The sequence below is a fragment of the Myotis nattereri genome (assembly GCF_964212035.1).
Source record: "Myotis nattereri genome assembly, chromosome: 6".
NCBI lineage: Eukaryota > Metazoa > Chordata > Mammalia > Chiroptera > Vespertilionidae > Myotis > Myotis nattereri.
Window position 1 is genome coordinate 8,481,683 of NC_138081.1, and position 285,394 is coordinate 8,767,076.

At 46.6% G+C, this 285,394-nt stretch overlaps 6 protein-coding genes and 1 pseudogene across 13 annotated transcripts in view; 4 read left to right on the top strand and 3 right to left on the bottom strand.

Moving 5' to 3' along the window:
• Nucleotides 1-290, bottom strand: part of TULP1 (TUB like protein 1) — a gene marked incomplete at both ends in the record, with an annotated part of 12,376 nt that extends 12,086 nt beyond the window's left edge. The window contains 2 exons of the mRNA XM_081094631.1: nucleotides 112-160; nucleotides 244-290. Coding sequence (XP_080950757.1) covers nucleotides 112-160; nucleotides 244-290 — 96 coding nt within the window. The remainder of the gene's footprint in view (nucleotides 1-111; nucleotides 161-243) is intronic.
• A 50,004-nt stretch (nucleotides 291-50,294) lies between these two features.
• Nucleotides 50,295-167,511, bottom strand: FKBP5 (FKBP prolyl isomerase 5). Of its 4 annotated transcripts, none has more exons than XM_081095037.1 (12): nucleotides 167,370-167,480; nucleotides 116,115-116,240; nucleotides 105,862-106,006; nucleotides 97,720-97,893; nucleotides 89,055-89,197; nucleotides 87,712-87,826; nucleotides 76,604-76,760; nucleotides 64,666-64,756; nucleotides 62,356-62,439; nucleotides 56,214-56,399; nucleotides 53,264-53,503; nucleotides 50,295-52,640 (listed from the first exon to the last, which is right to left on the bottom strand). In XM_081095037.1, exons 4-12 carry the CDS (start codon nucleotides 97,778-97,780, stop codon nucleotides 52,533-52,535), a joined length of 1,185 nt encoding a protein of 394 aa, XP_080951163.1. In that variant the 5' UTR covers nucleotides 97,781-97,893; nucleotides 105,862-106,006; nucleotides 116,115-116,240; nucleotides 167,370-167,480; the 3' UTR covers nucleotides 50,295-52,532. The 4 variants fall into 4 exon arrangements, with proteins under 4 accessions (XP_080951163.1, XP_080951162.1, XP_080951160.1 ...); XM_081095036.1 differs by lacking the exon at nucleotides 97,720-97,893 and adding an exon at nucleotides 117,730-117,858; XM_081095034.1 differs by lacking the exon at nucleotides 97,720-97,893 and having other exon boundaries at nucleotides 167,370-167,511.
• On the top strand, nucleotides 108,697-130,250 carry LOC308521889 (large ribosomal subunit protein eL36-like; annotated as a pseudogene). The gene is made up of 2 exons: nucleotides 108,697-108,738; nucleotides 129,883-130,250. The product of its transcript is annotated as a large ribosomal subunit protein eL36-like (transcript).
• Nucleotides 167,512-207,124: 39,613 nt separating the features above from the next.
• Nucleotides 207,125-221,609, top strand: ARMC12 (armadillo repeat containing 12; the record flags this gene model as incomplete). Of its 2 annotated transcripts, none has more annotated exons than XM_081095040.1 (6): nucleotides 207,125-207,299; nucleotides 207,981-208,126; nucleotides 208,336-208,470; nucleotides 214,936-215,109; nucleotides 215,554-215,625; nucleotides 220,521-221,609. In XM_081095040.1, the coding sequence occupies 6 exons, from the start codon at nucleotides 207,140-207,142 to the stop codon at nucleotides 220,851-220,853; spliced, it is 1,020 nt and encodes a 339-aa protein (XP_080951166.1). In that variant the 3' UTR covers nucleotides 220,854-221,609. The 2 variants fall into 2 exon arrangements, with proteins under 2 accessions (XP_080951166.1, XP_080951165.1); XM_081095039.1 differs by having other exon boundaries at nucleotides 207,140-207,380.
• An 11,655-nt stretch (nucleotides 221,610-233,264) lies between these two features.
• On the top strand, nucleotides 233,265-236,188 carry CLPSL2 (colipase like 2). 2 transcript variants are annotated; one of them, XM_081094934.1, is made up of 4 exons: nucleotides 233,265-233,634; nucleotides 233,674-233,898; nucleotides 234,783-234,905; nucleotides 235,981-236,188. In XM_081094934.1, exons 2-4 carry the CDS (start codon nucleotides 233,812-233,814, stop codon nucleotides 236,074-236,076), a joined length of 306 nt encoding a protein of 101 aa, XP_080951060.1. In that variant the 5' UTR covers nucleotides 233,265-233,634; nucleotides 233,674-233,811; the 3' UTR covers nucleotides 236,077-236,188. The 2 variants fall into 2 exon arrangements, with proteins under 2 accessions (XP_080951060.1, XP_080951061.1); XM_081094935.1 differs by lacking the exon at nucleotides 233,265-233,634 and having other exon boundaries at nucleotides 233,669-233,898.
• An 18,537-nt stretch (nucleotides 236,189-254,725) lies between these two features.
• Nucleotides 254,726-256,282, bottom strand: CLPS (colipase; the record flags this gene model as incomplete). Of its 2 annotated transcripts, XM_081093607.1 has the most annotated exons (3): nucleotides 254,726-254,857; nucleotides 255,255-255,377; nucleotides 256,196-256,282. In XM_081093607.1, the coding sequence occupies 3 exons, from the start codon at nucleotides 256,280-256,282 to the stop codon at nucleotides 254,726-254,728; spliced, it is 342 nt and encodes a 113-aa protein (XP_080949733.1). The 2 variants fall into 2 exon arrangements, with proteins under 2 accessions (XP_080949733.1, XP_080949734.1); XM_081093608.1 differs by lacking the exon at nucleotides 255,255-255,377.
• A 10,970-nt stretch (nucleotides 256,283-267,252) lies between these two features.
• On the top strand, nucleotides 267,253-279,085 carry LHFPL5 (LHFPL tetraspan subfamily member 5). Its single transcript, XM_081094370.1, has 4 exons — nucleotides 267,253-267,789; nucleotides 272,044-272,280; nucleotides 277,194-277,219; nucleotides 278,501-279,085. The coding sequence occupies exons 1-3, from the start codon at nucleotides 267,378-267,380 to the stop codon at nucleotides 277,202-277,204; spliced, it is 660 nt and encodes a 219-aa protein (XP_080950496.1). The 5' UTR covers nucleotides 267,253-267,377; the 3' UTR covers nucleotides 277,205-277,219; nucleotides 278,501-279,085.
• Nucleotides 279,086-285,394: the final 6,309 nt, after the last annotated feature.

The window sequence follows — 285,394 nt, forward strand, 5'->3', positions numbered from 1 at the left end:
TCCCCAGCACCCCCTTCCTCCAAGCGCACTCCAGCGGACCCTCCCCGTCTGTGACCCCGACCCCGCGGGGCTGACAGCGGGCACCTGCCTCCTTGCCAGCGGCTGACATACCTGCCTGGGGCGCCGCTGGGGCTCGGGGCTCCCGCTCTCCTCGTGTCCGCTGCGGGCAGCGAAGGAATCGGTGCGTCTCCCTCCTGTCCCGCCCCCCAGCCCCTCCGCCGGGGCCCCCAGGCTCGGACGCACCTGTCGGAGGCCCACACCTCCCGGAGGGCATCGTCCTGCAGCGGCATCGCCTCGCCTCCCGCGCCCTCTGGCCCGCGGCTCCGCGCCCGCCCGGGCTGCCCCTGATCCGCTGCCCCCTGATCGGCTGCCCCCTGATCCGCTGCCCCGCCCGCCCCGCGGCCGCTGACGGTGGGGGCCGGCGCCGCCAGGGGCTCCCGCAGCGCCCGCCCTACCCCGGGGCCAGGCTGGTGGGAAGGAGGCTGAACCCCTGGTGCTTCACAGAACCCCAACCCCCGGAGGATGGCATCACTGCAGTTACAGTTTTGTAATTTGCCAGTGGTCAAAGGGGTGTGGGAAGAAAATATTAGAGTAACGGTTCTCAACCTGTGGGTCGCGGCCCCTTTGGGGGTTGAACGACCCTTTCACAGGGGTCGCCTAAGACCATCGGAAAACACATATCTAATTACATATTTTTTTGTGATTCATCACTATGCTTTAATCATGTTCAATTTGTAACAATGAAAATATATCCGGCATATCAGATATTTACATTACGATTCATAACAGTAGCAAAATTACAGTTATGGAGTAGCAACGAAAATAATTTTATGGTTGGGGGTCACCACAACATGAGGAACTGTATTAAAGGGTCGCGGCATTAGGAAGGTTGAGAACCACTGTATTAGATCAAATCCTGTCTCTTTATTTTTCATAAAGAACTAGAATTTACTGGTATTTAATACATATGGATTGACAGAAGTAGGTGTATATACTTTATAAAGAAATATGCCTGACCTCACAGAAATACAAAGTATCCGGAAAAAAACTACTATGAACTGGACAGCCTGGATGAAATGGACATATTCCTAGAAAAATACAATCTTCCAAAACTCAATCAGGAAGAATCAGAACACCTGAATAGGCTGATAACTACTGAGGAAATGGAAGCAGTAATAAAAAGGCTCCCAGGAACAAAAGCCCTGGTCCGGACGGCTTCACAGGGGAGTTTTACCAAATATTCAAAGAAGAGCTAACACTGATCCTCCTCAGACTATTCCAAAAAATCCAAGAGGAAGGAACACTTCCAAGCTCTGTCTATGAGGCCAGCATTACCCTAATTCCAAAACCAGGTAAGACACTGCAAAGAAAGAGAACTACAGGCCAACATCCCTGATGAACATAGATGCTAAAATCCTCAACAAAATTTTAGCAAATTCGATCCAGCGATACATTAATAAGATCATACACCATGACCAAGTGGGATTTATTCCAGGGATGCAAGGCTGGTACAATATTCACAAATCAATTTACATCGTATAAACAGATTGCAGGACAAAAATAACATGATCATATTAATTGATGCAGGAAAAGCATTCAACAAAATCCAACACTTTTTAAAAAGTATATCTTTATTGATTTCAGAGAAGAAAGGAGAGGGAGAGAGAGAGAAAAAAAATGTCAATAATGAGAGAGAATCATTGTACGGCTGCCTTTGTCTGATCAAGCCCGCAAATGGAATCTAAGGTGACCTCCTGGATCATAGCCACTGCTCAACCACTGAGCCACCAAGGACAGGCCAACACCCTTTTTTGATAAAACCTCTCAGCAAAGTGGGAATAGAGGGATCACACCTCAACATAATAAAAGCTTATATGACAAGCCTGCAGCCTACATCATACTCAATGGGCAAAAACTAAAACCATTTCCCCTAAGAACGGGAACAAGACAGGGATGCCCTCTTTCACCACTCTCCTTCAACATAGGACATGAAGTCCTAGCATAGCGATCAGATAAGAAGAAGAAATAAAAGGCATCCAAATTGGAAAGGAGGAAGCAAAACTCTCACTATTTGCAGATTACGTGACATTGTACATAAAAAACCCTAAAGACTCCATAAAAAACTACTAGATTTAATAAATGAATTCAGCAATGTAGCTGGATACTGAATTAACACCCAGAAATCCATGGCATTTTTATACACAATAATGAACTCTCAAAAAGAAAAACTCAATCCCATTTACCATTGCAACAGAAAAATTAGGATACTTAGGAATAAACTTAACCAAGGAGGTAAAAGACCTGTACTAGGAAAACTACAGGGTGTTGAAAAAAGAGAAAGAGAAAGACATAAACAAGTGGAAGAATATACCGTGTTCATGGATTGGTAGAATCAATATCATTAAAATGTCCATACTACCCAAAGCAATCTATAGATTCAATGCAATCCCTATTAAAATACCAACGGCATATTTCACAGACCTAGAACAAACACTCCAAAAAATTTATATGGAACCAAGAAAAGATCCCGAATAGCTACAGCAATCTTGAGAAAGAAGAACAAAGTTGGAGGAATCACAATACCAGGTATCAACTACTACAAAGCCATTGTACTCAGAACAGCCTGGTACTGGTACAAGAAGAGGCATATAGACCAATGGGACAGAACAGAGAACCCAGAAATCGACCCAAGCCATTATGCTCAATTAGTATTTGACAAAGGAGGCAAGAGCATACAACGGAGTCCTGACAGCCTCTTCAGTAAATGCTGCTGGGAAAATTGGACAGACACATGCAAAAAGAATGGAACTGGACCACCAACTCACAACATACACAAACATAAACTCAAACGGATAAAAAACTTGAAAGTAAGATGTGAAACCATAAAAATCTTAGAAGAAATCATAGGCAGCAAAATCTCAGACATCTCTTGTGGCAATATGTTTACGGATACATCTCCTGGGGCAAAGGAAACGAAGGAGAAAATAAACAAATGGGACATCAAAATAAAAAGCTGCTGCAGCAAAAGAAACCATCAACAAAACGAAAGGGAGCCCACTGTATGGGAGAACGTATTTGGCAATGATACATCTGATAAAGGGTTAATATCCAAAATATATATATATAAGGAACTCATACAACTTATCAGAAGGAAGACAAACCATCCAATTAAAAAATGGGCCCAGCCGGTGTGGCACAGTGGTTGAGCGTCGACCTATGAACCAGGAGGTCAGGGTTTGATTCCCAGTCAGGGCATATGCTTGGGTTGCAGGCTCCCTCCCCTGTGTGGGGTGTGTAGAGGCAGATGATCAGGAACTCTCTCATCATTGATGTTTCTATCTCTCTCTCCCTCTCCCTTCCTCTCTGAAATCAATAAAAATATATTTTTAGAAATGGGCAAAGGACCTAAATAGACACTTCTCCAAAGGGGACATACAGATGGCCAAGAGACATGAAAAAATGCTCAAAGTCACTGTTCATCAGAGAAATGCAAATTAAAACGACAATTCTCACACCTGTCAGAATGGCTACCATCAACAAATCAACAAATGACAAGTGCTAGCGAGGATGTGGAGAAAAGGGAACCCTAGTACACTGCTGGTGGGAATGCAGACTGGTGCAGCCATTAGGGAAAACAGTATGGAGTTTCCTCAAAAAAAGAAATATGGAACTCCCATTTGACCCAGTGATCCCACTTCTAGGAATATATCCTAAGAAACCTGAAACACCAATCAGCAAGGATATATGCACCCCTATGTTCATAGCAGCACAATTCACCATAGCTAAGATCTGGAAACAGCCTAAGTGCCCATCAGTAGATGAGTGGATAAAAAATCCGTGGTACTTTTACACGATAGAATACCATGCAGCTATAAAAAAGAAGGAACTCTTACCATTTGCAACAGCATGGATGGAACTGGAGAGTATTATGCTAAGTGAAATAAGCCAGTCGGAGAAAGATAAACATCACATAATCTCATAGAATCTAATGAACAAAATAAACTGATGAACAAAAATAGATCCAAAGACATAGAAGCATGAATAGGCTTTCGAACCTCAGAGGGAAGACAGGGGAGGGAAGTGGGAAGAGATCAACCAATGAACTTGTATGCATATATGCATAACCCGTGGACACAGACCATACGGTGATGAAGGCCTGGGGGGGAGGGGGCCAATGGGGGAAAAAGGGAGACATCTGTAATATTTTCAACAATAAAAATTAGGAAAAAAAGAAATATGCCTGTATGGAGTGTACACTTAAATGTATTTTACTGAGAGGGGACATGTTTTCTTAAAAGTTAGAGACGAGAGAGCCAGTGTTGGTGTGATTGCCGAGGTGAGAGAGGGTTGGGTGAGCGCCAGGGAAGCCCAGAGGTCTGCCCGAGGCTTCCTGAAGCCCGGCTAAAACTCCACAGGTGAGTAGCAGTTCCACAGGCCAGAAAGCAGGGGGGCTGCTACCCAGGGAAAGAACAGGGAGATAAAGGCTCGGGGGTTGGAAATAGCCAGAGGTATGCACAGGTCTGTCATCTCCGGCACGGTCACCCCTGGACTGCCACTTGGTGGCTGACCATCCCCGAGTGACAGCCTCACTGGGCCTTGGTTTGTCATTTATAAATGGGTTTGATGATGGCACCAACGTGGCAGGAGTCCTGTGCAGACTGAAGGCGACCGCAGGTGGGACCTGCACATAGTGGGCACTCAGACTTGGTCTTCTGCTCCTCTTCAGAGCTGCACTCCGTCTGCCTCCCGCATTCCCAGCACAACTTGGCACGTGGTTGCGGTCACTTTTTGAGGGAATTAACGAGTGCGTCTTTATTTCAATTGTTTCTCACAAGAGTCCAGTGAGATAGGGTAGAGGTTGTCTCCATTTTACAGGTGGAGAAACTGAGGCTCGGGAGGTGAACTGACGAGCTCAGTGTCACCAGATCATAATGTTGCTTGAATCCAGATCTGTCTGCTGCCCCAACCCCTGTGGGTCTTATACTCGCAGGATTAGAGCTGGGGATTGAACAGAAGGCTCCGGCTTTTTGTCCCTCATCACTTCCTTGGTCCACCTGACCCAGATTTGCCATAACTAATCTTTCTGAAATGCTACTTCTTCAGTTGACACCTTTGCTCAGACGCATTCACTGTCTCCACACTGCCGAAGGTTCAAGTTTAAATGTGCTGGGCTGCCGTTCAAGGCTCTCCCTGCTCTGGCCTCCGGCTGCCATTCCAACTACAGGGATGTGTCAGACCCTGCTGTGCGTGTGTGTGGTCAAGGGGTAGATGCTGCGGACGGTCAGCGAGGGCATCCAGGAAGTCGGGCTTTCGGAAGGCTGCGAAGTCCACGTGAGGCTTCCTGAGCGATTCGGCAGCTTGGTTATGGTTAGAGTTGGGTTGGGGTGAGGTTTGAGGCTGAAGTTTATGCCAGAATTAGATTTCCAGTCAAAAGTAGGAAGAGTGCAATGGCAGGCGTCGGTGTCCCTGAGGCGTCTGACTTGGGAAGGGACATTGAGGGTCTAGTGATGCCTGGTGCTGGGATTGGGGTTTGACGCAGGGGCCGACAGGCAGCGCCTTTGGAGGTGTGGGAGGTGTTTTGAATTGTCACACGACTGGGGTTGCTGGCGGCATTCAGAGAGAGGAGCTCAGGCTCCAGGTGTCTGTAATGCAGCAAGCAGGCGCCGTGGCCCTGCCCCACATGCTGCTGGTCCCTCCTGGGGACACTGAGGCAGAGCCTGTGTGAGGGGAACTGGACAGCATTAGGCTTGAATTCCAGTCTGTGGCTCTCTTCTCGGCAGCTGGGAGAGGCGGGTACCCTCGGTCCTCTGGGACAAGCCGAGGCAAATCTGGGGACCGTCTGGCCAGTTTGGGGCCGTGGTGTCCAACCATGCTGGGCATTAGAGTCGCTCGGCGGGGGTGGGGGTGGGGCTTTACAAAATGCTGATGCTAGTCTGACCTCCCAGCAATTCTCAGTTAATTCGTAGGAAGTGGGGTTGGGGCAGTAGGAGTTTTAAAGGCTCCTTGGGGGACTGGAGCCTTCTCTGGGGCTTGGAACTCTCTCTTTAAACTACTCCTCTCAGTAAAGCAGTGGTTCTCAAAGTGGGGTTCCGGGACCAGCAGCATCAGCATCACTTGGGAACATGTTAGAAGGGCAAATTCTCAGACCTCACCATTGACCATTGGATGGGGCCCAGCAAGCAGCATTCCAGCACCTTCGGGGCCTTTGAGCCCCTGCAGCCCAACACTGAACTGAGGCCCGCATGCAGAAACTGACCGTATTGCCCCGGAAGTGGGGGTGGTTCTCCACACTTCTCGAGTGATGGAGCAGCCAAGTAGCTGTGGATGCTGTGGATGGCAGGGTCCATGAGGCCAGGACGTTTCCATCCTGCTCCCGGCTCTCTCCAGGGCCTGGCCCAGGGTGTGTGCTGAGCAAGTGAATGAGGGGAGACACACAGAGAGACAGAGAGACCTGGGAGCGGAGACGTGACTTTCGCTTACTGTCCTGGTCCCACAGCATGTGAGGCCAGCGTTTCTAGTGCCTAAGGTACAGGCTTCAGGCACCAAGGGGCCCTGACCGCCTGCCTCTTCCCTGGCGCTCATTCAACGTCTGGGCTTGCCTCCAGGGTGGTGCGTGGATGTGGCGCGGGTGCGCCACCCGACAGGCAATCTACAAGGCTGTTTTCTTTCCTCGGCTGAGGATCGTTTTGCCACTGATTTTTAGAGAGCGTGGAAGGGAATGAGGGAGAGAGGGAGAGAGAGAAACATGGATGTGAAAAGAGACACATCGACTGGTTGCCTCCCACATGCATCTGGACTGGGACCGGGGATTGTGTGAGGGCCGATGAGTCACACCCACCAGGGCTACTTTTTGTTTTAAAACAATTCAAATTTGCACATAAGCTGCAGGAGAGCATAAGGAACTCAGGAATGAACGCTTGGCCAAAGGCCACTCACGTTCTGCTAATTGTCCCAATAATGGCTGTTGTAGTCTGGGGCCACACCTTGCACTGGTTGTGCTCCAGTCCTCTTTAATGGATGGGGGCTGGTGCAGGGCAAGTTTCCTGCGTGCGATTTTCACTTGTGGGCAATGAACATGACTAGAAAGTTGCCTTTAAGTCCCCACTTCCATGGAAAAAGCCGTTGGGTTCGCTGGGGTGTCTCAGCTGAGTCTCCAGGGGCCCTGGGCGGCAGGGAGTATGAATCAAGGCAAAGCCAGGCAGGACTCCATGGCAGGCGACAGAAGTGCATGCGGACTAGCATAGCTCAGAGCTATGACCCCTGACCTGGGCCTGCTGGGAGCCTTCCCCCTCGGGCAGGGCGGTGCCAGGCTCATTGTTTCCTCTGCGTTGGTGGGAAAGGTGACCACTGCGCCTCCCTGTCACATCAGTTCCCCCAGGGGCGGGGAGGGGGCAGAGACTGGCTCTACTGGAATCACTTGCTTACTCCTGAATTAGTCCTATGGCCCAACAAGATGGGGGCACTCTGATTGGCCAACTCCAGTCATGTGCCCGCCTCTGGGCGGGGCTCTCTTGATGGACAGCCCTACCCCTCAGGAGTGGGGAGTAAGGCCCGGGAACTATTTGGTCCGGCTCTGGCTCTGCCGCGGCATTAGGGTGAGTTAACTAAATGTTCGCCTAAATAGAGCAGGCGACCTTTAAAGCGGATAATTCTGTATGGCCCCGAATGATGTTATACATACCCAAATGGCCGCTGGCAGAAAAAAGGTTCCCCCCCTCGGTTCTAAAAAGGAAAAGGGGGGTTCCGCTTCTCCCCGTGACTTGCGAGGAGTCCAGGTGGGAGCTCTGGTCAGAGTCAGGAGTCATAACAGTAGCAGCGGCGGTAGCTGTGACGGTCATTGAGAGCCTGCGGGGCTCCAGGCACCGGGATGAGTGCTTTATCTGTTTTACCTGGTGTGCGCAGCCGTTTTATGCGATAGACGCGTTCATACATGTGTCACACGCGAGGCAATTTCACAGAGAGGCGCAGTCGCCTGCCCAAGGCCACACCGCCTGCACTCCGCAGACTGCGGGCCCGGGGTGGCCGGCTCCCGGCTCCGGAGCGCCCGGCGCCCTCCCAGGCGCAGCGACGCCAGGTCCCTCGCTGCAGGTGGGGCTGGAGCGGGCGGGGGCTGCCCCGCGCCCTGAGCGCACCTGTGGGCCGGGGTGGGGGCGGAGGCGAACGTCCGTCTGGGGCAGATCGCTTCCGGGAAGTTGCTCTTACTCCCAGAGCAAGGAGCAGAGCCTCGAGGTACAGAAAACAGAATGGGAGAGTTTAGGGCAGCCGCTAAAGTACTTACCTGAGCTTTGCAAAGTCCCAGAGCTCAGCGCCAGCCCAGGCCGGCACCCTAACACTCCCCAGGTGAGCTGAGTGTCCAGCCCACGTGGGAACCACTAGTTTAGAGGCCTCGTGGTTTACTGGAGACAGTGGTAGGTTAAGACCCACCTGGGTCTGAGACGTGACTGTCATTGCAAACTGACTCTGTGCCAGCCACGTGACTTCTCTGCCTCCATGTCCTCATCTGCGGGGAGGCGTGAGAAGTCCCTGTACCTCATGCAGGGTTGTCTGTAAGGCCCTCGCGTAGACTTGGCAACCGCCGCACCGCCGGGAGGGGCAGAACAGAAGCTGGTCGCCGGCAGGTCAGGACTGCGCAGGACCAGCCAGGGAGGCAGTGTCGCCCACGACTCAGCATCGCTGGGCTGAGGCTGCGGCACGGACTTTTGCAGCTGCCGAGACCGCGGCCCCGGCCCTCCCACCTTGGGCTTCCGCCGGGCCTTCACCGAGGGGCTCGAGGCTTCTGAATGGGGTGCGCTTGGCGTGGGACCGGGGTAGGAGAGTGGTGGTGCGTGGGCGCTGGGGCAGAGTGGGGTGGGGGAAAGGGGAATGGCTGTGAGTGCACTGGCTTAGTCCCACCACCAGGTGGCGACAGGAACCCACCCACTGGGCGAGGCCACCAGCCAGGCTGAAGGACGACTGGGAATAACAAAGCTATTAGAGGACCTTTTTGTTTGCTGTTTGTTTGTGTGAGTGCTAGGTAGTATAGGCTAAAACTTCCTTTTCTTTCATCTCCATTTACTTCGTGCAACAGTCCTGCGGTAGGCGCCATTACTCTCCCTTAGGTTGTGAAAAAGTCGGTGCTGATAACTGGCAACTGGAAACTGAAGCCAGTCAGTCTGACTCCAGATTAATCACTTTTTAAAAATATATATATATATATTATTATTATTTTTATAGAGAGGAAGGGAGAGGGATAGAGAGTTAGAAACATCAATGAGAGAGAAACATCCATCAGCTGCCTCCTACATACCCCCAACTGGGGATGTGCCCGCAACCAGGGTACATGCCCTTGACGGGAATCGAACCTGGGACCCTTCAGTCCACAAGGCCGACGCTCCATCCACTGAGCCGAACCAGCCAGGGCCCAGATTAATCTCTCAACCCCTGAGGTCATAGACGTTAAGAGGTGCAAGGGACTTTGGAAATCCTCAGGTCCTGTGATTTCTAAACCTGGTCCAGGACAAACATCCCCTGAGGCTCTTTTAAAAAAGACTCCAAATTCCTGGGCCCAGCCCATGCACTGACCTAGAATCTCCCAGTGAAAGGGGCCTAGGAATGTGTGTCCTTAAGAAGCGTCGAGACTTGGAAATATGGATCTGATCTCAGAGTGGGAAAGTGACCTGCCCAAGGTCACACAGCTAATTCCCTCCGAGTTCCGAACACCCTCTAATCCAGAAGCCAGACCACCCTCCTTAAAGAGGAGATGATATGCCATGTGACCCAGCAATTCCACTGCTGGGTATCTACCCAAAAGAATTGAAAGCAATGTCTTGAAGAAATACTTGAACACCCATGTTCATAGCAGCATTATTTTTTTTTTAAAAAAAGGCAGATGCAGCCCACGTGTCCATCAAGGGATGCATGGGACAAAGGGAGCTCACGTGCAATGGAATATCATTCAGTCTTAAAAGCAAGGGGATTTTGACAGGTGCTGTAACATGGATGAACCTCCAGGACATTATGCCAAGGCTCATAATAAAAAGACACGTTCTCCACAACTCCATTTACATGAGGGACCTACAGTAGTCAAATCATGGAGACGGAAGGTAGCTGGTGGCCGCCAGGTCTGAGGGGAACGGGAGTGGGGAGATGCTGGCTAACTGCACAGAGTTTCAGTTTTGCCAGATGAAGAGTCTGGAGGTGGATGGTGGTGATGACTGCACAATGATAAGAACGTGCTTTATATCACAGCTGTAGACTAAAAGCTTACGGTTCTTGTTTGTTCGTTTTTGTTAATCCTCACCCGAGGACATTTTCCCATTGATTTTTAGAGTGAGTGGAAGGGAGAGGGAGAGAGAGACACAGAGAGAAGCATCGATGTGAGGAATTGGCTGTCTCTCACATGCACCCCAACTGGGGCTGGAGATCAAGCCTGCAGTTGAGGTATATGCCCTTGACCGGAATCGAACCCGAGACCCTTCAGTCTGTAGGCCAACGCTCTGTCTACTGAGCCAAACCAGGGCAAGACCGCTGGTTTTATGTTATGTGTATTTTCCACTATAAGAACCACTTTACCGCTAGAAAAGACAATGTGGGCCCGCCCTGGGAGCGAGGAGTGAGAATGTAAATGTGGTTTTCTTCATCTTTTGAGCGGTTTTGTAAATCAGCATTATATGGAATTTGATGATGAGTATTGTCAAATCGCCTCTCTGCTTGAAAAGGATTGTACTAATAATTTACTTTTCCCCTCCAATAACTTCACCAACTTTGGGTTTTATTACTTCACCTTTCTTTATTTAATGGGTGAGAGATGGAACTTCTTTATCATTTAAATGTGCATTAAAATTTATTAGATCTAAAGTGGAAGGTCCAGAATTTAATCAATGTCGTTAACAGTCTCAGGCTAATATCCCCCCGAATGTTAATTCCCAATTTGCTATACTAAATAAAACAATCCACCCACCCCTTGGAGCTCAGCGGTGGAGCATTGAGCCAGGAACCAAGAGGCCACCTGTTCGATTCCCGGTCAAGGCATATGCCTGGGCTGCGGGCTCGCTGGGAAGCCGGGCGGGTGCAGGAGGCAGCTGCTAGAGCAGTGGTTCTCAACCTTCCTAATGCTGCGACCCTTTAATACAGTTCCTCATGTTGTGGTGACCCCCAACCATAAAATTCTTTTCGTTGCTACTTCATCACTGTAATTTTGCTACTGTTATGAATCATCATGTAAATATCTGATATGCTGGATGTATTTTCATTGTTACAAATTGGACATAATTAAAGCATAGTGATTAATCACAAAAACATGTAATTATATATGTGTTTTCGGATGGTCTTAGGCGACCCCTGTGAAAGGGTCGTTCGACCCCCAAAGGGGTCGCGACCCACAGGTTGAGAACCACTGCGCTAGATGGTGTTTATCATTGATGTTTCATCTCTCTATCCCTCTCCCTTTCCCTCTCTAAAAAAATCAATAAAATATATTAAAAAACAAAACAAAAAACAAGTCGATGTTTATTGTTACAGCAAATCAATAACACTACTAGGTCTGTGACTGAGGGGAGAAAGCGGCCCCTGCTCACTGCCTCGCTGGCTCCCGCCGGTGCAGCGTGGATTCTGGGTTCTCAAACAGAGGCGCTCAAGGCGGAGGTGGGGTCCCCATGGCTGGCCCTCCCAGTGGCTGTGCACCTCCCAGGCCACCTCCTGTGACAGGACCAAGTGACAGGCTGCCCCCCTCGGTCCCCCGAAAAGAGTCCTGTCACCGCAGCCCAGTTTCTCCCCGTCTCCTTCCTTCCTGGACGGCACGGGCGCTTCCGTGGGGCAGTGGCTGAGCTGAGCGGGGAATGGAGGGGGGCTTCTGTTCTTGTTCAGGGGGAGCGGGGGATGGAAATGAGCAGCACATAGGCGCTCGGGCGGGAGGAGGGCGGGGAGGGGACGGTAAGGGTGTGGCTTTATAGGGAACTGAGTATAGGAGCCCTTTAAAGACCTCGGGAGTGTGATGAATGACTGCTTGTTCATTGCTCTGGGCTCCTGGCTTGTGTTTTTGTGTTAGATTCCCTTCGGAGATCAGGGACCAAGTACACGCCATGCACTTTAGCAGGTTCCACCTCAGTAAGGAATTGGGCAGCGGCTCCCCAGCGTCCACCACCCACCACCCACCACCAAGGCCACGCCCTGGACCCTGTCATCACCCGAAACTGCCCCACCTCGGCAATTACACGTCCGCCTCCCCTCCCCGCTCTCCGGCCACACCTCTGCCCTGACCCCATTGGGAACTCCCAGGCCTGGTGCCCAAGCATCTTCCCCCCTTGCCCTTGGCATCCACTCTTCCCTGGAAGGAAAATTCATTGTTCCTTCCGTGGGGATGATGTGACTCAGCCGGGCTGGACTCGCCCTCCCCGCCCCCTCCACTGCGAGCCACAGCCACGGCCAGCCAACCCCGGGAGGTGCTGGCCCCGGCCGGGGACGCTCCGGGCTGCTCAGGGTGCCGCCGGGGCCACGCAGGGTGGGGAGCTGCAGGGTGCAGGGCGAGGCTCGCGGGGACAGGCTGGGCTTTCGGTGTGTGGACCGCTCTCGGGTCCGTGCACGGGTCAGGGCTGGATTCCGTCCCCGGAAACAGACCGGACTGTGGCCGTGCCCCTCAGCCGGGCTCCGGGCCGGGGGGTGGGGGTGGGGGGGGCCCTACACGGGCTCCTCAGGGTCCTCGGGGAGGACGCTCCGTGAATCCTGGTGTGAAGGCGCCACAGACACAGGGAGCGCGGCACACACGCACACGCCCGTGCGTCACGGCGCGGCCACCTCCCGCACCTCGGCGAGGCCCGGAAACAGGACATTGTCACCCCCACGCCCACCCCCACTCCCACTCCCACTCCCACTCCCACTCCCACTCCCACTCCCTGCCGCCCGGGCGCCGCGCCCTCTGCCCCTGCGGCCCCCCCGGCTTCCTCCCAGCCCGCTCCCCGGCACGGCGGCGGCTTCGCCCGTCCCAGAGGCCGGGGAAACGGGGCTGTTTAGCCATCGTAAGGGGACAGGCTTGTCCGACTTTCCATTCAAGGTCGGTGCTTCGGTGTCATGAGGAGACACCTGTCCCCGCTCTGCGGTTTGCACCCTGAACCCCTCCTTTCAGCGTCTAGGCCAGCGATGGCGAGCCTTTTGGGCTCAGCGTGTCAGCGTTTTGAAAAACCCTAACATAACTGGTGCCGTGTCACATAGAGAAATTTTTTGATATTTGCAACCAGAGTAAAACAAAGACTCATATATTTTTTTTAAAAATATATTTTATTGATTTTTCACAGAGAGGAAGGGAGAGAGAGAGAGAGTTAGAAACATCAATCAGCTGCCTCCTGCACATCTCCCACCGGGGATATGCCCGCAACCCAGGTACATGCCCTTGACCGGAATCGAACCTGGGACCCTTCAGTCCGCAGGCCGACGCTCTATCCACTGAGCCAAACCGGTTCCGGCAAGACTCATATTTTTGATATTTATTTTATATATTTAAATGCCATTTAACAAAGAAAAATCAACCAAAAAAATGAGTTCGGGTGTCACCTCTGACACGCGTGTCATAGGTTCGCCATCACCGTTCTAGATCTTTCAGATTCTTTGTTGTCCTGCCTGGTGGACAGCCCACCGGGATTTCTTTGCTTTGGGCGTGAGGTCAGGCCGGGTGTCATTTTCCCTTTGAGCACTGGATGTTTCCTGAAAGGCTCACCTGCCCCGTGCTCTTCGGCTCCGCGTGACTCAGGACCCAGGCGTCCATCTCAGCGCAGCTTCTCTCTCCTCCTGTCTGTCTCCTTGCACAGGCCTCCCGCTCCTCATCCCGGAACTTTTACCAAAGGTCCTGATGATCAATAGAGCAATATTCCCACGTGTTCCTCTTCAGGAAGCTCTTGGCCCTTTCATTTCCTCATTTCCATGTGTATTTTAGAATCATCCTATCACATTCTCACCCCCCCCCTCACCCCCCAAACAAAACAAAACTAAACCAAAAAACAAATCCTGGAGAATTTTTAGTTGATTGCATTGAATCTATAAATCAATAAGTTGTTCAACATCGATCTTCTAATTCCTTTGTTTTTTTTGGAAGAGTTGCATATATTAAGAAGCGGACATAGAGGATGGGGAACCTAAAGTAATTAATTTTTTCCAGTTTTATTGAGGTATAATTGACACAACATTGTATAAGTTTAAGGTCTACAACTCACTGGTTTGATACACGTATATAATGCAAAGTGATGACCGCCACCCATTAGCTAACACCTCCATCCTGTCGCAGAATCGCCTTTCCTTCTTTGTCAATATTTAGATTTAAATTCTTTACTGTAGAAAGTATTACATATGTCTCCTCCTCCCCCCACAATGACGTCTCCCCGCCCGCTCCCGCCCCGCACCCTGCTGTCTGTGTCCACTGATCACCTCGTTTGTGTGCTGAGAACCTTTCGGATCTACTCTCTTAGCCACTTTCGAGTATGCAATTCCGTATTATTAGCTACAATCCCTTGCTGTACATCCGGTCTCCAGAGCTTGTTAATCTTATGTTTGGGAGTTTGTCTCCCAGTCCTTGAACATGGCATACGTGTGTGTGTGTGTGTGTGTGTGTGTGTACTCACACATATGCATTCAGTCAGTTAATTAAACTTCTTCTTCTGTATGCTTTTTGCACATCTCTTATTCGATTTGTTCATAGACAATGGCTGTATATTTAATGCTATTCAAGGGGGCTTATTTGGAGTCAGATTTTTGGCTCGATCTTTGGAAAGTCTGAGCTGCTCCGGGCGGCCCAGAGGTGGATGCTGCGAGACCCCCGGGACTCTGGTGTGCAGCCAGGCTCGGGGGTGTGGCCTCTCTGGGGCTCCCTCTTATCTCTGTTCAATCCGATCCAGCCCCTCCTCCCCCCTGGCCCAGTCCCATCCGCCTTGGGACAAGCTCAAGTCTCTGTCTGGGGTAACCCCCACCCCCTCAAGTCCGCCTTTTCCTCCCGCTCACAGCCACACTGTCAGAGGGATTGCCACTGCGACCTCACCCCTTTATGCTTGCACACTCCTTCTGGGAAATGTGAGAACGCACATGTAAACGCTGACCTCTAATTCAGGCCAATAACCCCCCCCCCCCCCCCCCCCCCCCGCCTGCTCCTCTGGCCCACCAGGCGGCTCCCCCTCACGCTCTCTCCTGAGGCCTGTGTGCCCCGAGTCAGTGTCACTGAGTGGTGGGGGCAGCTCCAGTCGTTGTCCCACCTGCCTTCTCTGCAGCCTGTGGGCCCTTGGCATTCCTGCCCCTTTTCTGGCCCCACCTCTCGAAGGAGCGACTTCCGACTGATGAGCGAGTGAAGGGAACAGGCCCTGAGAGAAGAGGGAGGACCTGGGGGGAGGGTGCCTGGGAGGAGGGTCCCTGGGGGGAGGGTGCCTGGGGGGAGGGTGCCTGGGGGGAGGGTCCCTGGGAGAAGGGTGCCTGGGGGGAGGGTCCCTGGGGGGAGGGTCCCTGGGGGAAGGGTGCCTGGGGGCAGGGTCCCTGGGGGGAGGGTGCCTGGGGGGAGGGTCCCTGGGGGGAGGGTGCCTGGGGGGAGGGTGCCTGGGGGGAGGGTCCCTGGGAGAAGGGTGCCTGGGGGCAGGGTGCCTGGGGGGAGGGTGCCTGGGGGGAGGGTCCCTGGGGGGAGGGTGCCTAGGACAGTGATGGCGAACCTTTTGAGCTCGGCGTGTCAAAATTTTGAAAAACCCTAACTTAACTCTGGTGCTGTGTCACATATAGAAATATTCATATTTTTTTTGATATTCGCAACCATAGTAAAAAGAAGATTTATATTTTTGATACTTATTTTATATATTTAAATGCCATTTAACAAAGAAAAATCAACCAAAAAATATGTATAAAATGAACAAAAACAGAAAAACAATGTACATTTAGGAAAAAATAATAAAAACAATGATAATCAAATGGTACAAAAACTAGAAATTAGTGACTTTTTTGGTGCTGAAGTTTGTCTGCTAATTCTTCGATTGCAGATTCATACTTGGTGCACTTCAAGGCCAAGCAAGCGCCACTAACTTCATCTGTTAGCGGTTTCTTTTGTTCGTTTTATTTTTTATTTATTTATTTTTTTAAAATATAGTTTATTGATTTTTTACAGAGAGGAAGGGAGAGAGATAGAGAGTTAGAAACATCGATGAGAGAGAAACATCAGTCAGCTGCCTCCTGCACATCTCCCACTGGGGATGTGCCTGCAACCCAGGTACATGCCCTTGACCGGAATCGAACCTGGGACCTTTCAGTCCGCAGGCCGACACTCTATCCACTGAGCCAAACCGGTTTCGGCTTTTGTTCGTTTTAATATTATTTAATGCTGAGAACAAAGTCTCACAGAAATATGTTGATGAAAAAATTGTTAGCAAAGCCATCGCTAGATTTTTTATGTCGCTAAAGTGTCAGGTACTCTGTTCCAAGCACTCAAATTTCTTGTTTGTAGTTGCACTCTTCTTCATTATTCAAACGATTTCGTTCCAGATTTTCAAGTTTTGACCTTAAGTCTACAAACACATGAGTCCAAATGCTACCTTGAAAACCTGCAAATTGCATCTCGAAATCATCAATTTGCATCCATTGAAAATCCTTTAATTCCAAAGTACTGTAAACAACTACATCCGGATACTTAATTATTTTAATGGTCTGTTCTAGGCTTCTAAATTGGTTGAATCTTTTGCTGAACTGTTCAAATAACGAGTTTACTATATTCTGGCACATAAGTATGGATTCCATTACACTCGTTGTAGTGGCCTTCTCGAAATACTTTTTTATCCGAGGAAAATACTGTGTTAGTTTCAGTATCTCGCTTGAAAATTTTAAGTTTACTTTCAAAAGATTTGATGTATCCAAACATAACGTCAATACTTTTGCCAAAACCTTGTAAGTTTAAGTTCAGTTCATTCATATGAACAGAGAAATCTGTAAAAAACATCAAATTGCTGACCCACTTATGATCATTGATCATAACAAAGGAAAGTTTGCCAGATCCTTATTCTCAATAAATACCGTAATTTCTTCAAAGCACTCCACAAATCGCTCAGGTACTTTACCTCGACTCAGCCATCTCACATTATTGAACATCAGTAGTCCACTGTAGGTTGAATCAACTTCCTGTAAAAGTGCAGAAAATTCTCGCTTGTGAAGGGGTCAAGAAGCTATAAAATTCACAATTTTTGTTACAACTGACATTAAATCATTCAATTCTGAGAATCCTGATTTGGCACACAACACCTCCTGATGGATAATGCAATGAAAAGGTACAAGTGGATGTCTAATAGCTTCCATAAACAATTTCAGGAATCCCATATTTTTTCCCACCATATTTGGTGCCCCATCTGTCGTGACTGACACAATTTTAGAGATATCAAAGTTTAGGTCACTGAACGTTTTTATAAACTTACATATTTTGTTTCCTGATGTACTTATTGGCACTGATTCTAACTTTATCAACTCTTCTCTCATTGTGAGACCATCAGAATAATGTATTCCTTCCTTTTATTGATACTATTTTTCAAGAGCTGATAATGATTAGTTTCAAAATGTCTCTTTACATTCCACGTTCTGCTTACTATCGTTTCATTACACAGTATGCACAGTGATCTGTTGTTTCTGTCGACAACCCCATACATCTCGGTCCATATGTCTTGAAAGGGTCGGCTACTGCTACTTCCACTTCCTTTATCATTCAATCTTGCTTTTTTATTTTTTTGATTCTCCATCACAAGGCTGCAAAAATAAATAAATCTAGCAATAATGGCCAACCGAGCATTTGATGTGACATCAGTAGTTTCATCAAGAGAAATCAAAAAATATTTACAACTATTTAAGTCTTTTTTCAATTGATGTACGTTTTTGTTAAGATCTATTATTCTGTCTTTTCGGAACGGACATCATCCAGAACCACAGGAAGGCTGGCTGAGTGGAAATTCTACAACTAGGAGGAAAGAGAATATCATACCCAGACTCAGAGGGGGCGCAGTGCTGAAGTGAAATACTAAGGTGCGGAGTGCACGCGGAGCGGGCTGGCGGTGGAGGGCGCGGTTGGTGCTTTCAATCGGGAGGGAGTCTCAGATTCTGAGCTCCAGATCCGGGCGAGTCTCTAGGGACCCAGACTCAAACGGGAGAAGCGGGACTGTCTGGCTTCAGTCGGAACTCGAAGGCAGCTTTCTCTCCGAGGTTTGCAGCGGTTGCTGGGACTCTGTGAGGCAGAGCCTCTGGGGACGGAACTGAGAGCCGCCATAACTGCTCGCTCTGGCCCACCCTGTTGATCCCGTGCGACCCGCCCCGCCCAAGCCCTGTGCAGAGCCATTTGCCGGATAGCCTCAGGCAAACGCTAGATTAACACCTCCCTAGAGGACAGAAGTTTTCCCACTGCAGACACTGCTGATTCTCACAGCCAGTTGGCCTGGAGGTCAAAGCCTCCTAGTATTAACTACAACAATCAAGGCTTAACTACAGGAAGACTGCGCACAAAGACCACTAGGGGGTGCACCAAGAAAGCATAAAAAATGCAGAGACAAAGAAACAGGACAAAACTGTCAATGGAGGATATTCAGTTCAGAACCACACTTTTAAGGTCTCTCAAGAACTGTCTAGAAGCCGCCAATAAAGTTATTGAGATCCTCAACAAATCTAATGAGACCCTCGATGTTATGATAAAGAACCAACTAGAAATTAAGCATACACGGACTGAAATAACGAATATTATACAGACTCCCAACAGCAGACCAGAGGACCGCAAGAATCAAGCCAAAGATTTGAAATGCGAAGAAGCAAAAAACACCCAACTGGAAAAGCAAAGTGAAAAAAGAATCCGAGAATATGAAGATAGTGTAAGGAGCCTCTGGGACAGCTTCAAGCGTACCAACATCAGAATTATAGGGGTGCCAGAAGATGAGAGAGAGCAAGATATTGAAAACCTATTTGAAGAAATAATGACAGAAAACTTCCCCTACCTGGTGAAAGAAATAGACTTACAAGTCCAGGAAGCATGGAGAACCCCAAACAAAAGGAATCCAAAGAGGACCACACCAAGACACATCATAATTAAAATGCCAAGAGCAAAAGACAAAGAGAGAATCTTAAAAGCAGCAAGAGAAAGAAACTCAGTTACCTACAAGGGAATACCCATACAACTGTCAGCTGATTTCTCAACAGAAACTTTGCAGGCCAGAAGGGAATGGCAAGAAATATTCAAAGTGATGAATACCAAGAACCTACAACCAAGATTACTTTATCCAGCAAAGCTATCATTCAGAACTGAAGGTCAGATAAAGAGCTTCACAGATAAGGAAAAGCTGTATTATATGAAAACCAGTATTATATGAAATGCTGAAAGGTATCCTTTAAGAAGAGGAAGAGGAAGAAAAAGGTAAAGATACAAATTATGAACAACAAACATGCATCTATCAACAAGTGAATCTAAGAATCAAGTGAACAAATAATCTGGTGATCATAATAGAATCAGGGACATAGAAAGGGAATGGACTGACTATTCTTGGGGGGAAAAGGGGTGTGGGAGATGCGGGAAGAGACTGGACAAAAATCATGCACCTATGGATGAGGACAGTGGGTGGGGAGTGAGGGCGGAGGGTGGGGCGGGAACTGGGAGGAGGGGAGTTATGGGGGGGGGGGAAGAGGAACAAATGTAATAATCTGAACAATAAAGATTTAATTAAAAAAACAAGATCTATTCTGTCTTTGATAGTATTTCTACTGAGTGGTAACTCAGAAATTCTTTTAATAATATCATCTTTATTTTTCATATCATGAAATAGAGCTGGTGCACATCTTAGAAATGTTTCCTTAATAAATTCTCCGTCACGGAGGGCTTTTCCATGCTGAGCTATGGAGTGAGCAATACAATTTGTAAGATGCTCTACAGTTAAATTTGTAGAGCATCTTACAAATTTAATGATGGAATTTGATTGACTTTTATAGAGGTGTAGCTGCCTAGAAATGTATTCCTTCCTTTCATCGATACTTTTTTTCAAGAGCTGACAATGATTAGTTTCAAAATGTCTCTCTACATTCCACGTTCTGCTTACTATCCTTTCATTACACAGTATGCACAGTGATCTGTTGTTTCTGTTGACAACCCCGTACATCTCGGTCCATATGTCTTGAAAGGGTCGCCTACTGCTACTTCCACTTCCTTTATCATTCAATCTTGCTTTTTTATTTTTTTGATTCTCCATCACAAGGCTGCAAAAATAAAGAAATATAAATCACGGCGTTCTTTATAAAAGGTTGATAGGTTTCTTACCTATTAACTTTTTGCAGTGTTGTTGCACTGACTCCTGGTGCAAAACTATTGAAAGATAGTATGTATAACCAAGAAATATATGGTGCTGTAATCAATTATCCGACACGCAGAATGTCTCGTCGAGCATTGTTGCACTGTAGTATATCTTTTTCTTCTAACCCTCCCACTCCTGTCTCCTAACCAACATGGCGATCAAGTGCGTCCGTTTGCCAAATGCACCCAAACGCACGGGAAGCTTACCCGAGGCACATGTTGACAATAACGAGGCCGTTTCCAGAATTGGGCATTTTGTCACTCGAGTAAAAATAAAATTTCATGAGTAAAGATTAATCTCTTTATAGTGCAATTATTTTTTTAAAATATATTTTAGTGATTTTTTTTTTTACAGAGAGGAAGGGAGAGGGATAGAGAGTTAGTAACATTGATGAGAGAGAAACATCGATCAGCTGCCTCTTGCACACCTCCCACTGGGGATGTGCCCACAACCAAGGTACATGCCCTTGACCGGAATCGAACCTGGGACCCTTCAGTCCACAGGCCTATCCTCTATCCACTGAGCCAAACTGGTTAGGGCTATAGTGCAATTCTTAACCTTTTTATATTAATGTCAATATTGGAACAATGTATCTTGGATGTTTACACTATGTATCTTTGCTACGCAACACCGATGTACATGTTTACATCCGGTTTTAGAATTGCATTATTGATCATGAGTAACGTGAGTAATAATATTACTCAAGTAATGCCCAACTCTGGCCGTTGCGAGAGACAAATATTTGAATTATGCAATTTTTTGTCTCTGTTGATGCTTGTCACCCAAAATGAGTTCGCGTGTCACCTCTGACACGTGTGTCATAGGTTCGCCATCACTGCTCTAGGAGGAGGGTGCCTGGGGGAGGGTGCCTGGGGGAGGGTGCCTGGGGGGAGGGTGCCTGGGGGAGGGTGCCTGGGGGGAGGGTGCCTGGGATGCGAGGTGCCTAGGATGCGGGGTGTCTGAGTGTTTCCTGGGCTCCACCCTCTCCCTCTCCCACAATGCCAATCCCATACCTGCTAATCATCACCCCCTCACAGCATTTTTTCCCAAGAAGAAAAGAATGATGCTAATGAATGTAAATATTTAAATATACCACAAAGAAAAAGAGATTACACTTGCCTGAAACCCCCTCCCTGAGGAAACCCCCCTGTAATGTTGGCACGTGTCCCTCGTTGGCCTCTTTATGCGTTTGTACAGCCCCCAAGGGTTAGTTTCAAAGTTGGCAAAAGTGGTTATTATCACAGATGTCCTTTTTTCCTTTTAAGAATGTACTCGTTTATTTATTTTGACTTTTCTTTTTTCAGAAAAACAGCGTTAACACTTTGGTATTTGGCCTCCCAAACTTCCCACTTGTTGATAGAATAACACACAAAACCCTGGAACATGTGTAGGGTTATTTTTGTTACTGTTTTTATGTAAAAATGTGATCATGTTATATTCACATCTCTTCTTGCTCATTTAACTTAACCCTTCATATGAATTAATATAGCTCTGACTCCGCCTTTTTAATGGCTGTATAATATTCCACGGCGTGGATGTGCCACCATTTATTCACTCATTGCCCCATGAAGCATTTCAGGTTTGTCTTGTTTTGTTTTCACCACTGTGACTAATGCTACAGTAAATATTCTTGCACATTGTACACATCTATTCTTACACACTTTTGCTTTTATTTTTAAAGGGGTTGATTCCCAGGTGGGAACTGCTGGGTTAAAGAGTGTGTGATTTCATGCAGCACAAATATCCTTGGAGAAGGAAGGAAATCAAGAGCTTCTCACATGAAGGAAAACTAACAGAATTTGTTACCAGAAGACCGACCCTAACACAATAGCTGAAGAGCCCTGGCTGGTGTGGCTCGGTTGGTTGGAGCATCACCCGGTACATCAAATGGTGGTGGGTTTGAGTCCCAGTCAGGGCACATACCCAGGTCATAGGTTCGAGCCCAGGTCAGGGTGAATGCAGGAGGCAGCCTATCGATACTTCTCTCTCACATCAATGATTCTCTCTCTCTCATTCTCTCTCTCCCTTCTTCTCTCTAAACAAAATAATTTTTAAAAAAAGAGTAGATAGAGAATTTTTTAAAACAGAAAGTGTACGATAAGAAAAGGAATCTTGGGATATCCAGGATTTGGAAAAGACAACAGAAAGAGTAAAAATATGGGTAAATACTAGCATGGGAAGTCTATTGGACTTCCTTTTCCCTACTGAGCTTCTAACCCATGTTTGATGGGTGAAACAAAAATTACAACACTGTATGATGTGGATCTCAACAGTGTGTAGGAAGTATTTAAGACATTTGTATTACAAATGGGGGAAAATGAAAGGGTAGAAAGGGGGTAAGATTTCTTCCTTACTTCACTCAAATTGAAACAGCCACTTCGGGAAATAAACCGGCAGTTTCTTAAAATACTAACCATGCAGAGTTTTTGTACAGCAATCACACTCCTGGGCATTTTCTGTCCACATAGAACACTCGATACAAATGCTGTAGTAGCTTTATCTGTCATAATCAAAGCCAGAGTCATCAGCGGTATCCTATGATGGTGACTAATTACCCACACTCTGGTACCTCCATACCGTGTAATGCTACTGAGCGGTAACAGGGAATGAAGTATTAATACATGCACCAACTCGCATGGAGTAAGCTGTGTGGAAAAAAGCTAATCACAAAAGATCATAAATTGTATTATTCAATAGATGTAACATTAGTAGTGACTGGGGTTAAGAAAGGGTGCTGGCCAACGTGTGAAGATGAAGGGGTTGTACAAGGGAGATTGTTGGGCTGGAAGAGTTGTGTGCCTTTATTGAGGTGGTGGTTACACAAGTCCATGTATGACACACAGGAACTGAACTACACCCACCTTGTACCAATACCGGTCTCCTGGTTCTGATATTGTATTACCATTACACAAAATGCACTCTTCGGGACAAAATGTCCCCTCTCCGTACTATTCTTGCTTCTTCCTGGGAATATGTAATTATTTCAAGTATAAAAATGTAATGAAAATATACAGAAAGAGGGCTCAATGGGACCACTTCTTGTTATACTGTGTCACAGAGTAGAAACTCATAAATTCTCACATTTCTCTCTCTCAAAAAAAAAAAAAAAAGTGTGTGATTTCAATTTAAATAAGTATTTCCGCCCTAGCCGGTTTGGCTCAGTGGATAGAGTGTTGGCCTGCAGACTGAAAGGTCCCGGGTTCGATTCCAGTCAAGGGCATGTACCTTGGTTGCGGGCACATCCCCAGTAGGAGGGTGTGCAGGAGGCAGCTGATTGATGTTTCTCTCTCATCGATGTTTCTGACTCTCTATCCCTCTCCCTTCCTCTCTGTAAAAAATCAATAAAATATATATTTTTTAATAAATAAATAAATAAAATAAGTATTTCCACATTGTTTTCCAAAAAAGCTATTATGAAGCACATTTTCACTAGCAATGAATGAGAATAGAGCCATTTGCCCATATCTCTACAACCAAAAGTTATCACTTGTGTTTTTATTTTTTGTTGGTCTAGGGGTATTAAGTGATAGCACACTATTACTTTATTTATTTTACTTTTTAAAATATGTTTTTATTGCCCGGCCAGTGTGGCTCAGTGGTTAAGCATCAGCCTATGAAGCAGGAGGTCACGGTTGAATCTCTGTTAGAGCACATGCCCGGGTTGTGGGCTCCATCCCCAGTGTGGGGCGTGCAGGAGCAGCCAATCAGTGATTCTCTCTCATCATTGATGTTTCTATCTCTCTCTCCCTTTCCCTTCCTCTCTGAAATCAATAAAAAGTATTTTTAAAATATTTTAAAGAAAGGGAGAGGGATACAGAGATGGAAACATCAATGAGAGAGAAAGATCCATAGATCGGCTGCCTTCTGCACGCCGCCTGCTGGGGATCGAGCATGCAACCTGAGCATGTGCCCTGACTGGAACTCGATCTAGTGACCTCTTGGTCCATAGGTTGACGCTCACCCACTGAGCCACACCAGCCAGGCTGAGTCATCTGAAATTTTTATTTGTCTAAGGGGAGAGCTAGGGTTCCATCTCATTTTCTTCCTGGTGAGATAGCCAGTTGAGTTAGCAACGCTGATTAAATAAGGTACCATTCTTTTCTCATCCAATTGAAATTCCATTATTACATATTAAATTTACATATTACATATTTATGTAGAAACATCAGTGAGAGAGAATCATTGATCAGCTGCCTCCTGCATGCCTCCTATGGGGATCAAGCCCACAACCCAGGCATGTGCCCTGACTGAGAATGGAACCATGACCTCCTGGTTCATAGGTCAATGTTCAACCACTGAACCACGCTGGCTGGACTCACTGATATTTTTATTTTTTAATGACATTTTATATTCAATATTATTTTGTATTAGTTTCAGGTGTACAGTATAGTGGTTAGACAATCATATACATTACAAAATAATTCCCCCCCTCCCCCCATAGTTCAAGTACCCACCTGGCACCAGGCATATTTATTATAATATTATTGACTATATTCCCTATGTTGTACTTTATATTCCCATGTCTGTTTCGTAACTACCAACTTGTACTTCTTAATCCCCTCACCTTTTTACCCAGCCCCCAAACCCCACCCCCTCTGGCAACTATCAGTCTGTTCTCTGTAGCTATGAGCCTGCTTTTATTATTATTTTTTAAATTTTTATTCATTTCAGAGAGGAAGGAAGAGGGAGAGAGAGATAGAAACATCAATGATGAGAGAGAACCACTGATCAGCTGCCTCCTACATGCTCCCCACTGGGGATCAAGCCCACAACCCAGGCATGTGCCCTTGACCAGATTCGAACCTGGGACCTGTCCATCCACAAGCCAATGCTCTATCCACTGAGTCAAACTGGCCAGGGCAATGAGCCTGTTTTAATTTTGTTTGTTCATTTATTTTGCTCTTTAGATTCTATATATAAGTGAAATCATATGGTATTTGTTTTTGTCTGCCTTATTTTACTTAGCATAAACCCCTGTGGGCCCATCCATGCTGTTGCAAATGGTAAGATATCATTCTTTTTTATGACCGAGTAATATTCCACTGCATAAATGCACTTTATCCACTTGTCTATTGAATGGCACTTGGGTTGCTTCCATAGCTGGCTTGGCCATTATAAATAACTAGAGGCCTGGTGCACAAAATTCATGCACAGGTGCACCATGGCCTGCGATCGAAGCACGAGCATCTGGCATGGAAGGGCAGGTCCCAGCTGACCTGTGGGCCCTGGGCAACACTTGGGCCCCTGGGCCCCCGTGTGCCCCCCTCTGCCTGAGTCATGGTGCCCAAGTCCCCGTGTGGAGATGCAGTGAGCATGGCCAGACACCACGGGCCAGGGCACAGCATGGACCTCTGGGCCGCCCAGTGGCACCACACAGAAGCTGGGCAGGCAGCACACTCTCTCCCAGCCAGCCTCGCAGACCAGCTCCTGCGCAAACCCACAGGGAGCCAGACCGGCCCCTGTGTCCCAGAGGCTGCGGCCCAGCTTACCCAGAAGAGGCTGCATGGGTGTGGGGCAGGCTCTTGGCACATGAGCCATGGTGTCCGGGGGGAGGGTAGCAGGGGGAAGTGAGAGTGAGCTCGGTGGAGACCCTGCATTCTCACCACACCTCCGTCCCCATCACCCCCTGCCCCCAGGTAGCCGGTGAGAGGGCGCAGAGTGCCGACACCTGACATGTTCTGCGCCGCCCCCTGGTGGTCAGTGCATGTCATAGCAAGCAGTGGATCTCCCCATCGAAGGACCACCGAGGGGACAATTTGCATATTAGGCTTTTATTATATAGGACTAGAGGCCCGGTGCACAAAAATTTGTGCACTCGGGGGGGGGGGGTCCCTCAGCCCGGCCTGTGCCCTCTCGCAGTCTGGGACCCCTCGGGAGATAACGACCTGATGGCTTAGGCCTGCTCCCGGGTGACAGAGGGCAGGCCCAATCCCTAGGTGCAGCCCCTGGTCGGGCTCAGAGCAGGGCCGATTGGGGAGTTAGGGCGCAGCCCCCTGTCATGCACAGAGCAGGGCGGATTGGGAGATTGCGATGCCACCCTCAGTCACGCTCAGGGTAGGGCCGATTAGGGGGTTGGGGCACTGCCCCCTGTCACACTCAAGGCAGGGTCGATGGGGAGGTTGTGGCACCCCCCCCCCCAGTCATGCACAGAGCAGGGCCAATCAGGGGGTTGGGGCGTTGCCCCCTGTCACACACAGAGCAGGGTCGATCAGGGGGTTGGGGAGCTCCCTCCTGTCACGCACAGAGCAGGGCCCATCAGGGGGTTGTGGAGCTCCCCCCTGTCACTCACAGAGTAGGGCCAATAGGGGAGTTGGGGCACCGCCCCCTGTCACGCACAGAGCAGGGCAGATCAGGGGGTTGGGGCGCCGCCCTCTATCACACACAGAGCAGGGCCGATCAGGGGGTTGGGGCGCCGCCACTGTCACACTCAGGGCAGGGCCGATGGGGAGGTTATGGCTCTACCCCATCACACACAGACCAGGGCCCGTGGGGGGAGGGGGGTTGGGGCGCCACACCCAGTCACACACAGAGCGGCAGGGCAATCAGGGGGTTGGGGAGCTCCCCCCTATCAGGCACAGAGCAGGGCTGATCATGGGGTTGGGGCGCCTTCCCCTGTCAGGAACAGAGCAGGGTGGATAGGGAGGTTGTGGCCCCGCCCCCTGTCACACACAGATCCACAGGATGATCAGGGGGTTTGGACGCTGCCCCCTGTCATGCTGATCCCGGTGCTGGGAGGCATATTACCCTTTTACTATATAGAATAGAGGCCTGGTGCATGGATGGGGGCTGGCTGGTTTGCCCTGAAGGGTGTCCTGGATCAGGGTGGGGGTCCCCACTGGGGTGCCTGGCCAGCCAGGATGAGGGCATGATGGCTGTTTGCAGCTGGTCACACACCCTTCAGGGTGGGGGTCCCCACTGGGGTGCCTGGCCAGTCTGGGTGAGGGTTGAGGACTGTTTTCAGGCTGGGGGTGACTGAAGCTCCCAACTGCTCCTTTCTTTCTTTCTTTCTTTTTTTTTTTATTCTGGGCCAGCTTTAACTCTGGCTCCAGCTCTGAGGCCTCTGCTGCTGAAAGAAGGTATCTGGTTTGTTTAGGTTCTATAATCGAAACAATGTATAACTCCAGCTCTGAGATCCCAGCTCGCTGAAAGCTGGTTTCTGGGGTTTTGTTTAGCTTCTATATTTGTTACAATGTTTCTTAAACTGCAAGCTCAGAGGCCAGCAAGGCAGGTGGGGAACGTTGGAGTCCTCCGTCACTGAAGCAAGCAAGCCTCATGTTAGTTTCAAGCTGTCGGCTGCCGGCCGCCATCTTGGCTGTCAGTTAATTTGCATATCTCGCTGATTAGCCAATGGGAAGGGTAGTGGTCGTACACCAATTACCATGTTTCTCTTTTATTAGATAGGATGCTGTAATGAACATAGGGATGCATATATTTTTTAACTAGTGTTTTGGGTTTCTTCTGATATATACCGAGAAGTGGGATCACTGGGTCATAAGGCAGTTCCATTTTTATTTTTTTGAGGAGCCTCCCATTGTTTTCCATGGTGGCTGCACCAGTCTGCATTCCCACCAACTGTGCACGAGAGTTCCCTTTTCTCCACATCCTTGCCAGCACTTGTTTGTTGATTTATTGAAGATAGCCATTTTGATAGGTGTGAGGTGATGGCTCACTGTGGTTTTAATTTGCATCTCTCTGATGATTAATGATGTGTTGAGTATATTTTCATATGTCTATTGGCCTTCTGTATGTCCTCTTTGGAGAAGTGTCTATTTAGGTCTTCTGACTGTTTTCTTAAAAAAAATATGCTTTTATTGATTTTAGAGAGAAAGGAAGGGAGAGGGAAGAGCGATAGAAACACTGGGCGGCTGCCTCCTGCACAGCCCTACTGGGGATTGAGTCCAAAACCTGGGCATGTGTCCTGACTGGGGATCGAACCAGTGACCTCTGGGTTCATGGGTCGGTGCTCAACCACTGAGCCACGCCATCTGGGCCTCTGCGCGCCTTTTAATTAGATTGTTTTGGTGTTGAGTCACTGACTTTTAAAAAACCTTGTCCTCACCCAGCCGGTGTGGCTCAGTGGTAGAGCGTCAACCTATGAACCAGGAGGTCACGGTTTGATTCCCGGTCCGATTCCAAGTCAGGGCACATGCCCGAGTTGCAGGCTTGATCCCCAGTTAGGGGCTTGCAGGAGGCAGCCAATCAATGATTCTCTCTCATCATTGATGTTTCTAGTTCTCTCTCTCCCTCTCCCTTCCTCTCTGAAATCAATAACAAATATTTTTAAAAAAATCATTCTTGGAAAGGTGTTGGTAGGAGTCAGAGTTCTGGAAAAGCCCATTGTCCCATGTCCTTGGCCAGAGGTGAAGGGTGAGAAGCCCAGATCATTGCTCTGACAAGAACCCCCCCCTTTTCCCCATAGAGGACTGTTTCTGACTGTATGTCCCTCAGTGGTTCTCAACCTTCTGGCCCTTTAAACACAGTTCCTCATGTGGTGACCCAGCCATAAAATTATTTTCGCTGCTACTTCATAACTGTAATGTTGCTACTGTTATGAATCGTAGTGTAAATATCTGATATGCAGGATGGTCTTAGGCGACCCCTGTGAAAGGGTCACGACCCACAGGTTGAGAACCGCTGGACTACACACTTCTCTGCGCCTGGCTGGCTTTTCTCCCGCCAGCCCTGCGGGCCACGAAGCCCCAAGCTGCCCCGCTGCAGAAGCCAGGACTAAGCGCATTACTCCCTTATCCCTGCTCGGGGCTGCCGCCCTCTCCGGGAACCTAATCCCCATCTGGCCTCCCTCCCCTCCGCCGTCCCAGCTCGCACCCCCAGCTACGGAAGCTCCTGCACCGCATCCCCTTGAACTGGGGCGTGGGAAGGGCCCTAGGGTCTGTCATGTAGGAGTTCAGCCTCAGCTCTCCTGGGACACTGCCTCTCCCTGAGGCCCCCTCCCCCACCCCCTGCATTCTCTCCCCCTTGACCCTTCCCTCTGCTCCCCAAACTCACTCCGAGCTTTAAACCCTGTGCTACTTAGCAACGCTGCCTGCAGACATCCGCTGAGCGCTGGCCACTCCTCATCCCTGGGAGAGCTGAGCACCCGACTCCTGCCCTTCCTCCAACACCTTCCTCCAACACCTCCCTCCAACACCTTCCTCCAACACCTTCCTCCAACACCACTCCAGCCATAATTCTGGACGTGGTCCGTGTCCACAGCCCCCTGCTTCCCTCCACCTGTGACCCCGCCCTTCACCTGACCTTGACACTCGCCTCATGGTCACTCCCCAGGCTTTGCTGTTGCCAGTGACAGGCTCTCACCTGGGGACCTCTCTTTGCTGGCTCTGCCCGAAGTCCCAGCTGCAGGCGTCTTCCCCGCTCTTAGCTCCCCAGCATCTCTTCACCCCATTGCGTTGGGCACCCTCTTCGCCCATGTTGGAGTGGGTTTAGCTCTCTCCTGGACTCACCCATACGAGGTCGCTTCCCAGAGACTCTGGAGGGGACCTGCGCCCCAGTTTCCTACTATAGAGCCGGTGGCATAAAACAACGACTCGTGATTCTGTGGGTTAGCAACTTGCTCTGCTCAGCTGGGCAGTTCTGCCCGTCTCCCCGGGATCCTCCCGGGTGGCAGTCATCGGGTGGCGTGGCTGGGGCCGGCTGAGCGACCCACGGCAACTGGCCTGTGGGTGCCGCTGGGACTGTCTGCACATGGCCTTGCACCCTCGCTCCCTGACAGTCTCGGGCAGCAAGGGAGGGAGAAGGGAATCCAGAAGCACACGGAGGGAGAGCGTGAGGGGGTGTCACATGGGGCCTGCACATCCTGTCCTATTGCACCCCCCCCCCCCCCAGGAGCCCCAGAGGACACAGCCGACAGAGGGCGTTAGGAATGCGGCCTCCAGGGGAGAACAGTGTCCTCCACAGCCCCGGGGAGACGGGCAGAACTGCCCCCCACCCCCACCCCGCGCTGGGCACCCACATTTAGACAGGAAGGTGGAATCCCAGAGCAGGCGGGGCCCAGTGACAGCACTTTGTCACCAGAGAGTCAGTGGAGAGAGGTGAGCGGGCTGCTCGACCTGCACAGGCCCGGAGGACGGGGAGCTGGCTGCGGTGCCCTAGGAAAAGAGAGAAGGGCAGCCCGAACGCAGGCCAGGACCCTCTCGAGAGAGGATCTTGCAGAATTCCATAAGCGTGCGATCCAAATCTCCACAGCTCCTCCCACAGACAGGCCAGCCTGGACGTCAGCGAGTGGAGAAATGCACCAATTACTAGGGTAACGGTGTCCTGAGGAAAAGGTTTTCTCAGAATGTGTGACAGTTAGTAGGCTAAAGACAATTCAAGCTTAGAAGGCAACGGGAGCACGGGCTGGGGAAGGGAAGGAAGAAGTTGGTAACATCAGCTGGGGTCTTGTGGCGAGCTGCACCCAGCTAGTGCGTTCTTGTGTGTGGATTTTCTCTCTTGCCTGTTACGTGTGCTTGTGCGCGCGCGCACACACACACACACACACACACACAATTCATTTCCTAGTGATGAAAGCACAGGATGGGTGGCTTAAGAAGCAACAGAGATTTCTTCTCTCACAGTCTGGGAGGAGGAGTCTCAGGTCAGGGCGTGAGGAGTACCATCTCCTCCGAAGGCTCTGGGGAGAGGAAGGATCTTTTGTTCCTTCAGCTCCTGGCGGCCCCCGCAGTCCTTGGTGCTGCTGGGCTTGCAGACACATCCCTCCGGTCCCGCTTCCCCCAGAACGTGGCCTTCTCTCTGTGGCCGTGGCTTCACATGCCATTTTGTTCTTCTTGTAAGAACACCAGTCAGATTAGGGCGCATCCTGATGACCCCATCTTAATTTGATTTCATTTGCAGAGACCCTATTTCTAAATGAGGTCACATGCTAAAGTACTGGGGGTTAGGACTGCCACCTGTGTTTCTGGGAGACATACGTATCCATAACACACACCCATACACATGTATACATGTAAACAGATCTATACAGTTGGCCCTTTGTATCCACAAGTTCTGTATCTACAGATTCAACCAACCACTGGTTGAAAATATAGTCACGCCCTGTATAATGATGTTTTGGTTGACAATGGGCTGCATATACAATGGTGGCCCCGTAAGATGGTAACGGAGCTGAAAAATTCCCATCGCCTAGTGATGTTGTTGCCATAGTAAAGTCATGAAGCAAGGCGACACACAGACACTTACCACTGTGTTTCAATCGCCGACAGTGTTCAGTATGTAACATGCTGTGCAGGTTGTGGCCTAGGAGCTGCAGGGGAACAGAATTTGTCACCTCAAAATATGTCTCTCTGTATGTGTAGGATTATTTTAGGCTGGTTAATTTTAAGAAATAATAGACAGGGGAGGAGCTCAGAAAACCAAGTAGAAGTCACCCTGTATAAAGACACTACATTTGGCCCTAGCCGGTTTGGCTCAGTGGATAGAGCGTCGGCCTGTGGACTGAAGGGGCCCAGGTTCGATTCCGGTCAAGGGCATGTACCTTGGTTGTGGGCACATCCCCAGTAGGAGGTGTGCAGGAGGCAGCTGATCCATGTTTCTCTCTCATTGATGTTTCTAACTCTCTATCCCTCTCCCTTCCTCTATGTAAAAAATCAATAAAATATATTTTTAAAAAGACACTACGTTTGAAGAAAAAAACCTCCATTTATGAGGTATCTCCCTGGCTGCAGCAGGAAGAGGGAGCTGACCTTATCCCTAGAAGCTCTCGCCACTATAACTTGAATCTGCATACACAGCAGCAGTGGGTGCATCAGCCCAGGCGGGCGGGTGGCTTCACTCCAGCTGTGGGAGTCCCAGCTCCCAGGCATCACCCGACGATATCTGCCCCCCACCCCCCGTTGATTTTTGGACAGAGTGGAAGGGAGGGTGAGAGACACAGAGAGAAACATCAGTGTGAGAGAGACACATCCCCTGGTTGCCTCCGCAGCGTCCTGACCAGGCCAGGGATCAAGCTTGCAACTGAGATATGTGCCCTTGACCGGAATCAAACCCAGACCCTTCAGTCCACAGGCTGATGCTCTAACCACTGAGCCAAATTGGCTAGGGCTGGCGGGTAAGTTTAAACCAGTATCAGGTTACAAGGATAGGTTAACCCACTGCTCTGAGGAGCCTTGGTTAGGGGATAGGTTAACCCACTGCTCTGAGGAGCCTTGGTTAGGGGATAGGCTAACCCACTGCTCTGAGGAGCCTTGGTTAGGGGATAGGCTAACCCACTGCTCTGAGGAGCCTTGGTTAGGGGGTAGGTTAACCCACTGCTCTGAGGAGCCTTGGTTAGGGGGTAGGTTAACCCACTGCTCTGAGGAGCCTTGGTTAGGGGGTAGGTTAACCCACTGCTCTGAGGAGCCTTGGTTAGGGGGTAGGTTAACCCACTGCTCTGAGGAGCCTTGGTTAGGGGATAGGTTAACCCACTGCTCTGAGGAGCCTTGGTTAGGGGGTAGGTTAACCCACTGCTCTGAGGAGCCTTGGTTAGGGGATAGGCTAACCCACTGCTCTGAGGAGCCTTGGTTAGGGGATAGGCTAACCCACTGCTCTGAGGAGCCTTGGTTGGGGGATAGGCTAACCCACTGCTCTGAGGAGCCTTGGTTAGGGGATAGGTTAACCCACTGCTCTGAGGAGCCTTGGTTAGGGGATAGGTTAGCCCACTGCTCTGAGGAGCCTTGGTTAGGGGGTAGGTCAGCCCACTGCTCTGAGGAGCCTTGGTTAGGGGATAGGCTAGCCCACTGCTCTCAGGAGCCTTGGTTAGGGCATAGGCTAACCCACTGCTCTGAGGAGCCTTGGTTAGGGGATAGGCTAACCCACTGCTCTGAGGAGCCTTGGTTAGGGGATAGGTTAGCCCACTGCTCTGAGGAGCCTTGGTTAGGGAATAGGTTAACCCACTGCTCTGAGGAGCCTTGGTTAGGGGGTAGGTCAGCCCACTGCTCTGAGGAGCCTTGGTTAGGGGGTAGGTTAACCCACTGCTCTGAGGAGCCTTGGTTAGGGGATAGGTTAACCCACTGCTCTGAGGAGCCTTGGTTAGGGGATAGGTTAACCCACTGCTCTGAGGAGCCTTGGTTAGGGAATAGGCTAACCCACTGCTCTGAGGAGCCTTGGTTAGGGGATAGGCTAACCCACTGCTCTGAGGAGCCTTGGTTAGGGGATAGGCTAGCCCACTGCTCTGAGGAGCCTTGGTTAGGGGATAGGCTAACCCACTGCTCTGAGGAGCCTTGGTTAGGGAATAGGTTAACCCACTGCTCTGAGGAGCCTTGGTTAGGGGATAGGTTAGGCCGCTGCTCTGAGGAGCCTTGGTTAGGGGATAGGTTAGCCCACTGCTCTGAGGAGCCTTGGTTAGGGGATAGGTTAGCCCACTGCTCTGAGGAGCCTTGGTTAGGGGATAGGTTAGCCCACTGCTCTGAGGAGCCTTGGTTAGGGGGTAGGTTAACCCACTGCTCTGAGGAGCCTTGGTTAGGGGATAGGCTAGCCCACTGCTCTGAGGAGCCTTGGTTAGGGGATAGGTTAGCCCACTGCTCTGAGGAGCCTTGGTTAGGGGATAGGCTAACCCACTGCTCTGAGGAGCCTTGGTTAAGGGATAGGTTAACCCACTGCTCTGAGGAGCCTTGGTTAGGGGATAGGTTAGGCCGCTGCTCTGAGGAGCCTTGGTTAGGGGATAGGTTAGCCCACTGCTCTGAGGAGCCTTGGTTAGGGGATAGGTTAGCCCACTGCTCTGAGCAGCCTTGGTTAGGGGGTAGGTTAACCCACTGCTCTGAGGAGCCTTGGTTAGGGGGTAGGTCAGCCCACTGCTCTGAGGAGCCTTGGTTAGGGGATAGGCTAGCCCACTGCTCTCAGGAGCCTTGGTTAGGGCATAGGCTAACCCACTGCTCTGAGGAGCCTTGGTTAGGGGATAGGCTAACCCACTGCTCTGAGGAGCCTTGGTTAGGGGATTGGCTAACCCACTGCTCTGAGGAGCCTTGGTTAGGGGATAGGTTAACCCACTGCTCTGAGGAGCCTTGGTTAGGGGGTAGGTTAACCCACTGCTCTGAGGAGCCTTGGTTAGGGGATAGGTTAACCCACTGCTCTGAGGAGCCTTGGTTAGGGGATAGGTTAGCCCACTGCTCTGAGGAGCCTTTGTTGGGGGATAGGCTAACCCACTGCTCTGAGGAGCCTTGGTTAGGGGATAGGTTAACCCACTGCTCTGAGGAGCCTTGGTTAGGGGATAGGTTAGCCCACTGCTCTGAGGAGCCTTTGTTGGGGGATAGGCTAACCCACTGCTCTGAGGAGCCTTGGTTAGGGGGTAGGTTAGCCCACTGCTCTTGGTTGGGGGGAGAGAGGGTTGGGATTCATCCGCTGGCTGTGAATTGCTCAGCCGCTCTGGCCGTTTGTCCAGCCGTTTGTCTCATGTCCTCATTCCACTTGCAGGGAGTTTTCCTAGTTTCCTAGTAACCTGCCTCGGTTAATAGTACAGTTTAGTCTTGGCTGCAGATATTCAGCTAGAACTGTGGCTGAGTCAGGAGCAGCGACATCTGGAGAGGCTGCGGGGAGCCCGTGCTCCTCTTTGGGGAGAGGGCTGCCGGGCCTGTGAGCACAGCTGCGTTGTTCTGTGCAGTCGGATACAGGGAGCGGGCGGCGTGGGTGCTGCGCAGCCATGGGTGTTCGCTGCCGTCAGGCTCAGTCTGCGCTCCCGCGCTCTGCCCGCAGGGGGCGCTGGGCCTGGGCCACGCTGCTCCTGCCAGCGGCTTCCTGTGAGGCTCTGCCGGCAGGGGGCGCTGGAGGGAGCCTGGAGGCGGAGCTGGGACTTGTCCTGTCACCTGCTGGGCCCGATGAGCACCCTCAGCAGCCCAGGCCTCCCCTCCAGCTGGCTGTGGGCGTCTCAGCCCCGACCCCCATGAGGCACCCCGACCCCCGTGAGACACCCCGACTCCGGGCACAGCCTCTCCTCTTCAGGGAGATCTGAGCCCCAGGTTTGGGAGCCCCGCCTCTGAGCTTTTGGATGGTAGCAGCAGGTCCAGATCTCGCCTCCGAGCCCCCGCCCCTCCCGCCAGGCTTTTAGGATCTTCCTTTGTCCCCTGGCCTCCCCAGCAGCACCCCCCTGCGACCTCAGCGTCCCTTTGTGCTTTTCTGGTCCTCCAGCCCCGTTTCACCAGCGCCCTGTGTTACATTCTCTCTGTTCACATAACTACCTGGTGTGGTGTCAAGTTTTCTTGACTGGACCCGGCTCATACAGATGATTTCTAGACAAGGAGGGTGGGCGGCGCCGAATATTAACTGTAATGTGTTAAAGTCAGAAGCCAAGGACCCGGTTTACAAACTTTTGCGTATCCACAGGCGGAATGAGGACCCGTCCCATGTTCAGTAAGTGGCTGAGGAGTGAACGCTGAATGAAACCACGCGCCCATAAAAGAGGCACCTGTCCTCAGGTACCAGCCTGTGAATGCTTCCTCACCCGGGGCGTGGGTCTTCGCCCGTAGGACTCAGGTAAGGAAGCTGAGCCTGGAGCTGATCCTAGACCAGTGGTTCTCAACCTTCCTAATGCCGCGACCCTTTGATACAGTTCCTCATGTTGTGGTGACCCCCAACCATAAAATTATTTTCGTTGCTACTTCATACCTGTAATGTTGCTACTGTTATGAATCGTAATGTAAATATCTGATATGCAGGATGTATTTTCATTGTTACAAATGGAACATAATTAAAGCAGAGTGATTAATCACAAAAACAATATGTAATTATAGATATGTAGGTGGATGGTCTTAGGCGACCTCTGTGAAAGGGTCGTTCGACCCCCAAAGGGGTCGCGACCCACAGGTTGAGAACCGCTGTCCTAGACCACCCCGGTGGGCGCTAAATGCAAACGCAGGCGCCCTCCTTAGAAGAGGGACGCAAAGGAAGATTTGATCGACAGGAGAAGGCCATGTGACGGTGGCGGAGGCGGAGTTTCAGACGCTGGCCTGGGAGGTTGGCGCGAGGCCGCGGGGAGCCAAAGCTTGCTGGCGGCCCCTGGCGGCTGGAGGAGGCATGGCGCGGCCTCGCCCCTGGAGCCTCAGAACGGTGAGCTGAGCCCCGCGTGTCTGCCCTAGGCCATCAGGTTTCCGGCGATTTGTTACAGCAGCCGCAGGAAACTAGTGCATAAATATTGGGTTGGATCCAATGGTTCCTGGGGTCAAAAAGCCACAGCCAAGGCTTTTAAAGCAAGAAGCAAGGAAGAGGATACACAACAGAGCCGCACAACGGCACGGGACGGGCCCTCGCGGTGTCAGACCCCAGGGGCCTAACCAGACAGTGTCCTGCCTGTTTTGGCCCATGGGAGCCCCTCATTTTCAACCCCCTGGTTTACCTCATAACCCACCTGACATCTAAAGGATTTGAGGTGGTTTAGGGTGGAGGCAGCTCTAGGTCTAGCAAAGGGGTGTAGGGGTTCAGAGCGAGTTGCCCCACGATGGTATGCGGGTTACTTTGAGTTAAAGGTCATGGAGACCTTGCGGGCTCAAGAGAAACTTCTGTTTCCCTCTTAACTACCCGGAAGAATTTAAATTAGGGGCCCTGCTCATAAAATGGGTTATTAGCAGAGATAACGTTTGGCATGTCTATAGGCGGGGCAAACATCTAATTACTGAACGTCTGCTCTTCCTACCGACCCACCAATAGCCCTCGGCCCTTCTGACGCCCCAGGGGCCTGACCTCAGTCCTTAGCGAGGATGTCACGTATGCCTCATTTTACCTTTCCGTCCCTGACCCTCTCCTGTGTTGAGATCTTGTGCACACAAATTACACTTGCTTCTGTTAACCCGTCTCCTGTGGATTTGTTATTTAACCAGCCTGAGGACGGAGAAGGGGAGGGGGACCCCGCTGCCCCCCAGTGCAGAGGAGAGAACAAAGCACACGGCGGCGCTCACGGCCACTCGTTCGTTTGCTCACGTTCCACTCATTGTACATATTCTACACACCATTGGACACGCGCGGCACTGCGCTCGGTTTGCTAACGATGACCTCACAATGCAGGGCCAAGATATTAAAAAATTATCAAGCTAGGAAGCCCGGCCGTGTGGCTCAGTGGTTGAGCGTTGACCTATGAACCAGGAGGTCACGGTTCGATTCCCTGTCAGGGCACATGCCCGGGTTGTGGGCTCGATCCCCAGTAGGGGGTGTGCAGGAGGGAGCTGATCAGTCATTCTCATCATTGATGTTTCTATATCTCTCTCCCGCCCCCTTCCTCTCTGAAATAAATAAAAATGTGTTTAAAAAAACTTGCCCTGGCCGGTTTGGCTCAGTGGATAGAGCATCGGCCTGCGGACTGAGGGGTCCCGGGTTCGATTCCGGTCAAGGGCATGTACCTTGGTTGTGGGCACATCCCCAGTAGGGGGTGTGCAGGAGGCAACTGATCAATGTTTCTCTCTCATCGATGTTTCTAACTATCTCTCTCCCTTCCTCTCTGTAAAAAATCAATAAAATATATATTAAAAAAAAAAAGAAATCGCATTTCCATCTCTTTAAAAAACAAACAAACAAACAAAAAATACTAGTGTCAACATAATGGACACAGACAATAGTGTGGTGAAGGCCTGGGGTGGGGGACAAATGCCGGCTAGAACGGGTCAATGGGGAAAAAGGGACCATCTGTAATACTTTCAACAATAAAGAATTATTTAAAAAAGAAAAAGCCATCCCCTCCCTCCCCCCAGTGTCGCTCACCTAAGTGGTATCTGGGGGAGGGGGGGGGGGATCCGAGCCACTGCGGCCTGAGCTCTCGTGGCTGTATCAGCCCCCGGCAGGCTGGGCAGCTAGGGGTGGGTCTGAGACACTGGGTGTTTCCCTCCTCCAGGGGCATGGGCGAGCGGATCTGTGGATGGATTAATGGATATGTGGATGGGTAGACAGAAAAAACACACACAACAAACTTAAAAAAAAAAAAAGTTTCCAAACCTGTAGAGAATTTTTAGGAGTTTATTTGAGCCAAACTGAAGACAATTGTTGAGAAGCAAAATCTCAACAAATTGAGAAAACGCTCCAGAAAGATGGAACTTTTGCACCATATTTTAACGTTACAATAAAAGGAGGCGTGAGGAGGGTTACATGAAATTCGTTGGTGATAGATTAGGGAAGTGGACGGAAGCAAAGAGGAGAAATCTCTGCGATTGGATAAAGAGTAAAATGGTGAGACAAATACTTTTACGTCCGTGGGCACAGGTTAACATTAGCATTACAGCACGCAGCGGTGGCGTGCAGGGTGAGAGGGAGGGGCTCTGGGGCTGTGTGCTGACACCCAAGGATGTGCCGTCTGAGACAGGAAAGGACAATGGGCCTTTGCCAAGGAAAGCCCCACCCAGGACTGACTGCCCGCCACCAGTTAGGCAGTTTTAATTTCAAACCATCCTATGTGGTTACTTTAGGTCTCTGAGTTTGTCAGGTTTCGTATGCAGCCCCTTTTCCGTCCGCACCAGAGTGGAGTAGGCAGCGGGGTGTTTGGGCTCAGCCCGGCTAAGAAACAGCGGGCCGCCTGCTCCGTCCCCACCTGCTTCTTGTCTTGCTACCCGGCCTCTGCGTCCTCCAACAGCGCGGGGACCTGAACGCCAGCACGGAGGTGGCTGCTCACTGCTGTCACATGGCTCACAAAGACATTTCCGTTGTGTGCGAGCCTTACATAGTTTGGGCTGTTTGTTGCTGCCACTGGCCTATCCTAGCCAATACAGCCTTCTCGGGCGGTAGATGGGCCCTTGGTTGGGGGTACAGTGCTCTGCTGATTTCGCTGGAGGGCCCAGGTGGCTTGTAATATGTGACTTTTATGAAATATGTATTTGATCTTCCTTCTGTTTCTGGCACAGAGATCCTAGGTCAGCGGTTCTCAACCTGTGGGTCGCGATCCCTTTGGGGGTCAAACGACCCTTTCACAGGGGTCGCCTAAGACCATCGGAAAACACATATATAATTACATATTGTTTTTGTGATTAATCACTATGCTTTCATTATGTTCAATTTGTAACAATGAAATTGGGGGTCACCACAACATGAGGAACTGTATTAAAGGGTCGCGGCGTTAGGAAGGTTGAGAACCACTGTCCTAGATCCTTAGAATCCCCTAAGCTTGACGAGAGCAATGGGAGCGTCTTTTGGTAGAATGTTTGTTTGGTCCTTTGTCCTTGGTTCCTGAAATAACTCCAGAGCCATAAAGGCAAATGGAGTGTCTTGCATACCTGAAACTAATATAACATATATGTCAACTATCCTATCTAATAAAAGAGAAACATGGTAATTGGCGTATGACCGCTACCCTTCCCATTGGCTAATCAGGGCAATATGCAAATTAACTGCCAGCCAAGATGGCGGCCGGCAGCCAGGCATTTTGAAACTAACATGAGGCTTGCTTGCTTCAGTGACGGAGGACTGCAACGTTCCCCACCTGCCTTGCTGGCCTCTGAGCCTGCAGTTTAAGAAACATTGTAACAAATATAGAAGCTAAACAAAACCCCAGAAACCTGCTTTAGTCCCCGGGCTTCAGCCAGCAGGATCGCAACATTGTAAGCAAAGGCCAGAAACCTACTTTCAGCAGCGGAGGCCTAAGAGCTGGAGCCAAGCCTCAAAGCTAAAGCTGGCCCAGAATAAAAAAAAAAGAAAAAGAAAAAAAGGAGCAGTTGGGAGCTTCAGTCACCCCCAGCCTGAAAACATCCCTCAGTCTCTCACCGAGACTGGCCAGTCACCCCAGTGGGGACCCCCACCCAGAAGGGTGTGTGACCAGCTGCAAAGAGCCATCATCCCCTCACCCAGGCTGGCCAGGCACCCCAGTGGGGACCCCCACCCTGATCCAGGACACCCTTCAGGGCAAACCAGCCGGCACCCACCCGTGCACCAAGCCTCTACCCTATATAGTAAAAGGGTAATATGCCTCCCAACACCGGGATTAGCGGAGCCACGAGGCCTCCCAGCACCGGGATTAGCGTGACAGGGGGCAGCGCCCAAACCCCCTGATCGCCCTACAGCTCTGTGTGTGACAGGGGGCGGGGCCACAACCTCCCTATCCACCCTGCTCTGTTCGTGACAGGGGAAGGCACCCCAACCCCTGCCCCCCCCCCCAGGGGCCCTGCTCTGTGTGTGACGGGGTAGAGCCATAACCTCCCCATCGGTCCTGCCCTGAGTGTGAGAGTGGCGGCGCCCCAACCCCCTGATCAGCCCTGCTCTGTGGGTGATAGAGGGCGGCGCCCCAACCCCCTGATGGGCCCTGCTCTGTGCGTGCCAGGGGGCAGCGCCCCAACCCCGATTGGCCCTGCTCTGTGAGTGACAGGGGGTGGCGCCGCAACCTCCCCATCGACCCTGCCTTGAGTGTGACAGGGGCGGTGCCCCAACCCCCCAATCGGCCCTACCCTGACGGTGACTGAGGGTGGCATCGCAACCTCCCAATCCGCCCTGCTCTGTGCATGAGGGGGCGGCGCCCCAACTCCCTAATCGGCCCTGCTCTGAGCCAGACCAGGGGCTGCACCTAGGGATTGGACCTGCCCTCTGCCACCCGGGAGCAGGCCTAAGCCATCAGGTCGTTATCTCCCGAGGGGTCCCAGACTGCAAGAGGGCACAGGCCGGGCTGAGGGACCCCCCTCCCCCACAAATTTTTGTGCACCAGGCCTCTAGTACTTTAAATAAGAAGAGCTTTAAAACTACGTTCCAGAATGAAAAATATTATTTCAAAAATATATTTTTATTGATTTCAGAGAGGAAGGAAGAGGGAGAGAGAGACGGAAACATCAATGAGGAGAGAGAATCATTGATCGGCTGCCTCCTGCACACCCCACACCAGGGATTGAGACCGCAATCTGGGCATGTGCCTCAACTGGGAATCGAACCGTGACCTCTTGGTTCATAGGTTGATGTTCAACCACTGAGCCAGGCCGGCCGGGCAGAAAAAAAAAATATTTTTAAAAGGGAGTATCTTGTTATTCATCAACCCCCTTTCAATGACACCAGACTGTGCGAATGAGGTGACTTTTGGAAAGCCCCTAAGGGTGGGGGGCTGGGTGCCAGGGGAGCCAACCCTGATTAGAGGTGCAACTTGCAGCCCTTCTGTCTTCCAGAGGGGAGAGCGGCTGAAGTCTGAGTTTAACCACCATGGCTAAAGGTGTCCACCACGCCTCGGCAATGCACCTGCTGTACAAACCCCAAAGGACTGAACTATGTTTTAAGTTTTCAGGGTACAAGTCTTGTGCTTTTTGGGGGGTTAAATTTGATCCTAAGTATTTTATCCAATTTGGATGCTTTTGTGAATGGAATGGTTTTCTTAACTGTGTTTTCATGTTTGGATTGCCCCTTGCTGAGGGTAGGGAAACGCCACGGGCTCTCGTATATTGACCTTGTGTCCTGCAACGTCGCCGCACTGGCTTGTTACTCTGCTAGCTGCCGTTGTTTGTAGATGTCTGGTTCTTGGCAGACACACGGCTGCTGACGGTACAGAGCGCCTGCCGCCTCCCTTGCACCCTGTTCGGGCCGACGGAGCCGTTCTGGCGCCGAATAGGAGTGAAAGCGACCCGTGGGCTCCAGGTGGCCCCTTCTCTCCAGCTCCCTTTGGCCTGGAATGCACTCGCATCTGGGCCTGTCTTGGAAGCTCTGCCATCTGTTTTGTAGAGAGCGTGTTACTGGAATTGGGCCCACTCGTTCGCTATGTATGGGCTACGGTGCTTTCAAGTGCCGAGAGTTTGCTGCGGAGAGTTGGCCCCGTCCCCCCCGGAGCATCCTGTCGCCAGCTCGCTGGCCATCACACCGTGGCCTCTTCCAATAGGTGGCGTCTCCTCAGGCCCGTCCATCTGAGCTCTCGTCCCGCCTTCCCGGGCAGTGTCCTGCGGGGCCATGACCTCACGACCTCATTCTCCTCTCGGCTCCGGTGCTTTCTGGGGTTTGGTTGCCCCCTTCCTGCTCCCCGGGTGTGTCTGTGTGCACTTGGCTCAGAAGTTATTACCTCCAAGCTGAGCGCGCTCCCACCGCACCTCCGCCCCGGCCCTGGGGCTGGAGCAGGCGAGCCCCCAGCCAGGGGCTGGAGGGGGACAGGGAGCCGCCGGGCGGGCGGGAGCGGGGCACTGGGCATGGGGTGCACGGTCTGTGGAGATTTGTTGTACTTTTACATTGTGTTTTGGGGTGTCTAGCTTGAGTATATACAGTGGGGCCTTGACTTACGAGTTTAATTCGTTCCGAGACCGAGCTCATTAAGGGAGCTCGTTAACTCAAATTACTCTATCAACTCAATGCAAAAAATCAGCCGAGAGACAGCTGGTATCTCAAAAAACTCGTTAGTCGGGACACTCGTAAGTCAAGGCCCCACTGTATGTTAGATTGTTGCCCTTGTTCAGTGACCCCCATTTTACCCTTCTACCTGTGACTACATTCTTAGATCATCACAAGGTTGCGCAATGTAACGTTGATGAGACAGATGCAGAGAATGTGATAAATCTATTCGCTTATCTGCTTTTCACTGTAAAACGGTTCACGGGCAGTCTGAACAACGGCAGTGATAAAATGCTCCTCCTCCACCCCCACCCTCCCAAATCTTGTTACAATTGCTTTGGTTATTTTTGAATTTCAATTAAAAAAACAACTCTGTAAGCTTCATGCTAGCCATTTTATTGTCTATCCCTTGTCTGCTTGGAAGCTAATAGGGAGAACTCCCAGCTTATACAGTAGGCCCGCCGCCCTGGCCATCACACACATACACTCAGCCACAGGGGCCATGGGAAAGTAGGTCCCTGAAGGTTGGGGACCCTTGAAGCTCCGCCCCAGCCCCTACTCCAAAGGCCTGCCTGTAATTCGTAAATAGGAAATAAAAGATGGCCAGTGCTTGTAAAAATGATGAGACAGACTGCAGCCATTTCAATCCTGTCGGTCCAGAGCAGCGATTTCCAGCCGCGGTGCCGCAAGAAGTTTTACAACACACGCCCGATTATTTATTTAGCCAGGTCATGGGCCTCTTTTCCCTTAGATTGTCAAAGAAAAAAATGACAGCAGCCAACACAACCATAGCTCTTGTCAAGCTTAGGGGATTCTAAGGATTCTAGGATCTCTGTGCCAGAAACAGAAGGAAGATCAAATACCTGTTTCATACATGTCACATACTATAGTCCATTGATCGTCATATTTGTTTTTATGCCAGTATTCTACTCTTTTGATTGTTGTAGCTTTGTAGTATAGTTGAAGTTAGGAGCATGATGCCTCCCACTTCGTTTTTTTCTCAAAATTTCCTTTGCTATTTGGAGTCTTTTGCGGTTCTGTATAACTTTTTAGGATTAGTTGTTGTAGTTCTGAGAAGAATGCCATTGGTGTTTTTATAGGGATTACATTAAATCTGTATTTTGCTTTAGGTAGTAAGGATGTTTAAATATTGTTCATCCTTTCAACACACAAGCACAGTATATCCTTCCATTTATTTGTACCCGATTCAATTTCTTTCTTCAATGTCTTATAGTTTTCACAGTAGAGGTCTTTCAACTGGTTAGATTTAGGTATTTTATGCTTTTTGATGCGATTATAAATTATAAATGTGATTGTCTTCTTAATTTCTCCTTCTGATGGTTTGTTATTGGTGTATAGAACCACAACAGATTCCTGTATGTGGATTTTGTGTTGTGCTAATCGTTTTTTGTGTGTAGAGTCTTTAGGGTTTTCTATAAATAGTATGATGTCACCAGCAAATAGTGACAGTTTTACTTCTTTTCCTATTTTGATGCCTTTTATTCCTTTTTCTTGCCTGATTGCTGTGGCTAGTACTATGCTGAATAGAAGTGGTGATAGTGGACATCATTGTCTTTTTCCTGATCTTAGAGGAAAAGCTTTTAGCTTTTCATTATTGAGTATGATATTAACTGTAGGTTTGTTATATAGTCTTTATTATGTTGAGCTATATTCCTTCTTCTTGAGAGTTATCGTAAGAGAATATTGAATTTTGTCAAATGCTTCTTCTGCATTTACTGAGATGATCATATTATATTTATCTTGCATTTTGTTAATGTGATGTATCACATCGGATGCTTTATAGATGTTGAACCATCTTGCATCCCTGGGGTAAATCCACTTGGTCTAGGTGTATTATAGTTTTATATTATTGTTGAATGTGGTTTGCTAAGTTGAGAATTTTGTATATATGCTCATTAAGGATATTGGCCTGTAATTGTTTTTTAAATATATTTTTATTGATTTCAGAGAGGGAGAGGGAGAGGGAGAGATAGAAACATCAATGATGAGAGAGAATCATTGATGGGCTGTCTCCTGCACACCCCTCACTGGGGATCGAGCCTGCAACCTGGGCATGTGCCCTTGACTGGAATCGAATCCAGGACCCTTCAGTCTGCAGGTCAATGCTCTATCCATTGAGCCAAACCAGCTAGGGCGGCCTGTAATTATTTTTTAAAATCCTCAGTTTTTTAGTTTTTCTATTTCTTTTTGGTTCAGTCTTGGAAGGTTCTATGGGTCTAGAAAATTTCCCATTTTTTTCTGAATTGTTAAACTGGTTGGCATATAATTGTTTGCAGTATCCTTTAATGATTTTTTAAAATATATTTTTATTAGCAGAGTGGCGCAGCGGAAGCGTGCTGGGCCCAAAATATATTTTTATTGATTTCAGAGAGGAAGGGAGAGGGAGAGAGAGAAAGAAACATCAATGATGAGAGAAAATCATTGATCAGCTGCCACCTGCATGCCACCTACTGGGGACCGAGCCCACAATCTAGGCATATGCCCTTGACCAGAATCAAACCCAGGACCCTTCAGTCCGCAGGTTGATGCTCTATCCACTGAGCTAAAATGGCCAGGGCCCTTTAATGATTCTTTGTATTTCTGTGATGTTGATTGTAACTTCTCTTTATGATTTTATTTTTGCTCTCACACTTCATTTTTCTTTTTAAAAATATATTATTATTGATTTCAGAGAGGAAGGGAGGAGAGAGAGAGCTAGAAACATAATGATGAGAGAGGAACATTAATGGGCTGCCTCCTGCACACCCCCTACCGGGGATTGAACCCGCAACCCAGGCATGTGCCCTTGACTGGAATTGAACCCAGGACCTTTCAGTCTGCACACTGACGCTCTATTCACTGAGTCAAACTGGCTAGGGCCATTATTCTTTTCAAATTTTTTTTTAAATTTATGGATTTGAGAGAGAGAAACATTGATTTGTTGTTCCACTTATTAATGCATTCAGTGGTTGCTTCTTGTATGTACCCTGACAGGAGATCAAACCTGCAACCTTAAGCATATCAAGATGACACTCTGAGCCAGGGCCTTTATTTTCCTTAATAAATTTGGCTAAAGGTTTATCAATTTTGTTTATCTTTTCAAAGAACCAGCTCAGTTTTATCAATCTATTCTACTGTGTTTTAAAATTTTTCTATTTTCTTTATTTCCACTCTGAAATTATTTATTTCCTTCCGTGTTTTGTTTGTTCTTCTTTTTCTAGTTTACTTAAGTGTAAAGTTAGATTTTTATTTTATTTTTTAAATTTCTTTATTGACTAAGGTATTACAAATGTGTCTTCATCCCCCCATTAACTCCCAAACTCCCCCCTGCCCCACTCATGCTCTCATCCCCCTGTTGTCCATGTCCGTTGGTTTGGCTTATATGCATGCATACAAGTCTTTTGGTTGATCTCTTCCCCTTACTCCCACCCTCCCCTACTTTCCCTCTGGGGATTGATAGTCTGATCGCTGTTTCTCTGTCTTTAGATCTGTCCCTGTTCATCAGTCTATGTAGTTCTCTATATTCCACAAATGAGTGAGATCATGTGGTATTTTTCTTTCATTGACTGGCTAATTTCAATTAGCATAATGCTCTCCAGTTCCATCCATGATGTTGAAAATGGCAAGAGTTCCTTCTTTTTTACCGCAGCATAGTATTCCATTGTGTAGATGTACCACAGTTTTTTAATCCATTCATCTGCTGATGGGCACTTAGGCTGTTTCCAAATCTTAGCTATGGTGAGTTGTGCTGCTATGAACATAGGGGTGCATATATCCTTTCTGATTGGTGTTTCTGTTTTCTTGGGATATATTCCTAGAAGTGGGATCACGGGGTCAAATGGGAGTTCCATTTTTGGTTTTTTGAGGAAGCTCCATACTGTTCTCCACAGTGGCTGTACCAGTCTGCATTCCCACCAGCAGTGCAGAAGGGTTCCTTTTTCTCCACATCCTCTCCAACACTTGTTGTTTGTTGACTTGTTGGTGATAGCCATTCTGGCAGGTGTGAGATGATACCGCATTGTTGTTTTGATTTGCCTCTCTTGTATAATTAATGACTTTGAACATGTTTTCATATGTCTTTCAGCCTTCTATATGTCCTCTTTAGAAAAGTGTCTATCGAGGCCCGTTGCCCATTTTTTGATTGGATTGTTTATCTTCCTTTTGTTAAGTTTCATGAGATCCCTGTAAATGTTGGAAATTAAACCCTTATCAGTGGTATCATTGGCAAATATGTTCTCCCATGCAGTGGGCCTTCTTGTTGTTTTGTTGATGGTTTCCTTTGCTGTGCAAAAGCTTTTTATTTTGATGTAGTCCCATTTGTTTATTTTCTCTTTAGGTTCCATTGCCCTAGGAGCAGTATCAGAGAAGAAAAGTTAGATTTTTATTTAAAAATTTTAAATATATGTTTTTGTTAATTTGAGAGCGATAGGGAGAGGGAGAGATAGAAACATTGAGAAACATTGGTTGGCTATCTTGCATGGCCCTACAGGGGATTGAGCCCACACCCTGGGCATGTGCCCTGACCAGGAATCAAACCAGCTACCTCCTGGTGCATAGGACTATGTGACAACTGTGCCACACTGGCCAGGCTGTAAAGTTAGATTTTTTATATCAATTTAAAAATATATATATTTTTATTGATTTCAGAGAGGGAGAGGGAGCGATAGAAACATCAATGATGAGAATCATTGATTAGCTGCCTCCTGCACGCCTCACAATGGGATCAAGCCTACAACCTGGGCATGTGCCCTTGACTGGAATCGAACCTGGGACCCTTCAGTCCGCAGGCTGACACTCTAGTCAGACTGGTTAGGGCTAATAGCATTATTTTGTTTCTTGAGGTAGACCTATGTAACTATGAACTTTTGTTGCATCCCATAAATTTTGAAAAGTTATGTTTTTGGTTTCATTTGTCTCAAGGAAGTTTCTGATTTCCTGTTTTATTTCCTCTTTGATTCACTGGTTGTTTAGTAGCATGTTGTTTAGTCTCCAGGTATTTGTATTTTTTTCCAGTTTTCTCCCTATAGTTGATTTCTAATTTCATGCCATTGTAGTCAGTAAAGATGCTTGATATGATCTCAATCTTCTTGAATTTTACTGAGGCTTGTTTTAAGGTCTAATATGTAATTTATCCTGGAGAATGTTCCATGTGTACTTGAAAATGTTTATTCTGCAGTTTTTATTTTTATTTTTTAAATATATTTTATTGATTTTTTAGAGAAGAAGGGAGAGGGATAGTTAGAAACATCGATGAGAGGGATCGATCAGTTGCCTCCTGCACGCCTCCCAGTGGGGATGTGCCTGCAACCAAGGTACATACATGCCCTTGACTGGAATCGAACCTGGGACCCTTCAGTCCACAGGCCGATGCTCTACCCACTGAGCCAAACCAGTTCGGCTATTCTGCAGTTTTTAGATGAAATGTTCTATCAATATCTACTAAGTTGGTCTGACCTAATGTGACATTTAAGGCCATTATTTCTTTATTAATTTTGTTTGGATGATTTATCCATGGATGTAAATGGGGTATTTACTGTGATTTTCTCCCTTTAAGTATTTACCTGCTACTATTTGGTGTGTAAATATTTACCAGTTATACTAGTATTCTTATTGGATTGATCCCTTTATAGTTATGTAATGTCTTTTTTTTGCATTCTTTGTTTTAAAGTCTATTTTGTCCAATGTGAGTATTGCTATACCAGCTTTCTTTTCTATTTGCATAGAATATTTTTTTCCATCATTTCAGTTCAGTCTATATTTCTTTCAATTTTATTTTTGTCTTTATTATTAAAAGTATTACAGATGTCGCCCCCCCCCCCCATTGACTCCCTCCACTGGGCCCCTGTCCGCCCCCGCCCCAAGCCTTCACCACAGTATTGTCAGTGCCCAGGGGTAATACATATATACATACTAGAGGCCCAATGCACAAAATTTGTGTGAGGGTAGGCCTTCCTTCCCCCAGCTGCCATCACCGGCTTCCCTCGCAGCCCTAGCTTCATCTGGAAGGTCGTCCGGTCTAATTAGCATATTACACTTTTATTATTATAGGCAAGTTCTTTGGTCAATCTCTTCCCCCATCCCCTGCCTTCCCTCTGAGATTCCACACTCTGTCCCATGCCTCTGTCTCTGGATCTATTTTGTTCATTAGATTCCACATATGGATGAGATCATGTGATACCTGTCTTTCTCTGACTGGCTTATGTCACTTAGTATAGCACTCCCCAGGTCCCTCCATGCTGTCTCCAAGGGTAAGAGAGCCGTCTTTTTCACTCCACAGTAGAATGTGAGGCCTATGGCTCTGTGCCATTTCAGTTCCAACAGATGCTTAGGGGTTTTAAGGGACTACCAACATCTCATTCCATACGCCAAGACACTCATGCTTCAGACCAGAAAACAACCTATTTTGGGGTTGAGGGCAGCAGGTGACCTGGATAACCAGGGGATGGCCACTCTGCCACAGGGTCTCCCCCTTCCTGACCTCCGGTCCTCGGGAGAGCCTGCATTAGGGACTCTGCTCCGACTGTCCATCTATGGGTAGCAGTTAGCGCCAGCAGGATGCTTCTTGGGAGTCACATTCAGTGATGTATTAATAAGGTCATGTATTATTAAGGTCACACATACATTATGTGCACTTATAGGTCAAGAGATAAATTATGCCAATATAGCAGCAGCAAAATTATCGTGCCTTCTCTATATCCTCTTCCTACCTCCAAAAGAAATGTCAGACATGATGCGACAAATCTTAAAGAACGTACCAAGAGTTCCCCAAAACGTCTTCAAGCCATTAGATAATGTCCTTTTAGGTCATTGCTATTCAAACACATAAGCAGCCAATCGATGGGATAGGATACGGCTAGGTGGGGGAATTCTTGAGTTTGGGGTTGTGACTAAACTAAAATTCCATGTATTTCTCACCAGTGTTGGTGACAGTCTCCCACACATCCTAATGTGCCATGCTAAGCAGGGGTCAGTGTTGCTGGAACGACCCAACAGGTATGACAAAGCTCTTCAGCGACACTCCGCAGGCTTTAGATCGGTGCAGGCTGCCTCGAGTTAGCCAGGATCACACATTTCCGCCAGGACTCCTTCTCTGGCTCATCTCAAGATCCCTGGCGAGATCATCATTTGCTTCGGAAAAATATGCCAAGAGGATTACCTCATTACTAACTAACTTAGCAGCCAATGGGGAGGAGTGTAACTCAAATCCAGAGCTGTCACAAGGAACTGAGAATAAAAGGTGCCTGGAGCCTGCACCGACCTGTCTGTACACCTTGACGGGACCCCTGGAGAAAGGTGTGCAGCCCCACGCCACCTTCCCTTTGTAGCGTGTGAATGACTCAGTCTGTGGCATCATCTCCTAAAGCCTCCAGAGTATGTAAGCATGAGTATCCGATGGAATATGCTGCTTAACTAGAAATGTGCTTAACACAGAGCATCACCTGGCACAGGCTTGCTTCTATTTCTCGTATTTATTAAAGGGCAAATTAAATTTCTTCATTGCCCAAATTGAACCTAATTCACAACCACTTAAAATGGTGGAATCCCCCCCTGGGTAATGAAAAAACAAAACCCTCTTGTTTTTCTGGTTATTTGGGTCATTTGAACAAAGATGTATCCTCACCGCCATTAGCCCAATGCTGGTTTTGAGCTGTGCATCACAGCAAGGAGCAGGTCAGCCCTGCCCTGCCAGCTTTCTCTGTCATTTCAATGCGACCCAGTCCTTTCCAGCCCAAGCAACCCTTCCTGAAGACTATTCAAGCAACACCAAGAACAATGTGAAATCACACTTTGCATTTAAGGAACACACGAAATGTGCATCTGAATGGTTTTAAAAATTTTGTTTAATTCATCCCCACTCCATATGCAGTCTAAAAGACGGTTCAAAGACATCTGCCGGTTTCTAGACCACCTGTTTGAGATTACTGGATTTGACACATTTCTTTTTCTCGAGTGGTGATGGCCCCTTCTGCTTGTTTGCTCAAATCCTCTTGCCTGTTCCCCCGGGGGGCACATGCACACTTGGGACAGTCGCTGGGCTAATCTCATTTTGGACACGTTTATGTTTGCTAACTGGCCTTTTTAGGTCAAATCTCAATTGTGGGCTCACTGGAGTCATGCTCTAGTCAACAGAGCTATAAATGCTAAACAGTTAAGAGGCAAATAAGCAAAATCAACTTTTGCTTTCGTATTTCCTAGGTAAGATTTGGGGCTTTAAAAAGAAGTATCTTATGGAAAAAGAAAAGTACAAGTGAGCATTTAAAAGGATTTTTGTTAGCAACAACAGAGAAACACAATTTAATTCCATTTGTTCCATGGAGAAGAAAACAGGTATAAAAGGAAGTGACTTTATATTTAGATTTAACATGGGTCCTAACCTAATAATGAAACTGTTTTGTTAAAACCACCATAAAAATTAAAACTAATCTAAAATATAATTGCAGTGTTCTTTAGGATTTGAGAGAAATGTTGCAGGATGAAGTGAATGTTCCCTGGGTTGCCAAATGCATTCCGAAGTGTTTCCTAGGCAGTGGGAATAGAAGGCCAGTGTCAATCTTGTTTATCCATAAGGACTAACCTTCAACTACACGTACAGATTTAAGACTTGCCCTACCACAATGTCCAAGTATCGGAAATTGTAAGCTAGATGTACCTGCATGGGAAGTTTTTTTCACAACTCACACCAGAATAAAGAAGCTCTCAGAAAAGGAAAAAAAAAGCCACTGTGTGGCAACCTGCAAAGAAAACCCTAATGTAGAAGAACAACTACTTATTTTTTTCAACCGCAGAGTTTGTTTTTGAAGATTCACCTACTGCCCTGGCCAGTGTGGCTCAGTTGGTTGAACGTCGTCCCCTGCACAAAAAGGTGGTGGGTTCGATCAATTCCTGGTCCATGCATGTCTGGGAGGCAACTGATGGATGTTTCTCTTTCTCTCTCTCTCAAAAAAAAATTATCAATAAAGACTTACCCTCAAGTGAGGATTGAAAAAAAATTCAGCTACTTAATAGTAAAAAGTCAAGGTTTTTGTTTGTTTTACATGAGAAAGGAGTGTAAATAAGTTCATAAACCAGTATACAAATGTTTATGAGCCAGTAAATTTAAAAAGACAACAAAGAAAGCTGCATGGATCCTAAGAGGATATGTGACACATCCCCTCCAGGCAGAGGTATTGTGAGAACAGTCTGCGTCCCTCAGAGCGGGCAGCCTGGGATCAGGTGCTGCACAGCGGCGATGGCGGCGGGCAGCTCTGCGCTCAGTTAGTCCCTCAAAGGAACAGAGGAAGGAAAACAAGCGCCGTTCTGATGGCTCTTTTCACATTTCAGCCTCTCAGAACTCCACCCCAAACAGAGAGACCGTGAAGAAGCCCTCTGCCGGGTCCCCGCGGAGAGCTGGGAGTGGCAGGGTCCCTGCTGAGGGCGGGCCGGGCGCGGGAGAAACCCACTGCCACAGGTGGCCGCTCACAGGGGCTGGGCTCCGACAGCAAGCAAGTGGCCCTGAGGCCTTGAGGTCCTGGCTTTCCAGTCTGGGACGCGGCTGTGGGCCTGCGGGGCACCGACCCCTCGACTGTGGGTTCTGTTGGTTAAAAATACAACAGTTGCATTCGCAGCACTTCAGTTATTTAAAAACAACAACTTCATCCTCCTTTCCCTCATCCAACTGTAAGAAAGGAGAAATTCATTAAGCATTTATTTTCAGGTTTCTGAATTACTATTAAAATTCAATTAAATGTAAAACCTAATAGCCCCAAATTGTTAGGATTATCTCAAGGGACCCTGAATTGGGCAGTGAAAGTTGACATCAACTGAAATGAGCTGGACTTCCGCGGTCGGCTGTCTCCAGGCCGGCAGCCGTCTGTCGTCTCCCCGGAGTGGTCCCTGCCACCCCTTGGTGAGAGCGCTGAGCAGCAGCAGGGCGTGGTCTGGGGGAAGCTACTGGTTTTGCCTGTTGCTTCCAGAATCACAGAGACTATGATGAACTTGACATTGAACACTGCTGAGTCCTGAGTTGGGGAAAGCCCGTGGAGGAGGGCCGAGTTCAGAGGCTCTTCCCTCCTTTGCCTGGTGTCATACATGGCCCCTGGCTCTCTCTTCTTCCACTGCTTGACTTCCTGTTTCCTTTTCATGGGTGACCCCTCCTAAAGTCTTCTTGCCCGTTGCTTTACTGGCCTCTTCCTGAGGAAGAAAGAGTGGAATGCTCAGTTAGCTCCTGGCCCGCAGACCGTCTGTCCGCTCTAACGTGAGAGGGCGGCACAGGACTACTCAGCTTCCCAGCTGCCCACGGAGTGGGAGCGGTTACCTGCCTTCAGTTAAAACGACCAGCTTTCCACTGTTTGATAACCAGGTCCCTGTGGCGAGCTGGAGGGGAGGGTGAGCTCAGGAGCAGAACGCAGCCTGCAGCCGGGAGCAGGCCTCTCTCACCCTGTGCCAGGCTGGCTCCCGGGCCTCCAAGCAGAGGGCATGCGGCGGGCAGCCCCCCACAGCCCACTTCCTGGAAAACAGGTCTCACCATGGAGGCACTGCCTGGGAAAAGCCTGATGTGCTCGACTTTCTTAAAGAAGAAAAGCTGTGGTCATGTCTAGGCAGTCGCTTTGCCTCGGCTCCGGCATGGACGGCCGGTGCCTCTACCACGGGCCTGGGGAGCAGAGCGGCCTCACGCTCCCTCTGGCCCAGCCCCGCCGCGCAGCTCGGACACTGTTTCCTTGGGCTGTGCCTGGGTGTGGAGCCGTCCCCGAGACTATCACTCAAAGGGCGAGGCCAGTTCCGACCTCCCCGCCGGCCAGTGCGCCCGCACACACCTTGGCATCCTGCTCCGCAAACTTGGTGAACATGTTGGCGTAGATCCTGCGGTCCCGCTCGTTGTGCTCCTTCGCCTTTTTCTGGCACATGGAGATCTGCAGCCGCGCGGCCTTGTTCTGGGGGTTGACTGCCAGCACCTTCTCGAAGTCGCCCTTGGCTGACTCGAACTCGTTCATGAGCAGCTGGGCTTCCCCCCGCCGGTACAAGCCCTTCTCATTGGCACTGTCTAGTCCCAGGGCCTGGAACACAAAGTGTATGTTTCAGAAAGAATGAGTGTAACGTGTGGGGCTCTGAAAGAAACTCAGTATTTAAATAACTTACTAAAGCTCTCTAGCCAGGGAATTAGAAAAAGTGTACTGAAAAGATGTGCTCAAGGTTATTACATACTACTGATCAAAACACAACGAATTACCCAAGCCAATTCCTGTGTTTAATACAATTTCTCTAAAGACCCCAAAGAATTTGGAAGGGGGATCTTCAGAAGTTCGTTGTACAGTTCAATTGAAAGGAGTAAATGACCAAGAATAGCTGAGAAAATTTTGGATAAACAAAAATAATAAGAGGAGAATTGCCTTACCTGAGAAAAAGATATACTACCAACTACTGACATTAAAACAGTTTGGTTAGTAGTCCGTGAACAAACAGGTCAGTGGAGCAGAACAAAGCAAGAAAGACTATGTAAATCAGTAAGGAAAGGGTTAACTTGACCAAAAAAAAAAATAGGGTCAAAGCAGTAGTTATCCATGTAGAAAATAAGACTTAATTCTTACCTCACATCATAAACACAAAAATAAGTTCTAAATCAAGTGTATTTACATGCACTGCCCAATAAAAATAATAGATTTTTAAAATTATTTTTTTAAAAAGTAAACCCAGTTCGAGTAGGTATTGCAAGTACTGAATGGGGTTATTTTTATACTCTTAGGGTGGGGAAGACTTCTAACCAGAAAGGAAAAGACAGATTTGATTCCGTCAAAATTAAAACTTTCTTTATGGAAAAAGATGCCATCTCAAGTTAAAAGACAAGCAAGGAGAAGGGGTCCTGGTGTCCCTACTGCCAGACAAAGCACTCCGAGTCATAATGTACAGATTGTCTCAATCAACCGAAAACAGACCAATAATGCAGTCCAAGAAGGTGAACAGGCAATCACAGAAGTAAAACAATGAAAATAATGTGCAATAAGAAATGAAAAAAATTTGTCAGTTGAGGAAAAAAACTACTGATAATCTTCAATAATAATATATATTTAAATTTAAAATGTTACTGTATTAAAATTATTGTCTTTGACCCAGTATTTCCACTTCTAGGAATTTATCCTATAGAAACAATCCCACAAGTATGCAGAGAGAGACACCACGTACTGTAACATCACCACCTGGATGTCTACCAAAAGGGATGGGGAGATAAACCACAGATGCGTGCAATGGATCCTCAATAGATATTTAAAAGCCTGAAGGAGAGTTATATGACAGATTGATAGTATGCAGAAAAATGTTCTCATTTTATAAAATTATGTGTCTAAATCTACACATTCTAATTTTTAAAAGAACTTATACATATATGTTACTCTACACTGTATGGAAAAAAACAGAAGGAATATGTGTGAGATCAATGAGTGATTTTGGGAGAGATGGTCAACTGGAACCTTATAAATGAACTTTTACTTTCTTGTATGTTTTGTAACTTTTGAACTTGAATAACTTTATACTACTATAATAAAAAATAAAGAAGAAAAAACTTAAAATGCAATTAACAGTAACATTTTTTCTTAGGCAAAAATTGAGTAAAACATGATAGGAACATATTAATCCACAAAACTCAAGATCTTTAAATTCAAAAATAATCTTACAAAGAATATATGAAATCGTTGCTTGTTTTTCTTATCCCTGTTTATCTTTCAGATACAATTGATTGTTAGCTTTTACCCATAGCATAACACCCTCTGTTGGCTCTGAGACCAGACACCTGACCTAACGGTCAGCATTACATACATGTGCATAAGAACACCAGAATCACGCTTCCGACAGACAACTTCACGAACACCTGGGTTCACAGCCCAGGAACAGTATTAATAACACAAATGTAAAAGGAAGAGGGCTCCTGATGCTCGGTGGGTCTTTCACACTATTTATATGTATTCCTAACTAGGGAATAAATTTGATGATAACAGTGACTTCCTTATATATCCTCAGTATGAGCAGTTTTATTAAAGTCTTGAAAGGCTTAAGTCAAATCTGTTCTTATTAAATTGAACCTGAGGAATTATAAGATACCAAGTTATAATCTGATACCAAGTGGTATTAATTTAAGGAAGGTCATGGATAAAACTGTTTCTTATTGAAACTTTTATTCATAATGCATTATTATAAACTAGAGGCCTGGTGCATGAATTCATGCACAGGTGGGGTCCCTTGGCCTGGCTGGTGATGCGGCCAACTGAAGCAGTGGGAGGTTGGCCAGCAGTGGGGGTAAAGGAGCCAGTTGGCTGGCCGGGGGAGGGACCACGGGAGGTTGGCCAGCTGCTCCTGATTGGGGTCAACTGGGGTCAACTGGGGCCAACTGGCCGGGGCGAGGGACTGCACCAATCAGGGCCATGGGGGGGGAGGGGGGGGGGAAGGACCCTGGGAGGTTGGCCGGGCGTGGGAGCATACTGATCACCAGGGGACAGCTCCTGCATTGAGCATCTGCCCCCTGGTGGTCGGTGTGTGTCATAGCAACTGGTCGTTCAGTCGCTTAGGCTTTCATATATATAGATAGTCTAGGCATCAGAAAAGTCTTTAATCAAAACCTGTCTGAACTTCCCAGTTCATACTGAGAAAAAAATCCCAAACGAAAAAAATAAAGCCAAATGGAAAACCCCTCAACCCTTGGCGAGCAGCAGCGAAGGCAGACCAGGGATGAGGCTGGAGAGATGTGCGGCCTCTGCAGTCTGGCCTCGCAGACGCTACCTTATCGCAGCACTCCACAGCTTTGGTGTATTCTCGGAGCTTCAGGTAGCACATGGCCAGGTTCAGGAAGGCAGCGAGCAGGAACGACTCGGAAGCTTTCGATTCCTTTTCGGACAGGCCGTATTCCATCTCGAGCCAGGACACTATCTTCCCATACTGAATGACCGCCTGCAGGTACTTGCCCCCCTAGGAGAGAAGAGCTGGGCATTACTCTTTACACAGGCTCTAGAGGGGCACACGAGAAGTGTAAGCCCAGGCCTCCCTGGGAATACCAAACCCTCTAAATGGAAACCTCCTCATACAAACCCTGGGATTTCATGATTTGTTTCTGTTCTCAGGGGTGGCTAGCCAGGCACTTTTCCATTCTCTCTGAAGTCCAGTGACCAGTGAGCTGGTCAGGACAGAGGCTGCCCTGCACTTACCCTTGTCCTGTTCCAAGGGGGCAGTGCTCTCAGCAAGGAGGCCGCCAGGCATTGGGGTTGCATTCTGTGGTGCCGATTATCTATCTATCTATCTATCTATCTATCTATCTATCTATCTATCCATCCATCCGTCCATCCACCCACCCACCCGTCCATCCGTCCACTTTCCAAAAGGCTGGTGCGTAGTTCCAGACCCAGTCACTAGGTTACTAAAGGGTAAGTGCCTTTTCCCGGGCTCCTGGGCGCCAGCACTGTGCATGAAATACATCCTGGCAAATCCAGCGACCTACACCAGGGCCGGCACACTTCCTGCATGCACTCCCCCCTCACTCACTGAGAGAGAAATCACAGCGGTCTACAGGAACGTCCCTGCTGCAAAGGACCTCAAGAGGCTGGCTTAAGAAATGAGCTCACCTGGAAGGAAGCCCTGATGTCGATTTTGGGTGAGGATGAAGTAGACCAGTGCCAAGTGGAGTCTGGGTCTGAGCGAGGCCAAAGCTGCACCCCACTGAGCACCCCTCTTCAGAGGGGCTTAGGAAAGGGGTGACAGAGGGCTCCCCGTTCCACTTGACAAAGGCAGTGCTGAAGGACTGAGGTTCTGAAGGAGGCTACTAAAGTTAGTCTGTTTCTTCTCCACCTCAGAAATTTGTGATACAAGTTGGAAAAATCTGAAACCAGGCCCTTTCAGAGTAAATGCTGACATTCTTGAGGAAATCATTTTGTACTTCCTATGGACTGAACTGAACCCCTCCCAATTCATACACCGAAGCCCTGCCCCCAATGTACTGTTTTTGGAGATGGGACCTTTGGGAGGCAATCAGGTTTAGGGGAGCCTTGTAGGGGCTGTCCACCAGATAGAATTAGTTCCCTGCTTCCTCTCTCCCCATCCACAGCAGCTAGGGAAAGTCACGTGAGGACACAGCAAGAAGGATGCCTTCTGCGACCCAAGACCCTGCTGGCACCCTGGCCTTGGACTGCCATCTCCAGAACTGTGAGGAAGGAATTCCTATTGTTCAAGTCCAGTCTCGGGCGTTTCACTGCGGCAGCCGAGGTAACTAAGACATAGTTAGGTGCGCCTTTTTGGGCACCAGGTGAAGCAGCCCTCCCCAGTGTCAGGGTTGGCGTTTTCTCTCTGTCACCCTCTCCTGCTGGACCGGGAGCTCTTCGAGGACAGGAAGCATGTTCCAACCCTTTTGGAGTATTGAGGGTTTAGCACAAACAGGCCCTTAATGAAGGTTTGCTGACTGATATTAAGGTCAAGGAATATAATTATGGAATCCAAAGATCTTCTATCATTGGGGGCAATGTGGAGGTGGGTAGAAATGAAGGGTGTCCTTTTATTTAGATCAGGTAAGGACATTTCCCTATATGCCTAGTTTCTTCTTCCTCTTTCCTCCTTCACTAATTCACCTATTAAGTTCTAATTACCTCCTCACATATTGTTATAGGAAAAGAAAAAGAGAGCCAGGTAGGACAAAGACCAGATCTTATAACTTCGGTGGGTTTGGAATAATCAGAATGGTAGTCTACAGTTTCTAAAAAGAAAAACAAGTAATAGACTTCATAGTAGTTCCTTTACATTGAAAGAGCATTTTAATTTCTTGAAAGCTCTTTCATATATATCACAATCATACATAATTTTATTTAGATCCCTTCTAACGAGCACAGTACAGGTAATTTGTTTTGTGGCACTTCTGCTTCTGATGTGCTAACAGGAGTTCTTTACTGGGGTGACTGTGGCCTCCGGGACGTTTGGCAATGTTTGGAGATGTCCTTTAGTTGTCATGTACTAGTGGCATCTAGTACATAACTTACAACGCCACGGCAGTCTCCCACTAACACAGAATCATCTGGCCCCAAATGTCAATAGTGCCAAGGCTGAGAAACGCTGCAGTAAAAGAATGCAGAAGGAGCCCTGGCCGGCGTGGCTCGGCTGGTTGGAGCATCGTCCCTTGCACCAAAAGGTGGCAGGTTCAATTCCCAGGCAGGGCACATACCCAGGCTGCGGGTTTTATTTCTGGTTGGGGTGCCTCTGGGAGGCAACTGATCAACGTTTCTCTCTCACATAGATGTTTGTCAGTCTCCCTCTCCTCCTCCCCCCCCCCCCCCAAAATCAATTTTTAAAAAATGCAGGAGGAGAAAAAAGCAGGGTTGACTCATAAATGGCTTGTTTCTAAATCATAGCACTGGTTTCTTGGTTCAGCCAGGGTGGTCAAAACATAGTAAAGCCTGTTTGTCTGAAAAGGGTTCCGTGGTTGAAAGATGATCCTTAACTAGCTTGCTTTGGAAATGCCTTTTCCCCACAGAGCACAAGGGGGCGCCCCATGTCACTGCTGGGTCCGCAGCCTTCCCGCCACCGCATGGTCAGAAGAGAGAAATACCAAGCACGTGTGATAGTGAAGGCTTTGTCCTGCAGATTGCTGCCAGCAAGAGGGAGGACATAAAAACCATTTCTGTTTCCCTGAGGTGCACAGCGCCTGGCATGATGTCACGTTGTTACCGAGGCTTAATTATGTTTAGAGCCACGTGAAGAGTCCTCTCCTACCTTTCTTCCCTTCAGTGTTCAGAGGCTGAAAGGAGGAATGTACGATCTACGCAGCAAAATCGTTCCTATTTAGCTAACCAAAATCCAACCCTCCTAAGACAGAGATTTACGCACTAAAGTGTAAACCAAATCGCAGATCAATGGAACTGGAGCTCCAATGTCCCGATAGCATGAAATGCACATTTTTATGTCACCATCTCGGTGTCACCCAGTTTGGATGTCTCTGCCTGCATGTGCACAACGCTCCAAGTCAGTCCCCGGAAAGATGAGGCCCAGGAGGGCAGGGTGGAGGGCTGAAACTTGCCCTGAACTCTGAAAAGGGCATGTGGACAGGAAACGACCCACCGACCAGTTTGAGGCCTTAGAGCTAAAAGTAGGCTCACTGCCGGGATCTTTTACCTCTAATTAGGAAGGTGCCTCTGGGGAAGTGTTCAGAAGTACAAAATGTTCAGAGACATTCTGGGAGAAAGGCTTAGGTCAGTGGTTTTGAACCTTTCATTAATTTTCCCCCAATAGCCTAGTGTTTTGAAAGATTTCGTCTGTCAAATTGCATGTTAAAAATAATATGTTCCACTTACCTATTAAAAATGTGAAACAGAAATAATATTCTAACTTAGGTAGTGGTATGACATAAATATCATTGATAAATAAAATCAAATGAATATCAAAAAAAAAAAAAAAAAAAAAATAATATGTTCCATATGTGTGACTGCTGATCCAGATTTTATTCAAAGATCAGTAATTTTAAGAGGGTTCATAATATTATGAAACACACAAATCACTACTGCAGTTGTGGTGCTAAGAAGCAACCAAGTTCAGTAACTGTATAGACACCTAAGCAATGCTTTTTGCTACTGATCACAAATTCTGGCATCTCTCTGTATATATATTCGGGACACAGCCATATGGCCTGTGCTTTGCAGCGTTACTTCATTATCAGTAATGTTCCCCAAAGTTATGAGCCATCAGCAACCAATAGTTCCTGAATCGTCGAGCTGTTTTGCTACATTGAGTTGATATGATTCTAGTTAAATGCCAAGAGCCTCAACCCCCTACCCCAACTATTAATGTTCTATTTAGAAGTTTGGGAAATATAAAAAAATACATTTAAGGACTTTAATGGACTCCAGGTATATAGGAAACACTATCCAGGACCTGTGGTCTAAAGGGATTTTTACAGAAAATTTTCTTTTTATTCTAGTGTCCTGTGTATTTGGGTTTACAATAAGCACACTTGGAATGAACAGTTTAGAAGTATCCAGTATACGTAATTGAATTAAAAAATCAAACTTGCTCTTGAGAGTTTAAAATTTATAGGATTTTAGGGCTGGAAGAAACTTGGGGATCATTTAATCTAACTCCCTCAACTGAAAAAATAACCTCTTTAGAATTTAAATGACTTTAAATCATTTGGAATCATAAAGCCCAATTTCCAATTCAGAGCTCATTTCACCACTGTTTTCTGGTGATCCATACAGTATATATAATAAGTGTTCAAAGTAAATATAAATAATTATGTATTATGTAAGCCAACATGTTTCAACTTTATTTAACCAAAACCCATAGTAAAAAATAAGTCTTAAAAAAGTCTTAAATTATGATCCACTACCCATTCATACACAAGTAAACAAAAGATTTATAAAACATTTATCCTTAGTACATAGTGCAATATACATTTCCACAATACTGATTTCATGATCTAGTAATGGTTTCCTATCCAAGTTTGGAAAACAACAGCCACGCATGCTGCTCCCGGGCTGCATTCACTCTGCTTACGCAGGCTCACACAATTCTCCAGGCGTTTCATGTGAGTGCACGTCGCCTCCACTCCCTCCAGACAAGGCTGTCAACCAACAGTGTATCTTAGAAGCAATGCTCCACAAGGACTTGCTGAAGCACAGTTGTGCATCGCTGCTGCAGACTGTCGCAAACAGCACCTGATTTCTGTTCTTGGATTGCAGTGGCAAGAAAAAAAGAAAGAAGGAAGCCTAACAACACTGCCCTCCTTCTCTAACTGCCCACCAAGCCCTTGCGGACACAGAGCAGGCCCGTGGAGTGGGACGCACTGAGGTGCACTCTGATCAGAACTGAACAGTGTTGTTTCTTTTCTGTCTTCAATCTAGGGGTTTAAGATCTAACTGAGGAAATCACATCTTCCTAGGCGTTACAAGAAATGGTTTTCGAGAAGCAATCAATGACAAACATCATTCAAAAAAGTAGGTGTGTGGCCATCAGAAGAAATGAATCATCTCCTATCAGTTTCTTTTAAAAAAAATATTTTTATTGATTTCAGAGAGAAAGGGAAAGGGAGAGATAAAAACATCAATGATGAGAGAATCATTGATTGGCTGTTTCCTGTACGCCCCCTACTGGGGATCGAGCCCGCAACCCGGGCATGTGCCCTTGAGAGGAATCGAACCCTGCAGTCTGCAGGCTGGCACTCTATCCACTCAGCCAAACCAGCCAGGGCTCAATTAGTTCCTTTTGAAATCTGTGCCTGTTCTCTTTCCTTTTGTCACGTGCCTTAGTGACTCCACCAAGACAGTGGAAAGGAAAATGATGTGAAACTTACCCTTATGAATTCCATTACAGCTAACAATTATTTTATTCTTTCTTTGTTTCATTCCACAGACACTCACTGAGTGCCAACTATGAACTAAAGCAAGATGCCTCACGTCTGCAGTGAGTGATCCAGTAGTGGTGGCTGGGCAAGCCACGCTGGTCTTTCTTCAGGGTTACAATCCAGAGTAGACCATGCAAAAGGGGTATCTGTGCCCTGGCCACATGGCTCAGTTGGTAGGAGCATTGTCCTGTACCCCAAAATGTTGTGGGTTCAATTCCCAGTCAAGACACATACCTAGGTTGTGGGTTCAGTCCCCGGCTGGGGTACAAACAGGAGGCAACCGATTGATGTTTCTCTCTCACATTGGTGTTTCTCTCTCTCTAAAAATTAATAAGCATATCCTTGGTGAGGATTTAAGAAAAAAAAAAGAGGCATTTGTATTCTTTTGTCACCTTAATTCATTCTTTCTCACTATTTTTTATACTGTAAAGGACAGACCTGTAAAAATTCAGGCTTACTCTTACCCAGAGGGGTGTGATAAAATTCAGAGCAGGAATACCAGCACAGTTCATTAACCTCTGAGTGAGTTCTCTGAGACAGAAACTCACATACCTTGAAGTACACAGTTCCCTTCTCCTTGACGATGGCAGCCTGCTCCAATTTTTCTTTGGTATCCATCTCCCAGGATTCTTTGGCCTGTTATGTAAATATGTGACAATGTTAGGTGAACAGAGAAGGAAAAGGCGTCAGCTGATGCCCACAGAACAAGCAGTAGCTCCTTGTAGAGGCCGCCCACACCTCAAACACACTGTCTTTCAAAACTCTGCCACCACCAAAGTGAGTTCTTGTCACTGCCAGGTTAGAACTGGCTTTCAATGACAGCTGCGCGGGAACCCGCTGCCCGGGAGGAGACTGCGGCAGAGCGCGTCTGGAGACGCGTGAGATGAGGCCACACCACGGAAGCTAGGGTCCCCATTTCCCTCCCATAAACGGCACCACTCAGTTGCCATTATGACTTGGAGCTGTTTCTCTCAGGCCTTGGTTTTCCACTCTAAAACGGGAACTATTGCAGGCAGTCACAGCTGTATATTCATGAAAATTTTTAAAATCCAGGCCATGTAGTTGTCTTTTCCACTCTATCGCAACCAGATATATAAAGCTTCCACTCTGTATCTGCCTGCAGATGTATCCTTGGGGAATTTCAAGCAAAACATAATTGGGAGGGAAAAGCTGATGTAAAAACACAATTTCAAAGCCACAGATAAGCGATTTAATGATCATCTGCTCATTTGTATTATATGTCATTATTCTCCCTAATTAAAGGTACGAATCCAGAGACAACTACACTTCCATTATGAACAACTGGATTTAGGAGGATCAGAGTCCACAGAACAATCTGGGGTCCTTCAGGTAAATCGAGGCTATGTCAGAGCCACTTGCTGTGTAGGAATTATAAGCTTAAGTGGGTACCTGTAAAATTCTCTTTCTTTCAAGACACTTGGTGATGTATTCCTGGTGTTCCTCTCCCACCCCTCCAAAGTAAATAATGAAAATTACTAGTCTTTCTGGCAACCCCATGTTGCTTCCCAGCAAATGAGCTCTATCATTTAAAATCTAGAAACCAGGGTCCTTTGCGTTTTTCTATTAGGTTCAGTCTTTAATGTCCTTAATACGAGGCAGAACATCAAATCGTGTTGCCTGCACAGCACACCCCTTCTTCACATGGTTTCAAATAAAGCAGGTTCATGGATACACCTGGGCGATGACAGACCCAGCTCATTGTGGGCAAAGGAGGGCCCCGGTGGGGAGGGACAGGGAGCTACTTCATTGAAATGGGAAGAGGAAAGTCAAACGCCCACATAACCATATGCAAGGGATGTTCTCTCTCTAACAATGTGGAGGCAGAGCTGCAGGATCAGTGCTGAGCTAGCAGGCCGTCTAAAGAGGTACTGTGACAAGAAGCAACGGTCAATGATGGGAACATGTCTGCTTTGAGGAACATGAGTGTGAGGTCTGATCAGCAGCATCACTGCTAGGGGAGAATCCCAAAGCAGGCCTCCCCTGCCTTTCTTAGCCCAAAGCTCCAGGTCTACTGGACTGACAATGGTCTCCTTTCAGAATCTAGTGAAAAACAGAGTTGTGTTTCCAGTCCAAAGCTTAATGCACAGAAGCTGGAGGGAGCCCTGGAGCGTAAGAAAGGCACACCAAATGAGGGCTCTCGGGAGGGGTGGGTTCTGGTGACCGCCGCACAGGGACTCAGCTGGCTCCACAGAATGTCTAGCTTGGGCACACACTCTGTGCTTGTCCGGTGAGGCTGCTGCCGGGAGCTTCCAGGGGCAGGGAGATGGAAATATACTCTAGAGGCCTGCTGTTTCTGCCCTCAAGGCCACTCTTTTTTTCTACTTGGACAGGTATGAAAAGAAAAGGCCTGGGGTTAGCAGGGTGTCCCTGAGTTCCTTGTCACAGAGCCTGGCGGCCCATGAAGCCTTGCATTTTTGGACAGTAACTTGGAGCCACGCTGAGGGCCTCTTCACCACTCCTGAGAAGGGTACAATCCGTTCAGCCCTGGAAAACGGCGCCCCTCCTCCAAGGAGCGGCTTGGCAGAACGTGAACCTTTTTGTCTTCAACCCAGGAAAAAAAGTACAAAAAGAACAAGTCTAGGAACAAATAGGGAACAAGTGTTGGATTCTACCCAAAAAAGAAAAAAAGAAAAAAGAAAGAAAAGGACTGACACATAGGAACACACTCTGAACACTGCGCTTCGGAGCTGTGGGTCAGCCATGCTGGCTCAGGGGTCCCAGACAAGACAACATGCAAGTAAGACCACTGACCTACGCCATCCAGAAATACATCCTACAGTTCACAGGAAGTGGGCAGAGAAGAAATATACTGTGATTTCAGAGAAGTTGGTATTTTCTCACCTTTTCGAAGCTCTTCAGTGTAACTTCATATATAAGCTCAGCATTAGGTTCAATGCCAAATTTAGGCTTCCCTGCCTCTCCAAAACCGTATCTGAAATGGAGAGTAGAAAAATAAAACTTTATAAGAATTGGCATATTTCCAGGCACTTCCTTTGGTACTTTGTGGCATCACATGAGCGCAGAGCTAGCATCTGCAAAGTACACAGACCGGAGACCCTGAGGACAAGCCAGACGCTGATCAGAAGACCCGCCAGGTGGCCCTGCGGCTTCAGGAACCAGGCCAGACTGAGCCTCCTTCCTTCTTCACATCCCCGTGCAATTGCGACACCTGTTCTCCCTGGGACAGCTTGCTTAATGTGGCCTTAATGTCACTGCCCTTTTCTCTGCTTGATTTTCTATCGAGTTCTTTTGATAAAACAGCCTTCATTTGGCTATTAGACCCTCCCCGAGGCCTCATCAGCAGGAGGGCGAGAAGACAGGCACTGTTGTCACAGTGCTGTGCCCACAGCGCTGTGCATTAGAGGCTTTAAGAAGCTTTCAACTCTGAAGTGCTGTCTCCATCAAACAGCACCACTTCCAGTCAGATGAACGGGAGGGAAGGCTCACATAGCAGGGGGAAAAATACATTTTCACAGTATTTCTTCAATAGTTTTAAAGAGCACACTAGAAAACACAAGTGACATAACTAATATACCACCAAAAAGAACAGCCCTAGCAAGTTCTAACCCCCACAAAAGACATACTTTCCCCCTGGCTGGTGTGGCTCAGTTGGTTGAACATCGTCCCGTATACTGAGGGGTTGCGGGTTTGATCCCCGGTCAGGGTGCATGCAGGAGGCAAACGATTGATGTTTCTCTCTCTCCCGCTCTAAAAATCAATGAAAACATACTTGGAAAAAAAGAAAAAGAGAGAAAGCAATATTCTTACAGGTCTGTGGCTCTTACTCTAAATGCTACAACTTTTAGCCAAAATCTATCTGGACAAAATCACTGCAGACGTATAAATTTGATTTTCAGATCACATTAATAAATACAAGGCATTTGGGGAGGACACATCTGCCAGAAGGAAGTGCTGACGGAGCTTTGTCTGTCTGGTTCAATGGTTTCTCCGGGTTTCGAACAACACCCAGCATATTAGGAAAGCATGCACTGGAATATATTCTATTCTCATCTACTAGTATTTCAAGCCAGACTACTCTTTAATATATGGAAGAACATTGCGAAAACCTTAGTAAACCCAAATGTTCAGGCTATGGGTTGAAAGATGCCAAACCAGGTCGATGCCAATGAATTTTCTCTGGGGCAAAAGGACCAGAGTGGGAATATACAAATCCTGCTGCTTGCACTACTCTCTTTACCCCTTGCCTAAATTTTCCCGGAAGAAAATGATTACTCACTCACCTCCACTGTTACACAAGTAAATGAAAGCTGCAGCCAGAGCAAGGCCATGAGAGCTGGTAGGAATGGGGTGTGGTAGTCATAATAGCAGGGCAAAGGGTATCTTCCGCAAAGAAATAAGAGGATGTTAATTGCCAGTGGCCAATTATAGGAGGTGGTGACCAGTTCTCTACCTGAGCTCCTAGACCTATGTAACTGCTATTGTGTTCCTGCCATCTGGTAAACAAAGAACATTCCGTAACTGCTGGGAACTGGGCTGGGGGAGAGTCCTTGCTGAGCATGTTTACTGATAGCACGTTATATTTGGAGCCCTGTGCTACACAGGTACAAATCCAACAGATGACCTGGCACGCACCTCAGACCATTGGCTCTCAACAGGGGTGGATTTAATCCTCCCACCTCAGGGATATTTGGCAATGTCTGAAGATGGGTTTATCACACAGAGGAAGGGGGTACAGGCATCCAGTGGGTATAGGCCAGGGAAACTGTTGAACATCCTACTACTATGCACATGTCAGCCCCCACAACCAAAAAACTTCTAGCCCAAGATGTCAGTAGTGCTGAGGATGAGAAAAGCTGCCTTAGTGGAACTCACAAATAGAGGTCTCATGGTAGGCAGAGTGGGGGTAGGGTCAAGGGAGACACCAAATTGTCCTGATTTTTATCAGTGGGATTAAGGAAGACTGGGGAAGGGCATTATTCCTATAACCTCTCCTGGGTTCAGATGAAGAGATTCTGTGGCGATACGTGTGGAGCCTGGGAGGAGCATTGAGTCTGACTGCCATGTTACACAGAAAGCTGTCTGCCTGACACTACACCAGCCTGGCAGGCTAGGACCCCAGGCACAGAAACGCTTCTCCCTGAAGACAGACACCACAAATGGGATTCTAGGACTTAACCAACAGACAAGCTGGGCTACAGTAACAGAAGGAATTCGTTATTAATGGTGTTTTTTTTCTTTTTTCTTCTTTTTTTATTATATCTATATGAGAAGATGGATGTTAGTGGAACATATTTCACAATATATGTAATTCAAACCATCATGCTGTATGCCTTAAACTTAATGTATGCCAATTATTTTTCAATAAAACTGGAAAAAATATACTTCTATTTGGTGAATTGGAAAGGCCACAAAGCAAACTAATAAATCCCAAATAAATAAAAATAAATAATAAATATAATATTCTTGGATCACAATTCAATAAAAATACATTTTTTAAAAGTCAGAAGGAAAAAGTCCTCCTGGCTAGAGATGTTAAAATCTTAATCTTAAGAAAACTGTTGATGCAGGGGTACTTCAAATAAATATGATAATATGTGTAGAAAAGAATAACAAAGGAAATAGCATATGTCAGAATCTCTGAGATACACATAAAATGATACCCAGGGGAGCAGTCATAATATATATTTTTAAATATCCCAATTCTAATTTTACTCCTTTTGTATATTATTCATGGAACAATTTGTAGTACTTATCGATATACCTTTATATGTATTTGCTCCCACATGCATATACAATTATATAAATATACAAATAAGCAGGGATTAATTTGCAGTCTTTAATTACAGTTTTAAAATATAATTAATTTAGTAATAAAGTAAAACAATGTAGATGGCATTAATGTTCTTGAATAGTTGCCTACAGACAGCTGAGATACAAATAATGACTATTAATGACCATTAGCCTTTATGTGCATATAAGCACTTATGCCATAAGTTCTTATCAATTGCTGCCTTTTTATAGACAAATAAACTGAGGCTCAGAGAGAAGTGCTTCCTGAGAGTCACACAAAGAGGAGTGCAGAGCTGGGATTTAAATTCAGACTCTGGAACAACAACAAAAATCAGACATTCCAGAAAACTGGGATCTTAAGCCAGCCAAAGGAATGATATTTCAATTTTTCATTTTTATTTTTTTATTATTATTTTGTTAGCTTTTGTATTCTCTTCTTTGTTCTTTTTTGTTTGTTTGTTTTTGTTTTTTTGTTTCTTCTTTTATTTCCTACTTCTTTTCACATTATTTTTTCAACCACGTGAGCAGCAGACACGTGAGCGGTGCGCTCTTGACCAGGGAGCATCAGCCCCGTGAGCAGCCTGCCTCGAGCCTAAGAGCAGCAGCCTCATGTGGCCTGCCCATGTCCAAGGAGCAGCAGCTGTGTGAGTGGCCCACTTCCCATCCAAGGAGCAACAACCACGCGAGCAGTCCGACCTGTCCAAGGAACAGCAGCTGCACGAGCAGTCTTCCTATGTCTGAGGAGCGGCAGCCCTGCGCAGCCCGCCCCATCCGAGGACCAGCAGCTATGCATAGCCCGCACCCTGCACTAGTCCGAGGAGCAGCAGCTGCACAAGCATCTTGCCCTCGCCCAAGCAGCAGCAGCCGCATGAGCAGCCTGCCCAATTCGAGGAACAGCAGCTGTGTGAGCAGCCCGCCCCCATCCGAGGAGCAGCAGTTCTGCGAGCGGCCTGGCCCCATTAGAGGAGCAGCAGCAGCCCACCTCAGTCTGAGGAGCAGCAGCCACATGAGCAGACGGCCCACATCCAAGGAGCGGCAGCACTACGCAGCACACACCGGTCTGAGGAGCAGAGTCACAACAGCCTGCACCTGTCTGATGAGCAGCAGCTGGGTGAGTGGCACGTCCCCGTCTGAGGAGGAGCAGCCACGCGTGCAGCTCACTCACATCCAAAGAGCAGCAGCCTCGCAAGCAGCCCACCCCCGTCCGAGGAGCAGCAGACTTGCAATCAACCTATCCAAGTCCTAGGAGCAGTAGCCCCACAAGCAGCCCACCACATCGGAGGAACAACAGCAGCGTGCAGTCAGCCCCCATTCAAGGATCAGCAGCCACGTGAGCAGTCCGCCCCAGTTCAAGGAGTAGCAGCTGCACATGTAGCCCGACCACATCCAAGGAACAGCACCCTCGTGATCAGCACACCCTCTGTCTGAGGAACAACAGCTGTGTGTGAAGCCTCCCTCCACCAGCCAGAGGAGCCACCACAGCTGTGAACAGCACCCACCAGAGGAGCTGCTACCAACTGAGGAGCAGCTGCTACCACAACTGCCCGAGGAGCAACCACACTCCAAGGAGCCACTGCCACCCAAGGAGCAGCACCTAACTGACTCAACATCTAGATATGTCGGTGAGATCAAACATGGGTAGACAAACCCCCAAAGGAAAGAAAAGGAGGACTCGCCAGAAAAGCAGCTAAGTGAAACAGAGGCATGCAGCATGACAGAAAAAGAATTCAGATTAAGGTCCTAGAATGCATAAACCGGATGGAGGAAAAAATCAACAACTTATGCAAGAAGCAAGAAGAAACAGATGAAAAAAATCAATAAATTATGTAAGAACCAAGAAGAAATGAAGAGTGATATAGCTGCAATAAAAAACACCATTGAAAGTTTCAACAGTAGAGTAGAAGTGGAGGAACGAATTAGGAAATTAGAAGACAGGGAAGCAAAACACACCCAAACTGAACTGCAATTGGAGAAAAAAATTAAAAGACAGGAGGAGAGCCTAAGGGAGCTATGGGACAACATGAAACGAAACAACATACGAATAATAGGGGTGCCAGAACAACAGAAAGATGAACACGGATTAGAAAACCTATTGGAAGAAATAATATCAGAAAACTTCCCAGAGGTGGGGAAGAAAAAAGTCACACAAGCATAGAGAGTCCCAAACAAGGTGAACCCGAAAAGACCCACACCAAGACACATAATAATTACCATGGCAAATGTTCAGGACAAAGAGAGAATCTTAAAGGCTGCAAGAGAGAGACGGAAAGTTACATACAAGGGATCTCCCATTAGATTATCAAATGATTTCCCAACAGAAACACAACAGGCCAGAAAAGAATGGACGGAAATTTACAAAGTGATGCAAAGCAAAGGACTGAATCCAAGAATACTCTATTCAGCAAGGCTATCATTCAAAATTGAAGGGGAAATAAGAAGCTTCATAGACAAAAAAAGGCTAAGGGAGTTTATCACCACCAAGCCAGCAATGCAAGAAATGCTAAAGGGACTGGTGTAAAAAGAAGAAATAAAAAGCTCAGAAAGAAAACAGCCACAAAAAATAGAAATGGCTACAAACAAGTACCTTTCAATAATAACTTTAAACGTAAATGGACTAAATGCTCCAACCAAAAGAGATCGAGTGGCTGAATGGATAAAAAAACATGACCCATACATTTGCTGTCTACAAGAGACCCACCTCAGAATAAGGGACTCACATAGACTGAAAGTGAAGGGATGGAAAAATATCTTTCAGGCAAATGGAAATGAAAAAAAAAAAAAGCTGGGGTAGCAATACTTATATCGGACAAAATAGATCTCAAAGTGAAGGCCAGAACAACAGATAAGGAAGGCCACTTCATAATACTAAAGGGATCAATACAACAAGAGGATATAACCCTGATAAACATATATGCATCCAATGCAGGAGCACCCAAATACATAAAAAAACTCCTGGAAGATATCAAGGGAGAGATCGACAACAATACAATCATAGTAGGGGACTTTTTTTTTTTTTTTTAAATATATTTTATTGATTTTTTACAGAGAGGAAGAGAGAGAGATAGAGAGTTAGAAACATCGATGAGAGAGAAACATCGATCAGCTGCCTCCTGCACATCTCCCACTGGGGATATGCCCGCAACCCAGGTACATGCCCTTGACCGGAATCGAACCCGGGACCTTTCAGTCCGCAGGCCGATGCTCCATCCACTGAGCCAAACCGGCTTCGGCCATAGTAGGGGACTTTAATACACCACTGACATCACTGGATAAATCCTCCAGACAAAAAATCGGCAAAGAAACAGCAATCCTAAATGACTCACTAGATCAGACGGAGTTAATTGACATCTTCAGAACATTGCACCCCAAAGCCACGGAATATACGTTCTTCTCAAGTGCTCATGGGACATATTCAAAAATAGACCACCTATTGGGTCACAAACAGTCTCCCCAAATGCAAGAAGATTGAAATCATACCAAGCATCTTCTCAGACTACGATGGCATAATATTAGAAATAAACTACAATAAAAACAACCCAAAATACTCAAACACTTGGAAGCTGAATAGCATGTTATTAAATATTGATTGGGTTACCAATGAGATCAAAGAAGAAATTAAAAACATCCTGGAAACTAATGACAATGAAAACACAACAATCCAAAACCTATGGGACACAATGAAAGCAGTCCTGAGAGGGAAGTTTATAGCTCTACAGGCCTATCTCAAAAAACAAGAAAAAAATGTAGTAAATCATCTAACTCTACATCTCAAAGAACTAGAAAGAGAGCAACAAGAAAAGCCCAGAGGGAGCAGAAAGGAGATAATAAAGATTAGAGCAGAAATAAATGACATAGAGACCAAAAAAAACAATACAGAAAATCAATGAAACCAAGAGCTGGTTCTTTGAAAGGATAAACAAGATTGATGAACCTCTAGCCAGGCTCACCAAGAAGCAAAGAGAGAGGACCCAAATAAACAAAATCAGAAACGATAGAGGCGAAATAACAACAGACCCCACAGAAATACAAATGATTGTTAAAAAATACTATGGAAAACTCTACTCCAACAAACTAGACAACCTGGAGGAAATGGACATATTCCTAGATAAATACAACATTCCAAAACTCAATCAGGAAGAATCTAAAATTTTCAACAGGCCAATAACTATGGAAGAAATTGAAGCAGTCATCAAAAAGCTTCCAGCAAACAAAAGCCCAGAACCAGACGGCTTCACAGGGGAGTTCTACCAAACATTCAAGGAAGAACTAAAACCTATCCTCTTCAGACTACTACAAAAAATTCAAGAGGAAGGAACACTTCCAAGCTCATTCTATGAAGCCAGCATCACCCTAATACCAAAACCAGGTAAAGACAACACAATGAAGGAGAATTACAGGCCAATATCCCTCATGAACATAGATGCCAAAATCCTCAACAAAATCTTAGCAAATCGGATCCAGCAGTACATCAGAAAGATCATACACCATGACCAAGTAGGATTTATCCCAGGGATGCAAGGATGGTACAATATCCGCAAATCAATAAACGTGATACATCACATAAACAAATTGAAAGAAAAAAACCACATGGTCATATCAATTGATGCAGGAAAAGCATTTGACAAAATCCAACACCCATTTTTGATAAAAACTCTCAGCAAGGTGGGAATAGAAGGATCCTACCTCAACATAATAAAAGCCGTATATGACAAACCCACAGCCAACATCATACTCAATGGACAAAAACTAACACCATTTCCCCTAAGAACAGGAACAAGACAGGGATGCCCACTTTCACCACTCCTGTTCAACATAGTACTGGAAGTATTAGCCATTGCAATTAGACAAGAAGAAGAAATAAAAGGCATCCAAATTGGAAAAGAAGTAAAACTGTCCTTATTCGCAGATGATATGATATTATACATAAAAAACCCTAAAGACTCCATTAAAAAACTATTAGACTTAAATGAATTTGGCAATGTAGCAGGATACAAAATTAATGCCAAGAAATCTATGGCATTTCTATACACCAATAGTGAACTTACAGAAAGAGAGACTAAAAAAAACAATTCCATTTACCATTGCACCAAAAAAATTAAGATACCTAGGAATAAACTTAACTAAAGAGGTAAAAGACTTCTACTCAGAAAACTACAGGACGTTGAAAAAAGAGATAGAGGAAGACATAAACAGATGGAAGAAAATACCATGTTATTGGATTGGTAGAATCAACATCATTAAAATGTCCATACTACCCAAAGCAATCTATAAATTCAACGCACTTCCCATTAAAATACCAACGGCATATTTCACAGGCCTAGAACGAACTCTCCAAAAATTCATCTGGAATAGAAAAAGACCCTGAATAGCTGCAGCGATCCTGAGAAAAAACAAAGTAGGTGGGATCTCAATACCAGATATCAAGCTGTATTACAAAGCCACTGTTCTCAAAACTGCCTGGTACTGGCACAAGAACAGACACATAGATCAATGGAATAGAATAGAGAGCCCAGAAATCGACCCGAAACAATATGCTCAATTAATATTTGACAAAGGAGGCAAGAACATACAATGGAGTCAAGATAGTCTCTTCAATAAATGGTGTTGGGAAAATTGGATGGATACATGCAAAAAAATGAAACTAGACCACCAACTTACACCATACACAAAAATAAACTCAACATGGATAAAGGACTTAAATGTACGACAGGAAACCATAAAAATTCTAGAAGAATCCAAAGGCAATAAAATCTCAGACATATGCCGAAGCAATTTCTTCACTGATACAGCTCCTAGGGCACTTGAAACTAAAGAGAAAATAAACAAATGGGACTACATCAAAATAAAAAGCTTCTGCACAGCAAAAGAAACCATCATCAAAACAACAAGAAAGCACACAGCATGGGAGAACATATTTGCCAATGTTATCTCCGATAAGGGCTTAATCTCCAAAATTTATAGGGAACTCATACAACTTAACAAAAGGAAGATAAACAATCCAATCAAAAAATGGGCAAAGGACCTAAATAGACACCTTTCAAAAGAGGACATTCAGAAAGCCAAGAGACATATGAAAACATGCTCAAAGTCACTAATCATCCGAGAGATGCAAATCAAAACAACAATGAGGTACCATCTCACACCTGTCAGACTGGCTATCATCAACAAATCAGCAAACGACAAGTGCTGGAGAGGATGTGGAGAAAAAGGAACACTCATGCACTGCTGGTGGGAATGCAGACTCATGCAGCCACTGTGGAAGACAGTATGGCGTTTCCTCAAAAAACTATAAATGGAATTCCATTTGACCCCGTGATCCCACTTCTAGGAATATATCCCAAGAAACCAGAAACACCAATCAGAAAGGATATATGCACCCATATGTTCATAGCAGCACAATTCACCATAGCTAAGATCTGGAAACAGCCTAAGTGCTGAGTGGATTAGAAAACTGTGGTACATCTATACGATGGAATACTATGCTGCTGTAAAAAAGAAGGAATTCTTACCATTTACAACAGCATGGATGGAACTGGAGAGCATTATGCTAAGTGAAATAAGCCAGTCAATGAAGGAAAAATACCACATGATCTCAGTCATTTATGGATAATAAAGACCATCATAAACTTATGAACAAAAATAGATACAGAGGCAGAGCAGCCTCAAACAGATTGTCAAACTACAGCGGGAAGGCCAGGGAGGGTTGGGGGGCAGAAAGAGGGGGGTAAGAGACCAACCGAAGGACTTGTATGCATGTACATAAGCATAACCAATGGACATAAGACACTGAGGGGTAGGGGAGGCCAGGGGATTGTCAAGGGCGGGGAAATGAAAAAAAGGAGACATATGTAATACTTTTTGTAACACTTTAAGCAATAAAACAATAAAAATAAAATTAAAAAAAACACACACCAAAAACAAAACAAACAAAAACACTGGGCCAAGCCTTACTCTGATCCCTTGTATGCATTATCTCATTTAATTCTTAGAACACTAAGAGGGTAGTGCCATTATAAAATAAATAAATAAATAAAATAAATTCAGACTCTGTGTGTTCTCAGAAAATGGTTTAGTTTTTGACCCATACTGCCTTGTTGTTGTTTGGGGTTGGTACAGGACAGAAACATAAGGAAAAAGTTAAAACTAACCAGCCTTAAACTAAAATGAAAAAGGTGAATATTCACAGTATTTAAAACAATATACAAGATACTGTCCTGATGAGAAGAGAGAAAATAGGTTCTTTGGAAGTGTTTTATAAACTTCTTATGGAAACACCCCATCAAATAGTCTATCGGAATGGAGGAGAAGGTATGCCCTGGAAATCTTTAGAGAAGGCACTATAGGTGACAGGAAGTGACACAGAGCATCTATTTGCAACAGCCACATTACAACACTCAAGTGCCACTGCAATGGTGCACAGGCCTGGTGCGTTGGGTTTTCTACATACGGGGATAATGCCACGCAGTGCACATGTAAACAGTCTCCTTTTGCACAGCAGGCCATTAAGTAACTCAACATACTGACATCTTGAAGAGAAAAATAACAACATATTCCTTTTGAGGGGCTTATATGTGTCAGGCACTTTGCTAAGTTCTTTACATGCATTATCTTATTTAGTTCTCCACAACTTTATGAGATTTTGTTTCTCTTTGCCATTAAACTTGAGACATCTGCCTCTACAAGTGCCTTGTCAGCCAGTTTAAAATATAACAAATGGATTCAAATGATATCATATGCTCACAGTGTATAAAGAACTTATCCTCTAGGAACTGAAATCTGAAAAGATACATGGGACATAAATAACACTCTTTATAGAAATCTAGAACTACTGTGATTTTGGAATGCCAGATTAAAAAACATTAGATATTATTTAGATATGGGGGAGAAAGCCTTTTCCATGCATTGCTTGATTTAAAAAAAATTCATTATAGAAAGAGGCAAATAGGTTCACCTGAGGGTGAACTACAAATATTAAGTAAATATAAATAAAAGACACTGAAGTGGGAACCCAGTAGTGGAGAAAGGAATATGACAGAGGAAAAGAAGGTATTAAATAAAAGGTGCCCCCAGTGAAAGCTGTAACAAGGTTCAAGGTGGTGAGCATTTTGGAAGGGTTTTCAAGTGAGTAGTGGCATGGTTAAAATATCACTTGAGAAATAGGATCATGGCCCAAGTGTTAGGGCAAAGGTAAATATGCCACTGATTACTACTGAGGCTGCATAAAGGCAAGCGATTGTACAACAGGCGCAATATTACCTACTGGTAATCTATTTCATCAAGATTCTTAATTTCTCAAAATCCTACTGACTGAAACCCAAAGAGCCAGAGAGGGAGTAGACATGAGATAAGCAGATGCACTTACAGGCAAACAGAATCAAAATACCCTGGTTTCTCTCAAGGGCCCATTTCTCAAGATAGAAGGGTTGGGTCCATGGTATAATTTTAGATCTAAAAATAATACCAAACATGTTTTCATAAGAGAGACTGTTAGTGTCTGATAGTTCTAAGCTTGGAAGTGCTAATGGGTATCCTTATGATGGAAAAAATTTAGGCAAAAATGAGTCATCTCCACTGCCTTTAGGCCCAGGAAGAGCACTTGTTTTTTTTTCAGGGACTCTGTATAAGAACAGGTGGCACAAATTCAAGTGGTAATAAGTCATCCAAATGCTGCTTCTACTTCCAACCCACCATGTTTTACTGCCTCATTTGGAGAAAAGGGAACAGGGGGCAAGAGGATCACATGAGAAGTCCCAATAGCTTCCTGTCTTGGCAATATGACAAGCAAAACAAATACACAAAAAAGCAAAACTTGTCTGCCAGTCCTATTAACACACATCAATCAAGTAAACAGGTCCATAAACGTTTGTTATATAAGGCCCAGTAATTCACTCCATCACTAACTATAGCTTGATTTAATTGTTTCTGTTAGCATTAGCTTCACCTAAAATATCAAATGTTGACCAAACAAGCAAGCATATCCCTGTTCTTTAGACAATGTCACTGTGCACTGAACTGGTATGCTGCTTACCGTGGTCCAAGACATAAAATACATTGTTCTTCCCGCTGCATTTTCTCCAGGGCTTTGTCAATTCCAATTGGAATGTCGTGGTCTTCTCCTTCGCCAACAATGAAAACCACATCTCTGCAATCAAACATCCTTTCACCACAGCGGCCTTCCAGGTGGACTGAGGGAGAGGAGACAGGCAGTCAACCAAGCTGTTCCTTAGGACTGGCAAACTTAGAGAAATGATAAATGAGTGTTTCCCCTTCTCACGTCATCTAGAGCAGCAGTTCTTAACCTGTGGGTCGCGACCCCTTTGGGGGTCGAACGACCCTTTCACAGGAGTCGCCTAAAACCATCGGAAAACACATATCTAATTACATATTGTTTTTGTGATTAATCACTATGCTTTAATTATGTTCCATTTGTAACAATGAAAATACATCCTGCATATTAGATATTTACATTACGATTCATAACAGTAGCAAAATTACAGTTATGAAGTAGCAATGAAAATAATTTTATGGTTGGGGGTCACCACAACATGAGGAACTGTATTAAAGGGTCGCGGCACTAGGAAGGTTGAGAACCACTGATCTAGAGATATAATGGTATGTGTTGTGGAAGCTTAGTCTATTCATTCTGAAATTTAAGAGCAATCATGTTTCTTCCTGTTTTAAGCTTAAACTTAGATTACTGAAAACTATATCAATATGATAGCTTAGTGAATAATAAAAGTATGGAAAATGGGTTTAATTAAAACCTACTAAATGGCAGAGGTTTCCTCAGAGGATTAAGAAATACTATATTAGTGAATAGATAATTATCAAAATGTCACCAATTTAATATTAAATATGTAATGCCTTGAACATTCAGAACTGTACCTTGCTTTGGTATGAAAAACTGAATGACCATTTCCCAAGGTGTACTGGTTAATAATGGCAGATTTTATAATCAAAGAAAACACGATAATTTCAAGAGAAACATCAAAAGGGCTTTATTCAAAGTAATGTCCATCGCTAGCTACACATTTTCCCCATCTTTCAGGTAATTTGTGGATACTGTCCCAATAGAACTTTCTTGTTTTGAGGCAAACCATTCAGAGACCCAATTTTCCACTTCTTCTTATGTTTTGAAGTGCTGCTCAGAAAGTGCATGTGCCATCGATCAGAACAAGTGGTAATCTGAAGGAGCAAGGTCTGGTGAATACGGTGGGTGGGTTAATACTTCCCAGGCAAGATCTTTTAACGTGTCTTTAACTGGTTTTGAAGTGTGTGATGGTGGGTCATCATGAAGCAAAATTACTTTGCCGTATCTTCTGGCCCATTCTGTTCGTTTCACGATCAAAGCGTGGTTTAAATTATTTGTTGTTGGTAGCATCAGTATTAACGATTTCACCTGGTTTAAGAAGCTCATAATACACCACACCTTCCGATCCGACCAAACGCAGAGCATTGTCGTCTTTCCGAAGCGATTTGGCCTTGCAGTCGATGTTGATGATTGACCTGGATCAACCCACGATTTTGTGCGTTTGGGATTCTCAAAATAAATCCACTTTTCATCGCCAGTCACAATTTGAGGCAAAAATGACTTTCTTTCATACCGTTGAAGCAACATTTTACTGACGACTTTTCAGTTTTCCATTTGTCTTTCATTCAGTTGATGTGGCACCCATTTTTCTTCTTTTAAAATCTTTCCCATTGCTTGTAAATAATAGGAAATTGTTTGCTGAGCAACGTTTAATCTTTCTGCAAGTTGTTTTTGAGTTTGACACGCATCTTCATCCAATAATGCTTGAAATTGTTGGTCTTCAAACTTTTTCGGTTGACCTGGACGTTCTTTGTCTTTCACATCGAAATCATCACTTTTAGAGTGTTTAAACCAGCGTTCACAAGTATCTTGATATGGAGCATGTTCACCATAAGCTTCCCGAAGTATACGGTAGCTTTCAGTAGCACTTTTCTTCAAAATAAAGTGATGAATTAAAACTTTCCACAAATCTTCTTTTTTTGGCATGAAATTCGACATTTTTAAAAAATATATTTTTTATTGATTTTTACAGAGAGGAAGGGAGAGGGATAGAGAATTAGAAACATCGATGAGAGAGAAACATCGATCAGCTGTCTCCTGCACACTCCCCACTGGGGATGTGCCCGCAACCAAGGTACATGTCCTTGACCGGAATCGAACCTGGGACCCTTGAGTCCGCAGGCCAACGCTCTATCAGCTGAGCCAAACCAGTTAGGGAGAAATTCTACATTTTTAAGTGTAAAAATATCTATTATGTCAACAGCTTCAGCAAATTTGACATATGAAGTTTTGAAGCTTGCTGTCAATACAACAAAACAGCATACAAATCAAACTGCATATATACCAACATATGCATAACTCCATCTATTGAAAAAAATCTGCATTATTAACCGGTACACTTGGTATATACCAGAGGTCCGGTGCACGAAATTTGTGCGGGGGGGGGGGGGAGCGCGGGGTAGGGTGTCCCTCAGCCTGGCCTGCACCCTCTCGCAATCCAGGACCCTTCAGGTAGGGTCCCTAGGCCTGGCCGGCTATCAGGGCCTATTGGGGTTCTCCTTCCCCCAGATGCTGGCAGCTGGACCCACCTTTGCCGCTGCCACTGCTTGCCATCTGTGTGGTGTGATAGCTTTGGCTGGCCTGGGCCTCCCTCTGTGGGGCGATCTATCGTGGGGCCACCAGATCAATTGCCCTGCAGAGGGAGGCCCCGCCCACCTGCTGCCAGCCTGGTAGCCTAGGCCTCCCTCTTTGGGGCAATTGATCACGGGGCTCCGTGATCGATCATCCAACAGAAGGAGGTCCCACCCACCTGGCCAGGGCTCTGCGATCAATTGCCGCACAGAAGGTGACCTGGGCCTCCCTCCCTGGGGTGATCACGAAGCCCCCCTCCCATTGATCGCCCCACTGGCTGGTGGTCTGAGCCTCCCTCTGGGGCAATTAATTGCGGAGCCCCCCCATTGATCGCCCCGCAGAGGGTGACCTCGGCCTCCCTTTGCAGGGCGATGGTAGGGCACCCCGACCAATCGCACTGCATCCGCCTTGGCTGGCCTGGTGCCAGTGTGTATCATAGTGTGGTTGTCCAGAAGGTCATCCAGACAGTCGTTCTGTTGTTTGGTCATTAAGTCAATTTGCATATTACATTTTTATTATTATAGATATATCTATATATATAAAAGACGAAGTGACCATTTGACTGATAGCTCTCATGCACACTGACCACCAGGGTGCAGACGCTCTGACCAGTAGGTTAGCTTGCTACTGGGGTCTGGCCGATGGGGACTGGGTGAGACAGGCGGGACCACGCCTTGGAGCCCTCCAGCGGATCCTCCCCAGCCGGCAAACCTCCCACGGTACATCCCTGGCCCCAATCGTGCACCAGTGAGGCCCCTTGGCCTGCATGAGCCCTCTTGCAATCCGGGACCCTTCAGGGGATGTCCACAGGCCAGGCCAAGGGGCCCCACTGGTGCACGAATCTGTGCACCGGGCCTCTAGTATTTGAATAAAAATGGAAAACCCAATGGCAACATCATCAACAACTAACATAGCCATATCCTTTGGTGGAGAAATAAATGTAAACTGTGACAATCAATAAATACTCTACTATATCATCACAAACCAAATTACTTAAAAATGCATGTATTTTTTTCTTGCTCGATTAGAGCCCCCCCTCCCCCAGGATAAGCAATACTCTCAAACTTTCAACTACTTTTTCTTTTTTTAATAGTAAGGGTTACTCATTCCTTACCATTTAGATCTTTGACTGAATAAGAAAAAACCAACTGCTTGTATTATTGCACAACAATATAATATCTTGTCTTTCATAAGAAAATTCTTTATTCCTACTTCTGTAATCTAATGGCCTAGATTAAAATGTAACGATTTCCTAAAATGCTTACTTTTTTTTTTACTGTTTGCTCTACTGTACATCAATAACTTGCTTTAGACTTAAAAAAAATTCACTCATTCTGTTACAGTCATTCCATGAAACAACTATTTTCCAAATACAAATTTAATTCCAACTTACTCTATTTTTGAACTACATGATTTCCAAGGTTCTGTGACCCAGTAATATAACTCTCAATATAGGCCACAAATCAGTTTTAAAGGTAATTCCCATAGTTAATCATTTGATCAGTTACTTTTAGCCTGGCCTGAGAAATGAGAGAAACCCTGAAGACACCAGTTCCATTGACACGAGGAGCCACAATGTCTCATGGACATTTATGCCTTTCTAATTCACTAGGATTAATAGCATCCTGATTTGTTCCCACTGCAGACTTAGGATGGAGTCGAAGCTTGGCCAAACTACAAAAGGTTTGACTCTCAGGGTACAGCTGGCATATAGGAATTTTGCTCTTTGTCCCATACTCAGAAATGCTGATGGTTCTATTCCACAAACTTTTGGAATGCTCTAGATCAGTGGTTCTCAACCTTCTGGCCCTTTAAATACAGTTCCTCATGTTGTAACCCAACCATAAAATTATTTTCGTTGCTACTTCATAACTGTAATGTTGCTACTGTTATGAATCGTAATGTAAATATCTGATATGCAGGATGGTCTTAGACGACCCCTGTGAAAGGATTGTTCGACCACCAAAGGGGTCGCGACCCACAGGTTGAGAACCGCTACTCTAGATAAAACGTAATCAACGTGCAACACATTGAAAGTTCTTTTGAATTGGAAAATATCTGAAAAATAAATTCAACTTTATTATTTTCAAATGTATACATATACTAGAAGTATAGATATTTTTACTAGAGTAAATGCTGATGTTTCTAAAGTTGAGGGTTCTGAAAAGTTTGCGTTAAGTATTTTTAAATCTGCCCAAGAAATTGGATTTAGATGAATGCGATGACACTTTTCCTGACAGATTTGCTGAGTGAGCAGTGAGGTTCAGCCCCTGTGTACTGTGGGATTCTTCAAGTATTGAGATACCTTAGTAGCTCACAACTGAGTCGACAAATCTTTTTGTCTGAGGTTTATTGTTAGAAGTATCTTCCTCCCTAAAGGAGAGAGTACATTTGTGGGGGAGGAAACTATCAGTACATTCATTGTGGTTTTTGGTTGATCAAGTTTAAATGTGTTTTCAAAACAGGAAACGCAGAGACTGCAAGGACTCCTGCCTGTGTGTCACGTCCCAGGCCTGGTTTGGGGCTCGATGCATGTATTAGATATAAAAATTTCACAAATAACTCCAGAAGTTCTCCTTGCATGTGATATCCGATGATATTAGGAAAATAAGACTGGCTACTAATAAACATGTTGGGAAAGGTAAGTGAAGCAAACAAACAAAAAAAGACAAGTTCAAGTCAAATGATAGTGAAGGCATAATTAAGAAAGCAAAAACAAAAAAAAACCCCACATTCATTGCAGCTGGCCCAAGATAATAAATAATAGAACCAATGTTTGTTTCTGGTAAATCGAACTCTTCTAAGTTGGACCTGAGCAAGCACTACATATAGTACCATAAAATCTGAAACTGATAAACTATCTGTGCGCGCCCCCTTGCCCCCTAGTTTGTATGTATATATAAAACCACCACCTTTAATACTGATGCTATCTGGAATGTTAGCTAAGAGTAGGTATTATAGCCTCAGAGAGTATATAGTCCATTGATTCTTTACATCTACAAGTAGCAAAGGCTATGGCTCCTTAACTGGCTTCTAAACTTGGAACACTGGTGTGACGGACTCACACACCACCTCCGAGCCACAGCAGCCACACAAATGTGTGCCTATAGCTATAGTAGGGGCCCCCTTTGTGGTGACAGAGGCAGACATGTCTATCTCCTACAGAGCCAGTAACTATTTTTTAAATTGTCTCAACAATTGCTACTAAGGACTACTCTGGCAGCTCTGGCTGTGGAGGACCTGCGGTTGCTTCTGACCTTGCATTTCTTAATGCAAATACTCAATAAATATTTAATAATAACCACCATGACTCACTGGGAGCTCAGCCCCTAGGGCTCAGAAGGTCTGTTGCTAATTCCAACCAGTATAATTTATGGGAAGTAAACGATCTATGACGTGCCCAAAGAGAAGAAAAGTACATACAGGATGCTTCTACTTAGGATTTTTTTGGTAGAGAAGAAATACACAAGTTAAAAAGGGACAACATTTTCTTTTGTCTTAAAGTCTATGCAACTTAAAGGAGGGTGGGGGAGGGGGAAAGGTCCTCCAATCCCCCAAAAGTCAAACCAAACCAAATTACTCCAGTTTAGCTATGCAATATGAGCTGTAACCACATCAAGTGAGCCCCGTCTGCTGCAAAACATCACTTAAGCTGGAGCTCTGACTTATTGTTCTCTGACTGCCCTGGAGCAATTTTGTTTTGAAGAGCACAGAACACCCTGTTCTGAATGTGGCTGGCACATGAACTCAATGTGCTGACAGCAATTTGTACTCTGATTAAACCGTGTGTGTGTGTGTGTGTGTGTGTGTGTGTGTGTGTGTGTGTGCTGTAGTAACAAAAACTGGAATGCAAAAACTGTATAATTTGTATTTTAGGAAGCAAAAGTGAGAAAGGCTCCACAACCCAAAAATAAAGTGCTGTAAACGTTCCAGCCTAAAGACGCAGCTCTGGTGAGTGTCTGTTTTCCCTTTTCTAATTATAGTTGTTGGTGTCTGATAGCTTTGCACTCATTCCCAAAACAATTACTGGGTCATGGGGATCTAAATGGGAATGTTGTAACAGCATTACTATTAGACAAGATCGGTCATTTGGCCAGAGAAAACCAGGTTGTGGCAGGTTACTCCCACTTGCCAAGGTTTTTTTCTCTGCTGCCTAATTCATGCCAAATGAGCTTCTCTCTGCCTGTGTCTCCTGCCTAATAGAGCAAGAGCATCCAAGAGACAAGGGGACCTTAACAACCCTGTGAAAAGGCAAATGAGGAAGCAGAGATGGATTTCTAGAGTTAGGAGAGCATATTTAATCACTGATTAGAAGAGAAACTGTTCCCACCAGGCGTGGTGGTCAATTTGGGGGCAAACTGCCTCCCTTCTTCCTCTGCACCATTTCGTACTATTCGAGATGAACAAATGCCTCTGCAGGATTGCTTATGAAACTGAGGGACAGGTCCTAACTAACAGCAGGCTTGGAAGCTGGCTACTTGAATAGAATAACATTTATACAGTTGACATATATCTTAGTCTAAACAGGAAGCATACTCATAGCAATACATTCTACACCAACACAAATCCTCACCACTCTACACAGGTTAGCACTTTAATCAGACCTGGGTTCCAGTCCCAGTTTGCCATTTAACAACTGTGGCTTTGGGCAAGTTCATTTAAATTGTCTGACTCAGTTTCTTCATGCACAGCATGGGGGAAAGGATATTAGCTAACTCATAATTGTTGCGAGGATTCAATTAAATACTGAATAAAGCTTCTAGCCCAGGGGTGGGCAAACTTTTTGACTGGAGGGCCACAATGGGTTCTTAAACTGGACTGGAGGGCCGGAACAAAAGCATGGATGGAGTGTTTGTGTGAACTAATATAAATTCAAAGTAAACATCATTACATAAAAGGGTACGGTCTTATTTTTTTTAGTTTTATTCATTTCAAACTGCCCGGATGGCCCGCAGGCCGTAGTTTGCCCACGGCTGGTCTAAGGCGACCCCTATGAAAGGGTCGCGACCCACAGGTTGAGAACCGCCAAGTTAATGGCTCCACAGAGAAAGCTGTTAAATTGTGAATAAAACTTAAAAGTAGGCAAAGGCAATGTCTTATGCTTCTCACTGTGCCCAATACACAGTTCAGGGCCACAAAGAAAATATTTTTTTAATGATTAATCTGAAAACAGAACAGTAGGGAAAATGGTAGTAATTTTCACTCATTTATAGGAATTTTCCTTTTTGATATATTAGTCAGTACTCCTATTTTTAATAAATTCCAAGAACTATTTAAATTCTTTACTTATAAGGAGCTTTTGTCTTTTAATATTATTCTAAAGTAAATGATCCATTGGCTGGATTTTTTAGTAACAAAAAAAGACTATTTTCTACTAAGATTTTACTCTACCTTAAGACTTAAAGATACCTTTTTTTAGAAGGAGCTATATAAATCCAAAATATTTGAAAGAATAAATACTGTCCATTTTAGACCAAGTGTCACAGTACATTATTTTGTGAAAACATAAAAAAAAAATGGTTTTAAGAATTTTCTCTCTCCTACTGGACAAAATTTGACAGGACATCGATACTTGAAAAGTATGTGAAAAACCAAACTAAAAAAGAACTCATAGCTCTTATCAGGTCTCAAGATAGGCACATAAAACCATTCCTCTATTTTCAATTTTTGGTGCTATTTTGTTTTTGGTGTTTTATTTACAAAGACTACAGAGCTAGATTTTGTTCTCATTTTAACCTTATGAGAATCCTATCCCTATTTTTTGTAATCACTGATGATTTGTTTTATTCCTACCATCTTATTTTAGGTTTTCTATATAAATTTTGTTATTTTTCTTTTATTACTTTTGCTAGATTTATACAATTTTTCTTGATCCTCTACTTCCCTACTCCCTTTTGGGTGGATGTGTAAGTTCTACATGCTATTCTTACTAGTATCTAGCATTAATTTTAATATGGCCTTACCGGCTTCAGCCTGGGAGCAAAAGCCAGTCAGACCCTAGAGTAGGAATTCTCAATCCTTGTCTGCAAACTACAATCACTAGGGGAGTTAAAAACAAACAAACGAACAAACAAAAAAACAACCACCCCCAAACAACACACACACACACTTGTGCCTGAGGAGTTCCATCCTTTGGGGTTTGAATCTTTTGTTTAACTGGTCTGGGCTGAAGCTTGGGCATCAGAATTTTAAAAGCTCCCCAGGTAATTCTAAATTCAGCCAAAGAACTACTCCATTAGAGGTTTACTGGCCCAGCTGTTCCATATTGTTTTATAACAACCCTGAGGATTGCCCCATAGCCTGCTTCGGCTCCCTCACACCAGCTGCCTGTGGGCTTGGAGTTCTGCCCAAGCTTGAGAAGAACGGCATGTACCTCTACAGAGGTCTTCTCTACACCTGTTTTGGGTTGAGTTTCCCAACCCTAGTTTCCATCAGTCCAGTTTCATCTAGTTTACATATTCCAGAATTTTCATAATTTCTGATTCACTTCTTGTATTCTTCCTGGATTCAAGCACTAACTAATGTGGATTTCTTCCTCTTTTATTTGCAATAATTCCTCCTCTCTCACTTCAGTGGGGTTTGGAGAGGAAAAGGAGGTGAGAGGAAAGGGTACTCCAACAATCTGAATCCCAGAAACCACTCTAGAAATTTTCACATTTGAAAATTACTGCCCGTTGTCTGTATTCTTTGCCTGCGAATGTGGTTGAAAGCACTGCGAGGCACCAGGCAAGAGAGCCACATCCAGCCAGCACCTCCATGTACCAGCCACAAGCACTGAATTTAACAAAGCAGAAGACGGAGGGACCAGGAGTTGGGAGAAGAGGAGCTGGTGGCTATTTAGAGCCTTAGGTCGGTCAGACTGGATTTTCTGTGAAAGCAAAGCTTAGAAGTAACAAGGTAGTCACTACTGGCAATTAAACTAAAGTGCCATGACTAACAGTCATCATAGCAATGTCAATTAGAATACTTTAGAACACAGTGACTATTTTAAAATGGAAAAAGGACAGCACTGAATAAAAATTACAAGATGGTCATCTTAATTGAGGTAAGAAAAATCACACTGGAATAGTGATTGTTCATATACTGAAAATGATTTTCTACCATTCCTATAACTTTTACAAACATTTAGAATTTTATCAAAGAGTGTTTATGGCTAGTGGGACCATAGGAGCCAAGAGGGTCTACCTGTCTGCATCACTGTATAGGAAGGAAGCTGAAGCTCAGAGAGGTAAGGAGGAGGAGAGAGCCAGCTGAAGCCAGAACCCTATCTCCTGACTCCTGGTCTAGGGATTTCTCCAACATACATCTGAGCTCTTCTTCATTTAGTCTAAATCTTATTGTGAATGATAACTATCTAAACACTTCAATTGCAATAGTACAGTAATACTATTTTTACTATTTCCAATTTTAGAACAACTAATTTGGACTAATTTGCCAGACTCATAAAAATGAAATATGGGTCCAAAGTAATATTTGAAAATAAACTATTCTAGTTTACAGTTTTAAATGAACGCTTTATTTTCAAATGGAACTTTTATAATAGTTCATGTTGCCATCCTTGCTTAGTGATTTGATTTTTTTTTTCTTAATGGAAGTAGTCCTGTTTTCTCACACTTCTTTTTGAAGTACTTCAGCTCAATAAATGGCATCTTTCCAAAATGCATGCAAAATGCATTTTCTGAGTAAGGCTCTGTCGGTGATGCTGGAAACAAAAGGATGAAGAAGCTTCTAGTCAAGCACTCACTGTGTACTGAGGAAATGGGCAAATGCTGGTTGCAATGTTAACTGATGAGCAGTACACAATGGTGTACACAATGTGCTCTGGGAGGAAGAATGACCAGTCACCCAAGACCTCAGTAGTATCCTCACTCTCAACTTAGCAAATGAAAAAATAAAATAGTCTCAGGTCACTCAATAAAAAGCAGACCTTGAACCCAGGTCTCCTGATGTAGAACAGAATGAACACTCTCATCCAATTCTGATCAAGCTTAAATGATGAACTGTTTATCTTGATGACAGCCAGGGACATGGGTTGGAAAGGCCTGAAGGGCATTATAATCTATTACTCTGTTTAGTAACTCCGTACCGGCAATTTAGAAAACTTCTTACTTTTCTTAGGATAATAAATCTTACCGTACAAGGTTATTGTGAGGAACATGTAAATAAACATATATGGCAACTAATACAGTTGTTAGCATACCAAGGAGTCCACAGAGTAAGAATTCCCTGATGGGTGGGATATTCTTTTGTTCATTTTGTGAGTTTGTGGAGTCTGGAATAGTACCTGGTATATACATGTTAAGTAAATATTTACTAAATGGAAGCATTATTAAACAAATGTCAAATTTAAACTATTGTTGATATATATTCACTATATTTATTTCTATAAACAAAGTTTTAAAAAGAAATCTCCATTTCACCCACATAAATGGAACCCAACCGTTAAGGACTATTTTGCTCTCACATCTGCTTACTTTCTACTGTGGCTCCCTCGTTTGGGTTTGAATAGCCTTCTCCTTTCTGTTTGATTCTTCGGATAATGCCTCCATCTTCAAATAAATCCTCTCCTTTGAAATCAAGGAGCTCAATCTAGAAAGAAGAAAGAAATTTGGCTGAGAAAAGATCAAACAAAGCTAATTTAATATACTTAAAGGGAAGGGCAACCAATTCTTTCATTTTACAAAAATAAAACTGTTTATATTTATCTACGCATCTTAGTTATTGGAAGAGTGGGAAAACAAGAACATTGCACTTTTCAATACCTGGAAAGAACCTTCATGTAATGATAATGTCTGGGACCACATCCTGTGGGGAGCAGAGTAAAGACAGACAGGAAATACTAGGAAAAATGCCTGATGGGCAAAAAGCCAGAACTACAAAGTGCTGGCCGAAAACCATTTTGTCTGACTTGAGACACCACCACTTTTCCATCCCAGATTCATGGAATCCTCTTCCTAAAATGTAAGAATAAATCCTATGAAACCAGGCCTTTAACCACTTAAGGGTGTATTTTACCTAGTTACACTGTTTCAGACATTTAAAAATTTTAAAATCAATTTTAGTCAAATGTGTGTAACTCAACACACAATCAATAACATGTTATCACCCCTACTGTGTCTAATGAGATGTTACATTTATAAACCTTATAATATGAAAATGCCTTAGAATTTGATTTAGGCCCTTGCCGGTGTGCTTATTGGTTAGAGCATCAGCCTGCGCCTTGAAGTGTCACAAGTTTGATTCCTAGTCAAGGGCACCATACCTGGGTTGCAGGTTTGATCCCCGGCCCTGGTCAGGGCACATGTGCGGTGGCAACTAATCGATGTGTATTTCTGACATAGATGTGTCTTTCTTTCTCCCCCCACTTCCATCCCTCCTTTTCACTCTCTCTAAAAATCAATGGAAAAAAATTTGATTTTTAGAGAGAGTGAAATCCTTATCTTTGGGTAAGGATTAAACTAAATAAATACAAAAACCAAAAACTTGATTTAGACATATGTCAACATTTATTTCCCACATTCCATCTGGTCAATTTTAGTATGTCATACTCACACTACTGACCAGAACCTTTATTGCTAAGCCTGGTCGCTTGTTTATTTGGATATGATCTTTTTGTGCCAGAGACACATTTCTAAGAAAGCACTGGCACACACCCCTTGGATTTGTGGGAAACAATTCAAAAAGTCAAGCTCTAAAAGAAATAAATTGGATCGCATTCTCAATTGCAAGCTCAGCTCCTCGTTCTACTGCCTGCTGCTTTAGAACCAGCACTATAGCAGAGCAGATGCTACCAAGGCAGCATCACACACATACTTGCCTCAAAAAAGAGAGTTGCATTCGAGGGAATTTTGGGGACACTGCCAGTGGAGCCATATGCATATTCTGGTTTGCACAGTAAATGACACACCTCTCCTTTCTTCATGGTAGCCACTCCAATGTCCCATGCCCTGATAACTTGGCCTAAGAGAAAGAAAAAAGTGAGGGGTTGAAACTGCAATTATGTGAGGTATTAAGTTGGTTTGCTGATGTGAGGCTTAGCACAAGTGACTCCATTTTGGACCAGTTGTCTCTCCTTTTTAACAAAAGCTATATATATATTTTTTTACATATTTTAAAAAAGTAACTGTCATTAACACAAAAGTTGAAACAAATTTCCAATTCTTTACACTACATACTCAGGTAGGAAGGGTTACAAAAGAACTCAGTAAAAGCTACACACTGAGAAATAAATTTATTTTAAAAAAATTTTAGTTTTATTGACTTCAGAGAGGGAGAGAGAGGGAGAGAGAGGGAGAGGGAGACAGGGAAGGGGGGAGGGGAGGAGAGAGGGAGAGAGAGAAAGAGAGAGAGAGAGAGAGAGAGAGAGAGAGAGAGAGAGAGAGAGAGAAATATCCATGATGCGAGAATCACTGATTGGCTGCCTCCAGCACGTCCCACACTGGGGATGGAGCCCGAAACCCAGGGCACGTGCCCTGACCAGGAACTGAACTGTGACCTCCTGGTTCATGGGGTGGCGCTCAACTACTGAGCCAGGCCGGCCGGGTGTGGTTTCTATTTTTAAGGCTACCAGAAGATTCCCCCATGAGGAGGACAAAAGTCTCAATTTCCCAACTGCTCAAAGATTAAGCCTTTGAAAAGTAGCAGTAACATATTCTTTGAACTGTGTCAAGGTTGCAGTTGTTGCTTAATTTATAATTTCAACCATAATAATAAGTGAATATTTTCTAGGTAGAAATGAAACAGAAATAGTATAGAAAATTGAATTTTCCTTGGTCGGCTATCTCAGTTGGTTCAGAGTATTGTCCTGATATACCAAGACTGTAGGTTCCATTCCCAGATAAGGCACATATAAGACACAACCAATGAATGCATAAATAAGTGGAATAAAATGATATTTCTCTCAAAATCAACCAATGATATTTTAAAAAAGAAAGAAAATTGAATTTGTCCTAAGGAAGCTTATAATTTAGTTGGGTAGAGAAAAACAACACACAAAAACAACCAGAAAAAGCCCTAGCCGGTTTGGCTCACTGGATAGAGCGTCGACCTGGGGACTGAAGGGTCTCAAGTTTGATTCCGGGCAAGGGCATGTACCTTGGTTGCAGGCACATCCCCAGTAGGGGGTGTGCAGGAGGCAGCTGATCGATGTTTCTCTCTCATCGATGTTTCTAACTCTCTATCCCTCTCCCTTCCTCTCTGTAAAAAATCAATAAAATATAAAAAACAACCAGAAAAGAATTGCATAAAAGAGCCTATGGAACAGACATTTTCTTCAAATTTAGTATGAGGGGGGAAAAACTGTGGTTTTTGTTGTTGTTTGTTTTTTAAGAAAAACAAGATGGTATGTGTCCTTTTGTCAAATCACAATTACAAAATTCAGTTTTTTTGCCTAATTCTAGGACACTAAAAGATAATCTTACTGCTCAACTATAGAACTATACTAGGTTATAGAATCATATCTTAAAATAAGCAATCTCAAATCCTTTAGGAAACAATAGAAAAATGTAGGTAATTTAAAGGAATAAAATACAAAATTAAGGTGCTATGTCAATAAAAAACTTAAATATTTGAAGTGGGGTCAGGTAAACAATGAACCCCAGAGGAAGTGAATTCTGAAGAGAGCTGATATCTTGAACTGAGAGTGGTGGTAGGGTATTAGAATAAGGGAAACCCTATACTAAGGTATGTAAAAGGGAAGGGATAAAGCATTCGAGACTCATGACTTCAGCTTAGTTTTCTGTATGCATTGTAACTTTTCAAAATACCAGATACACTTATTTTAGTTAAAAATTTATATAATATATGCCTATTACTAAAACACATGTAAGAAATAGAGGTCATCCACTTCCTCCTTGTAAGAAGCATTATGTTTATTTTGTATCCTTCCACTGTGTGCTGTTGCTTTTTTGAAAATTAAAAACACAAATGACAGCATACTATACTTTCAGTTTTGAACTGCTTTTTTATTTAATATGTAATAGATGCTCCTCGACTTACGATGGGGTTACATATGGATAAACCCATTCAAAGCTGAAAATATGTCGAAATGCATGTAATGCACCTAACCTACAAAATATCACAGCCTAGCCCAGCCCGTTTCTGACTGTGTAATGCTTCCCTACACTGAAGAAAGTGTAAGGCAAACCTGGGTAAGGCAAGGACCATTATATCGTGATCTTTCTCTTTCAACAGAAAAGGAGGATATGTATTTCAGAGGTCCAAGTACAACCTGCTTAAGCCTCAGACTGCTTGGATCTCAATACCAAGTCTGCCCCTTACTTGTGCAAGTTATTTAATTTCTGTGCCTCATTTTCCTCATCTGCAAAATAATAATAGATGCTAATACCTGTCATAATAATAGTAATACCTGCCACAAAGCTATTACAAGAATTATCAAATATGTCAAGTGCACGGCAAAGTGCATATAATATGTACTTAATAAAGGGTAACATCATTACCACTGTCGTGAACACAAACAGACCAACCTTGCTCTCAGTGACTGCAGCACTCCAGTCACTCTCCTATTGGGAAACACGGGACCAGCAGCACTCTGATAAGGACATTTGTCCATATGTGTTTGCCTACTTTGTGCAAGTTTATTTGGAGAGTGAATGCCCAGAAGTACAAAGGTTATATGTATTTTCAATTTGACAGATATTGCTCAACTGCCCTTCTAAAATGGCTACATCAATTTATACGTGCACACATGGTTCTACTGTGAAAACAGCCCAAACCATCAAAAGCAATGTAAAGGCTGCTGTAACGGCTGCTTTCCTGTCACTGATGCTTTTCAGACTATTATGTCTTAGTGTGGGCCACTGAGAACACTTTTTTAAAACTATGAATTGGTATTTTAAGACAAATACCTTACACAGTCCTTCAGAAAACCTTTATATTGTGGGGGTTCTACTGTACATTTGTTCAAGATGTTTAGCTAATTACTGAGGAGCAAAGGTCTCTCTGGGCACTAATACAAAGATGGCCATTCCCTTCTTCCTTCTAAAGAACATGCAGTGTCGTGTGGCCAGTGGAAGAGAAAGATAATTGTACTGTTTTTTTCTTCTCCTTTTAAAAACAAAGTGTGGTAAATACTGAAACAGTGTATAAAAAAGGAGCATTTGCCTTGGGGTGAGGGTTGGTGTATCAGCAAAAGCTTAACTCATAGATGGTATGAATGCTGGGCCTTAAGGCTGGAAACAACCTGTCAATTTAACCCACAGGGGCCCCAAGCTAAGTAAGTCATGCCTGTGCCTTTACTTTCCTTCTCATCTGAGAACATTACAACTTCTTGTACTGAATAAAACACGGAGGAAAGAGCCAGAAGGATATGGACACAGGTATGTTTCTAAAGTGGCCAACACTGGGACTCTTTTCATAAGAAGCATTTCCCTGATATAAAAAACACACACATACTCATTATAGAACTCATGGAAAGTATAAAAAAACATAAAGAATACAATAAAAAACCTCTGAAATCTCAGCATCTAGGGTAAACTGTCAATTTCTTGGTTTATTTCCTTCAAATTATACAGGGTGGGGCAAGAGCGGGTTTGCAGTTTTGAGCATGCAAAACAAAGCCTATTCTTATATTATTATTATTTATTGCATTATTTCCATACAAACAATTATAAACCCACTTTTGCCCACCCTGTATATGCAGACTTTGCATAGTAAATATTTTTTTAAAATGTCTTTATTGATTTGAGAGAGAGAAAGGGAGAGGGAGATAGAAACATCAATGATGAGAAAGAATCATTGTCTGACTGCCTCCTGCATGCCCCACACTGGGGATCAAGCCCATAACCCAGGCATGTGCCCTGACTGGGAATTGAACCGTGACCTCCTGGTTCATGGGTGGATGCTCAACCACACAGAACCACACTGGCCAGGCAATACATTTTTACATTCTTAAAATCCTGGTCATAGTTTATTTGGTTTTTATAGTTTGCTCCTTACATTTCATATTATATGAGCTGGTGTTGCACAGTGGTTAAAACGTTGGCCAGCACACCAAAGAGACTCAAGTTCAATTCCCAGTCAAGGGTATATACCTAGGCTGCAGGTTAGATCCCGGCCCCAGTCAGAGTGTGTGTATGAGGCAACCAATCAATGTGTCTCTCTCACATCAATTTTTCTCTCTCTCCCCCTCCCTTCAACTTTCTCTCTAAAAAAAAAAAAAAAAAAAAAGAAAAGGAAAAAGATCCTGTTGAGGATTAACAAAAAACAAACAAAAATGATAACATAAAAAAACACAACTTTTCTTTATTTTTTTTTTAAATTTTATTTTTTTCCATCACCATTTATCCTCCTATATTCTCTTCCACCTCCACCCTCCCCAGTCACCACACTGTTACCCATGTCCATGAGTTCTTTCTCTTTTATTTTCTACTTTGTTGCTCAATCCCTCCATGTCCCCTGCCTCCCCACACCTTACCGCCCAGAGCTGTCAGCCTGTTCTTTATCTATGAGTATGTCTCTATTTTGATTGTTAGTTCATAAAAACATGATTTTTAATAACTATATACTATTTTACCTTTTGGGTATACCATAATTTCATTACTCCCACTAATAAACATATAAGTTGTTTGTATTTATTTATTTTTTACTATTATAAAGTTTTAGTGAACCATTTTTGACCTAAATCTTCACATGACTTTTTTTGCATTGTTAAACATTCTTACCTGACACAATCAAGACTATGATGAGTAGGTTAATTAATTTTTAAAATAATGTTTTAATTTTTCAGTTATAGTTGACATAGACTAGTCTCATGTGTACAACTTAGAGATTAGACATTTAAAATATATTTTTAATTGATTTCAAAGGGGAAGAGAGAGGGCAAGAGAGGTGGAAACATCAATGATGAGAATCACTGATTGGCTGCCTCCTGCATGTCCCCATTGGGGATCAAGCCCACAACCCCAACATGGGCCCTGACAGAGAATTGAACTGTGACCTCCTGGTTCATAGGCTGATGCTCAACCATTGAGCTACGCCAACCAGGCTGATTAAACATTTATATAAACTTAAAAAGTGATCCCCGATCAATCTCGTACCTATCAGACACCATACATAGTTATTATATTATTAACTATATTCCTTATGCTATACTTTACATCCCTGAAACTGTTTTTTTTATAGCTGGCAACCCTAATCCTAACTCCTTTCCTGCCCCCTTTTCACCCATCTCCCCAAACCTGTCTTCCATCTGGCAACCATCAAAATGTTCTCTGTATCTAAGAGTTTGTTTCTCTCTTGTTTGTTCACTCATTTTGTTTTTAAAGTTCCACTTATATGTGTGAAATCATATGGCATTTGTCTTTCTCTTTTAACATAATACTTTCTAGGTTCATCCATGTTACAGATGGAAAGATTTCATTCTTTTTTTATGGCTGAGTAAAATTCCATTACATATATGTACCATCTCTTTATCCATTCATCTATCGATGGATATTTAGTTTGCTTCCATATCTTAGATATTTAAGTAAGGTTGCAATGAACATAGGGATGCATATATCTTTTCAAATTGGTGTTTTGGGAAATACCCAGAAGTGGAATTAATTGCTGGGTTATTCTTTGTCTCTTGATATATAGCCTTTGTTTGTTTTAAGGTCTATTTTATCTGGTATAAGCATTGCTACCCCACATTTTTTGTTTTGTTTTCATTTTCATGAAATGTTTTTCCATCCCTTTACTTCCAGTATAAGTATGTCTTTTGGCCTGAAGTAAGTCTCTTGTAGGCAACATATAAATGGAACTTTTCTTTAAAAAAAATATGTTTATTGCTTTTTAGAAAGAGAAGAGAGGGATAGAGAGAAACATCGTTGATCGGCTGCCTCCTGCACACCCCCTACTGGGGATTGAGCCCACAACTGGGCATGTGCCCTGACCAGGAATCGAACCAGCAACCTTTCAGTGGACAGGATGATGTCCCAAAAAACTGAGCCACACAGGCCAGGGTGCTATCTCCTCTTTTATGTTTCCAATCTTTTTGTTAAAGTTCTCACTGAGTTCAATGAGCATCCTTATAATCAATATTTTGAACTGCACATCTGGTGAATTGCTTGTCTCTCCCGTTCAGTTCTTTTTATGGAGGTTTGCCCTGTTTTTTCACTTGGAACATGTTTCTTTGTCTCTTCATTTTGACAGCCTCCCTGTATCTGTTTCCCTTTTGGGTGAGCTGCTATATCTCCTGGTCGTAGTAGCAGGTGCCACATGGGGTCCAGTGGTGCAGTCTCCTTAGTCACCTGAGCTGGGTGCTCCAGGTATAGCCTTGTGTGCCCTCCTATTGTAGTTAAGCCTTGATCACTGTTGGCCCAACAAGGAGGGATTGACCCACAGGCTGACTGGCTGTGGGACTGACCCTGACTAGAGCAGAGGGGCTGCTGTGCAGGGGCTAACCCCACAGAGCAGCATTCGCTTTGGCAGAGCTATGATGCTTGCTGAGTCAGCCCTTTGGTATGTCATTGTGGAGGTGGTTGGGTTGTGCTCTGGTGTGGTACAAAGCTGACCACTGGGTGTGCTGATTCTGGGATCTCTTGGGAGGTACAGGTTAAGGTCAGCCACTGCCTATGCCCTGGGGCACTTGTATGCGCTCCAAAGTTATCTGCAGATGGCTGCTACTTGTGCTGGGCTTGGAGGTGCCTGGGAGAGGCTAAGCTGTGAACTAAGGCCAGCTGTACTAGTGCCAGGCTTGGGTCTGCTTAGCAAGGAATACGGGGCACACAGGCCAGATGCTGCTGTATGAGGTTTGTGAACCTTTGACAGGTTTTGGGAGAGCCTGCTAGTATGGAAAAGCCACTGGAACCAGCTTGGGTGGGCCTGAATGTTGAGTGGGGTGGGGTCTCAGAGAATCACCAGGGCAGGGCAAACAGTATTAGGTATTTTGAGACTCAAGATATAGTGCCCCACTGTGCCTGGAGGGGGACTCTGCAAAGGAATAATGACTTCTGCCAGTACTTCTGTCTAGCAGAAAGCTGCCCCCCAGCTCTAGCCCTTGCCTCAAGGCCAGACGATTCAGTTCCTCCCAGTATGTCCCTGGCACCTTTCGCATTGCTGCCTCAATTCTGGAGCTCAGAGCAAGTGAGCCCAAGTAAGCCTGTGCACTGGTCTCCAGCAGCTTTTTGTCTCCCTCAGTCACAATCCTCGCTTGTTTTCACAGCCGGAAGTCACTGGGACTTCTCTCCCCAGCACTGAAACCCAGGGCGGAGACTCCTTGCTCCTCAGAGGGGACGACCTCCCCAGCTGAGAGTTCCCTCCTGATTTTTAACCGCCACATGTGGGTGTGGGCCAAGCTTGTTCAGTGTCTCCACCTCTCCTAGTCTCAACGTGGCTTCATTCTTTATATTCTCAGCTGTAAGATTTCTATTCAGCCAGGTTTCAGGTGGTTCTCAATGATGGTTGCTCCGTAGTTTTGTTGTAATTTTGATGTGGTTGAATGAGAAAGCGAGCATAGCGTTTACCTATGATGTCATCACATCTGTATCATTAATATTTTTAAATATATTTTTATTGATTTCGGGGGGGAAAGGAGAGGGAGAGAGAGATAGAAACATCAATATGAGAGAGAATCATTGATCAGCCACCTCCTGCACACCCCCTAATGGGGATCAAGCCCACAACCAGGCATGTACCCTTGACCGGAATCGAACCCAGGACCCTTTGGTCCGCAGGCTGATGCTCTATCCACTAAGCCAAACCGGCTAGGGCTGTATTATTAATTAAATAAATTATTAGTGTATCATGCCACAAACACTTCTGTTTCCACTTAGTTGCAGAAAAAGTCATCAGAAGAAACACTAGCCGGCAGAGAAGGTTGGACCACTCGACTCACAATCTTTAGTGAGAAGGAGTGTGATGCTCAAAAAGTCTGCTGGCCCTAACCGGTTTGGCTCAGTGGATGGAGTGTCGGCCTGCGGACTCGAGGGTCCCAGGTTCGATTCTGGTCAGGGGCATGTACCTTGGTTGCGGGCACATCCCCAGTGGGGAGTGTGCAGGGGGCAGCTGATCGGTGTTTCTCTCATCAGTGTTTCTGGCTCTCTATCCCTCTCCCTTCCTCTCTGTAAAAAATCAATAAAATATATTTTTTTTAAAAAAAAGTCTGCTGATAGTCCTGGATCCTATTTCTTCTGCAAAGTGTTCCCTACATAGGAGACACAGCACTCTTACTCCATGGCTTCTAGGAAAGAAAATGCAAACTCACTAACCTGAGTCAGTATTAAAGCCTGTGTCTTGACATTCTTTGGGTACTGCCTGGTCTGCTTTTATATGTTCCACTTGATGCTTTTAAAGTGACAGTGAGCTTTTATACTCTCATGGATGATGTCAGGTATCTATCTAAAGACTTATAGCTTGACCAGAAGTCAAAAGGGTAGGTTAATTTAAGATGTTGCTTTAAATAAAGAGTCATAAAAAAAAAGAACATACACATACCTCAAACATTTTTTAACTTAAAACATATTAAAGTACATGAATGCACTAACCTTGTGTTAGAAGGCCAAGGCCTTGTCTCTGAGTGTGGCTCCAATGATAAGAGTTCCACATCCTCTTTACTAGATAAATTACACATGGTATTCCATTTGTAATTTACAATGTGGGTTTCTTTGAAGTGGAATAAGAACCAGAAGACACATCAGCAATCAGTATGCAGAATCCTTCTGATAAAAAACATATTCTCAATGGCCTCTATTTCGCTTTTTACCTACCCCTAATTCAATAGTCATTTTAAAAAAATGCTGTTAGCAATTCACCTAAGTCTTTCCAAAAATGTTCAACTTAAGTCTTCATAGAATTCATTTTTTATACTAACGTCAATGTTTTACATGCTATCTAATAAAATTATATAATTACATAAAGTACAATAGATATAAACAGGTTTCAACTGACTCTTATCAACAATCTGAGAAAGAAAACCAGCCCTGAACATCTGGAAACTGCTGACACAGCCAGGCCTCCGTGGTGTCTGAAGCTGGCTTGGGGCACACAACGAGGCCGTGTTATTCTCCTGCTGGACATCAACAATCCCACAAAATATCAACATCAGACAAGGTCACTCTGAGACCACGAGAAAGTGAGACAAAACAAGAAACACTTCAAAATTTTGTCTGAATATGGACAAAAACAAGGTCACTGTGCAACCTACAGAATACCAAACATCCCCCTCTCCTGGCTAACATGTGATTGCTACTCCCTGGCAGGTGTAGCTTTCATCTCCCGCTTGTCAGCCCTCCCAGATAAGATTTATTAAGATAAGCAAAGAATTGCCCCACAGTCTAATAATATCCAATCCAAAGTAAAGCCCCTCTTCCTCAAACCCTTCCCCAAATTACCTAATACAAACCCAAATCATGTAAGTCCTATGAATACTCTTACTGAGACACCCCAGAGTGTGCACACTCCCTTCCTACAATGCATGATGAGCTCAGCTTGTTCAGCTACAGCTGTGTTCCTAGTGGTCTGTTGCTGGAGGCACTGACCAGGCCGGTCAACTGGCTAAAGCAGAGTGTGTGACCACAGAACAGAAAACCAACAGTATCACTTAGGATATTTACCAACAAATGAAGAGCATCAGTTAATCTGGAGCTTGTTAAGCAAGCTTCTACCACATTTCCTTAAGTTCATTTCCTAGAAGTGGAATTACTGGGCCAAAGCAGAACTTTTTAAGATTCTTTATCTTGGGGCTTCCAGTCAAGATGATGGAATAGGGAAATGTATGCAGTACTTGAATCCACCCACAACCACATCAACATTATAACTAAACTACAGAACCACCATCATTCAGAACTACCTGAAATCTAGCTGAATAGAAGAAGTCCTACAACTAAGGATATATAAAGGAAGTCACATCAAGACTGTTAGGAGGGGTGGAGACACTGAATGGGCTGATCCCACACCCATATGTGGTGAATAAAAATTAGAAGGGAAATCTTGTCTGCAGAGGTCCCCACTGAGGAGCAAAGAGTCCCAGCCCCACACCAGGCTCTCCAGCCCAAGGTTACAGTGCGGGAAGAGAAGTCCCTATAACTTCTGACTGTGAAAACCAGTAGAAATTGTGGCTGAGGTACAATTAGGCTCAGGCACCAGAGTCCCGATGAAGTGAATCCTGGTCCGTGGTGTTGCCCCTGCACCGTGGGGTGGCCCCTTCATGGTGGTGAAGGCCAGTCCTTGAAGTGATCAGCCTGGGGTTAAATCCCTCTTATTGATATGCCAATAACAACTAAGGCTCAACTAAAACAGGAGGGTGCACACAGTCCACACGAGGGGAAGGCACACCTAGAACACCCAGCTTAGGTGACCAGTGAGGCTCTACAGGACAACTACTACATAAGGCCAGTCTACCAAGACCAAAAGACATAGCAGCTCTAGCTAATACACAGAAATAAACAGAGACAGCCAAAATGAGGGGGAAAAAGAAAGATGTCCCAAATGAAAGAGCAGAACAAAACTCCAGGAAAATGGAGACAAGCAATCTACCAGATGCAGAATTCAAACCATTAGTTATAAGGGTGCTCAATGAACTCAGTGAAAACTTTAACAAAGAGCAGGAAACATAAAAAAAAGTAGATTTAAAAAAAAGGGGGAAGGACCATGTCTTTTTTTCACCTAGTTAATGTCCTCAAGTTTCATCAGTATTGTCACGTGTCAGAATTTCCGTTTTTAAAGGATGAATAATATTCCATTGCATGTGTAAGACATTTTGTTTATCCACTGCCTGTAGGTAAACACTTGTGCTGCTTCCACTTTTTGGTTATAATGAATAATGCTGCTATGAACATGAGTGCATAAATACCTCTTTGAGACACTTTCAGTTATTTCGGGTACATATCCAGAAGTGAAATTGCTGGGGTATATGGTAGTTCTATTTTTAATTTTTTGAGGAACATTTTCCTTAGTGACTGCACCAGTTTACAGTGCACAAGGATTTCAATTTCTCCACAACCTTGTTAACATTTTTTAAAACATATTTTTATTGATCTCAAAGAGGAAGGGAAAGGGGAAAGATAGAAACATCAATGATGAGAGAGAATCATTGATTAGCTGCCTCCTGCACGCTCCCCACTGGGGATCGAGCCCACAACCTGGGCATGTGCCCTTGACCAGAATCAAACCTCAGTCCGCAGGTTGATGCTCTATCCACTGAGCCAAACCGGCTAGGCTGTTTTGTTTTTTACAGTAGCCATCCTGAGTGATGTGAGGTGATTATCTCATTGTGGTTTTAATTTTCATTTCCCTAATGATTAGTTGATGTTGAGCATCTTTTCATATTCTTATAGGTCATTTATATATCTTTGTTGGAGAAATACCTAAGTCCATTCCCTCTTATAATCAGGTTATTTGGGGTGTTTTGGTTGTTGAATTATAGGTCTTTATGTACTGTGGATATTAACCCCTTATTTGCATGTATTTTTTCCCATCCTATACGTTGTCTTATAACTCTGTTACTGTATCCTCGGATGCATAGAAGTTTTAAATTTTGATGTAGTATAATGTATGTATTTTTCACTTTTGTTGCCTGTGCTACTTCTGGTGTCACAGCTGCAAATCACTGTGGAATCCAATATCATGAAACTTTTCCTCTAAGGTCTCTTCTAAGAAAACATAAGTTTTAGGTCTTACAATATTTAGATCTTTGACCAATTTTGAGTTAATTTTTGTAGATAGTATAAAGTTAGGGTCCAACTTCATTTTTTTGCATTTGAATATCCAGTTTGGGAAAACATCATTTGTTGAAAAAAAATTGTCCTTTTCCCATTCAATGGTCTTTGCATCCTTGATTAAAATGATTGATTATATAATTTTTAAATGTATGTTTGCATTAAAATATAAGCATACTTAACAACACTACAGGATGAAATCTGTACAGTATTATACAGAAAAAATACTTTTTTATATGTGAGTAGAAAATGAGAAGAAAGAAAATATTTTAATTGTAAAAAGTTTTCCTTTAAAATATAAAAGTTAGCCCTAGCCGGCTTGGCTCAGTGGATAGAGCGTCGGCCTGCAGACTGAAGGGTCGCAGGTTCAATTCCAGTCAAGGACATATGCCTGGTTTGTGGGCTCGATCCCCAGTGGGGGGCGTGCGGGAGGCAGGCGGTCAGTGGTTCTCTGTCATCATAGATGTTTCTATCTCTCTCTCCCTTCCTCTCTGAAATCAATAGAAGTATATTTAAAAAAATAAAATACAAAAGTTAATAAATATTTAAATGAGGCTAATCACTAAAGAGTTTCAGATAATTAAAAATACACCTGATTCACGCTTGCTGTACTTTCTTTGAAGTATTTTCCAAGACGTATTACCAACTTCTGATCTGCAATATTTTGCAAGTATACAGTGTAGGGCTAAAGTAGGTTTACAATTGTGAGCACACAAATACAAAGTTTATTCTTGTATTATTATTTATTAATTATTGTATTATTTTCCATATGAATAACTGTAAACCTACTTTTGCCCCACCCTGTATTTTGCATGTTTTTATGAATAAGCTCTTACAAATCTATTTTAAATACTGAAGTCACAATAAAATGAACAACTTAGCATGACTTTCCATTCATCTATTTACTTCTATTTATTTCCTTGGGAGAGTAAGTACAATATAAGGGATCAAGAGAGTTCAATATACAATATGTAAGCTATAGTCCATTTATATCATTTGTCTTCATTTGGATGAAGTAGCTACTGCTATAGCATATAAATATAACATTATCTAACCAATGTTTCTTGTTTTATAAAGGTAACTGAACACAATATGTTACAGAAGTTTTACCAAAGTATATTGCTCTATTATCATATTTCTAATTATCACTTTAAGGGAGCTTCTAAAGGCTCTGTCATTGGGTTGGTTTTAGTCATTAACAGTTTTTATTCCTGTATCCTTTTTTAAAAATATATATTTTATTGATTTTTTACAGAGAGGAAGGGAGAGGGATAGAGAGTTAGAAACATCCATGAGAGAGAAACATCCACCAGCTGCCTCCTGCACACCCCCTACTGGGGATGTGCCCGAAACCAACGTACATGCCCTTGACCGGAATCGAACCTGGGACTCTTCAGTCCACAGGCCGACACTCTAGCCACTGAGCCAAACTGGTCAGGGATATGCCTGTATTCTTTGCAGAAAGCACAAAAATGGAATCGTAGGCTCAGGATTAATCTTAAAGCTCTTCTACATTTTATAGGATCAGGAAAGAAGGCTAGGTGGCTTATTCATGTTAACGTACCAGAATGAAGAGCGAAGAGAGGAACCCTGGCTGCCCAACACCCTGCTGGATGCTCTCCCCATGAGACGACGCTGTCTCTAAATAGTTATGCTGCAGGAACCATGTCACTGAAAGTTATCTCTCTTCTCTCTGCTCAAAATTATAGGAAACGTAAAAGGCTTCTTCATCATAGAGTGATTTACTGAGAATATCTGGGTAGAGAAGATGGCAGTATAAATTCTCAGCAAGTCTTAAGTCTACTTGCAAAGATAACTGCCAGGAGAAGACTTACCTTAAATCTATCAACTTCTTCCACACAGAAATTCAAAGGTTAGAGTAAGAATCGGGGCAGTGGGAACAAAGAGGTATGCCATGGCCATTTACTCTGAGATCATCTAAATTAAACAATGTCAGAGCCATACTGATGGCCCTTACGCTTCACATCCCTAAATCAACAAAATGAAAAGAATTCTAATTTAACTGCCATTATTATCTGCTACATCAAGAAAAATAATCTTAATTGCTATGTTTTTTTGAAAAGAAACATGTTGTTACTGATTTTAGAGAGAGAGGAAGGGAAAGGGAGAGAAAAACTGACGTGAGAAGAAAGAAACTCTGATTGGCTGCCTCCTGGGGACCAAACTGGTAACCTGGGCATGTGCCCCAAATGGGAATCAAACCGGCGCTCTTTCAGTGCATGGGACAATGCTCAACCACTGAGCAACACCAGCCAGGTGCTGCTATCTTATTAAAATACAAGATCACTCTCACATGAGCCGTTACGTCATGAAGGACCCAGAGGAGAAGCGGGCAGCGGCACAGCCAGCACGAGAGCCTGGAGAGAGAACGGATGGACAGAAAGCAGAAGGCACCATGACAAACAAACACCTACAAGTACTGGGAAGACAGAGTGGCAGAAAGGCAGGAAGAGTTTAACTTCTTAGCTCCTCACTTGTTGCTTCCTTTCCCAGATCACTACTTAGTTAACAATTCAACTAAGTTGTAGAGGCAGAAAAAGAAATTATAGTAGACACTGAGTTGGGGAAAACAGTGGTTATTAACCTGTTTTATTCTCGGGACCCCTTGACATCTTAAAAACTGAGGACCCCCAAAATTTACTTACATATCTAAAGATAGTTACAATATTAAAAATAAAAATAATTACATACAATTCATTTAAAAATAACTTCATTATGTTAATATACTTATTTTTGTGAAAATATTATATTTTCCAAAACAAAAAAAAAGTCAGTAAGGACAGTAACATTGTTTTGTGATTTTACAAATGTAAAGTATGTCTGACTTCAACTGGGCACAGCTGGTGTGGCTCAGTGATTGAGCATCGACCTATGAACCAACCAGGAAGTCACAGTTCAATTCCTGGTCAGGGCACATGCCCAGGTTGCAGGCTTGATTCCCAGTGTGGGGTGTGCAGGAGACAGCTGATCAATGATTCTCTCTCATCATTGATGTTTTTCTCTTTCCCTCTCCCTTCCTCTCTGAAATCAATAAAAATATATTTAAAAAAATAAAAAGACAACCAGATTCTCAAACCTTATTTATATTCGTCTGTTGCAATTTTGATTGATGTGCATGGCAAAAATATCCAGACTCACAAAGATAGATAGTTGAAAAAGGTAAGAGTATTCTAATACCCTTTTCAGGCTATTATGAAATGTAATCATCTATTACTACATCAAAACTAGACAAATGATAGCTTCATAAACTTTAGTTACAATGTAGAACCTGAAAACATATCAATGAACTTTTTACCTTATCCTACAGTAAATCCATTGGTCTAGCGTGCACACTGAATGAATCTTTTACTCATGTGTAACTTTATAACTTGCACTGGTCATTGGGAAAAATGCTTGTTCACTGAGTTACACAGATTTTCCAAATGCTAACAGATTTCATCATATAATAGTTTTTAAATCACACACATTAACACGCACTGACCTCATCAGAAATCTTTTAGGCTTTGAGAAGCTGTCAAGCTCAAAGTGGCAGATACTAATGTCCAGACTGTAACTTTCACTTGAAAATTCAATGGTAACAAATTCTCGAAGTGTTCTCGAAGTGACAGGTTACCTCACTCATTTTCAAGAAAATATCTGCATACTACTGAATAATCAAGTCTGAATAATCATACTTTTTGCCCTTTCTAATAAAAATGATGTTTCATGAAAAAAACAAAAAGCAGCTAGTACAGCTCTCCACTAAAGCCAGTGCACAGGTGTGTTTCCTTCAGAGCCATGAACGTGGTGAAGAGTGCGCTTTGTGTGTGTTTCTCTTTATCACAAAACAGCAAGACAATGTGAAACTCAAGGATTAGGACTGAATAAAATTAGTATTTTTTACACTATATCAAGGACATTCTTAAGTGAAACTGGCTTCCCTTTTTTTCTAACTTAAACAGTAAATGAGGGCAGTAAAGGATATATGACTGCTAGTGTACGTTGGCTCCAGAGTAAAAAGATAAATAACATCTTAGTATTATTATGAAAATAATTTTAACATTATGGATCTCCTAAAAGGATCTCAAGAATGCCCAAGGATCCAGGAACCGTAATCTGAGAACTACTTTAAAGTATCTTTACTTTTGTGTACTGGCCAGGTGGCTCAGTTGGTTGAGCATCATCCTGTACACCAAAAGGTTCGGTTTTGACCCCCAGACGGGGAGGGTGCAGGAGACAACTGATCAGTGTTTCTCTCTCACATTGATGTTTCTCTTTCTCCCTCCATCTCAGCGGTTCTCAACCTGTGGGTTGCGACCCCTTTGGGGGTCGAACGACCCTTTCACAGGGGTCGCCTAAGACCATGGGAAAACACATATATAATTACATGTTGTTTTTGTAATTACTCACTATGCTTTAATTATGTTCAATTTGTAACAATGAAAATACATCCTCCATATCAAATATTTACATTACGATTCATAACAGTAGTAAAATTACAGTAATGAAGTAGCAACGAAATTTTATGGTTGGGGTCACCACAACATAAGGAACTGTATTAAAGGGTCGCGGAATTAGGAAGGTTGAGAACCACTGCTCTATCTCTAAAATCAATAATAAAAACATCTGAGCCTGCTGGTGTGTCTCAGTGGTTGAGCATCGACCCATGAACCAGGAGATCATGGTTCAATTCCTGGTCAGGGCACATGCCCGGATTGCAGGCTCAATACTCACTGGGGGACGAGCAGAAGGCAGCCTATCAATGATTCCCTCTCATCATTGATGTTTCTATCTGTCTCCCTCTACCTTCCTCTCTCTGAAATCAATAAGAACACATTTTTTTAAAAAAGCATTCTTGGGTGAGGATTAAAAAAAATCTTTAACTTCTGGCAAAGATAGGACCCACTAGCTCCTATATAACATAAATAGCAAAAAATCTAAGCAAAACAAAACTCAAAAATACCCTCTTACCTTTGCCAAGATTAAAGACAAATGGTTCATTTCTATCATGACTGGAATCAAACTTCTTTCCATTTGACAATTTTCCATCGTAATGGACATAAACTTTATCTCCGATCATCGGTGTTTCCTCACTATTCCCCACTCTTTTGACAATCTAAAAAAGACAAACATCAAGAAAAAGGAGGTGGAACTTTTAACAACTAACCAGAGAATGAAAAAATTACAGACCATTTCATATCACCCAGGCAGATTTCCAAATAATTACCTGTCTTTTCTAAATGCTCCCCTCCTAATTCTCTTAAAAACCTGTACTATTAGAAAATGTCCTATTCTACTCTTAATTTTTAATACTACATTTAATCTCGTTAATAACAACATTGTTTCCTCAAAATAACTTACCAACAGATCCTGCTTCATTGGTTTAATGCTCCCCATGCTTTGACACTAAAATCTCTCAAAACACAGAGCTAGTCCATATACAAACTGAATTAGATAAAAAAAAGATTAGTAGACTTCCAAAAACATTCAAAAAGAAGTCTAAAGCAATGTTCCAAAGGTGAGGTTTTATTTATTCCCTTTGTTAAAAAGATTAGCTTCTGACTAGATTCTACTAGTTTGATTTAATTTAAAAAAGCCCTATTTCCTGGTGTAACAGGTTACCCTTCCTATTATTTGAATATTCAATGTATAAAAACACAGTGTGACTGCAGTTTGATATAATACTGAATAATTTATTTTCTAGTAAAGGAAATGCCAAAAAAACCACCTCCTAACTACAAAATATTTAGCTATCGTATAATCCAGTTTACTTATTTTGTTTTTGGCAGAGGAAGCCACTAATGCAATTGGTCAGTCCTGGGAAAAGAAAATCAAATCCAGGCATGTTGTGGTGTAATTTCTTCTGTCAATCACCTATGCTAATGTCATCATTTTATTAGATAACAGAGGATGATAGCTAATGTCCCAAGAACATCTTTTTGGGGGAAGGATCTGAATTTTTATCTAAAGAATTCAATTTTTACCCTAGCCGGTTTGGCTCATTGGAAAGAGCATCAGCCCAAGGACTAAAGGGTTCCGGGTTTGATTCTGGTCAAGGACACAAACCTTGGTTGCAGGTTCCCGGCAGTGATCAGGGTGCATGCAGGAGGCAACCAATTAATGTGTCTCTCTCACATCGATGTTTCCCTCTCCCCCCGCCTTTCCTTTCACTCTCTCTAGAAATCAATGGAAAAAATATCCTCAGGTGAGGATTACAAAAAGAAAAAAGAGCATGGAGGTCCCTTAAAAAATTAAAAATAGAACTACCAGCAATCCCACTTTTGTATATAAACTCAAAGTAAACAAAATCACTATCTCGGAAGATATCTGCACTCCCATGTTCATTGTAGCATTATTCACAACAGCCAAGCCTTGAAGTGTCCATGGCTAAACAGATAGAGAAGATATGATACACGTGCACACATACAGAGGAATATTATTCAGCCATGAGAGAGAAGGAAATCATACCATTGTGACAATATGGATGTATTTTGAGGGCATTATGCTAAATGAAGTAAGCCAGATAAAGAAAAACACAGTCATAGCCCTAACAGGTTGAATTTTAAAAAGTTGAACTCACAGAAACAGCAAGTAAAATGGTGGTTGCCAAGGGCTAAAAAGGGTGGGGGATATGGTGAGATGTAAGTCAAAGCATATAAACTTTCAGATATAAGACAGGTAAATTCTGCTCTAACCGGTTTGGCTCAGTGGATAGAGCGTCAGCCTGCGGACTCAAGGGTCCCAGGTTCGATTCGGGTCAAGGGCATGTACCTTGGTTGCGGGCACATCCCCAGTAGGGGGTGTGCAGGAGGCAGCTGATCAATGTTTCTCTCTCATGGATGTTTCTAACTCTCTATCCCTCTCCCTTCCTCTCTGTAAAAAAATCAATAACATATATTTAAAAAAAAAGAGATGGGTAAATTCTGAGGATCTAATGTACTGTATGCTGACCATAACTGACAACACTGTATTACATTCCTGAAAGTTGTTAAGTTATTAAAACTTAAACGTTCTCACCACAAAAAAGAAATGGTAATTATATGAAGTGATGGACGTTTAACTAACCCTACCGTGATGATCATTTTGAAACATGTAAATATATCAAATCATCACATTCTATACCATAAACTTACATAATGTTATAGGTTAATTATATCAACAAAATTGGGGGAAATAATTATAATTTTAAAAAGTAAATTAAGAGCTACTTAAAAAAATCATTACTGCCCTTTAAGGACTTCATTTTGCTGTGGAAACCTGAGTGATTTCACAGTACCGCTTGCTGGTGTGCGCAGCTATCTGACTCCCCGGTAGCCATTCATCCCATCTGCCCAATTACTTGCTCATGTCCTGGAAATGCAGATTCAAAACTGGTGCAGGGGAAAATGTTTAAAAAAAAAAATCAACCTAAGAGAAATCACTTTATATTCTAGAAGTGCTCATGTTCATGAACTGCATGCAGTATGTGAGCCCGAGCCCCACCCAGAGGGAATCGGCATTTCCAGTAATTGGGCAGATGGGATGAATAGCTACCAGGAAGTCAGATACTATTGTATCACTTCAAGTTTCCACAGCAAAATGATCTTGTACCAAAATCTGGAGTTGCCCTAAAGCAACTAGTCTCAATTCATTTAAAAAGACGTAAGGTCCACAATATCATTTTATCTTCTTTGGCTAGTTACTGACTTCAGAGCTGCCTTGGTCTTAATATATATATATCTCCTATCTAATAAAAGCCTAATATGCAAATCAACTGAACATGGAATGACTGGTAGCTATGACATGCACTGACCACCAGGGAGAAGATGCTCAACACAGGAGCTACCCACAGGCCCCAGGACAGCCAAAGTGAGTACTAGCAGGGGGTCCCCCTGGATCGCGGCAGCGGGGGTATGGGGCCAGGAAGTGGGCTGGCGGCGCCAGGCTGGCCAAGGTGGGTACCAGCAGAGCACCCTGATCGCCCCACCAGTTGCCCCACAGATCGGCCCTGATCGCCAGCCAGGACTAGGGACCCTACCTGTGCACGAATTTTGTGCACCAGGCCTCTAGTGTGTGTATATGTATGTTTGTATCTATATCTTTTATTTTAATTTACTTTTTTTTATTGCTTTAAGTATTACAAAGGGTATTACATATGTGTCCTTTCCTCACCCCCCTCCCCCCGCCCTTGACAGTCCCCTGGCCTCCCCTACCCCCCAGTGTCTTATGTCCATTGGTTATGCTTATATGCATGCATACAAGTCCTTCGGTTGATCTCTTACCCCCCTCCCTCCTGCCCCCCAACCCTCCCCGGCCTTCCAGCTGCAGTTTGACAATCTGTTTGAGGCAGCTCTGCCTCTGTATCTATTATTGTTCAAAAGTTTATAATGGTCTCTATTATCCATGAATGAGTGAGATCATGTGGTATTTTTCCTTCATTGACTGGCTTATTTCACTTAGCATAATGCTCTCCAGTTCCATCCATGCTGTTGCAACTGGTAAGAGTTCCTTCTTTTTTACAGCAGCATAGTATTCCATCGTGTAGATGTACCACTGTTTTCAATCCATTCATCTACTGATGGGCACTTAGGCTGTTTCCAGATCTTAGCTATGGTGAATTGTGCTGCTATGAACATAGGGGTGCATATATCCTTTCTGATTGGTGTTTCTGGTTTCTTGGGATATATTCCTAGAAGTGGGATCACAGGGTCAAATGGGAGTTCCATTTTCAGTTTTTTGAGGAAACTCCATACTGTCTTCCATAGTGGCTGCACCAGTCTGCATTCCCACCAGCAGTGCATGAGTGTTCCTTTTTCTCCACATCCTCTCCAGCACTTGTCGTTTGTGGATTTGTTGATGATAGCCAGTCTGACAGGTGTGAGATGGTACCTCATTGTTGTTTTAATTTGCATCTCTCGGATGATTAGTGACTTTGAGCATGTTTTCATATGTCTCTTGGCTTTCTGAATGTCCTCTTTTGAAAGGTGTCTATTTAGGTCCTTTGCCCATTTTTTGATTGGATTGTTTATCTTCCTTTTGTTAAGTTGTATGAGTTCCCTATAAATTTTGGAGATTAGGCCCTTATCGGAGATAACATTGGCAAATATGTTCTCCCATGCTGTGGGCTTTCTTGTTGTTTTGTTGATGGTTTCTTTTGCTGTGCAGAAGCTTTTTATTTTGATGTAGTCCCATTTGTTCATTTTCTCTTTAGTTTCAAGTGCCCTAGGAGCTGTATCGGTGAAGAAATTGCTTCGGCATATGTCTGAGATTTTGTTGCCTTTGGATTCTTCTAGAATTTTTATGGTTTCCTGTCGTACATTTAAGTCTATCCATGTTGAGTTTATTTTTGTGTATGGTGTAAGTTGGTGGTCTAGTTTCATTTTCTTGCATATATCTGTCCAATTTTCCCAACACCATTTATTGAAGAGACTATCTTGGCTCCATTGTATGTTCTTGCCTCCTTTGTCAAATATTAATTGAGCATATTGGTTTGGGCTGTGTATATATATCTTAATAAGAGGGATTACCATGAGCATGACACTGTACTAAATGCTTTATGTAATCCAGCTAACCCTATAAGCTAGGCAGTATTATTATTCCCCACAGATATGTTAACTAAACTGCCCTAGGTCACACAGTTAGTAGACCTATTCAATCTTAACAAAAGCCTGAAGCTCCAGACAGTAATAAATGATATGACTGACTTAAAAAATTTACAATCTCAAAATGTTTCTAATTAGCCTTACAAAACTAAAAATCTTATTAGTTTACTAGAGGCCCAGTGCACGGATTTGTGCATCAGTGGGGTTCCTTGGCCTGGCCTGCGGGGATCGGGCTAAAACGGGCTCTCCGACATCTCCCAAGGGGTCCCGGATTGTGAGAGGGCACAGGCCAGGCTGAGGGACCCTACTGGTTGTGCACCAAGCCTCTAGTATGTATATAAGATCTTTGGTTAATCTCTTCCCACCCTCCCCACTCCTCCCATCCCTCTGAGATTCACCAGTCTATTCCATGTTTCCATGCCTGTGGTTTCCGCTCCTACATTGACTGTCTGCCCTCTGGTGGTCAGCGCGCATCACAGCTACCGGTCGAATAGTCGGCCGGTTGCTTAGGCTTTTATATATATACTAGAGGCCCGGTGCACAAAAATTTGTGCACGGGGGTGGGGGTGGGGGGGAGGGGTCCCTCAGCCCGGCCTGTGCCCTCTCGCAGTCTGGGACCCCTCGGGAGATAACGACCTGCTGGCTTAGGCCTGCTCCCGGGTGGCAAAGGGCAGGCCCAATCCCTAGGTGCAGCCCCTGGTCGGGCTCAGAGCAGGGCCGACTGGGGAGTTGGGGCGCCGCCCCCTGTCATGCACAGAGCAGGGAGGATCGGGAGGTTGTGCTGCCACCCTCAGTCACGCTCAGGGTAGGGCCGATCAGGGGGTTGGGGCACCGCCACTGTCACACTCAGGGAAGGGCCGATGGGGAGGTTATGGCTCTACCCCATCACACACAGAGCAGGGCCCGTGGGGTGGGGGTTGGGGCGCCGCCTTCTATCACCCATAGAGCAGGGCTGATCAGGGGGTTGGGGCGCCGCCACTCTCACACTCAGGGCAGGGCCGATGGGGAGGTTATGGCTCTACCCCGTCACACCCAGGGCAGGGCCGATCAGGGGGTTGGGGCGCCGCACCCTGTCACACACAGAGCCGCAGGGCAATCAGGGGGTTGGGGAGCTCCCCCTATCAGGCACAGAGCAGGGCTGATCAGGGGGTTGGGGCACCTTCCCCTGTCATGAACAGAGCAGGGCGGATAGGGAGGTTGTGGTCCTGCCCCCTGTCACACACAGAGCCGTAGGGCGATCAGGGGGTTTGGGCGCTGCTCCGTCACACTGATCCCGGTGCCGGGAGGCCTCACGGCTCCGTTGATCCCTGTGCTGGGAGGCATATTAACCTTTTACTATATAGGATAGAGGCCTGGTGCACGGGTTGGGGCCGGCTGGTTTGCCCTGAAGGGTGTCCTGGATCAGGGTGGGGGTCCCCACTGGGGTGCCTGGCCAGCTTGGGTGAGGGGATGATGGCTGTAGCTGGTCGCACACCCTTCAGGGTGGGGGGTCCCCACTATGGTGCCTGGCCAGTCTGGGTGAGGGGCTGAGGGGCTGTTTTCAGGCTGGCGAGTGACTGAAGCTCCCAACCGCTCCTTTTTTTCTATTCTGTGCCAGCTTTAGCTTTGAGGCTTGGCTCCAGCTCTTAGGCCTCAGCTGCTGAAAGCAGGTTTCTGGCCTTTGTTTACCTTCTGTATTTGAAACAATGTTGCGATACTGCTGGCTGAAGCCTGATGGACTAAAGCAGGTTTCTGGGGTTTTGTTTAGCTTCTATATTTGTAACATAGTTGCTTAGAGTTGCAGCTCAGAGGCCGGCAGCGGCAGGTGGGGAATGTTGGAGTCCTCCGTCACTGAAGCAAGCAAGCCTCATGTTCACTTTAAGCTGCCTGGCTGCCGGCCACCATCTTGGCTGGCAGTTAATTTGCATATTGCCCTGATTAGCCAATGGGAAGGGTAGCGGTCGTACACTAATTACCATGTTTCTCTTTTATTAGATAGGACTAGGGGCCCGGTGCACGAAATTAGTGCACTGTGTGTGTGTGTGTGTGTGTGTGTGTGCGTGTGTGTGCGTGTGTGTTTGTGTGTCCCTCAGCCCAGCCTGCCCCCTCTCACATACTGGGAGCCCTTAGGGGATGTCCTAGTGACGGCTTAGGCCCGCTCCCTGCTCCCCTTGGGGATAGGGCCCAAGCCGTAGTCTGGCCTCCCTTTGTGGGAGGTGAGCGGGCTGATCAGGGGAAGGCACCATCCCCATCACCCCGCTGCTTCAGCCACTGCCAGTCACTGCAGCCAGCAAGGGGTTTTCATCAACACGGACTCCAGTCCCTTCACCATGAAAAAATGACAACTTTCTTTAGGCATTTTCAAGATGTGTCTTTCATATAATAATAATTTCTTTATTATTTTTTTTAATCCTCACCTGAGGATATGTTTCCATTGATTTTTAGAGAATGTGGAAGAGAAAGGGAAAGACAGAGAGAAACATCAAAGTGAGAGGAACACTTTGATTGGTTGCCCCCTGCATGAGCCCTGACCTGGGCCCCGGCAAGGGAGAAGCCTGCAACCTAGGTACATAGCCTTAGTCAGAATTGAACTCAGACCCAGCAGTGGGCAGGCCAAGACATTATCCACTGAGCCAAACCGGCTAGGGCACGATATGACATTTCTTCGCCCTCCAGCAGCGGACCTTCGTTTTTTTTTGCCAGGAGTGTGGTGAAAAACCCTAGATCACCTTTTTAGATTCTTATTACCCAAGTTACTAAGAATATTACCAGTGGCATACAGGGAGCTTAACCAATGAGCAGTCAGAAAAGGTGTTTCCTCTGTAGTTCACACCAATTGCCGACTTGCACCCCCATCCCCGCCCCAGGCCTGACGCCTCTGGCCCAGGCTTCAGGCCTGGGCAGGGGACCCCCATCTCCCCCCGATCACTGGCTCTGCCCTCGCCCAGGTCTGATGCCTCGGCCAGAGGCGTCGAGCCCCATCACCCTCTGATTGCAGGATCGACCCCTTGCCCAGGCCTGATGCCTCCACCAGAGGTGTCAGGCCTGGGCAGGGGACCCGCATCTTCCCCCAATCACCGGCTCTGCCCCCCGCCCAGGCCTGACATCTCCGCCAGAGAGGTCAAGCCTGGGAAGGGGATACCCACCTCCCCCCGATCACCAGCTTCTGGGTGGCTTCTGGGGCTTCTGGGGCCAGCCTGCGGCCTGGGATGGCGGCTTGCGCTGGCAGCTGCACTGTCCCGCCCTGCCTGCAGTATGCAAATTAGCCGCCATTTTTATTGGCAGTTAATTTGAATATCGTGCTGATTAGCCAATGTGAGGCATAGCAAAGGTACAGTCAATTACCATGTTTGTCTATTATTAGATTAGCTAGATAAATGCCCTAGAGCAGGGGCGGGCAAACTTTGACTGGAGGGCCACAATGGGTTCTTAAACTGGACCGGAGGGTCGGAACAAAAGCATGGATGGAGTGTTTGTGTGAACTAATATAAATTCAAAGTAAACATCATTACATAAAAGGGTACAGCCTTTTTTTTTTTTTTTTAGTTTTATTCATTTCAAACGGGCCGAATCCGGCCTGCGGGCCGTAGTTTGCCCATGGCTGCCCTAGAGCAAAGAAGAACCTGAGGCGAGTTGGGGAGTGTGTTCTCTGATGAGTGCTCTGAAAAGATGAAAGAGGAGGGAAATGCTGAGGACAGACTACAGAATCACACTGTCTCAAATAGCATAGTGCAGTTTGGGATGAGTAATTCATATAGCCACAAGGTTGAGAAGCCATCTGAAAGAAGGTATCATGATACAAACCAACAGCATAAAACCCTTATTCTATAGTTGCAAGTCTCCAAAACTTGGCTTGGCACACAGCAAGCTAATAGTAAAACATGCATATTCAGAAGAGATTCAGGCACAGAAAAAGCATTCATTCACAAAAGCAACATTAGACAAAACAAATTAAAAAATTCTGGTTTGTTACGACAGACACAAGAAAATATCAAAACTCAGCTCAGAGGTAATATTTAGAATGCATAAGATAATCTTTTCAGCAAAACAATTTAATAATTACACAAAACTTGTATATATAACAACAGTGTAGGGGAAATTAATATGACCAAAGTCATTTAACTTCTCAGCTTGTTTATTCACTTATATGGACTACAAATATCTATTTTCCATATATAAATAGAAGAACCAAGAGGTACTGATTTTCTTACAAGACCATTGTGAGATACAACAACAACAAAAATAACACATGCAAAAATGTTTAACTACAGAGTGAAAAAAATATAAAGTGTTTTAAAAGGAGGAAAGCTAATTCAAAAAGTAAAATGAACCTCAAAAAATACCTTTACTACACACTGGAACACTATTTCTATGTAAAAACAAACCCTCGCCTGGCCAAGTGGCTCAGCTGGTTGAAGTGTCTGTTGCCCATACACCAAAAGGTTGAGGGTTCAATCCTCAGTCGGGATGAGTGCAAGAGTCAACGGATTAATATTTCTCTCCCTCTCTCTCAAATAAAAAAATCAATAAACATATCCTTTGGTGACAACAACAAAACAATGAATCCTTTTGAACTTTGCAAAGTCTTCTTGTTTTCCTTTAAAAAAGTATTTTAAATTGTTATTGGCTAGATTTAGTATACTGAAACATTATATTAAAACTAGAGGCCCAGTGCATGAAATTCATGCACTCGGGACGGGGGATGGGGGGGCAGTCACTCAGCTGGCCTGTGTCCTCTCACAGTCCGGGAGCCCTCGGTGGATGTGTGCCTGCCATGGAGGTGGGAGAGGCTCCCGCCACCACTGCTGCGCTCACCAGCCATGAGCCCGGCTTCTGGCTGAGTAGCACTCCCCCTGTGGGAGTGCACTGACCACCAGGGGGCAGCTCTTGCATTGAGCGTCTGCCCCCTGGTGGTCAGTGCATGTCATAGCGACCAGTTGTTCCACCGTTCAGTCAATTTGCATATTAGCCTTTTATTATATAGGATAACACATTTGTATACACTTAGAAAAGAGAAACTGCCTTTTGGAGTCAGACATAACTTGGACCTGAACCACAGATCTGCATTTACTTATACATATGATACTGGGCAAGTAATTTACCTAGCTGGGCCTCAGTTCACCATCTATAATCTGGGATTAAAAATAAACCTCAAGCCCTGGCCCATGTGCTAAATGGTTAGCACTTTAGACCTCACACCAAAGGGTCATGGGTTCCATTCCTAGTCAAGGGTACATGCCTGGGTTTTGGGTTCAATCCCTGGCCCCAGTCAGGGTGAGTGTGGGAGGCAACCTATTGATGTCTCTCTGACATTAATATTTCTTCTCTTTCTCTCTCCCTCCCTTCCACTCTCTCTGAAAATCAATGGCAAAATATCCTCGAGTGAGGATTTAAAAAATATATATAACAAAATAAATAAATAAACCTCAAGCTATGAAATAATAATTTATCTGTAATGTTTGTCTGGGCCTCAGTTTCACCATAAATAATCTGGGATTAAAAATGAGAATTTTTAATGAAATGAGAATTTAACCATAATGTTTGGCACTTAGTAGCCTCAGTAAACATTATCCCCCTCCAGACACACACACACACACACACACACACACAAGATTTTCACAAACAGTAAATTTCCCTTCATATCATTCATCCTTGTGGCCTCACCTTTAATACTCCTCTATCTTTTTTAGAGGTAATATCCTCTCCCTGTTCAGCAACAGCTGCTGCTGGGTTTTCTCCATTGTTTTTGGCACCTTCATCAGTAGTCATTGTCTCTTATAAGTTGAAAACCTGTTGAGAAGAAACATATTTTAGGAAAAATATCACTTCCTTATGCATCATAAAATGCTCCTGGTAACTGAGCATTTATGACCTGACCTAAGATTTACTTAGGGGCAATAAGGTTAAACAATGAAAAACAAAACAAAACAAAAAAACCCCACAAAGAACACTGACTATGAGCACATGTTGATATCATAAGGTATGTAAATAAAACATCATCCAACTCTTCAATTTCCCATCCAGCTCTGGTCCCAAATTAGACAGCAGTATAAAGTAGGCTTGGTAGTGATTATATTCCTTAACATAATTACACTTTGAGAACCAGTGCTTTTAGAACTTTGAAAACATCCTTTCCCTACAGCCATATTCTTGACAGAATTAAGAATTTATCAAGTGATCTGATAAGAGAAATGTCAATCTAATCATTATCGGAAATAAACAGGCTTTGGAAGCTGCCAGATCCCAGCCTGAGTCCTAGCTCCAGCAATATCTGTTTGATACTTGCAAACTTAATATCACACTGAGCTTCAGTTTCACATCTGTAAAATGGACACAGTACATTGTTCACACAGTTACTATGAGACATTAATAAGAAAATGTATGTTAAGAGATTAGCACTGAATCAGAACTTAAAAATATAACCATTTATTATGATTATTATTAGGTCTTCTATAAAGTCACATCTTTCATTTCTTGCTCAAAAAAACCTACAGAATGAGGTTCTTCCCTAGCGTGATATTCAAGGTTCTTCACAGTCTGATCCTAATCTATCTTTCAGGTCCAGCTTGCACTACTTTCTTTGACTTTTTAAAATGCAGCTCAGGCTCTAGCCAAACCCAGACCAATTCCTCTTCCATAACAATCCTTGTGCTTTCCTATCTCCAAGCTTTTGTCATTCTTTTTCTTCCCCAAATATTCTCCCCCTTCAAATGCTCCCTCTAACATATCAACCTTGACCTTATACTTGGTGGTGGTCTGCCCTATTCTATACTTCCTTAGCTCTTCCCTTGATTTGCTGTCTAAAACATATTCATAAAACAGATTTGTTAGACTTAAAAGATCCTTGAGAGCATGGGCTATACGTTTGTTTATATATAGACTAGTGGCCTGGTGCATGAAATTCATACACTCAGGGCAGGGGAGGGTGGACCCAGCCTGGCCTGTGCCCTGTCACAGTGCGGGAGCCCCATGATCCATTGCCCCAGAGGTAGGCCCCGCCCACCCATCCAGGGCTCCTCGATGGATTGCCCCAAAGAGGTAGGCTGGAGCTGGGGGAGGCCTGCAGATCCGGGCTAGGCCGCAGTGGAGGCCTGCAGATCTCCAAGCGCCTGCGAACCCCTGGCTGGGCCCACGGCGGAGGGGCCTCTCCACGCACCTGCAGACCCCTGGGCCAGCGCAGGGGAGCAGGGACTCGAGCCTCATGTCCCCAGGCCTGTTGCCGGGGGTGGGGACACGAGCCTCAAGTCCCCAGGCCAGTGCAGGAGACAGGGATACAAACCTCATGTCCCAGGTCTGTTGCCAGGTGCGGAGACGCGAGCCTCATGTCTCTGGGCCAGTGCATGGGGCGGGGACGCAGCCTGCTGATCGGGCGTTATGTGACGGCATCCCAACCGATTTGCATATTATCCTATTATTAGATAGATTCCTTAGAATGCCTCTACCTTTCAAATTAGTAAGACAGAAAGGACAAAGAATTTGGAGCTCCTTTCAAGCTATTTGATGTTGGCTACTTTAACTTCGTATATGCCTTTTTCCCCTGCCTGTGTAAGTAGAATAACAGCAATATGTACTTTCACAGAGTGATCTTCTGTATTAAATGGCATAATGTGTATTTTTAAAAAATATATTTTTATTAATTTCAGAGAGGAAGGGAAAGGGAGAGAGATAGTAACATCAATGATGAGAGAGAATCATCAATCGGCTGCCTTCTGCACAGTCCCTATTGGGGATTGAGCCCGCAACCCGGGCATGTGCCCTGACCGAGAATCAACTGTGATCTCCTGGTTCATAAGTTGACACTCAATCACTGAGCCACACCAGCCGGGGATAGTGTGTATTTTAAAAGTCTACTATCCCAATGTTAGTTCTTAGTATTACCCGTCACCCAAATGATGGACATTTTTTTCATGCAAGGCAAATCAGTGTTACCAAAGGCTAATTAATACATGAAACAAAGCACACCTCACTAGTTACTGCCATGATTAATTCCATACTCCTCTCCTGGTTGAGCAGGGAAAGTCAAGAATTAGTCACTTCTATAGCTATTCCATAAAAGGCTAAAAATGAATGCATGGCTTCCTAAAGTCACCTGCTGGATCTTCTTCCCTACACAGTCAAAAAGAGCTATTTTACACTTGTGAAAATGTCTCAGAACAACTAAAACTACATGGTAGTATTTTAACTCATTTCCAATTGACCTAAATTTATTTCAATGTCAACAAAGACACAAATCAAATTTTGCTGCCCCCTCAAAATCTCAAAGAGAACACCCAAAACCAGGGGCTAACCCCTTCTGCTTTATCTTCTAGTACAGTTTATGCCAAATACAAAAGATCCAAATGCTTGGCGCAGGATAAGGGAAAGGCCAGAACAAAGGGCTCTCAAGCAAACAACAACAAAAATTAAGTATCTGGTTGCATGGGATGCTTGGCTGATAATTAGGAAAAGTGGATGAACAGGGCTTAGTCCCAGCGCCTAGAAACCTACCTCTTAGAACAGACTTCTCTGATGCACAGAAACTTGTAGAAGGCACCTCAAAAACGAGGGGTAAAATCTTTTAACTATTTTGGAGGTCATGGATTACATCCCTGGAAAAATACACACAGGGGTAGGATGGGAGAGGGGGAGGAGCAGCTGCTTCACAGATCCAGCAATAGAACCCCAAGGGAAATCCTGAATTAAATCAATAAGCAAATTAAAACCACCAGGTGAAAGGTTATTAGGGAACAGGGCAGTCCCATGTCTCAAAGCATGAACCTACAGCTGACTTGTTATTAAAAAAAGGAAAAAGGGCTTTGCAATGAAGTGATCTGACAGATGTACCCTTAATAGAAGTGATCTACATCACAATCAAGCTCTGCATCACCAATAATACCGCAAACTGATATCACTATGCCTCCTGATGTGAAGTAATGAAAAGTCCTACCAAAAATGCTTAACCTGAAACTAACCAAGAAAAAAAGACAAAATTAGGTTGTGAAACATTCTACAAGACAACTGGCGTAGACTCCTAATAATGTTAATATCATTAAAGACCAAAAAACTAATAAACAAACAAACAAAAGGTGGGGGCGGGGGGACTGCTCTAGTTTAAAGGAGACTAAAGAGACACAACAAACTCAATGTGTGGTCCTTGGCTGCATCCTGGATTAGGGGACAAAAGTTATAAAAGTACATTTGGGGAAGAATTAGAAAAATTTGGAAAAACAGACTGTATATTAGATTACTATTATTATTATATAATGTTAGCTTCTAGAATCTAGAATGTGCTACAGTACTGTAGTCTTATGCAGAACGACATCCTCATTCTTCAGAGACATATGCTGAAGTATTTAGGGTGAGATGTCACAAGAAGTCTGCCATTTACGTTCCAATCATTTAAGAAAAAGCATGTGCGAGCACAAATATTGCAAAAAATGAAACCAAAGCACCAAGAAAGCATGTCTATAATACATCCAAAGGCAATGCTTTTCTTTTGAATGTTCATCATTTGGATCAGCTCAATTTTTAAATGAAAGTATTATCTATCAAAAAAACATTTTATTGTGGATCCTAACCCTGCCCTTTGGAAATAATGGCTTTCTAAAATTCAAATAAATAGAAAACTTGTATAAGCTGATTTGCTCTTCAATCTCGACTTCAAGGGATGCAATGCAAGTTAAGTATTCTTCATAATCTCAGAGAACAGTTCTGAGTAAAACGGAATCCATATGAAGAGGGGTAACATGAGTAATTAAAATGCAAAGATAAAACAACTTTTGAAGACAGATAAATGTGGAAGAATAAAGAAATAAACTGAACTTTCCAGTATTTCTCTTTAACTCCAGTTATGCCATTTGGGATATAAATTTTTGTAAGCAAACAAAATAAATTATTTAAAAAGCAACTTTTTCTTTGATCTAGTATTATATGAAAAAAGAGAGGCCCTGACCGGGTGGCTCAGTTAACTGGAGCGCCATCTGGTACACAAAAAGGTTGTGGGTTCGATTCCTAATCAGGACACATACCCAGGTTGCAGGTTCAATCCCCAGTCAGGGCGTGTGTGTTTCTCTCACATTGACGTTTCTCTCTCTCTCCTTTCCTCTCTAAAACTAACTTGAAAAAAGAAAGAAAAAAGGCAGTAAAAACAGATGATTCCTAAGAACATGTAAGACACATATACTTCTTGAGGAGTCCCCCCCCCCTTTTTTTTTCTTAAGAGAGCCTTTTCTTTTTTCTAACCTAGGTTTATTCTGGATTTAAAATCACTATGTGGCTACGGATATTCATCTGTGATAAAACTCGCTGTTCTGAACCACCGAAGGGGAGAAACTGCAACCCAGTACAGCAGAGAGGAACGTGCAGTTCCTTCTGTTACGGACATGCTAGATAAGCACATACTCTCCAATGTGCCAGTGAGTAAACACCTGAGACATAACAGAAAAATGAGAATACGCTTAAAATTTCATCAACAGTACACTGAAAGCGACAGTTACCATAATTAAATTGTCATATTCCCCCAAATGAAAAGTCACTTTAAAGCTTTTTCCATTAATTTCCCGTGTATATTATTTACTGTGTTAAATATTATTCTCTTTGCTAAAATATCAGTCGGTATCTTGTACTATACTGTCCTCACAAGAGAGTTTTCACAAAAAAGAATACAGGAACTGGCTACTTTGTTAGAAGCATAGAAAATGACAGCACCATCTAAGTACCACAGATGTCTGGGCCATAAAGCCTTTCAGCCTCCTACAACTAAAACACAAAAGAAAGAAAGAAAACACAAGAAGGAGGTATACCAGGGCTTGGAAGTGAATGCAATACAAATGCATCCTAATTTTTGAAAAAATCCATGTAAGGATGAACTGGAAAGCCCTCATTTACTTTCAACGCCAGACCTTTCTCAACCATTTAAGTCAGTAACACAGTATCAGCAGTCAGGAGTTATCTATTTGTAGACAAGACATATGTACACAAAAGAGATAAGTATGCATGCAGAGGAAACCAGATATAAAGACAGACAATACAACTATATAAAACTGCACACTATTTATATTTACCTACTTTCCTCCGCATTGGAGTGGGAATGAGGAGATGAACAATCCTATACATGCTCATCTTTTTTCTCCTTTAAAAAAGAAACCTTTGCGAAGATAAACAAATAGCCAGTAAGCACATGAAAAGATACTCAAAATCATTAGTCATAAGGAAAATGCAAATCAAAATCACCATGAGATACCATACCCATTAGCATGGCTATTGCCAAAAATGGGAAAACGAGAAATGCTGGTGAGGATGTAGAGAAATTGGAACCCTCATGCTGGTGGAAATGTCAATGGCAGAGCCTCCATGGAAAAATTTGGTTGTCCCTCAAAATGTTAAACATAGATTTACCATATAATCCATCTATTGCACTCCTAGGTATGTAACCAAAAGACGTGAAAGCAGCCCCCACTGGGTGGCTCAGTTGGTTGGAGCGTTGTCCTGTACACCAAAAAGGTTGTGGGTATGGTCCCTGGCTGGGGCAGTTAGATATGAGATGCAACCAATGGATGTCTGTCTGTCTCCCTGCTCCCCTTCTTCTAAGAAATCAATAGCATATCCTCAGGTGAGGATTAAAAAAAGAAGAAGAAGAAAAAGAATCAGGTAGCCAACGCGGGGAAAGAACACTATAAGAAGGAGACATATGAGTTGAAAGTTGAAAGATAAGGGGTCATTCACCTATTCATTCAGCAAATACCTACTGAGCATCAACTATGTGTCAGGTAGTATATTCTAGGCAATGGAGATACAGTGTAAACAACAAAACATTTCTATTTCCATGGAACTTACTTGAATTTTTATAAGAGTGAAGACAATAGGAGTGAGTCTCTACTACTTGTTCATGTTTTTGATTTTAAAAAATCAATTCCTACCTGTGTCACAGGGGTATTAACTTGGGTTGATTCACTAGGGCCAAACAGTTTGATTCCAAGTCTGATGATGATTTTTAAGAACAAGCCAGCAAGGTAACATATGACAAAGGTCTGTAGACTGTATATTTAGGTGGAGAATGTATCCTATTCACTTTTGTACCCCCACAACCTAGTATAAATAAATGACATACAACAGACAATAAACACTGGAATGAATTGTGATTTCCAAAAGCAGTCAATATAAAGCTGGCAAAATGCCAGGCACTCTGAGCAACCAGTGCTAAAATATATTACCAGTGGACTATATTCCTTCTCTAAATCTACTCTGAAAAATCTAATCTGGAGAATTACACGGTACCTGAATGTTCACCTATAAAAATAATATTCTGTCCTAATCAGGAGTGGTAATTAAGAAAGCCTCGCATAGTTAATGTATCTCAGAAGTGCACTAAAAGTATATGTCTGTGCATACATACACATAGCAGATTTATCTTATTATTTTAGTTTGGCATTAACATGGGCAGTCAAGAACAGAGGACCACACCTAGCTGTCAATCCCTGAACACAGCAGCCCCCCCTTAAATGTAGTTTTGCTTTCCACGGTTTGTTACCCACAGTCAACTGTGATCTGAAAATAGTAAATGGAAAATTTCAGAAACAAATAGTTCATAGGTTTTAAATTTCACACAGTTTTGAGTAACGTGATGAAATCTCCCATAATCCTGCTTCATCCAGGCTGGGAACGGATTCTTCCCTTTGTACAGCATGTCCACATTGTATATGCTTCCCATTCGTTACTTAGTAGCCATCTCTATTACCGGATTGACTGCCTTGGTACCACAATCCCTGTTCAAATACTTAATAATGGCCCCAAAGCACAATACAGCAATGCTGGCAATTGGGATATGCCAAAGAGAAGTCATAAATTGCTTCCTTTAAGTGAAAAAGTTTGAGAGACCACATTCACATACCTTTCTTTTTTTATTACATCAGACGGATAATGTGCCAAAGTTGTACATCTCACACAAAAGCATGAACACCCAATCATCACGCTTATGACTACAAAAAGATCGCATTCACATAACTTTTATCACAGTATACTGTTATAATTATTCTATTTTATTATTAGTTACTGTTGTTAATCTCTTATTGTGCCTAATTTACAAATTAGATGTTATCATAGGTATATATGAATTCGAAAAAACACAAGTCTATGCAGGGTTTGGTACTATTTGCAATTTCAGGCATTATACATTAACTAGCAACTGGAGGAAGAGACGGTTCAGAGAACTGGAATGCAGAAGAAACTAACTTAGCATAAATATTCCATATAACATTGCATCCTCTTATAATATTCTCATTAAAGCACTGTAATATAAATTAAGAAAATTTAAAACAGGGCTTCACTATGTTTCCCAAGCTCCATTATATGTCCAAGAGAAAAACTGTACAAGAACACCATTTTGGTTCTGTAAACAAACACTTAGCCACTTAAATCCCTACCCTATCTAATAAAAGAGAAACATGGTAATTAGCCATACCTCCGCTACCCTTCCCATTGGCTAATCAGGGCAAAATGCAAATTAACTGCCAGCCAAGATGGCGGCCGGCAGCCAGGCAGCTTGAAGACAACATGAGGATTGCTTGCTTCAGTGACAGAGGACTCCAACATTCCCCGCCTGCCGATGCCGGCCTCTGAGCTTGCAGTTTGAAGCACTGTTACAAATATAGAAGCTAAACAAAACCCCAGAAACCTGCTTTCAGCCAGTCGGGATCTCAGAGCTGGAGTTGAAACAGTGTTTCGATTATAGAACCCAAACAAACCAGATACCTGCTTTCATCAGCCAAGGCCTCAGAGCTGGAGCCAAGCCTCAGAGCTAAAGCTGGCCCAGAATAAAAAGAAAAAAAAAGAAAAAAAAAGAAAAAAAGGAGCAGTTGGGAGCTTCAGTCACCCGCCAGCCTGAAAACAGCCCTCAGCCCCTCACCCAGGCTGGCCAGGCACCCCAGTGGGGACCCCCACCCTGATCCAGGACACCCTTCAGGACAAACCAGCTAGCCCCCACCCGTGCACCAGGCCTCTATCCTATATAGTAAAAGGGTAATATGCCTCCCAGCACTGGGATCAGCGGAGCCGCGAGGCCTCCGGGCATCAGGATCAGCGTGACAGGGGGCAGCGCCCAAACCCCCTGATCGCCCTGCGGCTCTGTGTGTGACAGGGGGCGGGGCCACAACCTCCCTATCCACCCTGCTCTGTTCATGACAGGGGAAGGCGCCCCAACCTCCTGATCAGCCCTGCTCTGTGCCTGATAGGGGGGAGCTCCCCAACCCCCTGATCGCCCTGCAGCTCTGTGTGTGACAGGGTGCAACGCCCCAACGCCCTGATCGGCCCTGCTCTGAGCCCGACCAGGGGCTGCACCTAGGGATTGGGCCTGCCCTCTGCCACCTGGGAGCAGGCCTAAGCCAGCAGGTCGTTATCTCCTGCGGGGTCCCAGACTGCGAGAGGGCACAGGCCGGGCTGAGGGACACCCCCCCACCCCCGAGTGCACAAATTTTTGTGCACCGGGCCTCTAATTTATAATAATAAAAGGGTAATATGCTAATTAGGGCAGATGTCTTCCAGACATCATTCCAGACTTCCATCCAGACAAAGCTGCAGCTGCTGCCCGAGGCTCAGGCAAGCCGCAGATGGTGGCTGCCGCTGCCAGGGTGGCCCGAGGCTCAGGCAAGCTGCGGATGGTGGCTGCTGCTGTGAGGGCCCAAGGCTCAGGCAGCTGTGGCAGCTGGCAGTGGCAGCAACAGAGGTGTGATGGGGGCGTTGCCTTGCCCTGTTCGGCCACTTGCCTCCCCAGAGGGAGGCCAGACTAAGCCATCAGTAGGACATCCTCCGAGGTCTTCTGGACTGTGAGAGGGGGCAGGCCAGGCTGAGGGACGCCACACCCCCCCAAGTGCATGAATTTTTGTGCACCAGGCCTCTAGTTATAGAAATAAGCATAAAGGACAGAAGAAGAATCGGGATTGAGGAGAGAGGAAGAGAGTGCTGCTCTCATGCTTGGTGACCAGAGCCTATGTCTAGGCATGGGGTTCTGAGAACCAGTGGGTGTTCCATTGCAGGAGAGACTTATAGAGTTTGGGGAGAAGTCTAGGGACAAGTGAAATCTATTCGGCTATAACAGATTCTAGGGAGGAAGAAATAAAGATTTATTTTTTATGTTTCCTACCATCTCTCAAACTTCTCCATTCTCAGTTGGTACCTTCCCCTGTATGAAAATCTAGTTACTGACCAGTGAAGTTTGTAAATGTGACTGATTTCACCTATTCCAGGTCAGGCTCTTAGGGCCTGCAAAGGTGACATGTTAATCTTATAAATTAATTCTATCAGCTAGAAAAAGATTCGTCTATCTCACTAAGTAAACACCCTCTTGAAGTGACTCATATATTCCACAGCTCCAGAACAAATTTCTAATTAAAGGGTGTATGTGGTAGAACACTAAAACATGTCTAAATATAAACTCAGATCCATTGGTAACGAGCTATGGAATCTTTGACCCTTGTTCAGTTTCTCCAACTGTGTATTTCAGGGGGTTGGCTAGAATGATATTTAAGGTTTATTCTAATGCTAATATTTTCTATTTAGAATTACTTTTAAATTAGTAAATACATGTTTTACTTGATGGGAAAATGAGGTTTGAAATGTAGAAGGAAAAACAACTCTCAAGGAATGGAAAAAGTTATTTTGGTATTAAAGAGTTTACTTTCCATTGCAACCCTTTGGCAAACATTACTAATTCTGAGCTTTACCCGCCCCCCCCCCCCCGCCCCTTAGATATTATACTAGTTTTCTATAGCTGTCATAACATATAACCACACACTTAATGGCCTAAATAATACATATTTAATGTCTTACACTTCTGGAGGTCAGAAGTCAGAAATGGACCTCACTGGGCTAAGAGCAAGGTGAGGCCCTGAGAGAATCTATTTCCTTACCTTTCCCAGATTCCAGAGGCCACCCAGATTCCTCATGGCCCTATTTCTCCATTTTCAAAGCCAGCAATATTGCATTTCACTGACCATTCTTCTGTAGTCACATCTCCCGCTGAACACAGCTGGGAAAGTTCCTCTAGTTTTTAAAGAATCAATGTGATGACAGCCCAGACTCCAAGATGGCGTCAGTAGTACCAGTGAAGAAGAAACTCACAGACGTCAAATTAGGGGAGCTACCAAGCTCATATTGTTGTGGGATTTCACCCCTAACAACATTGCTGGAGAGTTTCAGGAGCTTTTCAAAGAGGTTACTACCAATATCACAACAAGTATGTCAATGTGATGAAAGGGAGCAACTTCCGTGTTTTTCAGCTACTGCCATTCTTATAAGGAACTCAAACATGAGGGGAACGCAAGTACAACTAAAGAGGGCCCACTGTGGACTCCACAATGACCATGAGCTTTGCCAATGACCTCTTAATCCTTTCATATCCTAACCAACACCTAGTAAAAGATGACCTGCACTGGGGGAAAAGAGTCTCTTTGTGATTATGTCAGGCCCATCTGAGTAATTCAGGATAACCTCATCTCCAAATCTTTAACCTTAATCACAACTGCAAAGCCCTCTCTTCTCTGTAATGTAACTATTAACAAATTCCAGTGATTAGGATGTAGACACCTTTAAGGAGCCATTATTCTACCTACCGTAGATACCTAGTCATCCAATCAAGGTCATAAGAATTTCTCCCAAGCCTAGAGTTCTGTTGATTTACTCCATTTTATACTGAGGGCTCTACAACATCCTTTGTTTTTCTCTCCCTTTATTTACTTACTAGAGGCCCAATGCCCGAAATTCATGCAAGAGTAGGCCTTCCTTCCCCCGGCTGCCAGCACCAGCTTCCCTCTGGCACCCGGGACCCAGGCTTCCCTCCAGCCACCAACAAGCACCCGGGACCTGGGCTTCCCTAGCAGCCCTAGCTTTGTCCAGAAAGTCATCCAGTTTAATTAGCATACTGTGCTTTTATTATTATAGATCATCTAGTTGGATAACAGCATTCTAACCTACAATAAAATTAAATCTTACATTTGGTACTTATCATTCTGAAAATTCCCTCTGCCTTTCAGAAAGCCCAAACTGGAACATTCATTTAGTTTCTCAATCTATAAAATTAAAAGCGTAATATGCTAATTAGACCGGATGTCCTTCTGTCCTTTCGGACAAAGCCAGGGCTGCCAGGGAAGCCCAGGTCCTGGGTGCCTGCCAGAAGCTGCTGCTGGCAGCCGGGAGAAGGAAGGCCTACTCTTGCACAAATTTCATGCATCAGGCCTCTAGTTTTGTAATAAGCTCAAATTTTAGGTAAACTTGATATATACAATACATGTTTTCCTACCTCATCAAACTTAATCACTGGAAAAGTATTTAAAAAATTATTCTGAGTTCCTTACATAATTCCAAAATTTGAACAGCATGTTATAAATGTTGAACATACATGAATATTTTTATAGATTTAGTGGCTTATACTTAACATAATAAACTATACATAAAGTATATAATTTGGTAAGTTTTGACACATGTATATATATCCATAAAGCCATCACTATTAGTAAGATAATAAACATATTTGTCACCCACAAAAGTTTCCTGTGTCCCTTTGTAATTCATCCCTCACCAGCTCATATCTCCAAGCAATAACTGATCTGCTTTCTAAATAGTTGTATTTTACAGAATTTCATATAAATGGAATCATGCCTTTTTCCCCATGGCTCCTTTCTCTTATGGTAAATTATATTGAAAATCAAATACATTGTTGGGTGTATCAATCGTTCATTCCTTTTTACTGTTGAGTACTATTCCATTGCACAAAGACAGTGCCAAGTTTGCCTGTTGATGCACATTTTGATTATTTACCTATTGATGCATGTTTTTAATTTCTTTTACAAATAAAGCTGCTGTGAATATTTAGGTACAAATCTTTATATATCTATATATATATCTATCTATCTATATATATATATATATATATATATATATATATATATTTATCTTGAATAAATGTCTAGGAGTGAAATGGCTAAGTCACAGGGTAGATGTACATTTTGAGTCTTTAAGAAAGTACCAAACTGTTTTTCCAAAGTGGTTGTACCATGTTGCATTCCCACTAGAAGTGTAGGAGTTTCCGTTGCTCCTCATCCTCACCAGCACTTTTGAACCGAAGACATTCTAACATATATGTAGTGGTATGATTGAGGTTTTAAACCGTATTTCTCTAATGACAAATGATGTTGGTCATTTTTTCATGTACTCATTTGCCATCCATATAGCTTCTTTGATGAAGGGTCTATTCAAATCTTTCGCCTATTTTTTACTGGGCTGTTTTCTTTTTTCTTAAATATATTTTTATTGATTTCAGAATGGAAGGAAGAGGAAGATATAGAAACATCAATGATGAGAGAAAATCATTGATCGGCTGCCTCCTGCACACCCCACACAGAGGATCGAGCCCGCAACTCAGGCATATGTCCTAACCAGGAATCAAACAATGACCTCCTGGTTCCTAGGTCGATGTTCAATCACTTAGCCACGCCAGCTGGGCACTAGGTGGTTTTTTTAATTACCGCGTTTTCAGAATTCCTTATATATTCTGAGTAGAAACATTTGAGAATATTTTCTCCCAGTCTATGGCTTATCCTTTTAGTCTCTTAAAGATGGCTTTTGAAGACATATTCCTAATATTGATATAGCTTAATTTACTTTTTTTCTTTTGCAAATCATGTTTTTAGTGTTATACTTTAAAAATTTTTACCAAACCCAAAGTCACAAATATTTTCTTATAGAAACTTTATAGATTTGAGTTTCAAGATCAATTTTGAATTAACGTTTACATATGATGCCAAGATATAGATTAAGGTATGAATTTATTGTTGCTGTTTTTTTGTATGAATATCAAATTGTTCTACCACTATTTGTTGAAAAGACCTTTTCCCACTTAATTGTGATGGCACCATACTCAAAATTAATTGTCCATATTTACTTCTGGACTCTTCTGTTCCATGGATATATCCGTTTATCTTTATACCAATACCAATGTTTTGATTATTATAGATATAAGTTTTAGAAATCAGATATTGTTAAGTCCTCTCTGTTCTTAATCAAAACTGTTTTGGCTATTCCAGGTTCTTTGCATTTCCATAGAGAATTTAAAACCAGCTTGCCACTTTCTACAAATAGCCATCTGGGATTGTGATTTGGATTGTACTGAATCTGTATCTTTAGAGCAGTGGTCGCCAACCTTTCGGACCTCATAGACCACGTGGCCCGCAGACCACTGGATGGTGACTACTGCTTTAGAGAAAATTGACAATAATGAGTCTTTCAATCCTTGAACACATATCTCTTCATTTAGGTTTTCCTTAATTTCTCTGAGTAATATTTTATAGCTTCCAGTGTATAGTTCTTACACATTTTATGAAATGTATCCTTAGGTATTGAATATTTTTATTTTACTGTAAATGATATTCTTTTAAAATTTTAACTCTGGCTGTTCATTTGCTAGTATACAGAAAGGTAATTAAGTCCTTCCACCGTGGCAGCCACTAAGCAGCAGCCATGGCTCTGCACTACCCATGGCCATGGGCTTCAACAAGGGCCACAAAGTGACCAAAAACGTGAGCAAGCCGAGGCAGTCACCGCCATCGCTGCATCACCAAGCACACCAAGTTCTGCAGGACATGATCTGAGAGGTGTGTGGCTTTGCCTCCTATGAGCAGCACACCACAGAACTGCACAAGGCCTCTTAAGGACAAGAGGGCCCTAAAATTCATCAAGCAAACAGTGGGGACACACATCTATGTCAAGGGAAAGAGAGAAGAGCTGAGCAATGTCCTTGCAATCATGAGGAAGACAGCAAGCAAGAAGGACTGAGCCCCATTCCCTGTGTAATAAAATCTGTCCACAGAAGAAAAAGGAAATATAACTGACTCTTCTATATAGATATTGTATCCGACAACTTTGCTAAGTGCACTTAATTGTTCTAGTAGCTTTTTAAAAGTAATTATAGCCGAAACCGGTTTGGCTCAGTGGATAGAGCGTCGGCCTGCGGACTGAAAGGTCACAGGTTCGATTCCGGTCAAGGGCATGTACCTGGGTTGTGGGCACATCCCCAGTAGGAGATGTGCAGGAGACAGCTGATCGATGTTCCTCTCTCATCGATGTTTCTAACTTTCTATCTCTCTCCCTTCCTCTCTGTAAAAAATCAATAAAATATATTTAAAAAAAAATAAAAGTAATTATAGTAATCACATCATCTGTAAATAAAGAGTTTTACTTGTTCCCAATCTGGATGCTTTTTTTTAATTTTTCTTATCTGACTGCACTGGCTAGAAAATCCAGTACAATACTGAATAGACGTGGTGACAGGTGGACATCTTGCCTTGTTCCTGATCTTAGACAAAAGGATTCATTTTTCAACATTAAATATGATTTCAGATATTGGTTTTTCATATTCTTTATTGGGATGAGGAAATCCCCTTCTACTTCTAATTTGTTTAAAGTTTTCATCAATAAAGAATGTTGGATTTTGTTAAATGCTTTTTCTGCACTTACTAAGTAGATTACATGCTTTTCCTTTTTCATTTTAACATGGTACATGATGTTGATTTTCAAACATCAAACCAGCCTTGCATTCCTGTGACAAACCCCATGTGGTCATTGTATTTTATCCTTGTTATATGTTGCTGCAGTCAATTTGGTAAAAGTTTGTTTTAAAATTTGCAACTATGTTCATGAAGGATATTAGTCTGTAATTTTCTTTTTTGCAATGTATTTATCTGGTTTTAGTATCAGGATAACACTAGTGTTATAGAATGAGTTTAAGAAGTATCCTCCTCCTCCCCCCCATCAATTTTATGGAGTAATTTGTGTAAAATTGGTATTATGACTTCTTAAAATGTTTGGTAGAATTCATCAGGGAAATCATCTGAATCCAGTGTTTTCTTTGAGAGAATTCAATTTCTTTAACAGATATAGGATTATTTAGGTTATTTGTTTCTTCTTAAAGAGCTTTGCTATTTTATGTCTCTCAAGGAATTTGCCCATTTCATCTAAGTATAGAATGCATTGGAATAAAGTAATTCATATAAGTCTCTTAGCATTTTAATAACTATTGAATCTGCAGTTTAACCAACTGCATTCATTCCTGATATTGGTAATTTGTGTCTTCTCTTTTTCCTAATCCAGCAGGCTATTTAGGCTTATCAGTATTGGTCTTCTCCAAAAGCCAGCTTTTTATTTCACTGACTTTCTCTACTATTTCCTGTTTTCTATTTCAATGGTTTTGGCTTTTTAACTCATTTTTTCTGCTTACTTTGGGCTAAACTGCTTTTTTTTTTTTTTCTAGTTTCTTAAAGGTGGAAGCTGATGACATTATTTTGCAACCTTATTTCTCTAATTTAGTACTATAAATTTTCCTCTGAGCACTTGCATTGCTATAACCCACAAATTTCATGTTGTTTTCATTTTCAATAAGTACAATAATGTATGTTCTAAATTAATCTTTGATTTTTTTTCTTTGACCCATGAGTTTCTTAAAAATGTATTAGTGTCTAAATATTTAGGGGTTTTCCAGATATGTTTATGCAATTTTTAATTTAATTTTCTTTTGGTCAGATGACATACTTTTTATGATTTGAGTAATTTTAAATTTATTGACATTATTTTCTAGACCATAATGTGGTCCATATTAGTAAATGTTCTGTGTGCAAATGAACAAAATGTATATTCTGCTGTATTGGGTAGAATGTCATGTAAATGTCAATTAGGTCAATTAGGTGATAGTGTTGCTTAAATCTAAATTACTGATTTTTTTTTTGTCTACTTGTTTAAATTATTGAGAGGTAAGGTATTGAAATCTCCAATTATAATTGTGGATCTATTTCTCCTTTCAGTTCTATCAGTTTCTGATTCATGTATTTTGAAGCTCTGTTATTAGGTACACAAATATTTAGAGCTTTCCATTCCACTTGATGAACTGACCGCTTTATCATTATGAAATGACTCTTTATTCCTGGTAATAATCTTCGCTCTAAAACCTAGTTTGTCTGAAATTAATATACTTATTCCAACTTTCTTAATTAGTACTAGCATGGAATGTTCTTTTCCAAACTTTTACTTTTTGCCTATTTGTAACATCTTAAAAATAAATTCATTTATGTATGTGTTTATCTACAATTGTTTTTATTTCAGAGAGAGAAGAAGGGATAGGGAGAGAGAATAAGGAGGAAGCGGGGGAGAGGAAAGAGAGAGAAACATTGATGGGCCGCCTCCCACAATCACCCTGACCAGGGATCCATTCTGTAACCTGGGTATGTGCCCAGAACTGGAAATTGAACTGGTAGCCTTTCAGTGTACGGGATGACACTCAACTCACTGAGCAACATCGGCCAGGGCAGCTTTATCTTAATATGTATAATAGGTTTCTTGTAGGCAGCATAGTTGAATCTTGCTTTTGAGTCTTGCTTTTTTACCCAATCTACTAAGCTCTGCCTTTTAACTGAGTTACTTAGACTTTTTATAGTTAATGCAATTACTGATAGAGTATAAACCTAAAATCTTGCTATTCGTTTTCTATTTGTCACATCTGTTCTTTGTTTACTTTTTCACTTTTTTTTGGATCTCTGACCTTATAGTTTTTATAAAATTGGAAATTTGGGGCCATTGCATCTTCGAAAACTCCCCCTTTTCAAAACAATTATATGTATATTAAGCCACCTGAAATTTTCTAATAGCTCATTAATGCTCTATTGATTTAAAAAATATATGTTTTTATTGATTTCAGAGAGAGGAAGGGAGAGTGATAGAAACATCAATGATGAGAATCACTGACCAGTTATCCTCTACTGCGAATTGAGCCCGAAACCCAGGCATGTGCTCTTGACTGGAAATTGAACCGTGACCTCTTGGTTCATGGGTTGATACTCAACCACTGAGCCACACCGGCCAGGCTCTATTCATTTTTTCCTAGTCTTTATTTCCTGTCTGCGTTTATCTTGCATAGGTTGTATTGCTATGACTTCAGGTTTACTGACCTTTTTCCCTGCACTAATTTGCTGTAAATCCCATGTAGTATATTTTTCATCTCACACATTGTAGTTTTCATCTCTAGATGTTCGCTTTGGGTCTTTTAAATATATTTCGTATCTACTTAATACTGTCAATCTTTCCTCTACTTTCTTGAACATATGGAAAATAGTCAAGCCTGGCCAGGATGGCTCAGGGGTTGCTATTTGTTTCCTATCGACCTGTGAACCAGAAGGTCAAGGTTCAGTTCCTGGTCAGGGCACATGCCTAGGATGTGGACTCGATTCCCAATGTGGGGCCTGCAGGAGGCAGCCGACCAATGATTCTCTCTCATCACTGATATTTCTATCTCTCTCTCTCCCTTCCTCTGTAAAATCAATAAAAATATATATTTTAAAAACAAAATAGTCAAAACTGTTTTAATGTTTTTGTCCACTAATTCTATCATCTGTGTCATATCTGGGTCTTTTTCTTTCTATTTTTTTTTATTTTTTTATTTTCCTCCTCATGGGTTGTATTTTTCCTGTGTCATTCCAAGTCTTATCTTTTGACTAGGGGCCAAATGTGAATTTTACCTTGGTTAGTGCTAAATATTTTCACATAAGTCTAAATATTGTTGTTCTAGGATGCAGTTAAGTTACTTGGAAACAATCTGATCCACTTTGAGGCCTGTTCTTAAGCTTTGTTAGAAGGAATCAGAGCAGTCTTTGATGGGCTTCATTTGCCCCCTTGCCGAGGCAATGCCCTTCTGAGGACTCTGCCCAATATCCTGTGACTTATGTTTTTTCTCTTTGGCTGGTGGGAACATAAACTCTTCTCAAACCTGAAAAAGAATCAGGGTTTGTTCCCTCTAGTTCTTTTGGGTGGTTCTTTCTCAGCTTTGGGTGGCTTCCACACAGCACATGCACTTATGAGTCCTTATCTGAAGACTTACAGGGACTTGCTGCAGACCTGTGGAGTTCTCTCTTTGTGCAGCTCTCTTCTCCAAACTGTAGCCACCTTGGCCTCCCTGGACTCCAGCTCTGTCTTCTCAACTCAAGGAGACTGATGGACTCTGCCTGGATTCCACCTCCTGACACTGCAGCCGGGAAACTCTGCAGGCAGTGAGTGTGGATAATTGCAGGGTTCATCATTGTCTTTCTGCTTTCTTGGGGATCACTGTCCTGTGTCGCCTGTTGTTCAGTATTTACAACTTCACTTTTTTTTTCTGGGGTTTTTGTTTGTTTGTTATATGATTACAGCCAAGAGAGTAAATACAACCTGTTATTCCATCTTGACTGGGAGCACAAGTCCATGAGTACATTTTATTTTAATATATTTTATTGATTTTTTACAGAGAGGAAGGGAGAGGGATAGAGAGTTAGAAACATCGATGAGAGAGAAACATCGATCAGCTGCCTCCTGCACACTCCCTACTGGGGATGTGCCCGCAACCCAGGTACATGCCCTTGACCGGAATCGAACCTGGGACTCTTCAGTCCGCAGGCTGACGCTCTATCCACTGAGCCAAACCAGTTAGGGCATGGGTACATTTTAAAGCCAGAAAAAGGGAGACACTGTAAAAAGACACAACTATTATGGATGGAGTTCCAAGTGGGGAAAAGCATCTGACAAAATAAACACTGTTTAGAAAAATTTTGACAGTCTAAAATATGAAGGGTAGAGTTTTCCCATGACATTACAAAAGTCAAAGCCTATAACTGATGACAATAAATCCCTCTCCCAAAATGGCAAGTACTTTATTTTAAAAACAACAATCAAATTATGGTTATATTCATATTTCTGGATTTATGGATAATGACAGTATCTCCTCTTTCCTTTAATCTATATAAAAAGTATTATTTTAGCTCGGCTGGTGAGGCTCAGTGGTTGAGCGTTGACCTATGAACCAGGAGATCATGGTTCAATTCCTGGTCAGAGCACATGCCTAGGTTGTGGGCTCGATCCCCAGTGCGGGCCATGCAGGAGGCAGCTGATCAATGATTCTCTCTCATCATTGATGTTTCTATCCCTCTCTCCCTCTCCCTTCCTCTCTGAAATCAATAAAAAAATATTTTTAAAAAATGATTACTTTAAACCTTATAGTTAAAATTGGTATTTTACATTTTTAAAGGTCATTAATAAATATGCCGTAATTTTTTAAATCTAAGTTAAAAGCTCTTTCCCCCCTTCTTTTGATTAATTCAACTGAACAATATATGCTGAAAATCATCTTAGTAGTTCTTGAACTACTTAAGTTGGCTTGTGGCAAACATGCCACAAAGTTGGCTTGTGGTTGACAACTAGTATTAATAGTCTTTAGCAGGTCTATAACATTTGCTTTTGTTTTGTAACAAATCTCAAATGAACACCTATAATATGCAAATTTTATAAAGTATTTAAATATACTGAGATTTTAACACTGCTTAAACTAGAAAGACAACCCCAAACTCTTTAGAACAAAGACACACTCTATAGTGGCACTTACAAAAAACATATGAGCCCTGGCCGCTATGGTTTACTGGTTAGAGCATCAGCCCACGTACCAAAGGGTCTCAGGTTCGATTCCCAGTCAAGGTCACATACCTCAGTTGCAGGTTCACTCCCTGGCCCCCTGTTGGGGTACATGCAGGAAGTAACCAATCAATGTATCTCTCTCACATCGATGTCTGTCTCTCTCTCTCTCTTTCCCCCTCTTGCTCCCCCTTCCACTCTCTAAAAAATCCATGGAAAAAATATCCTTGGGTGAGGATTAACATCATCAAAAACATACGAATAGCAGTCTGTCACCAAGCCACATGGCTGGCTTCTCTGTGTGCCCATTTAAACATGGTAAGCACCATGTCAGTCACCAGTGACTGACACTATACTTTCCGTCCGGAAGGCAAAACAGGCTGGGCGCTTAATGTGTTAAACTTTTAACTAGCCCTAGCACCACCTGCAGGTCTCTGACCTTAAAGAGCATATGCTTTATAAGAAAACAGCATATACAGATGCAAAAAAATTAACAGAACACAATGAGGTCAGAGAAGGCAGTAAAGAGCTCTGCTTGCATGACTTCCTTTGAAAGTCACTTTCCACCAAAGTGGCTTATGTGGCCCAGACTGCACTGTCCAGCTCCTTGCTTTCAAGCTACTCAACCATTCACTCCATTGATAATTACACAAACTAGCCAAATTTTCATCTATGGACATTTCTGAGAAAAGTCCCAAGCTAGGGTGTGAGGGAGGGCTTTTAATGTATTGTGTGTGAGAAGGCAGGGAAGACACTGAAGGAAACTCATTGGAGAGAGAAAGAATTCAAAGAGCTGAGTGTTAAATTTGAGACTGGCTCATTCTAACCATGACATTATACCCCAACTCCTCACCTTCATACACTCTTCCCGGAAAGTTAGGTAACTCTGGTTTTTAGCTATAGATCTAAGGGCTGCCTCTTGAATTAAAAAATTATTCTATTAGCCAAAACTTAGTTAAATTCTTAAAATTTTAAGTGTAATATATTACAGGAATTTGGGGAGGTAAAGAAAAACATTCACCATAATCCAAATATTATAATTTAGGAGTACTTTTTAAAAATAGACTTTATTTTTTACAACAACTTTGGGTTCACAGCAAAATTGAATAAAATAACCAAAAGAGCCTTGAAAAGAACAAAGCTGGGAGGTCTCACACTTCAGGGTTCCAAAACTTGCTACAGAGCTACAGTAATCAAGTCAGTGTGGTACTGGGATAAGGGTAAATACATAGACCAATGTAACAGAAATGAAAGCTGAGAAATAAATTCTTAGATTTATGGTCAACTAATATTCAAAAAGGGTGCCAAGACCATTCAATGGGGAAAAAAAGAGTCTTTTCAATAAATGATGCTGGGACAAATGGATTTCCACATGCCAAAGCTTACAAAATTGGACAACTTTCCTCACACTATATGTAAAAAGTATTTCAAAATGGATCAAAGGCCTCAAAAACATCAAATTCCTACAAGAAAACACAAGGGTAAATTTCATTAACCTTTAATCAGGTTAATAGTTTCTTGTGTAAAACTGAAAGCACAAGCACAGAGAAATAAAATAGATAAACTAGACATCATGAAAATTAAAAACTTTTGTGCTTCAAAGGACACCATCAAGAAAGTGAAGAAACAACACACAAGATGGAAAAAAATTTTTGCAAATCATGTATTTGATAACAGGATTATATTTAGAACATATTAAGAACTCCTACAACTCAATAAAAGGACACCCCAATTTAAAAATGAGCAAAAGTTTCAAGCAGACATTTCTCCAAAGAAGATATACAAATGGCCACACATGAAAAGATGCTCAACATCATCAGTCATTAGGGAAATGGAAATCAAAGCCACAGTGAGATACCACTCCATACCCAAAAACATAACATAATAATGAGTACTAACAAAGATGTGGACAAACTGGCATTGCTATGAGGAATATAAAATGGTGCAGCTGCTTTGGAAAACATAGTCTGGCAGTTATTCTTAAACAGTTACTATATAATCAACAATTCCAAAACATATGTTCACACAAAAATTTGTACATGAGTATTCATAACAGCATTATTTATAACTAGAGGCCCAGTGCACAAATTCACGCACGGGTGGGGACCGGCCAGCCAGCCCGCCCTGATCGGGGCTGTATGATCGGGTAAGACCGGCCAGGGGGAAGAGCCGTGGGAGGTTGGCTGGCTGGCCCCACCACTGATGGGGGGAGGGGCAATCAGGGGCAGGGCTGACCAGGGGGAGGGGCTGCGGGAGGTTGGCCGGCCAGCCCCGCTTCCATCGAGCCGGTTGGCCGGCTGGCCGAAGCGCACATCAGAGTGACCGGTCATTCCAGTCGCTTGGCATATATATATATATATATATATATATATATATATATATATATACACACACACACACACACACACACACACACAGCCAAGGGGTAAAAATAACTCAAATGTCCACTAATGAATGGATAAACAAAATGTAATAAATCCAAACAATGGAATGTTATTCCGCAATGAAAAGCAATGAAGTAAATATTATGCTAAATGAAAGCCAGACAAAATGACATTTACTGTATGATTCCACTATATGAAATATCCAAAATAAGCAAATCCATAAAGACAGAAAGAGTGGTGGTTGCCTAGGGTAATGGGGAAATAAGTAGTGAGTGCTAATGGGTATGAGAGTTCTATTTGTGTCGATAAAATGTATTGAAGTGGGATATTGGTAACAGTTGTACAACTCTGTGACTATACTGGAAACCGTGGACTTATAAACTTTACAGAAGTGAATATTGTTATAAAAATTACTCTACTGAATAGATGGAGCATAAAATTCACGATATACTAGTATATCACTTTCAATTTATTTATTCTACATAACACTACTGTGAACATTTTGATCCATTATCATATAATTAAGAAGTATGGATTCTTCAAACAATCTGCTTCAGTGGGAATCTTGAATTGACAACATAGCAGGTGTGTAATCTTGCGTAAGTCACTTAATTTCCCCATTTATGACATGAGGTTAACAGTATTCACACCTCTTGGGAGTCTGAGGATTAAATTAAATAATGCATGTAAAGGGCTTTGCATGGTGCTGTCACATAGTAAACTGTCAACATTAGCAGCATTTATAATTGTCATTCTAATTTGTATTATTTTCTTAAGATGATTTTCAGTAGTGTCACTGTGTCAAAAACCATGAATATTTATGTATCTGAATACATTTTGCCAAACTACATTTCAAAATGTAGTACCAGTAGTAAACATGAGAGAACCAGAGTAACCATGCCATCATCAACATTATGCTCTAGTAAATTTGTTAATTTAACAGATGTCCCACTTTGTCCACTTTTGCTGCTTTTGGCCCAGATTTCACATTCAGTAGATGTTCGTGGTATGCAGGGTTCATAGAATAATTAGAAAACCATTGGTTTTCAAGCTGCTGGAGGCTACAATGAAAACTGAAATGAGTAAGACTAAGGATTTTGCATGAGATAGGCAAAGAAAATTTTAATTCAAGATCACTATGATTAAGTATAAGAGAGCTACAGAGTATAAGGGTAGGGAAAAGATGGTAGTGTTTGAGTTAGTTCTTGAAGGAGGGGCATAATTTCAACTGGCAAGGATGTGGCAAGAGTAAAATCAAAGCTAGTTAAAAGAACGCAACATGTTCCAAGACTCCATGGCTTGAGTACAAAGTGGCCAGGGGAGGGAATGGCTAGAGAACAAGGCCCAGGGCGCTCGAAGAGCACAACGAGGACCCTCTAAAGCAGAGCCAATGACCATGTGAGCTTAGGGGGAGGGTTTCCTCACAGGGCAAACAGTATGCAGAAAGACACCAAAACACGAATCATCATGACCTATCCAGGGAACTGCACGTAATCCAATTTGGCTAAAGTGAAGGGTCCATGCGGGAAGGAGGCCGATGATGCTAAATAAATAGGCTGAGGCCTGACTATGAAGACTTTGCGTGCCAAAATAAACCATTTAAACTTTATTCTAAAGGAAACAGAGAACTGAAGCATTTTTAAGAAAAGAAGTGACAACCAGACTGCCTTAAAAAAATTTGCTCTGGCTGCACTCCAACAACTTCCCATCTTCCACAGAATAAAATCCAAAGTCCTCCTTATGTCTAAAACCCCACATGCTGGTCAGTGGCCATCTCTAAAATCATTTCCTACTGCTCCTCTCACTCACGCTGCTTTTGCTGCCCTGGCCTTCTTCCTGCACCCTGCAATATGCCCCTCCTCGGGGCTTTTGCACTTGCCATTCCTTCTGCCTGCAACTCTTCCCTCAGATAGCCCCCCAGTTTGCTCCCTCGACCTCCTTCAGGTCTCTGTTCAAATACTTCCTCCTCAGAGAGTCCTCCCCATTACATGATATAAAAAGAGCAAATGAGAGCCATCAGCCCTACCATTTTTCCCCTTCACTTACGAGCTGGCACATATATTTGTCCACTGCCTGCACCTCCTTACCATAATGTAAGTTTCATGATAGATTCTCTCAATAATCATGATGTAGGAACTATTATTGCTATTTTCAGATGGCAAAATTAACCTGCACCTCCTTACCATAATGTAAGTTTCATGATAGATTCTCTCAATAATCATGATGTAGGAACTATTATTGCTATTTTCAGATGGCAAAATTAAGGAGCATAACATTCCAGTGAGCAGTGGAACCAGGCAGACTGTCTCCTAAGTCTGCACTCTAACCACTTCACACGCTGACTCTCTGGTAGTGTTGCAGGTTCCTGACTTTGATTCTAGAAGATCAATCCTGTGAATACAGACCGTTATAAAAAACACTAAAATAGTAAAAACTCTAAATTCACACTATGTCCTTCTAAGAAGATATGGATTCTTATCATTTGTTATTAGCCTGGTTTCAAAAGCCAGGACACATTTTTTAAATGATCAATTAAAATACACAAGGTATCTGAACTTTTATCTATCAAACAATGAGCTGTAACTTTTCTTTTTTTAATTGTTATTTACTGATTTGAGGAAGGAAATGAGAAAGAGAGAGAAACATCAATTTCTTGTTCTTATTTATGCACTCATTGGTTGATTCTTGTATGTGCCCTGACCAGTGATCAAACCTGCAACCTTGGTATATTGGGACGATGCTCTAATTAACGGAGCTACCTGGCCAGGGCCAACATTTTCTTGTTTAAGAGCCACAGAACTAAAACAAGCTGAAAAAATTTTATGAAATCAGAAGGAACATAGCATATGACACCAAAACCATTCTTCCAAGACGCTTTTTCAAGTAAATATTCAACTTCAGGAATAAAATTAACTCCATTTTAAAAATAACCCATCAAAATTTTCTGAGTATCATTACCAAAGGAAGAACATGATGTTTTCCAGTAGATACCATGTAACCCAGTAAATACAGTATCATATGTAGAGTAAAAGAATGAAAGTGAGGTCTCAGTAACAGTCTCTCCTGATTCTTTTCCTAATCCTCAGATTATTAATTTCTTTTTTCACTGGTTATTCTTTCATTTCATCTCTCATTACTGAGGACCCCTTTACAAAATGCAGTTCTCAATGAACAATTCCCTGTCAACCACTTCATGCCAGAACTCATTCACTTAATTTTAACTACTACGTATCTCTGTTAGGATAACTCCCAATTTATTTATACTTTCTCCCTCTTTCCTTCTCCAATGTTTTTCCTTATCCTCACTGGAGGATATTTTTCCACTGCTTTTTTAGACAGAGTTGGAAGAGGGAGGAAGGGAAGGAGAGGGGGGGATGTGGGGGGGAAGGGGGGGGGAAGAGAGAGAGAGAGAGAGAGAGAGAGAGACAAAGAAACACTGATGTGAGACACATTGACTGGTTGCCTCAAGCACACGCCCAGACGGGGGGCGGGGGGTGGCAAGAAGTGAACCCACAACCCTATGGTGCTGGAGTCAACACTCTAATCACTGAGCAACACCAGTCAGGCAACATCCCTAGATTTTTAAAAGAAAATCAGTTTTTTCAAAATTGGCCCCTTCTGTATCTACTGCTTATCTGGCTATTGTCCTAAGTTTACAACTTTAATCAACAGGACCTGCCAACTGTTCATTGTGTTTCTATTATCTTACTTTCCAATTCCACAGCTCTAACCATATTCTGAGTTTTCTTCATCTCCTTCCTGAACTCGCACAGTTCTCCACTGACATGCCTACTTCCAGCCTATTCCCACACTTCCATTCATTCCATACATACTGCCAGTAGATCTCTCTCAAGCAGTACACTCCCCAACTGAAGGACTCCCCAGCACAACAAATCCGGACTTCACAAAGCAGCACTCAGGGTCTTCTACGAACCCTTCAGACTGTCACTAATTATGTTAAACATTCTAGGAAACAAAACCCTAGAAAACCAGTATCTTGATCTTCCGTATCTGAATCAGTGCAACACATACCACAGGTCTGTAGGGAATATAGTCCACCATCTCCCACTTGATTTCAACTAATTACATCAGAAAATGGGACTGAACCTGCTGTCTTCTGAACATCTCAATTACCATGAGAGAGATCCATTTTCAAAAGCTGAACCCTTCCAAAATGAAAGCGTGTACAGTTACCAGAAAATAACACCCCATATCCTTAGTGAGCATTAGGGAGTACAAAGTGGTAAATATTTTTAAGGTGAATTTGCCAATATCTATCAGAAGTTTAAGTACAAACTTCCTTTAGCTGGCAATACCACTTTCAGGAAATTACCTGTAGATATTCTCATAGAAGTGTGAGAATAAACAAGTAATATTTTCTGTCAAAAAAGGGAGTTTAGGCAGCTGCCATTTTGGCTCCATGACTCGCAGCTCCCTTAGGGCCGACATTTTGAAATGGCAAAGGTCAACTCCTCCCTTTAAATTAGCCAATTGCACAGGATTGTGTGAGCCTAAGATCTTCCAATCAAGAATAAGAGACAGATCATGTGCGTCAAGAATAAAAACCCAGCAGACTGTTGCTCAGTGTGCGTGTGCTCCCGAGACCATGTGCAGGCACACCATTCTGCAGACATAAAGATATTTGCCTTGGGCAAAGGACCTAAATAGACACTTTTCAAAAGAGGACATACAGATGGCCAAGAGACATATGAAAACATTCTCAAAATTACTAATCATCTGAGAGATTCAAATCAAAAGGACAATCAGGTACCATCTCACACCTGTCAGAATGGCTGTCATCAACAAATGACAAGTGCTGGCAAGGATGTGGAGAAAACAGACCCCTTGTCACTGCTGGTGGGAATGCAGACTGATGCAGCCACTGTGGAAGACTGTATGAAGCTTCCTCAAAAAATTGAAAAGGGAACTCCCATTTGACCCAGTAATCCCATTTCTAGGAATATATCCCAAGAAATCAGAAACACCAATCAGAAAGGATATATGGGGAAACCAAGATGGCGGCATAGGTAAACACTGGAGATTGCTGCCTCGCACAACCACTTCAAAAATACAACTAAAAGTCGGAATGAACATCACCCAGAACCACAGGAAGGCTGGCTGAGTGGTAATTCTACAATTAGAAGGCAAGAGAAAAGCATACCGAGACTCAGAGGAGGCGCAGTGGAAGTAAAATACTAAGGTGCAGAGGTGCATGCGGAGTGGGCTGGGGGCTGAGGGCGCGGTTGTCTTTCTCAATAGGGAGGGAGTCTCAGGCTCTGGGCTCCAGTTCCGGGCAAGTCTCTGGGGACCCAGACTCAAATGGGAGAAGCAGGACTGTCTGACATCGGTCAGAACTCGAGGACAGCTTTCTCTCCGAGGTACTTGCAGCGGTTGCTGGGACACTGAGCTCCACCCGCCTGTTGATCCCCTGGGACCCGCCCCGCCCAAGCCCTGCACAGAGGCATTTGCTGGATAGCCTCAGGCAAAGGCTAAATTAGCACCCCCTTAGAGGACAGAAGTTCTCCCACTGCAGACACAGCTGATTCTCACAGCCAGTTGGACTGGAGGTCAAATCCCCCCCAGTGTTACCTACAACAATCAAGGCTTAACTACAACAAGACTGCGCACAAAGACCACTAGGGGGTGCACCACGAAAGCATAAAAAATGCGGAGAAAAGAAACAGGACACAAATGACAGAAATGGAGGAAAGCAAAATGCTGGATATAGAGTTCAAAACCACACTTTTAAGGTCTCTCAAGAACTGTCTAGAAGTCGCCGATAAATTTAGTAAGGCCCTCGAAAAGACTGGTGAGACTGCCGATAAATATAGTGAGATCCTCAAGAAATCTAATGAGACCCTCAATGTTGTGATAAAGAACCAACCAGAAATTAAGCATACACTGACTGAAATAACGAATATTATACAGACTCCCAACAGCAGACCAGAGGAGCGCAAGAAACAAGTCAAAGATTTGAAATGCGAAGAAGCAAAAACATCCAATTGGAAAAGCAAAATGAAAAAAGAATCCGAAAATACGAAGATAGTGTAAGGAGCCTCTGGGACAGCTTCAAGCGTATCAACATCCGAATTATAGGGGTGCCAGAAGAAGAGAGAGAGCAAGATATTGAAAACCTATTTGAAGAAATAATGACAGAAAACTTCCCCTACCTAGTGAAAGAAATAGACTTACAAGTCCAGGATGCACAGAGAACCCCAAACAAAAGGAATCCAAAGAGGACCACACCAAGACACATCATAATTAAAATGCCAAGAGCAAAAGACAAAGAGAGAATCTTAAAAGCAGCAAGAGAAAGACAGTCAGTCACCTACAAGGGAGTACCCATACGACTGTCAGCTGATTTCTCAACAGAAACTTTGCAGGCCAGAAGGGAGTGGCAAGAAATATTCAAAGTGGCCGAAACCGGTTTGGCTCAGTGGATAGAGCGTCGGCCTGCGGACTGAAAGGTCCCAGGTTCGATTCCGGTCAAAGGCATGTACCTGGGTTGCGGGCACATCCCCAGTGGGAGGTGTGCAGGAGGCAGCTGGTCGATGTTTCTCTCTCATCGATGTTTCTGACTCTCTGTCCCTCTCCCTTCCTCTCTGTAAAAAATCAATAAAATATATTAAAAAAAAAAAAAAGCACAGCCTTAAAAATAAGGAAAATGCATTTACACTTGTAAATGCAAGAAAAAGTCTTGAAAAGAATATACCAAACCATTAACCATAGCTAATCTAGAAAATGGGATTCAGGGGAAGAAACAAGGGATTTTCATTTTACGTATATGTGTGTGTACATATCTTCAAAAACAAAAATAAGACAATCAGTTTATTAAATTTTAATTTTAAAAAAAGGCTGAGCATAGCAAAGGATCTTAACTTTGTTTATTTTTAAAATAATTCTTTATTGTTGAAAGTATTACATATGTCCCCTTCCTCCCACCCCATTAAGCCCCTCCAGCCCGCCCCCAGCCCTCACTGACCCATTGTCTGCGTCCATGGGTTATGCATATATACATACAAGGTCTTTGGTTAATTACCTCCCACCCATTCACCCTCCCCTGCCTTTCTTCTGAGATTCTGCACTGTTCCATGCTTCCATGTCTCTGGATCCACTGTGTTAATGTTTATTTTGTTACTTGGATTCCACATGAGTGAGATCATGTGATACTTGTCTTTCTCTGACTTATTTCACTTAGCATGATACTCTCCAGGTCCCTCCATGCTGTCTCAAAGGGTAAGAGATTCTTCTTTTTTACTGCTGTATAGTATTCCACAGTATAAATGTACCACAGCTTTTTTATCCACTCATCTACTGATGGGCACTTGGGCTGTTTCCACATTTTAGCTATTGTAAACTGTGCTATGAACATAGGGGTGCATACATTCTTTCTGATTGGTATTTAGGGTTTCTTAGGATAACTATATATATAAAAGGCTAATATGCTAAGTGTCCCTCCCACCATCCAACTAGTCGCTATGATGTGCACTGACCACCAGGGGGCAGACTCTCAACACAGGAGCTGTCAAGCTACAGTGACTTGGCAGTGGCGGTTCTCTGGTGACACACCCTGAAACCAGAGAGGAGGGAGCCCGATTCCTCGTGGAGCCCCACGATTCCACCTTCAGCCATGAGTTATGTTGTTGCTGGGGCACTGTTGGCCCCGAATCTGGTTTACAGCACACTTGTGTTTGTGTTCCATACCCTGTATGACAGCAACTTTGCAGAGTGCCCTCTCGCACTCCAGGACCCCTCAGGGGATATTGGAGAGCCAGTTTCAACCCGATCCTCGCAGGCCAGGTCAAAGGACCCAACCTGCCAGAGGGACCCCACTCACTCCACAGATGCCCTTTGAGCCTGAGGTGAGGCCGGCCAGGGAGGGACCGCAGGCATATCTGGCCGGTCTCACCCAGTCCCATCCCACCCCGCTGGCCTCCTTCTAATTAATTTCCTTTCAATGTGCATGAATCCATGCACTGGGTCACTAGTATTCCCAGAAGTGTGATCACTGGGTCAAATGGCAGTTCCATATTTAATTTGTTGAGAAAACTCCATACTTTTTTCCATAATGGCTGCACCAGTCTGCATTCCCATCAGCAGTGTACTAGGGTTCCCTATTCTCTACATCCTTGCCAGCACTTGTCATTTGCTGATTTGTTGATGGTAGCCATTCTGACAGAAGTGAGGTTGTAACTCATTGTCATTTTAATTTGCATTTCTCTGATGATCAGTGACTTTGAGCATTTTTTCATGTCTCTTGGCCGTCTGTATGTCCACTTTGGAGAAGCGTCTATTTAGGTCCTTTGCCCATTTTTTAACTGGATTGTTTGTCTTCCTTCTGTAAAGTTGTATGAGTTCTTTATATATTTTGGATATTAACCCTTTATCAGATGTATCATTGCCAAATACGTTCTCCCATACAGTGGGCTTTCTTGCTGTTTTGTTGATGGTTTCTTTTCTTGTGCAGAAGCTTTTTAGTTTGATGTCCCATTTGTTTATTTTCTTAGTTTCCTTTGCCCTAGATGTATCCGTAAACATATTGCTATGAGAGTTGTCTGAGATTTTGCTGCCTACTGTTTCTTCTAGGATTTTTATGGTTTCATGACTTACATTTAAGTCTTTTATCCATTTTGAGTCTATTCTTGTGTATGGTGTAAATTGGTGGTCTAGTTTCATTTTTTTGCATGTATTTGTCCAATTTTCCCAACACCATTTATTGAAGAGACTCTCTTGCCTCCTTTGTCAAATATTAATTAAGCATAATGGCTTGGGCGATTTCTGGGGTCTCTGTTCTGTTCCATTGATCTATATGCCTGTTCTTGTGCCAGTACCAGGCTGTTTTGATTACAGTGGCTTTATAGTATAACTTGAAATCTGGTATTGTGATTCCTCCAACTTCGTTCTTCTTAGGCTCTTAACTTTAGATAAGTATAATTTATCTTGATTGTCCACAGTACAGGAAATATGAGCTATCAAAGTGGTTAATGAGAACCTCCTCCATTCACTCAACAACTATTTATGGAACACTTTATACTATATGTCAGGCATTGTGCCTAATGATAGTGGGCTTTGGTCTTCAGTTTTCCTGTTTCTCCTGTAAAACTCACTCTGACTCCCCAGGGTGGTGCTCTCATTATGCCTATTATAACTATGGTTTCCTAGAAAATAGATACAATTAACAGGGTAATTATATCAAACAAAGTCTTTAAGATTATTAACTTGTATTTCCTCCATAATTAAGAAATAATTAGAAGCAAAATTTGTAGAAAGAATAGTTCAACAAGCACCCCTTCAAATAACTAAGTAAGCTAGATATTAAATGCAGTTTAAGGGAATTAACTAAGAACATTAAAAAGCAAACCAAAAAAAAAGGTTACAGGAAAGTTTTATTTTCTTCACTGATTATATATTTACTAAATTTTCGTAAAATAAACATGTACTACATAGTAAGAACAAAGTAAAAACTGTCCTTCAAAGAACTAGCTACTGCAATAACAGACCAACTACTGGGTAAAGTTAGGCTCCTTACCCCACTATACCAGGCCAATTATGGTCTGGCCTTGAGACTCCTTGTCTTATCAGCTCAAAGTCCATTCCCCCTTCTGCTGGAAACATTCTGGGACTCTCCATTGGGGAACCACGATCCTCACCTCTTGGAGGGACCCCAAACCCCAATCTCTGCCAGTCAGCATTTCCCACCCCCTTAGCCACCACAATAGTTTAAATGTGAACACATGACCCTAACAGATCCAAATTCAAATCAATCTGAAGAGGCTAACTTTAATGAGGCTCTATAAAACAATTATAATTACTGATGTAAAAATGCTGCTCAAATTCCTAAAAAGAACCTTGTAATAAATAGAATGTTCATTTAGTACAACAGTAAAAAAGTCCAAAGCAAACTCTTTTATTGAGATATAGATCAACAGGCCCTAACCATTTTGGCTCAGTGGATAGAGCGTCGGCCTGCGGACTGAAGGGTCCCAGTTTTGATTCCGGTCAAGGGCATGTACCTTGGTTTCGGGCACATCCCCAGTAGGGGGTGTGCAGTAGGTAGCTGATTGATGTTTCTCTCTCATCGATGTTCCTATTTCTCTATCCCTCTCCCTTACTCTCTGTAAAAAAAATCAATAAAATATAAAAAAAAGAGATACAGATCAATAGAACAGCAACAAAAATACACTATCAAAAACTCCCATTTTAAAGAAGCTATTAATATATGCATAACCCATGGACACAGCCAATAAGGTGCTGAAGTCTTGGGGCGGGGTGGTGGTGGTGGTGGTGGAAGTGGGCTGGAGGGGGTTAATGGGGGAAAAAAGCAAGCATATGTAATACTTTCAACAATAAAGAATTATTAAAAATAAATAAAAATAAAGAAGCTATTAAAACTTCATGCTTGTCTTAAAGAGTAAGAATGTTTAATCCAATTAAAGCACATCCTGCTTTTTTAAAAAAGCAAAGTATAGGAACAATAAGAAAAATACAGGTTACCTGGCATATACATTCATCACAACTCCTCTGACAGAAAAAATTTTAGTTAACGTAAAAAATAAAGATGCCTATGAGCAGTATTTTCTGAGGCACCTAAAATGTCATAATATCAATGTTTTACCTCAATAAAAAATTAATAAAAATAATAAAAGAAAATGCCACAATACCTAAAAAACCAAACCAAACAAAAATACTTGAGATACATTTAACTTTTTAAATAGTTTTGATCAATTAGTGATTTCTTTTCAATGCTAAGAAAACTATAGATATATTAATAAATTATAGGGAAACAAAGTTCAATTCAATATGAGAAAATGAAATTTAACCATGAGACTTGTAAGAGTAAAATGGGCCATCTTGTAAAGAGAGGGACCTCCCCTTCTCTGGAACTAAACTAAAATCAAAACTGTAATTCTCTGGAAATAAGACATCCTTGAAGAATTCAACTGATGTGCCAGCTGTTTTATTTCTTGAAAGCATATAGCTGAACACGTATAATTGTTGCAATTTTTTCTAGCATTGCACAATTTTCCTGCCTACAATGCACATACTGTATCTATTATCATATTTAAGCATCTAACAACATTGTTATAAGAATCTATAATATTTATCCCTAACTAAACACATATATAAATATTAGTCTTCAAATGGCCATGGATTTCAGTAAATATCATATATATATTTTCCACCAAGTCTAAACACATTTCCTGAACTTTCAGCTTTCAGTTTCCTGTTCGTCAATGGCTACCACTCTAGAGTTAATACATAAACACACCCCAGACATGCTATTTCCACTTCTGACAAAAGGGGACATAAACTTAATATGACCAAATACAACTACAGCCCTTATAATTGGTACATGACAACTAACACAATAACAGCAGAAACTTAAAATTTTATAAAAGTGGAAAATATAAATTATATTCCTTATATAAGTATTCACATAACATACTCGTTTTATAACCTAGCATTCAGAAATAGTTTCTCTCTCCTGAAAAACTGATAGGCTCTCTTTAATCAGACAATAGCTATGAAACCCATCCTGTTTCCTTTTTTCTCTTGCTTGCCAGGAAGCTCAGAGCTAAATTTAATGTTCAAGTACAGAAACTATCTTGCCTCAAATTACTGATGTAAAGATTTCTTTGTACTCCTCCTTAAAACTGCTCATTATTTCTCAAGTGATTTATGCTTGTTTTCAAACGTCCAAGGCTTTTTTAATTACAAACTATCAAACCCTTGCAATGAATAAAATACAAATTAGAAAGATTTAACAATTTAAAAAATTTTATCATCGTATCACTGCATAATCTGTTATGTCAATCTGTTAAACAAAATCTATTAACCTATATTTATATAATATGTAGATTCTAAAATGTATCTTAATTCTCTTCTTTTAAAGTTTATTATTTAACATGGTTCATGATTTACTTTTAGAAAGGCCATTGGCAAGTTTCTAAAACAAAAGAATGATAAAATGACACAGGATAAAGACCACATACTAAATCTGGGACATTAGATTAGGAGGATTTATAATTTTTAAATGCTTTTAATTTACTAACAAAATTGGTCTGGCAAAAAGTTAGGTAACTGTTATAAAACAATTCACATAAAATGAATTAAAAATCTTATTGCTGTTATCAGCATTCTTAGATGCAAAATAGACCATAGGTATAAAAAATATTTAAATAGTTTAGAAATCTTTAAAAAAGAAAGATACTAAGTCACACTTCTTTAGAAATTATAGACACACACATATACATGAAAACGTTCATATGTGGTAATACTAAATGTTTGTTAAATGGAAATAAAAGGAGATATTAATAAAATGAACAAAAACAATATGAAGATGGGGAAAAAACAACCCAAATGAACAAATCTAGATAAAAACTAAGCAAAAATATACCACGAATTAAAGAAAATCTAGAATGTAATTATATTAAAGATAGAAATGAGGCCCTAGCCAGTTTTGTTCAATGGATAGAGCGTTGGCCTACACACTAAAGGGTCTAGGGTTCGATTCCAGTCAAGGGCACATGCCTGGGTTATGGGCTGGGTCCCCAGTGGGGGGCATGCAGGAGGCTGCCAATCAATAATTCTCTCTCATCATTGATGTTTCTATCTCTCCCTCTCCCTTCCTCTCTGAAATCAATTAAAAATTATATATGCCCTGACCGGTTTGGCTCAGTGGATAGAGCATTGTTGGCCTGCAGACTCAAGGGTCCCGGGTTCGATTCCGGTCAAGGGCATGTACATTGGTTGCAGGCACATTCCAAGTAGGGAGTGTGCAGGAGGCAGCTGGCCGATGTTTCTCTCTCATCGATGTTTCTAACTCTTTATCCCTCTCCCTTCCTCTCTGTAAAAAATCAATAAAATATACTTTAAAAAAATTATATATAAAAAAAGATAAAAATGAGAAATAATTACATTTTTTAACAAGGACTATAGTCTATAAGAATACATAACAATAACGCACTCTACTTCCAGGAGCCAAAAATAAAAACCAGAAAATGGTAATAAATAGAAGATGGCCAAATTTATATAATGAAAGTGACAAAAAGCAATTGTCCCTTTCTCTCTCAACATGTAAGAATTGCAGGGCTTATACCTAAAAAAATTAAATTACAAAAAACTTAACATTCTGCCGGAACTGGTTTGGCTCAGTGGATAGAGCGTCGGCCTGCGGACTGAAAGGTCCCAGGTTCGATTCCGGTCAAGGGCATGTACCTGGGTTGCGGGCACTTCCCCATTGGGAGATGTGCAGGAGGCAGCTGGTCGATGTTTCTCTCTCATCGATGTTTCTAACTCTCTATCTCTCTCCCTTTCTCTCTGTAAAAAATCAATAAAATATATTTAAAAAAACAACAACGAAACAACTTAATATTCTAACAATAAAGTTAACAGAAAAATTTATTACTATATAAATTTAGAAGGAAAGGCTAACAACCATTCATAAATAACAGATTTCTTTCAAACAACAATAAAACAATTCTGCATAAGGAAACATTTAAAACCCAGCCAGAGTGGTTCAGTTTGGTTGAGCATTGTCCTGTGAACCAAAAGGTTGCAAGTTCGATTCCCAGGTCAGGACAACATGCCCAGGTTTTGGGTTCAGTCCCCAATTGGGTTGCAACTGATGTTTTTTGCTCTCTCTCTTCCTCTCCCTTCCTCTCGCTCCAAAAATCAATAAAAATATTTTTTTAAAGTCTGTTATAAAGAGTAATCATTCAAATACAAAAGTAACATCATAAGAGAGAGAAAAATCCCCTTCTCCCTTCACAGAAAGAAACAGAGCCATGGGAAATATAAATAAGCACTAACGACATGGAATTTTTTTTTGTATTGACATTTGTGGACTATACAATTCAACTTTACAGTGTTTAAAAATCATTTAAAAATTACTATTTCAGTAAAAATGAACCCAGCCTTGAAGCCTGTTTTTCTTTTAAGGAGTATGGCAGGATGAACAGAGGTCTGGAGCATCTTTATGTAACCCGTACCACTTTTCCTTCTTTAATTACGGGAAAGAATATAGAACGTGATTACCAGTTGCGAAATTATTTCACAATAAAATTATGCTTAATGTGACTAAAAACACTTGTACAACACACAAATTTTCAAAATGTAGAGAGGACATCTTGCCAGAATTAAAACAATACATTTCAAAGGAATAAAAATGTTGTTATAGTGATTTGGTGATTAGGAACTGACATTATCTATATATGAGAAAAAATTACCTGCTCTGTAAAAAGGGAATATTTACTGAGCAACCAGAGTAACCAGACCCTAAGCTTAGAGCTTCAAAGATATTCTATCACATTGTACCTAGGAAGGAAAACAATGCAGAAGGCAACAGGGCTTAAGTAAGTTTCTCCCCATTATGTGTGGCATATGGTTAAGTGTAAGAGACGAATGAAGAAGATGAAAACTTAGAAACTACTGTAATAGAAGTGCAGGGTTAGGGATTGTGAGGTAGAAGTACAATCGTTCCCAATTAAAAAAGTTATTTTTTGTTTTACTTTAGAGAGAGGAAGAGAGGAAGAGGGAGAGAAACAACGATGTGCCTCCTGCACGTACTCCAACCAGGGATTGAACCCGAAAACTGGCTTTGTGCCCCGTGAATCAAACCCGCCATCTTCTGGTGCATGGGAAGATGATCCAACCAACTGAGCCACACCAGCCAGCGCTCATTCCCAAATTTTTAATGCTAATCTTACTGTCTTGGAAATCACTTTGTAAAAGAGCCATAACAGAAACAAAATGCCCACTTTGAGAATGCTGTTTATGTATGACACTACTACGTTTATAATTCACAAGTCTAAAAATGAAAGAAATAAACCCTTTCTTCTTAAAGCAGATTTTGGAGACTTGGTTATAAATGTTACTTTAAGAATAGTAATGCTCGTCCAAAAAATGTAATCATGGGCTTCTCACTAAGAAGAGTGAGTTATCACATTATTAATGGTGGTAAAATTACCTTTTATCTTGGTTTTTAATAACATTAGTAGAAAAATTATTGGTAGTACTATTATAATTCAGATGGTTGAGAATCACACGAGGATGACATTAAAAAAACAGCCTTTATTTGCTCAGGAAGATACAGGCCTGCTTACTAATTAGCTGTGGATCTTGACCACCTGACTTTCCTACCTCTGGACCTCAAGGTCCTCATCTATAAACAAGAGGGCTGCACTAGAGGGTATTTCCCAACCTTCCTCTACCTGGCCCTTCCCACTTTATGGCTTTGGTAATTTAAGATCTAGACTGGGGTTTCCAAGGACAGAGAGGAAAACGGTAGTAGAAACAACCCACTAAACTGGAGAAAAAAAATGGACATGTTTACAAAAAGAAATGGACAAATTAGCCCTAGCCAGTTTGGCTCCTGGATAGAGCCTACGACTCCAGAGTTTGATTCGCAAAAGGGTAGTACTTCGGTTGCAGGCTCCTCCCCTGAACAGGCCCTGATCGGGCCCATGCAGAAGGCAATCAATTGATGTGTTTCTCTCACATCGATATTTCTCTCCATCTCTCCCTCTCTCTTGAACTCTCTCTAAAAATCAACTGGCAAATACCCTCGAGTGAGAATTTAAAAAGTAAACAAAATATATATATTTTTTAAATATCTTTTATTGATTTTTTACAGAGAGGAAGGGAGAGGGATAGAGAGTTAGAAACATCGATGAGAGAGAAATACCGATCAGCTGCCTCCTGCACACCTCCCACTGGGGATGTGCCCGCAACCAAGGCACATGCCCTTGACCGGAATCGAGCCTGGGACCCTTCAGTCTGCAGGCCGATGCTCTATCCACTGAGCCAAACCAGTCAGGGCCAAAAATATTTTTTAAAAAAAGAAAAAGAAATGCACAAATTAAAGAGGCATAACGTTCAGGAAAGATCATGAGCTTCATTGTCAAAATTAGTTTGAATAGGAATTTCAGTTATATTGAAGTTAGATGAGATATGCTAGAGATGCAGACTTAGAAATGTTATCTATAACACAGGAATACTTCACAAATCATCCAAGAAATCCTCCCAAGTTCCCTCAGTACATAGGGAAAGATGTCATACTCCCTGGCTTAATCATTCATAATTCTGCCCTGACACCATTACCTACTATTTTCCAACAGGTTATTCCTTCCAGCCAATTTTGCTTCATCATTTCAACAAATCAAGGATTATCTCCCCTTCATTATCACTCAATGTTCTATCTGAAATGCATTATCCCTTCTCTCGCCTTATAATAATTTATCATACTCTAACCATGTTTGAGGCACATTCTAAGTCAGCGGTTCTCAACCTGTGGGTCGCGACCCCTTTAGCGGTCGAATGACCCTTTCACAGGGGTCACCTAAGACCATGCTGCATATCAGATATTTACATTACAATTCATAACAGTGGCAACATTACAGTTATGAAGTAGCAACAAAAATAATTTTATGGTTGGGTCACAACATGAGGAACTGTATTTAAAGGGCCAGAAGGTTGAGAACCATTTTCTAAGTGCTTGACATGTAAACACTTATTTAATTATCTCAATAATCCTAGGAGGGAGAGTAAATATATTGCTTATGATTACACGGTAGCAGAGCTAGGATTCCAACACAGCTAGTCTGGCTCCAAGGAGCCTATCCTCTTAATTTGCCAGCTAGTCCTTCTAAGCTCAGGCCAATCAAGTTCTGTCACCTTCTTGAAGTTCTCATCTGCTTAGCAATTATTCCTGCCTCTTGAATCTTTAAGTAAACCACTCATGTGCCACTTACCATGGGACCTAGCCTGTTATTTATCTTTTGTGCATATGTTCTATTTTTTCTAAAAACAGGATTTTGTCTTATTATGTAACGCTATTTAGAGCATAAAAGAACTTACCATATGAACACTAACGTGCTTATTAATAAAACTGATAGCATTTAATACTTATAGCTCGAAGATATATACCAGGTTCCAGGTTAAGTACTTTATATGTATTATCTCATTTAATCCTCACAACAACACTGCCCTCTCTCCAGTATTATAGAGGAGGAAAGTGGGGCTTAGAAAAGCTAAGTAGCTTGCCCAAATATCAGAGAGTGGTAGTGACAGTCTTACTAAGAGTCTATGCCAGCCGTGGGCAAACTATGGCCCGCGGGCCGGATTCGGCCCGTTTGAAATGAATAAAACTATTGAAAAAAAAGACCGTACCCTTTTATATAATGATGTTTACTTTGAATTTATATTAGTTCACACAAACACTCCATCCATGCTTTTGTTCCGGCCCTCCGGTCCAGTTTAAGAACCCATTGTGGCCCTCGAGTCAAAAAGTTTGCCCACCCCTGGTCTATGCCATACTCTTAATCTCCAGCCTACCACAAAACACCTTGAAGAATCAGTCCCAACTTGCTCTTACTTTGCAGCACTATGCTGAACATTAAGGATTCAGAATTAGAGTTACAGCTGTTACTCTCAAGAAAATCACAAGCCATTAAGACAGTGGTTCTCAACCTGTGGGTCGCGACACCTTTGGCGGCCGAACGACCCTTTCACAGGGGTCGCCTAAGACCATCCTGCATATCAGATATTTACATTACGATTCATAACAGTAGCAACATTACAGTTATGAAGTAGCAACGAAAATAATTTCATGGCTGGGTCACAACATGAGGAACTGTATTTAAAGGGCCAGAAGGTTGAGAACCACTGCATTAAGACTTCTAGACCGAATTTTTATATCACTGGCAGAGTCACCATTATCAAAACTTATATATTTTAACTTTTAAGTGAAAAAGAAATCCAAAAATTCTTGGAAACTCTTCTGCACACTATTTCTTCTCTCTTCAGCTCTCCCACTTCATTGACCTTAAGATTCATCTCTCCAGTTTCTATGTTAGAGTAGAAGGGTTCTGTTAATCCTAATAACCACTGCGATGTCTAACTTTAATTTAGTGATAGATCAGACTCAAGGGTCTAGAGCAGGGATTCTCAACCTGTGGGTCGTGACCCCTTTGGGGGTCGAATGACCCTTTCACAGGGGTCGCCTAAGACCATCGGAAAACACATATATAATTACATATTGTTTACAGTAGCAAGACTACAGTTATGAAGTAGCAACGAAAATAATTTTATGGTTGGGGGTCACCACAACATGAGGAACTGTATTAAAGGGTCGTGGCATTAGGAATGTTGAGAACCACTGGTCTAGAGGATGAATTCCATGCCCATATGAAATACGGGCAATGAAGGCCAGCTAGAAAAAAAAAACAATGGTAAGAAGAAGCAATGAAAAGAGGGATATGAAAGTCCTATTGTAAAGCAAAGACAATAAAATTAAAAAGTGAGAAAGGCAGGAAAATGGACACAAATAGGTGAAAGTAAGAGTTCAGAATAAATTCAGTGGAGACACATACTAGTAAATGAACACTCTACAATCTAATCAATTTTTTGAATGCTGACTCCTTTAATTACTTCTTTTCCTAAACTGTAGTGGAAACAACCAAAAAAATACGTACATAAAACAGCCACTGAAAAACCATTAATTATGAACACTAGATGAGGCTTTTTCCCCCTGAGAAAACACTCATTTTAGAATTTCAAAGCTACAAAAAGACCTTAAAATACTATCTAATCCAACCCACTCATTATACAATTAAAATAAGTCTCAGGAAGGTTAAATAACTTTAACTTGCTCAAGATCACATGGGAACTGAGTAGCAACACTCCTGAATCTCTTCCCAACGTCTATTCCTACCACACTAGGCTCCCAAGAAATGGTGTATTTTTCTCTTCCCTTTTCCACTCTTAACCATTAAATTAATTTCTGCATAAGCATCTCAGAATCCCCATATTATTCATAGTTCCTATTGGAGAAAATAATCAGATATTCTGGTTTATCTAAAACAGTAAGATAATTATCTTATTCCCAAAGTCAGTAATCTTAAATTGGGTCTTAATTCCTACCAGTAAGAAATGCAAACATTTCCCAGAAGAACAGAAAGATGAAAGATCTCCATAAACTGACCAAAAGTAAGCCAAGTACATACTAGTAAACTATAATCCCTCTGGAAAGGAATCAGGCCCCGAAGCCCTGGAGGCTGGATGACTGCTAATGGAAGTACGATGGGTATTACTTATTTTCCCCTTTCTATTTTATATCCTCCCAACTAACCTCTGTCCCCTATCTTTCTGACACACTAGAGGCCCAGTGCACAAAATTCATGCACAGGTACGGTCCCTAGGCCTGGCCAGCGCTCAAAGTGCGAGCATCTTGCATGGAAGGGCAGGTCCCAGCTGACCTCTAGGCCCTGGGCAGCACCTGGGCCCCGGGCGCCCCCCTCCGCCTGAGTCATCGGGCCCCACCCGGCTCCCTCAGCGCCTGGGAGCTGGGCAGTGGCCCCACCCCCCGCCGCCAGTCACCGTCTGCAGGATGATCAGCTGGGCCACTGCCCCCCCCCCCCCCTCGCACCCGCCTTGGCCTGGTGCTGCCCGCTCACCTGCTCCACCATCCCGCTGTGGTCCCCGCTCATGTCGGGGCCCATCGGGGCCAGCAGCACCTCCACTGCCACCTGCTGCCAGTGCTGTATTGCTGACGCCCACCATGTTCTGCGCCACCCCCTCGTGGTCAGCGCACGTCATAGTGAGCAGTCGAACTCCCCGCCGAGGGGACAATTTGCATATTAGGCTTTTATTATATAGGATGTCCATTCCAGGAGCCTGTAAAGAAAGGGGAAAGCTCCAGCCAGTGTGGCTTAGAAGGATCACGGGTTCAATTCTCGGTCAAGGGCATGTATCTTGGCTGCGAGTTCCCTCCCTGCTCTGGGTTGGGGCTTGTGTGGGAGGCAAGCAATCTGTGTGTCTCTCACACATCTATGTTTCTTTCTTTCTCTCTCCCTTTCTCCCTCCCTTCCACTCTCTCTCTCTGAAAAGCAATGGAAAAGAAATCCTTGGATGAGGATTAACAAAACAAATAAAAGGGCCGGGCCCATGTGGCGCAATTGGTTGAGCATCGGCCCATGCACCAGGAGGTCACAGGTTCAATTCCCAGTGAGAGCACATGTCGCGGTTCTGGCTCAATCACCAATAGGAGGGATGCAGGAGGCAGATGATTGATGTTCCTCATCGACGTTTCTCTCTCTCTCCCTATCCCTTCTTCTCTCTGAAATCAGTAAAAACAAAACAAACAAAAAAACATATTTAAGAAGGGAAGGAGTAATAAAAGGGAAGGAGTATCATGTCACTTTCAGCAAAGGTGGCTTTTTGATGGGAACTATCTTGGCCAGGAAATAAGGGGACAAGGGATAGAAGAGTTTTAAGGTAAACCTACACACCAGTTCTTTTAGCCATGAAAACACTGGTAAGTCCTAAAAATGTGTTATATATTCTCAGTATTTCCCCCCACTGCAAAGTACTTGCAGAAGTACTGGGCTAGAAGGAACTCATCCTGGATCATTTCTGTGGTCTATGAAGTCTGCTGCTTATATTCCTTGATAAACTGCCAGTCACCATTCACCAGATTATTTGAGCTGAGTGACTTGGAAATCAGCTACAATAGTACCCCTTTATCCACAGTCTCACTTTTTGCGGTTTCAGTTACCCCAGTAAATGGAAAGTTCCAGAAACAAACAATTCATAGGTTTTTAAACTGCACACCATCCGCTCCATCCCACCCAGGACATGAATCATCCTTTCCTCAAGCTTATCCACACTGTGCATGCTGTCCACTGTTAGTAGCTGTCTAGGTATGGCAGTTGTGCGTGCGTGTGTGTTTGGGGGGGGGGGTGATCGATGAGTCTCTCTCACTGATGTTTCTGTCACTCCCTCTCTCTGAAATCAAAATAAATAACATACAAAACTCAAAGATACAAAGAGACATTTTAATATGGGGGGGGGGGGGGTGACTAGTGACTCATTGAGCTTAAGAAGTAAAGGAAGAGTAACAAATGACCAGTAAGAACAATGGAGTCGTTAACAGCTAAAGAGGAAAAGTCAGGAAGGGAAGGGGGGATTTGGCTGGGGGGGAGGGGTATTGGGTGTGCAGCTGCTAGAGATGGTATTTAAGCATATTTAGTTTCAAGACATAGGTGAAAATCTGGGCCTCAAATTTGGAAGGCCTCAAGTTTAGACAGAAGATATAGATTTGAGACCTAACAAAAGCATGAGTTTTTAGAGAAAGAGAAGATAACAGAAAAACATTTAGACAACAGCATTTCTCAGAAACTACACTTTGGAGACAATCTAACTTTCCAAATGAATAGTACTTTATTCTATAGATATAGAATATTTGGACTAATTTATCCTAAATGAAAGCTAAAAAATCAATCTTTCTTTCCCAGGCTATGAATTGACAGAAAGTCATTAGGGGGTAAGAAAGGGCAAAAAGGCCCTGTCTGCCATTTCAGAGGAACATGAATTTATGAATACATTCATTTAATTGAAAAAAGTTAGTCCTTTTATCCATGTTGGCTGATGTTGGACATTGGACATTTTTCTCTTCAACTAACATATTTTTGTTGAAAAAATATATTATAAGCCACATAAATGTATAATTTTGGTTAGTTAAAATAGATGTTTATCCCCAGCATCAATGATTAATTTGTTGAACCCTAATCAGTGTGGCTCAGCTTGTTAAGTGCTGTCCAGTACATCAAAAGGTTATGGGTTGCATCCCTGGTCAGGGAGTATGCAGGGGGCAACCAATTGATATTCTCTCTCACCTCAAAGTTTCTCTCTCTCTCTCTCTCTCTCTCTCTCTCTCTCTCTCTTTCCCCCTTCCCCTCTCTCTAAAATCAATGAAAATATGTCCTCGGGTGAGGATTTTTTAAAATTTTAATTAATTAAAAACCATTATCAAACATCTTCCAATCTAGTAAGTAACAAGATAAATAACTTTCTTATGTAGATGCGAAAAGGGAAGAATTTAAATAAATGAACCAATAGCCATAACTTATACCTAATCCTAAATTGTGGACACATATTTAAAATTATATGGGGGGGGGAGGTGAATTTTTTAAAATTATAGTCCAAACTATGATTTAAATAGGTGTAATTTAAATCAAATCACTCTATTGAGACTATGGAAGCAATAAGACTAATAGCAAATTCACTTAGAGTGATCAAGAACAGTTTATATGGTTTACAAGCACCAATCTTTCCTCCCTGTGATAAACAGCACCATCCCAAAATGACATTTGCTTAACCTCCTCTCTGGTAAAAACTGTACACGTCTGTGCAAAAATCAGCACACTGTAGGTGTGCAACTCTTTTAATAAGAGTAATCACCACCTTCAACTCCCAGAAAGCTATTGCTATTGGTCTCATTTGCTCGGTAACACGCACAGGACAACGGAAAGCAGGTTCCCTTGCTGGCGGTTCTGCCCTGGATCATTTTCAGTATCCTGTTTTTTCTGACAGAAATATGCCATCATGAAACTTCAGAAAGAAGCATACATATATGCAGAGAGAAAAGACTGACTGATTCTCTTTTTCCACATTATTAATTCTAAATAGAGGTATTTCACATTTGCAGAGATCATTCTCCTTCAACAAACGTTTGTAGCTTTTTTCCTACGTAAAATTTATACGGTAAGATGCAGATCTTAAGTACACAGTTCAGTAAGTTTGAACAAATGTATACACCAACAATTCCTGGTGCTAATCTTGCAATTTTCTGTAAGTTAAAAATTATATGGAAATAAAGTTACCAAAAAGGTACACTTGAATTACCATCACCCAAAAAAGCTATAGAGTATTTCCATCTCCCTAGAAAGCTCCCTTTTTGCCCTTTTCCAGAAACCACTGACCAGATTTCTATCACCATATGTAAGTCTTGCCTCTTCTTGTATTTTTTATAAACAGCATCATTTGGTACATTCGTATGCCTGGCTTCCCTTGCTCTGCATACTATTACTGAGATTCATATATATTGTTGTGTTCATTCCTGTTATGAAAAAAGCTGCTATGAACATTTTGGATCAGTTTTTTGGACATGTACTTTATTTCTCTTGGTGCAGGATTTCATTTAAGAAGGGGGTCCGGCCGGTGTAGATCAGTGGTTGAGCGTTGACCTATGAACCAGGAGATCACGGTTTGATTCCTAGTCAGGGGACATGCCCGTGTTGTGGGCTCGATCCCCAGTTTGGGTCATGCAGGAGGCAGCCAATCAATTATTCTCTATCACTGATGTTTCTATCTCTCTCTCACTCCCTCTCCCTTCCTCCCTGAAATCAATAAAAAATGTATTTTTTTTTTTTTAATGGGGAGGTTGCCCTGGCCAGTTTGGCTCAGTGGTTAAGAGTAGCAGGACAAAAGGGATGCAGGCGCCATTCCCAGTCATGAGCACGTACCTCGGTGGTAGGTTTGATCATGGCCCATCTCTCACATCGATGTCTCTCTCTCTCTCTCTCTCTCTCTCTCTCTCTCTCTCTCTCTCTCTCTCTCTTTTTGTCTCTCCCCCACCTCTCCTCCCTCGCTTCCACTCTAAAATTCAATGAAAAAAATATCCTGGGGTGAGGACTTAAAAAGGGGGGAAGGTTTCACATATAAATTATCCTGGGATGTCATATAGTATAGATAAATGGATTGATTTATATAGTAAATATAGTTACATATATAAAATGCAAAAAAATAGAAATTTTACCTACCTACCTATGTGTGTATCTATCTACCTGTATGTGTGTAGATACAGATGACCCTTGAACAACACAGGTGGGAACTATGCTGGCCCACTGACATGTGATTTTTTTTTCAATAAATACAGTAAATGTATTTACTCTTCCTTCTGATTTTCTCTAGCTTACTCTATTACAGAACACAGTATATAATACAAACCATAGAAAATGTTAATAAACTGTTTATGTTATCAGTAAGGCAAAGACAAGCTATGAGTACAGTTGACTCTCCATAAAGCAGATTACTAACCAGACTGAAAATACCGTTTTGGCCCAGCCGGTGTGGCTCAATGGTTGAGCATCGACCTATGAACCAGGTGGTCACGGTTTGAGGGGGTTGCAGGCTTGATCCCCAGTGGGGGACATGCAGGTAGCTGATGAATGGTTCTCTCTCATAAGCGATGTTTCTATTTCTCTCTTCCCCCTCTCCTTTTCTCTCTAAAATTAATAAAAGTGTGTGTATTTTTTTAAGAAAGTATCTTTTTGGGTTGCAATTGGTTAAATCCATGGATATGAAGGGCTGACTATAGTTAAGTTTTGGAGGAGTCAAAAGATATACTTGGGTTTTCAGCTTGGGGAGCAGGGGGTCAACACCCCTACCCTGCCTTGTTCAAGGGTCAACTGCACACACACCCATATATATGTGTGTATATAAATGAGTAGATTCTAAGAAGTCCATCCAGGACAAAAAAAGATACATTAAAATAATTTATAAAGTTCATAGTGAAAATCTAAGATGGGAAAGATGACCATCTCAATTTTTCTTAATAAGTATTATGTATTGACTTAAGAGTAAGTCAAAAGAAATGAATTTCTCTCCATGTAAACTACCCTGTTTTGCTTCAATGAAATAACCTTCTTCTCATAACAAATCTCCTTCCCAAACTAGAATTTCAAAACATTAAATGTTATCATCCACCATGTAATAATTTTTAAGGTAGAGGCAAAACCTAAAATAAGTTAAGATTAGAAGATTTTATTTTGTCTTGCCTTTTTAAAAAGTTAAACATGGAAATAATTCCATCAGTTAATATTTAACATGAGTAAAGACTATTTTATCCTCATTCAAATTATATTTTCTCCATCCCTAAAAGTAATTCACTGCAGCCTTAAGTCTGTGATAGAGACATTTTGACTTTCAAATTCCACTGTGTAATTTTCAGCTGACAGAAAAAGGAGGTTCTGAATTTCCAGAGGCAGGAAAGAAACATATGCACAAATCTTATTTCTGAAGATATCAAACTGAAATTTCCAACCCTGCTTCTGACAATCATATGGTCATTTTCAAGGCTCTAGAGTGGCTCCTCATTTAACATCATCTATAAATGCCACGATGGAGGCAGAATATTACAAATGGTTCTAGAATTAACCACTGCCTGCTTTCCCCTCCCCACCCCCCCAGCTACAAAAGGGAAAAGAACCTTCTTCTAGTCTTTGATATTTCTTCATCTTTATTCCTCCTTCCAAAATATGAGCAATTTCAAGAACAAACAATTTAAATGTACTACATTTTTTATCTTAAAAAAACATTTTTGGTATTTGGATGTTCCTTAACTTTCACAGATGTGTAACTGTTTACTTAAAAGCCCATTATTTCACTCTGAAAATACATCATTTTCATTTTTCTAATAACTGTACCTCTTTCTAAAAGAAAACAACCTTGATTAACTATTACATAAATGATAGCAGCTCCAAACAGCTACAATTCCCAACTTACTTTCAGTATCTTTTGTCTAATTGCTTGAGAATTAAAATAAAATTTTATTCTTATTTTTAAAGTGGGTTGTTTTTTTTCCCCAGACCAAGGGTAGAAAACAAGTATAACAAATGTGGGAGTATAACAGGTATACTCCCTCTGGTGATTCTTCTCTCTCATTAACCAGACGTTCTCCAGAAGACTAGAATTAAATACTAAATAAAGCATAAAATGAACTTGTCCCTTTGGAGGGCTATGGTCTTACATGTTTAAATTTCAGCAGAGTGTAGGTCAATTCTCATCATAACAAACTGTAAGGTACAAATTATTGTCAGTTCTTGAATTTCAGTGTTTCAAAGACTGCTAAAATATCCTTAGTAACCTGTGAGCTACAGAGATTAAGGTGACAAGGTTACATAAGGTCCTACTATAAAGTATCCTCACGTGTCTCACTGGCAGAAGTCTCTTTTACACAATAAACGAACATCTTCTTGGCAAATTAGAGCACACTTAAGTGGCTATTGTTTTTAAATCAATAGTTATGTGATTTATATACCAATGTCCACCCAGTTTCTCATGAGTGTAAATTTAATTTTCTTTACACTTTGGGAGATTAATGTCAGAAATTAAAAATGCACTATAGAAAACTCAGAAATGTAAAATAATGAAAAAACAAAATCTAATTACTAATCAGTTAGGTTAGAAAGCTCAAATAGTTTAAAAATTATAGCATTAAATAATTACAGAATTTAGTATGCAAAAATATGTATAATACAGATTCTTCTTTAGGAATTGTGATGATTATACAGGGTGGGGCAAAAGTAGCTTTACAGTTGTTCATATGGAAAATAATACAATATATTAAAGGCCTATAGTGGCTATTCCTAAAGCCAGGTATATTATGCATATTACTGTTAAATAAGGCAGTATTAATGTCTAACAGTGTCATTTGAATTAGCCTTGAATTTAGCTATTTTAATGTCCTTATTTTTTTGTCGTTTTATTCATTTAAAATTATTTGCCCACTCCCCAAACTCAAAAGAAGCTACACCTGAAGGTACATGACTTACAAACACTCCCAATATTTACTGTGTAGATGTGAGAATTCATAAACTTATGCTTAATTTTGAAACTGAATGTGGTTGATAATTTTATGATACGGTCTACCACAAGTTAAAATGGACAAAAGTCAGTAATTTAAAATACCTAAAAACTGAAAATGAGCTTTTAATTATAAAAGGCACTTTTATAAAGTTCCTAAAGTATAATTTTGTGTAAATAAAACTATAACTTTAATTTATATGTGGCATAAACACCATCATAGAATAAAGATTGCAAAATTTCTAATTACACATAGTAGTTAAACTAATATATTCCCTAATCATATGTGATTCCTTACTACTTTATATTGAAGATAAAACACTACCTGAAGAGGACCCACTGTTCAATCAAAAAGCCAACCCAGCCTTTAATAATAATAACTTCTTCTACAGCTATGGAAAAGGATGTCCTTTCTTCTCTAGTCTGATTCCTCTTAAGCTAAGAAACCTTTAAGAAACTAAAAATAACCCAAGATATGTAGTCTTTTCCAATCCAAGGATAAACAGAAATTTTAAGATTTAATTAGTCATCTAATCCAATATTTTTTAAGTTCTTCGGGTTGAACTGGTTAAAATTACGTTTTACAAAAGACATTCACCCCAAATTCCCCAAAAGAAAAAAATTATTCGGAAACATACTTGTTTTGTTAAATGTTGGAAAGACAAAAAACCGCATAACATGTAAGCCTGTTCTAGAAAAATAAAACATTGCACAAAGACCAATTTTGATTATTTTTTTAAAATCCCAAATAGTCACAACTAGCCTGTTGGTTAGAATTCAGCTTTAAAGAGTGTTACTAATTAGCTAAGTAAAATTACCATTCAACGAGACACTAATAAGGTAACATAATTAAATAAAAATTATAACTTTGTTCTTAAGAAGTTAAACTTACATCTCTTAAGTATAAATCATATCCAATAGAGACATAAAACAAGGCACATTAGAAACAAATGAGTAAACTAAATCGTTTCTCATAAATGAATGTAATTAATAATTCTCATTTAAAATATGTACTTTAAAAATAATCTTTATACATTATTTTTTAAATGTATTTTTTCTGTAGATGTCCTAAATTGGGTAGGGCCATCATTGTAGATTGTTAAATGGAGGTCAGTTGGAAAGAGACAAACAGAAAACACCAAGTGGAGGTATGCGAAATAAAAATGTCCCATAAGAATGATTTTTAAGTCTATCTTGAATTTTTATTTAAACAGCAAAAGAAAAACCTACCATAATTCTCCAAAATAAAAAACCCTGGCGGAGGGGGGGGAGCGGGGGGGCGGAGGGAGGGAGGGCAGCAGAACTCCATAGAATTAAAAACACTAACCAAAATATCGCCTTCACTTTTCCCTCGTACACAATGTAACAAAGTGAGAAGACAATAAAAACAAACACTCCCGTCTGCCCTCAGAGAGGCAAAGAAAGCTCCCATTCAATACTAAGCCTGACTCCACTGGAAAACGTACTCCTGAAAAGTCCATCCAAAGCCACGAGCGCGCACGGCTTCACGCAGCGTTTACTGAATGGCGGCCAGGCGGGCACACGCCGTCCCGAGCCGCGGCCAAGGGCATCTCAGCGCGGCGCCCTCCACGTGCCCCTCGTACCTGCCTGCGCTTCCGCCACCTGTGCAGAAACTGGGTTTTTAAAATGAGGCTAAAGTGTTCCTCCAGGCTCGTCAAGCGAAAGAGGTAAATCTACACGCGGCCGCCTATTTTTCTTCTTTTATTTGTTTTTTGCAATAATCCACACCGGGTTCGCCCCCTGCCCCAGCGCCAGCACCGCCTTTTGAAACAGCAGCCGGTCAGGGGGAAGGCGTGATAACGTCCCGGGAGCGGGGCATGAACGGGGAGCCCTACAACGACTTTGAACGGGCTTTCGGGGGCCCCGGGATCACCGCCGGTGAGGACGGGCGCCGCACCGGCACCTCCGGGAGCGTCCGACAGCGGGATGCGCTCCCCGCCATGCGTCCCGGGGCGGCAGGTGAGGCGGGGAGCGCGCACCCGCATCCACCGCCCCGGAGCGCAAACCTACCGCGAGGAGCGCAGAGCCGGCCGCTCCGCCCTCCTCGGGCCCCGCCGGACGAGCGAGGCTCCATCGCGCCCTCGGCGTCCCGGCGCGCGGCTCTCCCCGGTGGACTGGTCCCGCCGCCCGGGCCCCGTCAGGCGAAGTTTCTCTCCCGCCCGCGGCGGCTGCTGCTCACGCGCCGGGTCCCGCCGCCGGCTCCGGGCGGCCGCGGTCACAAGCGCCGGGCCTCGGGCGAGTCGGGACCGCCGACGGGAGCGGAGCCGGGACCTGTCAACCCGGGCGGGAAACAAAAGCCGGTGAGGACGAGCGGGCGCGACCGGCCTCGCCTCCGCGAGAGGGAGCGCGGCGGGACGGGGAGCGGCTCCCGCGGCCGCCCGGCTCCACGCCTCCGGAGGGAGCCCCGGCCCCGCGGCCGGCCGGGCGCAGAGGGGCCCCGCAATGGGGCTGGGGCCGCCGCTGCGCTGGCCGCGAGGCTCCCCCGGCCCCGCTCGCTCGGACGCGCCGCCCCCCGCTTGGGGAGCCGCGTGAGGCGTGAGGGGGCGGGGAGGTGGCGCGGCAGCGGCTGGACCGCGAAGGAGGGGATTCGGCTCCCGGGGCGCCGCGGCCGCCCGCCCGATCCCTGCGGCCACGGAGCCGATACCTGTCGCTGCGGTAGTTCGTCGGCCCCGTCTCTTTCCGCCTCACCCGCACGCCGTTTGCCCTCAGCCCGCCCAGCAGGCTGCCCGCGCGCCGGACGCCGCCGCCCAAGACTGGCAGCGCCCGCGAACCGGCCCGAATCCCCCGGGCAGCGCCCGGCGCCGTCCCGCCCCTGCCGTTCGCAGGACCCGCCTTCCATTGGGCCCCGGAGCTGTCAGTCCGCCCCCAAAAGGCGCGCGGGCTCTTGTTCTGCTTGTCTGGATTGGTAGCTGCGAGCCGTTCATGCAGATGAGGCCCCGCCCCCGTCCATTTGCACCTCCGCCTTAGTGTAACCTCCGCCCCTTCACGGCAGCCCACGTGTCTGACCCTAGCCCTTTGTGGGGCTGGGGGGAAGGGATGGAGGAAACCGACCGCCCACCACCACCCTACACGCGCGCATATACACCACATACACACACACTACACACACACACACACACCACACACACACTACACACACTACACACACATACAACTACACACACACAACACACACACTACACACACACAACTACACACACATACTACACACACAACACACACGACTACGCACACCACACAAACTACACACACACCTACACACACACACAACTACACACACCACACACACACACCACACATAACTACACACACAACTACACACACACACCCCACACACACCCCACACAACTACACACACACAACTACACACACACCTACACACACACCACACACACACCACACACACACAACTACACACACACAACTACACACACCACACACACACAAACTACACACACACAACTACACACACCACACACACAACTATACACACCACACCACACACACGACTACACACAGACCACACACAAACACACACAACTACACACACACACACACCCGTACCCTTACTTCCACAGAAAGTGATGCCTGAACAAGCTGACTTTTATGAACCTTTCAAACATTAGATTCCATGTGATTGAGACAAAGTACCTTAAAACAATGTTTGTGTTCTCCACCAGCACTCCTCCCCCAAAGGGTAGGTCTGCTGAGCAAACTCAGCTTCAAGAGGGGACCAGGCTCCTCCAAGTCGATGGCCACCCCTGAGTTGCCCCCATGGAGATTCCTGGGCCTTGGGGAATAACTAGATCAATCCCCTCGTTTTTTTTGAAAAACAGAAACCTTAAGTCCCATATAGGACTTCATAGTTAGCAATGGAAACCTAATGTCTCACAGCTAGATTAGAAGCCGAATTTCCTACCTCCAGATCTGCTCTCTCCACTGTATCACCTTGATCTTTTAGGTCTTTATGAGGAGCCAATTTGCAACTCATTCCTGCCTTCAGGAGGCGGGGCTTGCAGAAAAGACAGCGCCAACACTGAAACCTCCTCAAGGGCAAGGGCCCTGTCTCTGTGCCTAGAAGCTTCCCTTTTGACCAGACGCCAGGAAGAGTCACTGAAACAATTTATGCATGCATTAATTCAGCCAGACAGTGGTGATTAAAACTACTCTGCATACCAACATCCATTGATTAAGCATCTGCGATGCTTACTAACAGCAGGGAGGAAGCACTGTGTGTGCTTTGTGCAGGTATGCAGATGTGAGAAGACATTTTTTGCAGCCCTTGACAGCTTCAGCCTAGGAGACAGTGATATGCACATTACATGGCAATACTCCTCCTGTTACAGGTACTGTGACAGATAATCTGCCTAGAGCTCAGCGGAAGGTCCCAGGGAGTGAGGAATCAGCTTTTCCTGAGAGAGGCAGGGAAGGCCTCATTGAAGAGGTGATCCTAGAGCTGAGTCTTAAAAGATTGTGTTTGCCAGGTGGAGGGATTTGGATGAGGAAGGAAAGGGACTCCCAGTCAGTGGGAGGATAACAGGAGCAAAAGAAATACAGACCTGGAGCCCGGCTGGTGTGGCTCAATGGTTGAGTGTTGACCCATGAACCAGGAGGTCATGGTTCGATTCCGAGTCGGATTTGTGGGCTTGATCCCCAGTGTGGGGTGGGGTGTGCAGGAGGCAGCCAATCAATGATTCTCTCTCATCATTGATGTTTCTGTCTCTCTCTCCCTTCCTCTCTGAAATCAATAAAAATATATACTTGTTCAAAATACAGACCTGGAAAAGCCTAGTAATTGAGGGAACAGCAAGGAGCTGTGTGGGCAAATCTGCAGGGCTGTGTGGCCATGTCACAGGCTCCGGGCCCACGCTCTTCCAGGAGGAAGGCAGAGAGGCCCCGAGGCTGCTAGGCTGTGTTGTAACACACCGCAGCAAACAACAACAGGCCCTGTACATACCGTGGCAGGCTTTTCTTCCTAGGCCAGAGCCTGTGGGGAACCGTCAGTTCCACCGCTCCAATGGCAGCCTCGCTGGCCCCACCCCCTCTCAGAAAACCACGCCCATCACTACACTTGCCCTACTCAGCATTTGGAAACATATAAGCTTGCAATTTCCCTAAATACTGCTGCGCTTCATGATTCAAAGAGAATATGGGCTATGGCTACAGACACCTGGGTGTGGGCCTCATGTACAGAGCAGTTCTATGCCAGGCTTGTCACCAAGGCTCATTTTGTGGGCATGTGATCTGTGCTGGGCTTAATGCTCTGCTGTCACCATCTTGAAATTCTTAATCATTTTTCAACAAGGCGCCCTTGCATTTTCCTTTTGTGCCAGGACCTGCAGATGAAGTAGCCGTTACTACCGGTCACTGTTAGTGCCCTGGGAATGCTTGTGATACTGCTCAAACCACACTCACCCTGAAAGCATTCACGAGTTTGTTCACATGTACTCTGTCACTTGATTCTCACAATAGCAATGTGGAGTAGGCCAGTATTACTAGTCCCGTTTATTAGTTGAGAAAACTGAATTTCAACAGCCTTCTCCAAGTGGCACAGCTAGGAAGCAACAGAGCTTGTACTTGAACTCAGCCTGCCCAAGCCCTATTCCATCCACCACAGAGCTACCTCCATGTTGGTTTCAGAATCCCTTCAAAGGCAGATTTGTGCATGAAGGATGTACTGTTTTAAGAGTCAGAACATGTGGTGGAGTGGATATCTGTCATTTCATGGCTACCTATCAACTTTTGAATAATTTTTTTTAAATAAATGTTGAAATATTCTCAGCCATTCAATTACTGTTTCTGTACTTTTTTCTCTTTGCTTCTGAGGCCCCAATTGAAACACGTTAGACCTCAATACAGCCCTTTCTATCTTTGGTCCTTCCATGCTTTATTCTAAAATTTTCTTCTCACTATTTTTTCAGTTCACTAATTCTCTCTTCAGCTTTTTTTTTTTTTTTTTTTTAATCTCTTAGCCCTAGAGGGTTTGGCTCAGTGGATAGAGCGTCGGCCTGTGGACTGAAGGATCCCAGGTTTGATTCCAGTCAAGGGCACATGCCCAGATTGCAGGCTCAATCCCCTGTGGGGGGTGTGCAAGAGGCAGCGAGCAATGATTCTCATCATTGATGTTTCCATCTCTCTCTCCCTCCCTCTCCCTTCCCTGAAATCAATAAAAAATATATTTTTTAAATAAATATTTATTGTTCAGATTATTACAGATGTTCTTCTTTTTTCCATCCATAGCTCCCTTCCACCCTGTTCCCACCCCACCCCATGCCCTTACCCCCCACCACTGTCCTCATCCATAGGTGTAAGATTTTTGTCCAATCTCTTCCTGTACCCCCCACATCTCTTCCCCCCGAGAATTGTCAGTCCACTCCCTTTCTATGCCCCTGATTCTATTATATTCACCAGTTTATTCTGTTCATCAGATTTTTTATTGACTTGATTTTTAGACTCACTTATTGATAGATATGTATCTGTTGTCACTTTGTTGTGGGTAGAGTAATCTTGGTTGTAGGTTCTTGCTATTCATCACTTTGAATATTTCCTGCCACTCCCTTCTGTCCTGTATAGTTTCTGTTGATAGACATGTATTTGCTGTTCATAATTTTTATCTTTACCTTTTACTTCTTCCTCTTCTTAAAGAATATCTTTCAGCATTTCATATAATACTGGTTTGGTGGTGATGAACTCCTTTAGCTTTTTCTTATCTGTGAAGCTCTTTATCTGACCTTCAATTCTGAATGATAGCTTTGCTGGATAAAGTAATCTTGGTTGTAGGTTCTTGGTATTCATCACTTTGAATATTTCTTAACACTCCCTTCTGGCTTGCATAGTTTCTGTTGAGAAATCAGCTGACAGTCGGGTGAGTATTCCCTTGTAGGTGACTGACTGTCTTTCTCTTGCTGCTTTTAAGATTCTCTCTTTGTCTTTTGCTCTTGGCATTTTAATTATGATGTGTCTTGGTGTGGTCCTCTTTGGATTCCTTTTGTTTGAGGTTCTCTGTGCATCCTGGACTTGTAAGTCTATTTCTTTCACCAGGTAGGGGAAGTTTTCTGTCATTATTTCTCCAAAAAGGTTTTCAATATCTTGCTCTCTCTCTTCTTCTGGCACCCCTATAATTCGGATGTTGGTGCGCTTGAAGTTGTCCCAGAGGCTCCTTACACTATTGTCATATTTTTGGATTCTTTTTTCTTTTTGCTTTTCTGGTTGGGTATTTTTTTGCTTCTTCGTATTTCAAATCTTTGACTTGATTCTTGGGATCCTCTTGTCTGCTGTTGGATCTCTGTATATTATTCTTTATTTCAGTCAGTGTATGCTTAATTTCTAGTTGGTCTTTTTTCATATCCTCCAGGGTCTCACTAAATTTATCAGCGGTTTCCAGAAAATTCTTGAAAATCCTTATAACCGTGGTTTTGAACTCTATATCCAGTCGTTTGCTTTCCTCCATTTCTTTCATTTGTGACCTGTTTCTTTGTCTCCACATTTTTTATGCTTCCCTGTGTTGGTAGAGTGGCTTTGTGTGCTAGGTGTCCTATAGGGCCCAGTGGCTTAGCCTCCCCAATTACCTGAGGTGGACACTCTTGGTGCACCCCCTTGTGGGCTTTGTGCACAGTCTTCTTGTAGTTAAGCCTTAATTGTTGTAGGTATCACTGGGAGGAATTGACCTCCAGGCCAATTGGCTGTGAGAATCAGCTGTGTCTACGGTGGGAGAACTTCTGTGCTGAAGACACCCTTCAGGAGCAAGACTTGCTTCAGTGGGGCTATGGTGCTCACTGAGTCTGCCCCCTGAGTGTGTCCCTATGTATCTGAGGAGTTGTAATCTGGATGGTCCCACTTTGACCACTGGGTACACTGGCTCTTGGATGTAAGGAGGTGTTAATTTAGCCTCTGCCTGAGACTACCCAGAAGGAGCTACGAAGAGATCTTCAGATTCCCCTTCCTTGTTTGGGGTTTGGAGGTGCCCAGATGAGGCCCAGCTGTGAAGCAATGCAAGCTGCTGTGGGGCCTTGGGCCTTCTCTTGGAAGTTCTGGGTCTGTCTGGCCCAGATGCAGTTTGTTAGGTAATTTTCAGATTGCAAAGGGCCAGGACATTCATATACAAAAGCCTCTGCCACAGCTTGGGAGGGGTGGGGGTCTCAGGGAATCAACAGGGCAGAGCAAGCAGCTATGGCTGATCCTCAGCCCTGCCCTAAGGGGCCCCACGTCTCAGCATCCTGGTAATCGCTGCAAGCACCTCTGAGAGAAAGCTGCCCTCGAGTTCCGAGTTCTGCCCACTGCCAGACAGTCCAGTTTCTCCCCGTATGAATCTGGGTCCCCAGAGACTTCCTGGAACTGGAGTTCAGAGCAGTCGGGAGCTTGTGACTCCCTCCGATTCAAAAAGACAGCCGCGTCCTCAGGTGTCAGCCCTTACCGCATGTGCCTCCGTAACTCTGCACTTTACTTCCGCAGCTCCTCTGAGTCTCAGTGTGCTTTTCTCTTTCCTTCTAGTTGTAGAATTTCCACTCAGCCAGCCTTCCTGTAGTTCTGGATGTTGTCCATTTTGTCTTTTAGTTGTATTTTTGAAGTTGTTGTGGGAGGCAGCAATTTCCGGTGTTTACCTATGCCGCCATCTTGGTTTTCTTGCTCCTGGCATTTTAATTATGATGTGTCTTGGTGTGGTCCTCTTTGGATTCCTCTTGTTTGGGGTTCTCTGCGCTTCCTGGACTTGTAAGTCTATTTCTTTCACCAGGTAGGGGAAGTTTTCTGTCACTATTTCTTCAAATAGGTTTTCAATATCTTGCTCTTTCTCTTCTTCTGGCACTCCCATAATTTGGATGTTGGTACGCTTGAAGTTTCCCAGAGGTTCCTTACACTATCTTCATATTTTTGGATTCTTTTTTCTTTTTGCTCTTCTGGTTGGGTGTTTTTTGCTTCCTCATATTTCAAATCTTTGATTTAATTCTTGGGATCCTCTAGTCTACTGTTGAATTTCTGTATATTATTCTTTATTTCAGTGAGTGTATGTTTAATTTCTGACTGGTCCTTTTCCATTTTTTTGGCATTCTCATTAAGATCATTGAAGGTCTCACTAAGTTCCTCGGAAGTTTCTAGAAGATTCTTGAGTAACCTTATAAGTGTGGTATCCAGTAGTTTGCTTTCCTCCATTTCTTTCATTTGTGACATGTTTCTTTGTCTCCGCATTTTGGCTGCTTCCCTGTGTTGATAGAGTGGCCTTGTGTGGTAGGTGTCCTGTAGGGCCCAGTGGCTCAGCCTCCCCAATCACCTGAGGTAGACACTCTTAAATCCACCATTAATCTCTTAAATTAGGTTATTCTATTTTTTATTTTTTATTTTTTTATAGTTCTAGAATTTCTGTTTTGTTCTTTTTCAGAATTGCTGTCACTTCCCATCTCTAGCTCTTTGTGCTCTGCTGTGATTTTCAAGCTTGGCTTTTCTCTCCTTAAGCGTAGTAAGTATAGCTGTTTTAAGGTCTATGTCTGTTAATTCCAGTCTGGAGTCCCTATGGATCATCTTCCATTGCCATTTTTTACTACTGGTTCTTCCTCATGCTGTTTTGCCTTCTCGTGTACCTAGTTATATTTTGGACATTGCATTTTTTTTTTAAACCATTTCACCCTGGCCTGTGTGGTTCAATGGTTGGAATGTCAGCCTGCGGACAGAAGGGTTGTGAGTTTGATCCCTGGTCCCAGTCCGCATGTGTATGGGAGGAGGCAACCAATTGATGTATCTCTCTCACATCAATGTTTTTTTCTCTCCCTCCATCCCTCCCTTCTTCCTCCCACTCCCTCACTGCCTTCCTTTCATTCTCTCTGGACATCAATGGAAGAAATATCCTCGGATAAAGATTAACGACAAAAACAAACAAACATTAAAAGAATAAATATAGGGCCCTAGTGGGTTTGGCTCGGTGGATAGAACATCAGCCTGCGGACTGAAGGGTCCCAGGTTCGATTCCAGTCAAGGGCACATGCCTGGGTTGCAGGCTGGGTCCCCAGTGGGGGGCGTGCATGAGGCAGCCGATCAATGATTCTCTCTCATCATTGATGTTTCTATCTCTCTCTCCCTCTCCCTGCCTCTCTGAAATCAATAAAAAATATTTTTAAAGAAGAATAAATATGGAAGGTGGGAACAGCTGAGGGGAGATTAATGGGGGGGAAAGAAGACATATGTAATATTTTAAACAATAAAGAATTTTAAAAAATAAATAAATAAATAATCATTTAGGGCAAAAATGATACTATCTTCCTCTGCGACGAATTTCCATTTGTTTCTGCAGGCATCTAGGGACACTAGCAAGCTTGGCTCACCGTAACCCAGGTTCAGAGCTTGTGATTTCTGAGTCTCCCAGTTTACTTCAAGTGGACTGTAGTCTGTGGGACAGTTTGCTTATTGAAGGTTCCCCCTTACTCATTACTGCAGTACTTTGAGGTCCCAAAGATGGGGAGTTACTTTAGTTACATATTGCTCCCTAGCACACTATCCCAAAATTTAGTGGTTTAAAAGCAGATGTCAATGGACTTTGCCTTAAAGGGCCAGATGGTAAATATTTTAGGCTTATAGGCCATACACAGCTATTCAACTCTGTTGTTATGATACAAAGTAGCCATAGACAATACATGAAATGAATGACATGGCTGGGTTCCAATAACACTTTATTTGCAAAAACAGACAGCCATCCTCAAACTGATAAAGGGTATATACGAAAACCCACAACTAAATCATACTTAATGTTGAAAGACAGAATACTTTCCCCAGGAAACCAGATAAGGAACAAGGCAAGGAGGCTCACTCTTGCCACTTCTGTTTAATATTGTACTGAAGGTTCTATCCAGGGCAATTAGACAAGAAATAAAAATTAAAAGTCATCCTGCCCCAGCCAGTTTGGCTCAGTGGATAGAGTGTCAGCCTGAGGACTGAAGGGTCCCAGGTTCAATTCCGGTCAAGGGCACATACCCAGGTTGTGGGCTTGATCCCCAGTAGGGAGCATGCAGAAGGCAGATGATCAATGATTCTCTTTCATCACTGATGTTTCTATCTCTCTCCCCCTTCCTCTCTAAAATCAATAAAAATATATATTACAAAAATCATTGCACTTTTTTTTTTTTTTTTAAAAAAAGGCATCCAGATTAGAAAGGAGAAATTAAAACTATCTCTACTCACAGATATCATAATCTCGTGTATAGATAATCCTAAGGAATCCACTAAAATAAACCATTCAACTAATAAATAAATTTAGCAAGGTTGCAGGGTACAAGATGAATAACAAAAATCAATTGTATTTCTCTTTACACTTTCAATGAAAAGTCCAAAAATGAAATTAAGAAGAAATTTCATTTATAAAATTGTTTAAAAGAATAAAATACTTAGGAATAAATTTACAAAAGAAATACCAAACTTATACAATGAAAACTTCAAAACATTATTGAAAGAAAACGTAGAAGACCCAAATAATTGGAAAAACATCCTCTGTTCATACATTAAAGGACTTAATATTCCTACGATGGCAATACTCCCCAAATTGATTTATAAATTCAATGCAATCCCATCAGCATCCCAGCTGATTACTCTGTAGAAATTGACAAGCTGGCCGAAACTGGTTTGGCTCAGTGGATAGAGCGTCGGCCTGCGGACTGAAAGGTCCCAGGTTCGATTCCGGTCAAGGGCATGTACCTGGGTTGCGGGCACATCCCCAGTGGGAAATGTGCAGGAGACAGCTGATCGATGTTTCTCTCTCATCGATATTTCTAACTCTCTATCTCTCTCCCTTCCTCTCTGTAAAAAATCAATAAAATATATTTAAAAAAAAAAAGAAATTGACAAGCTGATTCTAAAATTCATGTGGAATTGCAAGGAACCCAGAATAACCAAAACAATATTTTTTAAAAAGTAGAAGAAATCACATTTTCTGATTTCAGAACTTACTACAAAGAAATCAACACTTGGTATTGGCACACAGATAGATAAATAGATCAGTGAAGTAGAATTGAGAGTCCAGAAGTAAGCCCACGTATTTGTGGTCACCTGATTTTTATTTTTTACTTTTAAAATTTCATTTTATTTATTTATTTTTTAGAGAGAGAAACATCAATTTGTTGTTCCCTTTACTGGTATTTATACATTCATTGGTTGATTCTTATATGTGCCCTGACTAGGGATCAAACCCCAAACCTTGGTGTATTGGGACAATGCTCTAACCAACTCATCTAGCTAGCCAGGCCCTGTGGCTAACTGATTTTTGATAAGGCTGCTAAGTATTGGTGAGTATGTAGAGAAACTAGAACTCTTGTGCACTACTGGTGGGAATGTAAAATAGTACAGCCTCTGTGAAAAAAAATGGCATTTCCTAAAATGTTAAACATAGAATTACCATATGACCCAGCAATTGCAATCCTAGGCATAGACCCAAAAGAACTGAAAACAGGGATTCAAACAGACACTTCTTCACCAATGTGTATATAATCTACACTAATAAAAGGGTACTATGCTAATTAGACCAGGAGACCTTCCGAACGTCCTTCTGGACAAAGCCATTGTGGCGGGGCCGAGGCAGAGACGGTTAGGGCAATCAGGCTAGGAGGGGAGGACAGTTGGGGGTGATCAGGCTGGCAGGGGGGGTTGTTGGGGGCGATCAGGCTGGTGGGGGGGCAGTTAGGCCAGCAGGGGGGGGCAGTTGGCGGCGAGCAGGCCGGCAGGCAGAGTGGTTAGGGGCGATCAGGCAGGCAGGCAGGTGAGCAGTTAGGAGCCAGTGGTCCTGGATTGTGAGAGGGATGTCCAACTGCCTGTTTAGTCCTAATCCCCTGAGGGGGTCCCAGATTGGAGAGAGTGCAAGCCCGGCTGAGGGGTTACCCCCCCCCCCGCATGAATTTCATGCACCAGGCCACTAGTTATTCATAATAGCTAAAAGGTGAAAATAATATAAATGTCTATCAACTGCTGAATGGATGAACAAATATGGTACATCCATACAATGGTACATTATTTGCCATAAAAAAGGGATTAAGTACAGATAGATGCTACAACAGTGAAGAATCTTGAAAACATTATGCTTAGTAAAACAAGCCAGTCACAAAAGACCATATAGTATATGATTCCATTCATATGAAATATTTCTCAAGAAAAGACAGAAGACAGGAAGTAGAGTAGTGATTGCTTAGAACTTGGAGTATGGGGGAAGGAAGGGTAGGAAGATGCCAGGTAAAGAGTTTCTTTTTGAGGTGAGAAAAAAGTTCTAGCCTGACCAGTGTGGCTCAGTGGTTGAGCATTGACTTGTGAACCAGAAGGTAGCGGTTCCATTCCCTGTCAGGGCACATGCCCAGGTTGCAGGCTTGATCCCCAGTAGGGGGCATGCAGGAGGCAGCCGAGTAATGATTCTCTCTCACTCCCTCTCCCTTCCTCTGTGAAATAAATAAAATATATGTTTTTTTAAAAAAGAAAGTTCTAAAGTTAACTGTAGTGATGATTACAAATATCTGTGAATATACTAAAAACCACTGAGTTGGATACTTATTTATTTATTTATTTATTTATTTTTGTTAATCCTCAACTGAGGATATCTTTTTCCATTGATTTTTTTTCTTTTTCTTTTTTTTAAATTTTATTTTATTGTTTAAATTATTACAAATAGTAGTACATATGTCTCCTTTTTTTCCCCATTGACCTTCCCCCAGCCTCCCCTACCCCACCGGCACAGGCCCTCACCCCCCACTGATTTTTAGAGATTGGAAGGAAGGGAGGGAGGAGGAGGGAGAGAGTGAGTAAGAGAGAAACATCAATGTGAGAAAGAAAGAGCACCCCTTGCCTACTGCATGTGCCCCAATCAGGCCGGGGTTTGAACCTGCAACCCAGGTATGTGCCCTTGACCGGGAATCAAACCCCTGACCCTTTGGTGCATGGGCCAACATTCTAACCACTGAACAACATGGGCCAGGGCCTGAGTTGAATACTTTAAATGAGTTAATTGTATGGACTGTGAATGAGTTATATTTCTTTTTTTTTTCTTCTTTAAAAAATTGTTTTCTTTTTATTCATTTTGAATGAGTTATATTTCAATAAATCAATAAATCTGTTAAAAAACAAACAGGCAGGCCCGGCTGGTGTGACTTAGTGCTTGAGCATCGACCTATGAACCAGGAGGTCACGGTTCAATTCCCGGGCAGGGCACATGCCTGGGTTGCGTGCCCGATCCCCAGTGGGGGTGTGCAGGGACAGCCGATCAATGATTCTCTTTTATCATTGATGTTTCTATCTTTCTCTCCCTCTCCCTTCCTCTCTGAAATCAATATATATATATATTTAAAAACCAGGCAGCCATTCATTGGCCCTAGTTTGCTTACTCCTGGATTAAAACAACAGCTACTGTATGTATTTGCTCATGACTCAGCAATTTAAACAGGACTCAGCAGAGACAACTGGTCTTTATGTGGCAACAGTTGGGGCAGCTTGAGCAAGCCTGAACGATTTACTTCTGAGACGGCCTTACTCACAGAGGGCCGATGGGAGCTCAGTGGGAGGTTGGCCAGGATCCTCGGTTCTTCTCCACATGGTCTCTCCAGGAGGCTCGGTTGGGCTTCTCACAGTGTGGTGGTCTTAGAGAAGCTGGACTTCTAAACAGGGTAGCTGGCTTCCGTCAAAGAGCAACTGTGGAAGCTGCCAGGCTTCTTAACTTTTAGGCCTGAAGTTTACACTGTCATTTCCACCGCAATCGGTTAGAGCAGGTCACAGGGCAGGCCAGATCCAAGGGGAGGAAACTAGTAACGGTGTGAATGCTTAAATGCATGGCTCACGGGGGGCCACTAAAGCAACCATTTATCTCTATCCCTAATGAGTCACTTCCCTCCACATACAAAATATAGTTGCCACCCTTAAGACCCCAAAGTCTCACCCCATTACTGTAACAGGATTGAGCTTGAAGTCTATAACGTCATCGTCTAAATCAGATCTAGGCATGGATGAAGTTTCTCAAGTGATGCTCCTCTGGATCTGATGACCTTTGAACTAAGACAACTTATCTGCTCCCCACAGGAAATGATGAGGCAGAGAAAGGAAAATCTCAATATATACTCCTATTCAAAAAGGATGAAATGGCAGGCACCTGGTAGCCACAGGTTCAGAATTTTAGAAATTCTGAAATCCAGCTGGACACACGCCACCAATTCCTTGGTTAGGTCCCAGTTCCTAGGGTAGTTGAACTTCTTACATGACAACTCTGGTTACCCCCAGAGACAAAATATGGAAGGAAGTTGCCTCCTTAAGTCTTGAACTAGACCTGATACAACATCACTTCCATTACATTCTATTAGGTAAAGTGGATCTCAGAGCCCAGGGTACATAGGACATAAATATCCATGGTTCATTGGGGGTCAAAGTATAGTCTACCACAGGGGTGGTTTATCAGAGTCTCTGACTTTGGGAGGCCCTGAACTCCAGTTTTGTACCCCTAGTCCTATGAAGCTTTCAAAAGCATAGCTCAGCCTCCCCAGTGACTCAGGTTGGCAAATGCCCTCGAGCAAAAGCAGCCACAAGGGCTGGGCTCACTTCTCTGGTAGGGCTGCCAGGTTGAACAAATAAAAAGAAAATACAGGACACCTAGTTAAATTTGAGTTTCAAATAAACAACAAATTATTTTTAGTATCAGTATGTTCCAAGTATTACATGGATATACTTACACGAAAAAGTAATGTTATTTATCTGAAATTCAAATTTCATTGGGAATCCTGCATTTTATCTGGTGACTCTAATCTCTCTGGACTCCTATCTCTTCATGTATCGTAGTCCAGTAATTCCTCACTATCTTGCTAGAGTTTTTGATGCTTTTAAGATTTAAAAACATTTGTCTAGCATATATAGCTGTCTTTGACAGGAGGATTGGTCCAAATTCTCAATGGCCTTTCTATATTAGGGGAAATTCCCTTATTATGAATTTTACCCCTCAATCTAGAAGTCAGAAGTCAAATCCTGAGCGTCCCTTGCAGCTAGGACATAGACATGTGACCTAGCTCTACCAATCACACAACCAAGAGAGACTTCAGTTTGGGAGTGCAGGACATGAGGCTTGGTGAGAGGCTCCCACTTTTCATTGGACAAGTGGCTATAAACAATTCCACAGGCAAATCTGTCCTAGCCAGCTTAGTTCAGTAGATAAAGCGTTAGCCTGCGGACTGAAGGGTCTCAGGTTCGATTCTGGTCTAGGTCACATTCCTGGGTTGTGGCCTTGATCCCCAGTAGGGGGCGTGCAGGAGGCAGCTGATCAATGATTGCTCTCTCATTATTGATGTTTCCATTTCTCTCTCCCTTTCCCTTCCCCTCTGAAATTAATAAAAAATACATTCTTTTTTTTTATATTTTATTGATTTTTTACAGAGGGGAAGGGAGAGAGGTAGAGAGAGTTAGAAACATCGATCAGCCGCCTCCTGCACATCTCCCACTGGGGACGTGCCCGCAACCCAGGCACACGCCCCCGACCGGAATCGAACCTGGGACCCCTCAGTCCGCAGGCCGACGCTCTATCCACTGAGCCAAACCGGTTTCGGCAAAAAATACATTCTTAAAAACCCTGTTAAAATGAGGCAAATCTATGTATACTATAACAAGATTGCTATTCACCTCCTAATATTCATTCTCCTCTTCTACTCTGATTTTTGAATTGGGTGCATGGTTACCTGAAATAAAGAAGATGTTTTCCAGCCTCCCTTGCAGCTGGGTGTGTACTGGCCAATGGGAGCTGAGCAGAAATGTCATGGGAAGTGTCCTTATAGAAAGGACACTTTCCTTTCCTCTTTCTGCTGGCTAGATGCAGATGTAATGGCTGGAGCCCAGGCAGCCATATTACACCATGAGGTAGAAGCCCCATGTTGAGGACAGCATAGTAAAAGATAGAAGGAATCTGGGTTCCCGATAATGTAGAGTCCTAGTTTTGCCTGGCTACTTACCTCTGGACTTCATTAGTGAGAGAGAAATCAACGTCTAATCTTACAAGGCACTGATATTTTGAATTGTCCATCACTCACAGCAGAACCTAATATTAATTTATACACATAATGATGTAGAATGATTTCTAAGATAAATTGATACATTTTTAAAAAGCAAGAAACAGCAATGCATACAATATGGTAGTATTTGGGGGAAATGCAAATACGTATACCTATGTTTGTATATGAGCAGCCTTTTCTGGAAGCATATAATGTTTAATTTTTTTCCATGTAAAAATATTACTTATTCAAAAGCAAACTTTAAAAACAAAAATTAAATTAGTTAATAACTAAAAATGATTTATACTTTTAAACCAGAAGAATTTTGTGGCACTATGGCTGATTTTCCTCTTTCTACATTTCTATATTTTTAGGTTTCTAAGTATAGTTACATGCAAAATCAAATCACCCAGAAAATAAAAATAATTTATGCTTTAAATTATTTAAATATTTCTGTTTTGTTGATATGCATACACTTTAAACTCCGGGACCTCAAAGACCAATATATTGAGCATATGCTTTGGACTGCAAATTTATACAACAATATATATATATACTAGAGGCCCGGTGCACAAAAATTTGTGCACTTGGGGGGGAGGGGGGGTTCCTCAGCCCGGCCTGTGCCCTCTCACAGTCTGGGACCCCTCAGGAGATAACGACCTGCTGGCTTAGGCCTGCTCCTGGGTGGCAGAGGGCAGGCTCAATCCCTAGGTGCAGCCCTTGGTCGGGTTCAGAGCAGGGCTGAATGGGGAGTTGGGGCGCCGCCCCCTGTCATGCACAGAGCAGGGCAGATCCGGAGGTTGTGATGCCACCCTCAGTCACACTCAGGGTAGGGCCAATTGGGGGGTTGGAGCACCACCCCCTGTCACACTCAAGGCAGGGTCAATGCGGAGGTTGCGGCGCCACCCCCTATCACGCACAGAGCAGGGCCAATCAGGGGGTTGAGGCGCTGCTCCCTGTCACACACAGAGCAGGGCCCATCAGGGCGGTTGGGGCTCCGTACCCTGTCACACACAGAGCAGGGCCCATCAGGGGGATGGGGAGCTCCCCCCTGTCATGCACAGAGCAGGGCCCATCAGGGGGTTGGGGAGATCCCCCCAGTCACTCACAGAGTAGGGCCAATAGGGGAGTTGGGGCACTGGCCCCTGTCACACACAGAGCTGCAGGGCGATCAGGGGGTTTGGGCGCTGCCCCCTGTCATGCTGATCCTGGTGCCGGGAGGCCTCTTGGCTCCGCTGATCCCGATGCTGGGAGGCATATTAACCTTTTACTATATCGGATAGAGGCCTGGTGCACGGGTGGGGGCTGGCTGGTTTGCCCTGAAGGGTGTCCTGGATCAGGGTGGGGTCCCCACTGGGGTGCCTGGCCAGCCTGGGTGAGGGGATGATGGCTGTTTGCAGCTGGTCACACACCCTTCAGGGTGGGGGTCCCCACTGGGGTGCCTGGCCAGTCTGGGTTAGGGGCTGAGGGCTGTTTTCAGGCTGGGGGTGACTGAAGCTCCCAACTGCTCCTTTTTTTTTTCTTTTTTTGTTTTATTCTGGGCCGGCTTTAGCTCTGGCTCCAGCTCTGAGGCCTCCACTGCTGAAAGCAGGTATCTGGTTTGTTTGGGTTCTATAATCAAAACACTGTTTCAACTCCAGCTCTGAGATCCCCGCTGGCTAAAAGCAGGTTTCTGGGGTTTTGTTTAGCTTCTATATTTATAACAATGTTTCAAACTGCAAGCTCAGAGGCCGGAAAGGCAGGCGGGGAACATTGGAGTCCTCTGTTACTGAAGCAAGCAAGCCTCATGTTAGCTTCAAGCTGCCTGGCTGCCGGCTGCCATCTTGGCTGGCAGTTAATTTGCATATTGCCCTGATTAACCAATGGGAAGGGTAGCGGATGTACGGCTAATTACCATTTTCTCTTTTTTTAGATAGGATACTAGAGGCCCGGTGCACGAAATAGGGCCGAGATCGGGGCCTTCCAGTTGCCGGCCAGGGTCTTCTTTCGTTCCTCTGGTGGTCAGTGTATGTCATAGCGAGCAATCGAACTCCCAGTCAAACTCCCAAGGGGACACTTTGCATATTAGCCTTTTTTATATATATAGATTGGGCACCTACTATTTATCTGGAACTATTCTAGGTAAAACAGATAAGATGTCGCCCTGACCGGTTTGGCTCAGTGGATAGAGCGTCAGCCTGTGGACTGAAGGGTCCCAGGTTCAATTCTGGTCAAGGGCATGTACCTTGGTTGTGGGCACATCCCCAGTGGGAGGTGTGCACGAGGCAGCTGATCGATGTTTCTCTCTTATCGATGTTTCTAACTCTCTATCCCTCTCCCTTCCTCTCTGTAAAAAAATCAATAAAATATATTTAAAAAAAAAACAGATAAGATGTCTTTGTTCATGGAGCTAATATTCGCATGGGGCAGGCAGTCAACAAGTAGACAGACAAATAAGCTTCTTTCCATAGGGCTCACTACACCAAAGAAAAAGGCAGGCTAAGGTGATAAAAAGTGTTGAGGACACTAACAGAGAGGGTGAGGAGGAAAGACCTCTAAGAAGGTAACACATGCTGCCTGGCCGGCAAGCCTCAGTGGTTGAGCATCGACCTATGAACCAGAAGGTCACGGTTCGGTTCCCTGTCAGGGCACATGCCCGGGTTGCGGGCTCGATCCCCAGTGTGAGGCATGCAGGAGGCAGCCAATCAATGATTCTCTCTCATCATTGATGTTTCTATCTCTCTCTCCCTCTCCCTTCCTCTCTGAAATCAATAAAAATATATTTTAAAAAAGAAAAGAAGGTAATACGTGCTGAGATCTGAATGATGAGAAAGGGCCAGTTACGGAAATTTTGAGAGGATGAAAATTCCAGGAAAGGAGCTCTGAGCGTGGGAGAATCAGAGAGAAGATGGGGAGGAGCGTGGGGGCGGGAGGAGTGGTCCCAGAGGAGGGTGGAGGGGTGGGCATCTATGTGCTTCAGGGAGAGACCACTCATGCCTAACCAGATGGCTAACGTCAAAATGACCAACCATACCAAGAACTGGCAAAGGTGCGACAAATGGAACTCTCAGAGTCTGCTGGTGGGAACATGCAGCCACTTTGGAATAGTTTGGCAGTTTCTTTGGAGGTTAATCGTACACTTACCATATAACCCAGCAATTCTGCTTCCACGAGAAATAAAAAACATGTGTTCACAGAGAATGTTCATAGCAACTTTTTCATCATGGCCTCAAACTGCAAACGACAATAATCTCCATCAATAGGAGTAGGTAAGCACGTTGTGGTACAGCCTTACAGTGGCACACAACACAGCAACAGAAAGGAACAAACTAATGTAAAATCATAGACAAATCTCAAAAACATCATGTTGAGCAAAAGAAGCCAGATGCAAAGGAATACACACTGTGCGATCCCATGTACCTGAAATTCTAAAAAATACCAATAGAATCCAAAGTGACAGAAAGCAGATTAGGGGCCGCTCAGGCCAGGTGGGGATCGATTGCAAAAAAGGAGCAAGAAAACTTTTAGAGCGAAGGAAATGAATGATCTGTACTGGGATGGAGGTTATACAGGCAAATACCTGTGTCCAAACCAGCCGTGGGCAAACTACAGCCCGCGGGCCGGATCCGGCCCGTTTGAAATGAATAAAACTAAAAAAAAAAAAAAAAAAGACCGTACCCTTTTATGTAATGATGTTTACTTTGAATTTATATTAGTTCACACAAACACTCCATCCATGCTTTTGTTCCGGCCCTCCGGTCCAGTTTAAGAACCCATTGTGGCCCTCGAGTCAAAAAGTTTGCCCACCCCTGGTCCAAACTCATCAGACTGTACACTTGAATGAGTGCAGGCATCGTGCGCCAGTGACACCTCCGGAGAGCTGACCCGGCATGGACACACTGTATGTGGGTATTCACTGGCCGGTACATTGTCAGCTGCTTTCTGTATGTTCTACAAAGGAGCTTGTAAATCTCTTCTTAACTGTTCACTTGTTTTTCCCCCTCTAACTACCCCTATCCCCAAAGTGAGTTAAACCTGTCACCCAGAATTCCCAGCTTGGGAAGCTGACTCCATCACACCAGCCCTCACCGTAGAGATGTTTTTCTCCATTTTACAGAGGGCAGAGGTCCAACGGGGTTACGTCAGCAGGCGTGCTGTCCCTGGAGGCCTCATGAGTGGATTTGGGGGAGCTCCTCAAAGCCCCCCTGCGGACTGATGCAGAGCTGGGAAGGGAGATGGCACCAGGCTTGCTGACTCCGTGAATGAAGAAGAACTCCTCGCAGCTGAGGGCTCCATTCCTCAATCGGGCCCCGTGGGGCCTGGGGCACAGAGATGAGTGACACCCAGGCCCTGCCATTGACGCATTCGCAGTCGCCGCTGAGGGGGTCTTGGTTCAGTGGGCCCAAGACCCAGCCTGGAACTTGTTCAAAACACAGACTCCTGAGCTCCAGGAGATTCTTATTGTTAACAAGCTCCCAGGCGTCTCCTTTAAGCAGCAGTGGTTGCAACAGAAGGGATACGGAAGCCAGTTAGGATCAATAATGGCTGACATTGTTCCACATTTGCTGAATGGACCCCATGCAGGATAGACACAAGGGAAATCTCACCATGGCACATCACGGTCGAATTGTTTAAAAATAGTGAGAAGGAGAAACTTTGGTTTGGGGGGTCTGAGAGAAAGCGTTTGGGGCGTTAGAAGAAACCTCCGCGTGGGCAAGGAGTTAGGAGAGGAGGGAAGGTGGCCCTGACAGTTCAGAGTGCATCCTCAAGGCCCTGGGGTTCGCTCCGGGGCAGCCCGTTGGGCCTGCCACTGGGCCAGGGCCCAGCCTCTGTTTTGTAAGCTAATCCCTCTCTACCTGTCCCCTCCCTGGAGGAGCCAGATTTGTATGCCACCCCAGGCTCGTTCTCAGGGATCTGTGGGCTCTTTGCATAGCTGGATGGTGCTGTCACCCTGTTGTGTGAACAGCCAACAGGTACAGTATTTCCCAAGCCTGGCTGTGTGCAGGGCTGTGAGCCCTCTGCCCCTCGAGGAGCCCAGAGCCGCCAGCACCTACTCTCCGGGGACTTAGCTCCGGTGTCAGGAACCTGGCCGACCCTGGGAACTGAAGTTGGCGGTGTGCCCCGTGCACTCCCAGGGAGTATCCACTCAGGTTTCACCGCAGTGTTGCTTTCCCGTGCAGGCCCTGCGGGCACAGAGCAAAATTACCCTCCTCCCCAGAGACCGGGGCAGCAGCCTACAGAAGGGGCAGAGGCAGAAGGTGGGGGACACTGACTCGGGACATTTGGCAGGTGAGGAGGATACTGCTCAGGTCAACCAGAGCCACACTTGTGAGGAGAACCCTGAGACTTGAGGGAGGTGGCAGCAAAGGCCCAATCCTGTGGCCTGGAAGAGAGAGGCCAGTGAAATTCTGTATCATCTCAAAGACCTTTGACGACACCAGCTAATTTCTTCAGGGCACCTGTTGGCAGCTGGCCCATGTCCCAGATGCTTTAAGTGCCTTAACTGATTTAATCTTCAACAACCCCAGCAAACTGTGCCAATGGCCTGTCAACCCAGCCAGTGGCAGAGCCATGGCCGGTCCCCTAGGCCAAACCCGTCTGGGAAGCGAGCGTAGGGAGACTGAAGCTGTTGGCTGGTTGGGAGGCAGCCAAAGGTGTTAGATTGAGGATCAGCAAACTCTCCTACCTGGCGGGTCCTCATCTAAGCTTTTCCCCAGACAGAAATGATCCATTTGCATATAGGACAGCGGAACAAGAAAAAACCAGCCACTTGTGCAAACATGTACCGTCACCGAGGATGGAAGTGGAGGGGGTTTCAACCCCTTCCACTCTCCCATGCGGTTGCCGGGTCTCACCACCTGTCACATCCTCTCTTTTTTTGCTGCCTTCCTGTCCTTTCTACCAGCAAAACCTGGGGGGCCAAACGTTCTCTGGACTTCCCTGCCCTTCTCCCATCTCTCCAATTATCAAAATCTTTCAACACTTATCCCCAATCTCACCTCTTCCAGAAAGCTCCCAGACACCCCTGTTTGGAACAACTCTGTCCCTGGCCCGTGTGCTGAGAGGGGTGTTCTTTCAGCATCAGCCGCAATTACCTTGTTTGAGGTCACTTCTCAGCAGGTCTGTCTGCCTGGTGGCATAACCACAGGGGTGGCTCAGTATGTAGCTGACACCTGCCCATGTCATGGGGTGCGGTCCTGGTAAGCAGGTCATTAGATCCTGAGGACATCTCTCTTCCTTGACTTGAAAAAGTTAGGCTTGGAGATCCATATAAATTCCATGTAAAAAGCATGAAGACACAATGAAAACATGATCTATGGGATTTTACTCTCAAAATCTGTTTTCTTTATAATTTTCTGTTCTACTAGAGGCCCGGTGCATGAAATTAGTGCACAGGAGGGGTGTCCCTCAGCCCGACCTGCACCCTCTCCAATCTGGGACCCCTCAGGGGATGTCCGACTGCCTCTTGCAATCCGGGACCCCTGGCTTCTAACTGCTCGCCTGCCTGCCTGCCTGATCGCCCTGAACCCCTCTGCCTGCCTGCCTGATCACCCCTAACCACCTCTGCCTGCCTGCCTGATCACCCCTAACCACCTCTGCCTGCCTGCCTGATTGCCCCTAACTGCTCCCTTGCTGGCCTGATTGCCCCTAACTGGCTCTGCCTTGCCCCGCACCTGGGACCCAGGATTCCCTCCCTCTGGCCGGCCACAGGCACCCAGGACCTGGGCCGGCTTTGCCCAGGCTGGCCGCAGCCGCAGGGGACCATGGGCAGACGGCTTGTCCCTCTCCTGGGCTGCAGGCACAGTCACAGCCGCAGCCACTGGCACCCGGGACCGAAGGGTGGGTGGCTTGTCCCTCTCCTGGGCTGCAGCCTGGCTGGTCCCCATTCCTCTCTCCCCAGTGTTGAGTGTGTGAGCTGTTACAGTGTGACGGTATGATGACCATTTGCATATTAGCTCTTTATTATATAGGATAAAAATAAAAGTGTTAGCATGGGAGACATCTTTCCGAAATGAAGATGAGCCCTACCTCTTCATTCCATTAAATTTTAATGAGTTCATTCATTCATCAGACATTAACTGACCCTGAAATGCTCAAAAGCTATGTAAGTTGGCAAGTACTTAGAAGAGTGAGTGAGGGTGTGTAATGCAGGGGTTAACTGCACAAATTCTTCAGCTGAACTAGCTATGTGCAAATCTCCCTCCATCACCTACTAGGCATGTCACCTTAGGAAAATAAGGCACTTAAACTCCTGTGTATCAATTTCCCCATCTCTAAAATGGAGATGATAAATAGTAGCCAGGTTGATATGAGGATTAAACAAGCATATATAGCATAGATGTGCAAGTCAAAATGTTGACTTTAAATCATTTATTGTCAGCACTATGTTTTTGTTGTTTGTTTTTATTGATTTTTTTCTTTTTTAGAGAGAGGGAGAGAGAGCTCGCAATAGAAACATTGATGAGAGAGAAATATCAATCAGCTGCCTCCTGCAGAAGCCCACAACCCGGGCATGTGCCTTGACCGGGAATTGAACCGGTGACCTCTTGGTGCATGGGTGGATGCTCAACCACTGAGCCATACTGGCTGGGCCGTCAGCACTATTATACAATGTCTTCTAATAGAATATGGGAAGATGAGGAGGTCCTTCCTAGGTCAGGGAAGAGGTGGGCACGCCAGGCAATAGACACAGCACCTACGAAGCTCAGAGGTGCACACCAACGTGGCCACCGGGGGGTCCGGGAGGCTGGGACATCCTGCGCGTTGGCGGCCGGCTGCGAGTGCAGGAGCACTGCATGCCGTGCGCGGAGGATGGCTGTGCCACGTTAGGCATTTGGCCCTTCATCTGGATGGCGGTGGGGGTCCAGCAGGGTTCTAAGTTACAGATCAGCTGTGTGTGTGAGGCAGACTGTCTTGGCAGTGGTGTGGAGGGTGGAATAAGCCCGAAGGTGGGACCCCCCCCCCAACTTAGGGGCCCTGGCAGGGAGGTGGTGAGAGATGTCAAGGCAGTGGCAGTGGGCCCCCAAAGAAGAGAGTGGATGGGAGGGATGGGACAAGAATAACCCATGGGATGGGGGGCAGTTTGGATGGGGTAGGAGAGGGCAGACCTGGAGTGGCACCCACGTGTTTGCCTTAGGCCACCATGTGAGCTTAGTAGCCAGCATAGGAAAGGCAGCTGGGGGACCAGCGTGGCCGTGGTGTTTGCGACCCTCTGGGGAGGGGTGGGCGGAGCTGATGGCTTCCGTGGGGAGCATGTTGTGTTTGAGTTCCACTCTCAGGGGTTGGGGTTGTTCCCCCGGTGTATGCATATGAGTGTGTACACCCACCTCACACACACACGCACACACGCATGTACACACACACATGCACACTCTTAGAAGACAGTTACTGTGGCTTCCTCCTTTCTGCATCCACCCCCTCACCCTCCCTGCTCACAGCACAACGCCAGGCCCAGGCTCTGTGCTTGGCGCAGCTGCACTGGGGGGAAGGGAACCCAGGCTTGTTCTCTGCCCGACCCTGTAGACCAGGTAACGCGTCACAACACAACCACTCCTCCAACCACCTCTGGATTTCTGTCCTGCTACCCTGGAGGGTCCAGGAGGAGCCCCCTCCGCGTGAGGCCATCCTGCCTGACCCCCACAACCTGGGACGAGGACCACAGGTGGAGAGGCAGGGCTGAGGCCTCTGCGGAGATGGAGGCAGTGGAGTAGCAAGTGTGGCAGTGAACGCAGAGCAGCCTCACTCTTACTGGTCCCACAAAACGAAGGCTCTTTGAGTCGTTTGTTCAGGGAAGTAATGAATCCTTACCCCACCCCATTCTTGTCAGGCCCAAGCGAGATGCTGCCGGAGTGAACTCACAGCTCTTGGGGATTTGTCTGCTGCCCATTGGGCCACAGTAAGGAAAGTTAATACAAAAGACTCCAGTAAGCCCTGGCCAGGTAGCTCAGTTAGTTAGAGTGTTGTCTTGATAGGCCAAGGTTGTGGGATGGAAGGGGGGCACATACAACAATCAACCGATGAATGCATTAATAAGTGGAACGACAAATCGATGTTTCTCTCTCTCTCTCTCTCTCTCTTTCCTCTTCTCTCCCCGCCTTTCCTCCCCTCTCTCTCAAATCTATTTTTAAAAGACCTGAGTTGGAAGTAAATCCAGAGGCACCAGACCCCACAGCAGAGCACTGTCCTCATGCCGCATCCCCTGGAGCTCCTCGGCTCACCTGAGAACTGAGGAGGTGTGTACACACATACGTGTGCCCACGTGCTAATGCATGAGTGTGTATACCCAAGCGCATGTGGGCATGACTGTGTGCTGTGCGTGCATGTGCAATGCATGTGTACGTGTGTGCAATGCCTGCAGGGGGAGGGGAGGGGAGCTGAGGCGGCAGTGGGGTACATTTTTGTAAACTTGCTAGTCCGTTCATGGGCATGTAGGTGGGAGTGGGTTTGGGTGTGGTCGTGGGAGCAAGAGCCCTATGTTTGCTGAGAGAGAGGGTTTCCGCCCAGGTGTTTGTGAATGAGGATGAGACAGGTGAGGGGGCAGCCATCCTCTGGCTGAGGCCCTGTCTTTCCATCTCATCCTTCCTGGGGCCCCTTCTCCAGGTGGCCACCTTTGTCCAAAGTGCCCCAGTTTGATACCTGGGTGGCTTGGGTCGCCCCACAGGAAGGCACAATCTCTTAAGGGCCCTAAGGAAGAATGAGCTCAGGCTCTGAAAGTTGGAAGGAGCAAGTGCAAATAGGTGGGAGCAAGAATTCACTTCAACTCCTCTAACGGTGGCTGGCAAAACAGATCTCTCCCCTTGGGAGGCCCAGCCCCCTGTCACAAAACCAGGGAGGCTCTGCTCTGTCCGTGCGGGTGGAGGAGGCTTAGGTGACCAGTCAGTGGATCCCCAACACTGTGGGCCTCCGTGGGCAGCATCTGAATGAAGTCCGAAGTGACTGGGAAAATGTCAGAGGAAGGAAGTGGGAGGGAAAGGGCAGGGCATTCCAGGCGCAGAAATAACCAGCGCAGAGGCACTGAGGCAGGAAAATGTGGGGACACTGGGGAAGCCGGAGGGAAAGGAACTCTGGAGGGGCCTTCCCTCCACACGGGAAAGCACCAAGGCCCAGAGAGAGGAAGTGCTTCAAGGCCCAGAAGCAGAGCGAGGCCCCCTGACTCCCAGGTCAGTGCTCTCCCGCTTCTCCAGAAAGCCTGCGAGGAGCCAAGTCCGGCTGTTGATTTTGCTTCCTTTGCTTTCTTTCTTTCTTTCTTAAAAAAATATATTTTATTGATTTTTTACAGAGAGGAAGGGAGGGGGATAGAAATATCGATGAGAGAGAAACATCCATCAGCTGCCTCCTGCGCACCTCCTACTGGGGATGTGCCCGCAACCAAGGTACATGCCCTGGACCAGAATCGAACCTGGGACTTTGCAGTCTGCAGGCCGACGCTCTATCCACTGAGCCAAACTGGTCAGGGCGTCTTTCTTTCTTTCTTTTTTTTTTTTTAATAACGATTTTTTTATTATTTTATTTTATTTTTAAATCCTCACCCGAGGACATTTTTTCCATTGATATTTAGGGAGAGTGGAAGGGAGAGGGTGAGACAGAGAAACACGGATGTGAGAGAGACACATCAATTGGTTGCCTCCCACATGCCCCTGACCAAAGCCCGGAGCCTGCAACCCAGGCACGTGCACTTGACTGGAATCAAACCCGGGACCCTTCAGTCCACAGGCCGACGCTGTACCCACTGAACCACACCGGCTGGCCGCTTCCTGCACTTTCTTATCTAGGGAGGCCTGGGCCAAGGGTCTCCATTCTTTGCCTCCCTCTGCAGCAGCCGGCTGTGTGATACCGCACAAGTCATTTGACCTCTCTGAGCCCCTCATCTCCAATGTGAAGGGGTAAAGGCCTTGCCTCACCTGAGAATGCTACCTTCGCCTGCCTGGTGAGCTAAAACCTCTACTCCTCCTCCTCCTCCTTCCGCAGCCCGGCAGAAGCTACAGCCCAAATGTGTTGTTAAATGAAGGACCGCGGCGTGGTGAGCTCCGTGACCAGCTCTTCTTCCTTCGACTCCCTACTTTGAGAGGCTCGGCCTCTCCCCATCCCAGACAGGACTAGGGGTGCAGGAATCCCAGAATCCCACAGTGGAGACCTTGAAAGGGAAGGTCGGAAGCATAAATAATGGAGCCGTGCAGAGGCCCTGGCTTCTCCCCGTCTGGATGCCCCGAGGAGCGCCCTTCCTTGCAGCCTTGGCCTTGCTGAAAACTGCTGGGGTGAGGGCGGGAGAAGGGGCGCGGGTCTAGGACCTCTCGCTGAACGTGGGCGCGGCCGGGCCCAGGAGGAGCCCAGCAGGCCTCTCCCTTCCTCGCGCTCGCCCACTCACTGCCTCTCTGCTCCAAGGAGTGTCCGCAGCCCTCGCTCCCGCCTCAGTCCTGAGGGTCAGGTGGGCTCTGGACACTCCCGTTTCCTGCGCCAATGAGTCCTTAGTGTTTTTGCATTTGAATAACCCTCCTTTTCCGGGGACTCCTTTTCATGGGAAAATGTCATTGCCTTCTTCCCTCTTCCATCAAGGCAGCTGTTTCTTTTAACCTTGTAACACACACACACACACACACACACACACACACCCCTAATCTGTGGTGCCAGAAAGCGGATTGTGGCCACTTCTGCCTGGGAGGGGGCACAGGAGATGTAGGGGTGCTGAAAAGTGTTCAGAATCTTGACCTGGATGACGGCTACGTGGTTCCAGGCACGTGTGAAGATCTGTGCATTTTACAGTCTATAGATCCCCTCAGGGAAGTACCGCTAGCACCTACAGGGCGCACGTACAGAGACCCGGAGAGAGGCCTGCCAGCCTGCGTGAACAACCCACAACGCCTGGCGCCCCACGTGGCGCTGGGTGTGGGCTGCAACCAGGCAGTTCCCCTGGAACCCCACACCCACAGGCGGGCACCTCCACTCTGGACCCCATGCGCCTCCTGCTCCCGAGGCTTATGGGGCCGCCCGGGACGGGGCGGAGCCCCTAGAGACGGTCCCAGCAGCGCTTGACGGGAGCTCCTGTTCTGGGAGGCGAAGGAACAGAACGCGCACACGTTTCCCATTTGTGGGCGGGGGTTTCCGCGCAGGTCTCTCCCGGCCGGCCTTGGCTGGGGGAGGGGGCTGTCCCCGGGAAAAGTCCGGGAGAAACGCGCCTTCCCTGCATCCCAGCTAAAAATAGCCCAGGCCGAGCTGCCCCCCAGCGCAGGAAGCACAGAATGGTGTTTGCTTTAAACCCAGAAGCGGCTCAGCAGTTGGGGGCGAGGAAGGGGTGGGAGCGGGGGGCCAGGGGTCTGAGAAGCCGGCGTGCTCCCCCTCCCCCACGCGGCTGCAGCTGGCCTGCGGGTGCACCCGGGGGTGAGGGAGTGTGCGCGGTGGCGGGGCGGCAGCAGGAAGCCGGGAAGGTTGGGATGGGTGGGGAGGGGGTCTCTGTCCTGCTAACTGGAGCTCAGAGGCTGGGGGAGCGGGTGTCACGTACCCCACGGGCCCCCACCTCCTCTGAGAAGTGCTCTGTCCCAGCAGGCCACGCCAGGCTGCCTCTGTGGCCGGCCCTCCTGCAGCGTGGCCGCCGGCCCCTGGGGGCTCCTGGCACACACAGGGCGAGGATTGTCACTTCATAGACACCCGGCTGTGTCTCCTGCTGCACCCACAGAGCTGGGGGGCGGGTGTGGCCCAGTGTGGAGGAATTTCGCTGGAAATGCGGAGCACAAGCTGTGTCAGCGTGGGGTCCAGGGGGATCGGGGGGCTGAGCGAAGGGAAGGGCCCTCCTGGCCTCCCTCCCCTGCTCTCTCTCCGCCCACAGCTCCCGCCTGTCGCAGGCATCAGAGGCCTCACAGCGGGAGAACTTACAGCAGCCGCCCTCAGCTCTCCAAGATGACAATAAGGAGCTACCACGAACTGAACGTGTGCCATGTGCCGGGCACTCCTCTGGCCCTTACGTGGATAATCTCATTTAATCCTCTCAGCAAGCCTGTGGTATTGGAAGTGTCACTCCCTATTCACAGATGACAAAACTGAAGTGCCCATCCTGGGACCCCGCTGGTATTACATGACAGAGACGGGGTTTGAAGTCATGATTTGGGACGAAGACTGTCTGCCCAGAGAACAATGAGACAGAATTTTGGAAATTGGGACTTACTAAATAATTTAGAACACATGATTGCTATACTTGGCACTTTGGTAGAAAACACAGCAGTGGCTTTAGAGCCAAGATTTATACTACCAGTTGTGATTTGGGCCAAGGACCTTAACCATTCTGAGTCTCAGTTCCCATCTCTACAAAACGGGTACAATAATCATTGCATAGAGCTGCTGGGGAGTAATGAATTTGAACCCAGCATTTTTTTCCCCCCTAAACCTAGAAAACCTCAAGCTGCTTCCTGCCTCAGGGCCTTTGCATGTGCTGGAACCGAAAGCACCTGTTCTTCACATACTGGTTTGTTCTTGCCATCTAGGACTCAGCTCAAAGGTAACTTTCCTGAGAGAAGCCTTACCTGACTACCCAGCCCACCCCAATACTCTCACCTGCATCACTCTGTTTTATTTTCTTTGCACTTAGCACAATCTGAAATTACCATGCGAATTTATTTGTTTTGTGTCTTTGTCTATGGCCTAGCCTCCCTTCCCAACTACCAAGGCTGTAAGTTTCTTGAGAGCTGGGACCTCTATGGCGTTCAATGGCCCATCCCCTGAGCTCAGAGTCGCACTTGGCAAAATCAGAGCTTGCTAAACATTTATGAATGAACAAATAAATGTGCCTGGGAAACAGCATGATATTTAAGTGTCTGACTCTCCCACAGGCCTCGCTGAGCCAAAGAGCAGTCAATATGGGTTAATGGGAGCTCCGGAGAAAGCTGTGGGCAGGGCCCATGCCCAGCCCTGCAGCTCCCAGGCTGCAGGAGCCATGAGGCTACTTGGGCTTCTGGGTGCTCCAGGGTAAAGGGTGACCCTTTTGCTGGAACATGAGGTTCTGCACCATCCTGGCCTGCCTGCCTCTGGCCTCATCTCCCCGGGCTCCCCAGCCTGCAGTCCATGTTCAGGCCAGATCAAACACCTCCAAGTGCCTGCCAGAGAACACGGGGCCGCTTCACGCCTGTGTGCCTTTATACACACTGTCCCTTCTACCTGGAACACCTGCACCCTTGCTCTGCCTGGCTAGCTCCTCAGTCAGACTGGCCTCCTCTGGCCATGCCCAGCCCCCAACTTCCCAGGACATTATAATGATCTGTTGCCGTGCATATTCCCGAGTAGCCCAGAGATCTCTTGAGGGCAGCGACCAGCTTTTGTGCCACCACTTTGAAGCACAATGCCTAATGCACCAGTAGGTGCTTAATAGATGCTCCAGCACAGCTTTTGGACTTTGGGGTCCCAGGCATTAACACAATTCCGGGAGCACACAGTAGGTGCTCATTAAGAGCCCACTGAGTGCATGAACCTGAACAATTTGACACTGGCAGAAGCTCAGGAGGGGAGGGGAGCACTGGGGTAGGGTAGCAATGGGAGATGCTTCTAGATGCCTCAGAGGGAAGAAGGCAGAGGGGAGCTGGGAAAATGTCCCAGGAGAATGGACACACAAAAAGCAAAAATAAAAAGCAAACTCAGATGGATGGAGGCATATACACAGGGCTCTCTTGAGCAAGAAGAGAGAAAGAGAGTGGGAAGGGTAAAAGAGGAAGGAAGGATGACTGGGTTCAGAGAGGACAAGATGTGCCCTTAAGAGCTGCAGAGGACAGGAAGCCATGGGGCAGGCCAGGCCAGCTACCTGCAGGATATCTGGTGCCCTGCTTCGGCCCCTGGGGGTAGGTAAAGGTGGCAGGGGCAGCCCGGTGCAGTGGGCCCTTTCCAGGGTGACAGGGCTGGGGGAAAGGCCACACGTCAGCAGGTTTGGGAACATCTTGGGAAACTCTTTTTCTCTTAGCTCAGGAAAGGCCCTGTGTCATGAAACAAAGCACCCCAGATATCACAGTCTCAAATCTAGTTTCTTGCTTTTGGGTGAGCAACTCAGCTGCTCTTGCCTCAATTTTCCCATCAGGAAAGTGGGTAATATTCTCCTTATTTAGTTTAGAGAAACATTAAAATCATTCTGAGCTGGGACATGTAAGTGAAATGGGCTCAAATGTGAGGAATTGACATCTGGTGGTGATGTCCCCCAAAGCCCTGCGGTGAATGGATCACTGGGTGCCGCTGAGAGATCTGCATGCAGAGCCCTGGAACCCAGGCTCGGGCCCTGGTGTTTAGACCCCAGTGCCAGATCAGCACACTCAGGCGGAGTTGGTTCCCAGGTGAGGGGTGAGTGCAGCACGCATGCCAGTGGCTAAGAGACAACGGAAGCCGCCCACAGCCGCAGAGCAGGACTGACCATCCAACCCCACTGGTGTCCTCTGAGGCCTCCACAGGAAAAGGGCTGAAAACACTCTTCTGGCTAATCACATTTCAGGGCGTGCCAGGGCTCAAGGAGGCAGTGTTCTGGAATCATCTGAAGGGAGAAGGGAATGGGGCTCTGAGGCTGGAGACACGGAGGGTCTATGACCGTGGGGAAAGACCATTGGGAGTGCTGGCTTTGACGCCAGCCACACCGAAATGTGAACTTAGTTCCATCACTTCTCTGAGCCTCTGAGTGTCACTTCTCTGAGTAGCGGATCAACCTCGTAGGCCCACCAGAGAACCTTCACACCCAGCGTGGAGGGTCCATGGCCTTGGAGGGAGTCCCAGGGCTGGGTGATGGGAGAGAGAAAGGGGACTAGGGGCTTCACTCCTCTAGAGTTCAACTTCTCTCCTCCAGGGCTTGCTGTGTACCCCTCCCCCCCCCCACTAGAGTTTACAACCCGAGCAGGACCCATGGTGGGTGGGGGTGGCGGTCAGGTGGGAGGTGGGCAGATGAGAGCAGGGGTGACTGACAGCAGGATGCCAGGGCTGAAGAAGGAAGTATAAATATAAAGCGGCCAGTGTAGGACTGGACAGAGGCCATATGAAACACACGGTACATTCCTGCCCCAGCGTAACAAACTGTACCAGGCTTTTTGAGAGCTGGGAGCTCTGAGGAGGGGAGGGAAGAGAGCAGAGGTTCCTTCGAGGTTGGCCCTGTTCCTCCTCCCCCACTTCTCCCACAGCTTGGCCTGTGGGGAAAGTCCCCATGTTACTTTTGCAACCACAGGAAACCTACTATCCCTGTTCACACTCTGTACCCAGTGTTCTCAGCAGTTCCAGACTGGGAGGGAGCAGTGAGTGGGGGAGGAGGGAGCGGGGGTGGCGCAGGCAGCCACAGTAGCCCAGGTAACGCCAGGGGAGGTAGCCGGTATGGCCGGGGCTCAGAGTCACAGCCTACTGTACACGCTGCCATGGAGGTACAGATGGCAGTGAGGTTAGGGAAGGAAGCGCCTTGCCCAAGGCCACACAATGGCTGTTCAGCAGGGTGGGACCAGAGTGCATCCAGAGTTGGGCAGTGCTGGGCAGCCCTCCTGGGTGTAGTGTGTAGGAGTGGCAGGCCAGGGAACAGGCAGTGCCTGGGGACTGAGGGTGGGGAAGCTTTACCTCAAAGCCCTGGGCAGGTCTGGCTTGGGCACGGTCCCCTCCACGCCTCCTCTCTCCTCCTCCGCAGGCACAGGTCAAGGCCTAGAACCTCCCGGGATCTCTCTCCCATATCGCCACTTCCTTCCCACCAGGCCCTAGAGCTCTTACAAACATGTGGTGCTCACCACCTGCTGGCTTGGGTTATTATTTAACCTCACATGCTGTGTGTTTATCTCCTCAACTGGCCTGCAAATGGCCCCAGGGCAGGAAATCATTTCAATACACCCGACATTGATTGAATATCAACTCCAGGGCCAAACTTGGCCAGTGGGGTATGAGCTGAGCGATGGGGGAGGCCTCCAAGAAGCAGACTTTGTTTCTGCCTCAAGGACTTTCTAATCTGGTTAGAGGAACAGGATTAGTAAACAGATCACTAGAATGCGAGACGGGCCACGCGCTGCGCGAGAGGGACGAGCCCACTGTGCGGGCCTCGGAGGGGAGAGGAACCAGGTTCCAGGCAGGCGTTGTGAGTTGGAGCTGAGAGATGGGCTGACATGGAGGATGGGCTCCCCGGCATGGCAAAAGGCATGCCAACTGTGAGGTGGGAAGGAGCGGGAAGAAAGGACTTTCGGAATTGTGCCTTCAACTTTAAAACTTAAAGACCCAGCGGCGCCTTGCCTACAGCAGGTGCTGGGTCAGTCAGTCCTTGGTTTGGGGATGAAGAACTTCAGGCCCAGCACCCAGCGTATCTCTGAGAGGATGGGTAATGAGAACACGGGGCTCGGAGCACATCTGGCTTTGGGGGCTGGGCAAAGCGGTCCTCTTCTTCCACCCTACCGTGGCTCCCACGCGGTAGGGTGTGGGCTCTTCCTACTCCTGGTGTCCTGCGGGGGGGGGGGAGGGGGGGGGCAAGCGATCCAAAAGGGCTGGGCTTCCTTTGCCAGCCCCTGGGAGCCCCTGGAGTCTCCAGGCGGGTGTGAAGAATGGATCAGGAAAGAAGCCTAGGAGGGGCTCCTTGGGGATTGCTTGAATTGGCCCCTCTGCCCGGCTTCCGTTGTCACGTGACTACACCCCCAGGCCTCGGGTCTGGGGCTGTCGCGCCCCCAGCTGTGCGCCAACAGAGTCCAGGGCCGAGCGCTGGCGGTGCCAGGGTGGCTCCTTCTCCCTCGTGGGCTGCACCACCTGTGCGCCCCCCGGCCCCCACCTGCGCCCCTCCAGGCCCCACACGCCTGGGGTTCCCTACCAGGGCTCAGGTCGGGGATGGCAGGTCTGGGCGCTCTAAGGGCTGCGGGGGCCCCCGGCTGGGGCGCGCGTCCCCGGGGCCCGCGTCTGGCCCCGGCCCGGCCCCGGGCGCTCGCCGGCGGCGGCGGGGAGGCTGCGCGCCGAGCGCAAGCCGCGAGCACAAACAGGGCGAGGAGGCTGGTGCGAGCGCCTGGGCCCCGTGCCAGCGCCGGGGCTGGAACACAATGTCCCGGGCGGGCGGGCGCGAGCGAGAACAGCCTGACTCAGCAGCCGGGCAGTGGGTGTGCTCGCTCACCAGATAAACCGCTCTCGCAGCCTGCGGTCGGCGGCGACCGGTCTCGGGGGAGGGGCGAGCTCGCGGCTGGCTCCGGTTCCGCCTCCCGCCCGGCCTGCCGCCCGCTCGGGACCTCCACGTGGCCGGTTGGCGCGTCCCTCCGGCTCCCCCCTCCCCCCCTCCGCCCAGGACAGAGGCGCACCAGCCCCAGCCCGAGCGGAGCCGGCTCGGCCTCCCCGGGAGGGGCACCTCCTCCGCCACCAGCAGGTGTGGCCGGGCCCACAGCGGCGGCCACAGGTCCGGCTTCCTCCACACCCACATGCTGGGAGCCCACTGGACGATGCAATCCTTGCAGACGGAGCAGAATTTTTTCCTAGGGTGGTGGGAGCTGAGGAAGAGGATGCTGGCAGAAATGGGACATGGGGCAAAAAGACCTCCATCATCTCTGTTCTCAGCTGACCCAGAGTTCAGAGTCTCTTCCTGTCCCCACGCCCCAAAACCACTAGGCCCCTGAAGATTTCCTCAGAGGGAGGGGGGAGCAGGTGGGAGGCGCTTTGAAGCCTGAGACCCTGCTTTTCGGCCTTACCCCACGCTCCTACCCAAAGCCACAACAAAGACCACGAACCCTGCCCCCCAGCCACAAGCTGCTCCTTCCTCCTGGGCGCCTGCTGGCCCCTGAGGTCTGGTGGCGCCTTTATGGCCTTTATGAGAATGACAGCCCGGGGTCAGGAGCTCAGATGGCAGCCCAAGCAGGACTCTTGGCGGGGAGGGGAGGGGTAAGGACCTATCCCAGGCCCCAGCCAACTGGGGTGTCTGCAAGGTACCCCAGAGGACATGCTGTGCCTGGAGTGTGCCAGGGCAGGCAGGGAGGGGCTCCATCCTCTGCCGAATTCCAGGAAAGGCCCTGGCAGTCAGCACAGGCCTGGGCTCCAGGGCCTTGGAGGGTGGGGCAGGGGGAGGGACCCTAGGCTGTGAAGTGCCTCACCTGGGCCTCATTATCCCCCCTACACCCCCCTTGTGGCCCATCTGATGGCATCTCTGGCACCCTCTGTAGCCAAGGGTAAGGAGGTGCATGCCAACGCAGGCCTGGGCCATGGACCACCTTCCCACACATACAGGCACACTTCCCACACATCTGCTCACCCATCCAACCCTCACAGACTCTCCCAGGCAGGAGGCACCCTCAGCGGCACTGACTTAAACTTCTATCTGATTTATGAAATCTGTCCATGATATCCCAGGTCAGTGACTGCTCTGAAGCTGTTGGCACACCTATAACGACAGGGACGCTCTCACAATGCAGCCCCCTCCCCTTCTGGACTTCCCTGTCCCAAGCCCAGTCACATGCCTTCACATAGCCTAGAAGTGACTGAAGTTATCATGTTCCTCACACCAGTCCTCCCCTTTGTCCACCGCGGCCCTCCCATCCCCCCGGATCACCATGATGGTGGACTAATTTTTAACTATTTTCTCTCCTTTACCATCCTATATCTGATCTACTACCAAATTATTCCCTCGGTTGCTTTTATGACAAGACGCACTGTTATTTTTCTGTCACCTCTTCTCCAGCACTATCGATTACCTTTGGCCCAAATTCCCACTGCAGCTGCCACACTGTCCTTTCCAGCCCAGGTTTTTCCTTCTTCCTGCACACCCTGCTGGAATAATCTTTCTCAAACACTGCTTATTGTGTGTGTTATCTACTTTGGACTCCTCAGTAAGCACACAGGGTACACCAGCTTCTAACCTGCGTGTTCCATAGGAAGGGCCCGGATTGGTTCATGGCGTGCTCGGGTCACAGCGTCCAGCACAGGCTGGCGCGGAGCAGGAGAGCAGCAGTGACCCATCTGTTTGGCTGCTCCTTTCTCATCGTAACAGTTCGCCCTCCAGACTTGGTCTCCCCAGCCCCATGAAGCCTGTTGGCTTCCTGATGCTCACTCGGGTCCCTTGGTTCGGAGGAGCCACTATTTTTCATTTCCCAAAACCTTCAGAGAGCGATTGGGAAGGAAGAAGCCGACATCCAGGTTGGAGCCAACTACCAACTGCAAAGACCTTGGGGTGCAGGGTGGAAGGAGTGCAGCTGCCCGCCGGGTCTCTGCTGCAGTAAGAAACGGAAGCGCTGAGGAGGGGGAAGGAGAAAGGGAGTGTGGGCAACCAGTGGCTTTGGGCTTACAGAGGGATCTTGCCATGGAGATTCCAGCCTGCCTAGTTCTGGGTCCCTGGTCCGATGCCCTTAGATTGTTCTCTTTCTTGACAGCACATCACACACACACACACACACACAAAGCCAATCACCACCTCAAACCCCCTCTCAAGTCCACCTCCTTCCGAAAGGCTCTCACAACCTCCACCTCACTTTGATCATTTTGTTTCCAACTTCCCTCTGAGCGTTATGAGTTGTCTTCAATCTTTTCTATATTTTATTGTTTAGTTGTTACCTGTAGTACTTTCAACCCCACAGGTAATAAACTCCTTTATGGCAGAGACAGTGTCTTTATTTATTTAACATCATTTATTTACCTGGAGAAGGAAGCAGAGGTGAGACAAGGCCATCAGGCTGGGGAGGCCACATAAACTTGAGTCTGGATCCTGGTTCCAAACACTTAGCTGTTTGGCCCTGGGCAAGTCTCTTAACCTCTCTGACCCAGTTTCTTCATCTGTAAAAGGCACTGGTGATACTTGCAGAATGAGGGGGAAAGACGACGGAGAATGCCAGGCCTGGGCCACGGACCGCCTTCCCACACACACAGGCGCATTTCCCACACATCTGCTCACAGCAGGCACTTGTGCGGAGTGAGAAGACAATAGCTTGCCTTCCTTTCCTGCACGGTTGGAGCCTTCCACGAATTCCAAGTCAAGGTCCCCCCCACCCCCCCAAGACACTTTTAAGCTCGAAGAGGGACATGATCAATAATGACACCGGTAATCCCGGGACGCACGGCCACCGACCCTAACTCAGCAACCGGTGCGCGCCGCGGACACCCAGCGCCTGGGCCTGGCGCCGAGCCCAGCGCCAGCGGAATAATGAAAGTTTGTTGAATGAACCAGCGAACAGAACCAGTCCTTCCACCAGCGAGTCAATAAGAAAAGCTTGAAAAGCCCGCCCCCGCCTCCTCCCACCCCCATCCGAGTCCCGGAGCCTCTGGCAGCCTCCGGAGCCTCCTTTCTCGAAGGTCTCGTCCCCAGCTCTCCCGCCCGCCCCCCCGCCCCGGTTGCCTTGACAACACTGACGTATCCGAGAGGGGCGTCGCCTCTCCATCCTCGGCCGGAGCCTGGGGCCCCTTCTCGTCCCCAGCGGGGGAGAGGCTGAGGCTGGGGTCCTCGACCTCCCGGCTCCCCCGGCCTGGGGGGACCTGCGCCCGCCTGGCCGCCCGTTCGGTTGCGGGGCCCCCGGAGTGCGGCCCCCCCACCCCCCCAGCCCTCGCCGCAGGGCCGAACTGGAGGGGCCCGGAGGGTGCCGGCTTCGGGCCGGGGACCCCTGCCCACCCCTTCACTGCCGCCCAGCCGGTGGATCCCGCGAACCCGAGCCCAGCGCTCAGCCCAGGCCCCCCGTTCCCCGTGCAGCCCTCGGGCTCCTGGGGGTGCGGGGCGGGTGGGACCCCAGGGCGGCCGGGCGCCGCGTGCGCGGGAGGGAAGGAGTTAAACTAGGTGCCGGCGGCGGGGGCGGGGGAGGGGAGCGAAGGGAAAGTGAGAGCGGGGGCGCGGGGCGGGGGGGGGTATGTGGGGAACCAACGCGAAAGAACATCCTGTGCCCGCCGCCGGATGCACGCGGGGGGGGGGGGCGGGGGGGGCGGGGGGAGGGCGAGAGGGAGGCCCGGGCTGGGAGAGGCGCGGCCTCCGCCCCGCGCGCTCCTCCCCCTCCTCCTCCTCCGGGGGCGCGGCCCCCTGCGCTCCCGGGGCCTCCGCCGCGCTTCTCCCGGTCCCTACGCCTTCGCGGGAGTCACGAGTCGCCGAGCGGCCCCCGAGTCTGATGGCTGGGCCAGGGGGCGGGCGCGGAGAGGGGGCGATCCGCGCAGGGCTCGGCGCCCCGTCCTTCCATCTGTGCGCCCTGCTTTCTGCACGGGAAGCTCGCGGGTGTAGAGCGCCCGTGCCCCGGGTCACAGCAGTCATCCCTGCCCGCGCTTCCCGGTAGTGGGAGGTATTAATAGACCCGCGTTCCGGAGGAGGAAATGGGGACTCAGACTGTGGAATTTGCCCAAACTCCAGCCGGTCGGACTCCGAAGGCGTTTCAGTCAAGTCACCTCCTTGCCCTTAGCTTGTGCGCACACAAGCGTCGGGTCCCTGCACCGTCACCCTCCTTAATGACCTAGAACTTGGTCTTGCACAGTAGCCCCCCCCCCCCCCATATCGTATGAGGTTTCTCAAATTTCTCTAATCCGAAATTGTTCAAGGCGGTTAAATGGGTTACAGGAGTTGAGCGTGATTAGTCTGAACAAGACCGGGTGTGTGTGTGTGTGTGTGGGGGGGGGGCTGGGGGGGGAGGCCGCGGGGGGAGGCCGCGGGGGGGGGGGGGAAGGGAGAGGGTGAGTGGAAGGGGCTGAAGGATGTGCCTTTGAGGCCCACCATCGCGTGCTCACAGCCTTCCCGCCCAATGTTCTTGACCGCTGAAACCTGATCATCACAGTATTAAGCACTTTACTTAATCCCCACACACACCCTCCCCAGGTAGGTATCATTTCCATTTTACAGATGGGGAAGAAGCAGCAAGAAGAAATGGCAAAGCTGCCCTGGCTGGTGTGGCTCAGTTGGTTGGACACCCTCCTCTGCACCAAGGAGTCCTGGTTCCATCCATTGGTGGGGTTGTGTGCAGGAGGCAACCAATCCACGTTTCCCTCTCTCTAAAAAATCAAAATTTAAAAATTTTTTTAAAAAGGAAACACAAAGCTAAGTCAGTGACTGAGCTGGTTTTGAACCCGGAAGTCTGGCTAGAGCCCACACTCTCACTAGGCTAAACTGCACCTAACCTGGGGGGACAGCAGCCCGGGAGGTAGAAGGCTGGTGGGGAGGCCAGAGGCTCGCGCTAGGGCAGCCCACACCCTTTGCTTTGGTAAGAAACTTGTGGCTGAGTGTATGTGGAATCTCAGACTTCTCTCTCACCAGTAGTTCCAGATTTCTAGATTTGACAGAAAAGCCAATCAATACAAGGGAACAAAAGCCAAGTTCCCACAAAGAGTTGCAGCTTTCATTTATGCTCCCTAAGAACACTCGAAGCACGACCATCATCTATTACCATATTTCATAAAAGCAAGTATATTTGAATTCTCCTCTCACTAAGAAACACATCGCCGAAACCGGTTTGGCTCAGTGGATAGAGCGTTGGCCTGCGGACTGAAAGGTCCCAGGTTCGATTCCGGTCAAGGGCATGTACCTTGGTTGCGGGCACATCCCCAGTGGGAGATGTGCAGGAGGCAGCTGATCGATGTTTCTCTCTCATCGATGTTTCTAACTCTCTATCTCTCTCCCTTCCTCTCTGTAAAAAATCAATAAAATATATTTAAAAAAAAAAAAAAAGAAACACATCATCTCAATCAAAAGCAGCCATTCCCAAGAAAGACCAGTCACTGACTTTATACCCGCAAATAGACATTCCTCTTGCTTTATTATTTCCTCGTGCTGTGGACCCGTGGAAATGTCACCCTGGGGGTGCCTCTGCCGCCAACCCCTTTGAGTCAGTTGAGGGCAGAACCGAAGGGAAGGGGCTTTAGGTGTAGCAGGAAGGAGCTGGGTTAGAGCCAAGAAAGAGTTCGCCTTTGGAGGCCTTTTCAGAACATGTGAGCACCGTGTTTGCTTAGCATGCGAAGGTCGCAGAATCAAATCCATGGACGGGAGAGGCCAGTAGCTCTGAGTTACACCCCAGAGAAGGGCAGGGACCTTGTTCTGAAGGTTCTATCCCCGGGCCCACCAGGGTCACCCTTGGAACCTAAAGCAGCCCTCAGCAGGCAGGCGTTTCCTTCCTGGAGTTCATGGTTGGTGACTGTGGGTCCCACGCAAGGAGGAGGCCTCCTTGCAGGGAGTCTGTGTAGTCACCCATAGGCTACCTAGCTGGGTGTCTGTGGGGCTGGGGCAGAGGGACTAAGAGAATGGCCATGTCAGAGCGCTGCCTGCAGCCAGGTGTGGTGGGCACAGGCTCTGAGTGGACAGGCCTGGATGGCTGCAGCATTGTGGGGAGGCTGTTTTCCTCTTTCCCCACCTCCTTCAAGCCCAGGGGCAGCCCAGGACCCAGTGCCTTTCAACAGGAGCTTGCCGCCAGGCAGGGAAGCCCCGTTCTGGTACAACCATGCTCAGCGCTGGCTCTGGGCCCATCACCTCCTGATTCTACACCAGAGGTGAGGCCCGCAGGTGTGTGGCCAGGGGGCGAAGAGAGGATGGAAGGGTCTGGCCACCTGCTCCATCCTAGTAGTGAAGATCAAGGCCTTCAAAGTTGGGCTCCTCCAGAAGAGGCCTCAAGCCTCATTCTGCCTGGGGGAGGAGGGGGGTGGGGAGGTGGGAGTGGTACTCACAGATTTAAGCCCCCATAGTTTAAAGGCACAGACCTACCCAAATTTTAAACCTGGAGTTTTAGAATGGTAAACCTGAGTCTCTGGGTAGAAATGCAGAAACTGGGACCAAGGCAAGGGCAGTCCCTTCCTCTAGGCCACACTGGTTAAATGGGCCCGGAGCCCGTATCTAGATTCTGTCCCTGTTCTGCCCTCAAGTCCTCAGAGGACGACAGAAGTCATGACTTGACCACCTACTAAGTGCAAGACTGTGCTGCATGTTGGAGAGGCAGACAACGACCCTCTGGAGCTTCTGGTGCCACAGGTTGTACACTGCAGGAGCACATGCAGGTGCTGGGAGCCGGTGGATTTGCCTCTGGACTCCGCAGCACTTTGTAAACTGCATCCCTGTGTTGGGGGGTTGGGGAGGGGGCTGCCTGCAGCAGCTCCCAAGGCCCAGCAGTGGATCTGTGGTGAAGAGATGGCAGATAGGAGGGCCAGGGAAGGGAGGGAACTGGGGCTGCCAGTGGGCACACCCCCAACACCCCTCCCAGAAAGTTTCAAAGGCTCAGCCCAGAAATTGGGCCTCTGCTGCCCTCTAATGGAGGAAAGGCAGCCTCGGGAGCCCCCTACTGGCACCCCACCAGCCTGGCTGCCCTAAGGAATAGGGGAGGTGAAGATCCTGCCCGCCCGGACTTTTTATTCCCGTAGAGTCTTGAGCTTCATTTCCCGCAGCCTCTAAGCTAAACCTTCTCTTCTTCCAAGCTGCTCTGGCTTCCCTGCTTCCCGAGCACCCTCCATCCCAGCATTTCTTCCGTTTCCTTTGTTGCCTGGGTTGCGATTCTTGCACCCTGGTTCCTGGCTCTGCCAGGGTTCTGGTTCCGGAAGGCCCTTACCAGGCGCCTCCGGCCTAGCTCCCACCTGGGCCCAAGGCGGTGTGGAGGACATGGGCAAGAACCTCTCCCCACTGGGGCAACTGAACATCCGCAAGAGTGTACTGGGCTTGACCATAGGCGCTGGGGCCGTCTACCTGCTCTACAAGGCCATCAAGACTGGCATGAAATGCCAACAGCCCCTCTCTACCTCCTCGCCCACCTGCATCGCCCGTGAGTGTCTGGGCCCTGGGGGCAGGACTTGGCTCCAGGAGGACCTGCTCCCCGAGGCCTCCAGTGTGGGAGGGCCCAAAGGTGACTCCAAGTTCCTCCTCTCTCCTTCTCTCCTCCATCTTCCTTAAACTCGCCCCAGCACAGGGGCCTGGGACTCCAGGGGGTCCTCAGGACTCATCTGGCAGACCTTTACACTCTCCATTCACTCTGGCTTCCGGGAAGCCACTGCGTGAGGATCAGGCATCAGCAGTCCCCCCTCCCCCCCGCCCCCAACAAAGGAAAATTGGGGGACCTACATGCCCAGAGCCTGTACTAGTTCATATGACAACTTTGGGCAAAGCAGAAAAGGGCTCCCCTTCTGCAAGACGTGTTGTTGCCATCTGCTGGAATCTCAGGGCCATATGCTAATTAGGATGGAAAACTGCGTGTTACTGCTTATGCCAGGAAACTGTTAGAGTAAATATTTAAAGCTGTGATGTTTATGATGTGACTGACACAGCGTTAGATAAGGTGCGCCGTGCACGCCACACCCTGTCCAGCTGGACGCGGTGGTCCTGCCTGTAGCGAGAAAGCTCTTCAGAAGAGGCAAGGCAGCTTTGCCCCAGGTCCTCCCCCTCCTTCCAACCCCATTCTGTCTGCGCTCCGAGTCCACAGCCTGAACTGGCTGGGTTGGCTGTCTAGGCCTGGCCATCGAGCGAGAGCGGCACGGGGGGGACTCAGGTGAGCTCCGGAGGCTTCTCAACTCTTTGGAGAACAGACACGATGAGTACACCAAGGGCATGATCCTGCACAACATCACGCGCTGTGTGTACTTGCTGGAGGCTGAGGTGAGGGGCGGGAAGCAGGGGTCCCTCCTAGCCAGCCTGGCCCCTGGCGGCTGCAGTCTTGCCTGGCCAGACTGTGTTCCGGGGCCTGTCTCTCCGGCTGATGATGGCGGGAGGGGTGGTGGGGAGAGGTCTTGGTGACATGGGGCGGGGGGCACTGGGCCTAGGACATGCACTGCTCCTGCCTCCTCCGTCTCTCCCGGCACACCTAGGCCTCTGCCTGCACTCCTGATGACATCATGCTCGTGGGCTCCATGCTGGATGACAAGGACAACAGTGTCAAAATCCAAGCTCTGAACACGCTGAAGGCTTTCTCTGGCATCAGAAAATTCAGGCTCAAAATTCAGGTGAGCCCAGGGGCAAGAGGTGGGGCCGAGTGCACAGGATGCCTGCAGCCCATGGGCCCTTTAACGGGCGTAGGACAAGTGGTCACCTTCCAGAAGTTTGTTTGGGGCTGAGTTTACAAACCAGAAATAGGTTTTTCCCTGGGAATAAGTGGGAAAATGGTGGTCACATTCCCAACAGGGTCATTCAAAGCCTTTGACTCTCAGGATGAAACTGGACTGGGCTCTAGGGCTAGGAGTCTCTCAGAACCCCAAATAGCAGAAAGCCCCCTGAGGCTCTTTCTGACACCAACTGGGTGTTCCACAGTTTAACCCGATGCCGACACCACCTGGAGCTGGCACAGGCTCCACAGTTTAAGGGCTTAGTCCCAGCAGGATGCCCCACCTCAGAGGCTAGTCACAAGTCCCAGCACTTCAGCCTGGCCGGCTATAAATTTGGAGGTTCCTGCGATCCCCTTTTTCAGGTTTGATAATTCATTAGAACGACTCTCAGAACTCAAGAAAGTACTACTTATTCTTACTGGTTTATTGTAAAAGATATGACCGAGGAGCAGCCCAATGGAAGAGAGGAAGACTCAGAGGTTCCATGCCTTCTCCCGGCTGGCCTCCCTCCTAGTGCCTCGATGAGCGCAACCCGGAAGTTCTCCGAACCCTGTCACTTGGGGATATTGGTGGAGGTCTCGTTATGTAGGCATGATTGATTAATCATTGGCCATTGGAGGCTGAACTCACCCTTTAACCCCTCACTGCTCCCCAGAGGTCAGGGATGGGGCTAAAAGTCTCAACCCTCTAATCAAGGTGAGGTGGTCTTTCAGGCCACCAGCCCCATCCAGAAGCTATCTGGAGGCATGCCACAAGTCACCTCATTAGCATAAATGTTGGGGTGGTGCAAAGGGGGTCAGTGTGAATAACAAAAGAGCTTCCGGTCACGAAACTGCAAGGATTTTAGGAGCTCTGTGCCTGGAACCAGGAATACTGTCATACCACCCCCCCACCCCACACTGTGCTGGTCAGAGGCTGGGGGCTGGGCCCACCCCATGCCAGCTCCCCCCGCTTCCTGCCACCAGGCCCAGCCTGCCTGTTTCCACACCCATCCTGCTGGCGCCATGGAAGCATGCTTGCTTCCCATCTGCGGTCAGTGTTAGTCTGTCTTGGTCGCATCCCATCCTTGAGGGCCTCTCTCCTGGTCGGCGCTCTGTCTCATGCGGTTGCTCCAGCGCCTTGCCATTGCATTCAGCATGCTCTAGGACAGTGATGGCGAACCTATGACACGCGTGTCAGAGGTGACACGCAAACTCATTTTTTTGGCTAATTTTTCTTTGTTAAATGGCATTTAAATATATAAAATAAATATCAAAAAATATGAAGCTTTGTTTTACTATGGTTGCAAATATCAAAAAAGTTCTATATGTGACACGGCACCAGAGTTAAGTTAGGGTTTTTCAAAATGCTGACACGCCGAGCTCAAAAGGTTCGCCATCGCTGCTCTAGTCCCTCTCATCTTGAAAAGCACAACTTACACCCTGACTGGTTTGGCTCAGTGGATAGAGTGTCGGCCAGTGGACTGAAGGGTCCCGGGTTCGATTATGGTCAAGGGCACATGCCCGGGTTGTGGGCTCGATCCCCAGTAGGGGGCGTGCAAGAGGCATCCGGTCAATGATTCTCTCTCATCATTGATGTTTCTATCTTTCTCTTCCTCCCCGTTCCTCTCTGAAATCAATAAAAATATATTAGAAAGAAAGAAGTGAGCAGCAAGACAGCGAGCCAAGGAAGCACCAAGAGAGCGAAATTCCTTTGTTTAGGACCTTAACTATCTCAGGTTTCCCATCCTTGCAGTGGCCACGCCTATTCTGGCCAATTACCTGTTCCCAGGTGTGATCGACACGTAAGCACCTTCCCACGTCACCCGGGCCTTATGGGCGTGTGTCTAAACGGCAGCTCTCCGGCAAAGCTGTGTAAGTGTCATGCCTGCATTGTCCGCCTCCCCTTTCTCCCTCCCTGCTATCCAGTAACCAGGTTGTTATGACGGTAGCGTTTACACACTGTTGTGAACATTCTTGTACACATCTCCCTCGTGGACATGGGAGACTTTCCCCAGGGCGTGTACGCAGGAGTGGAGCGGCTGGGGAATGCTATGCCCACCTTTTCCGGGCCGGTCGCATCGTGTGCACCCTCTCCCTGCCCGGTACGCACGTTCCGTGGCAGTATTCCCCCCACCCGCCTCCCCGCCGAGCCGTGGTATTTTCACGCTTTAATTTTTTCTTTTGACATCGAACTCTTTTTGGGGAACACACTTCTCTAGGTCTTCACTTTCTTGTCGCCTCCCCTTCATCCCTCAGCCCTCTCAGTTCCCAAAGGCTGTGAGTCTCAGGCTTGCCAGAATTGCCCAGAAGGCTGGTTGAAAACGAAGATTTTGGGGCCCCCACACCCAGAGGCCAGTTCAACAGGGAGCTGTGTTTTTCACCAGCCCCTGGGCGTCGCTGATCCTTCTGCCCCCGGCGCTTGTATCCTGAGGACCTAGCCCTGCTCTTCTCTCTCCCGGTGAGAGCAGCCACGCCCTAGCCTCGGTTTCCATCTGCGTGTGCTCTCCTCTCTGTCCGCGTATGGGGCTCCCCTGACCGCTAGACCTGTGGCCAGCTGCTCAGCTTAGACGGCCTAGTGCCCTCTGACCCAACACATCGAAAATGGAGCTCATGCCCATTGCCCAATCCGACCACCCTCTCCAGAGGAGCTGATCCCATCACCCTCCTGCTTGGGCTTCCTTGAGGCCCTCCACTCCTTGCCCCGCCCCCAGCCATTTACACTGTATGTCTCATGCTCTCCCACTCCCTGGCCTGAGCCATACAGGCTGCTGTTCTCTCTGCCTGAAACTTAACCGACAGCAGGGGTGGGGGCAGGGAGGAGCAGGGTGCTAGTGGGACTGCTGTAGTCCTCACTCCAGTATGCTTGTCTCCCCCTCATGTGGCTCACAAAGGTACAGCTGGTGAGGTTACCTGTCTTGAGTAATACCTCTTGGTCCCAGCATCTTGCATCTCAGAAGCCAAGATCCCTTTAATCATTCAACAAATGCATCCTGGGCACTTGTACCAAGACACTGTGCTAGGCACTGGAGATCGAGCAGTGAGCAGAACAGGAAAGACCCCCTGTGCCAGTGGAACTTCGATTCCGGCCGGGCAAGGCAGGCCACACACAAATAATAAAATGTACAATGAAGCGCTATGGAGACGAAGAAAAGCAAGGAGGTTGGTAAGGACGGCTGGGGTGGAGGTGCTGTTGCCGTTTCAAAAGGAGGAAATCTGTAGGACGTAGGGCTTGGTGAGGAGTTTTTAGAAATGACCCCAAAAGCATGATCTATAAAATAAAGAATTGAGAAATTGGACTTTATGAAAATTAAAAACATTTGCTTTATGTAAGACCCGGTTGAGAGGATAAAAAGATAAGCTACAGACTGGGAGAAAAGGTTTGCAAACCACGTATCTGACAGAGGACACATATCTAGATTATATAAAGAGCTTTGAAAACTCAATATCAGAAAAACAATCCGATTAGAAAATGGGCAGAAGACATGGAGAAATGTCACTGAAGAAGATACACAGATTGCAGATAAGCGCGTGAGGAGACGTTTAACATCACTAGCCATTGGGGAAATGCAAATTAAGGCCACAGTAAGATACAACAATACACCTGTTACATGATCTAAACTCCAAATTAGTGACAACACTAAACGCTGGTGAAGATGTAGAAACTAGATCTATCATACATTGCTGATGGGAATGTAAAATGGTATAACAACTACTCAGGAAAATTGTTTGGCAGTTTCTTTAAAAATCTATAAATTTACTAGAAAAACTCCTCTGCGTTCATTTCTGAAGGGTCTTGGGCTTGATTCTGGTCAAGGGCACACACCTCGGTTGCAGATCCCCAGCCCTGGCTGGGGCGTGTACGGGAGGCAACCAATCAATGTGTCTCTCTCACATCGATGTTTCTCTCTCTCTCCCTCTCCCTTCTGCTCTTTCTAAAAATCAATGGGAAAATATCCTCAGGTGAGGATTCACCAAAAACAAAACAAAACAAACAAAAAACAAAAACTGCCACCCCACCCCCATACCAGCCTTCCTTGTCCCCCACCCTTTACTTTTCTCCATCACACTGTCACAGGTGTAACACACTTCTTACTTTTAAACTTTTTATTTTCAAATAATTATAAATTCATGAAATGAAAACTTGCATTTGTACAAAAACCTGTGCACAATTGTCCATAGGAACTTCGTTTGTAATAGTAAAAAATGAAACAGCCACCGTGAGTCTCAGTAGATCACTGGTTAGACAAACTGGTCGCCCATACCATGGAGCACTACTCAGTAATAAAAAGGAATGAACGGATGCATACAACAACTTGGATGGATTTCAAGAACATTATACTGAGTCAGAAAATCTTAGATGGTCACAAAGTTTGATACTATTTCCATAACATTCTCCAACTGTCAGAATTATAAGATGAGAAGCAGATTAGTGGTTGCCAGCGGTTAGGGCTGGTTTTGGTGGGAAGAGGCATGACTATAGGGGGTTCCACAAGGGAGATCTTTGTGGTGATGGGACAGTTTTGGTGGAACACCCTGTTGATTGCGGTGGTGGTTACATGAATTGACACCTGTGATAAAATGACCTGGAACGAAACACACGCCCCACACCAATTCTGATTTCCTAGTTTTGATGTCGTCTGTGGAAGATGTGATCCTTGAGGGAAACGGGGTGAAAGGCACAAGGTCCTCTCTGTACAGGTTTTGCAGCTTCTCATGAATTTATAATGATTTGAAAATAAAAAGTTTAAAAATAAAAAGTGAGTGACACCTGTGACAGTGTGATGGAGAAAAGTAAAGGATGGGCGACAGGTGGTGTGGCAGCAGCTTTTGTTTGTTTGTTTGTTTGCTTTGTTTTGTTTTTGGTGAATCCTCACCTGAGGATATTTTCCCATTGATTTCTTTTAAAATATATTTTATTGATTTTTTTTTACAGAGAGGAAGGGAGAGAGATAGATAGAAACATCGATGAGAGAGAAACATCGATCAGCCGCCTCCTGCACATCTACTGGGGATGTGCCCGCAACCAAGGTACATGCCCTTGACCGGAATCAAACCTGGGACCTTTCAGTCCGCAGGCTGACGCTCTATCCACTGAGCCAAACCGGTTTCGGCTCCCATTGATTTTTAGAAAGAGCAGAAGGGAGGAGGAGAGAGAGAGAGAGAAACATCGATGTGAGAGAGATACATTGATTAGTTGCCTCCCGTACACGCCCCGGCCAGGGCTGGGGATCTGCAACTGAGGTGGGTGCCCTTGACCAGAATCAAACCCAAGACCCTTCAGTCCGAGGCTGCTGTTCTAACCACTGAGGAAAATGGGCCAGGGCTAGTGTAGCAGTGTTAAGGAAGGAGGGGGTCGGGGAAGCCTCACTGAGGCGACATTCAAGTCCTGAGGGAGGTAGGAGTGAGCCATGAATGTCAGGTATGAGAGTAGAGGGAACAGCCTATGCAAAAACCCCAAAATAAGTGTGTACCGGGCATGTTCCAGGAATAGCTAAGAGGCCATTGTAATGGGAACCAGGAAGCAAATGAGAGAATAGGGGATGAGGGCGAATAAATAATGGGGAGAGAGGGGAATATCGGATTGTAAGCCACTGTAAGGACTCTAGCTTTTACCCTCAATGAACTAGGGGCGCTGGAGCAGACGAGTGACACAGTGACACGTCTGTTGTTCTGAAAACAGATATGGCGTTGGGGGTGGGGGTGGTGGGAGCAGGGCGACCAGAGGCTATTGCAGAAATCAGATGCGAGACGGTGGCTGGGAACAGGGTGGTAGAAGGCGGGTGGTGAGACGTGGCTTGATGGTTGATCGATTTTGAAGGTAGAGCCCACAGGATTTCCCGAAGGATTGGAAAAAGGGTTTGAGAGAAAGAGAGTGATCAAGGAGGGCCCGATTTTCGGCCCGAGTAATGGAAGGAAGGCGTAAAGAACAGCTGAGACAGGGAAGGTGGTAGGAGGAGCAGGATGTGGCTGGGCGCTTGTTAACTCGGGGCTCGATTAGGCATTCTGGGAAAGAGGTGGCTTGGCACCTGCATATGTGGCGAGCTGAGGAGAGGTCTGAGCCAAACTTGAAAGGCAGCAGCTTAGGGATAGCACTTCCACTCAGTCTGGATGGTATCACTAAGGAGTGATGAAGACAGGAGGGGCTTGGGCAGAAGGGCCAGGAAAGAAGACTGAAAGGGAAGCCGAGTGAAGAAAGCATCTCAAGAATATGGGAATGGTCAACTAGGTCAAATGATGTCGAGAGTTTGTCGGATGGAATTTTCTATTGGGTTCGGCTCAGGTGTCCTGGGTGTGGGCCGGGAAGAGTGAAGGCAGAGGCTGGGGTAGTGTGAGATCATCATATAAAAGCAGACCCTTCTTTTACCGCCCCCCCCCCCTGCCCCAGGAACACTTCATCAAGGTCCTGGAGCTGATAGCCACCATCTGGGACTCAGAGCTGCACATCGCTGGCCTCAGGCTCCTCAACAACCTTCCACTGCCTGACTTCGTGCACCCACAGCTGCGACGGGTGATGCCTGCCTTGATGGAGATTCTTCAGTCAGACTATCACCTGGCACAGGTGCCCAGGCCCTGCCCTCCTGACCAGCTCTGGCACAGCATCTAGAGCAGTGGTTCTCAACCTTCCTAATGCCATGACCCTTTAATACAGTTCCTCACGTTGTGGTGACCCCAACCATAAAATTATTTTCGTTGCTACTTCATAACTGTAGTCTTGCTACTGTTATGAATCATCATGTAAATATCTGATATGCAGGATGTATTTTCATTGTTACAAGTGGAACATAATGAAAGCATAGTGATTAGTCACAAAAACAATATGTAATTATATATGCGTTTTCCGATGGTCTTAGGCGACCCCTGTGAAAGGGTCATTTGACCCCCAAAGGGGTCGCAACCCACAGGTTGAGAACCGCTGATCCAGAGGGAGGAGAAGAGACTGTGTCTTCTCTGCTCAGGCCCGGACTCACCTGCCTTCTCATGTTTTACGATTTCCGTCATTTAGGTGCAAGCCATCCGACTGCTGAGCCACCTGGCACAGAAGAATGACCTTCTCTATGATATTCTCAACTGCCAGGTGAGAAAGGCAGTGCTGAGGGGCTGATGGGTGCCAACTCGGGTACTGGGGAAGGAAGAATTCTCCAGACAGACTTCGCCCTGACAAGACGGGTGTTCCTCTTCCTGCCTGTGCGCTAGGCACACTGAAAAGCACTCCCTTCTCCGTCCTCCCAAAAGAATCAGAATCAGTTTTGTTGGGAGGAGGCTCTCCTCTGAGGGTCTTTCTAAACTCTGAGAATGAGGAACACAGGTGACAAAACAGAAGTTCATGTAGTTACTTTAATATTAGGGAAAAGTTACTTATAACAAAAACCATTATTAGGAATAGATAAGGTCACCACCATAATAATGAATGGTCCAGGGGGCTAAAGCCACTCTAAATTTATTTATTTATTTATTTAAATATATTTTATTGATTTTTTACAGAGAGGAAGGGAGAGAGATAGTTAGAAACATCGATGAGCAAGAAATATCGATCAGCTGTCTCCTGCACACCCCCTACTGGGGATGTGCCCGCAGCCAAGGTACATGCCCTTGATAGGGAATTGAACCTGGGAACCTTCAGTCCGCAGGCCAAAGCTCTATCCACTGAGTCAAACCGGTTAGGGCGCAACTCTAAATTTAGATGAACCTAATAACATAATCTCAAAATACAGTGGCAAAACTTGATAGAATTACAAAAAAAAGATTTCTCTTTTTTTTCAGTTTTGTTGAGGTATAATTGACAAATAAACTTGTAAGATAGTTAAAGTATACAGTGTGGTGATTAACATGTATGCATTGTGAAGGATTCCCACCCATCACCTCACATCTATTTTTGGGGAGGAGGGAGTGGTGAGAACATTTAAGTTCTAATCTCTTAGCAAATTTCAATTATATAATACAGTGTTATCCACTAGTCAACATGTTTTACATAAAGCCTCAGACCTTATTTGTTTTATAGTTTAAAGTCTATACTCTTTTACCAACTGCTCCCTACTTCCCCCTCCTCCAACCCCTGACAACCATTTGTCTCTGCTTCTATGACTTTCCTTTTTTTAAAAAAATCTTTATTGTTGAGAGTATTACAGATGTCCCCCCTCTTTCCCCCATCACCCCACTCTCCACCTGGTTCCTGCCCCACCCCAGGCCTTCCCCACCCTACTGTCTATGTTCTTAGGTAAGCACTTTAATCTCTCCCCCCCACCTCCACCCCCTTCCCTCTGAGATTCGTCAGTCTGTTCCATGCTCCCATGCCTCTGATTCTGTTTATTCACCAGTTTCTTTTGTTCATTAGATTTCTTGTTTGCTTTTTATTTTTCGATTTGATTGTTGATAGATATGTATTTGTTGCCATTTTATTGTTCATATTTTTTATCTCTTCCCCCTCTCCCTCCTCTTTCTCCTCTTCCTCCTTCTTCTTCAATAATACCCTTCAACATTTCATGTAATACTGGTTTGGTGGTGATGAACTCCTTTAGCTTTTTCTTATCTGTGAAGCTCTTTATCTGAACCTCAATTCTAAATGATAGCTTTGCTGGGTAAAGTAATCTTGGTTGTAGGTCCTTGCTATTCATCACTTTGAATATTTCTTGACACTCCTTTCTGGCCTGCAAAGTTTCTGTTGAGAAATCAGCTGACAGTCATATGGGTGCTCCCTTGTTGGTAACTAACTGTTTTTCTCTTGCTGCTTTTAAGATTCTCTCTTTGTCTTTAACCCTTAGCATTTTAATTATGACGTGTCTTGGTGTGGGCCTCTTTGGGTTTCTCTTGTTTGGGGCTCTCTGCACTTGCTGGACTTGTAAGTCTGCTTCTTTCACAGGGATGGGAAGTTTTCTGTCATTATTTCTTCAAATAGGTTTTCAGTACCTTGCTCTCTCTCGCTTCCTTCCGGCACTCCCATGATGTGAATGTTGGTACGCTTGAAGTTGCCCCAGAGGCTACCTACAGTTTCTTCATATTTTTGGATTCTTTTTTCTTTTTGCTCTTCTGGTTGGGTGTTTGTTGCTTCCTCATATTCCAAACCATTGATTTGGTTCTCGGAATCTTTTACTCTACTGTTGAATCACTGTACATTGTTCTTTATTTCGGTTAGTGTATGCTTCGTTTCTGACTGGTTCTTTTCCATGTCTTTGACATTCTCACTAAGATCCTTGAAAGTCTCATGAAGATCCTTGAGTAACCTTATAACCATGGTTTTGAACTCTGTATCCAGTAGTTTGCTTGCTTCTATTTCTTTCATTTGTGACATGTTTCTTTGTCTCCCCATTTTGGGTGCTTCCCTGTGTTTGTTTCTATGTATTAGGTCAGGGGTCCTCAAACTACGGCCCGCGGGCCACATGAAAATACAAATATTTTGTTTTTTTACTTCAAAATAAGATATGTGCAGTGTAGATAGGAATTTGTTCATAGTTTTTTTTTTTTAAACTATAGTCCGGCCCTCCAATGGTCTGAGGGACAGTGAACTGGCCCCCTGTTTAAAAAGTTTGAGGACCCCTGTATTCGGTAGAGAGAGCTAGTATGTCTCCTGGAATTGGTAGAGTGGCCTTGTGTATTAGGTGTGCTGTAGGGCCCAGTGGCTCAACCTCCCCAGTCATCTGAGCTGGGGACTCTAGGTACACCTCTGTGTGGGCTGTGTGCACAGTCTTGTAGTTGAGCCTTGATTGCTGTTGGCATCTCTGGGAGCAGTTGACCTCCAGGCAAACTGGTTGTGAGGACAAGCTGTGACTACCATAGGAGCACTGCTGTGCAGGAGACGAGACCCAGCTGTGAAGAAGGCAGGCTGGTGCTAGTGCCCGGTCTTGCGCCTTTTATTGATAGGTTTGGGGCATGCTGTCACCAGCTGCAGCTTGTTTGAGAGATTTTAGCAAAGTCTGAAACCTGAGCCAGGACAGGCCATTCATATGGAAAAGCTGCTGCAAACAGCTTGGGTGGGGCTGCGTCTCAGGGAATCCCCAGGGTGGAGCATCAGTGTGAAGCAGGCTGATGGAAACTCAGATATGGCTGCCAGTCAGCCCTGTGACAGGCTAGGTCCCAGCACAGGAACAATGACCCTTGTGAGCACTCCCTTCTGGGAGAAAGCCGCCCTCAAGTTCCTGCACCGATGCCAGACTATCCAGTTCCTCCCTGCATGTACCTGGGTCCCCTGGCACTGGAGCTCAGAAGAAGTGGGATAGTTTAAGTCAGTGGTTCTCAACCTTGGCTGCACATTAGAATCACCTGGGAATCTTTTTAAAATCCTGATTTCTGGGCCTCATTCCAGAAGATGAGGTTCTCCAAGGTTGAGAACCACTGGTTTAAGTTTGTGTACAGGCCCTTTAAGAGGAATACCTGGGACTCCAGCAGCTTATGTGTCACTCAGCCACAATACCCACCGGTTTTTACAGCCTGAAGTTACAGGGACTTCTCTTCTCAGCTCTGGAACTTTGGGTGGGGGTCTGGTGTGGGGCTAGGACCCCCTGCTTCTCTTGGGCAGTCTCTGCAGAGACGATCTTCCTCCCGACTGAAAAAACAGCCCTGTGGGTGCGGGACTAGTCCATTCAGTGCCTTCACCCCTCCTACCAGTCTCGATGTGCTTTCTTCTTTACTTCTCTAGTTGTAGGACTTCCATTTAGCCAGCTTTCAGGCAGTTCTGCGCAATGGTGGTTTTGTATTTTAGTTGAAATTTTGATGTAGTAGAAGGAGGCAGTAAGTACAGGTGGTTACCTATGCTGCCATCTTGGTTCCTCTTCCTGACTTATCTTTTTTGAAAGATTCCACATAAAAATAAACATGATACCATGTATTGTTTGTCTTTGTCTGTCTGGTTTATCCCTTAGTATAATGTCCTCAAGGTCCATCCATGATGTCACAAATTAGCAGGATTTCCTTATTCCTCACAGCTGAATAATTATAAAGAAAAATTGACGAATCTACTACCACAGTGGAAGACTTGGAAGATTGTACTCTTTCAGCAATTAATAGATAAAATCCTAAAACCAGTTAAGGCAGTGGTTCTCAACCTTCCTAATGCCGTGGTGACCCTTTAATACAGTTCCTCATGTTGTGATGACCCCCAACCATAAAATTATTTTCGTTGCTACTTCATAACTGTAATTTTGCTACTGTTTTATGATCATAATGTAAATATCTGACATGCAGGATGTATTTTCATTGTTACAAATTGAACATAATTAAAGCATAGTGATTAATCACAAAAACAATATGGAATTATATATGTGTTTTCCAATGGTCTTAGGCGACCCCTGTGAAAGGGTCGTTCGACCCCAAAGGGGTCGCGACCCACAGGTTGAGAACCACTGAGTTAAGGGTCTACTTGCTGGAAATAACACAAACCAGCAAAAGACATACTCAGAACACTCTATAATTAGTGAATGCACATTCCTCTCAAAAACACAAAACATTTATAAAAATTAACCACACATTAAACCTTAAAGTTTGTCATGACATATTTCCTAGAATTAATGTTATTACCAAATAACTCATGTCTTATGACCACAGGATAATTATGTTAGAGAACTAGAAGCCCGGTGCACAGATTCGTGCATGAGTGGGGTTCCTCTCACAATCTGGGGCCCCTGGGGGATGTAGCAGTGCTGAAGCGGCAGGCTCATTCTGGCTCCACTGCTGCCTGGCTTCTCTCTGAGTGGTGCTCCCACTGTGGGAGTGCACTGATGACCAGGGGGCAGCTCCTGTGTTGAGCGTCTGCCCGCTTGTGGTCAGTGTGTGTCATGACGACTGGTCCTCTGGTCATTTGGCCATAATGGTCGTTTAGGCTTTTATATTTATAGATGATAATGAAAAGAAAATTAAAAATGCTCCCATACAGTGGGCTCTGAAATTAGGTATATTAGGGACTTGAGGCAATAGGAAGATGGAAGAACTTTAGGATTTGTCTTGGATTTCATTGCCATCCTCTCTTCATCCCCATCACAGGTGCACACCAACTTTCTGAACCTGTTCCAGGTCAAACAACCAGGGAGCCTGCTGTTCGAGGTGCTGGTGTTTGCCGAGCGGCTGAGTGAGGCCCGGAACACGCCACACTACCGTGCCGTGAAATGGCATTACAACGAGCAGTCTCTGCATGAAGCTCTCTTTGGGGAAAAGTCACGCCTGGCAGACCGACTGCTGGCCCTGGTCATCCACCCGGAGGAGGAGGTTCAGATCCAGGCCTGCAAGGTCATAGTCAGCCTGCAGTGCCCCCAGGACATAAGAGGGAGGTCCTCTTCCTGCATTACTGGTCATCCCTGTTTTAATAGTGGGGAATAAAAGTAAGGAGAGCCAATAAATGAGTTTGGGAGAGACGCTCGAGGAGCAGTGTCTGTCCAGGGCCTCCAGGGCTGGTGGAGATTTCATCCAGCTTAGCCCATGCCCCAGAGCATGACAAAGGCTGGGCCTACCTCCCCACACACATCCCCACTTCCCTGTTTGGGGGACAGACTCCCTTTCCTCTTGCTGCTTTTCAAGTTGCAGTGTGGAGCCAGTGCTTCCAGGGAGCTTCCGGGAGAAGGCAGGCTTGGGGACTGAGGCCAAAGATAATCAACAACAGATAGTATAACATTGGATTACTCAGGATGGGCGAGGTTTTGCTGCAGTAACAAACGACCTCCAAATTTTAGCAGCTTAAAAAGGATCAAGGTTATTTCTTATTCACACTCTGTGTCCATGGGTGGGGGGTAGGGGGTGAGTGGAAGGGCAGGCGAATGTTTTAAACTATCTTCTCTCAGGGGCAGGCTGAGGGAGGCTCTTCATTGTGTTTCTGCAACTCCTACTAGAGAAGGCAGAGGAAGTGTGGCAGTGATCACTGGCTCTTAAAAGTTCAACCACACCCCACTGCTGTGGCTCAGTGGTTGAACATCATCCTAAGAACCAGGAGGTCACGTTCGATTCCTGGTCAGGGCCCATGCCCAGGTTGTGGGCTCAATCCCCAGTGCGGGGTGTGCAGGAGGCAGCCAATCAATGATTCTCTCTCATCATTGATGTTTCTGTCTCTCTCCCCCTCTCCCTTCCCCTCTGAAATCAATTAAAAAAAAAACTAAAAAAAAAAAAAGAATATAGTAATAGTACTTACCTTGTGAAGCTGTTGGGAAGATTCTATGGGGATTATCTGAGTTAATGAATATCAGGCGCAGAGTTGTGCCTGAAGAGGTGTTCATCAAAGATGGGCTCTGAGGAGCTAGGAAATGCTCGTTGAGAAAATGAAAGATTAGCGTGGAAAGGCCCTTGGAGAGCGCTGAGTCCGACGTCTCTCCAGTCTCTTTGGGTAACAGGCACCAGAGAGTCCCAGAGTCCCCTGCGAAGCGCCCTGAAACGCCGCAGGAAGCAGAGGGCGTGTGTAATATAAACTCACACCGTGAAGTCTCCGTAACAGGGAGACTGCCCGACCGCGGTGGCCACCCACTCAGGTTTGCCCATGCACGGCATTTCCCACTCTTCATTCCCTGTGTTATCGGTGATCCCTTCCTGGCAAGCACACAGTGCTGGTGCTGGTTGCTCATGGCTTAAGACAACATCATGGGAGAAAACCCTACAATTGGAGCTAGTCACAGTCTGCTGGTACTTGCTTTAGAAGGCAGATCATGCTGACCAGCTATGGATCTCCACTGTCCTTCAGAGGCAGGATTGAAAGCCACCATCTAGTCCAAGGCCAAGCCTGGCATTTTGCTGAAGGGAAAACAAGCCCAAATAGGGAAAGTGACTTGCTCAAGGTCACATGACTGGTCTGGGGCACAAAGAGGATTAGAGCCATTTAGTCTTGGGTGTGTGTGTGTGTGTGTGTGTGTGTGTGTGTGTGTGTTAGTTTGGTTAGTCCCCATCTGAGGATAGTTTTCCATTGATTTTTAGGGAGAGTGGAAGAAAGAGGGAAAGACAGAAAAGAAACATCAATGTGAGAGAAACACATCGATTGGTTTGCCTCCTGCACGAGTCCTGACCAGGGCCGCTCTCAGCCAGCTCCCTGTGTCCCCATGTCACCTGGGTACTGGTCCTCACCTTCCACTGCTCCTCCCACCACATCCCAGCAGCCATTCTGAACATCTCACGTCTACCCAGGCTTCCAGTGTCCACTGCTGCTACCCTGATCCTGACGTCAGGACTTTTGGGTAGTCATGTTCCGACTCTGGTCTCCATCACACCAGGATACGCTTAGAACCCACATCACATCATCTTCAAAAACCTTCGGGGGCTCCCCACTGCCGCAGGGAACTTTTTCTCAGCCCCAAAGCTAAGTCACATAACCCGGCAAGTAAAAATGTACTTATAGCCAAAGCAGGTGGAGTTTTGTTCTCAGAGATGTGGTCATTGGGCCCCATTTATCATGGTAGTTGCACAGGAATTAGCTTTGCACTTAAGGCCCCTCACAATCTGGTCATCTCGCCTGCCACTAGCCTCCCATGTCAGGTCTCATCTCCAGCCACACGGCAGTGAGCCAGTCCTGCCTACAGCGCCCTTCTCTCTCCTTTGCACTGGGCTGGCTAAGTCTTCTACTGCAGCCTGGAGCTTTCTTCAGCCTTTGCTGCTTCCTGCGGCCCTTCTCCTGTGAATCTCATTGGGCATTTGGCAAACTAAAGCTTGAATCTTACCGAATTTGTTCTTTTCACAGTGGGCCTTGCAGTAGAGCCAGCTTTGGGGAGGCACCTGACAACAATTGGCTGATGATAATGACAGGAGAGTTGGCAGTGGGCAATGAGATGGGCAGGTTGGGGGTGGTTCTTTGTTGCTGTGCAACAAATTATGACAAAACTTAGCATATCAAGCCCAGACAAGAGAAAGCGAAGGAGTTCATCACCACCAAACCAGTATTACGAGAAATATTAAAGGGACTTCTTAAGAAGAACAAAAAATAAAAATAAAAAATATGAATAACAAAATGTTGCAAAAAATACTCTGATCGGCAAAGGCAAACGTAATAAAAGCAGTGGATCAGCCAACACTAACACTAGTACAAAGGTTAAAGGGTAAAAGTAGGAAGATTATGTGTAATGACAACAGTGAATTAAAGGGTACACACACACACAGTAAGTAAAAAATAATGACAAAAACATAAACATGAAGGGGGTGAGTAAAAATAGTAGTGACTTTATTTTTAAAAAAATATGTTTTTATTGATTTCAGAGAGATGAAGGGAGAGGGAGAGAGAGGTAGAAACATCGCTGAGAGAGAAGCATCAACGGGCTGCATCCTGCACGCCCCCCACTGGGGATCGAGCCAACAATATCTACTGGTTGTCCGAATGCCAGTATAAAATAAATCTTTTATAATTAAAAAAAAATGGTTGAAATCTACTGGCCTATGGAACATAGCTTAAGGCCTTTTTGGGGTGGGAGGCAGTGGGCACAGGTGTCTGAGGACCCGTCTTTTGCCCTTGGCTGAAGGAACATGGCTGTAACTCACCCAGAGCAATCCTCAGTGTGTTGCAGCTCAGGGTATTCTAGACACCTGTGTTTCTGCCTGCCGGCATCCATTCCCATGAGGAACCACATCTCCCCTGCCTTTGGGAACCTGTTCTGCCCGGGTTCCTGAGGTTCTGCTAATAATACCAGTCTCTCCCCCCCTCATCCCCCCATCCGCCGGGCCCCAGCCACATGATTGGCCTAACTTGGGCCAAAGTTTTCTAGGGTTTTATGTATGGGTGCTGAAGGGAGATGCTAGGGGCTTTGTTCAGCTTTGCCCTCCCCCTGCCCCTGTCCAGAGAGGCAGAGAATGAAGGCGAGTGTGAAGGCTGAAGCCAAGGAGAAAGACATCTGATGTCAGCAAGGTGTGTCTCTGGGCCCCTGAAGCTGCTGACCCAGAATTGTTTCTTCTGGTTTTTAGTTTTTAAACTAGAGACCTGGTGTACGAAATTCATGCATGGGTAGGGTCCCTAGGCCTGACAGGCAATCAGGGCCTATGGGGGCCTTCCGGCTGCCAGCCAGGGCCTTCCTTTATTCTGTGCCGCCCCCTGGTGGTCAGCACACATCACAGCGAGTGATTGAACTTCCAGTGGAACTCCTGAGGGAACACTTTGCATATTAGCCTTTTATATATATACTAGAGGCCTGGTGCACAAAAATTTGTGCTCTCGGGGGGGCGGGGGGGTCCCTCAGCCCGGCCTGTGCCCTCTCGCAGTCTGGGACCCCTCGGGAGATAACGCCCTGCTGGCTTAGGCCTGCTCCCGGGTGGCAGAGGGCAGGCCCAATCCCTAGGTGCAACCCCTGGTCGGACTCAGAGCAGGGCCGATTGGGGGGTTGTGGCGCCACCCCCTGTCACGCACAGAGCAGGGCCCATCAGGGGGGTTGGGGCTCTGTACCCTGTCATGCACAGAGCAGGGCCCATCAGGGGGTTGGGGAGCTCCCCCCTGTCACACAGCAGGGTGGATCAGGGGGTTGGGGAGCTCCCCCCTGTCACGCACAGAGCAGGGCCCATCAGGGGGTTGAGGAGCTCCCCCCTATCACTCACACAGTAGGGCCGATAGGGGAGTTGGGGCACCGCCCCCTGTCACACTCAGGGTAGGGCGGATCAGGGGGTTGGGGCGCCGCCACTGTCACACTCAGGGCAGGACCGATGGGGAGGTTATGGCTCTACCCCGTCACACACAAAGCAGGGCCCGTGGGGGGGGGGGGGGTTGGGGCGCCGCCCTCTATCACCCACAGAGCAGGGCTGATCAGGGAGTTGGGGCGCCGCCACTGTCACACTTAGGGCAGGGCCGATGGGGAGGTTATGGCTCTACCCTGTCACACACAGAGCAGGGCCCGTGGGGGTGGGGGGTTGGGGCGCTGCACCCTGTCACACACAGAGCAGGGCCGATCAGGGTGTTTGGGCGCTGCCCCCTGTCACAATGATCCCAGTGCCGGGAAGCCTCACGGCTCCGCTGATCCCGGTGCTGGGAGGCATATTACCCTTTTACTATATAGGATAGAGGCCTGGCTGGTTTGCCCTGAAGGCTGTCCTGGATCAGGGTGGGGGTCCCCACTGGGGTGCCTGGCCAGCCTGGGTGAGGGGCTGAGGGCTGTTTGCAGCTGGTCACACACCCTTCAGGGTGGGGGTCCCCATTGGGGTGCCTGGCCAGCCTGGGTGAGGGGCTGAGGGCTGTTTGCAGCTGGTCACACACCCTTCAGGGTGGGGGTCCCCATTGGGGTGCCTGGCCAGCCTGGGTGAGGGGCTGAGGGCTGTTTTCAGGCTGTTGGGTGACTGAAGCTCCCAACCGCTCCTTTTTTTCTTTTTCTTTTTTCTTATTCTGGGCCAGCTTTAGCTTGAGGCTTGGCTCCAGCTCTTAGGCCTCCACTGCTGAAAGCAGGTATCTGGTTTGTTTAGGGTCTATAATTGAAACACTGTACCAACTCCAGCTCTGAGATCCCAGCTCACTGAAAGCAGGTTTCTGGGGTTTTGTTTAGCTTCTATTTTTGTTACAATGTTTCAAACTGCAGGCTCAGAGGCCGGCAAGGCAGGCAGGGAACGTTGGAGTCCTCTGTCACTGAAGCAAGCAAGCCTCATTCATGTTCGCTTTAAGCTGCCTGGCTGCCGGCCACCATCTTGGCTGGCAGTTAATTTGCATATCTCACTGATTAGCCAATGGGAAGGGTAGCGGTCGTACGCCAATTACCATGTTTCTCTTTTATTAGATAGGACTAGAGGCCTGGTGCACAAAAATTTGTGCACTGGGGGGGAGGGTCCCTTAGCCCGGCCTGTGCCCTCTCACAGTCTGGGACCCCTTGGGGGTGACCACCTGCTGGCTTAGGCCTGCTCCCCAGGGGATTGGGTGTAAGCTAGCAATCAGGCATCCCTCTGGCAGGCCGGCAGCCCTCGGGGGATGTCCACTTGCCAGTGGGGAGCAGACCTAAGCTGCAGTCAGACATCCTTAGCACTGCTGAGGAGGCAGGAGAGGCTCCCACCATCACTGCTGTACTGGCAGCCATCTGCCTGGCTTGTGGCTGAGCAGAGCTCTCCCTGTGGGAGCACACTGACCACCAGAGGGCAGCTCCTGCATTGAGCGTCTGCCCCCTGGTGGTCAGTGTGTGTCATAGTGACTAGTCATTCCCAGTCTTTCTGCTGTTAGGGTCAGTTTGCATATTACCCTTTTACTATATAGGATAGAGGCCTGGTGCACAGGTGGGGGCCGGCTGGTTTGCCCTGAAGGGTGTCCCAGATCAGGGTGGGGGTCCCCCTGGGGTGCCTGGCCAGTCTGGGTGAGGGACTGAGGGCCGTTTTCAGGCTGGCCGGCGACTGAAGCTCCCAGCCTCTCCTTTTTTTTTTTTTATTCTGGGATTTATTTACCTTCTATAATTGAAACTTTGTTGCCATCACTGGAGCTAAGAGCCGACTCCAGCTCCGTGGCCACGGCAGGCTGAAAGCAGGTATCTGGGGTTTGTTTAGCTTCTATAATTGAAACTTTGTTGCTTTTGGAGCTCAGAGCCGGGCCGCGGCAGGTGGGGAACCTTGGCTTCCTACGTCACTGAAGCAAGCAAGCCTCCTGCTTGCTTCAGCTGCATGGCTGCCGGCCGCCATCTTGGTTGGGTTAATTTGCATATCTCGCTGATTAGCCAATGGGAGGTGTAGCGAAGGTATGGTCAATTACCATGTTTGTCTATTATTAGATAGGATAGATAAGTTAATTTGTGCCCTAGCTGGTTTGGCTCAGTGGATAGAGCATTGGTTTACAGACAGAAGAGTCCTGGGTTCAATTCCGGTCAAGGGCACATGCTTGGGTTGCAGGCTTGATCCCCAGGAGGCAGCCGATCAACAATTCTCTCTCGTCATTGATGTTTCTAACTCTCTCTCCCTTCCTCTCTGAAATCAATAAAAAAAACATATTAAAAAACAAACAAAAGTTAGCTTCTTTCACTTGTAGCTAAAGGAATTGTGATTACTTCATGGCTTCCTGAGGTGGGCGAGGGGCTGAGGGCTAATGTGGCCCAGAAAGTCACTGAGAGGAGAGTCAGGTCATCTGGTGTCAGTGAGTCTACACACGCGCCCTACACTCAGGCAGTGTGGGCAGGCACCAGGTCGGGCACCCCTCTGCTGTGCCCCAAGCTGTGTGGAGCCCACTGTGGACTAAACATGGAGGTGATAGGGATTCCTGCCTTGCCCTCTGAGGAGCTGAACCCACTTCCATGGGTGGGAGCAGTGCCCACCAGGTATGGGTGCCCACCTCTGTCTCCAGGCAGAAGCCCCAGGGCCTGAGGGCCTGGCTAGGTCTGCAAGGGGCTGCTGGTCGGTTAGCTCTGTCCTCTCCCCCCAGGTCTTTCTCCTCCGCTAAGCCGACAGCCCCTTCCCTTCTCAGCCTGTCCTGAGAAATAAGATGAGAGCTGTGTGCTCTGAGCCCTGACCCTTGTAGTGTGTGTGTGTGAGTGTGTGTGTGTGTGTGTGTGTGTGAGAGAGAGAGGGTGGGCGGTGGGCTGAGGTTGGGCGTGTGCAGACCTCTGTTGGTCATGCGGGGCCTCTGCCTCTCTCAGGAGCCTCCTTCCCCTCACACCCCGGCTCCCAGGCTGGGGCTGGGTCCCCTGCCCTGACTCCGGCCCTGACTCCCCAGCCCCCTGTCCACTGAAGAGCCATCTCAACCGGGGTTCAGGCCCCCACCTCCCTGGAGCACAGCCGGCCCCACTGGGCTCTGTGCCCCGAGCAGACACCTGTCCTCTTGTGTTCTCCTGCACTTGCCCTCACCTCCAAGCCCTGCTCCCTCCGGCGCCTGCTTGGGAGGCCTGTTCTCTCAGCTTGCCCACCCCCAGGTCCCCTTCAAGCAAGAGAGCCTCCCCTCGGGCATCAGGGCTGCGGGCATTCTACCTGGTGCCTCCACCTGGCCACCTGGAACATTCCCCCTGAGGTCCTCCAAGAGCCTCTGCGGTCTCCACACCTCCCCTCCCCCGGGCCCTCGCGGCACTCGGCCAGGTCGCTGTCAGGAACCTACTGGGTGACAGACGGTCTCCGCTAGGTCACTGTTCTCGGGATTTTACCATGGATTTCGCAGACCAAGAAAACTTTCAAAAAATTGTGGAGACTATATATATATATATATATATATATATATATGTATATATATTTAACAACATATATAACAACCAAGTAATGACATGGAAAACAGAACAAAACGACCATTGTGCAATTGCCATTGTTTCATAAAAACATACCGAACCCCCAAGAAGTAGGGAGGATGTAATTTCAGAATAAAGGATCATTATTTAATTTCAATACATTTATTTTTAACCAAACAAAAACCCCACATTACCCTTATTTTTTCATTTTGCTGTAGACCAGTGAGTACATTGTCATGGAAACCACCAGAAAGATGCAGGAAAGAAAAAGAGACCCGGAGAATGTCAGAGGCAGGAAGGGGAAAGGGCAGGGAATGAGGGGTGGGGGTGGGGGGGAGTAACAGAGGTCTCCCAGTGAGGGGCTCCCCTGACCTGAGCTGCCCCCATTCTCCTCATACAGGACGGGGGTGGCCAGGTTTGGGCCCTGACCAGCGGGCAGAGCTGTGGCCACAGTCACAGGTCAGGTGGCTCAGTGACCACCCCATCGGCCCCAGAGGCTGCGACCTGCTCCCACCCTCCTCTGTGCAGACGGGTCCTGGGCGCGTGCTTGCACCCACACCAGCTGGGCTTGGACAGGCCGCTGGGACGGGAGAAAGAGCACAGGACTTGGAGCTGGAGCCGGCGTGGAGGCCGGGCTGTGCCGAGTCCCTTGGGGAGGGCCCTTCCTTCTCTGGGCCTCGGTCTCCTCACCTCAAAATCAAGATTCGGAACCGGTCTCAAGGAAAACTGCAGTTCTCTGTCAGAAATAACTTGTTAAAGCCATGCACAAAATGTTTTGCCTAGAATTTCAAATACCCGTTCCCCCTACCCCCCGGCCGGGCCTTCAGTACACTGCCCAGGGGCCCCTGGACCCCAGATCAAGGACCCCAACCTGCCAATTGGGGCACAGCTGGGGCCTTTGCCTCCAGATCCTCCCCCTTACTGAGCAGTCAGCAATATCTTCCCGTTGCCTCCCGCGCAACGGCAGGACCAGCTCCCGCAGGGGCCCTGGAACTCTGTGCAGAGATGTATTAGCCCCCGGGGCTCCTGGCCAGTTCACCGGGGAGGCGGAAGACACAACGAACTTCATGGATGGCTAACGAGCTGACCGAAGCAGCAGGCCCGGGGGCTGAAGAGCTCCAGACTGTGACTGCTGGAGGGACACAGTGGTGACAGCAGGGGGGACACGGCCTTCTGGCCGCCCACGCGCTGGGGGGCTGGGAAGAGCTTGGGCTCAGTCGCTAGCACGCCTGGGCGGTCTGTCTGACTCCGAAATGTAATTGTGCTGTTAGGGCCTGTTATTCACCCTCGGCCTTTCGAGTTCCCCTTCTGTCAGTGGGCATACGAGTGATGCAGCAGAAATGACAGAATACACCCCATGTTCCCAGATTCCCTTACCTTCCCAGCCTCCCTTGCAGAAGGGTGAGGTCATGGGACTCGTTCTGGCCGGTGGTCTGTGGGAGAGGCCTGTGCCACACCTGGCTGAGCATTCCAGGGTCCCTGTGCCCCTCCCTCCCTCTCTTCCATCTTCCACAATGTCCGCAGGGGCTGTCCCCCGGGGAGCGGCTGCAGGGGGGAGAAAGGTCTCCGTGCCATCTCACACTCTGCCTGCGAGGCGCAGAGGGCATTGCTGCGCGTCAGGAGTTCTCAGTTGTGCTCACTAGTGTTGGTTACCCGAGTGCAGGGAGGGCTGATGGAGGTGATGGACACAAAACCCTCTCAGTACAGTGGGGCTGTTCCTCTTTTTTTAAAAAAATATTCTTTTAAAAAATATATTTTTATTAATTTCAGAAAGTAAGGGAGAGAGAAACATCAATGATGAGAGAAAATCATTGATCAGCTGCCTCTTGCACGCCCCCTACTGGGGACTAAGCTCGCAACCTGGGCATGTGGGGAATTGAACCGTGACCTCCTGGTTCATGGGTCAACGCTCAACCACTGAGCCACACCAGCCGGGCAGGGCTGTTATCCCTAAAGAAAAGACCAAAGCCCCTACAATGGTCAGCTCAGCTGCCACAACAAAGTGCCACAGACTGGGTGGCTTAAATGAGAGACACTTCTTCCTCCCAGTTCTGGAAGTTGGAAGCCCGAGATAGGGTGTCGGCATGGCGGGTTTGGGTAAGAGCTCTTTCTGACTTGCAGGGTAGAGAGAGAGACAACACCTCCCAAAAGCCCATCTCCAAATGTCATAGCGCTGAGGGGCGGGCTTCCACATGCACGTGGGGGACACACAGTTCAGTCGATAGCAGCCCTCGCCAGGACAGAGCTCCTCAAAGCCCCCCTTCCACTAGATGTTCGACTGCCAGGTGCAGGCCTGGGACCCGGGGGCTCTGGACACAGCCCTGGCTGGGAGGGCTTCTCCGCAGGGTGGGGTGGCTGGGCCAGCTGCTGATTCCCCCCCTTCTGTCTGTCCGTCCGTCTGCCACCTTCCCCGCTCCCAGGCTCTGGCTGCCATGGAACCTCATTAATCAGCCAGGCAGACCCTGGGCCTCTTGGAAGTCCTGGGTGGGCCGGCCTCAGGGAGTGGGAGAGGAGCCCCCAGGGCCAGGAGAGGGTCAACATTCCGAGGAGATGTCTGGATACATTGCTCCCTGAGCAACAGGAGGCTCAAGCTCAGCTCAGATTGGGGCCCAAGAAGAGCTGGCTGAGTTACGTGGGAAGGACTGGAGGCATGGAGCTCGGACCTGTGGGCTGCAGGAAGGGCATGCAGACTGGTGTGACTGGCGCAGCTTGTGGGTGAAGGTGGGGCACAGACCGGCAGGCAGGGGCAACATGCCAGGCAGGTGAGGGTCTCAGCAGGGGGCTTGGAGCAAGTGGGAGGGGTGAAGCAGGGCTGGGGCGAGGAGGGGAGGCCTCGTGGCAGCTGGTCCCTGAGGCATCCTCTGACCCCCTTGGCCTCAGGCCCAGTGCTGCCTTCCTTCCAGAATCACCAGAGATGCTAATGATAATAATGGTAGCACCATTGTTTTGAGACTGTTTTGTTTGTCAGGCTCTGTGCCAAGCACTCTACCCAATTAACTCATTTAACCCTCTCAGCAACCTTCCCCTTTTACAGATGGGGAAGCTGAGGCCGAGATGTCAGCATCTTCCCTCGTCATCCAGCTGGTGAATGCTGGGACCATCCAAATTTCCTGAGCGGTTAACCTAACCATTGGAATTCCTTGCCTCCCGGATGCTAATAGAGGTTGAAGGAAGCCCAGGCCTTCCTCCTAACAGTGATGGTGGGGTGTGTGTGGTGTCCCCTGGCTTGTTTCCTATAGCCCAGTGTCCGGTCCCTGCTGGTACCAGCTTGGGGCCTGGATAAGAACTTCCATTTAGCTGACTTGACAAGTACTCAGCGGGCCCAGGGCTATGGGTCCTGCCCTCAGGGGGCTGAATTCCAGGCTCCGAGGGACTGCCAGGGACTGGGCCCAGGACACACGCCCTCTGCTTCACCCCCATGGTGTCTGAGTCAGCCTCAGTGGCCTGAGCATTTCGCAGATTCAACAGTTGACTTAGGGAGCACCCAGGAGGTGCTAGGCACTGAGGCAAGTTAGAGGCCTCTGCCCTCACAGTACTCAGGGCCAGTGGGCATTTTTGCTGGTGGGCAGGGGTGGGGGCTGGCACCATCCTGAAGTCCAGAAAAGTGGGCCTAGCTTTTGCCCTCCGACACCCCAACTCTTTAAAAAAATATGTTTTTTTAAAAATATATTTTTATTGATTTTTTAGAGAGGAAGGGAGAGGGACAGAGAGTAAGAAACATCGATCAGCTGCCTCCTGCACACCTCCCACTGGGGATGTGCCCGCAACCAAGGTACATGCCCTTGACCAGAATCGAACCCAGGACCTTTTCAGTCCACAGGCCGACGCTCTATCCACTGAGCCAAACCGGTCAGGGCTAAAAAAAAAATATTTTTTAATGATTTCAGAGAGGAAGGGAGAGGGAGAGAGAGATAAAAATATCAGTGGTGAGAATCATTGATCAGCTGCCTCTTGCACGCCCCCCACTGGGGGTCCAACCAGTGCCTTGATCTGGAATCAAACTGGGACCTCCTGGTTCATAGGTCAACGCTCAACAACTGAGCCATGCTGGCCGTGCCCAACTCTTATCTGTGGGTAGCCACTGGCCACACGAGCTGTGGCCTCCAGTGAGGGACTCACTGCACTGGTGTTTTGGGGGGGGACGGGGCGCAGATCTTGCAAAACAAGCTACAGGGGAAAAAGAGCTCCTCAGATCTTTTCTCAAGAGCACATTTTCTTTTTTGTTTTTGTTTTTTGCTAATCCTCACCAGAGGACATTTTTCCATTGATTTTTAGAGAGAGCGGAAGGGAGAGGGAGAGACAGAGAGAGACACATCCGTGTGAGCGAGACACATCGATTGGTTGCCTCCAAGCACTGCTGACCGAGGATGGAGCCTGCCGGGGAGGTACCAGGTATGAGCGAGGCTCCCGCCCTTGACCGGAACCAAACCGGGACCCTTCAGCCCACGGGTGGAGGCTGTATATCCACTGAACCACCCGCCAGTGCAAGAGCACGTTTTCAAATGCAGAAGCAGGCAAGGCTGGGGAGGTGGGAGCTCCGTCCAGGGAAAGGCGAGGAAGGCCTGCCGCCTGGTTCCAGCGATTGTCCTGCACTCTCCCTCCTCCTCCCCCTTCTCCCCCTGCGATTTCCTCTCTCCTCCCCTCCACCTGCCCCACACTTCACAGACGACTCCTTAGACACGTGGTGACTGGGGAGAGGGAAGAGCCCCGTGTGTGCAGAGTCTCGGAGCGGACAGGCGGGCCTGGGAGGTCTGAGCTGCGCGGCTTGTCCCAAAGGTGCGGGTGGGCAGCCGTGCGCCCCGCGGACGGGGGGTCGGAGTATCGAGAAGGAAGCGGCTTTCATTTCGGTGTATCCGTTTTGCATCATTTCTCCAAAACAAGGCTCCTGGTCCAGCTGTGAGTTTGCATTTGGAAGTGATCTCCAGGGAGGCCCCGGGCCCGAATCCGCATCGTCAGGCCCGTCCCAGGCGGCACCGGGCTCCGTCCCGCACGCCCCCCGCGGCTGGAGAGGGCTCCGCGCCGCTCGCCTCCGCGCGGGGCAGCCTGTGCCCACTCACTCGCTCACCCCGACCGCCGCGGGGCAGCCTGTGCCCACTCACTCGCTCACCCCGACCGCCGCGCCGGTGGCCCTGGGCTCCGCCGCCCCCGCCGCCAGCCGGGTCACGTGCCCGGGAAGGCGGCCCATCCCCGCGGCCCGAGCCCGGGACCGCCGCGCCCACGCCATGGCCACCGCGCTCGCGCTCCTGGCGGGGGTCCTGCTGCCCTGCGCGGGCACCTTCCCGCACTACCACCGGCGGCCCCCGCTGAAGGTGAGCGGGCCCCGGGGCGGGGCAGCGGCCGGGCTGGAGGGGCAGTGGCGGGTGGAGGGACCCCCCAGAAGGGGCTTGTGCCCGGCTGGAGGCTCGGTGGTTCCCAACCGACAAAGCCCGGCTTCTCCTCCCGGGTGGCGCCGGAGATGAGAGGAAGGGCCTGTGGCCGGCGGACGCCCCCCCCCACCCCCCACCCCGCTCCCCGCGCCCGCTCGGGACCTATCGGCCCTGGGTCCCGGCCATGCTTACCGACCTGCTCTAGTGCGTCCCCCTGAACCCCCACTTCTGGGCGCAGTGGCGCTTTCTCCCCTTCCCAGCTTTCTCTCTCCCCTACCGCCTGCCCGCACTCCTCCTAGGACTGTGATCTGGGAGTATTTGCTCCCCAGCTCAGGACGCCCTTTAGGACCCACAGGAATGAGGTCCCGGGGAAAGGAGAGGAGGCAGAGAGAAAACGCTAGACCTCCCTGCCCTGGACGGTTTAGCTCAGTGGATAGAGCGTCGGCCTGCGGACTGAAGGGTCCCAGGTTCGATTCCGGTCAAGGGCATGTGCCTTGGTTGCGGGCACATCCCCAGTGGGGGGTGTGCAGGAGGCAGCTGATCAATGTTTCTCTCCCATCAATGTTTCTAACTCTCTATCCCTCTCCCTTCCTCTCTGTAAAAATCAATAAAATAAAAAATCAATAAAATATATTAAAAAAAGAAAAAGCTAGACCCCCCCTCTCCCTCTCCCCTGCCCTCTGAGTGCTGGGGGAGGGGCGTGCTGTGGGGTGGCCCCTGGGAGTGACTTCTCAGGGCTTCTCTTCTCCCGCCCTGGGCCTTGGCAAGAACCCGCCCCGCCCTCCCCCAGCGCCGGAGAGCTGGTGACGCAGGGGCTGTCCCCACAGGTGAATGGAGCTCCGTGCTCCCACCACTCGGAGTGCTTCAGTGACTGCTGTCTCATGAACTTGGACAACGGAGGTGAATTCTGTGCCCCCAAGGGCAGAAAAACCATGGTGTGCTTGCCCCAGGTGAGGCTCTGGGGTGGAGAAGGTTAACAACCCCACGTGGCTACACCTGCTTTCTCACCCTCTGCTTGGTGTGCCCTTCCTCCTCCTCCGCCTGGCAAACTCCTCCTCGTCCTGCAATGCCAGCCGCTCCCTCTGACAAGCCTTCTCTCCTTGGAATCCCCACACCCTTGTCCCAGACCCTCAGCAGGGCCCGGGCTCCCTGGTGGCCATGCCTCCCGTCTGAGTCCCCCACGCTTGGAGCACTTCTAGGGCAGAACACAGCACACTCACCTGAACCCCCTACCCCGCAGCTTAGTGCCGGTGCAACGCAGGTGCTCAACACATGTGTGTTGGATGGATATCTACCGTAACATCACTGAGGCAAAGTGGGGAAGACATTCTCCCCAGCAGCCCCCACCCCCTGCCGCAGTGACCTCACTTCTGGAGAGAAGCGAGGCACCGCAGTGGCAGAGCACAGCTTTGGAGCTGGGCCTGAGTGCAGATCCTGGCTTCCCACCCCGGCTTTGCGACCTCAGACAGGCCACTTCTGCTCTCTGGCCTTGGTTTCCTCATCTGTAAAATGGGGTCACAGACCACCCCCACCGGGTTGCTGGGAAGAGTTCCGCTGCGCATGCTGGTTGCTAGCTGATGGAAACGGGGAGCGGTGTGCGCAGTACGTCTTGTACCTGCCCGTCTTCTCTCTTCTGGCCCTGGGCCCACACCCCTCTAGGGAGGCGGGGCCCGGCCTCCGGCCTCCGTGGACCTGTCTGGGGAGCTGCCAGCGCCCTTGGAAGCAGCCAGCCCCCCGCCCTGGCCTGACTCTCTCGCAGAAGTGGCTAGAGGGTCTTTTCATTGTGAGCCCTTGATCCAACTCATTTCACTTAATCCTCCTAGTAACCCTAGGAGGTGGGTTACAGTTATTAGCTCCTTTCACAGATGAGGAAAGGGAGACAAAGTTGCCTAAGGTCGTGAAGGTATAAGCTGTAGAGAAGACAGGCCCCAGGTCCGACTCACCATGACTTGGGCTCCCAAGAAGTTTAAACCCCCTTCTTACTGAACCTTGGTGACCCCTAACTCTCATACTCACTTCCCACAGACCAAGGGAGCCATCAACTTCATATGCCCCTGCCGACTGGGCTTGAGTTGCATACCCCAGGACCCGAGCTGTCCCCGCCGCTGCTATTTGATTTAGAGGACGATGCGGGTGGTCACCGCCATCCTCCTCCGTTCCCTCGGGCCAGAGGCCTTGGAGTCCCCATCTTGTTCACAGTCCAGCTCCAGACACATTAAAGTCCGTCTCTGGCTCTGGTCTCTGTGCATTTCCTGGGCGAGGGAACCTGGTCGCGCTCGTCCCAGTCTGGGGCCCGTGAAAGGGGAGTCTGGAGGCATGAAAGAGCTTCCCCTGGGGTTTGGCCTTGGAGGAGGCATGGTGGCCCCAGGCCAGTGCTTGGGAAGGGAGTGGGGTGGGATGTGTGGGTGAGAGGCTGGGTCCAGGAAGGGCCAGTCGGATGGACGCCTGTGTGGAAGGGGCAGAGTTGAGGAATGTGCCTGGAGCGTGGACGTTGAGGTGCCCGTGGGTGGCTGTGTGGTAGGAGGGACTGAGAGGGGGGATGTAAACACTCTGCAAGGGGGTGAAAGGGTGGAGGTCACTGAGAGCGGATTTGTGAGAATGTGTGTGAAGTGTGGATGCAGAAATGCTCGTGCTTGTGTTTGGAAAGGCGCCTGGTGCGCTGTTACCTCTGCTCTCTCGGATGTGACCGCTTCATGGATAAGGAAACAGGCTCAGAGAGCTACCTGACTTGTCCAAGGGCACCCCATGGGGGTCTCAGCAAGTTCTGCTGCAAGTATAGCCTATATAATAAAAGGCTAATATGCAAATTGACCAACCGGTCAATATGAGGGGTACTAACCACCAGGGGGCAGACGCTCAATGCAGGTGCTGCCCCCTGGTGGTCAGTGGGCTCCCACAGGGGAAGCACCACTCAGCCAGAAGCTGGGCTCACAGCTGGTGAGCGCAGTGGTGGTGGTGGGAGCCTCTCCTGCCTCCGCAGCGCTAAGGATGTCCGACTGACCAGGCCTAAGCTGTCAGTCAGACATCCCTCAAGGGCTCCCAGACTGAGAGGGTGCAGGTTGGGCTGAGGGACACCCCCCCACCCCAGTGCACAAATTTCGTGTGCAGGGCCTCTAGTATATAAATAAAAGAAGGGTGCTTCACTCGAAGTTCCAACAAACCAGCAGCTGCCGTTGCTGCAGCTCCGTCTTCAGCTTCACAAAGTTTCCATTAACCCAGAACTTGCTAAGTCGTCTCTCAGTGCGAAAAGGCCCACCAGAAATGGACACCGATTTTCAGGACAAATATGGCCACACTGCATTAGCTAGCGGAGCCGCTTTCTGTGTTGCTACGTGGACATGTACAGCAACACGCATGGGCATAGAATGGAACCTGTCCCCTGTTGGCAGAATCACCCCAAAGGAATGGAGGTCAGTAATCATCCCAGCGGGGGGAAGAAGGAATTGTCCCAAAACCAACTCATAACTGATGCCAAGAGAAAGCACTTGACATTAAAATATAGCACGATTGTGAAGAAACTTTCAAAAATAACAAACAAATTGGTCCAAATGACGAGGGAACTCATTGGTGGTCAGAACTAGAATTTAAAGGCGGGGCAGGCCTCAGGTCTGGCTGAATCCAGCCACTCCATGGGCTCAGGCTGGATTCCTCTCCACATAAGTTCTAGATATCACCTAACAAAAACAGCTAGGATTTACTGACAACTTAGGCCCCAGACCTTATACGAAGTGTCTTCTAACCTGTATTAACTCACTGATACAGCAAGGTAATATATAATTATCCCTATTTTACAAATAGGGAGTTAAGGCTCAATAATCCTTCTCAAGGGTTCACAGTAAGGGTGGGTCCGGGGTTTGGACCCAGGCCTCTTGCCCACAAATCCACCTCACACATGCATATTGTGCCTTCCAGAGAGAGGGACTGTCTCTGTCCCAGGATTCTTAGCAAACACCCTAGGATTGATTCTGATTGGATTGACTTCGTCTGCAAAGGGGGTAAGACAGCAAATGCTCACGCTTCCTAAAAGGGTATGACCAACAGGCAGCATGAATTATTTTCACTTGAGAAAAACTTGTATATATGACTGTAGCTAGCTGCAAGGGAGACTGGGAAATGTAGTTTTCATGTGTCCAGTTAAAGCTTGGGGTTCTGTTATTAAAGGACAAAGGGAGAATCTACAGCAAGAGCAACTTACCTCCACAAAATCCTTTTTTATTTTAATGAGCAAGAGGAGCTTGGATGCCACGACCTAGAGGTGATGGTGTACTGCTAGGCAGCTCTCACTTGGGCTGTGCACTCTGGCTTAACCATACCATCAGGAGGAGGTGGTGGAGGGGAGCACATGACCCCCGACTTCCCAGCAAGCCTTGTGGGAAAGGCCAGCTGAGTGGGTCACTGTGGGAAACAGGGTAGACGTGTCGATAGGACTCAGGAGATCCCTAACCGGTTTGGCTCAGTGGATAGAGCGTCAGCCTGCGGACTGAAGGGTCCCAGGTACATGCCCGGTGAAGGGCATGTACCTTGGTTGTGGGCACATCCCCAGTAGGGGGTGTGCAGGAGGCAGCTGATCGATGTTTCTAACTCTCTATCCTTCTCCCTTCCTCTCTGTAAAAAATCAATAAAATAGATAGTACTCAGGAGAGCAGCTCTCCATGTCTATATCCATGATCCATGGCTTTCTTTCCTGCAGGAGGTGAACATGGCAAAATTTTCATGAAGATTATATTTTTTAATTTGAGGTTTCTTTCACAGAGTGAAAATTTTTAAAAATATATTTTTATTGATTTCAGAGAGTAACAGAGAGGGGGAGAGAGATAAACATCAATGATGAGAGAGAATCATTGATTGGCTGCCTCCTGCACACCCCACCCCACACTAGGGATCGAGCCTGCAACTCAGGCATGTGCCCTGACTGGGAATCGAACCATGACCTCCTGGTTCATAGGTGGACGCTCAACCCCTGAGCCATGCCGGCCCCTGAGCCAGCTGGCTGGAGTGCTATTTCTCCCCACCCCAAACATTGACAGCGTGCCACCCTTAGGGTTAATGATGAGCTTTGGGGCAGGTGTCACTCCTCCCCTCCAGGTCCCCAACAAATAAAGCACCCCGGCCTTAGGGGCAGACTTGAGGAGTGGGGGAGTAGCAGGGGGGAATGGCAGAAGCACATGCATGCTCCCAGCCTGGTGGTGGGTTTGGCAGGAAGGTGTGCCAATCACCTGTTTGTCCGCCTCCTGCTCTGCTCGTTGCCCCTGGGCACACCTTTCCCAGTCTCTTTTGTCTTCTGGTTCTAGGACTGGCTGGAGGTAGGAGGGCAGGCAATGGCACCTTCGGCTTCAGGCGATGCCAGCAGTCCCCAGGGACTCCGGTTGCAGCCTCAGCACGTTGTTCCTCCAGCCACAGGGGCATTGGTGTCGACCTGCTGGCCGTCTCCCTGCGCCTGACAGCCTGTGAGCACGGCCGTGTATTAAATTCTCTTCATGTCAAACACCTAGAGTGGTTTCCGTCTTCCAGGCGGCTCTGACTGCTGGAGAAAGAAACCTTCCAAGTGGCAGCAAAGCGATACTGGACCACTAGCCCCTCCTTAAATGGGCAGAATTCACTCCAAACACAATTAATCGCTCTGGAAAGAGAGCTGAGAATGGTAGTGACTTATGAAAAGTCTTACAAATACTTTTACTTTGAAACACTTTAAAACCAATAAAGTCTGAGTAGACTTCATAAAAGTTGTGCCAGTGACATTGTGCATTGTTTAAATTAGGCACAATGGGTGGCTCCCCGTCAATTCCCATTTGCCACATCTAAGGAACGTCTACTGATCTGGCCGGCCAAGGGCCCCCTGCTCCCTTTCCCTTGGTGACCCTGAATTTCCCGCAGGAAACTATCTCCCCTCCCCCGGCCCCTGAAGTGGAGAGGGGCTGCCTGTGCATCAGAGCACTGAATCCTCCACCAGAGATTGGCTCCACGGGTGGCCATGAGGTTCCTGATGCTTTAGGGACAGGTTTGGGATGGGCACATGATCTAGTTTGTCCAATCAGAGTGAAGCTTAGGATTTGCACGAGTCACCAAAATGTAATACTTCCTCTTCCACTGGACTATTTTCTTTGCTCTTTCACTGGACTTGAGCTTGGGGGAAAGGAGGTCTGTGGCTGTTGGCAGCCGTCTTATCCTCACTATGTGGACTCAGAATGAAGCCAGCTCAGAGGAGGCTGGAGACTAGTGTCTTCATTCCGCCCCTGAAAAGAGCTTTGTCTTAACCAGATAGCTCTACCTCTGGACTTTTACGTTTCAAAACCCAGAAAATTCACTTTTTCCTTAGCCACTTTGGGTTGGGTTTCTGTCGCTTGTGATCACGTAAGCCCTTTCTGGCTCTGTCCCGTTCAGAAGGCGTGCGGAAGGGCACCCAGGCAGGCTGGATTCCCCAGGAACGGAGTGGCTGAAATTCTATGACGGCCTCTGGGAGGAGGGAGTACAATGATGCAAACCAGCCCACCTGGTGTGGCTCCGCCATTGAGCATCGACCTATGAACCAGGAGGTCAGGGTTCAGTTCCTGGTCAGGGCACATGCCTGGGTTGTGGGCTCGATCCCCAGTAGGGGGCCTGCAGGAGGCAGCCAATCAATGATTCCCATCATCATTGATGTTTCTATTTCTCTCTCTCCCTTCCTCTCTGAAATCAATAAAAAAAAAAAAGAGATGAAACCAGGGTCTAATCTCCCGCCACCTGACAGCTTTGTGACTTTGGGGAAGTGTAGCAACCTCTCTGGGTCTTAGTCACTTCATCGGAGAGACAAGATGTCATAATGTGCCAGGGTAGCAAGAAGCTAGGAAAATTCCTGGGCGAGTGGAATGGGGAAACCGAGGCAAGAAAATTAAACAAGACCAAACAGTTTGGGCAGCTTGCAGCCAGCTTGTGAATTGCAAGACCTTGTCTTCTCCAACCAAGGACAGTTGGGAGCAAATGGTTTACAGGTCTCCTCCCTAACCAGAGAACACATCGCTCAGGCCACCCTCGCCTGGGAAAATAGGGAGCGAAGACCCACCTCACGCTACCTGTGCGCGCTAAACCCACGGACAGATGAAGTCTGGGGACACGTAACAAACCCCCCAGAGCATTTACATGGCATCACTTGAGGGGGGATGTTAGGCAGGAGAGATAGCTGCCAGGGCGGGAGGAGGGGAGGGCGGAGAAGAAGAGGGGAGTTTACCTCACCCACGGATCAAAGGAGTCAGTAGTCCTGGGACTTGCCAAGACAAAATCGCCAAATGTTCTTGTAAATTCTGGAAAAAGCTGCAACAATGTAAAAGGGGGACCCTGAAACCTACAAGGGGAAAAGGTATAAAACCCTTGACCCCACAGGCTACCTGGCTGAATGGCCCGCTGTGCTTCATGCCAAGTGCGTTCGTGATAAGCCTGCTTGCCGGCTTCCCTAATGTCTCCTCCGGCTCTTGCTTTGCCTCCTTCACAAATTCACTGGCTTTGCTTCAACACTGCTGTCCGTCACTCATCTGAATTCTGTCTCGGGAGCTGACAAGCGCTGAGGAGGGGAGAGCCACACCCGACATGGGCAGCTCTCCAGTAACAAGAATGCTGTTTATTAGTAACAATATACAATTGGACTGGGTGGGAGCATCTTTTGAAACCCCTCTAGCTCCAAGATCTTCTGATTCTAAAGACAAGAACAGCTCCTGTCTATTGGGTGCCTGTTCTACATGAAGTGCAACACCTGCTATTTAAGCCTGGCATCATCCCTGTGATGTACTGCTATTATTTCTGCAAAATGTGAAATAATAGCAGTACATCACAGGGATGATGCCAGGCTTAAATAGCAGAAGAAGTTATGAAGTCTGCACAAGATTAGACAGCCGATAAGCACTAGGTCTGGGCTTGAACCCAGATCTTGCTAGATGCCAAGCACAGAGACTAGACCAGGGGTGGGCACCCCTGGCACGCGTGATGAAAGTAGTAGCTCGTGCATATCTCTGAAGGTCATGTAATATAAACCTGATGTAAAATCTCTGTCATCAGTGATGCAGCAGCAAAAGTCCCACTGATAATATCAAACAGAGTCATAAAGTTTTCTGTCGGACTATCAGTGTACATGTATACATTAAAAAATAAATGTAGTTTTCATCATCATATACTGTGTTTTTGTCGCTCAAATGAATTTTATTATTTCTTCAAGGTCCTTCACATACGTACACCTTAAGAGATATCAAGCAGGCCTAACATGTTCTCAAAAAATTAGGGTTGGCACGCAGAAGAATTTTGAGTCAGAGATTTTGCTGGTTTGGGCACGCACTCACAAAAAGGTTGCCCACCCCTGGACTAGACTATTCTGAGGGTAGCAAGAGGAGCACAGCAGTGGCTCGGGATGCCTCTGTGGTCAAAAAACTTCCACCCCCAACCCCTGGCTTGTTCCTCTGTCTCTGCCATCTGCAGCCCACACAGCCTCTCCTGTCAAGGCTAGGCCTGGGCAGTCACACCTGCTACCTACCCTCCAGGCCTGAGTCACATGGCAGTCAGATGGCAGATGCCGGGTATTTAGCTGGACCTTGGAAATGCCACCAACACCTCTGGGCCATGATTCGGATACTGCTGCTCCCGGTCCTCCTCCTCCTCCTCTCTGATTTCTTCCTCCTCACCAGCAGCTCAATTAGAAAGACAGTGGACACTAGACAGTTGGTAAGAAACCCAGAGGATACAGTCACCTCCTCTGCACCACCCTAAGATCTATAGTATTTGGGGAGGGTGGGTGGGCACAGAGGCAGGTGAGAGTGAAAGCCAGAAGTGAGGGGCAGTAGCGGGTGTTGGGTGGAGGATGCCTGGGAAGGAAAGGCAGACCCAGGTGCTGCCAGCAGAGGTGAATACGGCACTGCTCTCTCCGCACCCCAGGCTCACATCTGGTAAGAGACGTCCACCCATCCAGCCATTCATTCATTATCGAGCACCTATGATAGGTCAATTGTTTTTCTAGGTGCTAGGTTAGGGCTGTGAGCAAGAAGCAAAAATCATTGCCCTTGTAGAGCTAACATTCTTCTGTGGGGGGCAAATGAGTAAAATATTGATACATCTCAGGTGATAAACACCTGCGGACAGAGAAAATAAGGAAGGGCCTTCAGGAGCGGTGGTGTGAAGAGGGCTTGCAGTTCTAAACCGGTGCTCAGGGGAGACCTTCCCAACAAAGTGAAATTTAAACAAAGACCCAAAGGAAGTGAGGCCTTTCCCAAAGGGAGCCTCGCAGGTGGAGGAAGAGCGAGGACGAAGGTCTGGAGACGGGACCTCGGCCGCAGATGCAAAGAGGAGTGAGAGACTGGAAATAATAGATGAGGTCAGATAAATGCACCGAGAAGTACAGTGTCCGCATTGATTCAGCTGTCTTGCAATCTGTATCTATGAGGGGCTAAGAAACACCACCCTGAACAAGGCAGCCAAAGACCCCTGAGGTTCTAGCAGGGGGAGACAACATGTCAAAAACTAAAAGAAATAAAGGAGGTAATTTCAGACGCACAAATGTGAACCAGGTGGTGGGAACTGCTCTAGCTGGGTGTGCAGGAAGGCCTGTCAGCCCCAGGCAGGAGAGGGAGGCAGCCAGGCAGAGCTCACAGGGCAGGGTGTTCTGGGCAGAGGAACCAGCTGTGCAAATGGCCTGGGGCCAGGCGGGGTGGGTGCATTCAGAGGCCCCGTGGTGGCTACAGGGCGAGTGTAGAGGGGGGCAGGAGGCGATCCAGTGCTGGCAGCCTGCCTGGAATGAGTAGGCCCGCAGGTCCCATGGAGTTGCCATGTGTAAATGCTCTGGGAAGTCCTGGGAGGTTTTGAAGTAAGGAAATGGTGTGATGGGATTATCTTTTGGAAAAAGATTCCGCTAGCTGTTCTGGGAAGGACTGATGGCCAGAGAGGGTGGGGGGGGGGAGGGGAAGGGGGAGGTGAGAGTGCCGGGGAGAGGTGGGCACTGCGGTGGGTTACTGGCAGGAGCGGAATCAGGAAGACCAGTCCTCCTTTCCGGCTTTATCCTCTCTCTCTCTCTCTCTCTCTCTCTCTCTCTCTCTCTCTCTCTCTCTCTTAAAAGATCTTTCATTGATTTTTAGAGAGAGAAGAAGGGAGAGGGAGAGACAGAACATCTCTGTGAAGATCGGCTGCCTCTTGCATGCCCTTCGCGGGGACCGAGCCCCACACCCGGGCATGCGCCCTGGCTGGGAATCAAAGCGCAGCCCCTCAGTGCACCCGACGACACCCAACCAGCTGAGCCACACTGGCCAGGGCTCTGGCTTCTTTTCGTTACAGCACTTAGTCATACACAATAGATATGATTATACGTATGTAATACGTCATAATTGTTAATTATAATGCCTTAGGTAAAAATTACATGCAGCGGACTGCCCAAATCTTGATTTACATGAAAATCAATGAATTGTAAACCCGTGTAAACACCCGCATGACCACCCCCCCCCCCCCGTCAGTTTGCGGGGCGTTTCAGCCCCCAGCGGGCTTCCCCGGGCTCGGGGCCAGCAGTCCCAAAGGGCACACCCTCCGACCGCCTTCACTGTGGGTTAGTGCTGCCTGCCTTCAAGCTTCATATGATGGAATCACACAGTATGGTTTTTTGCTGTTGGTTTGTTTAAATCTAGCTATTTTTGCTGAACGTCTGTGCCTCCCCACCTATTTCACGTATGTAGTTGTGATATTTCTTGTCTAGAGCTGGGTTCGTCCAATAGTGTAACTAGTCACTTGCAATTTCTTAAATGAAAAGTAAATAATATTTAAAATTCAGTTTCTGCCATAGCTGGTTTGGCTCAGTGGCTAGAGCATCGGCCTGTGGACTGAAGGGTCCCGGGTTTGATTCCAGTCAGGGGCACATGCCTGGGTTGTGGGCTCGATCCCCTATAGGGGCATGCAGGAGGCAGCCGATTAATGATTCTCTCTCATCATTGATGTTTCTATCTCTCTCTCTCCCTTCCCTTTGAAATCAATAAAAAAATATGTATATATTTAATCAAACAAAATTCAGTTTCTCGGTCACACCAGCCGCCTCTCACGTGTGGATAGCCACATGCGGCTGTGACTGCCCAGTGAGCAGAGCGGAAAGCGCGTTCCCTCACTGTGGAAAGCTCTGTCAGGCGGCTCGCTGCTCGGCGTGAGCCCAGGAGGCGGGCATTTGTTCCCAGCGCATCCCCAGTGCTGGGAGCAGGGCCTGCACACAGTAGGTGCTCAGCATTTGCTGGTTGAATGACTATTGAAATCGTGGGACAGAGAGGCGATGGGTGACAGAGAGGCGATGGGTGACAGAGAGGCGATGGGTGATGGCGATAAATAATGCAACGCGGTAAGCCCCAGCCCTGGGGGCCATTGGCCTGTGTGTGTCTGTGTCGGGGGGAGAGGTAGGTGGCATCCCGGCTCAGGTGAGAAGGTAGGTAAGAGTTTGCAGAAGGAACTGCAGGAGCAAAGACAGAAGGTCTGGAAGCCCCTGAAGTGCGGGAGGAGGAGAACCTACTTTGGGGGCCCCAGAGCGAACCTTTAAGCGCTCTTGTAGCTCCTCTAGGCACCAGCCAGGTCCTGCCAGCGGCTCCTTCCCCTCCTAACCCTCTGCCCGTCCCAGGCTGGGCGCAGTGGGGTGGTGCTTAGGGCATAGCGTGTGTGTGTGTGTGGGGGGGGGGGGGTACTGGGGGGGGCAGCCTGGAGAAAGCCCCCCAGCGGGCGGGCAGGGGATGCAGAAGAGCCAGAGGGGTGCTCTCCCAACAGAACAACGGGGAGGCTTGCATCCAGAGCATCAAGTGCAAGAGCGGGTGCTGCCGGCGGGACCCCTACAACTGCGAGTCGCACTGCACCGACAAGGGGTCTGAGGACGACTGGTGCCACACGCAGGTGGGTGCGGCGCGGCGTTGGGGAGGGCTTCGGGGTGGGGGGGCACCGAAACGGAGAGCCTGGCGGACCCAGAGCCCAGGGGAGGGGGGGAGGGGTAGGTGGGCGGCAAAGACCCGAGCTGGGAATTCTCTGCTGTGCCTGCGTCTCCAAGCCGCCTGTGGCCTGGGGGAGCCGAGGACAGACCCAAGGTGGGCCCCTACCCCAGAGGCGTGGCAGTGCTTCCCTCTAACGTGGGTTCCTGTTCTCCGAGGCTCATCTCAGCAAACCCTGAAAGTAGCACTGTGACTGGGCACAGCTAGAAGGTCTAACCCTAACCACAGTCCTACTCTGCCTGACTCTGCTCTCCCCCGCTCCCACCCCCCACCCCCAAACCACACACACAGCCCCAGGAGTTATGCTGTAGCCTCAGGTATTCTTGGCTGGATTTTGCCCAAGAATAGGAGGGCACTGAGCAATCCCAGGGGTCGGCATGGAGGAGGCAACCGGAGGCACAGACCCAGGCAGCTGGGTGAGAGGACACTTTATGCCGAGGCCCCTCTGCTGTGTGCAAACAAATGAGCTGGGCTGGGGTGGAAATGGGGGCTGCTGCTCAGACCTGAGGGCAGAGCAGCAGCCAGGATCAAGGTCAAATCTTGCCTTTCCCAGACGTTCCTCGGCCTGTATAACGAGTGTCCCTGCCTGCCGGACCTGACTTGTGTATTTCCGAAGAATGTGAAAATCTTTAAAATTATCTACGGCCATTGTAAGAAAATTGTTGTAAAAAAGAAGTTAACTAAGAGAGGTTTTTTCTAATGTGCCCTCTTCCGTGTCTCCTGCCCCTCCTCCTCCACCCACTCCAGGTCCACCCAGAACTGTGTGTACCTGCCCCTGCCCCCACAGCCTCCACCAACAGGGAGGGACAGGGAGGGAGGGGGATAATGCACCATCATTGAAATAAAGAATTTTCAATATGTGTTGCCTTGACCCTAGCCAGTTTGGCTCAGTAGATAGAGCGCCGGCCTGTGGACTAAAGGGTTCCAGGTTCTATTCCAGTCAAGGGCACATGCCTGGGTTGTGGGCTCGATCCCCAGTAGGGGGCGTGCAGGAGCCAATCAATGATTTTTCTCTCATCATTGATGTTTCTATCTCTCTCTCCCTTTCTCTCTGAAATCAATGAAAAATATTTTTAAAAAATTTGTTTCCTTGGGGGTGGGGGCTAGGGAACAAGTTCCTGGGGCAGTGGGGAGGTGGGAGGAAATGGGGGAGGATACAGCAAGGGGTTCTCTTGGGCTTGGGGTTGTTGACAAAAGTTTGCAACAACCAAGCTAGTGCCAACATCTGGGCTGTGGGAGAAGGAGAAACTTCAGTCAGATATACTAGTAGTTTGCAAAACCAGGAGAGGCAACCTTCAGAGGAAACCCAAAGCGCCCTTTACTGAAACAAAGGGGAGGCCTGCTTTTATAAAGCTCCCACCCCAGTCCCTGTACATTAATAGCACTGTCTTCATTGGTCAGACTCATGCATTCTGATTGTTCATTATGGAGATGCTCTGATTGGTCAGTAAAAATGCAAATGAGGATGTTGGATGTGACAGGTCTCACCCATTGGTTGAAAGGCAATTCCAGGAACTCCTTTCTAAGGGTTGGCTCAGCCGGCAGGAACACAGTGCAGAAAGCTGGCAGTTCAGTCTGTGGCTTCTCCTGAGGTGCAGAGTGGGGAGAAGCCCCTGTCAGCAATGGCTGCTAGACTCTGATTATGAATTTGTGCCTAATTAACTACAGGGAGTCCTTCTTCATAGGTATTTTCCCTCTTGGGGTCAACAGAGTCTTTCTCCTGTTGAATAAAAGTCCTTCAGAGGGGGCGTGAGTTCCCCTTCCCAGCCCCACTCCCTTTTTGCCTATAGCCCATGCCATCATAAGCTCAGTTTACACCTGAGTTCTTGATTCCCTGGCCTTAAATTTCAGAAATGTGAAAGAAAGTGTACAGAACAAACATGTGTATAAAGAATTGAATGTTGCCCAGCTGTGGTGGCTCAGTGGTTAACCATCAACCTGTGAACCAGGTTCAATTTCCGGTCGGGGCATGTGCCTGGGTTGCGGACTTGATCCCCAGTGTGGGGCACGTAGGAGGCGGATCGATGGTTCTCTCTCATCAATGTTTCTATCTCTTGTCCTTTTCCCTTCCTCTATGAAGTCAATAAAAATATATTTTTTAAAAAAAGAATGGAATGTTTATTGAGTACACACTAGATGCCAGGGGTCTCACACACATGATCTCACTTCGTCCTACAAACACCCATGAGGAGTAGGCACTGTTATCACCCTGTTCTATAGGCGAGGAAACAGAGGGATTGGGCGACGTCAGCATAAGAAACATCCAAACCTGCAGAGAATTTTTTAAAGAATTTATTTGAGTCAAACTGAGGATAAGATCTTAAATGCGCCCTAAAATGATAGTTTACAGAACTGAGGAAACTAAGAAAGAGTAAATGAAGTTGGGAGAAAGCAAGGTGGGGATCAGATTATAGCAACAATTTTCAACTGATGTGTTGCAAGAATATTTTTTTATAATACTCACCTGTGGGTATGTTAATTATTTTGAGAGAGAGAGGAAGGGAGAGAAAGAGAGAGAGAGAGAGAGAGAGAGAGAGAGAGAGAGAGAGAGAGAGAGAGAAACACCAACACGGGAAACATCAATCAGTTGCCTCCCGTGTGCCCCAACGGGGGATTGAACCCGCAACCTAGGTATGTGCTCTGACCAGGAATTGAACTTGGAAGGAACAAGGTTCCAACTAACTGAGCCACCCGGCTGGGCAAGAATTTTTAAAACATGCGATACCCTAGCCAGGGCATTGACCTCTTCCCTCAGATTCTCAAATCAAAAAAATGACAACAGCCAACACAGCAATCGCTGTCTGGTGTGAATTCCCTGTCTTTAACCATAAATATATAGGTTACATAATACAGTTGCATCTGATTGGTTAACTCTTGGTACCAGAAATCCTTATATACAAGTATAGGCATCCGATTTTTTTTAAAAAAAAGTCACTTTGGAGCAAAAAGGGTAGGTAATTAAATTACTATTATTATCATTCTTTTGCAAGTCAATAAAAATAATACTTATTTTTTCATCAGATCGGCCAAAAATACAGTGTCTTTTTTCGAGTTCCACAGAATCTTAGTAATTAGTTTATGTGTGCCATGAGATGTGAGAGTTGAAAATGGCTGGATTACAGGATAGTTAACAAGAGTATGTGTTCTTTTGACGGTGGTTATGCCTCCAAAAGGGCTTGGGAAAGAGGATTGCTTCTGGTGTTTCAAAGGTTTGCTAACATAGATGCACAAGAACAATGCTTAAGACAAAGATCAACCTTTTATAGGCCTGGGACATGACTACCCACCATGACCTGCCCAGTTAGCAATTTGTGATCAGATCATCCTGTGAGGTTACCTTCCATAGAACCTCTTTCTTTGTCCACAGCAACTTTCTCAAGGTCACACAGCTTGGAAGCGATGAATATGACTCTTCAGGGACATCGGGTTAGAAGAAGGGGATGAGAAAGGAAGAGAGTGGGAGAAAGACTGGAGCACCTACCGTGCCAATGGGAAGAGCAGGAGTCAAGAGGAGCTTTAGGAAGTTGCACTGCATGTTGAGAGGCTGTCAGAGCCAGAGGCTAGCTCGCTGGCCTGTGTACAGTGCAGCGCGTTCTCCGCAGAGGCTGGCTCAAGGTGGCCGTTACATTCAGGTTACACTTCGTACCTCAGGTTCCATGCTCAGGCACGCCTCTGATTGAAGTTAAGCCTCCAGACCTGAGCAAGAGTGCTGTCCAGGATGCCAGGCTTATGGTGCAAGAGCACGCCCTTATAAATCAGCAAGAGTGTAAATCATAACTTGGTAGAATATGTACTAAACATATCAGACATACACATAGTGTTACACATACATCAGACAGATACACATTGTTAGAGTTCATAGTGTTACATGAGCTCCCCCATTGGGAGAAAGTCAATGAAACAGCAGTGGAAGAAGAGCTTGCAAGCTGGAAGCCCAGCCTCCAGGGATAATCAACGTCTTAGAAGTTGAAGGGAGGGGAAAAAAGAAATGCTGCTGATATGATTAAAATGGTCCTAAGTGTTGTGGAGAAAAAATTTCCTTCTACCCTCTTAGGTTCAGTGTTTGGAGGTCTGCGAATTAAAGTGACAGGAGAGATTAGCAAGGGAAAAGACAGATTTTTCTTTATTTATACACTGGAGGCCCAGTGCATGAAATCCATGCACGGGTAGGGTCCCTAGGCCTGGCCAGCAGTCAGGGCTGATCAGGGCCTTCCAGCTGCTGGCCGGGGCCTTCCTTCATTCTGTGCCATCCCCCGGTGGTCAGCACACGTCATAGTGAGTAATTGAACTCCCTGTCTCCCGGTTGAACTCCTGAGGGGACAATTTGCTTATTTGGCATATATATATATGGACTAGAGGCCCAGTGCATGGATTCGTGCACCAGTTGGGTCCCTCGGCCTGGTCTGTGGGGGGACCTCTGTGTCACGGCAGCTCAGCCTCACCCACCAGCTCATTGGGCTCCAGCCCCCTGTGCATGTCGATCCGCACAGCACGAAGTAGTGCGGGAAGCAGTAGGTGGCTGGGAAGGAGCACTTCTCCCACTCATCCCGGCCCTGCTGCCACCGCTGCTCGGGCACGCAGGGGGAGTGTCTGCGGGAGAGGCTTGTGAGCCTGGTGTCTGGCGCCCATCTGTCAGCTGAGTGGTGCTCTGGCTGTGGGAGCGCACCGACCACCAGGGGGCAGCTCCTGAGTTGAGCATCTGCACCCTGGTGGTCAGTGTGTGTCACAACTACCTGCCAATCATCCGGCTATCCAGTTGTCCGGTTGCTTAGGCATATATATATATATATATATATATATATATATATATATGACGCTTGGTGCACTAAAATTCATGCACTGGGGGTGTGTGTGTCTCTTCTCCCCCAGCTGCTGGGAGAGCCGTTCTCCTCTTGTGCCTGCCGCGACTGCCTTCCTCCTCCCACGCCACTGCCTTTACCTTCACTACTGGCCCTCAGACCTTGCAGCCGCTGTGGCTTTGTCTGGAAGGACATCCAGAAGGATGTCTGGAAGACATCTGATCTAATCAGCATGTTACCCTTTTATTAGTATAGATAGATGGGGGAGTTCACAGAAAAGTGTGACTTAATGAGGCAGTTAGAATTTGGGGCTTATATACCATCCAAATTGGGGACGGAAGGGGGAGAAGGACACTTTTTTTTAAAAAAAAGATATTTTTATTGATTTCAGAGAGTAAAGGAGAGAGAGAGAGAGATAGAAACATCAATGATGAGAGAGAATCATTGATTGGCTGCCTCCTGCATACTGGCGATGGAGCCCACAATCCAGGCATGTGCCCTTGACCAGAATCAAACCTGCAACCCTTCAGTCCACAGGCTGACACTCTAACCACTGAGCCAAACCAGCCAGGGCAGAGAAGGACACTTTGGAAAATGACTTCTTAATAGGGGAAGGGATGGGGGAGGGCATTTATGGGAAGACAAATGAGCTTTAGGAAAGATAAATGGGGCCGTAGGAGCGTAAATGGGAGAGATGTGACAATGTCCACTTAGTGTGACGCGAACATCTCTCCGACAATGAAGTCAATACAGCAAAACAGTCCATCTTTGCTGGTTATAAGAAACCTCCCAGGAGGGGATTTATGACAATTGAGTTTTTGGGAGACTCTGCTTTTAGGTAGATAAGGGGGTTCAGAAAAAATGCCTACACTCAAATGCCTTCTGTTCAAAATAATTGTAATGTTACAGTGGGATATTCTGAATCCCTTCACAAGCCATGGATCTTCAGCTGCCCCTGAGGAAAAAGGGGTCATTGGTGAGGACACTGCTGCCAGAACCTAGGGACCTGTGCTTCGAGGTGTAAGACGGTGCTTCTTCTGTGGAGAGTCAGCTCTCTAGGGCAGCACTGCCCAGTGGAAAGAAAATGGAGCTATACATGTAATTTCAAATTTTCGAATAGCCATACTGAAAGGTAAAAAGAAACAGGCGGAATCAATTTTGAACCAAAGCTTTTTTTCATGTCAACATGTAAAAATTATTTGAGATATTTTAGCTTATTTTTGGAACTTGGTCCAAAATCCAGTGTGTAATTTGCCCTTCTCTCCGTTCAGATGAGCCGCATGCCAAGTGCTGAGCATGTGGCTGGCTGAGAGCGAGCATTGAGACAACGTAGGTCGCCAGGGTCCAGCATCAGGAATTTTCTATGGACTCGAGGCTGCAAATACCTCTGCTTCTACACCCGGATATCTAGCAGGTCTAGAAAACGTTACAGCCATATGGGGAGTTCCTGGGAGTAGGCTGCTAGATGGAAAGTGTCAATGTCAAGGCTACAGCCTCTAGGGCAGCGCTTCTCAACCTGTGGGTCGCAACCCCTTTGGCGGTCAAACGACCCTTTCACAGGGGTCGCCTAAGACCATCCTGCATATCAGATATTTACATTATGATTCATAACAGTAGCAACATGACAGTTATGAAGTAGCAACGAAAATAATTTTATGGTTGGGTCACAACATGAGGAACTGTATTTAAAGGGCCAGAAGGTTGAGAACCACTGCTCTAGGACATCTGTATGTGAATTAGGAAATGGTGAGGGCTATGGGCTCCGGCTTAGAGAGAGAAAGGCTCTTTTGAACAAGAGCAACAAGAGCCCCAGGCGCCTCTTCGTCCAGCAGTCTTGTATTAGCCAGGCTCAGTATCGCAGGTATTTCAGGTGGAATATATTTAATACAAAGAACAGGGGTCTGGGCCACTTGCTTCTGCAGAGCCCAGCCCCTATTCACTCCCAGAAACTAAGGACGTTTTCCTCGCGTCCCCACAGTCCGTAGCACAGTGCTGGGCACTGTGGCCACTCAGCAGCTGTGTGAAGAAGTGAATGAGTGCAGACCCCGCAGGGCTGAATCTGGACACCACGAAGTAGGCCCTGCCCTTGCCTCAGGGCCTGAGACCCCTACTGGGTTAAGATGTTGAAAGCACCTCTGGTTGAGCACTAACGCAGATGTGGCAGACACTGTAACCAGCCATTGCCCCCCTTCCTTGCTCACTGAACCCCAATATTGTTTGAGTAATAATGTGTCCAACCCCTGGAGAGGGAGAATGATTAATCTAACCTAGTGATGGCACCCACATCCCCATTGCCCGATACTTGCTCTCCCAGCCTCCCTTGCAGCTAGAGGTGGTCAGGTGACCTATTATAGACATGGAGATATGGAGAAGTCTGCCTGGAGGCTTTAGCACAAGACAAGAAAGTATCGTAGGAGACCCACCTGCCCTCACTCCCTATCCCGCCATCCTCTGCTCTGCACGTTCTCACTGAGCATCTGGTGCGAGGATAGGACGTTGGGAGCGGCTATGCAGGCGTGTGCCTTGTGAGAAGGTCAAGAGAATGGCAGATCTGCCAGCCCCCAAACAAACGCCAGCGCCTCCTATCTCTAGACTTCTTGACTCATGAGAAATATATGCCCCATGTTAAAGCCGTATCACTTTGTTTTCTTTTATTTGTTTATTTGTTTGTTTTTTGGTCGTTGTTGTTACAGCTGAATCGAGTCCCTAACTCATAAACCTAATGGTTACTCGAAGGATTCATTGATCCCGGAACTACAGAATCCTGGGCTGGCAGACACCTCAGCTCACTGAGTTGCCTCTCCCACAGTCTCTGTGCGAATCTCCTCTCCAGCAGCCCGCTCAGGGACCCTCCACTTGCACATCCCAGACGGGGACCCCAGGTTGGAGGAGGAGATTTTTATATTAAGCCAAAACTAAATTCCCTGCAACTCCACCCACTTGTCTTGATATGAACAATTGGGAAAGAACAGGGAATTGTAGGAAAGGGGGTGGGGGGTGGAGTGAGATGGGTTTAGCGCCAACTTTTCCTCGTTCTGTGACATGGAGCAAGGCACCGAACCTTCTAACCCTCAGTCTTATCTCTAAAGTGGAGACAACCCTTCTCCCAGCATCACTGTGAGGGTTTGACTTGCGAGCACAGGGAGCCCACAGCGAAGTGGGTGGTCTGTGTTAGGTCTGATCAAATAATTGATCCGTACCCCCGCCCCTGGGAACTGACCTTTAGGCCCCTTCACAATGGACATTCCACTTGCTAAGACCATTATCTCTCCCCTCCGGAGTTTCCCGGGATCCGGACCTGCACAGAGAATCCTCACCCAGAAAAAGCCCGCCCAGAGTCCTTTAAAAACCTCTGACTCCCGGTCTTCACAGCAGCTGGCCCCATTTTGGGGCTCAGCCCATCTGGTACCCAGATGACCTAATAAATTCATAATGCTTTACCCCTTCTATCCTCATGCGTTCCTCCTTCGGTGACCCTAACAGTCTGACCCTTCACACACGCGTGTGTCCTCTGGTTGTCACGTCTGAAAGTTGGGGCCCAGAACAGAGGTGTGAGCCCAGCACAGGGGACCGTTAAGCTTTGATGCAGGGCAAAGAATAGGGTCATTATAGCGCCCACCAGAGGGGTGTGTGTGCGTGTGTGTGTGTGTGTGTGTGTGTATGCAAGCGCACACATGCTTGCCTGTCTTTCTGTCTGAGAACGTGAGGGGCAAGGAGGGCTCCCAGGGAGGAGGGATTGCTCCCCAGAAGTGGGGAGATCCTCTGCCTTGTCTGCCTGTGCAGCCTCCTCCCTCCTTCCTCCGGCCTGTTTGCTGCGGGCTCCGAGGGGCAAAGGCTCTGTGAAAGGAAGACGCCAACTCAGCAGTGACATCCAGGCCTCGGGGGAGGTTTGCAGGACGGGCTTTAATGGCCAAGAACCCAATCAGGACATGGAGGTGCTGGTCCCGGGCGGCCAGCCGGGGAGAAGGGGCACGGGAGGGGCACCCTTCCGGCTGGGCCAGGGGCACGGCCCGTGGGGCTTCACTCCTTGGAGCGGCTCTTGTCTCGGCAGGTGCCAAAGTTGGTGTTGGTGATGGAGCCCACGATGGACTTGTCCGCCTCGCAGGTCAGGCCCCGCTCGCAGGGACACTTGTAGTAAACCCCGTAGAGCGTCTGCGGAGACAGGGCGCCAGGGGAGTCACACGCTGCGGGGGCTCCGCGGGCATCACTTGCCTTGGATCTGACGCCAGAACCAGGGGGCAGCCCGTCTTTCCCGCGGTGCTGCCCCCTGACTGCCCCCGGGCGCCCTGGCTCCCTCTCTGGCTCCTCCGCTCTTCCTAACCAGGTCTGCCTGGGGAGCCTCTCTCTACCCATCCACGAAATGGGTACCAGATCCCTGCCCCCGCGCACCCCCTGGTCAGCTGAGACCCTGAGCTGGGAAAGAGCTTGGAGGCCCGTTGACCTTCCTGTCTCCCCAACATTGGAGGTTCCGGCTACCCCTTCCCCATCCATCCCCAAGCCTGGAGGCCCCCTCTCTGGGTGCCCCCCGCCCCCCAGTCCTCGGACCCACCTTGGCAGAGCACTCGCTGTTCTCGCTGGCCTTGGGCGCACAGCGGGCCAGGCTCAGCCCGCTGGTCCGGTGGCAGCACTTGCTCTTGCACTGGGCGCTGTTCAGGCAGAGCTCGCCCTCGTCCTGCGCAGGGGGTGGAGGGGGGGTGGGGTGGGGGTTGGGGGGGTGGGGGAGCCGTCAGCGGACCCTTCCCCTGGTCCGGCTCCACCCGCTACCTCCGGCTGAGCCTCCCGCCACCCCCAGCCCCGTGGGGAAGGGCGGTGGGTGCAGTGAGGCAGCCTGGGCGGGGCTGTACCACCAGCTCCCTGGGTGCCCCTGGAGCCGTGCCCCTCGCCTCAGCGCTCCCACGGAGGGTGCCCGTGTGGCCCCCAAACGGTCTCCAAGTCTCTGGGTCCCACAGGCCTTTGAGGAAGGAGCCTGTGAAAATGAAGGACCTTCTCCCTGGAAAACTCCTCCCTCCCGGACGGACCTTTGCACATAATCTCAGCGGGACCCTGCCCCCAAGCCCGAGCTGGCACCCGTTAGGGATCTCTGCATGGGGGGGGGGGTGCCCTCGGGGAGAGGGGTGTGGCCGGGGGAGAGCGTGGCTGTCCAGGTTGATAGGAAGGGTCCCTCTCGGGTCGCTCGTGTGATGACTGAATGTCCGTGAGGCTCTGAGAACTGTCCGGTCCCTGGGAGTGGGCGCTGGGGTCGGAGCCAGTCACTGGGGGAGCTTAAACCCCTGGGCTCTGAGCCAGGCTTTCAGGACGGTGCTGAGGGCTCTAGTTTGCACACTCCCTTAGCCAGGCTGAACCACTGCTCTGAGCATGTGCCCAGCTGGTCAGCTTCTCTGGGGCCCCTGGGGAGGAGGCGAGGACAGGGCACAGGCAGTGGAAGAAGGCGCCTCACCTCCAGCTCTGGGCAGCCCCCGGTGGGACCCAGAGGTCAAGAGCCAGCCTTACCAGGTTGACAATGATTCCCCGGGGGTCAGGGACCGCGTAGGCCACCACCGCCAGGGTGACAAGCAGAAGGACAAGGATCTTCTCCATGGTGAATGGGCACAGCTGGTGTAGGGAGCAGCCAGCAGGTCAGGTGGCAGAAGACAGAGCCAGTTGGGGTGCTGGGGCTATAAAAGGCCCTGTCCACATGTGACCCACCTTCCCCGTCTCATGGGGCTGCCGTGAGCAGAGGCCAGCTGTGGCACCCGCTTGGGGGGAGCGGGCGGGGGAGGCCCTGATAAGGTAAGTGGGTGGCACCTGGCTGTGTGTGGGTGGTGGGTGGTGATATTGTGTCATGTGCAGAGTGTGGGTTCGGGGACACTTTTACCTGCACAAGTTACTCGCTGAGCAAGTTATCTATTCTGCGTCTCAATTTCCTTATCTGTCAACTGGAGGATAATTTCAAGAGTTGTAAGGGCTGCCCTGGCCGGTGTGGCTCAGTTGGTTGGGCATCGTCCTGCAGTTCAGTTCCTGGGAGGGCTCATGCCTGGGTTGTGGGGTCCATCTCCCGTAGGGGGTGTGCAGGAGGCAGCCGATGGATGACGTTTCTCTCTCCCTTCCTCTCTAAAAATCAATTAAAAATCTTAAAAAATATATCTGTAAGGGTTAATTGAATGAATATGTTATTTATATTATATAGTAACAGATAGATAGAGCTCAGGACAGGGCTTGGCGCATGTGAGCAGTGTGTGCTGGCTGCTGCGACTGTTGCTGTCATTCATTCACGTCTAGTGCCTGAGCTCCTCAGCGGGGCTCGGACGAAGGTGAGGGAAGAGAGGCCCCGGGTGTAAGCGCCTCCTTGAATTTTCACCTGAAGCCCCTCTTTTCCTTACCCTCGTCTGGCCCTGCTTTGGCCCCACCCAAAGCCAGGTACCTGGCATGTCAGACTCAGGTGAGGAGGCCTCCCCAGGCCTCTTTAGGTCCCTGTGTCTGCAGCCTTGTGGGGGGATGTGTGCTCTGGCTCTGGGCGCACCTCCTCCAGCCCCCACCAGGCTGTCTCCAAGAGTAGTTTCAGAGGCGCTTAGGAAGTCCTCAGGCGATTCGCTCCAGTTTCCTTTTCATTTCACTTAATACCTGCAATTCCAGCATTTAAGACTCACCCCTTCAGTTCAGGCTTCACGCACCCTGGCCCTAGCCAAGGTCACGTGGGCGTGGGCGGGGGTCTGAGCTCAGGGCCCAGGGTAGAGCCTGGGAAGGGTGCAGCTGCCTGAGTGTGCTCAGGTGTGGACAGCGCAGCTTTCCCTAGAGGCCTGGCCAGCAGCCAGGCCCCTTCCCCAGCCCAGGAAGTGGAAACCAGCTCCCCTGGGAGGCCCCAGGTGGGGTTGCTGCAAGCACAGCTTTGATCCACACAGACATGGCTTCCAAACTCAGCACTAACCAGCTACATGACCTTGGAGAAGGGATTTACATGTGTGAGCCCGTTTCCTCCCTGTCTAAAAAGGGCTCGGGCTCCTTCATTCGGTCAGGATGGACTAAGACCAGGGCTGTGGTGTGACACCATGAATGGACCTAAAGAGCATTCTGCTGAGTGAGATAAGTCAGAGAAACACAAATACCATATGATTTCACTCACATGTGGAATCTAATGAACAAAATAAATGAACAAGCAAAACAAACTAACTCATAGATACAGAGAACAAACTGATGGTAGCCAGAGGGGAAGGGGTTGGTGAAAAAGGTGAAGGGATTAAGAACTACAAATTGGCAGTTAAAAATAGTCACGGATGTAAAGTTCAGCATAGGGAATATAGTCAATAATATTGTAATAACTATGTGTGATGCCAGCTGGGCACTAGACTTATGAGGGGGGTCACTTCATAAGTTATGCAAATGTCTAACCACTATGTTGTACACCTGAAACTAATCTATACTAATAAAATGTAATATGCTAATTAGGCCGGACAGCTAAATGACTGTCTGGACGACCTTCTGGACGAAGCCGGGGCTTCCAGGGCCAAGGCAAGCCGCCGGGGCTGCGAGGGCCGAGCCCCTTGCACAGATTTCATGCACTGGGCCTCTAGTATATTTTTTATTGATTTCAGAGAGGAAGGGAGAGGGAGAGAGAGCTAGAAACATCAGTGACTGGGGATCAAGCTTGCAACCTGGACATTAAACCCAGGACCCTTCAGTCTGCAGGCAGATGCTCTATCCACTGAGCCAAACCGGCTAGGGCTTAAACTAATATAATATTGAATGTCAATTGTAATTGAAAAAATAAAATAAATTAAAATTAACATTTAAATAAAAGATAATGGTGCTCACTTTGGCAGCACATATATTAAAAAAAAGACAATGTGTGTAGAACCCCCATGGAAGTGCCTGGCGCATAGTCGGTGCTCAACCTGAGCACTGCCTTCCCTTCCCCTCCCCTTACACCAAGTGAGGGCGGAATATAAGGGAGCAACCGTGGGGGCCAGCCAGGAGGCCCTCAAAATGAGAGAAACCCACCCAATTCCGGAGACACGGAAATAATATTGATTAAAGGAACACTGTCCTTTCTTATTTTTATGGAACTCTGTGGTTAACAACACTTTCCCGAGGTCCTCCTGGCTCCTTCTGCTCTCTCCTCCCCGCTTCATCCCAACACTCCTGGGGGCTGAGCCACAGGGAAGCTAATTAAGGTTCCCTTCCCACAGTGAGGCAGGGAGGGAATGAGGAGCTGTTTCCGTCTGTGAATGAAGCTGTGAAAACGCATCAGCCCTGTCTCCATCTGCTCGCGGCCAGCTTCCCAAAGAAGAGAGGATGGCGTTTTCCCATTAAGAGAATGTGGGCAATGTCTGTGCTTCCAGACTGCTAAGCAAGAATGAAGTGCTTCCTGTATCAAAACCTCACAATGTTTGTCCCGGCCTATGTGGCTCAGTGGTTACAGCGTCAGCCCACGTACTGAACGGTCGTAAGTTCAGTTCCGGGTCAGGGGCATGTACCTGGGTTGCAGGTTCTTTTCTCAGTCGGGGTGTGTCGGGGGAGGCAAGTAATCAATTGTCTCTCTCACATCCATGTTTCTCTGTCTCTCTTCCTTCCACTCTTTCTAAAAAGCAATGGGGGAAAGATCTTCGGGTGAGGATTAAAAACAACAGCAAAACCTCACAAGGCTCAACCAGCCCTTCCCAATCCAAGGAGTCGTTTGCTTTCGGGTTTCCCCTTCAAAAAAGAACTGAGTTCTGGTTCCCACGTGCAGTCATTAGGCTTTTGTTCACAGGCATGAGTGAGAAAAGCCGTAGACCGAAGGAATACAGACTGTGTGATGCCGTTTACCTGAAGTTCAAGAAGAGGCAGAACTAACCCCTGGTGATGAGAGTCCTCGGTTGCCTCGGGGAGGGATCCTGACTGGGGAGTTGGGATTGTTCTACGTCTTGATCTGGGGTGTCAGTAGCACATCGCTGCATGTGATGTAGACACTGCATCTCAGTTGAAAAACAAACAAAAAATGGAGCAAAGTTCTCCCTGGTCAAGTCTTGCCACTGGGAAGCTGGGGGCTGGGGTGGTGCCAGGCCTCCTGCTGAGCAGGGTGGGGACGAAGTGGTTTTAAACCTAGAAATGGGGCCAACTCCTTCTGGGTGTCTCCCAGTCTCCACTGTCCAGACACCCGAGGGTGGGCCTCGGGCCGCCACGCTAGGAAACAAGCCCGTCTTTGCTCCTCGCACATCTGGCCCAAGCCCCCCTCCTGGGAGGCAGCCTGTGCCCAACAGGATGTAGCTCCTTCCCAGCGGGTCTGAGACATGGAACTAGGGATCCCAGGAAGGCAGTTTGCTGATGAGGAAAAGGAGAAAGCTGGTCAGCAGAGGGAAGGAAGCATGGAGTAGCCCAAGCATGTCAAACTCATGGCCCTCAGGCTGCATGCGGCCCGCAATGAATATTTTTGCTGCCCACCCAATGTAACGGTATGTAAGAAATGTTTTAATAAAAATTTCATAACTTAATTTTTACAATATCCTGTTATACATAATCCTATCTAATAAAAGAGAAACATGGTAATTAGCCGTAACTTCACTACCCTTCCCATTGGCTAATCAGCGAGATATGCAAATTAACTGCCAACCAAGATGGCGGCCGGCAGTCAGGCAGCTGAAGGGAACAGGGAGGCTTGCTTGCTCCAGTGATGGAGGAAGCCAGGTTCCCTGCCTGCTGCTGCCGGCCTCTCAGCTGCTCTCTAAGAAACATTGTTACAAATATAGAAGCTAAACAAAACCCCAGAAACCTGCTTTCAGCCAGCCGGGCTTCAGCTGGCAGGATTGCAACAGTGTTTCAATTATAGAACCCAAACAAACCCAGATCCCTGCTTTCAGCAGCTGAGGTCTCAGAGCTGGAGCCGAGCCTCAGAGCTAAAGATGGCTCTCAGCTCCAGTGACAGCCATAAAAGGTAAATAAATCCCAGAATAAAAAAGAAAAAAGAAATAAAAGAGAGGTTGGGAGCTTCAGTCACCCGCCAGCCTGAAAACGGCCCTCAGCCCCTCACCCAGACTGGCCAGGCACCCCAGTGGGGACCCCCACCCTGAAGGGGGCATGACCAGATGCAAACAGCCATCATCTCCTCATCCAGGCTGGCCAGGCACCCAAGCGGGACCCCCACCCTGATCCAGGACACCCTTCAGGGCAAACCAGCTGGCCCCCACCCATGCACCAGGCCTCTATCCTATATAGTAAAAGGGTAATATGCCTCCCAGCACCGGGATCAGTGGAGCAGCGAGGCCCCCCAGCACCGGGATCAGCGGAGCCACAAGGCCTCCCGAACCCGGGATCAGCTGAGCAGCGAAGCCTCACTGCCCCGGTGTCAAGCGGAGCCGCGAGGCCTCCTGACCCCTGGAGCAGCGTGACAGGGGGCAGCGCCCAAACCCCCTGACTGCCCTGAGGCTCTGTGTTTGACAGGGGGTAGGGCTACAACCTCCCTATCCACCCTGCTCTGTTCGTGACAGGGGAAGGCGCCCCACCCCCCGATCAGCCCTGCTCTGTGCCTGATAGGGGGGAGCTCCCTAACCCCCTGATCGACCCTGCTCTGTGTGTGACAGGGTGGAGCTGCAACCTCCCCATCGGCCCTGCCTTGAGTGTGACAGGGGGTGGCGCCCCAACCCCCCAATCGGCCCTACCCTGAGCGTGACTTAGGGTGGCATTGCAACTTCCTGATCCGCCTGCTCTGTGCATGGCAGAGGGGATCTCCTCAACCCCCTGATCTGCCCTGCACTGTGGGTGACAGGGGGGAGCTCCCCAACCCCTTGATCAGCCCTGCTCTGTGTGTGACAGGGTACGGAGCCCCAACCCCCCTGATGGGCCCTGCTCTGTATGTGACAGGGGTGGTGCCACAACCCCCTGATCTGCCCTGCTCTGTGCGTGACAGGGGGTGGTGCCGCAACCTCCCCATCAACCCTGCCTTGAGTGTGACAGGAGGCGGCACCCCAACCCCCCAATCAGCCCTACCCTGAGTGTGACTGAGGGTGGCATCACAACCTCCCTATCTGCCCTGCTCTGTGCATGACAGGGGGCGGCGCCCCAACTCCCCAATCAGCCCTGCTCTGAGCCCGACCAGGGGCTGCACCTAGGGATTGGGCCTGCCCTCTGCCACCCGGGAGCAGGCCTAAGCCAGCAGGGCGTTATCTCCCGAGGGGTCCCAGACTGTGAGAGGGCACAGGCTGGGCTGAGGGACCCCCCTCCCCCCCGAGTGCACAAATTTTTGTGCACCGGGCCTCTAGTTATTAATAATGAACTACAACATTCGCTAATGACTGATCACTATAATCGTGTTGCATTCATTTCCCGTATGCGCCTTACCCGCAGGCGCACCATTTCTCTCCACTAATACCAGCAGCAAATATTTTAGCAGCCGATTGCCACACCATTAGTCTTGAACTGACTTTTTGGTGTGCGCAACAGGAAATATTTCACTTTTGAGAACAAGGAAAATAGGTTTAATTTGCATTACACTTATTAATTTGTGCAGTTATTCAGTGTCTGCTAAGCTAATGTTCAAGAAAAAATATTTATTTTTATTAAAATGTTCTAATATTTTTTTAAAAATATATTTTATTGATTTTTTACAGAGAGGAAGGGAGAGAGATAGAGAGTTAGAAACATCGATGAGAGAGAAACATCGATCAGCCGCCTCCTGCACATCTCCCACTGGAGATGTGCCCGCAACCAAGGTACATGCCCTTGACCGGAATCAAACTCAGACCCCTCAGTCCACAGGCCGACACTCTATCCACTGAGCCAAACTGGTTAGGGCTGTTCTATTGTTTTATGTTAATGATGACTCATTTATTTCAGCCCTTTGTATTCAGCATGTCTCTATCGAAATAAACGTACATTTCTATGACAATTGAAGCTTTTGGTTTTTTGTGGCCGCAGAAACTTCAACCTTGTTTATTTGGCCCGTGTTGGCGTTTGATTTTGACATGCTTGGCTTAGCCATTCAGGAAGAGGCGGTGGCAGCCATGCCCTGACTTCCTGATGGAGGTCCCGGTCCTGGTTACACACTTGCATGCGCGCATTCTCCCCCCCCCCCCCCACACACACACCCTCCCTTCCCCTGGGGCCTGAAACTCCCCTGTGTTCCTATAACACACCCCCTTTGCGGAGGCCACCAGCACAGACATCTCAGCTCTGGGAAAGAGCTCACGGCTCTGGGTCAAGGCCAGATGTGTGACAACCGAGGAGTCAGAGCGGGGAGAGTCAGGGATCCCCTCAAGATTCAGGTTCCCCACCAAGAGACTCAGGTTGGCCCAGCTTGTGTCCTCCAAACCCCTCCCTGTGGTGGGTCCTGTGCAGAGCCCTGAGGTGGGCAGCCCCGGAGCCACGTGGGGAGGGGCAGCTCTCCAAACAGAGTGGGGTTCTGTTACCAAGAAAAGGGAGGGAGTCCGGGCAAACAATAAATGCTTCCTCCACCCACTGCAGGCTGCCCAGCCCACAGACAACCTTCCTTCCCCACGAAGTAGCTCCAATGACAGCTGGGCTGCACCAGAATTGTAACTTCTCGTTTCCTCTGATTATCTAGCCCCGTCTTGTTTAGTGAGGGCGGCAGTGAGGCCCAGGCTGTAGGGGTCTTCTCCACCCGCTCTCCTGGCCAAGCAAGCCTGGACGGAGTGGAGGGAGCAGGGCGGGGCCTGGACGGTCTTCTGTGGCTGCTGTGACCATGTCCCTTGTTCTACCTCACCCTCTGGCCCCTGAAGTTGTGGCTCTGTTCTCAGTGGGTCCCTCCCTTCAGCTGGTGAAAAGCCTCATGGACCCGCTTTCCACGTTCAAAGGCCCACTCCCTGTCGGTGTTGCCCTCACACACACCGCACTGTCCTCTGTACGACCAGCGTGCGTGCCTGGCCCAGCTCTCCCCAGTCGCTGCCCAGGGCTGTCCAGGATGTCCGTGGGAGGTCACCCCCTCTTAGCTTGGTCATGACCACGTCTCAGTATTCTGTAACTTAGGGGCTGAATTGTAAAGTTAGCCGCCACCAAGAAAGAAGAGAGTTATAAGATATATCAGTACAGGGTGTCCCTAAAAATGTGTACACACTTTAACAGCCGATAACTCACTCCATTTTCACTCCTTTTCAGGTTTAACTGACTTGAAATAATGGGTGAAGCCAGACTAAGCTTTGAACAGAGAACATTTATCCACTAGCCCTTTTTATGGGGATACAGAACAGATAAAGTTCACACTACAAACTGGCAACAGCTGAGGGCTCACAAACACGGAACGAAACGATTCTTGATGTTTGCGATTCCATTGCTTCGTGTTATCAGCAGGGCCTGGACCGGGACGGTCATCAGTTTGAAAACAGGATTTGACAAAGAAAATTATTCATTTCTGTAGATTCTTTTACATTTTGAAAGTGAACTGTATGCTAATAAACACTGGCTTTATACTCATTCAAAGTGTGTAAACATTTTGGGGGACACCCTCCACATGCATGAGACAGCAAGAAGGAAAGCCGGGTGGTGCTAGAGTCCCTTCCGCAGATGCTACTGCCTGCGGGTAGTTCTTAGACTTTCATCCTCCACCCCCACCCCACGTGCCTGCTCTCAGCCTGCTCTCTGCTGACCAGGGTCCGTAGGACCCAGACCTTCTGTTCCTGAGACACTGGGCTCTTGATGGGCCTGCCCTGTGTTGGGTGACAAAGTCTTCATTAACGTTTCTTCCATTAACTTTTACACTGGACTTGGCAGTAACAGGAGGCAGGCCGGGCGTTATGAGTTCAACACACACTCCTCTCCCTCGTGTGCAGCACCCTTCTCCTCTGGGCACCCTACCAATGTCAGTTACCACCCCCCCTTTAAAAATTAAAGTATAATTGACACAGTAAAAGTCACCCTTTGTAGTTACAGTTCTATGAGTTTTAACAAATGCAGACACCATGTAACTACCACCACCTCCAATAGACAGAGCACTTCCATACCCCAAAACACTCCCTGGTACTGCCCCTTGGTAGCCAACCCTGCCACCAGGTCCTGGCACCTACCAAGCTGTTTTATTTCCCTCCTGGTCTGCCCTTCCCATAATGTGATATGCTGAGCGCACACATACTGTTGGGGGGTCTGGCTCCTTTTACTGAGCACAGGTGTCGGAGATCTGCGCACGCCGTGCCAGGGTCCCTAGATCCTTACGTTACGTTGCCGGACCCGTGGTCACAGTGGCACCGCAGCACGCCTATCCATGCCCCGCTGAGGGACACTTGGGCTATTTCTGAAAAGTTTGGGACAGTTATGAGCAAAGATGCTACACATTCATGCACAGGTCTTCGTGTGAACACACGTTTTCACTTCTCTGGGACGAATACCCACGAAGGAGATGGCCCAGTCCCGTGGCAAGCGTTGGCTTCAGTTTCTAAGAGATGTCAACCCGCTTTCCCAAGTGGCTGGCCCAGCGTGGGTCCCCATCGGCAGGACTCCGCATCGCCAGGCGATGTGTTTAACTGCCTGTCTGCTGGGCGCGCAGTGCCAGGCCACTGTGGTTCCATGTGCATTTCCCTGCCAACGAATGGCGGCCAGCATTTCCTCATGTGTTAACTGCCTCCCATATATCTTCCCTGCGAAGTGTTCGTCAGAGTCTTTTGCCAGCCAATCTTTAATTGGCTTGTTTGTTTTCTTATGATTGAGTTTTGAGAGAAATAGATGCCGCACCAGGGGCTCAAAGTTTGCTGAGATCGTTGGGGGCCATAGCGACTGCTGCGTCTGCCTGGGGGCAGATCTGTTCACTGTCTCCGTCTGCCCGATGGACGCCTTGTTAGGAGCCTGAGCCAGTGTGGTGGGGTGAACTTTAACCAGAAACTGCCAAAACACCCCCAAAGGGGAAATGATTACACAATTACTCCACAGGCATTAAAATACTGCTTTTGAAAAATAGTAATATGAGAAAATATTAGTGGTGTAATGCAAAGTGAAAAAATTGGATACTAAATTGTACATACATTATCATCCAATGTAATGCAATATGTGCAGAAGGAGGGAAATACACCAAAATGTTAACAGAGGTAATGATAATAATATACAAATAATAATGACAACATTTTTGAGCACTTTGTATGTGAGGCCCTGGGCTAAGCAGTTGACACATATTATTTTACCTGACATTTATATGACAGGAACTGTTATCACCCCAGGTTATATATGATGCAACTGAGGCTCACAGATGGTCCCTTAGCTAAGTGCTGATTCAAATCCAGGCTGTCTAAAAGCCAAAAGTCCAATTTAAAAAAAAAATACTCATGTGAGAATATGTTTTCATTGATTTTTTTAAAATATTTTTTGTTGATTTGAGAGAGAAAGAACTCACAACTCAGGTATGTATGTGCCCTGATGGAGAATCAAACCGACCACCCTTTGGGGGACTGGACAACGCTCCAATCACTGATCCACACCAGCACGGGCCAAAGCCCATCTTTTTTTTTTTTTTTTAAATATATTTTTATTGATTTCAGAGAAGAAGGGAGAGAGAGATAGAAACATCAGTGATGACAGAGAATCATTGATCGGCTGCCTCCTGCACACCCCTTACTGGGGATCAAGCCCACAACCCAGGCATGTGCCCTTGACCGGAATTGAACCCCGGACCCTTCAGTCCACAGCAATGCTCTATCCACTGAGCCAAACCAGCTAGGGCTAAAAAAAAAAAAAATGTTTTTATTGATTTCAGAGAGAGGAAGGAAGAGGGAGAGAGAGAGAGACGAACATCAATGAGAGCCCAGCCGGTGTGCCCAGTGGTTGAGCACCCATCTATGAACCAAGAGGTCACTGGTTCGATTCCCCGTTGTGGGCTCGTGCAGGAGACAGCCGATAGATGATGTTTCTCTCTCTTCGATGTTTTTTATACATTATACATAATGTATTCATAAATAATTACAAAATATATTGTTTATAAATAACATGTAAATACCATGCGTATATGTAAATATCTCACTGTTTTTGAGGGCAGGGACTCTGCCCCTTTTATTTCTGTGGTTCTTGCTCGGGGAAGGTGCCCTCCAACATAGGGCTCAGAAGCTGCTGGTGGAGCCACGGGAACTAGAAACCGGTGACCGAAGATCCCATCAAGCAGGCTCTGCCGGCCTCGGGGAGGCGCCCGGGCGCCCGGAGGGTGGGAGGGGCTGCGGGCCGCGCTCAGGGGGCGCTTTTGCGGCGGGAACTGAGCGGGAGGAAAGTGGCAGCCGCAGGCCCCCTCCCACGGCTCGTCCTCGCGCTGAAGAGTCACGAAGGGCCGCGGTTCCCTCCAAGGGGGGGTGGGGCCGGCGGCTCCCGCGCTTCCCTGGGCGGCGCGCCCCACCCGCCCTCGGGGCCCCGCCTCCCGGGTCCCGGGCGCTGTCCGCGGTGCTGAAGCGGAGCTGTCCGAGCGGGAGGAGGGCCGGGCCAAGGGGCGGAGTCCCCGGAGCCCCAGCAGAAAACCGGGAGGGGCCGGGCGGCGCCGGCGGCGAGGCCCCCGCGGGCGTGGGAGGAGGCAGGAGGCCCGAGGCCGCCGGCTGAAGCGGACCCCGGTACCCGGACGAGCTCCGGAAGGCGCGCGGTGGTCCCTCTGGTCCGATTCACCCCTCCTCGCCCCTGGAGGAGCCCTGACCTCGAGCCCTGACCTCAGCCTTCTCCCCACACCCGGCTGGGGAGTGGCCCGCTCTGGGCCTCCCTCCGCGGACCCCGACTCCCAGCCCCGGCCCCCGCCCGGGCCCGCGCCCTCGCCATGGTGAAGCTGCTCCCCGCCCAGGAGGCGGCCAAGATCTACCACACCAACTACGTGCGCAACGCCAGGGCGATTGGCGTGATGTGGGGCACGCTGACCATCTGCTTCTCCGTGCTGGTCATGGCCCTCTTCATCCAGCCCTACTGGATCGGGGACAGCGTCAACACCCCGCAGGCGGGCTACTTCGGCCTCTTCTCCTACTGCGTGGGCAACGTGCTGTCCTCCGAGCTCATCTGCAAGGGCGGCCCTCTGGACTTCTCCTCCATCCCCTCCAGAGCCTTCAAGACGGCCATGTTCTTCGTGGCCTTGGCCATGTTCCTCATCATTGGCTCCATCATCTGCTTCAGCCTGTTCTTCGTCTGCAACACGGCCACGGTCTACAAGATCTGCGCATGGATGCAGCTGGCTGCAGGTGAGCAGGGCTCCTGGGCGGGCGGGCAGGGGCCCACGCCAGGCCACAGGTGCAGCTGCACCATCCCATCCTCTGTGGGGGCTCTGGGTCCCCTACTCGGCTCGCCTCCTTCAGCCCAGCCCTACTCGATGCTCTATAGAAGCTTCTGAGAAGTAGCGGCCTGGCTGAAATGGAGAGGACCTCGGAGACCAGATTGTTCAACCGCCTTATCTTGCAGACGAGGAACTGAGGCCCAGAGAAGGCAAGTGACTTGCCCAAGAGCACAGAGCTAGTTGGTAGGAGAAATCAGGTGTCCTGACTCCCAGGCCATTACACCAGAGACTGCTGCTGCTCTGGGAGGGAGGAAAAAGGAAGCTTCCATTGTCAGCCATGTGGGAATGCAACCCAATGCAAGGCAGAGAGTGACGCCAGTCAAGCCCATTCTAGAGGCCCACATCACCCACTTCTGAGTATTTGTTCTGTCTCCTCTAAGGATCCCCAGGTCCCTGCCCTCACTCCTTCCCTCCCACCCCAAACTGCTCTCAGGCCAGCCATGGATTTAAAATGTTACGTGCATGTGACCTTTCCCGTAGAGACTTGCATTTAAGTTCTCTCTTTCATTGTGGAGTGGAAGTCTCTGTCCCCTAATTATAGGAGTCCATGCTTGAGGTAGTAAGCGGAAGTGACAGTGTGTGATGTGGAGGGGTGCTGTGTAGGGGCTTTAAGACTGTGTAGGGCAGGTGGTTACTATTGGTGCTCAGAGGCAAGACCTTCCAAGCCCCCTTTCCCTGCTCCTAGCTCCGGCAGGACTCAGTGGGCCAGCGGGTCCTACTCTCACCCAGAGCTCAAGAAAAGATGGCCTAGGACATTGTCCGCAGCCCTTGGTCCCTCCCCACCCCCAGGACTTCACTCAGCCTGTCCGTACTGGGGAGCTGTCCAGGACAGCTGGGGACTGTGGACAGAATGAAACTGCTTTGACATGGTTGGCTAGAATGAGCAGTAGTGTTACCCTTAACAGAGGGAATGAAACAGGAGTCAGAATCCCAGACAACTAAACAAGCCTGTCAGGGTTGGAGTGGACCCCAGAGAGCTGCAGCCCTCTGCCCCCCAACGATAGATGAGGAGTCGGACTGAGAGAGATGATAAGACTTGGCCAAGCTGTAGCAGGTCAGCTGGCCACCGAGAGCTTAGGAGAACTAAGGCAGAGTCGCACGTTTGCGCAGTACGATGGGTTGCAGAGTGCCCTCGCGTGTATCATTCGAGGACCCTCATCACGACGCAATGAGGAGGGTATTCCTTCGGTTTTACAGACAAGGCTCCTGCGGGTAACTTGCCTTTGAGCACACACAGGTGGTGAGGGACAGAGCCTTTGGCTTCAGATCTTGTACCCAGGCCTTTCAGCAGGCTTCAGAGCTGCCTCCCACCCTGCGCCTCCCGCCCCCCCTGCCCCCCCATCTCCCTTTCCTCTGTAGTCTCTCTATAAGATGAGGGAAAGGCTGGGGCAGTGGTGAAGCAAGCCTCGGTGGGCAGTGGGGAGGAAGAAGGGAGAATGAAGGTTTAGCAGTTTTGTGACAAAGAGGAGTAGAATGGACCTTGACATGCTTGCCAACTGGCCTTGCATGTTAGAGTTATGGGGTGCCAGAGACACAAGCACCCCTCTCATTCTCTGCACTGCCCCTCCCCCATCCTCCCGCAACAGGTATCACTTGCTGAACAGGCCCTGCTGGGAGGGCCTGGGTTGGGGAGGGGCTATTGGGCCATCTGAGCCAGACTCTGGGTCATGGAACTGGAGACACTGTTGGCAGAGTGGCCGGGTGCTGTCCCCTGAAACATTTATGCTGGGGGAGAGTAAAGGTGGTGTCATGTTCCCTCCCTCAGTGCCGGGGAAGGGAAGATGAGCCAAAGGAGAGATGGAGGGTGGGGGGGCGGGTGGTGGTGTCCCACAGCCAGCAGCTGGGAGATGCATCTATTTGATGAGGCCTTGACTGGTTAGCTTGACTTTGCCAAGAAGCCTGGGACCAAGGAAGGGAGCAGGAGAAGGGAAACCTTCACAATGTTAGAGCTCTGGATGCCAGGTGTAGGCTGTGTGATCCCAGCTCCTAGCAACGCAGCAGGGCCAATTGCTTGTCTCTGTGAATCTTGGTAACCTCATCTGTATGATGTAGCAACAGAACCCTCTGCACGGCTCTTACAAGGACAGGATGATGCAATGCATGCAAAACATGGTTCTCGCTCACTGAGGGTCGGGTGGGGGCTCTGCCCTCACTGTGCTCTCTGGAACCCAGGCTGATCGAGCACCACCTGTCACTGGAGGAGAGGGGGCTCCGGAAGGTCTCCCCCAAGCTGTTAAATGCTCTGGCCTAGAAATGCACATACCAGGCTGATCTCATACCAACAGGGGGAGCGCACAGGTTTTACCAAAGAGCTCTGGGAGGGTCCCCAACCCTAACTATCTTCCTCAAACACTTCTCAGTTTGTCGCTAAGTCTGAAATGTCACCACCAAACACATTCAGCTCTGCGGAGATGTCACAACCTGGGAGTAGAGGGAACGAACACTGACGTCGAGAGGGTCAGGCGCCCTGAGAAGGCACTGGCTTCTCTGAGACCTCAGTTTCCCATCCTTACAAATGGGCATTATTACATGGCCTTCTTCACAGAACTGTTTTCAGGTCAAGAGGAACATGCAAGATGAAGTATTTTGTGATCTAGAAAAGAAGTACATATATGACTTCCTCCTGTAAACAAATCAAAGGCAGGCGATGGACTTGTGGGGAGGTGGACCCTGATCGCGCACGTCCCTGTGCACTCGTTTGACCCGCCGGCCTTCCTCGCGGAGCTAGACGAGCCACCTTAGGTGACGCTGGGTCCTGTGAGGCGCTTTGTGAGGGGCGCCCGGGTAGGCGCAGCCTTGAGACCAGAGAGCCTCAGGCCTGTGGAGCGGGGCCCGGGTCGGAAAGGGCCCCCTGGCCGGCCTGGCGGCTGTGCTCGGGGTCACCCCAGTCACATCCCAGGATTGTGTCACCTGTCTGTGCAGCGTGGGGCGGCACAGCAGAGGTGGGGGCAGGCGGGGAGTGGGCTCTGGGGCTGTGGACACTGTCACAGATGGGCAACAGTAGAATGCTCGGTGCCAAGTATGTGCGGCCCTGTGCTGAGCACCTTCCAGTCCTGACTCACTGGACTCTCCCTGCAAGGCAAACAGCTGGGTATTGTTATCACCCCCACTTTACAAACAAGGAAACTGAGGCAAAAAGGGTAAGTAGCTCGCTGGAGTCACACGGCTGGTTAGCCCAGAGCTGGGCTGGCAGTGAGCTGTTCCTACGGAGACAGCCACCCACCCGGAGGAGAGCTTTCAAAGCAGGCGTCCCGAGCCCACCCTGACCTGGAACCAGCGCTTTAAACGAATATGCCAGGGGATTCTCAAGTTCAGGAAGTGTGGGCAGCTGCACGGTGCTGCCCTGGAGGGTGAGGAGACCGGATGCTTGAACAGAAAGAAGGTTCATGAGGAAGCAGGCAGAGCTGGGCTGGGCTTCTGTAGTCAGTGACTCTAAGATGCCTGGGCTGAAGGACACACCACTACCCTTCCTGCTGTAAAAGGAAAACACTTCTCATAAGTCAGTGGTTCTCAACCTTCCTGATGCCGCGACCCGTTAATACAGTTCCTCATGTTGTGGTGACCCCAACCATAAAATTATTTTCGTTGCTGCTTCATAACTGTAATTTTGCTACTGTTATGAATCGTAATGTAAATATCTGATATGCAGGATGTATTTTCATTGTTACAAATTGAACATAATTAAAGCATAGTGATTAATCACAAAACCAATATGTAATTATATATGTGTTTTCTGATGGTCTTAGGTGACCCCTGTGAAAAGGTCGTTTGACCCCCAACGGGGTCGCGACCCACAGGTTGAGAACTGCTGTCATAAGTGATGGCCTGACCTTTCTCAGCACGGGTTTCAGAGATGTTGAAATGTGAACAAAGGTACGTCTTAGGAGTGATGAGTTCTCTGGGCCCGGACCAGATTTTGGAGGCCGGGTGAGCCAGCTGAGTCTGGTGGGACCCCATGTCCTGTGCAGAACCCGCCCTGGGCTTGGAGCCGCTCCCTGCTGCTCCTGGTAGCTGCCCGGTGTCCTACAAAAGTGGCAGGAGCTGCCCGTGTGCCTCTCATGGCTGTTAGCACAAGGAGAAGGGAGGTGGCAAGATGACAGCAGTGCGAGGCTGGTGCGGGCTGAGCACACCCAACCCACACAGCCGCCCTCTGCCCCTTCAGCCACAGGCCTGATGATTGGCTGCCTGGTCTACCCAGACGGCTGGGACTCCAGCGAGGTGCGGCGCATGTGCGGGGAGCAGACGGGCAAGTACACGCTGGGGCACTGCACCATCCGCTGGGCCTTCATGCTGGCCATCCTCAGCATCGGAGATGCCCTCATCCTGTCCTTCCTGGCCTTCGTGCTGGGCTACCGGCAGGACAAGCTGCTCCCCGACGACTACACGGCCGATGGACAAGGTAACGCTCCCCAGGGAGGCGGGGCTTCCTCCCAGCCAGTCACCTGGGCTGGGCCCTGGCCCAGAGATGGGGACACAGCCCTTGTCTCAGGCAAATAAAATGCAGAGGGTTGCCATCCGGGCAGTGCTGTGGGGCAGAGGCTGTCCATGTAAAAGGGTGCCCCTGCTTTCTCAGGGAGTCCTGATCCAGTTGGGAGCCAGGCCTGCCTCCCCTAGAAAGCAGCCCTGGACTGCAGATGGGGGAGCCCGAGCTCTCCAGGTAGCCTGGGGGTTCTCCATATGTCCATCCTGTTTGTGTCCTCTCATCCACATCCTACCCCTCAGTCACAGAAGGCAGTTGAAGCGACACTGGAGGCCGGGCAGACATCCGGGAAGCCTCCCAGTGGCCTCCCTTCCTCCTGGGCGCCTCTCATTAAGCCCTTCCACTGTCTGGAGGGGCTAACTCTTCCAGCACATGCGCTTCACCTCGTCACAGGGCAAGGCTGCCTCACACCCCGCAGTCCTGAAGCGCCTACTCCCAGCAGGTGGCCACTATCCGGGGCCTGTCCTACTTCAGAGACCGCTCCAGCCTCGTTCCCCATAGCCGTCCTCACATCGCCCAATGACCTGAACTAGAAGACGCAGGCAAACTCCCTTCCCCGGTGACCAAAGACCCTTCCCAGGTGAAGGACTGAAGTCCTCCAGGGAGACCACCTGGAAGTTCAGAGAGGAGGAAGCAAAGAGGGGCACAGAACTCGGGTCTTCTCTGGCTCAGCCCAGGGCCCACTTCTCTAGAGGGAAATGATTGGAAACCAAATTACTAGAAAGAGCTGGACCAAGGGGGAGAGAATGGGTCCTGGGGATGCTGAGGGCCTGGGTCCCTTGCAGGTCCTGTAAAGGGAAGGGAAATGGAAGCAGTATTTACTGAGCCTCCTCTGTGTGCAGGAGTGATGCAAGGTTCTTAGGGGCCATTTTATTTAATCTTCACAGCAACCCTGCAAGGAAAGGTTGGAGGTGGGGATCCCAGCAATCTACACAGCTTTCTGCATCGAGGGTTCTTCCGGGGAGGCCTCAGCAGGAGCTGCTGGAGGCAGGCTGCCTAGGTCTCAGCTTCAAGGGCCATCTGTCTGGACACAGGCACAGAGCATTTTTATATCACTCATTTGTGTTCTTTCTTGAAAATGTTTTTTACTGGTTTTGAGAGAGAAAGGAAGGGAGAAGGAGAGAAACATTGATCTGTTTCCATCCATACCCACCCTACTGGGGACGAATCGGAAACCTGGGCATGTGCCCTGACCAGGAATCAAACTGGCGACCCTTCGGTGCATGGGGCGATGCTCAAGGAATGGAGCCACATCAGCCAGGGCTCATTTGTATTCTTTTCTCAGAAGAAATTCTTTGAACTAGAAAGAAATTTTATTCACAGAATTCCTCTTTAAAGTGCTTTCTTAACTACTCAACGAAGTCGTTACTGCTGCTGACAAAGCACAGCATTGGGCCAGGAGAGCAGTTTGAATCCCAGTTCTTCTGAGCCACATTACCAGTGTCCTTTCCAGGACAAAGGGGGTCATGAACCCCTGCTCTGCTACCTCCATTGTTGTGCGGCATAAATGAAACAATGACAGCAGAAAGGAAGACTCGCACCATATATAGTTGCTAATCTACTCTTTAGAGGTTATGGAAGCAAAGTAAACGAGAATGGGCTTTAGAGTCAGACCTGGGTTTAAAGCTTTGGCCCCACTGTTAACTAGCTGTGTGACTTTGTAGAGGTTACTTAGCTTCTCTGAGTCTCAATTTCCTCATCTGAGCCTCATTTCCATGGGGTTAAGTAACCTACTTCAAAAGATTGTGCTCAGGAGCAAGATAAAAATATCTGCTCTTGTGACTTCATTGAAGATTGTACTGGAGTTTACAACCAGTGCAATTAGTCAAGAAAAAGAAATAAGAGAACTTGAATTTGGAGAGGAAGAAGTAAAAATAACTTTTTAACAGATGACATGATTTTGTATATAGAAAATCCTAAATAATCCACTAAAAAACTATTAAAGCTAATACGCAACTTCAGCAAGGTTGCAGGATATAAGAACAATGTACAAAAATCTATTGGATTTGTATACACTCAAAATGAACAATATGAAAATGAAATTAAGAAAAATTTCACTTACAATAGCATAAAAAATAATAAAATAGGAAAATTTAACAAAAGAAGTGCAAAGTATATACATGAAAATTTTTTTTATTTTTATTTTTATTATTTTTTTAAATATATTTTTATTGATTTTTTACAGAGAGGAAGAGAGAGGGACAGAGAGTCAGAAACATCGATCAGCTGCCTCTTGCACACCTCCCACTGGGGATGCGCCCGCAACCAAGGTACATGCCCTTGGCCGGAATCGTACCCGGGACCTTTCAGTCCACAGGCCGACGCTCTATCCACTGAGCCAAACCGGCCAGGGCAATATACATGAAAAATTTTAAACATTGTTGAAAAAAAGGCCTAAATAAATGAAAACATCCATGTTCATGGATCAGAAGACTTAATATTGTTAAGCTGGCAATATTACCCAAACTAATCTACAGATTAGATGTGATTGCTATACAAATCCCAGCTGGCTTTTTGCAGAAATTGACAAGCTGATCTTAAATTCATATGGAAATGCGAGACCAAGAATAGCCAAAACCACCTTCAAGAACGAAGTCAGAGGATGACATATCTTGATCTCACCACTTACTAAAGAAGCTACAGTAATTAAGATGGTGTACCACCTGCCTAAGAATAGACATACAGATCAATGGAATAATAAAACTGAGAGACCAGAAATAAGCCCAAACATCTAGGGCTGACTGATTTTCAACAAGGATGCCAACACCATTAAATGGGGGAAATAACAGTCTTTCAATAAATGGTGCTGGAACAACCAGATATCTACATGCAAAACAAAACAAAGATTAAGTTGGACCATCCACCTTACATCATATATAAAAATTAATTCAAAATGGATCAAAGATCTACTTGCAAGATATAAAACTCTTAGAATATAGGTGTCAATCTTCATGACCTTGGATTAGGCAATGGTTTTTTAGATATGACACCTAATACACAAGCCACCAAACCACCCCCTACCCCCAACAGACAAATTGGATTTTATCAAAATTGAAAACTTTTGTGCTTTAAAGGACACCATCAAGATAATGAAGACAACTCACATATTGGGAGAAAATATTTGCAAATCATAATTCCAGTATCCAGAATATGTTAAGAACTCTTACAACTCAACCATAAGAATACAAATAACCCAATTTTAATTTTTTTAAAATAGATTTTTGTTGATTTCAGAGAAGAAGGAAGAGGGAGAGTTAGAAACATCAATGATGAGAAAGAATCATTGACTGCCTCCTGCATGCCACCTACTGGGGATCAAGGCCGCAACTTGACTGGAATCAAACCCAGGACCTTCAGCCCACAGGATGATGCTCTATCCACTGAGCCAAACCAGTTACGGTCAAATAACCCAATTTTTAAAATGGCAAAGGATTTGAATAGACATTTCTCCAAAGAAGATATACAAATGGCCATAAGCACGTGGAGATACTCAACATCATTAGTCAGTAGGAAAATGCAATTCAAAACCACAATGAGATATCATTTCACGCCTACCAGATGGCTATAATCGAAAAGATGGACAAGTATTGGTGAGCATGTGAGGCCTTGGGACCCTCATACACAGCTGGTGAGAATGTGAAATTGTGCAGTTGCTGTGGAAACAGAATGGGAGTTCCTCAAACAGTTAAACACAGTTACCATGTGACACAGCAATTCCACTCCTAGGTGTATATGCAAGAAAACTGAAAACATATGTTCACATAAAAACTTGTGCATGAATGTCCATAATAGTGAAAAAGTGGAAACAATCCAAATGTGCATTAACTGATGAATGGTGAACAATATGTATATATCCATACAATGAAATATTATTCAGTCACAAAAAGGAACGAAATACTGAAAATTGCTACCATGTGAATCTTGAAAAAGTAACATTAACCTCACTGATGTGGTTCAGTGGTTGAGCGTCAACCTAGGAACCAAGAGGTCACAGTTCAATTCTTGGTCAGGGCCCATGCTAAGGTTGTGGGCTTGATCCCCAGTGTGGGTGTGCAGGAGGCAGCTGATCAATGATTCTCTCTCATCACTGATGTTTCTATCTCTCCCTTTCTCTCTGAAATCTATCTATCTATCTATCTATCTATCTATCTATCTATCTATCTATCATCTATCTAACTATATTAAGAGAAAGAAGCCAGACACAAAAGACCATATATTGCATGACCCCATTTATAAAAAAATGTTCAGAACAGGTAAACCCATAGAGGCAGAAAGTAGATTTTAGTAGTTGCCTAGGGTTAGGAAGAGGGAGAAGTTGGGAGTGATAGCTAATGGGCACAGAGTTTCTTGGATGAGAACATTCTAGAATTAGATAGCAGTGATGGTTGCACAACCTAGTGAATATCCTTAAAACCACCAAGTTGTACACTTTAAATGAGTAAAATTTATGTTTAAAGGATTGTGCTGAGGTTTAGATAAGTGCATATAAAACACTAACACTGCCTGCATGTTAAATCCGATTAATCAGCATTAGCTCTCTTTCCCCTTCTTTCTGGTAACCCCACGTTTCACATCATCCATTTACCCAACCAATTAAGGGCTCCTGTGCTCAGTTGCGCAGACACCTGGGGGTGCAGTGGTGAGGGGAGAAGTCTAACTTGGACCTAAGGCCTGATGCTGGAGACCATCTAGCAATACGGAATTATAAACTGATAAATGTTATGAACAGAAATGCAAAGCTTTCTTGAGAATGAGTGAGGAATTTGATGGGGAATTATCCCGAAAACAAGGCTTGGTTGTAAGCAAGCGCTGTGTTCTCTTTCTCCTTGCAGAGGAAGTCTGAAGCAGCTGAAGGGCGGTGAGTACTCCACAGGAAGGTGGTCTGCCTGCCTTGGATGGGCTGTGGCTTCTGCCTCTTCATTGAATCCTCAGCCGGAATGACTCATGGGGCTGGGCTGTGGGGGCTGCCAGGTGGCCTGGGGACCACCCAGGTAGGACTTGGCTGGTATCTGAGCCCTTCACTGAGGGTTAAACGGCAGCCTTTTAGTTTTGCTTTTGTCTTGAGAAGTGGAAAAAGAGCAGGGAGAGAATTCACAATAGACAGTTCCATAACATCTGTCTGTGGAGCGTGGTGGAAAGAACGCCTTTCAGAAGTCATGACTGTAATGTGGGCTCTGACGTTAAGAAATTGGAAGTGATTTTTAAGACATTTACTAGAAAAACCTAATAAAATAGAAAACATAAGAGGAAAACAAATATCCCAGGAAGCTAGGCAAATAGAATTGCTGTTACTGGTATTACATTTACTCCCGTGCTTCCTGACAGCTGAGGCAAAAACTAGTTTTAATGTGTGCCTGGAAAACAGCACGGTACATCAATGTCCTCACTGTCCTTTAGGTTTCCAAACTGTGACGGGGCAAGAACATTAAGGAACACGTTCTAAAGAGCAATGAAGCAAAGCCCAGGACAGTGTCAGCTCCCTCACAGCTGCCCGTCACCTCCCTACAGCGGGGCAGGCACTTCGTGTGGGTGGGAGGGAATATCTCCCTTCAAACTACGTTAATTTCTCCAAATCACCTTCCAATCTGTGACCACATACATATACTTCTTTGAATAATTTAAAGTCAGCATTGCACCTCTTTAGATGTTTCTCACACTTTAATCTGCACCCAATGGCCTGGGGATCTTGTTCAAGTGCAAGTTCTGACTCGGTGGGATCAGGCCACGGAACCTGCCTTCTAACCAGCTCTCCAGTGATGGCCGCGGGAATTGGGATCACACTTTGAGTAGCAAATTTTTCCTTTTCCCAATGTTCATTATTAAAGACTTTAAAAGTTGCCAATTGCTAAACTGGACCGTGGTTATCAGCCATTTTGGGTTGCTGTCATAGCTTTCCGATAGATTCTGGAGTGGGATGAGAGTCAAAGGCAGCTGCCTCTCTATGTCTGCTCCCCCTTTTTTGCACTACCTTTTATTTACATTTTAACGGACATGAATTTTTTTCTTGAGGGGCATTGAATACTACACTAATGACGAAGATGCATGCCTGGGTAGAAATGAGTAAAATGTGAGCATTCATGGAGCTTTTTCTTGGCTTTAAAAGTATCAAATTTCACAATCTCAAACTGTTGTTTTAAAGATCACAGGTCATCCATTTCCGTGACACTGGAAACGTCCGGAGTAGGATTCTTCAGAGATGAACTTGTTCCTGCCCACTTCCTGTCCGAAGCCCTTTGCTGCAGGATTAGAACCTGGTGGGCTCCTGATAGGCCGCCCACTGTCTATCCAGAGACTTCTGTCCAGAGAAGCAGAACTGCAGTGAGCATATCAACGATATTCAGACTCAGTCCCTCTCTCCTGATGGGGGCCCTCAAGTTCTCTTTCGACCCCTTCATATGTGCAAATTATTTTCCCTCTTGAGACCTCTCTGTGAAAGGAGAGGGCGAATGAGTCCATGCCCAGGCGCCGCCAGGTCTGACTCCCACAGCCAATTACCTGAAGGCCTCCAGGGAAGGCACATGGGTCACTGCCCCGGCTCTCAAGGGCGTCTGAACACGAGGCAGCTAAGTGAGCTGGATCACCTCAGGTTGAAGTTTTGAGGGGCCTTTGCGTCTTATTTCTCACATTTTGTTCCTTATTGATGCTCAAGAGGTGGGTGAGGAAGAGGCCTCTGGAACCGAGGCCATTAGGAAGCCTAATAAAGACTGGGTGAACATAGGACCTAAAAACTTGAGACTGAATTGATTTTTTTCCTGTGGGACCCCCAAATCACACTTTTCACAGAGCCCACACTGACCCAATCAGAACTGGATCCCAGACTCATAAATCTACTTGTGTTCAAGTAATTGGTTATAATAACCACTGATACATCTTGTAAAACACTTTGGGTTTGGCACACTAAATGGTGGAAGCTTTGCAGGCCCCAGAGGGGCACTCAGTCTGGAGGGCACGTCAGTGGAGCAGTGCCAACATGATAGGCTCTTCAGGCTGTTTCCTGCCTGGGGGATGATGCAGAGAAACAGGGTCTTGTTGATTATCCGCGGTATGATGCCCAGGAAGAGGTGTTTCCTGCGTGGGCAGGTTCCCCCACAGGCGCGGTAAATGCTGAACAGGCTGTTGGGGACCTCGTCCTAGCTGGCCCAGCAGCAGTCAGGCGTCGTTCTCCTGTGCTGTAGCGCATGACATCTGCACCAATGCACTCCGACCACCTGCCCAGTCAGGGCAGCGACCTTTCTCCAGTGCGGACTGATGAGGGGTGAGAGCCTCCCAGTACTGTCCCTATTGTTGCTGATGAAAAATTTTATTAAAAAATATTTTTATTGATTTCAAAGAGGAAGGGAGAGGGAGAGGAACACCAATGATGAGAATCACTGATCGGTTGTCTCCTACCAAGTCCCACACTGGGGATCGAGCCTGGGCATGTGCCCTGACTGGGAATTAAAACTGTGGTTCATAGGTCGACGCTCAACTACTGAGCCATGCCGACTGGGCTGATGGGAACTTTTAGAATGGGATTTAAGGAAGATCATATTCATATTTTCTAGTGCTGCAAAAATTATTTCAGAGCCAGGCACCTACTTTATGCAAGCTTGATGAATGACAGAATTTCCGTAAGTTCTGTAGCTGAGTTTTCTATCTATATTTGTTCATTTATTCCTTTAAAAGTTTAAGTTTTTGATTTTAGAGAGGGAAACATCGACTGACTGCATCCCACACCCCTACCGGGAATCAAACCCATGACCTTTTGGTTCACAGGGCAATGCTCCAACCAAGCCACACTTGCCAGCGCTGTTCATTTATTTTATACAAAACAAAACACAAACATTTCTAAAAAGCCTCTCCACCTTCAAAATATTTCTCATTGAAATGGCAACTATTTTTTTTAAATATATTTTTTATTGATTAAGATATTGCATGTGTCCTTGTCCCCACGTTACCCTCTACCCCCCCCCCCCCCCGTTGTCCATGTCCATTGGTTAGGCCTATATGCTTGCCTGTAAGTCCTTTGATCTTTCCCCCTTACCCCCACCCTCCCCTACCTTCCCTCCAAGGCCCGACAGTCCAATCAATGCCTCTCCGTCTCTGGATCAGTCCTTGTTTATCAGTTTATGTTGTTCATTATATTCCACAAATGAGTGAGATCATGTGGTATTTATCTGCTCTCCAGTTCCATCCATGCTGTGGCAAATGGTAAGAGTTCCTTTTTCTTCTTCCTCTTCTTAAAGAATACCTTTCAGCATTTCATATAATGCTGGTTTGGTGGTGATGAACTCCTTTAGCTTTTTCTTATCCGTGAAGCTCTTTCTCTGACCTTCTAATCTGAATGATAGCTTTGCTGGATAAAGTAATCTTGGTTGCAGGTTCTTGCTATTCATCACTTTGAATATTTCTTGCCACTCTCTTCTGGCCTGCATGGTTTCTGTTGAGAAATCAGCTGACAGACGTATGGGTATTCCCTTGTAGGTAACTGAGTTTCTTTCTCTTGCTGCTTTTAAGATTCTCTGTCTTTTGCTCTTGGCATTTTAATTATGATGTGTCTTGGTGTGGTCCTCTTTGGATTCCTTTTGTTTGGGGTTCTCTGCGCTTCGTGGACTTGTAAGTCTATTTCTTTCACCAGGTAGGGGAAGTTTTTTGTCATTATTTCTTCAAATAGGTTTTCAATATCTTTCCCTCTCTCTTCTTCTGGTACCCCTATAATTCTGATGTTGGTACGCTTGAAGTTGTCCCAGAGGCTCCTTACACTATCTTCATATTTTTGGAATCTTTCTTTTTTCTTTTTCGGTTGGGTATTTTTTGTTTCTTTGTATTTCAAATCTTTGACTTGATTCTTGGGATCCTCTTGTCTGCTGTTGGATCTCTGTAAATTATTCTTTATTTCAGTCAGCGCATGCTTAATTTCTAGTTGGTCCTTTTTCATGTCCTCCATGGTCTCACTATACTTATTGAGGGACTCACTAAATTTATCGGTGGTTTCCATAAAATTCTTGAAAAACCTTATAAACGTGGCCTTGAACTCTATTTCCAGTCGTTTGCTTTCCTCCATTTCTGCCATTTGTGACCTGTTTCTTTGTCTCTGTATTTTGGCTGCTTCCCTGTGTTGATAGAGTGGCTTTGTGTGCTAGGTGTCCTGTAGGGCCCAGTGGCTCAGCCTCCCCAGTTACCTGAGGTGGACACTCTTGGTGGACCCCCTTGTGGGCTTTGTGCACAGTCTTGTTGTAGTTATGCCTTGGTTGTTGTAGGATCACTGGGAGGAATTGACCTCTAGGCCAATTGGCAGTGAGAATCAGCTGTGTCTGCAGTGGGAGAACTTCTGTACTGGAGACACCCTTCTGGGGCAAGACTTGCTTCAGTGGGGCTTTGGTGCTCACTGAGACTGCACCCTGAGTGTGTCCCTTATGGATCTGAGGAGTTGTGATCTGGATGGTCCCCCTCTGACCACTGGGTACAGTGGCTCTTGGATCTAAGGAGGTGCTAATTACCCTCCGCCTGAGGTTATACAGCAGAAGCTACGAAGAGAATTGCAGATCCCCCTTCCTTTTTTGGAGTTTGGAGGTGCCCTGATGAGGCTCAGCTGTTAAGCAATGCAAGCCGCTGTGGGGCCTTGGGCCTTCTCTTGGAAGTTCTGGGTCTGTCTGGCCCGGCTGCAGTTAGGTAATTATCAGATTGCAAAGGGCCGGGGCATTCATATGCAAAAGCCTCTGCCTCAGCCTGGGTGGGGCGGGGTCTCAGGGAGTCAACAGGGCGGAGCAAGCAGCTATGGCGGAGCCTCAGCCCTGCCCCGAGGAGTCGCGCGTCTCAGTGACCTGGTAACGGCTGCAAGCACCTCTGAGGGAAAGCCTCCCTCAAGTTCGCCCGCTGCCAGACAGTCCACTTTCTCCCCGTATGAGTCCTGGGTCCCCAGAAACTTCCTGGAACCGGAGTTCAGAGCCGTTGGGAGCTTGTGACTCCCTCCGGATTCAAAAAGACAGCCACGTCCTCAGGTGCCAGCCCCTTTCCGCGCGCGAGCCGTCGTACCTCTGCACTTTACTTCTGCAGCTCCTCTGGCTCTCAGCGTGCTTTTCTTTCCTTCTAGTTGTAGAATTTACACTCAGCCAGCCTTCCTGTAGTTCTAGACGATGTCCGCTTTGTGTTTTTGCTGTACCTTTCAATTGTTGTGGGAGGCAGCAATTTCCCGGTGTTTATGCCGCCATCTTAGTTTCTCCTCGAAATGGCAACTATTGACAGAAGCTTCTGGGGGCTGAAGGTGCACCTTCAACAGCTGGCACCTGCACTGCCGGGCACAGCGAGCTTCAGTGTTGGGAAGAAACTGCAAATGAGTCCCCACCTGGCGCTCCCCTTCAGCTCTACCTTCAGGGAACCTCAGAACTCGGCCTCTCCCATGTTAGTAATAATTTTTGTTGATACTCAGTAACTGCTTATCAGCTCTCTAAAGTGGTTTTACCTTTAATACATTTTTAAAAGGCACCTCCAATCTCATCTTTGAAAGTATATAGAAAATCAATAAAACTAGACTCCTCTAACCAAGTTGCTTTATTCTTTGCTCACTCACTCCTGTCTTGCCTGTCTTTGGCTGGGGCTAGGGACAGTTGTGACGCCCAAGCCTCACCAACAACGACTAACAGATATGGCCAAGAGAGGAAGCACTGGTCATTTATACCTGAAGTGTGGACTGGAAAGATACCCCAAATGTTTTCATTATTTTACATCCCTGTATATTACCTTTGCTGCACAAAAAAACTACCCAGAACTCAGTGGCTTTAAAATGTTTCACCCTGGCTGGTGTGGCTCAGTTGGCTGGGTATTGTCCTGTGCACCAAGAGGTTGCCAGTTCGATTCTCGGTCAGGGCGCATGCCCAGGCTGTAGGCTTGGTCCCAGGTGGGGTGTGTGCAGGAGGCAGCTCATGGACGTTTCTCTAGAAACCAACCAACCCATCATTCAGTTCCTGTGGGCTGGGATCGGAAAGTCCCAGCCAAGTCTCCTCAGTGCGGCAATGAAGGTGCGGGAAGGGATTCCGAGCTCTGGTTGTCTGCAGGGCTGTTTCTCAGAGGCTGTTGCACTGAGGGGTTCACAGCAGTATTCACATGGCACCTCAGAGCAAGGGTTCTGAGATGAGCAAGTTGCAGAGAGAAGTCACAGCCCTTTTGTAATCCAATCTCAGAAATGACATTGTCATGTTTGCCTTAATCTGTTAGTAACAAAGTCCAGCCCACATTCAAGACAACGGGATTATAAGTGTGTGAATAACAGGGAGGAGGAGTCATTGGGGTCCTTTAAAATTGGTTTTCAGTTACCCAATTTATTTTTTGGTGTCATAATTAAGCACTTTAATTTCCTGCTGGGATAGGCGTTTACCAGAATGCTTTACTGGAACAAAGATTAGATTCTAGTAACCTCATATGCTGCTGACGGATACACGTTTGTTTTGTAATGAAGTTGCTCAAGATGCAAGGGCCCTGATCCTGAAAGCCCCCCTCCCCCACTTTTGTTATCTAACCTCAAGAGGACTTAGAAGAGAGTCCATTAATCCCCAGCATTCCTCTATATTTGGTAAAACCATAGCTACCAATGCAGTATTTTAGGTGCACAACTTCTAAGAACATAGCTCCAACTGTCGACAGCTGATGCACCTTCTGAAATACAGCCTCGTTCTGCCACTTGGAGGACAAGGCTTGTTGTGTTAAAATGAACAAAAGCCAGGTCTGCATTGATAAGAGAGATTATGATAAAAAGTGAACTTGGGAGAATATAAAATCAAATTTATTACATATTAAAAACCCTCCTCCCTTTATAAGGAATGGTGCAATGGGTAACAAAACTAGGTGCTAATGTAAACTTGCTTAATTACTTAGTTAAAACAACATGATCTCAAATTTTCTGGCTTTCCAACTGGGATATTTGATTTCACAAGGACTTGGTGTGGATTAATATCTGTGCAAAGGCTTAAAGACAAATGCATATCACACACTTAGTTTTTAACCCAACTTTTAAAAACAAGACCTTAGTGACAGAACAAATTCTGCCTTTGGCAGTTTTCTTAATGCTTAAGAGCATCAGCCTACCCACTGCAGGGTTGCAGGTTCGATCTCTAGTCCGGGAATGCGTGCAGGAGGCAACCAATCAATGTTTCTCTCCCCCTCCTTTCCTTCCCACTTTCTCTAAAAATCAATGGAAAAAATATCCTCAGGTGAGGATTAACACATCAATTCCTCAAGGTCCATATATTCCTTTATATGAATGTTTATATTTTTATCTTCATATAGTTCTTAAGACAGAAAGAGCTGTTACCAATGCCTTGTTAACTCCAAAGGCACGAAATTGGTGGGCAAAGTTCAGATTCTATTGCCAATAAATCACAATTTTCTGTGACACAGAAGACTAAGAGCAACTCACATTCCTTAGAAGGCCAAACTGGAAGACTCCACAGGCTTCAAAAATAAAAGAATAGGCAGTAAGGAAGTCGATTTATAACCTGGCCCTTTCTGCAGTAACTATAAATGACTTCCCTCTAGACACTTGGGGCAGATGGAAAGTTAAAGTGGGGTTGTACTCCACCCGTTTGCTGGTTCCTTTGAGAGAGTTGGCTATAAGCTCTCCTAGGGCAGTACTTATGTTTTCCACACTCCTGAGTTCTAGGTCTATATATTTAACAAAAGGTTTAGAGTGAATGCCCAGAGTGGTCTGCTGAACACAATGGTTTGATGAATCCTGATTTAATATTTTTAGGTTGTTTTTAAAACAAGTTCCATTATCATTAACACTATAATATGAATACACTATGTATGTCTTAAATATGGCACAAAACAAATTAACTAGAGCAGTTTATGTAATTCAGGGATAGGAAAGGACTTACTATGAATAACACTAAAAATATCCCAAATAAAAATGAAAAGCAAATTAAAACCTAGAAAAGAATGTGATGGAAAAAGTAAAACAATGCATTTCTAAGTCCTTACTAAGTCACCAGAAAGGAAGCATGCCAAAAGAAAGCTGGGTAACGTGGGCAAATAACCTAAAATTACAAATGGCCAATAA

What these genes read in the sequence shown, in the direction of transcription:
- LHFPL5 (XM_081094370.1), top strand. Translation starts at nt 267,378, where the DNA reads ATGGTGAAGCTGCTCCCCGCCCAGGAGGCGGCCAAGATCTACCACACC. An exon ending in ATGGATGCAGCTGGCTGCAG is followed by an intron (nt 267,790 to 272,043) that starts GTGAGCAGGGCT and finishes CTGCCCCTTCAG; the next exon opens with CCACAGGCCTGATGATTGGC.
- CLPSL2 (XM_081094934.1), top strand. Translation starts at nt 233,812, where the DNA reads ATGGCCACCGCGCTCGCGCTCCTGGCGGGGGTCCTGCTGCCCTGCGCG. An exon ending in ACCGGCGGCCCCCGCTGAAG is followed by an intron (nt 233,899 to 234,782) that starts GTGAGCGGGCCC and finishes CTGTCCCCACAG; the next exon opens with GTGAATGGAGCTCCGTGCTC. An exon ending in CCATGGTGTGCTTGCCCCAG is followed by an intron (nt 234,906 to 235,980) that starts GTGAGGCTCTGG and finishes CACTTCCCACAG; the next exon opens with ACCAAGGGAGCCATCAACTT.
- FKBP5 (XM_081095034.1), bottom strand. Translation starts at nt 116,219, where the DNA reads ATGACTACTGATGAAGGTGCCAAAAACAATGGAGAAAACCCAGCAGCA. An exon ending in TGTCTTTAATCTTGGCAAAG is followed by an intron (nt 89,198 to 105,861) that starts GTAAGAGGGTAT and finishes TCTTTCTCTTAG; the next exon opens with GCCAAGTTATCAGGGCATGG. An exon ending in CACTGAAGAGCTTCGAAAAG is followed by an intron (nt 62,440 to 64,665) that starts GTGAGAAAATAC and finishes TTTACATAACAG; the next exon opens with GCCAAAGAATCCTGGGAGAT.